A 288,358-nucleotide genomic window follows, 5' to 3' on the forward strand; every position below is an offset into this window, starting at 1 on the left:
TTAGTAACCAAAACTGCACTGCTAAGTAGTGTTCTGTTCAGTAATTAAAGAGTGTTTGATTACTGTTGTAACTTTATTTTGTACTATCAGTTCACCATATTATCATTCCTGTTTAGATCTGCTTCTGGTTACAGCAGTGAACCAGCCACTAACATTATAATCAGTGAACTACTTTAAGAAGAGTTTAATTGGTTTAGTCCATCTGTTAGGATTGCTTGTGACCTCTGAAGTGAAGTACAATACAGTGTCTTAGGCATGGAACCACGTATCTGGATGATTTCTTTTCCTCACTCTGCCACTCTCTTTCCAGCATAAGAGTGATTTAGTTGGACTTGCAGTTAGATAACCAGAAGTCCACCTCATTGCCAACATCGAGCATCGATGCATCGAGCATCGAGCGTCTGGCTCCAGGGCTTAGCCAACAAGGAACTTGAGGCACTGCAGCTGTGACTGGCACTGGACTAAATGAATTTAAACTGCTGTCCCACATCCTCAAGGGCTCTGTTGCCCACTGATATAGATAGCATGTGGGTGCCTAAATATTGTGAGGGACGAGGCCTTCATTCCTTCATAGTTCTCTAGATTGCCCCTTTAGCATCTTTGGGGTTCAAATACTCCAAATGTCCACATAGCATTTACAAGATGTCCAACAAAAACCTTGCCCTTTCAGCACCCTCCCAAATGTGCCCATGTTAGTCTGGCTAGCACATGCGGAGAGCCTGGGTCTGCCAGCAGCGTACACGGCAGCGCAGCCTAGCCTGTGCCACAGCAGCCTTGTGACAGGAGAATACATGTCAAGAGAGAAGACAACCCTCACGCTCAGCACAGAAGAATTTGGCAGCGTGCGCTAAAGAAGCCTGTTGCGCTCCCTTACTGGTGAGCTCGGAGCCATTCGTGTGGTGTATGGTGAGTGCAACAACACAGGGCACAGCGTGCCACGTTTCCATGGGTGCAGGCTCTTCCAGGGATGGCCCTGTGGGATGGTGTGAGTAACACAGGGGCCTGAGAGATGCTTTTCTGCTCTCTGCAGGGGTGTAAGCAAAGGCCTTCCACAGCAGCCTCTTCAGATTAGCTCTGATATTTTGGGGGAAGGTAAAATGCTGCATTTGGATCTTTCAGACTTGAAAGTAGCACAAATGATGCACTGTATCTCTCCAACTTGTGCTGTCTGTGAGGTCCTGGTTCCTCCCCAACATGTGCAGAGTTAGCTTGCTGGGCCAGGCATCTGGTGGGCACAGTTGCTATCAAAGTAGAAGAGTGGCTTCATGACTGACGGTAGCTTTGCAGGCAGCTAGTCCAGGGCTGTTCTTGTTCCCTTTCTTCCTGCCCTGCACAGAGAAGCAGACAGGCCACTCCTAGAATCACGGCTACTGACTCCAGCCCTAACTGACTTACTCTTGATCTCTTCAGGCTCATCACAAGATGGAGAGCAAGAGAAGGGCCCTCATTGTCATGTGTTTCCCTAATACATGCTGCCAGGGTGTGAGGAATGAAACAACTGTGAGATATTGTTGGCTCTTAGAAGAATCTGGGACCTACTCCCTTCTCCATGGGATCAGTTGAATTGACCCTGTGAAGAACTGAGATGACTAACTGGTCATTGTAGTCATCACACACCCATGGAAACATGGCTAAGAAGTGGCCTTTAAAGGCCTGCCTAGGAGTATCTCTAAAGGCAGCTTTCCTAGACGCTCAGCCTTTCTCTCCCCACTGATGTTACAAAGCTCCAGCAAAGCATGAGGACGGTGATGTGACTGTTCTGTAGGGCTTGTGGAATAAGTATAGCATCAATGCCTGGCACCCCACGCTGTGGTCAGCCTACAGATGTGGTCACTGCTGTGCACTGCTGAAGAAAAGAAATAACTTCTGGTCCCTTCCTCTCTGTGGTACCTGCTCTTACCTTCTCAGAGCCAGCACTTTGGTTCAGGAACAGCATCATGCTGAAGCTGTCATGCTCTTTTTTGCCTGGTATGGTGGTTTCAGTCCTAAGAAAGAAAGCTGGACATAGAATGCCTCTTTTGAAGGGTCAGGGAGGCCTACAGCATCCCAAAGGTCTCATCATTCTTTTCAGAAGCTTCATAGTTACAGCTGTATTAAATCAATCCCCACAGCTGGTGAAAAACTGTGTTCTCTGTTGGTGGACGTGGCAACACTTCATACTCTGTTAAGTTTTTGAAAAACCAGATTTGGTTTTTACAGCTCAGCTCTAGTCCAGGGGCCTTCGCAAAGGTCCTGGAATATTATCAAGCAGAATATTAGCTCAGAGGACATTTGTCAGGATGGAGTTAAGGACAAAGAAGCAAACAATAAAAACATCTGATCAGGACCCAGTTTGCCCTAGAGGAGTGGACTTCATTAGCTGCTGGAATAGGCCCAAATGCTCTTGTTTGAGTGGAAGCTCTGGCTCTGGTCTAAGAATGATGTTTTTGTTTTATTTTGTTTCTTTTTTGCATCTATTGACTTGTGACAGCAAGTGAAAGATGTTGGCTGGGCACAAGCAGATGACAATGCCCATCACGTTACTCTGGCATTACTTCGATTGGTGCATATGGTTCTATGCAGAGAAAACCATTTTTCAATATGTTACTGATGAGCAGACAGGCAAAGGAAGAAATCCATCTTTCTTCAGTAACTGAAGAGTGGAAGCTGTGCACCAAAGCATGGTTTCTTTGTTTTCTCTGTCAGCAAAAAGATTAATACCTTTTGCAGTATCTGTGCTCCTTTCTTAACTCTGTGCATTACTCTAACATCCAGTTAGCACGGAGGGAGTAATCCTTCAAGACACTCAAATGGTGAGTCCTCTGGATGCTAATTCTGTCAGCTGCTGAAGGGTGAACAACCCTTCAGTGTGCTTAGAGCTGCAGCCTTCAGAATAAGTGGGTGGCAGTCTGGTGGCCTTGTGGCTCAGCCAGCCATCAGGCTGTGCGCATCCATGGCCCAGCGCCTTCCAGCGGAGCGCAGCTGGTGGAAGTAGTCCTGAGCGACCACAACACCCCTTTCTCTGTTTGCTCGGGAAATTCTTTTCAATTTGACCTTGTGCTCTTAAATAAAGCCTGTTTTTCTGAATCATGCCTGACAATTTTAAATACCAGACTACAAACGCACTCAAGCAAGTCTACCATAGGAAATGCAATGGCCAGGCCATGTTCTTGGGTGCTTATAAAGAACCCTAAATGTAGTCTTGTGTATAAACAAACACTAATGTAAGTCAAATCCTGGATTTTTAGGGCCTGGGTCATTATTTTGTATACATGTCAACAGCAACCCTGCTTTTGATTTAGTGAGGAGTGTAGGTTTAGATCCTGGGTTTTGATTTTATCTTGTCTCAGCCTTACTGGAAATGGTTTCAAGGGTCAATACCTTATTGTATTTATGGTGTAACACACAGTGAAAATGTAGTACCGCACAGAGTGATAGTTCTTGGATCTTGTTTTTTTTAACTTCATAGCTGAGAAAGTAAGCTTACTATGGAAGTAAGCTTTCACTGTTTATCATAATTCAGACATCTACTTTCTATCTATTTACTTATTATGTGCATCTCTACAAATTCAGTAAGCTTAAGGAGGAAACTTAAAATAAAAGCTTTTAGAGAAATATTTATCTAAGTAGTTCTCCTCAAGGACCTGCTAGGTCTGGCCGTACCATGGAGAAGAAAGGGCATGAATCTTGTTCCATCTCCATATCGTCTGTTCCAGATCGTCTTCCTGTCATTTTACTCCCAGGAGTCAGAGCATAGATATATTCCCCCATCCTCAACTGGTGCGTGAGCAGAGCTTGCACTCCATTCCTTCTAAATACTAGTCGGAGAAATCATTCCAGGACAGGGTTACCCTTGGGGACTCCCACTCTGCAGCAGGCCTTAGATAGTGTAGTAATGAAGAGAGCAAAAGTTTGCCTGTGAGAGTGAATAGCAGGCTTGCTCCTGGTATGCGTGAGGCCCACATCACCGCGGGAGGACTCATCACAGCGCTTCAGCAAATCGGGCTGCAGCACTGGTGTCTGCAGACCTGCTGCCATCCACACTCAAACATCCAGCAGCACCACAGGCTGCTATTAATCACCGCTGTGAAGAAGAGGTGAGTGATATTTCTAAACTAAGGCTTCCCAAAGTCATCTTTACTAATTAGTCATGAAAATGAATAAGAAATATGTTCTTTCCCTCAGAAGACTCTAATCCCACTTGACTGAGCAGTATTAAGCAATCCTATCAAAGAGAATGTATTTTTGAAACAGTCCTTAGGGCAAAATTAGAGCTTCAAGACTAAGAAATAATGAGAGATGTAGGGGGGAGAGGCTTTTTTATTTTTGGAACAAGTATTAAAGAAGAGCCTTTGCTCCTGAGTCAAGTTCCCATGCTTTTTCATTATGTTCTTTGGCTGAAGTGGTCTTTAGATAACAAATGTGTCAAGCTGTTCTGTCTCACTAAGTTAGAATTAGGTTATGTCTGCACAGAAGAAAGTTTTGGAATAGCTGCAAAAACAATTACAACACTGCTTGATTCACTGATGATGTTAATTGTAAATCCATATTAATCTGGGGCTGGGCAGGAGTTGCCAGAAGGATTCATTTTCTATGTACCATGACAGATGCTTGTCTCTCTTTCCTTTTTTCTGGTGCCTAAGACCTTAGATATCTCCAGTATTTTCTGAAATGATAAACAGTAGCCTTAAGCAAAGTTTCAGTTGATAGGAAGGTTACAGTGGCCTATATAAATCTCCTTACATGACTTCAGCTCTCATAAAAGTAGCTCATAATATTGTAATCATATTTTGGAAGCCCTTGAATATTAACACATAGGAAATACTGTGCCAATAGTCAGTTTCTACTTAGGAAACCTTAAGGAGAGTAGTTATTTGTTTCTCTTTTTGATGTGGTTCTTAACGAGGGACAGCTATAAGATGTAATCTGGGAGAGAGGATCAAAATGGGAGATAAAAATGCTTTTTTACTCCATTTTAAATTAAAGGTAGAAAGCTATTCTTTCCAGTCTGATTCTGCTGCTCCTTCTATCTGCAAGAATTATCAAACCCTAAGTCTGTTGCTGATCTGTGGATGGATGGCTATTTGTGAGGGAAGAATTTCTTTGTTTGGAGCAGTGCATTTTTAGAATTTTGTCAGATCTATATGCTGTAGTTAGTGTGCAACTGTCTAAAGCTGCTCAGGTGTTTACAAGTTGTCCTAGGGATGAGGAGCACATGAGAAAATGCAGCATGCTGCTCAATTTTGCCTCTTTCAAATGTTTTGGTGATTTGTCACATGAAAATACCAACATGTAAACAAGATTAAAGACATAGAGGCATGGTGGGGGTTCCAAGTGAGGTACCTTCAGTGTGGATCCCAGGCCACTGCTGAAAGTTCAGTGTGGCCACATTACCCAGGGGCTGATCCCCAGGTGAGTTATGCAGTTGCCTAACTGAATGAAGAGAGCTGGAATGATGTACCATAATCCCACAGATTTCCTGCTCGTAGGGACTGGTGCTGAGATAGAAACAGCTGCTGAGAGAGTTCAGCAGAGTATAGAAACAGAGTGAAATGTCCTGTGTCTGTAGCAAAGCCCACATGAAAAATCCAATGAATTTTAGTATCATCTCTTTGAAAAAGTACCAGTTCCATGGCTGTGGGACTGTGAGATCCATGTAGCCACTGATTTATATGAATAAGTCAGTTCGTATTCACAAACATCTTCTTAGGCTCTCCACATACTCAGGAAGACCTTGCTATTTCAAAATTTGTTTAAATCACATTTTCTCCACAGCCATAGGGACTAAAAAGTTGGAGGACGGCAGTGATTGCTGAACAGCAAATATGGGTGCAAATTCATGTTGGAGAAGATGAATAGAGATCACACATTTTCCAGGCTTTTCTCTAGCTGGCACAAACAGAGGAATCCCTAAATTGTCCCTGTGACAGAGACTGCACAGCCCATGAAGGAGTCCTATTAAGTGTGCTCTCACCCAGCACATCTATGACTGCAATTGCCAGTACTAGTTACTTGGCACAGTAGTTGACAGGTCATTCATGACTTGGAGGTTTCTCCATTAATATGTTGCCCCCTAATTAGCTCCTGTGAAGGTGCTTTGTGAAATCATAAAGTCATATTTTCTGTAACTTCTCCAGTAGGAGATCTGCCCCACACTAGCCACCAAAGATCAAAATTCACCAGTCTGCTGAGCTATAGTTAGAAGATGACTGGAGATGGGATAGGAAGATGTGAAGTGGTCTCTGTGCTTCTCAGTGCTAAAATTAAGGGCTGAACCAGCAGCAGCATCAACTAGGGCACTTAAGACTCTCGAGCATCCAGTTGGTTGATGGGGGACTGGAATGCATCCCTGTGGTGGAAAATGGCATAAAGACCATTAATTATGGTGACACTATGTCCTCTGTGCTTTCCCCTACTCAGATAATATCCTCATCTATGGAGTTCCAAGGATCTGACCCATGATTTCATTCAGTGGCTTTTGTTTCCCTCTAGGTCTTCTTAAGGAAATCTAAGCTATGTTCTATAGCTAACTAATCCAAGGAAAAACTGACCTTCCTCTTTTTTGCTGTGCTTCTTGGTTCCTTTTTTGAATATCCAAGGGTAATAATGGACTATCTCTGCCATTCACTTGTTTTTGTTTTGGGTTGTTTAAATGAATTTCCAAGTCAGTGACCTTCTGCATCAGCAGTACCATCTGCTCGAGGGTGACATTTTCATCATCTTGGCAACCAAAGACCTAGAGTTACAGCCCTTTACACTGACTATACCCATGCAGCAAAAAGAGCCTTCTGGAGCAGCAAAAAAAGGATAAAAGATCAGACTTTTACTTATTTTGTAAGTTGTCTCGGTTGTCTCATGCAAGTGTAGGGTACTATCACCCAGTAGAAGCTCACCTTTCAGGTGAAATTCAGCACAGAGCTGACCCTTACCTGCAACAAAACCACTTAAATAAGACACTGCCTGACAGGGGCTGCACAATTAACTTAACAGTGGTGTTAACTCAGGCATTTTGCATGGGCCATTTTCTTTAGCATTAGTGGCTTGAATTTCAAGTTCAGGTAGGTCTGAAGTTGTCTAAAGGGTCATTCCTGGCACACCAGCTGGTTGTTCACAGAAGAAATATGTGGAGCTTGGGCAGGTTCACCGTTAGGAAGGATTGCTCGTGTTCTGTAAAATGTATCCAAGTGTCAGCCCAAAGGTTCAAACCTTGTGGCTAGATCTCTTTTTTTGTGGCTAGGTCTCAGTCCCAACCTTCCAGGAAGTGCAGCTTTCTAATGCTTTTTAGCTAAAGGTCCTACATAAGCCAAGTACTTTGCACCTGAATATTTCTGCAATAACTAACTTACATAGATGTAGTACTACTACAGCTAGGTCTCCATTAGTTAACCCAGGTTTCCTGCTGTTACCTTATTTGTTAAGATGGCTATTTCTTGAATTGAAATAAGACGTACCTATTAACATGTGATGAGCTAAACAGATGGCTGTATATTTCTAACTTAGAAAATTTATTTTGTGCAGTCAGATCAGCTGTCCTGCCATCCAGGGAGGTCACATAAAAAATGAAGATAAACTAAACTGTACTTAAGACATTTATATTCTTTATTAAGTGTTTCTTTGTAAGCATCTGAAATGCAAATTTATACTGCTAACTTTCAAAATACTTCATATGATATTAATGATCATCCCAAGGTTAGAGAAAGCTGCAGATCAAATCTAATGTGCAGTCTGTGGAGCAGCATTTAAAAAATGAGGATCTCTATTTAGAAAATGGCTTACAACAAATGATCAGATACAGACATTTCATGGACAGATGGTGGGGACAGTCATGCAACCACTGGTTTTTCATGTGGTCCAGAGCATAAAGTCATGGTAGGGACTAAAAAGTCTATACCTGCATCAAGTGCAACTTCTGACCTGGAGTTCAGCAGCACAGCCCAGAGCCACTTTTGAAGCCTCTGCTGTAGTTTCAGATTGGGGGAAGGAAGGGTTGGCTGGGCATTTATGCTAGAGGGTGTGTGATGAGGGGATGCAGAGACCCTGGCGGCTGGTCAGCATGGCCTGAGCCTTTTGATGAGTGGAAGGAGTGTTGCTAGCTTTGCTGCGTGTGACACCATGCTTATAGTCACGCCAACTTGGTGCTTAGTATCAAAGTCAATTTTTGTAACATTACTGTGTTTTTATTATTTTTTACAACATCAAGTTTTATGGGGTTTCTGTCAACCAACTGCAATAATAACAGCAACATAATAAAAAGATATGTTTGGTTAGTGAACCAGTGCTGGTAAAGGTTCGGCACTGGCAGCCGCAGGAACTGAAGCTCTCTAGTTATCTGGGAGCATGTGTCTGAGGTCAGCAATGGGACAAACTTCCCAATCCTTCGGCTCCCAGAGCGTGCCTCAGCCCATACCTCCACGCTGCATTGTCAAAAAGGAAGGAAGCATCCCTGTCCTGCATGCGAGGAAAACTGAACTGCAAAGGGGTTAGAAGGTTTGCCTGAAGTCAGCCCTCCGACTTTTCACAAAGCCAGGAATAAACCCCAGCTTTCTGCAGGTTCCACCACTGTAGGTCACAGCTAGACTATCCAAGTTTTACCTGATATCGACCACTAAGAAATGGACTAAGACCTTTTTGTGTGTAATTTCAGTAAGCCAGCCATGGAGACTCCTTGGGGGAAAATGCACAGTGCAAACTTATGGACATTCTTATAGCAGTCACTCACACTGCTGCTGTAACCAAGGGCTGCTTCATCAACTCAGGGGAAGGGAAACGCTCACTCTCGTCCAGTTCTGTTGGGGCTGTTGTCCCTATCATAACTGTAACACTGCAAAAGGTCAACACTAACACATATGCCAACTGAAGTTCCTGTATCATTATTGAAACTTGGGAATAAGTCAGCACTTGCACTTTGGAAGTACCCGAGCTAGCAGCGGGTACTAGCAGCAGGGCTTGTGTGGCTACCATGGGTAGCCCACCCACAGCAGCCAGACTACCTCGTGGGCTAACTAACCTGTGAAGCAGCAGGTTTATGCTACAGCAGCGCAGCTGCCCTTGTTCCCCCAGCCACCTCGTTCACCTCTTCGGTGTTGCAGCAAGAGCATTTCCATGGCTCTGCTAGAGGGTACCATGAGGAAATGTGAACAACTTTTGTCTGAAACTGGTCACTTCTGTGGAGAGAGACAGGAGAGCAGTGGATTAGCCCCTTACCTGAACACTGGTTTTGGTTCTAGATGTTATGGCTGTTAAATCTGGACTGTCAATGGGAGGCTTCATGAAGCTCCTTTTCAAACAGTTGTTGCTGTGAAACAGGTGGGATCTACTCTGCTCAGAAACAAAGGTGACAGTCTCATTATAAAAGCAAAGACTTGAGAAAAAGCCAGCCTTCCATCTAGACAGAGCAGGGCATGAGGCTGTTTTAGGGAACTTAGAGATGAGAGGGAGTCAGTTTTAGACACATTTTTAAAAAGCCCGGTAGTTGGGTGTCCTTAGAATCACAGTTCACAATTCAGCTGGACTGGACAGTTTAGGGTAGCAAGGAAGGAGTATATTTTTACACCGTAGCAAAAACAAAAGTGAACTTAACTAAATTACCAGGCATACTAAAGAAAAGCAAACAGAAAAGGTATGTTGTTGGGAAACAGGCCAGTTTCAGAAATGCAGATTTTTTAATTTTCACTACTACAGTAGGTAGACTGATAGCCTTTGCAAAAATATGGGGCAATATTTTGGGGATAAAATTAGACCACACTGACTGGCACACAAAGAAATTGTCTCTTTAGAAAACATAGCCTTTTAGAACTACAGAACTGTGAGGGATTTCAGATTGCTCAGTCTAACCTTGCATTAAGGTGGGGTCAAATACTCACAGACCACTCTGCCACATGCTCATCTTAACTTATTAATGACTCCCAGTGATGGAAGCTCTACCAGTCTCCCTAAGCAGTCTTTTCTGCTGTCTCACCATTATAACATAACATAACATTATATATATGTAACATAATGTAACTTAACAGAGATTCAGAACGTGCCTGTCTTTTGTGTATGGTAGGGACAAGTTTACACTGCCATGACAATGTAAAGGGCTGCTAAAGTGAGTTAGGAATTAGGACCTGAAGGGCAATGATGATATTGGCTGCATAAAGAAAAGTAGGTTGCATACCCCATCTCTTCTCCAACAGCATTGCGCAGTGCCAAAATTTGAGTTGTCTGGAATCAATAAAGAGAGGTGTGCACTGATAGCAAGAGACTGCAAGATTTTGAAACCATCTGTTGCATATTTTAACACCTATGCAATAGACTTTTGATGTAATTTTACTATTTTTCTTTATAATTTCTGTATTCCATCTTCCTCAGTTTAACATCTACAGAGAGCTTTCAGATACATCTATGTCACTGCCTTGTGTGGTACAGTCCATGCCCAGATGAAGCTGTACATGATACCCCATCTCACATGGTAAGCCTCCAGCTCTCAACACCTGCATTTCTGCCTGCCCTCTCAGAAAGAGCAAAACTCTGCAGGAGACAACAAATTTCCTTCCCTCTTTTTTTGAGGAAGAGAGTACAGCTCTCTTCTGTTTCTTTCCCTAGTTGAAATCACCTGTTGGTCTCTAGGCATCTCCAGGCCTGCGTCTCGTGCGGTTGCAGAGCAGCCCAGCAGCCTCTCCCCTCCTCCATGACCCCATATGCTAGAAGCAGCTGGTCGGTGTGATCTGTGATCTATTAACCAGCTGCACTTGGCACACAGAGCCGTGGAGGAGCAGAGAGAGGCTGTAGGTGAGGGTGTGCCTCTGAGCATAGCCCCCAGCTAGAAGAAAGGCATGCTCTTCAACTGTGGCACTCTGGTAGGTGGCTTCTGCTCTCATGTAACCTCTATGCACTGTCTCACTCAGTGCAGCAGCAAAAGCACAGAGGTTTGAAAATCTGTTTTGTTGCGTGATGTGCTATAATTGACAGCAAGGTGTCTGGCCTTCTTCTAGAATGCCTGTTTTTAAGGATGTTTTCTTACTCTATGAATTGAATAAACCAGTTTTGCAATCTGTTGCAGGCCCCACCCTGCCTAACTCTGGCTAGTTAACCTGTAACAGATTGCAAAACTGGTTTGAGTCACACAGTGAAGAAAGAGCCTTATATTACTTTTTTTTTTTTGTAGCTTAACTCTTCTCCTCACCAATAACTTAAGCCATCAGTTGTTAATTGGGGTGCAACTGAAAAAGCACAAAGTGTCACCTGTTCATTCCTTTTCTACATTTTAATGGCTCCTGTTACAGTTTTGGAGATGTAAAGAGAGGTAGCAGGAGAAAAACTCTCTTCCCAGTCCTGCAGTTTGGATGTCTAATTCATATTCTGTATGTAGGATTCACATATATGCTGTGGAGAGCTCGGATGTAACTGAGGTGCCATGGCCATAGCTCAGCTGATATGTATTACCTTGCTAAGCCACTGTAACTGGCCTGCGTGTCTGAGCCCATGCTGGAATGAAATGTAGGTAAATAGCTCACCCCCTCTTGACCTGGGCAGCAGAACACACCCATGTCTCTAATAAATATTTTTTATTTACGCTTTTCCACTGGCCTGAATTCACAGGACACCTACAGGTTAGGCAACAGTGCCACTGGAGAAGAGAAAACAGACCAAAAAGGTATGGACAATGCATGTAAAATGTTAACATTATATATATTAACAAAACAACTTGATCCCAAGCAAGCTTATATTCCCTATGACAATGCTATAATACGTAGTCAGAGAGTGTATGCCACCTAGCCTACTGATTTGAAACGTAATGTCAATGAATGCTGCATCTAAGCAGGTGTCCCTACCAACTAGCATTAGAGCCATTCCCTCTGGCCTGTTTTCAACCTTTAATTCTGTGTTGAAAAGGGAGCAGAGTGAGCAGGAGGTATAAAGTGGAGCTACCTTAATGCCTGATTCCAGTCCAGGTGCGAACAGCAAGTAAATTTTGCCTGGGTTACATGGAGGCCACACAATTGATGAATCCTGCTCATCTGTTTGAGAACTTGTATTGCTGTTTATGCCCCGGTCTCTTGGGAAGGAGTGATTGTGTATCATTTCAGCTTCCAGTTTGGAAGGCTGCATCCACTCGTAGCTTGCCCAGAAGAGCTGGAACTGACCCACAGCTTTCTTGTGCAAAGAGCTCAATAAAATGCCATGAATAGCTTTAGGAGGACCCACCACTCTGCAAGAGAGCCGCTCGACAGGGCTTAGAGGAGTACATTCCTCTCACACAGAGAAGAACGTTAACGTCAAGTTCCTTCTGTCCTGAGAGGATGCACCAAAGCTCATTTACTTTGCTACTAGGGGAAGACAATGAATGGCAATGCCACTTTCTTCCCCTCATTGCTGTACCCATGCTCAGCAGAGGCAGCCAGGGTCTGAATTGCAAGAGGAAGACATCTCCTGTTATGCAAAGTAAAATGCCTTCATGCTGACAGAGGGTCAGATTTCAAGTTACACTGCTTTCCTAAGAATGTCTCTTTTAGCTAGTTCTAATTGTCTCTCACTGACCTATGGTGAATTTTATTTTCAGATGCCTAACATTTCCCATGCGTTGTCCGTTGCATCTAACATCAAGACAAACCTGTAAGTCAGGAGTTGCAACACTGAATGTTGGGGGGTTTTATCCCTAAGAGTATCAGCTAAACTGCTATGGGAAAAATACTTTAAAAAAGCAGAAAGGAAAAGAAAATATCATAAATAAAAGTTCTTGTGTTGCATTTTTGTTAGGGTAATTTTTTGCACCAGTAGTACAACCCAAATAAATGGAAGGCTCATAGAGCCTTTGTCTGCTGAGGGGCTAACAGGGGGTGTTGCATTAGCAGAATTCTGCCATGTACCACTATTCTTTGCTGGTACAGATAAGATCAGATGAAGAAACACTGCCCAAGGAAGGGTTTACAGGCTTATAATTTTGTCTGACTACCGTCTGATGTTTCTTCTTTACTTGCCTTCGGCAGTTAAAAGTGACTCAAAAGTCTTCACTTGCCTATAACTATGTATGTAAGGCCATTATTATTAATTAATCAAACTACTTCCCTTTGTATGTGCTTTGAAGGAGTTTAACACTGCTGAATGCTCTACTGCAGCTAAGAATGCAGCCACTCTAAATTTCAGTTCTTTCCAGTAGTTGCTGATGTCAGTTCTCCAGTATCTCTATTTTACAAGCCATTTAATTATATTTATATTAAAAATTCACCCAAAGCTTGGCTGGGGCTTGATTTTCAGTAAACCTCAGTTCTGTACCCACAATGAATTTAGATGACTCTGTGACCTGGAAGTAAGTGAATAAATTAAGAAGCTGATTTTTAAAACTATTTATAGTACTTGACAAATACTGAGGAATGCAATATTTTAGGCTACAAGTTGTATCCATTTGTTTTTAGAGTATTTTGGAAGCTGACTTGTGGACAAGTTAGGAACTTGATTCTTACACTGTATTGGAGACCAAAAGGTAACAAGAACTAACAGAGCTGAGGAGACGACCTTTATATGCAAATAAGAAAGAAAAAAGAACTACCGGAGGGTAGTGTGGTAGATAGGTTTGCATTAGAGAAGTGTGATGTGCTAAAGGCATAAAGGAGCAGTTAAAAAATTGGATAGTACTGAGTTCGTGTGTCACCTTAGCTACTGTGATGATTGCTCTGACTTCTTGTAACAGTTTCCAGTTGATAATGAGGAAGTACTAATGCTTAGGGCACAGGAGTGGTGTGGGGATCAACTGCTTAATGTTTATAAAGTGCTTTGAAGATGATAAATGTTTTTGAAGATGATAAATGTTATGTAAATCAGGAAATGCTGACAGACATCATCCATCTGGGACTGACCAAGAGAAATAACATTAACTAATTTCTTCAGGATTTAGAGGGCAAAAGAAACACATAAAACATAGAAAGCTGTGCAGGTGGTGGAGTAATTGCATTTGTGAGGTCACCTAAGATGAAATCACATGTGAAGTGAGGTTAGGATACTCTGAGTTTATGATAAACATTTGTCCATTATGTCATCTCATTGTTTGGCACACTTCTACCCAGCTATTTAATGGCCGTTTAGAGGACCTTGTGTGTCCCGCTTACCTGTGACTATTTAATGACTATTTAGAGGACCTGTGATTCACAGCTCCTTGCGTATCCCACTTACCTGTGACAAGCATAGCAGCACAGCACTTTGCCCTCGGTGTCCTGCTGTGCACAGCCATCAGCAGTGCATCGTTCTGACCAGGTGACTTGCGATTGCACCTTGCTTCTCCAAACACCTGCTAATTAAGACCGTACAGTTATTAAATTAGTGCATTTTCTTTCCCCCACCTGTGGGAAGCATTGTTCTTCCTGAGGGATCCCTATCTGAGGTGTTCCTCCTTTCCCATGGACCCTTTCATGCACTGGCAATGCATCTTGACTGGTGTTCTGTGGGATGTAAAGCAAGGCAGGCCTATGAGCACAAAAAAAAACAAAAAAAAGGAGCATTTGCAGTCAGGATTAAGCTTCATAGCAGCCAGTCCATCCACTGTAAAATTCTGAATTTAAGAATGTTAAACTGTTATTTTAATGTAAGTAACACTGTCGGTTCAACTACAGTTTGTCATTGCTGGGACATGACAGAGAAAAAGCAGTGAGAGAAGAGACTATCTAATATTAAAATTAATAGTGGGGTCAGATTCTGATCAGACTAGGGGAAAAACTAGCCCCTACATCTTCAGCTGAATTTTCCTTTTCCTGTTTCCCAAACTGCCCCCCTAAATACAGGCTAGATGGAAAGTATTTGTGGTCCTCCCTGGGAAGGGGGAGAAAAGGTTGGGATTTGAGTCGTTGTATTTACTGCTAACAATTCTGTAACGGCCATTCCAGAAACTTGATTCTGTAGTTCTCATCCTCATGAACTGAATGCATCTAACTATTTACCCATGCAATATTATGATTTCCCAGCAACTTTAGCTAATTTTTTTCTTCTTTCATTACCCAACCAACTGCAAATTATTCTTCATAGTTCTCCTACTGAAAAGCCACATAAGCCTGGCCTTCAAGGATTAGTTGCAATGAGGAATGCATTACCTCTCTTCAGATTTCCTATTACACTCATTTGAGCATTCAAATAGCCAAGTTTAACACCAAAGAGTAATATATGCTTCCGAGAGTCCTTTCCTTCCACCTCTCCTCTCTTCCCCCCTCCAAAAAAACTAGAAAGAGCAAATCTTGCCAGATTTGAATCACTGCGCACACAGTGCTGAGCTCTCACAGCTCCCCAGTTCTGCCCTCAGCAAACCCTGAGCTTTGAGGGGGCTGAACAAGTTCCTATACTACACCAGCAGGACACGCACTGGAAAAATAATGAGGCAAGAGGAACTCTCATACTTTTTGCAGGTCTCATTATGCGAATGACATGGAAGAGAGTGTGGCAAGAGGACGTATCTCTTCTCTTTCCTTTCTTGTCAACATTGCCCTTAACACCCCTGCAGAGCTCAGGCTTTCTCAGTTCAGGTTTCTCCCAATTTTCTTTACCATGTGTAATTCCACCTGCATTATCAATGGAGAAATGTAGAAATTAGTATAAAATAAGGGTATCTGTATTCTAGCTAGGCCTTTGGTGTTCATTCTGTCCTACCTGCCTCAGTCCTCTACTGGGGATCATTTCCACTGTGGATAAAGGTTGGTTTTGTATTTATCAGGACGCCCACTGATACAGAAGGAGGATTAAACAGTTCTTCTCTGTCAGGCACGCTTTGCTTTCCCCTCAGGCGCTGCCACTCATGGTTTAGTAGTTGTGGTAGCTGCTTCTGGTGTCTGGCCAGCAGTGTCCACAGCACACGGCTTGCGGGGAGGTGTGCAGTGGCACCACGGGAGCCCTGCGCGGCCCGGGCCGTTGCCATGCCTCGCCCACAGCCTGCGCCTGTGGAAACTCGATTACGAACAGGCAGATCCAAATGCTGCGTGGATTTGTGGCTTCTGCCATCTCAGGTAAGTTGATGGTGAAGTGGAATTTGTCTTTTAGAGAAGGAGCTGCTAGCTCTGGTGAAGTTGCCTGGCACTTTCTGTGGCAAAAACTCTTCCATTTCTTTTGTCAAGATGGTATAAAGCCTCCTGTGTTTGCTGTTGCTCTCTGAAATCTGGCTATTGAGTTGGTTAAAGTCTTACCCACTCTACAGTGTGTTCCTTTCCACAGAAACAGTAACAGACAGGTACTCTTATGTTTCCTTCTCAAAAACTGGAAAAGGCCTACTTAGAAATAATTCCTTTTGGAAAGAAGAAAGCCTGATCCCTCTCCCTGGAGAACTCACCAATGGCATCCTTTCTGTGAGGTAAATGAACACTTGTTAATGCCCTTGACTGACAATGTTGCTTTTAAGTGCTTGAAATATTCCTTAGGTGTAGAGTTTGAGCATCATCTGAAGGAAGCTTGTAAAGGTATTTAGGTGTTCGAGATAAACATTAAGGTGTCTATTATTATTATTATTACTACTGTTATCATTCAGGTGTCTAGACAAAGTACTGAGATTTCTCAGAATATCTACTCCCTAAAAAATATGGAAATCAAAGGGATTTAGGCACTTAGGTACTGAAGAAGGTTAAAAATACCTCTGCCTATCTTCTAGTATCTAAATACTATTAGAAATTTGGCCAAAGTGGAGAGGGGGAATAAAATATGACATTTACATATTAAGCAGTTTGAGAAGCGCTCAGAAATCTGAAATTTTGACGATTCCAGGAAGAGATTCTGTGGAATTTAAATAGGATTTTTTCCTTTTTTTTTTTTCCCCACCAGACAATCACTGTAAAGCTGCAAAATTTATAGTGCAAAATATTTTAAAAAACAACCACCCACGTGGTTTTCACAGTAATTTGTTTCAATCAGTGATGCTGAGAATTATTGCTATTGGTAGAAAGAATAGGCTGCTGTGCTTATATTGTTGGCTCTAAAGCAGGACAAGAGTCACACCATTTTGATGTTAGTGATTTCATCAATGGGAGAAATACACAGCCCTGGACTCTGGTCGTGTAATTTTAAAAAGCTCTCAGTTCACCTTTAGAAAGAAGCAACCAGAATTGTCTGAAATTATATATTTCCACTCTCTGCACCACTTTAACTCAGTTGGGCTCTGAGGCCGTGGTTCATGTCCTGGCTTCCTCTGGACTCAATTATTGTAATTCATTATTAAACTGTTATTTGTTTTCATTCTTTACACTATCTGCTGCTTTACAAAGCTCAGCAGCTAGATTTATAATATGGAGAGCTCTGTTCCATTACATTACAGCTTTCCTGTTGTATTTTTGTTGGCATGTTCAACAACCCGTCGATTTAGATATTTTTAATGCTTTGCTCACTATAGATTAACCCTAATCTACGTACTGCTTTTAAGTATTTTCCAAAATTAGCGGTTTTCCTAATCTGAATTGCGGTCCAAGTATAAAGTTTAAAAATAATTTCAGTGTTTGCAACCAAATACTGTATCCAAGCATTGCTGAAATTCGAGGTTCCTTCCAAGTCCAGAATGGGCTCTGAATCTAAAGTTTAGAAAGTCCATCTTGTTTTCATCTGCCAGTAAACCACTCTAGGAATAAGTAAACTATTCTGGTAACCCTGTTAACCCTCTGGGTACCATTTAATCTCCTGGAGACTTAAAAGCATCATCTGTGTTGGGCTGGATGGAATAAGGGGTGTAAGTAATTTGCCATATAGCTGGCATAGCTAACAGCAGTGGGGAAGGGGACTACAACTCTCTTATTAGACTCCCTGATGCCATGAGATCACTACTAACAGTGTTCTCATTAATGAAAATAAGAGTGGTTCCTACATGTAAGCCACAATCTAGCCTCCATCTTATGATTTTAAGCATACTCACACCTGCCTGCTTGCAACTTGCAGTTGTTTTCTTCAGCTTTTGTAATTCTCAGCACACCTATGTTCCTGAAGAAGCCATTCATCAATAAATACAGAGCAAGCAGTTCATTAGAGTAAGCTCTCTGTATATAAATGTGCCTCAAATATTCATTTCTTCCACAGCTGTAGAGCCCCCAAAGGAGCTTTCCCTCCTGGGAAGGAAGTGGCTAGGTTAACACACTGGATGATACTGCTGCTGCCCTTCCTCAGTCCTCACCTTGCTGCCAAAACATGCAGACCTCTCTCTTCCCAGTACCCATTTGTTTTTTCTATTGGAAATCTGCTGGGATTCCAGGTATGTATTTTTTTGAAATGACTACCGATATGATATGATATGATATGACTGCTACAGGGTATATCAGCCTCTAACAAGAAAGGTCAATATTTGTCAAGGTTCTCCTACCTCAGTTTTCCGAGGCTATTGGTTTTATCTAGTGCTCACTGGGCTACAGGCCCATGCTCAGCAAGTATTGTGATATAGTCACCGTATTAGTTGGCTGTTCATCTTGGCCTCAGTTCTTGTGGCTTAACTGGAATAGTTTCCTGGGACCAAAATATTGTTAGGACAGCATTTCAGCTGTGAGGTGGAAACTCGATTGTGGATGAACCTTTTACAATGTGTTAATGGAAGCTCTCCAGTCTTCCCTGAGCATTGCCTGTGAAGAACACCGATGCAGTTTTTCAGAAGTCTGAGAAATAATCAAACTTTTCCTGCTGCTGGCAGCTAACAGTAAGATACATAGGCATCAGGTAAATTTAATTCTTCTTCTGGAAAACGTTCTGCATGGCAAAGGACTTACTGAGCTGTGTCTGCAGATACAGGCAAACTGCTGTAACCTGCCTTAAATTTGATTCAAGTTCATGCACAATCACAGATCTAGAAATGAAACCTTTTTCTTTTTCTTTCCCACAAGAAGAGTATAGTGCTGCGAATTTTCATTGCTTTCATTTGTGAGAGCTGTTACAGGTAAGGAGTTTTCAAACTCTTTTTAGCCGTTGTCAAAAATTTTGCCGTTCTCCTTCCATGTGTAGATAGTTGTGATACCCTCTGGGCCCTGCACAGGCGTAAAAATTAGTAAGCACTTTCTCTGCAAGCCTCATGGGGAAAAAAAAATCTCCTTGATTTAAACTGGTTCCACATCTCTGTGCATGGAGTGAGCACAGTGGAATGAGTTTCATCTCCAGTGTAAGTCCAGTAACATATAATTGAAAATCTATGGTACAGGGATAGGGAGCAATATTTTTCCTGTTTTTTCTGTTCCAGCCTTGGAAAAGCGTCGGTAAACTTTAGGTGTACTCAAAAGTCTATTGCTTAGGGCAGATATTTGCAAACTGGTTGAATTTTACAAATTGTGCAGGCTCCTAGACGCTTATTAGACAATATTATTAGACCTGTTTGAGAAAAGGAGGAGAGGAAAAGAAAGGAAATTCTGTGCGTGCATGCATGTGAAATTTTTCACCCAATGTGGAATGATGTCAGAATTTTTTTTTTTGGCAATATGTGCATTTTCCCATTCTCCCGACCTTTTGACCAACACATTCTCAAACTTGGGCTCTGCTTGATATTGTTGTTCATTGCATGTGGTTTCTGTAAAGTTGGGTTTTGGTAGACTTCAGTTAGTGCAGTTAGTATCAACAGTGCGATCTCCTGATCAGTGGGAACTTTGCATCTTCCTCTTGCACTGCCCAACATTCACGCTCTGTGCCTGGAGCGCAAAGGTTAAAGCCAATTGCAGCCTCTCTGTGAACTGCAGCATGAGCCTTAAGCAACTTGTGTTTTCAGGAGGCTCCTGGGTTAGCCATGGGCTACAGTGGTGGCTGTTATCAGCATGGCTGTCTTACGAGGTTGGCTGCTGGGAAAGCACTGAGAAGGGCACGTTTCCAGCATTTACAGACATGCTTGGCATCTTTTCTGAATGTCATACGCTAGTAATATACAAGCTATTTATTGTGAATTCCACCAGCCCCCATCGAGGCATGTCATGAGGTTACACATGATGTGAGCATGTTAATGCTGTCTGATGACACCAACATGTGGTGGTTCTGAGGTTGTAATGCGATTTTTCCTTACGCTGCCTGACATCTCCAAAAGTGATAGCCCTGCTGGGCAGACTTTCAGAGGTGGATAGAAATGTATGTTTGCACATCAAAATAGGCAATTTATTTAACAAACAGGCACTGAGGTGTCCAGTTATCCATTTTGCTTATGCAAATACAAGTTTTCACAAGCACAACAGCTGTGCCTGCACTGTGATTACTTCCATAAGGTAACTTGGATTGTTAACTGAAGATGTGCATTGTAATAATGCTCACCGAGTGTCTCTGGGGGATGGGCTGCACCCATACGAGAAGGCTGAAGGTATGCTCACAGTACTCAGGCTCTCAACGGGAGTGGTGCAAAACTTGTAGCATGAGATCCGAAGCTGGGGCCAGCCTTGTGAGAAAGGTGAAGGCTTGGATTTGGGGTGAAGCCTGCAGGCTCCTCTGGTGCTCCTGGGTCAGATGTCAGTTCGGGCCTGATGTGGGTTTTGACATGTACAAAGCTTCCTGCAAACACCCTGCTCGCTCAGGGCCCCAGGGCAGCGTGGGTGGCCTGGTGGCCTCCTGGGTGCAGGCCTGCCCTTCTCAGGACCTCCAGGGCTCTGTGGAGCACCAGGGAGTCAGGGGCTGTTTGGAGTGGAGGGCTTTGTTTTGGAGAGTGTTTTGTTGTTCCGCGGGGGCTAGCGGCCTGCCTCTGCAGCCCCCCAACAGGCCGGGGCCAGCGCGCGCTCTGAGGCACAGCCAGCGCCCGTGGAGTCACAAACCAATGCAGCTCCGTGGCAGACCCTTGCAATCCCACTGCAGCCCCGCTGCAAACCCAGACTCGTTGCGAACCAACTCTCGCAGCCCCGTCGCAGACTCGGACTCATGACAGACGGTTGCAGCCCCACCGCAAACTCTTGCAGCCCGGTGGCGAGCGGGCGCAGCCCCGCTGCAAAGCCAGCCTGGCTGCAAGCCCCGCCCCGCCGCGGGCGCCGCTCAGGTGTCCCCCCCCGCCCCGGGCTCCCCTATGAGGTCAGCGCGGCGCGAGGCCCCGCCCGCCGCCCCGCCCCGCCCGCCCGCCCGCCCGCCGCGGCCGCAGGAGGCGCGGGCCGCGCTCCGCCCCGCGGCGCCCGCTCCCGCCCGCTCCCGCGTTCATCTCATTCCTCCCCTCATTCCGCGCATTCCTCGCATCGCTGGCGCCGCGCAGCCCGGCCGGACCCGGCCCGGCCCGCCCCGCGCCCTGCCGCGCCGCGCCGCGCCGCGCCGCGCCGGCCGGGCAGCAGCGCGTCCCTCCGAGGGCTCCGGCCGCCGCGCGCCCCGCGATATAAATAGCCGAGCCGCAGATTAAAAATAAGCGCGCGGCTATAAATAGCCGCGCGGCCCGGGGGGCGCCGGGCGAAGTTTGCCATTGGGCTGCGGCGCGCTGGCGGTGCCGGCGGAGGTGGGCAGCGCGGCGCGGAGGTGAGTGGGGAGCGGAGCGGAGCGGAGCGGGGCGGCGCGCCGGGGGGAGCGGGGCCGCCCGCGCCGCGCCGCGCCGCGCCGCGCCGCTCCTCTCCGCGCCCGGCGGCGGCGGCGGCGGCGGGGGGGGGAGCCGGGGGCGGCCCTGCGCCTGCCCGCGCGGGGCGCAGGTGCCCGGGGGCGGCGGCGGCGCCCCGGCGGCTTCGGCCGCGCCGGGGTCTCGGCAGAGCCGCAACAGGCGGCGGCCGCCCCGCTCGGCGGTGTCCTGAGTCACCGCGCGGCGCCCGGCGCGCTCACGGGCGGGCGCGCTCGCACGCACACACACACACACACACACAACTCTCTCTCACACGCACACACGCGCGCGCACTCGCGCTGCTCTCTGACATTCTTCACATATTTTTTTTTTCACGAAGACGGAAGAAGTTAGGAGCAGCCCCGAGCTCGCGAAATAAAATCACAGCAGTAATAAATTAAAAGGAAAAAAAAAATAATCCCCCGGCGCCGCGGGCCGCTCGGTCCGCCTCGGGAGAGCTGTGCGGTGTGGCGCCCTGAGTTTCGTTTGCCTCTCCCCCTTCTGCCTTGCTCTAAAAGATGAAAGAAGGAATGTCCTTTTTTGCTGCTTCTTCTCCTTCTCCAGAGCTGCTGCCGCTGCTGCTGGTTAATTGCACATTCAAGTGGAAAATTTTCGGGAGTCAGCAGAAACATTGTATCCAAAAAAGACAAAGTCGCAGTTACAACAACACCGAGGAGATTGTCCCTGGAAAACTTCCTTTCGGTAGGAACCATAGGGTTATTTATTTATCCGTAACGTTTTATAGCGATCTATTCCGCAGATGTCCACAGCGCTGATGTCGAGGGCCGGTCGCAGCCTTTGTTCACAGAAGGAGCGTTTTCAAAGGAAGTACACTTCTGGGGGGAGGGAAAAAGTTATACAGTACAGCTTTTGTAACGAAATTTAAACACTGCTGCCCCCTCCAAACAACTAAGCAAAAATAATGGAGCTAAAACGGGGAGGGGGAACCCTCTCTCTTTCCACCAAGTAGAAAAGTTCCTGCTCCTACCTCTGTTGAACGTAATCCTGTGTGTGATTTTGCTCCTCTTGAAATCTGTTTTAAGTTGAATGGTGTTACAGTATAAAAATATTTATGAAACAATGAAATACCAGCCACCCATGTTTCTCAGGAGAGTTGTTAACTTATTAGAAACAAGTGCCTGCCTTTGATACAAAGAAATGGAAAGTGACCTCCAGAAGTGCTGGAAAGTTAGGGAGCAGTTATGCTTTACGTTTTCTGAATGTAAATGGCTCCTAGGTTTGGGTTTTTTTTTTTTTTTTTTAACTATTCGGTATTGAGCACTGTCTGGGAAAGAAGGGCCAAGAAACATCAGATTGTACTGGCATTTTCTGATGTAAAACATTACATGTAAGAAAAGTAAGCTTTGGAAAGGCAGAGCCTCAGTGAAAAAAGTGTCCATACAGCTGTATTCCTGTCTAACAGAAGCATATTTGCTTTCTCTTCATACTAATAAAGTTTGGAAATGCAGTATTGCTAGTTAGTGGTTTTATAAAGATATCTAACTAGATAATGGCAAAGTTTGGAGCTGTACAGATAAAATATTGTATTGTATCGCTGAACGTTCAGTCATTATGTAGTGCATCTAGTACAGAAATCTCTGCGGGAATGCCTCTTACGGGAAAATTCATATAAATAACAATGTACTACCTGCAATTTAATATGAAAACAAGAATAATTACAAAATGATTACATTAGGGCTTAGTATAAAATTATGTAGGATGTTTCATATATCCCTAGATTGAGACTGTATGTCTGTAATATATGATGTACTCTATAACAGTTGGGGAATACCATTACAGGGGTATTGGATTGTACTGGTGGTAAGATGGTGCTATCAAAAGTGACACAGAAGTGGATATTAAATTACTTACGGAGGGGGCGAAGCTTGCATGTTTGTAAGTTTGTGTGTATATATATGTACACACACTTTATTTGGAATAGAAATACAGCAATTAATACAGAGAATGTTCTTAGAGCATGAACTGAAGATTTTATGTGTGGGTCACATTTTTACCTTGCATCTATTTAAAATTTAACTTTTTGAAATAATTTTGATTAAAGGTGAGCTTTTTTTGAGATGCATCTATTTTTGATCTCTGTGGTAAAATGTGCCTTTTCACAATGCACTGATTCTGAATTAGGTCATAATGTATTTTCTATACCAGTAGGGATAATTCTGTTTTTTTGTTTTGTTTTTTGTTTTTTGTTTTTGTTTTTTTTTTTGGATGCAGGTTTATATCAGCTGTTTGAGCATAAATTTTGAATGCAAATGACTTATCTCTATTTTTCATCTTAGTAATCAGAAATACCTTCGGACAGTACTGCATTGCTAAACACATATTAGGAGTATTTTGAGTATCGGTTTTAAATATGCTGTTTTGATGAAGTAAATATTATTAATTTCTACACCCAGAAGAGCGTAACAACAGCTCTTAAGATTCAAATTACGGATTTATATTCTATACAGTTTCTCAGTCATAGTGCTGAGTGGGGTGTACACGAGCAGTGAGGCAGAGAAAAATTTTGGTTTGACGTGAGCCTTAGTAAAGACAGCATCTGCTTAAAGGAGTTTAATTAAACAGCTAAAAGAGAAAAATATGAACTTAATTGTGACCTAGACCCACTGTGAGTTGCCAGCCGAGAAATGATAGTGTGTTGTGATGTGTATGTGTGAGCACGCATGTTACATGTTTGGTGTAATTTGTAACTAGCTTTTTTGTAGTTGTTATTGTTGTTGCTGGACAGTGTAGTGGTTTTGGATATTGTTAAAGTGGTTTTTAGGCTTTGTTTGTTCATAACTGAAAAAGTTTAGCTCAGTAAAGTCACATGCAGAGGAAGAAACAACTCTTCCTTCTTTCTTTTTAAACTACCTCTGTGGATAAAGTTGTAAGCAATCTTTCAAGATATAGTATAGGGCAAAATATAATATAGACTTCTGAAGCTACAGAGCAATTCAGGTGCAAGTAAAGCATTTTCTACTTAATAAAAAGTGAAAGGTAGAAATAACTGTGCATTGTAATATAACTGTCAGCTTCCAATCTATAAAGTAGGATGGCTGCATGGTTGGAACAATTTCAGTAGACATACTCTGATTTTATTGAAAGGTGCCTGAAGTTATTTCTAAAACATGCAGATCTTGTGTACAGTTTTGAATATGTGTATTTGTGAAAAGATTATCTTCAAACGTTACATTCTGAATGCATGACTTGTGACTACATATGCACACACACAGGCATCACTTTTTAATGTTATTTCTTCTTGATATTAATATTAATGCTATATATTTCCAGAGAGAGCAAAAACTGGCACTGTCTTTCTGAAATGATTCCATTTATGTAGGGGGGGAAAAAAAAGGTTTATTAGGTCAAATCTTTACTCAGGGTAAAGTGATGGGGATGACTCGTGTGAATAAACATTCGCTGAATCAAATGCTAAGATATTCACAGCATATGCTTTATATACATGTTTAGTATGATATTTGATGCCTAAAGAAGGAAATGGGCATTGTTCTGCATGCATCTTAGTAAAATAATATAAAATTTGACACACTTATGCTTTTTCAAATTTTTATGAGGGACTTATGTTCCACTTTGCAAGTTTTAGACACCGATTATGAGCAGGCAAATTTCTGTTAAAAGTTGGCTGCTCGTTCCATTTGTGCTCTTATCCACAGCATGTGCAGATTCAAGGTGAGGACTGGCATGTGGCTGGTGGGGTTTTTTCTTTTTTCTTCCCCACCCCCCTACCGGTCTAAATTCAGGTTAACTCCATCAACTTCATACTGACCTCTTCTGTATTTACACTGCTGTAATGAGGACATAAATTGACCCTTTAAACATTATTTTAAAATATCCAGTTCTTACATTCAGCGTGAGAGAAATAATGGTTACCTAGTTCTGGGATTTGAGATTTAATTACTATTTTGTCACTTCAGAGCACTATGCCATTAATGCCTGCCTCAATGTTTTATATTCCTAAATTACAATCATTTACTATTAGAAAATGTAAATGAGTCTCAACCAGGTTTCAAAACCTAGAAGAGGTAAATCATCTCCCTAATAGAAACTGCTATTAAGAGATTTTGTGAAGAAGTACTGTATAACTTAAATTATATCCTGTGATATATGAACAGATTAATGGCATTATTTATTATGAAGCCAACTTACTCTGAGCCACACTGAAGACACAGTTTTAGAAGAAAAATATCCGTAATAAATTCCTTCTTTATGGCCATATCTTGCCCTCTGTTCTTGCACAAAACTCCTTTTGACTTTTGCAAGTGGAACAAGGATGGAATAATATTTCCTGGAATAATTTTGTGTTTAGTTTTAATGATTGCTCATTTCCAAAACATAAGAGAGTGAAAAGTTGCAGACTTCAATCCTTTGAGGCACCAGCTTCCAATCTTTTCCTCAGATTTGTCATATTAAAACTCAGCTAGAACTTTTCTGATTCAATACTCCCGACCCCTCTTGGTTTTTGTGTGAAATCCTGATCCCATTGAAATTACCATGAGTTTTTGCCTTGTTATTAGCATCTGTTGATGCAGATTCAGCAACTATGATGCTGTATCAGATTATTAAAGTTCCCCTAGAATTATATTAATTTTGAAATAAAGGGTGTGGAGGAGTGTAGGGGGAGCACAGGGAGAGGTTGCTAACAAGCCTGTGTCAAAACCTGGTTCCTAACAACTACTTTGAGATATCTTGCACAGGAAGTCTATGAGTGTCTCACAGAGCAACTCATGTGCTACATGCACTTATGTGTTAAATGAATTTTTGTCCATGCATCAAGAATGCTGTGAAAACCCGTTCTGTGTGTAAAGTGTTTACAGAAGCTTGCCCAGTTGGTGTACGGCTACAGATCCCTTTCCCAGTCTCTCCAGCTTGTGTCCAGGTTCCTCAGGGGCAGCCCATTTTATTTTGGCTCCAGTCCAGTAAAAGGTATCACCTACAACTTTTTGTTCTTTGTCTTCTGGTCATTGTTTACTGGAACAACGTGATTACTACTTCCACATCCTGTTGTACGATTCCAAATGGCCTTCTTAGATTTCTAGCTCTTATTAGCTCTTCATTAAACGTTTGAATCTGAAATAGCCTGTGTGGTAGCAGAAGCATATGAGTGCAAAATGCAAGTTTATTTGCTAGTGGATCAGAAGGTAGAATATGGAATCTCAGTGTGCTGGGAGGAAGGGCAGGAAAGTTTAGGATTATGTGTAAAACTATTAAAATGCTATTGACTGGAAATCTAAAACAATGACGAGTGCTGTTGTTTTTACAGATACATAAACTGAAAACTGCTGCTAATGATGGGAAATGTTAATTATGTGAGAACATATTGAACTTATATTCTCTGGCATGAACTTTTTTAAATGCATCAACTGTGCTGCCTTTTATGCGCACAGCTTTCTAATTATCATAATTCAGTACAGCTCTGGCTTTTGGAAAGAGTTCAAGTGCAATCTCAACTTAACATGAAAGGAGTTTTTTTTTTTTTTTTTAAACTGAGAATGTTCAAGAACAATTTGAAAAGATAATCTAAAAATGCTACATACTTAGCTGGGTAAAAGTCAGAAAATAAGTATGTTCCCATAACTGCCTATCAAAGCAGAACAGATTACTGGAACAGAAAGTTACCCGTTTTTCTCGTTGTCTTTCACACTCCTACAAAACACGACTGAAAACACGTTTTCATAATTGGATACCATAGACATCTACTATATATCTATACACAATTTTTATTTTGTCAGTTTTTGAAATGATAAATCGAGTGGATTACTATATTGTCATTAAAAGACTTTTCCTTAAACAGCGCATAAGTAATAAAGATTTGGGTGTTTTAAAGAAAGAAAGAAAAACACTTTCATGATTCTTTTGGTATTAACTAATAGTCTCTCACATAATAAAGCCCCATTGTAAATGTTCCTTGTCTATCAGTATTCACACCTTGCCTTCATGGAGTTTGAGGGGCTGTAAATACCAATTCTTCCGAAAGCTTTCAAAAGTTTTTTAAATGAGAGGGGAAATAACTTTAAGTTAACTTACACTTGAAATATCCTTTGACAGATTTTTGTTTGTTTTTGTATGTGATCAAATCATTCGTTTCCTCCCCCTCCCCCCATACCCAAGTTCTAGCTGAAAAAGGATTGGAGATACAATTTTTTTTTTCTCCATACTTGTCTTTTCCTTTACTACAGTACATGCTACATTGCTAAAATGCAAAGAAAGCCCCAGTGAAACAAAATGACTTCATTTGAGCTGGCACTTAAGAGCAGAATTCACTTCCACAGTGCTGAAATAAAAGAAGCCAAGTGTTTTAAATAGCCACTCCCCTAGACCAGAGTGTTTTTAGAAAAGCTCATTGTCTAGATTTGAGCTGTAGCAGTATGCCTGCCTCTGTTAAATCTCCCAAACCAGACAGCTCGTTCTCTAAAGTTGACATCTGGTTTACTCTTTGTTCACCTGTTTAAAAAAAAAAAAAAAAGAAAATGCAAATAGATGAGTGTGCCATTGCCCTAGAGCGCTGCAAAAAAATAAAAATGCTGTTGACAGTTTGTCAAATAGTGCTTCCAGTCTAAGGCTGCAGTAGCCTATTGTTATGCCAGCAACAGGCAACAGAAGTTGTGGCACCATATGGCTAGTATATGCTTCAGATAAGATATCTGTTAATTTAGCTTATCAGTAGCGTTTTGATATGCTTCATGTTTGAATCGCCAACCAGTATAGCCTTGAGTATTTCTGGTGCCAAATTATTCTTTAACATTATAGACATCACAGTTATTCCCTTGGTGGAATCTCTCTTCATTCATCCACCTCATGGTGCCCTGGAAGAATGGTGCTTATTTTTGGAATTAGCTGGTATGTTTTTTCACAGGGTTGTCTTTCTGTGAAGAGATTATAATTCAGAACATTTTGGTTTTAAAGGGAGAAAAAGTCGGAACAGACTTTGGAAGAAAAGGTAAATTCATAGAAGTTTAGAGGCTAAAAGCTTCTATTGTGTGTATCTCGATTAAAAATATTTACTGTTTGGAGATAAAAATTTATTAATGGTAGAAAGGAGGGTTTTTTCGTATTTAACTCTACCACTACTGTGCGCATGCATATTTTTTTTGTCCTAGAACTGTTTTGCATCTTAAAATAAGAGGCAAATCTCTGGAAACAATTTCATTTTCCACATTCCCCATTTTACCTTTATTATTTCAGCAAGCAACCTCTAAAAAAATTATGCATCTCTTTATCTCTATCAGCTGATCTTTGAAGAATTTATCATTCAAAATCAAGTGAAAACCTCTGAGAAGTCTTGGTGGAAGTCCCTTCATCTTTTCTTCCCCCGCCCCACCGCCTTTTTTTTTTTTTTTTCCCCCTCTCTCTTTTCTCTTTCCTTGGCCATAATCTGTTGCGTGGCAGGCAAAATCTCAGATGTAAATAAAGTCTTGCATTCAGAGCTGCACTGATGTCCTTAGGGTTGGATGTGGGTGTTGCTCCGTGACCCTGCTTGTGCATTCCACTCTGCCTTCTACCCTCTGGGCGCTGGCTCGCAGGGCACCACACGTCTCCCTCTCCTGCTTCCTGCACCCTCACTGTCCTTGCCTGTGTGCGTACATGCTCCCGGGCAGCCCTTGACTAGGCACACCTCCCTCCACTTTGTGGTGGGGGCTTTTTTTCCCTCCGTTCGCTGCCCGCTTTGCTGCTTCCGCTGCACCCCTCTGTTCCCCTCGCTGACGCATCCCTGCTGTCAGGTCTTGTTGTCCATCCTCGCTGCACTGTTCCCACTTCTTTCTGGTGGTGATTATTTGAAAGAATGCGTTGCTTGTTCTTATACAATGCCTTTGGGGTCCCTGGTCCTTAATGACCAAGCAAAGGGCCAGATTCTGTCTCAGAGAAGTTTGCAGTTGACTTCTAAATTTGTGCACTGACACCACTTTTTTAGTAATGAAAGGAGGTCAAAGAAAAAAAAATTTTTTCCTGTCCCTTTTGAAAGTAGCAATGTGGCAGTTCAAAACAGTGTCTGTTCTGTAGCACCTCGCTGCAGTCCCTCCCGCTGTGGACAAAGCGAACTGAGAAGTATAGGCACGGGCACAATGTTGGCAGGGCAGTGGGGCTGGTGGGGAGTGAGGTGTCGGGCTCCCGCCATGCCCACGTGCCCCCCGCGGGTAACAGTGCCTGCTACATGTGGGAGTGCTCCCCTGTCATGGTGTGGCATCGACAGTTGCTCACAGAGGATTTCATGTCTCTGGAGGGATGTGGTGTGCTGGCATTGTCTACTTAAAGCTGTTTTGGGGATCACCAGTTTGTTTTAAATTAGGATATAGAACACCAATCCATGGTTTGTCTTGTACTTAGGTACAGTTGGGTGAAAATATTTTCTGTCCTCTGGCTTAGTGCAGATTAGACCAGGAATCTCTCACTCTAGCTCATGTGTTGGGGAGGAAAGTAAGAAAGAAGGTGAGGAAGGGGCAGGTGTTTAGATTTCTGATTCTCTGTAAGGCATTTGCACATCTTCCCTACAAGTTATTTCTATGTGCTGAAAGGTGAGAGGCAATTTTCAGTGCACTGACCTATCTAGTTATCACCCATAATGTGTGTGTGTGTGTGTGTGGACATCTTGGACTGATGTAGCTATTAAAACACAGCGAATCCGTATTTGTTTAGTACAATAAGATATCTTTCGTGTATTTGATTTCTGTGGTTAAACTTTAGAACCTCTGAAGTTTTAGCTGATCTGGTGTCTACCGGACTGGGCTTTCTCAGCATTTCATTGGTTCTGATTATTGTTTTGCTACAGTAAATCCATAGCTCCAAATGATTTGCGTTTTGTTCATTAAATATACTATTATTTAGTTGTAGTAATTTCTTTCCTTGCTTCTTGACATGTTTACTATATGCTTGTTGATCAGTTATAGATAAGCATTTGAAGGGGCATATATGAAAAATATTTTTAAAATATGGAGCGTCCTTTACCAATTCACTTCAGATTTTAGTGTTAGTAGTATTTTCTTGTTGGTAAAACAATGACCCATAAATAACTTGATCTCTCAGGTCTCCAAAAACAATACAAAAAAGTCTGAAGGGTAGTAGAATTGTCATGGTTCTGGGTTCCTTGGAAAATTAACTAATATTCTGGCTTCTGAGATGTTGGAACCAAATTAAAGAACCCTTTTTTAGGTAGCAGGCTGCTTTTAATGGTTCTTCTGTATTAAGGAAAGTACAGTATTGTAGGTTATTTATTTCTGGGCATGCAGTACAGGGTGAAGAGCCTGCAATTCAGCTAGCAATGCCTCTGTGCCCTGAGGTAAACTCTGTTTCACAAAGGGAATTTTGATTATGGTCTACTGCTCTGTAGCATAGTGGAGGCTTCAAGAGGCAAGTGGTAAATGCTACCAAAGAAAAGCTGGATTGGAGCCACTGACGTCATCTAAGTAAATCTGCTGTAGGACTATAGCCATAAAATGACTGCCAGCCACTGAGCGCACTTTGGCCTTTTCTCGTCAACTGTTTTAACTGGTGCTGTGTTTTTTTTTTTTTTTCCAAGCAACATGCATTTTGTTTTCTTTTTTTGTGCTAGATGTGCACATGGTGAAATATAGAAATGTTAACCTTGCCCCCCCCCCCCCAACAATGTACATCATATGTGAGTGGCTGCAGATTGCAGTTCAGAAATTAAAAAGTAAACCAGTACTTTTCCATACATGAGCCTAGCAGAATTAAGCTTCCATCTCAAGCTATTTTTTAGGTGCAAGAGCTTGGCAGTTCAAGTTACAGCATACTGATGAGATTTGTGTTGTGGGCAAAAAGTATTTTGATGCACTGGAGGGCATTCTTTGCTCTGGAAGAACTAAATGCATAAAAATGGCTGGTTGTGAATTCTGAATTAGCACAAAAATGCATGCATTTCTGAGTGCTTAAGATCCAGGGTGTTAGTCATTGCTTTCAGATTGACCACTGCAGCCCCAGTCCACCCTGAAACAGAACTTTTTTGTTCTTTCAAACGTCCAAATGTATTGTTACCAGCTGATCTTTGATTATACATAGTTAAAGAAATCATGTGCATCAACAATAGCAGCTCTGGAATTTGTCCATTAAAATATAGCCATAGATATTTGTGTACCTAAGGATATATCTAAAAGCACATTTGATATCCCACCTGTCCTCCACTTGAATTTTAGATATGTCAGGATTGTAACAAAGATTTTTGACAGTGGATTTTGAATTCATTGTCAACATGCTCTTGAAATGAATTTCCAGGAAATTCAACATACTTTTTTTTTTTAAGCAGAATGCATAGCAAAACATAATCATTTGACAGTGTGTCCCATAACAATGTTTGTTTTCTTAATTTATATACTTTTTAACTTTTATTTTAAAGTTAAGCATCACTCTTGACTGTTTTAGAAGTTTGAGTCTTATGATCAGAAATATATTAAAACCAGTATCTTATCCATGAATCATTAGATGAGTCAGTTCCTGAAACCACTACAAGCCTCACAGTTCTTGGCTACAACTAAAAGCAGGAAATCCAGGCTTCAATAACTTCCTTTCCCAGTACTGGCTATAGCAGTGTTAGTGGTTAGTATATGCTGCTTTTGTAAGCAATAGGAAGATGTATGTCTGAGGAACAAAGGCACTCAAGTCAATTTGCTGAAACTGTTTATAATTTGTGGTCTTGATTTGAATGTCAGGATATATTGGCATATACTACGTTCTGTGCTGCAATACATTTTCCAGCAGTGATATTCAGAATATGAAGTAGAGGGAACGCACTATGGCACAGTTCTTGGACAAAACTTATCTCATCAGTTTACCAGAAAAAGGGGAGAAGAGAGTTTTAGTGAAATCATCAAACTACTGAATAGTAATGGAAAAGAGAACTGAACACATAGGAGTAAGTTTACTCCTGTTTACTTAGCAGTTACTTTGTTTTATGCTTGTGCAACAAACTATTTTTATTCTATTTCAGTGTTCCAAAAGGACTTGAAAAAAAGCCCCAAACTTGGAACATGTAAAATAAAAACACATGATTTGTTTTTCAGTTGCCTTTTTTTGTAGTGAAAACTGTTTGCCTCCTCATAATCAGGGACACATTGATTGTCTCTGTCAGTAAAGTATTGTGGGCCACAGAATCCGTCTCTTTAAATGTGGAGTACCTGTACACTACGACATCTGTTCAAGAGGATGTGCTATTTACCTTTTTGAGTTAACTGAGCCAGATTAGGGTTTAGTACAATGTTGATCTTAATGTGTTTATACCTGGAAAGTATTCAACCTTTTATATTTTTCTTAAGTATTATGAAAGATCATTTGGTATTTTGTACATATTGTTTGGTTAATTTAACTCTCTAATTATTTAGCAGCACATAAAAGCCAAACCTACCTTCTTTAATTGTTCGTTTTGTTCTTTCCTCCAAAAAATTGTCTATTCATAACAAACTGGGAAAACAAGTATTGAGAGCAATAAATGAGTTAGGCTTTGCATTAAAAAGCTACTTTTAACAGTGTTGATTAAACTGTATATGCAGCGTTGATTAAAAACAAATACAGAACTCTTCATTTAAACAGGCAAAATGGTTATTGCGTATTAGGCAGCAGTGTTTTTTGTGTTAGATAATATGTATATGTAAAATTGCTTTACAAGCAAGCTACAGGCTGAATTCTTTCTTAGCTGGGGTAAATCAGTGTTAATAAATGGACCTCAGTGTAACTCTGGTCATTTATAAGGTTGTGGAGCCAAATGGCTGACATGGTGATTGCATGCTGATGTGCAGTCTGGTTCTTGAATTTTGTGTTTGTCAGGCAGTATGGGAGAGGGACTGGGCTCGGGGAAAAAAGCAGGGGATCCACAGCATCTTGAAGGCAGCTGAGTGCTGAGACCTGTTTTAATGTGGAGACCCATGCCCTAAAAGAGACTTTTCCCACCTTCTCCCTCTGCCCATGGAACTCTCTGTTGATGGTGAAGACCTGGAGATGGTCAGTTTCTTGTTCAGATAGTGGTACCTGGGTTTTTGAGGGACAGTTTTAAGTTAGAGGGTGAGGTTGACCTAGGAGTGGAAAGACCTTTCTCTGCTGGTTGGTAGGTTTGCATCAACACTTTTTCTGAATGCTTTTCCAATGGCCCATACTAACTGCTCATTTTTCCCATAGTAATGGCCTATGTTGCCCCCAATGGCTAGCAGGGCCTATCCTGGGATAGGCTATTGGGTTTATTTTGGCAAAAAGCAGCTGTGCATGATGTGCTGCATCACAAGCTGTTCCGTCAATGTAGAGGGATCAGGATTTTTTCTAGAATATTTAAGGGGATGCTATTTAGCAGTGAACATGCTTTTTTTAAAAAAAAAAAAAAAAAAACCCTGAGGGTAAATGGTCCATAGCTGAAATTCTCAATTTTTGATATTAAACTTCCCCAGGGCAGATGCTTACCTCGAGGAAAGAGGCTTCCAGGGAGGCACATATCTTTTCTTCCTTTCCTCTTGGCTCTCTTGGCTAGTTTAACTGGTGCTGCGTTCACAGGTGCTGTGCTAGAGCCCTGGCTGTTGGCATACATGGGAGAAGAAGCCTAACTCACGTGTGTCTCGTTTGCCATAGGGAGCCAGATGCTGAAGCTTTAGTGTTTGCAGTGTTCAGCATCACACCACCTATTGTGGATTTAACTCACTGCATTGTAATTAACTTCTTGTAATAACAATAATTACGAGAATTAACTTACTGAAATAACGAAGATGTTTGTCGTGCATGTTGCTACTTCTGCATGTTGCTTTTGGGACATAAATTTTCTTCTTTGTTGATTTTTTTGAAATGAAAAATTGAGCACTCTAGCAGCAGAGAGTAGCAGTGAATTTGCTCAGGATCAAAGCATGCGTAAAAGGCATTGTTCGTGTTTGTGACCATATGAAGTGCAATTTTCTATTAATTAACATTAAACGATGGATTGCTTAAGAACAAAGAAAAAAATCTTCAAGTAGAATAAGTGTCTAAAAGTTTGCAGTGGGTTAGAGTCATGCTTGCTTTCATTTATTTCATTTGCAAAGAAATGTAGATGATTTAATATTGTTTCCTAGTTGAATAGTCTTGAACATGGGAATTGTAATGCATAAGATCTGGAGATATATTTTTTGGCAATTTCACACACTTTAAATGTGTATGAACTGAACATTTCTATGTTACTATCGATCTGAGAAGTGCCCTGTTGCTCTAATGTGGATTTTGGTTTGGGATTAGAGGCCTGAGGCTTGGAATTGCTTGCTGTCTGTAGACCAAGTCATCAGTGACTAGTGATTGATTCATTAATTAAAATCAATTTAAATGGATTTGTAAGCCTCATGTAACAGATTACCTTACTAACAGCATGAGAAAGGCAGTGCAATCTGCAAGGAATTTGTAGCTTTAGACAAAATGTAGCATGATTTTTATGGGAGAATTTTGTGAGTTGCTATTACTGTAAGTGATCTATGCAAATGAAAGTGCCTTGCCTTAAATCCTACTTTAAACAGACTCTTCCTGTTAAACATGTTTTTTATTTTTTGTAAGACTCCTCCAAAAGACTTGACTTTAATCTAAATGTGTGTGCCTGCATGTGTGTGTGTTCGTGTACATAGTCATGGTCACGGAGGCATGTTAAGTATTGCCCAGTGTCTGATATGTTCTGACCTTTGAAACTCCTGTTTTTCCTTGAACCTCTCCCTCATATATTAAAAAAAAAAAAAAATCCTCAACAACAAAAATCATCTTCTAAATTATGGAAAACAAAATGACAGAAAGAACATCTAATACTGTTTAATCCATGCCCTGCCTGCTCAGCAGTATTGTCTAGAGAAGATACTTGGGACAGCTGGAGGGCCCACATGGGCAGAGGGGAGTTCTGGCAGAAGTGAAAGTGTTGAAGAGAGAGCAAGAAAAGCCCTCCTGGCTGAAAGAGGAGGGGCTTGTCTTTCTTTGCATTCATTTTATAACTTCTTTTTGCACAGAGATCTACAGATTCCAGGCAGTTAAATGTATTATGTTCCTGTGCTCAGGCATCAAGAATATCTGACCTAAGGCCTCAGCAAAATCAATGGGAGTTTTGAATCCAGTTTCAAACAGAGCAGGGCTGTTCCCTTGAAATCATAGGCTTACCCACAACTTTTCAGTAATCTCAGTAATGTGTGTGTACTCTCCAAAGTGATTTGCAACTCAGGCTTCTACAGTAAAGGAGATTTTAAATTGTGCGTGCTTTGTTGTAGCATCTGTTCTTCTCTTTTTTTCTGTCCTCCCTAGTTGACGCTCTCTGTGCCTTTGTAATTAGGGGGCAAACTGAATTAAATGAAGAGCTCCCTTTCTGACTGCACTGAAGCTAGTTTCACTTCAGATAACTGTTGTAGTATTGCAGAAATGAAAGAATCTATAAAAATAGGCTGTAATAAATGGTTGCTATCAATTTAAAAATGTTAATGACCTTTTAAAATATGCACTGCAATGACATATTTATTACCTCAGAGACATCATCCATTCAATGCACAGGTAATTCTTTAAAGCAATATGTTGACAATGAGTTTTGTTTGTTAGCTAAGCTTTTTCATCACCTGAGGAAAACTGAATAAGGTGTTTAGGAGATGCAGTTCTAAAATAAGTGTAATACCTACTCATTTGACTTACAAGAATGCTCGATGGTGATCATCATGTTTATTCCATAGTCCTCTCTTGATGTTCCTTGGTTTCTGACTTTGGAGGAAGGGTAATTCACCTCACGATGCTGGTGGGCATGGTCCCTGCCCACTGTCTTCCAGCGGCTCCACTGAAGAGAGGAGACTTGGAGGAGGACTGAGAAGTGACAGTGAACAGTGAAACTCCTGTAACAGCAGCTTGTGTGATCCCTCTGCAAGCAGGGGCACTTCCCAAAAAGCTTATGCTGCCTTCTACTTGTGGCACGAGGGCCTTCCTTTGTCTGGGTCTGCCGGGCAGATGCGTTCATGTGGAGCTCTGCAGCTGTGGAGATGCTGGGTCACCTGAACCTGGGGACGTGAAAGCTAGCATTGAAATCCTGAGTGTCGCAAGTTTTATTCATCCTGGACACAACACTTGAATCTTCACCTATCCCCGTCTGTAAAATGGGAAGAGAGTTTTCTCATCATGAAGTACATTAGCTCTTATATTAGCATGCCAATTTGAAATGTGAGTGCTCATGCATTAATTATTTTTGTGAACCCTTTGGTTTGGAAAGGAGCAAGGAGGCTCCTAAACCTTGAAGAACTATGCTGACAGTAACATTTTCTTTAAAACAGAGAATAAAGCAGCATATATGCAGGATGTAGCCCCCTCATAGTGGCAGACTTAGAGAGAGGTCACTCCAGGTTAGGAGTCCTGTGTCCTGACTGCTAGCCCTTTGCTCTAGTATTTAATAGTAAATGGAAAGTGCCGAGTTTTTTCCTTCAGCTACTTCATCTTATGCTTCCAATTCCTCAGTTGTAGAACCACAATTTCAATTAATTGACTTTCTTCAGTTGAATTTCTACCATAGGGTTCTGGCTAAAAGGAAAAGGACTTTGTTGGTGAATAACTTTTAAATAGCATACTACATAACCCTGCCATTATGACTTCAGGGAATATTTTCCATTCCACATTTGTCTATAATGTGAATCTTAGTAATGTTTGTCTTGTATTAAGGCTGCAAATTTTTTTTTTGTGTGTGTATGTTGCAAACCGTGTGAAATGGTTTTTATTCTTACAAATTATAAATAGTTCAGTTAGCTCAAATATCCCTTTTGTAAGCATATGCTTTTTTATAAAAAGACAGAGTTATGGGGCAGTGTTGTATGAAATGCAATTGAGTTGTACAGTAATAAAATTTCCATGGTGTTTTATATGAAGGTCAGTGGTATGCAATTAACTGCTGGACTGGTGACGGATGCCGAGTAGGAAGTGTTGCTGCCCTAGACACTAAATATAGTAATTAAGCTCAGGGGCTAGTATTAGAAGCATAGAAAACACATGACTTTTTCATTAACAGCAGATTTGTGATGATGTTTGGTTTAACAGTACTATATTAGATGTAAGCTCATGCCTTAATTTGATGCTTGCAATTTACAGCTTGCACGTTCAAGGAAAGCTGTTTGTTATGAAGCTTGTCGGATGGGGTGTGAGTTAACAGGAGTTGATACTTAATTTATGTCTAGGTTTTCGGTGCTTAGTAAGGCAGTCTTCCTAAAGAAAGCTTTTTTGTTCCCTGTATATTCAGAGAAGAGAGCTGTGTGCCTCTGCAAGCTTCCAGAAGACGGTCCTGGTCATCTATCCACTATGTCTAAACACAGATGGAGGATGGAGCCTTTCTTGACTGAATAGGGGAAAACAGGAGTTTACTTGGGTGGGTGGAGAATGGAGTCATTAGGTATGGAAATTCAGGTGCAGATCTGAGCACCTGTCACTCATATGAATGCCTAGCCAGTTGTATTCTGTAATTACCCTTTCATGGCCTAAAGGAAATATCATTTATTACCCATCAAAGAAGAGAACAGAGTCTTGCTGCATAAGGAAGAACGTGTATTTGAAAGGTGTCTGGTTTAACACCACCTGCAAACTCTTTGGTTTTTCAGATTTGGCAAGGTATTTTTGTTTTACTTAAAATATTTAGAAAAATTGTCTTAAACAGCCATAACGTTAATGTTTATTTTCCCCTTTTTACAACTACAGTCCTGTGAATGAAGCCTGCTGGATTCCATTGTACTCAATTCTGCTGCAGTCCAATAGCACTGACTTAGATAACTTAGATAAGGAGAGAATTTAAAATATACTATGTGGTAGACTCCTGTGCTTGAAACACTTGTAGTGCGCTTGTTATGATGTGATGCCAACAAGACATAGTTGTGAGGAGCACAGACTGAATATTCTGCTGGAATAGACCGGACTGAACATAAAATATCTTAATTGTGAAGACTGGGGGAAAATCCTGGCTCCACAGAGGTCAAAGCCATAAAATGGATGGAGTCTCTTCTGCTTACGTTTATACCTCTGTTCACAAAAAGTCTTTTAGAGCAGCTTCCACTCACTAGCAACCAGAGCATAGAACTTAAGGAAAATTCAGATGAGTATTTGTCAGATCAAGTGTGCCCCTGCCCCCAGTTTTAATCCCATAGATTTACTTGAACTCATAGCTCTCTTCAGACAAACTTCCAAAGACAGTGCTTTTGTTTCTTCTCTGATTTTAAATGTGCACGTTTTGTGGGAGGATCAGGTTGATATTAATATAAAAGGACTAGTCTGCCTTCACTTAGTTCGTCTTTGTAAGGACTATGGAAAAAGGAGATTGGTTCCCCATGGATTGCTATTGCTGTCGAAGGCATCAGAATCTGTTGTGATTCCCTGAGATTAAGTGCTGTGGGAAATTGTGAATTAACGTTTGAACGTAAGATGTGGAAGTGTTCACAGATGCTTCAGTGGAACAAAACCTTTTAGGTCATGTTTTAGAGTGTTCACTGTTCCCCTTTTGGTCTAAGCATAAGTTAATAAAATGCTGTAGATTTAGAATAAATAGTTTAAAAATATTTTGCAGTATATATCTACCAGTTCCTACCAACTTGTTGAAAGTCATTAGATGAAAGTTGTGCTTTATCTGGTGATTTTAATCTGCGTGTTGTGTTTTTTGTTTTGTTTTTTACTACTTCTGGAAAGAAAGGCGATCATGTGAATAAAGCATAAATCGGAGGACAGAGATTTGTGTTCAGTTTCTGGGGCAGAGTTGTGTGAGGAAGTTGGGGGAATTGTTCATTGCTCAGATTACTAAGGTAGGGAAAGTTTGGGAAAAAGCAGGCATGATTTTGTCCAACCCATAGCATTGGGTGTGTTAGTTAATATTTGTGAAGTCCTTTTGATACATCTGCGTGGAAAGTGCTGTCAGTATAAATGATTGTCTCCAAGATGGAGATTTCCCTACTACTTTGCTTTACACAGTTTTCCATAATTGGCTTGGAGTGGTGAGACTGAGTGTAATTAAGTCTCATAATTAATTAATATGAGAAAGCCTACGCAAACACAGAATAAGTATTTCAGATTTCATGATTTGTTCCTTTCTGTAAAAATGGATTAATAATACTTTGTTACTTAATGCTGGCAGCAACAATTGGGTAATAGTTAAAGTGTTTTATTATGAACATTTATGTAAAGAACCATTTTTAGGCAGTGAAATTGAGGCATAGGTGTCAATCCTTGCAGAAAAGTTCATGCTCCTCTGAGGTAATATACTGAAACTGTTGTGCCTCAGGACTAGAAGAAATATCAAGTCAGCATTTAAAGCTACTCACAGAACGATCACTGCTTTTTGAGATATTCTTCTGAGGACTTAACTTGTCTATTTCCCCCCCCCCCTTTTAATTTAAACAACAGTTTAAAAAATCCTTACTTGGAAGTGTAATAAGTGATTTAGATTTCCCATTGCAATAACAGTCCCCAAACAGGCTAAACAATCATATGCATTATTTAGGACATAAAATCTCTGAGTATGTTTTATGACAAACTGTTAAGAGACTGCTTTTATCATGTGCAACAATTTTGGATCTATAAGAATATAGTAAGTTGTAGAGCCCAGGGCCTCTTTCTCAGAATAGCCTACCAGCATTTCTTTCTCTTTTTGCATTTGTAAAATTGAGTACAGGTATTGGGCTGGACATTCGCTCCAGCAGTTATGCTGGATGTAAACACAGGGCTGCTCGCAAATGTATCTGCAGCAGCTCTCCTTAGTGGAGGAAGGACCACAGGTGTTGCTTGGCCAGCAGTTTAGCAGATGTCCTCAGGTGAACAAAATGGGGAATGAGTCAGACAACTGAGAGCCCTTCCCAAAGAGCACCTTGACAACGAGCTGAAAGGTGTGAAGAGTGTGACCTGTAAGGGCGTTACTTGCCCCACCTGGATCCCTGTGATGATAGGAAGGGGGTGGCAGGCTTGACTGTGGCCACTCCACAAAAGGGCTCTGCTTAAGCACTTCCACAGCAGAAGTGGTGGGGACAGCGCTCTCTGGTGAGATGTGTTTCATTAAAGCCACATTGGTAACATCAGGGAAGCAGCTGTCACTGTATTGGCTTCTTCCATTTCGAAGGAAACTTTTTTTTTTTCCTCACTCCAAAGTGCAGAGTAAATGAATAATCCAAATAACTAAGGAAATACTTTTGAAGACTGAGTTACAACCATGCAGGCATATATTCATTGCTTTACCTCTCCCTGGGCCCTGCAGTGCCTGCTGGCACTGAGGACAGCTAATGACCTTATGCAGGTCTTTGCTGTCTGGTGCTTTTTTGGCAATAATGCTTGGACCAAGGATGCAACATCAGAAAGCTAATTCTGATTGCTGCTTTGAAAGGTAGAGAAAACCATGAAACTTGGCCAGAATGGTGGGAGCTGAAGTTTTTCAGTGAAGCAAGCAGTTCAAACCCATACCCTGACCACACTTTTATTAGCTCTCTGGCTTAACCGTACCAGCTTTGCAGAACTGAAGAATGGCAGGGAATGAGCCCAGAGGAGGAAGGATGAACCTGAAGTAATTAGCCTTCCAACTGCTCAGCAAACAGGATTTGTGACTGGCTGGAGGCCAGGCCATCAGTGCCACTAGTGAGGATCTGGTGAATGAAGTCTGCCTGTGAGTGGTCTATGGCAGCCTGTCCTGTGTGGATCTTGGAGGCCTTCCCTGCAGGATCAGCCATGAGACCGGTCAGATAGTGGTAAAGTTCTTCATTTGGCAACTCCTACAACTCCTGTAGTATCAGAGTTAAGTAGTGATATAGTCACCTATTGCTAACTTCAGTCAATAGAAACCAGCAGAACTAACTTGAAATGAGGAATATAGGAAGGATACTTCAGAATTTGCCTCCGGCAGATGTAGTACTATTGATATTTAATGAGTATCAATGTAATTTTTGTAAATGCATCATCTCTGTGATAAGGTTTGGCAGAGAAACAGTGTTCTCTTTTACTGTAAGCTACAGCCTTTTCCTCTGAGAGCTTATGAGAATGTTTTCATACTTAACGTGTTTCCTCTCTTTGCTATAGCTCATCTGCCAATCTGACCCTCCCACAGAAAGTAAGCTGACTCTTTGCCTGTAATTGTCAAATAGACAAGGGGATAGTAATTAGAAAAAGAACAAGCAAATTTAAGGTCTAAACCATTCTACAGAACTGGGTATGGTTCTATCTGATACAGAAGGGGAGAATCTAAAGCCATGTGGGTCCTTTCTGTAAACTTCTAAGAGAATTTTAGAGTGAACTGTGGCTTGTAATGAAATAGTGGCAGCTGCTGAATAGTTAAATCTACAACTGAATTGCCATTGTATGTGAAATTCTTGTTGCGTCCCCTCATAAAATTGCCTCAAAAGGCATATTTATCCCAACGTGGAAGGCTCAGAGTGATGCCTTGGTAACTTTTTTCTATCAAACATGAAGTGAAGCTGGCTCACTCAGAAGATTTGAGTTCACCTAATTTTTTTAGAGAGAGACAGACAATCAAACATAAAAGGGATGGGGGAGAGAATTACATATAGTTTTTTGCCCTCTGTGAAAGACTTTTTTTAAATCACAGTAAAATTTGAAGTATACTTAATATTTAAATTAGCTTTGTTCCTATTCAATTTTGGTTTTGCTGAGTTTAAGGCAGAAGTTAAATGACTACTAGAAATGTAAGAAAAACAAATGCCTGGCACTTTTGTCTACAAGGCTGAATGTGAGTCAGTATCTCAGAAGGCTTCTCAATGGAAAATGAGAAAATAATATTAATTAAAAAAAAATCAAATTATTCAGATGAACTGCTTTAAATTAAGCACATAAATATAGTAGTTGCCACAATGAGAAACTTGTCCTAACAGTTTTGGCAGACCTTACTTTGAAGATAAAGCCTGGGAGGTAATTACAATTATTATGATTATTATTACTACTACTACTATCATTTTTGTTTGTGCTGCATTAGCATTAAGAGGCCCAAATGAGCATCCAGAACCCACTATTCCAGGCTCTGCTGTGGTCTACTGTAAAGAGATATTTCCCAGGTCAGGAAAACTTGCTTTTTAGATGCACAAGCCAGGCAGAAGAGTGGATGAGTAAGACAGGGACAGAAGATAGGATCTCAGGCAAAGGAAGTTAAGAGTCTTGCTGAAGTACCACAGGAACTCCTGGCCAAACCAGGGTTTGATCCTGACCTGCTAAATTCCAGTCCAGTGTTCTAACCTAGACCAATATCCTCCATGCCAGTATGTTAAATTCATCTTGCTGGACGAGATCTTACACTTCTGCAAGATCAAGATAAGATATTGGTGTCTTTGAAAGATTATACTAGACTCCAGTTAAATATATCTTCAGGAGGAGGTCACAGGATTTCAGGATACTTTGTGATTTTTTTTTTCTTCTGTTTCCCTCCTCTCCTCTTCAGTAACATCCACTTTTTTTTTTTTTTCCTGATAGAGTGCACCTCCCTCTCACAATTTGTCACACATGGTGGAGTGTGGAGGTGCAGTGTGCAGAACCAAAAGAGGAAATGTGCTGACTTTGGCAGTTGACCAAAATTACCTCATTTCTTTGCTATTGGAAGTTTGTGCACTTTTCTGGCAGGCAGCACAGTTGAAAATATGATTGCCTAGTTCATGACATGTCTTCATTGAAGAAAATGCTTGCCAGATATTTAAATGCTTTATTCAAATCCATTCCAGTAGTGGAACATACCTGATAGGCATAGGAAGCTGGATGACCTGGTCAAAGAGAACAAGAAGGGATGCTCACATTTAGAGGACAGAGGAAACAGGGCGAGGCCTTATCCTCAAAGCATGGGCTCCGCAGGTGCATGTGGAGAGAGAAGAGCATAATGTGATACCTGTGTCCTTGCATCTAGAGCTCATTTGCCATCTCTGCACTCACCAGGTTAGGAAAATGTTCCCTTGCCCCTCTGTGGTGCAAGGGCTGGTGTTAGAGTGGTCAGGTTGTTTGTGAGCAACGCAATGGGAAACTCGGCAGGGAATTGCCCGTCACTGGTGCACTACTGTCTCTCTCTCTCTCCCCAAACGAGGCCTGAGTCCCTGGAAACTGCTGAGTGATGCAGATGTATCACTAAATGAGATTACTGTAGGGATGTGCTTTGGCTTTGGCTTGCTTAGAGTCTCTGGTGGGAATGAAACATGCCAGTGTAGAAGGATGCAACAGCCTGTTAGTCTGATTTTAAACTAGTCTACAAGAAAAATGAGAAGTATTTTGGATTGATGATGAAGATTCAGATGAGAGTTAAACCTCCATCTCTCATGTAAAAAGTCCTGAAAAGGTTTAATTATGCCAATTAGCAATCAAAATGTGGATGGAAAAATAGCTATCTAGATGTGAACATTGATTATGTGATTATATCAGAGGCATATAAATATATAGGTTCATAATAGTCTCCTAGAAATATGTAACCTTCCCAGAAGAATCTGACTGCAAATCTCAGAAATCTTCTTTTACTACTTTCCACCCCTCTTGAAAATGTTTTGGATGTGTCTTGGGCATCAGAAAGGGATGAGGTTGTTGTCTGAAGGTTTGGCCTTGGAGAGCATAACGGCCACTGAAATAGTTTGGCAAAGGAGTTGAGCAACGTGAATGGCCTATTTTCTTTTACCAGTGTACTTGTGTAAGAGCTTTCTTTTGCCCAGCATGATTGATTCTCTTTTTTGATTTATCTTGCAAGGTTACAATTTTTGGCAACCCACTAACTATTTTGATTACTTTTGGAAACTGAAAATAAAGTGACAAAAGCAAATCTGCTGCAAACCTGCAGATATATTGATGGACCATTATCTTGCATGGAGCTCTTTATGGGTAGACTCCCAGAATCTACTTGAAATACTTGAACTCGTGCATCGCATTGAATGAGTAGTCTATAATTAAATCCTATCAAGCTTTTCCATATAAGGACACTTGTAATAAGACATCATTGCTTTTGGTATATGAAATTGCTTTGTCATGATGTTTGTTTCACTGTGGATGCGATGCTTTGAATTTCAATAAGAGGTTCCTAAAGGTTAGTTAGGTTAGATGTTAGCTGTTCAATCATACTATTTTAGATGTAGCTGGAAATAAATAATAACCTCAACTAGGAACTCAAACATTTGAAATAACAAACATGCTCGAAATTGCTTTGAGGTTAACTGAGAGTGATCACGGATTTTTGAACTAAACAGAAGCACTGTATTTAGATAAGTAATTTGTCATATTGCATACATGATATGATAGGGCTATGTGATGTTTTAAAAGAGAAAAATCAGATTATCTTTGACTGTCACCAGATGGTGTATAATGGGTAGTAGAATTAAGGATTATGAGACATAACTTTCACTCCTAGGTAACCTAACTGAAAAACCTTTGTGCCTTATAAAAACAAGATACTCAGGACTGAGTGGATGGTGGAATTATTTTTTCCCTGCCAGCAGAAATTCCCCTTGACCAGGAAGCAAGTTTACATGTGTAGCTAGAGAAAGAAGCATGCAGTGCATTTAACAATCAAATGAAACTGTTTCTACCTCACTCTTTATTGCTTTTCTTTTTAACATTAAAATAAAATTGCCATACAAAGGCTCTCTCCCTATTAAAGTAATGTAACCAAATTGCATTAATTTCTGTAACTAACCTTGCTAGTATATTTGTGATCACTAAGTGCTAGAAGGGGCAGAAATAAACTTTAGAAGATTATATTGTCCACTTAAAAATGCAAGGCCAACCTGCTAATGATTTAGAAAAGACATGAGTAATGTGATTTATTTTCTATTTACCTACCTGAGTTTTGTAGTGCTGTAAATCCTTGGTTTAACAGAACCACTTGTGAGGGCAGCATGAATCAGAGTCAATATTCCAGAAAGAGAAGTGCAATGGAACAGGCTGAGTGGGCCAGCATTTCCACCTCCATCTCTTTCCACTCTCGAAGTGGCCAGGTGCTCAGCTGTAGTCAGGAGAATCAGCAGCAGCCAACAGTTTGAAATGCCAATATCTGGTTTTCAGTATGAACATCTGCTTCAGATAGAGGGCAAAATTCCATACCTGTTTTATACCCACCACTAAGCTAACTCCAGCTAAAGGGATGCCATAAATCTGACATTCAAGTTCACTGACAACAATGGAAAACTTTGATTTATGACTTTTTCTGACAACCAGGAGGTCTAGGAATACACATATTTTTGAAATACATGCAAATTTAAATTCTGAGCAGACGCATTTGGTCACCAGAGAAGAGCTGCCTGCCCAGAGCACTGACAGCACTGTTCCTTTATATTGATGCATTCACATTAAAGGGAGACATTTAAATAATGCAAAGGGGTAAACTAGCTTGAGTTATGTGTGGTTTTAGCTGGGTGACTCTTACTGCCTTTTATGGAAATCTCTGATCTAAAGTCCTGCACAATTATCCCCAAGGGCAAGTATTAACCCCATAAAAGAAAGGGTATCTACAGTAACACATCAGACATCACATATCTGTGTGATGGCTGTGGTTGACTTTAGCCAAAGATGGTGCTTTATTGGAGCATAATGCTGGTAGCTTGATAACAGAAAGCTGGATTTCCTTTATTCATGAAAACGAGAGAAACTCTCCAGGCAGAGTGATTAACCTATAGCACTCATTAAGCACTTGCATCATTCTGCAAATAATGAGGCACAGTTTTGTAAAGAAAAAAAAATTATATAGTGGCCTAATTTTTGAAGACTGGAAGCGTGATTGTACCCATTCGCCGAGGGAGCTCTGGAGGGGAATTCAGCAAGGTCCCTCTGCATTTGCTGTGGAGCAGGCAGCATATGGCCTCTGCCCGAAGAATACAGACATAGAGGTCCCAAAGCACGTGGTCACCTCCCTGTTGCTGGTGTGTTTATTGCAGCCGTGTGGCTGCTGCGGCCTGGCCCGGCTGGAGTGCTGACACTCCCTCTGTGGCCACGAGGGTTTTGCCCTCGATCTGCCGATTGGCAGGATGCTTTGAGGTTTATAGAAGGGGCAATACAAATCAGCGGTTAATATAGCAGGCTTGTGAGAAAGTTGTTTATTGATTGAAGCACCGTGTAGGGAAGTGAGTTAGGATTGCATTATCTGATACGGGGCTGCCACTCTCCTGAGGGCTGGCTGCCCATAGCCTGAGCTGCTAAACCTTCACTGTATGTATTAATCAGGTGATGTCACAAGTTCAGGCCAGTATGTCTGCACTGGCCTCACAGCTTATTAAAATCAGTCTCTGAAAAAAATGATTGCAGTGGGAGTAGTGAGCTACGTTTTGCTGCAAGAGGCACATCCATGTCTCTTGCTCATGTCACTCTACCCTCAGGATAAATGTTGGCTGTTTCAAATGTATTTTGAGGCTTGTTTGGAAGCCACTGAGGTTATGTCCACATGTGGAATACCAGGTAACAGCTACTGACCATCAGATAGCAGCAATGTCCTTTAGTGAGTTAGGAAAAGAGGAAAAACGTTGCCTCCAATTTAAGATATGAATTGAAACTTAAGGAGGAATGAAGCTGGAATGAAGCCCTAGCTGAAAGTTAGCCAGAACATCAAAGCCACAGTAATGCCCTACTGCATCTAGGAGGGGATTTTAAATAACTACCTGACCTCTCGTTTGTCCAAGAAATGGAGGGTGCAATTCTGACCTTATGGGAATTGTTGAGACTCCTGAGAGGAGAGAGCTGCTAGCTCTTGGGTATTGGCTGTATTTAGCTTTTGGAAGTGTCCTTGTTTTTTGCTCCGACTTCTCCCAATCTTGGAGTTAGAGGCTAGATAGGAAACTCAGCAGGAACACAGATAGACTGCAGATCGTTTTGAGTCCTGGTATTTTATATTAACTTGCTCTTTATTCTCATACATGGAGAAGTTGCTTTCCATGATAGATTGAACTCGCTCTTTCTCTCTTCCTTTCTTTTGGTCTGTCTTCTTTTTCCATAACTATTTTCATTTTTCAAGTGATAAAAACAAATAGAAATATGTAATTACAAAAAAAATTCTTTGAATATAAAATGCAGGTTGCTTAAATTATGCAGTAAAAGGATAAAGAGAATCAGAGAGCAATTTTAACAAATTGCCTTTAACTGTATTGCACAAACAAACCTCTCATAAGAAATCTTAGAAAGGTGTGTTTGAGGGTGTAATCTTAGCTTGTGGCTAAGTAGAGTTAAACTTGTTTTTCAAGTTGGTTGTGTATAACTTTCTCATGCTAAAGATTGTGAGCATTCCAGAAGGAAAACAGTTTGTCTGTAGCAAGAGTTTGATGGTAAATGTTGATTATTTCCAGTAATTCTCGCCCCTGATCCAAGTGCAGTATTTTATACAGTGACTTGCTTTTGATCTGTATTCTCATTGGCTGAGTTGTAAAATACATGTGCGATTTTTATAAAATCGCCTTGATGTTTGCGAGTAGTGCAGTTTTCAAATGAACCTAAATATGTCAGTCCAGACACAGTTCACTCGCACTTCCAAATATACTTTCCTTACTCGTCAGATGCAAAACAACTTGGAGATTTTGCATGTGCAATACTGTCGTGTTAAAAGTTCCCTGTTTAGTAAACCTGTTGCTACCCCAGTCTTGGGTTCCAGAGACCTGTAAAGTTTCTGAACAGTTTTGTAGGATGACCAACAGGCTTACTCCAACATTTATAATTTTTTCTCCAGCAAATATTATTTTTGTTGGTGTTTATGCAGCATATGCAAAGTACTGTAAATGTTAGAAGAATTACAGTATATTTAAGAAAGCGTGATACCTGAAAAACCTTTCTGTGTAAGAGCCAAGTTTATGTACATAAGAGAACTGTTGATGTTCTATTATAGTTTGATTTGTTAATGAAACAATATGGACTTAGCTTCTACTACACCTCTCTGGATGTTTGAGGCTAGGCACAATTAATTTATTTGTACTGTCTATGTAGGCGTATGCCAGCTAATGTAGCATAAGAGCTTTTATCTTTATGCTCGTAATGAAGAGGGGCAGGTTTTTGGCAACTAGACAAGGATTTTCTGATGACTCATCCTCTCTGGATTGTAAAACACTTTCTTGTAAAATCAAAAAAGAAAAGTAGTTCCTAATAGAAGTGAGCTCAGCCGGAATAGTTCATATCCTTCATAATCAAGCTGTGAAGCAGAAAGAAGAAAGGCTTACCTGTGTTGTTTTATTTTAATTGTAAATGGAAATGGACCTCAGCTGAAAATAAGTAAGAGTAGTTGAGAGAACACTGCCATATAAGCTATCGCAGTGCCCTTGGAGAAAATATGCTGTAGGTTGTATTGTTGAGTACCTTAGTTTATGCCACATTTTCATTATGTTGGTGTTTTGAGCATCTGCAACTGTTGGCAATGCACTGGATTTCTAGTTACGTTGGTGCAGGTCTCCTTTGGCAATAAGTTGCACCACTTGGTTCATGTTCATACTGTTCATCTCCTTGCTATCTAGAGGTTCTGCTTAGATGGGAAGAAATGTAGAGTCCAGGATTTGGTAGGAGCTGGGTGTGAGTAGCTGACCGAAAAGCCAAATCTATTTCAATGTAAAATTTAGTGTTGCTTTCCAGTCAAATGAGATGTTAGCTAATGCTAATATCAGGTAAACAATATGCTCCCTGCTCTCCTGCTATTGGAAAAAAAGTACAAGCATGGGCTATTCTAGCAATATAGTAGTGATAAAATAGTGTAATAAAATAAATAAGGATAATTAGAATGTATGACTAATCTATTTTATTTAAGTTTGAAAAGTGAAATACTACTTTAATGAAAAATTATCATCATCATTTTACCTTGTACGTCCTGTCGATGTTTTCACACGTGCACACTCCTATAAACAAGCACTCTTCCACTCGCACTTTTGCTGTCTCCCTCTTGCTGGAAGAAACTGGAGCAATAGAGGGATATCTACTAATGAACTCCCTCATTCCATCTTTACTCTGTGTCACAATTTTTCTCCTGAATGACTTCTTGGGTAATGAAGCTACGGTTCCCCCTTATTAAGGTGAGGTTTATGCAATCCAGAGTGGATTAACTTAAATCCCTGATTTTAATCACAATTTAAATCAACAAGCAGAGCACTTTGATTTAAATAATTAAGTGTAACCTTGTTTTGCATTTTTGCTTTCCAGTTATTTTCCTAAACAAAAGCTCAATTTTATTGTTCAATATCATATGCTAACCAGAGCTGGCTGTTGTACCCATGTGTTTAGGGGGAGATCGTTGTGTACGTTTTACCATATTCACATTTACTATTTATTCACATTCTAAATTTTTACATTTTTATTATGCTAGGAAATGATGAATCACATTTCTTAATAGAAATAATAGATTTTTCCTCTCTTATGATTCGTGTGTAGTAAAATTTGGTTGTTTGAATTCAATTAAAATACACAAAAGCAACATTTTAAAACTGATTTAGTAGTTTAACTGTTTATACTGGCATATAAGGGAAAAATCATATTGAAGCATTTTGTGCTTTTAAAACTGATTTGTTATTGTTTGTGCTGATTGTTTCTGGATGCCATGTACTTCAAGTTTTTTGAACTACTTGAGTTTATCATTAAACATCTCAATTTCCTCATGGATGGAAAGAGGAAAACCAACTTTTCTGCTGTCTGAATTCCTAATTGTTTTCCTAAATTTCCATGAATTAATCATAAACAGAACTAGCTGACGATGAAGAAAACCTCATTGCAGTACCTGCAGAAAAAGATGCTGTTGGGAAAAAAAAAAACAACAGGATAAAGCTTCAACAAACTGTTTAGAGGCTTAGGCAGCTATAGCTACATCCATTCAATGGTTTAGCTTTCTTCAAAACGTTAACAGATTGAATAGTGACATACCTACAGCGTGACTATAATGTAAAATCACATAATAATTTTAAAGTTTAGAACAAGATAAAATGTAGTACAGGCTATAACTTAAAAGGATTTTATTTAAAAAGCCCAAAAATGCACTTAATAGAAGCATTTGTATTTTAATAATAAATGTTTAAACTACCCTTTTAATATAGGCCTTTATGGCCATGCTGAAACACTCCTCATTTGTCACTTAAAAATTAAGCTTCTTGTTGATATATGTACCTTCACAGCCATCTAGCTTGTATATCATTTTTGGCAACAGATTGCTGACTGTGCCAGTCAATCTTACTTTAATGTTTTGCTCATTCTGAAGCATCATGGTCTGTATTCTTAAATTAGTGCCAGAGAGTTGTAGCAGTCACAGAATGAAAGATTAAAGGATTATATATATTCTTAGCAACTATACTGGAACACATGAATTAGTGGGTCATAGCTGCCACATAGACGTTAACCACCTCCATTCACAGAGTAAGAAGGGTGATTTCAGTATTTCAAGCAAACTGTTTAAATTGTAAATTTGGATTCATTTCACTCTGAATAAGAGAACAGTCAAATCTAGATCATATGCACTCCAAAACGTTATTTAAGTGTTCTTTTTCACTGGTTACTCATAAAAGACTGTTAAGACAGCAAGTCTGTGGCGTAGCACTTGGGAGCTGCAATAAGTAACATAACCATGGAAGTTGCACAGCAGAGATGGGAGCTTGCTCAGTTTAAGATGTCTGAATTTCCTTCTGTTTCTTTTCTAATCGTAGTTTTTTTCTCTTCTGATAAGTGTAGCAAGGGAGTGGGAAGCTGATTAAATTTAATTCAGATTTATCTAGGTTTAGTCATGTTAGCTCTTAAAATGTGTCTCTAAAGGTTAACAGTCCTTTGGCATTTTCATCTTTTGATTTCCTACCTTGAAAGAAAAACTTAGTGGCTTGCATGTCTAGGAAGTTAAAGATAGCTGGTTGTGTTTTTCCATATCTACAAAGTTATATCATATCTGGATTCATATCTGTTCCTGGAAATTTTTAGGCTTAATGTTTAATTTCCATGTGCTTAAAAGGGAGAGCTGTTAAATCCCAAGATTGACATTTTGCTCATCTCCGCACAACGTAATGGTCAGGGAAAGATCCAGAGTGCTGTCCACTTCCCCACCCAGTTTTGTATTTTGTTTCACATCGTGAAAGAGAAGCCTAGGTGGGACAGTGTGTAAGGGAGGCAGTGTGTGCCTTTGGCAGACTGGTGAGACTCATCCCGCTGGCAAGTGGCAACGGGTGGCCTGTGGCCCCTCTGGGAAGAGGCTGCTACGGGCCTGGGTGAGGCGCTCGCTGTCCCCTGTGAGGGTGGCAGCTCACTGCACAGGGTGTGGGTGTCCTGCCCTGCCCCGCACCCAGCCCAGCACTGCCAGGCTCTGCTGGATTGAGCAGGGCATCCTCTCTGGGGTCGGCGTGCTGTGGGCTGCGGAGCCAGGCCCGCAGCGCTTCCACCATTGATACTGCTGTGATTGGCCAGAAAGTTGAGTTTCACCACTGAAATACCAGGTGAGACTTGATGCCCCAATATCTTTACCGGAGACAACCTGAGGCTTAACCCTGTAACAGACTGCATTTTGCAGTTTGAGTTTTGTGGCTATCCTTGGTATCTGTGAAATACTTAGAATAGATTTTTACCTGTAAGGGAGTATTCTGGTAACTGAAAAAAAGAAAAAAGGGCAAATGAACTGAGTTTGGTGAACTTTTTTTTTCCCCTCTCCCAGATGAGAGGATCTGGTTTCTTTCATGATGATTTTTTTAAAGTAGAATTCCAGCAGTGTCCTATAAGAAGACAAAATATTTCTGGAATGCAACACCTGCACAAAGAAAATGAATTACCCTGTGCCAGAATCATTCAGTAAATGCTGTTGTGTGGGTAACTTGACAAAAATTTTGTAGCAAACCGTAAACATCTGCAAAACATTTGAAAATCTGGCCCAGGCTTGGGACTGCTTGGATTCTATGGCATTTGTAATAGTTTACTGTTCCACAATATGTAATTATTTGTGTGCACCTTAAGACTAATTTTTTTGACAAGAGTAGAAAAAGGTCTCTTTTATTAAAGATGTAAGAATGACTAATATTCTCTACCTGCACAGTTCCAGGATACATGCATTTATCTGGGGGCGGGGGGGCTGCAAGGTCCAGTCCAAACTGTAGACATATGTTGTTCTCCCTCCCCCTCCTCCTTCCTCCCCCCCCCAGCCTTTGGGAAACACTGAGAGCATTGCAGTCATTCAGCTAGCTTTGTTCAGATGAGCTGAACTTTGGAAAAAAACCCACCATGTGTGCTTTTAGTGAACTCTGGGCCTAATTCTAAATCTTTGGAGTTCAGTGACAGGTTAGGGTGTGCAAGAGGTGAATCATCGGGCTGTATGTCTGCATCAGCTATGGTGTTGCACAGGGCATGGTCCTGCCCATCATGCTTGTGAACAGGACTGCTCATGTGATTAAAGTAAGGAAGGTTTTGTGCAGGAATTTTAGCTCGTGCAGGTTCAGCAATATGCAACGTAAAAAGCAGAAAAGAGCTTACACTTTTCTGGAGAGAACATGCAGATACTTGGTTTCATCACAAAGTTCTAGGACCAAATTTCCAAAGCGTTCAGTAAGTACCTACATTTGGTGCCAGATTTCTAAAGACCTCAGCTTCCTGGAAGGCACCTAAATAAGGGTCAGATTTTGAAAAGAGCTTAGCACCCAGCCTGCTTAGCTTTTCAGAAAATCTGGCACCAACTGTCAGTGCTGAGCCTCTGGAAATTCAGGGAAGAATGCTGCCTTCCCACACGCTGCACAGGGATAGTGCTATTCTCCTTAAAGGTTTTACAAAACGTTGTTAAAGAGAACAAACAGCAAAAGCAAAAAGGAACCCCCCCCCCCCAACTCTGTTTTACAGATCCTGTGGGGGAGGGTCCTTTCCCTTTTCAAAGATCCGGTTCAGGCATTGTCAAAAGAAATAAATAAAACAACATCATTTAAAAGCTTTTGGAACAATGGTCTCTTCCACTTCCCTCCCTCATTGTAGAGCCCTGGGCCCAGCTTTTGTTTATTTTGTACTGCCAGCCTCATGGTGCCTGATTGGTTGGTGTCTGATTTCATTCCTGTGGGTGATGTCAAAAGCTGACCCAGAAGTTCTCGGCAAGTTTGCTTTTAGCTTTCAGTTGTTGTTTTTGTGTGTGTATCCGTGTGCACGAGAGTACTTTTCAGTCCTAAGAGGATTCTGTTACAGGCTGAGTATTACTCAGCTGCAAAACTAGTAAGGAATAATAGTTGTATCAGAAACTGCACAACTTGTTTCATACAAATACTAGGAATAACGAGCAGTTAAGGCCCTTTGAAATTATGGAAGCTGTAATTAACATTAATTATTGTTCTCGTAGCACTGCAAGACAAAAAAGTAAATTCAAAATATGTGTTTTATAAGGCATAACTGAAAATCGGGATGATTGGGTGGGAAGACTGATTTCACGTTCATGTGTAGTGCTACTACCATTTTTTTTTATTGCTGTGCTAGACCTGTAACACTAATCCTTATTTAATATCATTTTTATCAGTTGTCAAACTGACAATTTAAATATTAGGTTCTTACAGAGGTGTGCATACCGTTAACAATAATAGTGTTTCTTTTCAATAGACTAATAAGCAGTGTTTAAGTTTTCGTCCGTTCTATCTGCAAACTCTCCTATCTTTGCTAAACTTTGTTTTCCATTTTCCTGGCCTTAACACTTGGATGTTTTTCCTTCAGCAGCCTCTGACCCTCTCCTGTGTTTCTCTTTGTTAGATAAGTAAAAGATGAGCGTTACTTTATAAGGACATGGTTTCATACCCTTGTCCTCTGTTACAGTACAGTGAAGTTGCTTGTATAAACATGAACAGTTTTGCTTACTTTTCAATTTATTCAAATGTCAATGCAAAGTTCTGGAGTTGTGCCCCCCTCCCCCGATTTCTTTTCTCCTCTTCCTCCCCTTGCCTCTAGGGAACTGTGTTGTGCAGCACTGCAGACGCGTGTACTAGGAGTGTGAAACTAGTTCCATAGGGAGGCTAAATTGATGCTTCTTATTGCACAAGGTGTGTTTTAAACTCCCATTACACAAAATACTATATTATGGCCTGGCAGGACACTATAAAATTTCCTTCTCTATGCATGTATGCTTTTGGAGGAGGTTTTTTGCAGTGTCAGATTCTATAGGAAAATATTGTTGATTAGGGCTTTATTTAAGGAATTATGAAATGGCTCTCCAGCTTCTCCTTGCAATGCTGTATCTTGCAGCACAGCCCTCGTTCTCCTGCCCTTGGCCTTTGTGGAACTATCAAGGCAAACAGAATTCTTGCCCTGATTTTCTTTGGAAGCAGAAAACTTAGAATGCGATTTGACTGTTTCGGAACCAGCCATATATAAGGAATAAGTGTGAGGCTCAAGTGCTTTTCACTTATGGATAACTCACAGCATAGATTTTAAGCAAGTTATTTTAATGTCTGTATCTTCTGTTCATAGGGAGAGTTGTATTCACAGAGGATGACAATTAATTTTCTGGGGCGCAGAAAGTCTGTCCAAGGCCCACCGAAGTGTGTGAGGGCTTTAACCCCAGAAGCTGGCCAGCTGATGGTGTCACTTAGTTTTGCTCAGTCTCCTGCTCAGTTAGGAGTAGCTCGTGTGCAGCCTGGGACTGGCTTGCTGGCTCGCCGCAGTGTCTGCAGGGCCCCGCTCCGAGCGTGGCAGCCCCGCTCAGCAATCTGGGTGCTCTGTTGTTTTACAAGTGGCTGCTTTCAGAGACAGTCTCCTCCATCTTCTCTGGCCAAAAGCAAACACTGCACTGTGTGGCACAAGCTTTACAAAGAATTTGTTAGCTGATGGTGCCCCCGGCTCTGGTGGAAATATTAAGAAGGAAAATGATTTTATCTGCATTCTAAATCTGTTTTAAATACTGTGCTTTTTATGATTTCCATATGATTCTTGGGTATTTTAACATCAAAAGACCCAGATTATCCTAATTGGTGTAAGAGGCTGGAAAGGTTTTCTTGGTGTTGGACTTAAATAGGGTTCCTGCTTGGCTGCTTTTGTGCTGGCTTAGTCCCTTTGTGACGTGAAAGCCAGTTGCAGTTAAGCAGATTCCCCCTTTTTTTGTTTAATAAACTGAAATAACTATACTGTTAAGCATTAAAAGGCAGAAGCATTGTGCATTTTTAGAGCTTCCAGAAATAGCCTACAGTGCACTGCGGAAATTAGGGAAGCCATACTTACGATGAAAAACATTCGGTAATGCACTTCGGATCAGTTAGTAGGCTAATTTACTGTCTGTCCTGTGTTTTCCCTCCTCTCCATAAACTATCACTTACAGATAGGAACAGTGAAGATTTTTTTTTGGAAACTTTTTTGGAGAGAGAGGAAAACCCCCTAGATTTAAAAGTGCAATAAATAGCTTTGTAAGGTCTTACTCCCCATAATTATGTTCACCATTTGGGGGGGGGTGTAAAAAAAAATCCCTTTTATCGTGAGGATAGTTTTCCTACAGAGAAAGATCACGCCTGGGTCGCTGCTCCTATACAATGGGCCTATCTTCAGTGCGCAGATGGCCTGGAGAGTCAGTACCTGGGCCTGAGCTCAGAGTGGGGCCTTGTGCGCGGGTGAGGGTTCCTGCAGCTAAACCCTGCTGTCCCCCCAATACCCACCTGTGGTTCTCAGCAGTTGCTGAGAGTCTAAGATACGGATTCATCCGCATTACACCATTTTTATACCTCTGAAACGCTTTTTCAGGTGTTACTCATGTTGCTAGCAGCATGAGAGAACCATCAATGTATTCTTCCAGTATCCTGCAGAAACATCGTATCTCAGCTGGTGAAAATTTATCCCAGGTCTTGGTGGGTCATATGCACTGCCACAGTTTCTGGAGGCACTTTGAGTAAACCATGTGTAACCTACTCACTACTAGCAACATCTGTGAACCTTTTTGGGGGCTGAAAACATTGCTTCACATGCAGTATATTTATTTGTGTTTTTTCATAAAATTGCAAGCAAAAAGAACAAAAAAGAAGGCCGGGGTGGGCAGGTCAAGTGAGCATCCAGTTTTTCAGCATTTTAAATAGCTACTTGTTTTGTTGTGCTTTCGCTTCTTAGCTATCTCTGTAAAACATTTACTTGTTTTGCTTTAATCACCCCCTTTGCTGAATGTTTGCTTTGCACATGAAACAAAGCCATCCTTAGGACTGTAATGAAATCATTAGTTAGTGTTCATTTAAAAACAGCAAAAAGTAAAATTAAGTTAAACATTAAGACATCAATCAAGACAGAAAATAATAGCAGAGGTTCTAATCTGGAGAACTCGGTGCAAATCTTAAACAATCTGCAATGTTCTCTGCTGGTTTCAACTGAATTTTGGCTTCTGTGGTCTGAGGTCACAGCGGCCTTCTAATGTGTCTAGCAAGAGATAGTTTTTATTATCTGCATACGATTCTTTTTGTTTCTGATTGATTGCCATCTCTTGGTGCAAGTTAGTGGTCTAGATAAAGTATTTACTTGCATAGTCAAACCTTGCTTTCTCCCTCCCCCACAGGAAAGTAAATCATTCAGAGGAAAAGAGTACCAGATAGGAAAGGATAATTTATATAGCAGAAAAAGTAAATATAAAATAGAATCCTACAGTACTTTATGCAACAACCATTTTCAAGAATGGAAAAAAGAGTGGAGTGTAAAAGCAATTGGAATTTATGTGAAACTCTCAATGGGCTCATAGACACAGATGAAGATTCAGTGCTAAATGCCTGGAAATAACATTTCCTAATTTTTGCCCTAAGAATAGTTGTTTGCAGAAAATATGATGTTAAAATTGTGGGAGAAAGACACTATTAGATGAGGAAGGCAAGATAGAGCAAATGAGGCCTAACTGCTCAGATTTTTGAATGTTTTTGATAGAAAAAGGTTTCACTTAATAACAAAATGCTGTGCACATAGTTCTATGTCCCTGGGAACGAAATCTTTGTGTTTTAGTTTGAGACAGAGAAGACAGACATGATTTCAGAAGCCTTAGTGAGCTTATAATGCACGTCTGGGAAAGTCCCTCATGCAAATCTTTCATAATCATGCTGGTCCAATTGTAAAAGGCAAGCTTTCTGAAAATCTGAGCAACTTTGTTGGAATAGGATGCAGAAAATAAATATTTTGTGCTCCACAGTGCACAGTATTCCACACTGAATATGAAGTCACTGACAAGATTTGACATTTTCTTCACTTTGCGGTATTAAACCAAACATCTTTTCCAGCTGTGCCCTTGTGTGTGAATGTGTGACTATATTTGCTTTTCCATTGTTCATTAATATTCCTGTGAAATCAGTCCACGTATTAAGCAAAACCTTTATACATTGCCAACTTTGTGTAACTAGATAGCCATTTCCTGGGCTAAGCAGAGGTAGGTGTCTGATACTAAGGCTATTCGTATGGGGTCTTATCTGTGTCTTATGCTGCTGTTCAAGAGCATGTATTGTCTGTAGAGTTCACCCTGAAACTGATAGGAAGTGTTCAGGACTGACCCTGCTCTACCCATAAAGCCTAGGTGCAGGAACCTAGGGTCCAAATTTTTCCACCGTTACCCAGTTTATGCTCAGTTAGCCTTGATTCGCCACAGACAGTCCTTTGCAAGCTGCATTATCTAAATAAGAAGAGAGAGCAGGCCAGGCATGTGCTGTTGCAAGCCAAGTTGCCCTTCCCCTACTTGGAGTATGCTGAAAGCCCCAGGGGGAGGTTTTCTGCCAGCTCCTAACTGATGTAGTGGAGGGTGCAGGGCAACAAGAAGCCACTTGTGGCTTCCTTATTCTGCATCACTAGGTCCCGGAATGGAGCTGTGCGTTATGGTTTTGGTGTGAAATCCCTCTTAGCTCACAGTTTCGGAAGTGAAGTTATACACAGCCCTAGCGATGTTCTGCACTGCAGTGAGCTGGCTGGAGTGTTGCAGCAGAGGCAGGAAACTCCTGGAAAATAGAGTTCGCAAATGTGGTGTGGGAGCTAGAAAACACCTTTCTCGGCTTTGAGTTTTCTCCCTTTGTTGCTGGTTTGCTGTGCAACCACCTTTTAGTTTGGTGTTATCGACTCACTTGTATTCGTTGCCTTCTCCTTTGACCTACTGAAATATCTGACAGCATTTGAAGGATAGCTTGAGTAAATTTACTGTAGTAAATCCTCAAGCTGTTCTCAGATCTTCTGCTTTTGTTTTCTGCATCTGCTGTCTAACCCTGATGTTATCTAGAAGGAGGGAGCTAATAACCAAATCATTATTCTGCCTGTCAAGTGTATAATCTTCATGACTTCTGCCTAGCATCTAGGAGGGAGTGTAGTCTTGAAGTTCAACCGTCTCGTCATCAAAGTTCTTCTTTAGCTGACCCTCCTCTGAAGGAGGATCATGCCTCTTTTTAGGTAGTCAGAGACACACTTGTAAGTCTAATTGGAATGACAGGCCTTCTATCAGGGGCTTTACTTTGGAGGAAGGGGAAGTCTGAAATACAGTATGCTTTTCCACTGCATTGTAATTATGTTTTTGTGGCTGCAGACTACAGAAGAATTTCTGTAGGACATCAGGCACAGAGGCTATTTTTGACTAAATTGAATCCTAAAGGATTAATTGTCCAATTCTACTGTCAGCCAGTTTTTAATCTTTTTGACTAAATATCTGAGAGATTTTTTCAATAGCAAAATGGTTTTCTGACCCTTTTGTGCTGCAAACCGCATCCCCTGTTTGTGCTATTACACCAGAGCAATAGCTTGCTTCCCAGTTTGGACTTCAAGGTGTGAGTGTCTGTAAACGCCTACTATTTATGCACCGCGTAGGAGGATGGAGTACTTCCGAGTGCATGAATACCACCTTCTCCACCTACGTCTTCAGTGTAAGACGCAAGACATAGATGGACGAGTATTTCTGGAGTGATTTGCAGACCTTCCTTCTCAAATTTGAGAATCTGAGAGACTAGAAAGGATTTGGTCCCTGTGATATCTGTAGCCAGTGTAGATGTGTTGTGGCACAAAAGCACTGTAGTGCTCCAGGCAAGAGAGATCTCTCCTGGCAATATATGACATACAGCACTCTTGTTGCACAGGAAAGAGTTGGAGTAGCCTTGGGCATCTTGACTGTGGAAAGTGGGCAAAAGTAGTCTGGGGAGGCCTTGGAAATTCGGGAGCCGGACAAAACATTACTCTTGTTGTATGAGTTGTTTGTGAATTTACTAGTGAGAACAAAATGATTCATAAGCCCAGGGTTCTTAACGAATACAGTTGTTACCATAGGAGGTAACCAATTGTGCCACAATTTGGTGCAATAAATAACTCCTCTTCCTCATGGATGTAAGTGGATGGTAGGCAGGTTGCTAGGTACTTCAAGCTTCCTAAAACAGCTGCATGTGCTTGTGGTAATCTGAACTTTACACACCCAATTTCTGTGAAATGCTGGAAGTGGCACCTGTGATTCTGTATCTCACATTGACAAATTTAGTTCTTGACCTTGAGGGGCAATAAGTCCCCTGTGACACCAGTATGCTTCAGTGGAACATGTCGCCCTCAACATCTCTTGCACTCTTTGCAAACAAGGGCAAGTAGAGGCCCTCATTCTTCATGTGGTTCTGCGTAAGAGGCTCTCTCAGGGCCCCGAGACGGCTGCAGCGAGCCTCTGGTCCTACAGGACAGTTTGCAGAGTCAAGGTCCAAGTCTTCTTGTAAAGCAGTAGGAAATAACAGCAGATGAAGCCTCAGCTTGACATTTAATCTTTTACATCTAAAGCAAAGCTTGGAAGTCTGTGGTGATCTTCGGTACAGAGATATGACCTCCCAAAAGGCTGAAATCTTGCTCTAGTCATCTCAGTGAGAGGGGAGATTTGTGTTTGCCATCTAGGAAGCAAGACTGAATGGCAGCCTAGGAGATCAAAGAGAATACTGGTAGCTTGAAGTTACTGTTGGTCCTGTCTAATCTGGACCATTTTTTGCTGTTACAGCCACAGGGGCCCCTCTGTATCGTAGTAGCTTGTTCTCTGCAGTCTGGATTTTCCATAGCAGTCGTTCCCCCCGCCCACCCTTTCCCCCTAAACTGTTGTTGTCCCCTGCCCAGCCACCAGTATTTTGCTACGTGACAGCTCATGAGGGGGCCCTCAAATGGCAGTCTGCAGCTGTCTTACCCTCGCAACACAGAGGCTAGTCTCTCTCTTGCAGGTCTATGGACTGTGCCTCCACAGTGAGGATGTTTCAATGTATGAAAATTAGATAAGGCCACAGCTTTCTGGCAGATGGCCAGTATAGCCCTCACGTGGACCAACTTTATCAATTATGGCTTCAAATGGCCTTTTTCAGGGAGATCTGTAACAGTCACCTGTCACTTTATCACCTCCCAGCTGGATTAATATGAGGTTACATAGCCTATTTATGGTTGACTTTGAGCGACATTTAAAAATGTAAGGAAGTGCAAAATGCCATCAGACTCTTGTGCTGGGACTCTTGTCCTATTAAGTACTTTGGTGAACAGGCATGGATTTAAATACATGCTTACACGTAAGCATAAATGTCAGTGACTTATCTGAGCAGCACCAAATTGCCCATTTGCTTCCTGCAAATCCCTGTTTGATTACCTGTAAAGCTCTGAATCTTTTGGGACTTGGTTGTGCATCTCACCAGTGGCCACTGTCACTGCTGCGTATAAGATGTACTAGGATATACTTGTAGCCTGGCCTGTGGTACATGATTTATGTGTAGTTGTTTCTGTCTCGTTAAAAATCGTTACCTGTTTGAATTAAATTTCTTAATGAAAAGCAGAAGAGCTCATAACGTACACCCTCCATCTTCTAACACTTAGAATTAGCCTGTAAACTCCTTAGAGCAAGAACTTGCTGTCCCTCTGCATGCCTATAATGCCAAACATGCTGATATTAGTTGAGATACCATTAATAACAAATAGAGAGTAAAAGGAGAATGTGTAAAAGCATTCAAACGTATAGTGATGCTTTTAAGTATACTTGTTATCACTACAAATCTCTGTGTGGTTGGCAGCTGGACTGTACTTCCGGAGTCCCTGTAATTGGAATTTGCACATTTTACTGGTCTATCAGAGCCTGCCTGTGATGGGTATTGTCTAGAGTACCTATAAAGAAAAAAGTAGAGGCAGGGCTACTCGGAAGTAAAGATAAGCCAGACATTTTGCCTCCAGCTCCCTCTCTGAGAGATTTAAGAATGCCCTAGCTCATTACATTAGGATATGTCCCAAGGTTAGGTAACTTCTCAGTGATTAATACGTAAATACAGAGCTGCAATTTCATTCTCTGCTCTGCCTGTTTGAATTCCTGTGCAATCCTATGAAGAGGAAGCTATTTGCAGGACTCGGAGCTGGGCTGAACAAGTCTTCCAAATTCAAGAATGCCACGTACCTGCACACAGCATCTTCTTTACATCCATGCTGCCATGGAGCAGCTACAAAAGGGCTGGAGCTGACAGTGGGCTTGCTTAATTTTTTTTTTTCACATTTTACTTGCTAATTTGATTTAGTCAGTCCTCAGCATTTGTTTGCTCACTGCTTTGTTTTGATCTGGTTTTGATTATTTATTTAGGTTCATTCATATTTTGAATATTATTTGTGCTATTAAGGTTTTCTGGTGCCAGTTGATCAGCAGCAATACCAACTTTTAGAGTAGGATATTTGTGGCTTATGACTATTTATGTAACTAAAGCAATTACTACTTAGGTTAGTAGTTACTAACTTAGGTTAACCTTGGGTTATATGGTTACTGCTATAAATAATAGAGGCAGATAAAGTCAGTAAAATCTATGGGAGAATCTCTACATAGTGGGTTATTGGCATTGTGTAATGATTACAGATGATAGAAGTTAAACTGAGAATTTCTTAACCTTTCTAAATTTGAGCCTTTAGCATTCAGATAATTTTTTTTCCCTCAGGTGAGTTGTTCCATTCCTTTCTGGGCATTGTATTCTTGCTGTCAGAATTCTTTAACTTCACATTTCCAGAAAAATTGTATTTTAGTCTGGATTAGCTGCAGGAAGAGGTGGAAAAGTGCAAAGAGAGAGCAAGAATGACTTGGTAGGCACAGCTGTGAAACAAATACATCAGTGTGGCAGAAAGGTGAATTAGGGAAAGAAAATGGAAGAGTTTGTTACTGTAAATCCACATGGTTGGTAAATTTAACTATTGAATTGCAACTGTAGTGTTAGAAAATACAAATTGCAATCCATTTTAAAAAGAAAAATGTATTAGTAAAACATAGCATGCAATACAACATCTTCCATGCATAACAGAAATGAAACCACTTTTGAGCTCTGACTACAAATGTATAACATTTTTCTTGATCTAAAATCTCACTTATCTACTATCCCAGCTATCTGTTTTGCAGTCATATTGAGCCAGGAAATGCTATTTAAAAAATAATTCAAATGTGGAAAATAGATGTCCTTGGATGCAAGTCATAATGTTTCTCTACCAAGACCCAAGCTTATTTCTATCATAATATTCATCACTGATTTTTATTTTTATATTTTCAAATACAATTTAAAAAATATCACTTAAGGAAACCAACTGGTAGTCTGAAGAAGAAAGCCAAAATACTTTCTTTTTTCTGGGTCATTTCCTGGCTCATTCATTTTGTGGGTCATTCTTTTTACCCTGGGTCACCCTCTCCCTGATTTAATAATAATAATAAAAAATACTGAAATGAACTACATTTTCCTAGGTTTTCCAAGCATTTTATTGATAGTAAGTAGAAAAAGGCCTGCTTGCTTTTGAAGGCACTGGATCACAGCCTGACTGAGCTTCTCAGCCATTCTAAAAGGGGATACTGCAAACAGGCAAGGTAAAGCATAGATAGGTGTAAATAATCACATAGGAAGTCCATATCTATCTTAAGTAGGAGAAGCATTAAGAGGACTCTAATCTTTTCTTCAAGTGTCTGAGATGTACCATTTTGACATCTGCTTACTATGCAAGTCCATGTTCTTCTAGCTTAAATAGAGTTCTATTGTTCAAGGACTTAAAAGCTTGGGAAACTTGAATTTCAAAAGTGTGGGTTTTTAATGGTGTCTTGTGGTGGTGAATTAAATTGTAAAGTTTAAAATCTCAGCTATCAACATGCAACCACCCTTAACCTCTAATTTGAAACATACTGGAGAAGCAATGCTGTAAGTGTTCAGTTTTCCCAATAATAAATGCGTCCTTTGAGTTAACAAAGCTTTTGTGCATAGCCAACATTACGAAAAACAGAAATAATTTAAAAAAGCAAATGTGATTTATTGTAATTTATGAATAATTAGAGTCTATTTGTCTTTTTCTTAGCTTGACAAAATATCATCTTATAGAACTGAGTGCATGCAATAAATATTAACTTTTCTCCAGATACAGATTTTGGTAGTGTCTAGCCTTTAGATACTAAAAAATGTTTGTGCTAGAAACATTGTATTTATACCAGGCAGGGAAACTATCAGTTTTAGCAAGGTGTTCTTGAGCACTGTGGGCAGTGACACTTTTTGTCTTCCATAGAAGACTATTACTGGAATTGACTGTGACTCCTTCCTCCAGGGAATCTGTAGAATGAAGTATGTTGTCATGTTTACTGCAAAATGAACTGCTGAAGACCCCAATTAGAATGTTAAAACGGTGTTGGAATGCTGGAAAACTGTACCTTGTTCTCCTTCAGAGACCTTACAATCTAACAAATAACAATGTTCCCAGGAAGTATTTCTGCCCATATTGATCAGAGAAACTGAGCTGCGCACTGTAGTACTTGTGCCGTTTCAGGAGCAGTATGTTCGACGTGTAGCTGACACAGCTGCTTCAGGTGGTCTTGAACTTGATTGGAGTCTTCTCAAGAAAACGTACCCTGAAATTAGTTAGAGTAGATAGTTTACATCCCTCTGGTGACAGCACAATAGGAGGTGGAAGGTCCCAAGTGAAGGGCAGTCAGTGCATTTCCTTTCTGTGTTTCTTGTTATGCTCTGTGGTTTCTTTCATTGCTTTGGACCACCTCATTTCTGCAATGTCTCCTGAAAATCCTATCCCCTCTTATTTCCCTCCCCCCTTTCATATGTGACAGGGATGGACATTAGTCCCAGCTGTGGATGAGCAGACAGAAGTAAAAATCCCCAGCACAGACCTTCTTGCTGGGTAGGGTCAGCCTGACACTCCCTTTCCAAGAAATAGCGCCAGCTGCAGTGGCTGTGCTGAGAGGTGACTCAGAGCGGGAGCAGTCACAGGGATCTTCTAAGTTTGGGCACAGATTTGCTTTCACACACCTGGTGAGGCCAGGGGAATCTTGGTACTGCTGCTCCCCGCCTTCCCAGCAGGAATGCGGCCTCTGTTAGGACAGCCTGTGGGGAAAGGCACGTGGGTCTGCCAGTGAAGTTGAAAATAACAAGCAAGGATTTGGACACACGAGCTGATCTTCAGGCAGAGCGAGAGACAGGTGATGATTGCCTGCGAAACTGTGAATGGCGAGCAGAGGAAAGGAAGGACTGCCGTGGGAGATATGACAGTGGGCTGTAAAATTAGTATTTCTGTTGAATTCATGAGTTTCAGAGTGCAGTAGAATTATGAGCTTTAGTTCCCAGACTTGGGCTTGTTGTTAGGGTTTTTATATCCATTTTGTTTTCTGTTATCTGGACTATGTCATCTCTTTAACTCTCGTCAGCATCTAGTGAATTCACAATCCTAATGGTTTCCAATGAAGTTATTTTTGTGAAAAATTGACACCTCCTGAAGCAGGATTAAACTACAGTGAACAAGGAGTTGAAATAGACTGGAAACATAAGTCAGGGCTTAAGGCAGAAATTGCTTCCTCAACAGGCAATAACTACAAGAGAAATGCAGAGCAGCTACGTAACTATTATATTGGGTTTTGAAAATGCTACAGTCTGTCATTGTAGGTTTTACTTAGTGTTTAGCAATTAAAGATTGCCACAGTGTGAGATTGTTCCTGTATCTCAGCTAGAAAGTGTTTTCTACTCCCTTGTAGAAGATGCAAGTACTGGTGCATAAAAACATTCATTTTTTTCAGGAGAATACAGTCTGAGATGTCAGAAGTAAATTTTCCATTATGGACAAAATGGAGGCTAGAGATCTGTCATTATCAGTACAAAACAGTCATACTGGCAAAGTAAAGCTGATGCCAATGCATTCACCACCTGTGGAAGAGTAGGTGTTGGAGGGAAGCATGAAATGGAAGAAAGAGGTTGGCGTGTAGAAGCACTGAATTAGTAATGCTTATTTCCTTACATAGGAAGCTTCCTTTGTGCTAAACAGATAAACAGTGCAGACTTGAAATTTAATTTGGCAGGTAATTTGCCTATAACACTACTGCTAGCAGTTGGAAAACAAAACCAGTTAATATATTTATATTTGACAGCTATGGCACTTGGACCCAAAATTATTACTCTGATTTTTCTCTCTACACAAAAACATTAGGTGAGGTTTCTAGTATTGGCTTGTGTCAAGGACAAGCCACTAGACATGCTGTGACTAGTCAACGTGGACCCCAACTCCTATCTGATCTCACATGTTGGTTTATCTCTTTTTATTTAGAGTCAGTGAGAGCAAGGCTAGAAACCTGGGGTTAAACCCCAGCTCTACTGAAGGCTGTGGTGCTGTGGTTTCACCCCTTCATTTTTTGTCTTGTGATTCTGTGTGCTATCACCAGAAAACCGCAGCCCTTCCTAAACTGAGCCTCCTGGTGCTACCACTCCTCTACTTCCCAGCTTCTCCAGAGCTCATAGGCAGGGCCTTATTCCAGCTAAAACAATTGCTCGCAGAGATGTGGGAGCTTTGTGAAACTTGGTCTGATTATGTGCATCTACAAAATGGCTCTGTGTCAGCAGGATCAGAGCTACTACCTGTAGCTCAGGTAGTTACACCAAAGAATAAAATTATTTTCTCTTGGTTCTGCCTGGTATCAGATCAGCTTGTTTGGATGAACACAAGGCATTAGCAACGTCCTCTCCTCTACAGGTCAGATACAGGTAGCTGCTGTAAAGAGTTACAGAGCTTATAGAGGATGTTGGCAGAATTTCTTAATTTGTAAAATGGCTTTGAACTAAAATTTAGCTCTTTCAATGTTTATGTCTGAGAAAGCACATGTGTGTGTGTGAGTGCGCGTGTTTTGTATGTGTTGCACTTACATAAAGGAGCGATTGCATAACATCTCCGAAGCAGAGATCAGGTAGACTTTAGGGATAAAAGGTGCTAGCTGCTGAATTTCAGGGGTATATTTGGCCCATTGGATGTTGCAATTATTTGCTGCAAAACTTGCCATTCTCCTGCTTCATAAAAGAGGGGCCCTTCTTCAGCTTGGTATAGGGAAAGGGTTAATCTTGTGGCTATTTCTTGTTTAAACGAATGCACCTGAGTAAATGAATGAACCTTTTACTTAACTGTGCTTTTTTTTGGTACCTTTTTAACAGAATACTTAAATCATTATATAAAATATTTTTTATATAGATGAAAGTTTTATGTTACATATGAACTAGTCAGATATTAGACCACCCTTCAAAAAGCGTTGATTTTCCCTTTCCTGAGTGAGCTTATATAAAGTTGTTCAAGCAGGTGGTTTTCTGTCCCTTTTCCCACCTTACTCAAAACTGTTAGAGGCGAACAGTCGTGTTTTTGCAGCCATTGTGGAAAATAACTTTTCACCCTGAAAAGAAGCTTAAAAAAAAAGGAGAGAGAAAAAAATCTAAGATTGCTGTAGAAAACCAATTAGTCATTTGACAGGAATAAAGTAACAAAGTTTTTAGCCTGAAGGACTGGAGGTGGTTTTCAAAAGTGTATGTGACATGGGGACCACCATAAAATTGGGGATGCTCAGGGAATTGGGAGAACAAATGGTCTCAGGGCTGTGTCTAGACAAAGTAACTTGCTGCCAGGTCTGTCATATGTATGAGCAATGGATCATATGTGGTCCCAGCAGGAAGCTAGTAACACACCAGAGATCAAGGACTTACCTAATTCTAATATTTATAATACTTGGTATGTGGTATTAATAGTTCCAGTTTGGCTTTTAGGGTAAAAATTACCTAGTCGTGCTCAGGGATGCTGTGAGAAGGCAGTTGCAACAAAATACAAAGAAGAGATTGTCTCTTTGCACATATGAAAACTGTTGACTGCATTTACATAATTCACATACTCCCAGGTAGATGATTCTGGCAAAAACACCATTAAATACCCACGATGGCTAGCTTCAAAAAAAGGCATTCAGGTCATTTGTGCCTGTATCTATGGCCAGACTCCAAAGTCATATGTGTGGAGGGGTTGGGAGAGATGAATGCCCGTCCAAGCTGAAGGAATGCCAGTGCCTATTTTCCTGGGGCTGCTAGAACATGATTCAGAATCTGTGGAGTCGCTTGGAAGGCATGGTGCCTCTGTGAAGGCTGAATCCCTGCTGGGCCTCCATTAGGTGACAAAGCTTAAAGCATTTGAGAGATACAGAGTTGTTAAATTGAAGCATCTATTTTTGTAGTCTTCTCTCCAGTCTTGTTTCTAAAAGGCCCATTGTCCTAATGGATACATATTCTAGTTTTTATTTTCTGTTTCCATGTATTTAGTGTTGGCAACAAGACAAATTATAGCGAACTGATAAATGCTGGCGCCACATGCATGCCCAAGCAAATCTGTGCCGGCAGGCCTCGTCCTCGGGGACCCACCCTGTGGCCTTTATTTATAGGTCTCAGGGCTGGGAGTTTTTTGTTTTGTTTTTTAACAGAGTGGCAGCAAGTTGGTTTGGGGACTAGTATTTTTGGCGCTGAAGAATTGTCCTTCAGCAGGCCCAAGGCACTTCACCTGCCCTAGGATTGTGACCCCCTTGGGTGAGGGCAGACCCCCCCCCCCCTTGTCACAGTGTACCCTCCTAAAATCTGGATAATTAGTGAAAGGGTGAAATATTAATAATCCTCACTTCACAATATAGCAGGACTTGCCGTAGAAAAGTCACAGCTGGAATACAGCTGCGATAAACACGTTATGGTGTTATACTGGTAAGAGTTGTCATTGCCATCCATAAACCATCCTTTCAGATAGTGCTAGGTACATGTTCTGCTCCCTCTGCAGTGAGCAGCAGCTGGGTTGTTGTGCAGTCACCTTCTGCAGTTGCAGGAAGAATAGTTTCTCCTGAGAGCTGGTAAATATTTTATCCTTTCCTTTGCTTCATGTTGGTAATTAGCAAAAACAAGTCAAACATGATGTTCAGTATTCTTCATGCCACTGAGTGCCAAGTCATATTTAGAATCATCTTTGTTAGTTACTACCACAATGCAGTATTTCAGCTGGGTGAAATCCCCGGAACACCCTTATAATTGAAAACAGCTAGGAGTAAATGAATGCTAGCACCTAGGATGAGTGTGGCTACTTCAGCATCACATGAGGAAGGAATTGTTTCTCAGACAGCGGTGACCTTAATGAGATGAGGATTGACAATTGGTATGTTAAGATTCACCTATCTGCTGATAAGGTGGTGATCAGTGCAGATTGTGGACCATGAGTAATGTGTAGCCCCTACAACGCACTTTGCATGCTGGTCTGTTGGACACTAGCAAGAAGTTTTGGATAGTTTGAAGCTGTTGCTGTTTGCAGAAGGTGTTCTCGTGAGCTAACAAAATGCTGACAATGCCATAGCTTGTGAGGCAGTCACAATCAGAATCCATTTGGTTCCTCACTGAAAAGAAGAGCCATTTGACATAATTTTATTAATCTGTGTGTAATTAAAACTAATGGAAAAGTGGCTTGGAGTCAATGACTCAGCATCCTTAAAAATAATAATTGCTTATTAAAAAAAATGCAGCTTTTAAGGCAAAAGAATATAGGCCCTCAGTGGTGGTATGAAATATTCTTCTCAGATGCATAAAGAGTGTAGAGAGAAGAAAGTTGTTTGCAAAGGGAAAAATTCCCATGTATTAAAATTCCCATGTATTAATATCAGCTTACTCTTTGCTGAGTAATCTGTTTCTATAAGCAGAAAATAAGCAATTCAAGGAAAATATATTGTTTCTTTTTAGAAATAGTTCACATAATCCTAGTTTCATATTTAGACCTATATACTGCTTACTGTTGCAGATCTATGTTTTGTTCAGTAGGTATTCTCATAGTTCATGTGTAGCTGCATGAAAAAATATCTTAAGTGGTGGAGTAGGGAGTTACGTTTGAAGGAAAGTATCCCATTAAGTTATGTATGAAGTTATGTATTTTTGGTATTTTGCACACTGGCATGCCGTTGTCTGTTTCCCCATTACCTTTATGCGTAGTCCAAGCGCTGTAGCTGAAGGGAAGGAAGTAACTCCTCAGTTCACCCACTGAATAAAGCACTCAGTTGAGAAAAAAAGCATTCTGCTGCTTTTCACAGATGCCACGTAGCTGTAGATGAACGATCATGTCATTCTTCCACAGATCCCGAAGAGAAATCTGAAGGAAGCAGCTTGCAGTCAGTGCACGAGTTGAACTCATAGCGAGAAACGGTAACTTAGTCAGACTAGTTCTGTTCTCGTAAGATTAATGTGTATGATAGGAAGTATATGGAAGCATCATTGTATGCGACTATTTGATGGCCAAAAAAAAGCACAGCATCAGAATTTCTCCCTGAAGTGTTCTTGCATTCAGAGAAAAACTCTTTATTTCATTTCAATGGCAAAAATGAATGGCTGAATTAGTCTGGCTGAGTTTTAAAGGAATATTTTATCCTACAAATGGCCGTCTTCCCTCTCCTGCTGCTCCCTCTTCTCTGAGGGAATAATTGCTGATAAGTGGACCTTGTAACAAAAATGCAATAAATTCATTTTAAGCTAATGATTTCACCATTGGAAGCTCTGTAAATGATTTACATTTTTATTGTTAGTACTGTGTTCTATCCCTTCCTCATAAAAATTAAATTATCTATAAAATTGCTTAAATATTTCTCACTGAAATATATAGTATTTTGCTGAAAGTAGTGCCATCTGGGCTCCTCAAAGAACTGAAAAAAAATCATAAGTACTTGCATACTGCAGCTACAAAATCTATGGTATGAATCTGTTTGTTTTCAAATGAGAGTATTTTTTTTCCCAAAAAAAGCCATGAGCATATGGCTTGTGAGCTGCGTAAATATTGCTGAGATATGTTTACTGGCAAAGTAGAAACTTTAGCTTGTTTTTATTGGAAAAATTGGAATGGTTAACAAAAGCCTCCTTTTGAATACTTAGCAATGCCATACACTGCTTTAAATTGTTAGGAGAAGGCTCCCATCTAGCATTCTTCTGGTGCTGTTTCTTAGTGAGAGTCGGAAGCAGTTCTCTGTATGCCATTGAACATGTCATGGCTTTTCTCCAGCTGCTTTCCTCATTCAGTAATAAATTGACCCATCATGGAGACCTACGGATGAGTTCTGCACTGATAGTGCTAGCAGTACTGTTTTCATTGTCATTGTGGATTAAACTGACTTCTGTTAGGAAAAACATAAAATCTAAGGAAAATCCTAACTTTCCACCCATTCTGTATTTACTTTAATCAGTATAGAGAGAGCTTGAGAAATCTGGATGTGGTTTGGGTGATCAAACGGCACCACAGAGCTCAGGAAGAAGGAGATCGAGGCAGTCAGTCAGTGGGGATCGGGGCAGCCTGGTCTCTTGAAATTCCTGTGGAGGGTAGCAGAAGGAGAGGAAGCCTCTTCCCAGCCCTCATAGTTTGCCCTCTCCTCTCCTTCTGCCCATCTTAATGATCTGCTTCAGATATGGCTTTTACTAGAAACGTTTGGGCAGCAAACTACCCAGCAGTCATGTGAGGGGAAAAAAAAATCAAGAACGGCGAAACACATAGCTCCACAAGCATCAGACATAAGAAGGCTGGTTTTAAGAAGCCTGTTTTCCTGTGGGTTTCTGCCATGTGATTAACTATAAGTGCGAGCTGAAGCTGGCTTGTCACTGGGATGTTTATGAAGTGTCTTGGGGATCTGCGTTCTCCCATGTCTAGTGAAGTATATGCTCCCAATGCAGGCTTTCCCTCTGTAGGGGCATGTTACGTTTTCTTTCTACTTGGCTGCCGACTTTCATGACATCAACTGGTCCGTACCTCTACCTCAAACAGGATTATGTATAACCACATCATTCCTGAGAAACGTTTGTGTCATCAGCTCCTAACAAGCAGCTAGGAGTGCAGTTCCCCAGCACCCCAGACTAATCAATTCTAATTAGAGATAGAATTTGCTTCCAAATGCCTAAGCTACATTTTTCTTGCTCCAACTTAAATTCTTTACTACTTGTCCTATCCTTGATAGAAATGGCGGAGAGTTTCTTCTCTGCTTTTTTGCTGTTACCTTTTACTTGTTTGAAATTGGTTATCATCTCATATCAGTATTCTCTAAATTTTAACAAACCCAATTCCTTTCCTGGTAGGTCATGTTTTCTAGATCTGATAACTTTTTTCCTCTGGATTCTCTCCAACACTTCTTTCCTGAAGTGTTGGTGCTCCATCTGTGGATTTACATCGCTGAACAAAGCAGAAGGAAAATCCCATGGGCCTGTAACTTTCAAGCCTTGAGAGAAAATTTTACATCTGCAAATTTAGAATTAGTTTGTTTTCACTCATCTGCTCATTATTGTTTTAATGTTTTAAAAAGCTTATTGGATTCCTGGTCCTATTGTTTTTGCAGAACTAAAGTTAAGATTAAGTTGTTCACAAACTAAAAATAAGATGTATTTTTAAAAGCATAATTAACCCCTTCAACCCTTAAAGTCTTTACCTCAAAAATTAGGAACTTTCTAAAAGATCTGTTTTAATACCAAGAATATTGGGCTAGTTGCAAGAATTATTTTGTAGACTTCTGCAGCCATTCATAACCAGAAGATTGTCGTGGATAACTACACTGGTGCTTTCTAACTTGAAAATTCTTGAAGGTGCCATTGCAGATTATCTCGAAAATATTTGAATTTGATCTCCTTCAGGTCAACAGAATTTAGAAGACCTGACAGAAATAATCATTTTTTGTCAGATATCTCCCAAATAATGTATGTTTTCATTCTTTCTGGTGTTCCTGTACCAGTACCTGCAGAGTATTAAGCCTTTCCTAGTGATTTTATTTGTACGTGTTTGTGTGTGTGTATAATATGTGATATCTTAGTGAAAGCACCATTCAGCACCTGTACACTGAAATTCAAGAAACTAATTGAACAAACAAAAAAAGTTCAGCTTTTCCAGGATATTGTAAAAAGATTCAAATCTGAAGACTCTTGAAAGACAATGTTTGCCTGTTAGTTCACAGTACAACTTTTGAAGGATATGAAACATATCTAGGCCTTAAATCTGCACTTGTCCTACATGCCTGTGAAGAACTATTGATCTCAGTTGTTGGTCTGTGAGCAGCGACTTTCTGGGCAAGTCCAGGTTTGCCTTGCTCATGAAGTGGAGGCTTAAGAGAATGCTTTATTCAGACAAAAAATAATTCTCTCGATAAGATATTCCAAGCTGCCATTTGGTTTTGATTAAATCCATTGCTTTTGATCAGTTCTGACAAAAGCGCTCCTTTTTTCTTTAAGTTTTTAAAGTAACTTTTTGACCAAGCAAACATAATGAAAAGAAGTAATTTCTTGTACCTCATTAAGCTGTGCTGGATGGATGTTAGCTATAAAACTTGTTTACCAAACTTAGTATTGTCCCTAACAGTTTCTCTATTGCTAAATGAAGAATGTCCTGTTGTTTGAGGGGGGAACATATCTCTGTTGTGCGTAGGAAAAGCGTCTATGGCTATACGAGACCACCAACCACACTTAGAATTTACTCAACAGGAGAGCATAGAAAGCAACTGCAAGAAAGACGTAGTCAGGCTTGCAACTGAAAGAACATGTGCACAGAAGGAGCTGCCTTGAAACATGTAAGAGGGAGAGATTGGTGTTAAAATGAAAACTCTGTAAATAGATCTCTTAAACTGTAGTAGGATGTTTTAAATAATCTTAGAAGATACAGAGAGGTCAGCTAAAATCTGCTTTTGTTGGTTTTCTGGGCAATATTGAGGAATTTTAATTTTATTAACAGAAATTATAAGCATGAAATTGGTTCTATAAAAATGAACCTAATAAAAAGCAAATACAGAACCCTTCAACTTGATGTGTGCAAGTGGAATTTTTTTTTTAATTGCCTCCAGGAAATTAACTCTTCCTCTACCACAAGTTGATATTGTGAGATATGAAGTCTGCAAATATAGAGAGGGCATTTTTTAAAGTTTAAATTGGGCTAGAACTCCAAATTTTTCACATAAGATTTATAACTTATTCGAAATCTGCAGCATTGCTCATCTATTGACAATTTGTAGTATATTTGATAATCATGTCAACGTCCAGCATAACAGCTCTGAAATATTTAACGACAGTTGGGTCCTTAGAATTCAAGTTAAAGGATGAAGTGGAATTGCCTTTTGATACATAGAGCTGAGCTGGAAGTTATTAACTGAGTAGCTTATTATATTCCTGAAAAAAGAGGGAGCCATTTAGTGGTTGTCATACAAGGTTATGTGTTTGTTTTTTTTCTTTTCTTTTTTTTTCTTTCTTTTTTTTTGCTCCTCAGTCTGGCTTAATCTGAGCATCAGCATTCACAAAAATGGAATCCACTCAAAGCTCCCTTTAGTACATGAAATTTTTCTAGCATTGCTCCCCTCTCCTATTATACAGACTTTTTGGAAGAAGTGCATGCTTATCTTACATTTTAGAGGCTGGTATAGTAGCTACTAAAGCCTCAAGAGGATACATACCCAAGTATGAAGAAAGGAATGGGAAGGGAGATAGCATGTTAGTGAAAATTCACCAGTAAACACAATGCAAGATCCAACATGAATACCATGTAACGTTAATTACTTTAGAGCCTCTCTGTTTTCCTCTTGTGTGCGTTCTAATTATTATTTCAGCCTAATGTAATAATAAGGAATGGTTTATAAGATGATAATAAGACTTGGGCCTATGACCCTGGCAGATTTTCTAAGCAGAGCATGGTTGGGCTGCTGCAAAGAAAGATCCCTATGGCTCAGCTGTACGTTGCAGGAAGTGGTGCCTGTGATCTGGGAGGTGAATGATTTCCTCTCTGAGTCACCTTTGAAGAACTGACCCAGTAAACAATACTGCTCTGTGCTGTCTTCTGATGAAATGTTAAGCTGTGATCTTGATCATGTGAGGCCAGTAAAATCTGCAGTAGTCATTTTCCCCTGCACTGTGGCAGTAAAACTGAAACCCTGCTAATTATCCCAGTCAACATTTAATTACTTCTCGTTTACCTAAAATTCCCCCTGTATTTGAAGGCTTAAGTGGAAATCTTTTCTTTTCTTTTCTTTTTTTTTTTTTTCCCCCAGTTCTTTCCCAGTATTGTTGTGTGTATGTTTTTGTTAAATCTCAAGCAAAAGTTTCAAATCTGGTGAGGGTTGAATCAACCCCATCATCCATCTGAAAATTATGAGAAATTGTGTTTTGGTATTTTACAAATGTTTACACCTCCCTCTTTGTGATGAGACTTTTTAAAAATTGTAGTAGCTTTTGAATTGCTTAGAGAATAAGTGGTGTGTTTGGCTAGACTCCCTACTCACTTATCTGTGTGTTGGTGCCCTATGAATCCATCTGCTGCCTCATTATCAGTTATTAAAAGGTGTTCAAGACACTGATTAGCCTTGAGGTTGCCAATGGGTAGGCACTAACATTTTCTTAAGCTGTGCTGAAATGTTAGGACCAAAGTGAAATTAAGAGATGCCTCCCTGTAAGAAAAGACATGCAAGTAAGGTAAATGAAGTTTTTGAGACTGTCAGAAGCTGCAGAAGTGGAAATACTCCATACTTGCCCATAATATTCTGTCTATAGCCTCTGATGGATTGGATTATCAGGTTTTGGTTATCTCTGGGGATTGGTTAGCTCAGATGAGGGCTACTGTAAATATTTCCTTTTTCAGGGAGTTCTCCAGCACAAAAAGGTATTTCAGCAGAGCTGTTACAGCCTCTGACTGTGGCAATTTTCCTTCTGTTTCAGTGGGCTGAATACCATCCTGCCACTTTTCACCTGCTATTTTAAAACATACTGGAACCCTCCGAAAGGTGTATCAGAATTAGGATGGCGCCATCCGTGAAGATGGCTCAGTCCTCCTCTTCTGCATGTGTAAAGGGCCTACTCTCATCTCACCCCTGTAGAATAAATATGTTATTGTATTTGGGGATTTTGAGTGTTTAGTCAACTGACTGAATTTTTAAGTGTGAGACTCGTGGATGCATGTTTGAACACTCCCATCCATTTAGATCAGTTAGAGTTACCAAACTTCTTCTCTCAAAATAAAACTGCATTATGCCTAGACATGTTGAACCAAATTTGTTTCTGGTGTTATTTCACTGACTTCGCAAAGAATTACACTAGAGATGAATTTGGTCTGGTACGGCAGCGTTTTTGCCTGGAGCAAATCTTTATAGCAGAGTTGTATTTCTCTCAAAAATATAAAAGGAACACTGACAGATCTGTAGCTCTGGTGGTGTGAGCAGGTGCAGCTGTATTAAATTATTTCTTATTAAATTGATTCAGCAACTTGAAGCTTGTAATTTTTGTTCTGCTATAGTTCTGTGACAGAGACCTTTTAAAACAGACAAAATATGTACCTTTTTCATAATCCCTTTGCTATAATCATTTTAAAGATTTGAGTTTGTGTGTATCTCAGATTCTGATTGTGTTATTTATTTGGGTAGGATCTGAAAATTACAGGCTTTTGCAGTTAATCACAATGAGCTGTGTCATCGCTAGTGTAATTCTATTTACTCCATTGACATCAGGATGAATGTGAACAATAGTTTTGGTTTTCAGGTTTAAATGGTTTTAAGCTCTGATGGTCGCTGATGGTGTAAACTGAGGTACTTCCATTCCGGTCAGTGGAAATATGCCAATTTATTCCCCACCTGAGGATCTGGCTTATTATTTTAAAGGTGCCAGTCTTAAGCCGGATGAGATGTATCATGTGCTGCAGAGCTTTCCTCAGTATTAAGACCCACTTTGACTATCTGTGGAAGAATAACTTGATGCTATAGGCATTCATGTAGTTACACACTAAAAATAAGCGGAAAAGTCCCATTCTGACTACCTTATCCTCCCACCTCCACTGATTTAGGGTAGAACTGTTATCATCTTCTACTTATCCTGGGTGCTTCCCATGATTGCATTATTCCCATTACTGGGTCAGCTGCTCTTAAGTTAATTTTGAATCAGAAATAGCCAGAAACGTTTACATCGTGTCTTTAATGTCTTTTGGGATTGTTTGTTTGTTTTGTAGGTTTATTTCCTTTAAGACTCCAGGCTTAGGCTTGGAGACCCCAGCCATCACCATTGAGCCCAGCAGCTGGAGCGGCAGCGAGAGCCCTGCCGAAGATATTGAAAGAATGAGTGATTCTGCAGATAAACCTATTGACAATGATGCAGAAGGTGTCTGGAGCCCTGACATTGAACAGAGCTTTCAGGAGGCTCTAGCTATCTATCCACCATGTGGGAGGAGGAAAATCATCTTATCAGATGAAGGCAAAATGTATGGTAAGTGGTGCACGTTTAGCCTTTGGAAATAATTGTCCTAGTGAAAGCCATAAAGCCCAATTTGTTCTTGGACAAAATTCCTGGCTCTGATTTTTGGTAATAATGGGAACAAACCTTGCAGAATTCTCTGAAGTTGAGGGAGCTCTGCTGGGCAGATGCATCACTTGGGACTGTCTGGACCAGTCCCTTCATGACTGGCATTAGGATGCAATGTGCAGATGCAGAATTGTGTCTTTAATGAACGCTATTATGTGGCTGAATGTGAATGTTTAAAAGAAGGTTTTAAATGTGTTGCTCCTTCAGTGTAAGAAGTATGCTAAGGATTTTTATTTATTTTGTAGTAAGTGGTGTAAGAGAGGAATGGGAAATACTGTCTGAGTGACCATGTGACAGAATATGCAAGCTAAAATTGCAAAGTGATAAAAGTTCTTGTCCATATTCAGGAGGGTTTTTTTTGCTTTCCTTTTCTCAGTGCAAAGGACTATAAATTAGGTGATGTGCTGTCAGCATCTCGTAAACGTGTGCTACATCTAGGAACACAGACATCGGTATATATTCTCCCAATACATTTTAGTTTCTATCTTTCTGATTTATCCTCCCTCTCTCACTCCTAAGGCCTGTTGCTTTTTCTTCCTTTCCTGCTGGACACTGTTGTGTGAACTCTGCCGACTCCGGTGGTCCTGCCCGGCGAGCGGCGAGTTGTTGCTGCCCCTGCACTGCTGTGGGCTGGTGCTCCCGCAGCCAAAGGCGAGCGGTGTCGTACCCGGGGCCGCTTTGCTCCCGCAGCCCAGGGGAGCCAGCACGGGGGCAGCCCCACAGCCGCGGCGCGGCGCCGAGGATGAGCCGGACCCCGCGGCAGGAGGGGCTGGCGGGTGCAGCCCCTGCGAGCAGATGGTGCCGCAGCTGCCACCAGCTGTGCCCCCCCCGCGCCCCCGCATGAGGTAATGGAAACGGGGCTGTTTCTCCTCCCGGCGCTGGCTGGGGGGGAGCCGCGCGCAGCCGGGCCCTGTCGCAGCCGGGCAGAAACGAGCTGTCCAGCCTGCGCTCCCAGCTGTCATGTGACCCCACAGCCAAACGAAACATGATGTCTGGAAAAAGGGAGTTGTGGTGAAGCATCTCAGCTGCTGCTGGCAGAAAGTTACTAGGCCCCGGTTTCCTGCTTCGCTTTCCCCCCCCCCCCCCCCCCACCTCCCTCCCTGTGCTGGACAATATAATTTCTCTCGTCTTCTGCTTTCCACCAGTTTCTGTCTGTTTTGATTGTGGGTCATTGCTGTTGTTGTTTTCCTTTGGAAAAGGGAGAAAAATTGTTTAATTAGAAGGTTGTGCTCTTTCTAGGAGGACGTGAGTATGTACGTACAAACAAGTTTATTGTGTATTTATGGTTGAGAGCTATACTTATGCTTGAGCAGCCTCAGCAGCCAAAATAAGGTTTGGCTGCATTTTCTTTATTAAAAGATCTCTGCACCCACAGTGAAACATCCCTGAAATCTGATTTCTGATATTTTAAAGCGTTATTTGTGACATTATGTGAATTAAAGAAATTAACATATTTATCCATAAAAGGTTTTCATTTTGACGATCGCTGATTTAAACAGTTTTCTAATCCTGAATATTAACATTTGTTAAAACACATATGTAAAAACTGTCTACGTAAATCAACTCCCAGTTGATAATGCTAGCTAATAACACTATAAGCATGTATGTATATCTCATATTTATGCTTATCCTAAAACAAACATTGGTAATTTTAGATCAAAAATGAGTGGTGTCTTTTATGCTGAAAGCTTGACTTAGTATTGCCTTGATTATGAAGAAAAAATGTGTTAGGAAGTGCAGAATACTATATTAGTAGAATTTACATCCTGACTTTATAGTGGATGAACTCATGTTTTCATTCTTCAAGCTGAGTAACTGCTTTGTAGTGTTTGAGGATTTATTGAAACCATGCTAGGTTTCTGAGGACTTTATAATAGAGTCTTATGGCCCTGAGAGCATAATTGTTCTCCAAGGATTTTGAAATCAAAACAGTGTAAGTGTTTTAGATTCTGTGTGGCATAATGAAAATAATTTAATGCCTTTTAGTGGCATACCAAGTTTATTTCACTTACAAGAGGGACATTGCAATATCTCTAAGCTTCCATAGTGTAGGGGGATATTGTAATGTGTCAGTAATTCATGAACCATGTAAGACAAAAGGTCAAGAGAGCAGCATTTCATTTTCTGACTGAAATTAGCTTTAGATATAGGCACTAGAACAAATATGATCTTTAGAGGAGCAAATATAATGATCACTCTGAGTGGATTAAGTTAAGCAATGGTGCTTTTTTATTTTTTGAGAGAGACTTTCAGAAGGGCAGAGATTTTGCTTGAAGAAAGATTTTAAGTCTCTGCCCTTCATTTAATGAGATCTTTGCAATATTCATTTAAGCAGAAGCCAGAATTTCTTCACTATTCTTCATGGCAATCTAAAACGGTACTTTGAAGTGATGCCTCTGAAGTTAGCTGTGTTTGGCCTCCCCAACTTTTTGCTTGGTGGGATTTTTGAGGATTGTCCAAGCAGGATGGGGCTCCTTTAAAATCTCTGAGGCGCTGAGGGGGCAGGGAGGGACTGTGGCATGGGGCAGGCAGTGCTTCGGGGCCATGGCAGAGCCACCCCGGTGGTGCTGGGGGCGTCCATCCCCCCAGGGCATACTGAAACGCCTCAGCTGTTTCTCTGCAGCTGTGCTCTCCTGTGCAGGACTGGGGAGGGCGGCTCTCATCCCCTCCCCTTGCCCTCCCAGAACAGTGACTTACTGCACCAGGTGGGAACAAAAGACGCCCTTGGATCCAGCCCTGCTGGAGGGGTGGGTGGCTGGGCTGTGCGCGGGGAGGGCGAGGGGGCATGCTGGCTATGCATAGCCTTGGGCACCTGGCCCTCCCAGGGGTGCTGACAGCCCATGGGCAAAGTGGGGCCATGGGGCAAAGTCGTGTCCCATGTGAGGCTGCGGGATTTCTGGCCTCTGCTGGCCCTGACACCAGTACAGGACTAAGGCTCCTGAAAAAAAGCCTGTAAAAAAACAAAACAACAAAAACAAAACCCAACCCCCCCCACCCCAAAGACTTGATGAAATGTATGTTTTTAAATTTATAGGAAATGATTGGGTAAAAACAAAAGATGCGTCTTTTGGCTAGGAAGGGTCAAATTCCTGGAATTTTGGTTTGGGAATTCTTGAGAGAAAGGGAGTTTGCAGTAAAGCCAAATTACTAGTGATAAGGTTTCTGCAGGAAAGCAGTCCCTAGCATTCTGTTTTTTCCCCTTTAGGTAGACATACGCATGTGGTGTTGTATTAGGCTTATAGTTTTGCGTTTGCTACTACTGCAGTATTGACAAGGAGTAAAAATAAATAAATAAATACGAAAGCTTGAACCAGAGTAGAGGAACTCATCCATGTATTGATGCTCTGCTTCTTTGAGGACGCGACTGAGCAAAGCCCAAGGAGGAGAGAATCCACTCGTAGATCCATTTTCATTTCTTTTGCAAGGTATCAATAATACTTTTTTTCATGTCTTACTGTGTCCAAAGGTATAATGATAAAATGCAGATATAATCCACAAATATGCAGTGGGACAACCTATAATTTATTTCTCTTCACAGAGATCAATTATGATGAATTTCTCTGTTTATCCAGCACATAGTAAAACTCTAGCCCGTTAGAGGGCATTGGCTGTCCTGCGTTTGTACTTAGCTCAAAATGTTGGTCTTTTACTGCTGACAGTTTACTTACTTGTAGCAATGCCTGTGAACTCACTTATTGGCAGAATATTTGCCTGTGCTTGTCTCTGCTCCTGGAAGAATGTTTTGGAAAAGATTAGAAGAATGAAAGTGGCTGTGAAATGTAGCCCTACTTTTATCCCTGGTGTAACCCTGAAGTCACTGGAGTTACCACAGGAATGGATTTGGCCCAGTGTGTGTGTTCGCCTTTTTTGAAATTTATACCAAATCTATACCAAGATGTAACTTTAGCACAGCTCTGGGGACAATGTCAGAGTAACTTAAAATTGCTAGTAAGTGTAATAATGCCTGCAGACTTGTTACAATCAGTATTGCTAACTGAGCCTTAGGGTAGCGAAGATGGCTTTTGCCTTTAAAACAGAAAAATAGTTTGATCTTAATTTTTTGGAGACCTGTAAACATTTCTTCAATTATGAATCAAATTAGTCATCGTGATTTGCATTAACTCACAGCTATGCAACAAAACTACTTTAACAGATATTAGAGATTTTTTTTTTTTAAAGAAAGTTTTTTGTAGCCCATTTAGCTATGTTACAAAAATAAATGGGCACTATTTAAAATGAAAGGTGCACAGCAGCCCTTCAAAATCTCTTGGCCTAAGTTACTATGATAGTAAGGGAAAAATGATGCTTTCATCAAAAAAAAAAATTCTGCTCAGATGATAGAGTTTTTGCACGATGAGTAAAAGTAGTCTTCATTTCCAAAGCACTTCTATAAACTGCATATTAAAATCAAACTTTGAACTGGTACATCAACCAAAAAAGTTCCTATCTGTAGGCCTTATGTGATTCTGTAATTCACTAGTACTATTAGATGTCTTTCTGGGTTTCTATTAGGAAACTAACTAGCTTTGTGAAGAATATGGTAACATGTTGCAAATCATTTTTACTATTGCTTTTAATTTTAAAAGTTCTATGCAAGTTACTGCCTCCATAAAGACATCAGTACCTTATAAAGTTTCCATGGTATTAAATATGTTTGAATGTGAATAAGGTATTTGGAGTGATGAAACACCAGATGTGAAGTATCGGGTTGCATGTTTATTCATCTGTTATTGCAATCATTGTACAAAGATATGTGTAGTTTTTTTTTTTTTTTTTGTCTCACAGCAACATACACAAAATGCACCAGAGATAGAACACCTATTATGGAAGTTACTATTTAGGTTACTTAGATTGTAAACAACTCTGTCTAGAAACGTTCTTGCAGTGCTGAGGTTGTGTGCTGTGTTACCTCATCACCACGCTGTGCATGATGAAGGCAGGCAGCGAGCCTGTGCTGAGCAATCTGTTCAGGGTGGAGAAAATGAAGGTCCAAAGATAAAACATCTGTTTGAAAAGTTACTACTTAAATTACTCAGATTCTGAACGTATCTGCCTATAAATATTTTTGCAATCTGATGATGTTCTTGCAACATCATCATGCTCTGCTTACAAAAAAGCAATCTGCGCATGTGAGCTAAGCAACAGGCACTGCTGTCATTAGTAATGAAGGATGTCAGGCTGTGTAGTCTAGTATTTCTAGAATATGGGAGAATTGGATTTCATTTTTCTGTTTGCACTTTCAAAAGCAGATTATTAACAGTTTGGGACAAAGTGGTAGATTCTTGAAAGATGGAGAATCTTCTCTTCCCTCTGCTGCAGGCAGCCATCCTCAAGGGAAAACCTAAGTCAGACTGTAAGAGCCCTGTGTGATAAGGGTATCAGCTCCTACCTGTGGAGCATGCAGCCGAGAGCAGGCTGTGGGAAGCACCACATCTGAAAGCGTGAGTAATGTTGTGCAAGGTTATAGGTGACACAGCAATCAAGTACTCCCTTTGACTACGTTGGGCCGGGATACTGATGTATTCCAAAGGAAATCAAAATAAGGTAAACTAGGAAATTTTGCTGAAAAATTTTGCACCAAAAAGAGCAGCAAGTGCTTTGGAAGTGCTTTGTAGCACTCTGTTTGTTCTCTCTATACTAAGTTTCTTCTCTTCAGTCCTCCGTGTAGAGGAAGATGCAAAGTTCTTTTTAGCCTATTTATGGGAAGCAATGTCAAGTAAACTGCATGGCTACTAGGCAAATTTTCCAGTGTTTGGTAGCTACCCTTGTGTAGAGGACTACTAGCACCATTAGGTTTTGCATGGAACTAAGTGTAGGCTACAGGAACAGGTTCAGATCAAGCATTTGACCACTTAAGAGTCATTTAATGGCTGTTCCTGTTCAGATGACTATACTATACTGAATAGAGTAAGAGGATGTTTTGCCTTTATTACATTGTTCCTTTAGTAAAACCCTAATTTAGAAATGACACATATTAGAATGAGAGCACTGAAGTGAAGCAACCTCACTGGAACATCCATGATGCATTTAGGAGATTGTTTAGTATGGCTTATGAGTTCATTTTTCTTTCAGCACTGATTTCACAAGTTGAACTTGTGATGCTGTAGTTGCAGAAGGCATAGTTTTGCAGCCTTAAGAAATAGGGTTGTCACAGCACAAGAGAGTTGAAACAGCCTTAATCAGTCTGATCTAGTGTGTTAGAGTGTTTTGCTCAGTATTGAGAACTCAGAGCTGAAAAGCCTGCATATAGAAAACAAAGAAAAAATACTCATTTATTCAATCTGATTCCTTGAAGAACTAGGATTCATCAGATAGCGTCTTTCTGGTTCAGACAACCTGGGACAACTGATTCAGTCAAATAAGGTCCCCTCTCTTTTACGGGTCATGATGGGCTGTAACGTTTGAATTCGTTTTAGCGAGACCGATATGAGATTATGGTGGAAGTGTCTCCTGTCTTACCAGCATCAAATACCAGCCAAAATACCTCACACGATCATGGCAGAATCCCACTGACCATATTCTCAGTAAAGTTCTTATGGGGATGTGGAAAGTGAGCTATGTTCATGTGTGACACCTGTGCCCTGGGCATCCTTATGGAAGCAGAAGAGGTAGAGAAATGTAGAAAATATTGCTTTTAGAGAGAAACTTGAACAGCACAGATAGCACCTTAAAAGATGAGGTACCAGGAAAAAAAAACTGATCAAAAATTAGCCCTTCCACCATGAATATGACTTGCACCAATAACATGGAGCTACTGGAATTACTGACTCCCAGCGGCTGTTCAAGTGACGTGCTGGGGTCAGGGGGTGAGTGGTGAAAGCTACCGCTTCCACCCTGTGGGCAGGAGATTTCATCTAAATGTTCGTCTTCCTGCCCATGAATTTGCTTAGTGCAGGTGTGATCACAAATAACACTACCAGGAACAAGGGACGGTGGAAACGCAAAGACTTTTTACAGCACCTTTGGTCATCTGGGGATGTGCAGTCTCCCAGAGCAGTGGACTTGTACCCCACCCCGTGCCTCTCAAAAGAGAGGCTGGGCTAATTGTTAGAGAGTAAACGCCGCGACTGTGGTGTGATTCTTGCATAATTCCTTGAGGGCTATGTTATTCAAAATTAATATGTATTTTAACTGTATCTTACAGGGATTTCTTCAGAGATGCACATATGACTTCTTTGCTTTGTGATGCCCTTGAGAAGTTATAGCTATTCCATTGTATGAATATTTTCCTATCCTACAAACAGTTTGATGTGGGACACTTAGTCTGCAACATCAGAGAGAAACACTTCAGAGTCTTGGTTTCCACATGATTTTAGTCTGACCATATAGTTTAAGGAATTGGACACTTCATTGGATTAACAGTTTACAGACGTTCAGTAGAAGTAATGAGTTGGCTAATATAAGGTGTCTCCTTTGAAGCTTTTATTATTATTATTTTTGTTCTAAGCATACTCACATTTTTGCATTGACTGAACAAAGGATGTGATTTTACACGCAAAAATAACTTGAATTAGGGGAAGGAGGAGAGAGGGGAACATAGATGTGCTAATGCCACGTCATTAATGCCCTTTTAAACAAAGGGAAGTGGCACAGCCTGGCTCAGACCCATTGCAAAAGGCACAACAGTGTGTCCCAAATTCACAAGGAAATTGAAAGCTTGAGAGAGTACTGTGCCCCAAGGGAGCTGCTAGGGATGTCAGTCAAATACCATTAGAATTTTACCTACAGAGGACTACAGTAAGCACTGTAAATAGAAATCGTGGTCAGCACTTGCATTCTCTAGTGTGACAACTCAGTGTCACTATTGCAACTGTTTAATTACAGCCTTCCCACAACAGCCATCTCCAACTAGGTCAGGCCTCCTGAGGACTTCCCTGGATCTGGGCTGATTTTATCTTTTTGTTGGGATCTCCTTACAATGATTGTGCCTCTAGCTTATCAAGGGGGGGGGAGAGACAGAGAAATCCAGATATCAGACTGTCTTGCACCCACACAATCTTCCAGAATTTAGGAACTCTGCACAGAATTTAAGTTAGCACAAAATCTGGCCTTCCTTTGAAGGGGACGCTCTGCTTGCTGGAGGTTACTGGGTGTATGAGCCACCAAAACAGATCAGAAGAAGAATCCAATCCTTGTTTGGCTGCACTCCTTGGAAAGAGTAGATGGGGCCCTGAATAAGTGATGATGGAATTGGCTTGGACTGAATCTTGGTTTATATGCAGCCCTTTGCAAACGCATCACAGGCTTGCTATCTGATAGTTTTGGAAAGAGCAGCACACAATATGTTGCTGTAGGTGTTAGAAAGCATATTTTAGTAATCTATGTGGAAGTAGGTAAGCTGGACTGTACTAAATTTGCAGATAAGGAACCAAATGCTTTTTAAGCATGCCTAATCATTGTAGCAAAGCTGGAACATTTCAGGCTTATTTGCCTGTAGCTGTTTTACTTTTGCTTACTTATATCTTAAAATCAGCTGGTATTTGGTTAGCATGGAAAAGAAAAACATTACTTAAATAGAAAACATAGATTAAATCATCTTTTATTTCATACTAGCAATGCCAGTGAGTAGAGAACACTGATGAAAAAAGCATCTCTAGCCTCTTGGATTCCACATCACAGTTTTACCTCTGAACTAATAGGTAACTCTCCTATCCTAGATATTGGGAGAAAAAAAATGTTAATCTTAACGGTTCCAATCCCATTTGATAGGGGATGGCAGGCTTACTGTTGGTTATGGATATTGTTGACAGCTGTAGAGAGTAGTAAAATAATTTTCCATAGTAAAAGTAGTTTTTGAATCATTTTTAACAGATGTCTTTATGGGATCTGGCAACTTTAGCATTTAATTCTCCTTTGAACAAGAATTGCATTTTCATTTGTTCTGTTCTTCCTTGGATAGCCAGTTAGCAATAAATTTTTTAGTACAACTAATGGTGAAATGCATGCTTACCAATAGATACATATATGCATACACACATATGTGTGTGCATGAATAACATTTATCCCCTTCCTGGCCAATTAAAATGTATTTAAATGACCTCAGCAACTGCTATACACAACGAATTGGCTACCACCTGGTTGGAACCTATCCTTCTTTGTTCTGGTGACCGAAGGCAACCCATTGTGAGAGGAACCTGCAGAGAAATATTCTGATTCATGTTCCTGGTAGTTATTTAGATAGATGAGTTACGGAGGCATATACTGTGTTATATATTTAGACTGTATGGTGTAAGCTTGTGAAAGTGCTAAGGAGAATTATATAAGGGACAGCCCATGGAGGAGCCACCGTCAGACTTTTTCGTTCTGCAAGGCAGTGATAAAAGACTTATTGGGGCTATATAACAGGGTTGCTGGAGGAGTGTCATTAGCAGATGGGACAGTTCAGAAAACCCTCTGGCCTGGCCTGTCTGCCTTGAAGACTCTTTTGATCTCTTTCAGGCCACATTTGGTAGTGGTTGTCCTGAGTAACAGCCTCCCACTGACCTCTGTGAGCAGGAAATTCACAGGAGCTAGTGAGCACTGGGTGGACTCTGGCCTATGAAATTAGCAGTGTGGGAGTTATAAGGGAAATAAAAGGAAGGATACTTTAGAGCTGGAAACACGGAGTAGAGAGTAGGTAAAAAGCAGTGAAAAACGCTTCTATTAAAATTATGAAATGCTTTCACCTCAATGAAGAAAAAAGATATAGAGAGATTAAATAGCTTGTGCGATGTCATCAAGAGTTTTATAGAAGAGCTGGGATTTGAGCCCTCTCCCCCCTCAGTGCCATCTATGTTTTAATGGTGAAGGGCCCCTTTCACAGTTTATCCAGTGATCCTTGGGGAGCCTAGGGCAACTGTGGCAAAACCATGTTTCCTATACCACATCCTGTGCACTGGGAGAGCAGGCTGCATCTTCTTAAAAGTATGATCTCTTCATAACTTGACCACAGGATGCTTTGCACCTCTAATAAGGGAATTGGCTAAATGCCATTTTGTTATTAGACATTTGCTTAATATAGTACTTCCTTGAAACCAAACAAGAAAAGATTCTTGTGGGTGCTATATACTGCATACAAATAACGGACAGCTATGAAGACTAACTTCTATATGGAGGAGAGAGAGAGAGAAAGTGCATGGGAAAGCAAGGCAATATTTAGCTTTATGCTGACCTTCCATGAGATGATGTCAAATGCGTACCTTCCATAGAATAATACAGAGGCTGGTGAAAATAAAATGATTTAATTTGTTCATAACATCATTATTTGAGGAACAGAAAGGCATGTAGTCTTATCCAGAGATGTAATCGAAGAGGTCTTTTCTCTGTGCCAAGCTAAAATTCTGCTATTTAATTACTGGTTTAGAAAATATCTTGGGCGCAATTTCCTCCTCAGCTACGCTGTTATAAATCTAATGGAGTTGTTAAAGATTTATGGCAGTGTAACTGAAGGCAGAATTGGGTCTCTTATGTTTAAAACTTAGTTTACCACATAAGTCATAATTTCTATTTTCTAGGCAAGAGTTTAAGAATCTTGCTGACCTCTGTTTCTGTGAAAGAAATATGAACTACAGTAATGTGGGTGAGTGATTAATGTTGGAAGGGATGTCTAGGGGCAATCTGAATTGGCTGGTGTGGAAAATCCATATGCAGTTCAGATTTAGGATCTGTTTGCAGATGCCCCATAATTTGAAATGTTAAAAAAAAAAAAAAAATCCTTAGGCCCTCATGTAGTAAATTAATACACTACTTGCTTGTTCAGTGTGCAACAAGCTTTTCTGAAGTAATAGCCTCATATAAGGTGTGAACTCATCCCATTCTCCTTAATACGGAGTTAACTTCAAAATGATTGTGACCCACCCTTTAAATCCTAACAATATCTAAAACATCAAAAAAGTTCCCTTTTTGATTTCATTTCAATTATATATTTAATAACTTAAGAAGGAGAAATGTTGCATTATTTGTCCAAACCTTAAGAAATCCCATGTTAGCACAGATATATTTTATCCATAGGCTTTTCAACTTTAATGGAAGGGACTTTCTAATAAGCAACTGGCTCTTCCCTTCTTTTCTCAGCTTTTCCCTAGGAAACAGGTCCATGTGTTAAGTCCTCGCTGAGTGCCTCCCAGCACAATGTTGCAGCCAGGGGCCGCTGGCTCTGGGGCCAGCTCAGGCCGGGGTGTAGCCGAGGCTAGGCACGCAGTCAGCTGCACAGTTTGGTGCATCTAAGGCACAAAACGGCCCAGAGTCACTGTAGGCAAGTTAAGCTATCTATTTTACGTTGCGCTGAGTTGGACCAAGAGCACTTGCAGCGTCAGCTACCCCGTGGTAACTTGCAGCTGATGGGTAATGACGAAAAGCAAGGTGGGACATGTTCTAGCTCAGTCTGTGAGGCTGATCGGTTGGATTTGAGCTAACGCACTGTCCCTTAGGTAAGCATGGGCTACCATGCCCCTGCACAGTGCCCTCAGTTGCTGCACAGTAACTCTTCAAGCTAGAACTGCACAATTATGGGATCTGTGCATTATGTCACTTTTGAAAATTTTACCTTTTCTCTGTAAGGTACAGTAGGCCTACAGAGCATATCATAGAAATAATAAAGAAACATAATACATAGCTATGCCAAAATATAAGCCCTTTATAATAATGTAGATCAACAATTCAGAGTAGTCCATTTTAATGTAAATACATCCTATAGGTCCAGCATCTAATTCTGTGAACGTTTACAGACAGTTAGGAAGGAACTGGAGAATTAATTATCCTGAGCGTTGTAAGCTAATCATTCTAAGGCACAAGAGAGAATAATAGATTGGGATGTTATATTGTCTTTAAAGTGCATTCAATGAGCATTTATTATTATTATTATTATTATTATTTCAATGAGCACTGTGAAAGCAGTAACTCTCAACCTAAATCATTTAAATGTTTAATATAATCCTGACTTGATGCATTGATTCATGATACCCATGACTTCTATGCATGGATTTTGTTTGTTTTTTAAATACTGATAGATTGTTAATTAACTGAAAATTATTTCAGGTTTAAATGAATAAACCACTCTGTTGTCATTTCTTGAGGTATTTTGCAACCTAAGCAAAGGCTCAGGTATTCCAGATATGATAGATGTGCAGATTGCATAAGACGTTATGCATTGCTCACTCTAAGATACAGAGTCCTGTCTGCCCTTAAACCCTTTGTTCTCTTGGCTGAAAGCAGTTAATTAGCAACCGTCTCCATAGCAACTGCCTCATAGTCCAAAAACATTGTCTCGTTTTTGCAGTTTAGCTTATCACACTGTTTACCTGAAGGGCTTTTCACTGCGTTGAGTCTCATTGGAGTTGGCTGCATGCCTGCTCACGGAAGTGAATTGTCAAGATAGAAAAACACCATGGCAGCAAGATGCTGAACAGAGCCCTGTGTGTGAAAGCAAAAACATGTAAAAAGTTCTCTGGAAACAAAAGTTGAAGTTTGCAATGATTTACATCCAGTTTTAAAACATGTGACTTAACAGAAATACTGTGCATTTTAAAATACAGATTTACTTAGGGGCTTTCTCTGCAGCATCTTGCAGCACAGCCCACTCTGTTCCCTTGCTGGTAACATGCTCTCAAGCCTGCGTGCTTTGTAATTACAGACCTTCCTTCCAGTTCCAGGTGGAAACTTGCCTCCCTTTAAAGTAGCGCCTTTTCAGAAAGCTCTAGCTTATGCATTAAGGGGGCTTAGCTGTGTATTAGTCAGCTACATTGGACATTGTAGCCTTATTTGTTTTCCTTCTCATTAACATAATTACGAGGGAAATCCATGAGTATTGTTTGCATATGATTAATTAGGAAGGAAAATAGAAGAGCTATCATGGTCATGTAAATCAAAGTACTAGGGGATTTAGGCTAATTTGTATTAGCCATTGAAATAGTGTTTAAAATATGTTGTCATGTCTTCATGACTCAGATAGTAATGATAGGCATGAATTTGTACTAATATGACTTTTAAGTATGTCAGCCTATACTGACAATTAAATTTGAAGCTTATATAGAGCTGTGTCCACATATATACACCTATGTTGAAAATATGAGCGTGTGTCATTTAAATAATAGTTAAAACTTAATGAAATTCTGATCTAGCATTTATGCCTAGCCTGAAATCTGAGTGCTACTGGCATGAGCGACCATGTGAGAAGGGCAGTACCAATATATTTATTTATTTATTTATTGCTGGACTCTTTGCTCATTAAAGCTTGGTTTGTTGCTGGTTTTTTTTTCCTCAGGAGGCAGTATGATGGATAAGAGGATGATTTAGACTGGAGTAGTGCTTATTTTAGTATATGCAGAGTGGGAGTCAACTGTTATTAAGCTGCTCTGGGTTCTTGCTACGCTGTCTTCCCTTTTCCACTAACAGTTTCAGCTAACAAAGGTCATCCTCCTTTTTGACCCCAAATGGCATGTGGGGTTCCTGCATATCGATAAACAGGCTTCATTTGATATTATGTGTTTGAAGCAATCTTTTCATAGCTTTGAGAAGGTGTTTTGGGCTCTTTTCAGGATAAAAAGCAGTGTGCGTGCAAACCCTGACAGTATTACTGCTGTATTCCCTTATTTCTATAGAGCTTTTGGTTGATAGAGGGTTATTCTCTGTTCATGTTAGTGTCTTGCTCATACTATTTCACATTCACTATCACTATTACTACTATTTGAATTATAGCAGTGCTGAAAGTCTGTAGTCAGGATAAAGGCTCCATTGTAGTAGGTCTTGTGCACACAAGACGAGACAATCTTGGCTCCAGCTGTTTACAGTCTGTTTTAAGACCAGTAGCATAAGTGGGTTTATCATATGAATAGCAGAGAGGCAAAGAAAATGCTAAAATTACAGAAAATCCATGGTGGCATAGAATAACTGTACGTTTAGGTAGCTTTGACACATTCAACATTTGTTATATTTGTAACTCTAGAATGTAAATAAAATGCTTTCCTTTTTCCTCAGCAGGCCATTCGGGCTGGTCATCTCAAATGCAGGGGGAGCTGCAGCTCCCTCCAGGCCTTGCAGCTGAAGAGAGCACTGAGAAGGTTGAAGGGTTCATGGGTGGGATGAAGGAGCAAGCGGAGTAACTGGTGGAGGCAAAAGGATAGGCAAGGTTGACAACATGAGAGCTGCTGAAGAGGAGAACAATTTAAAATGATAAATAGCCTCACTGTTTATCAGTAGCAAGCTGTCTACACCCGTCAGTCTATGGTGGCGCATAACACGAGTTTGTTTTCCGTGCTATTTGACTTGGTAGCTGACTTAGTGGAAACAATCGGATACTTGAAGGCAATCCCCAAGTGACTCCAAATGTTTAAGATTGTTTGGTCACATTCACAGATCTTACACAAACATGCTTTGAATGGAAACCACAGAGAGTGACCAAACTGTCAGGATACTTTCCGACTTTTAAAAAGACATTTAGTGTTGTCAGCACCTTTGAATCTATGGCTCCGTTATCCTGAAGCCAGACTTTCTAGGTATCTGTAGGGGTCCAGAAACAGAAAACTCTAATGGCCTGAAAACGCCTGCTAGAACTTGACATTATTTAATTAGCTTAAAGTAGAGCTTGGCAGATGGCAAAACAGTGGAAAGGACCTCCCTCTTTAAAAATATGGGCCACATCCTTGGCTTGTATAGACTGGCAGAGCTCCACTGAAATAGATGTTCAGCTTCTGTCAATTAGTGGGGAAGAGAAAAACTTTTGAAAACAGGAAAAATACTTTATATTGCCACATAAATTATGAAACAGATTCAGGTACAGAAATTATTTTAAACACTTTTAAGACTGGCTTTTAAAGTAACTGTATCCTTGTAAGTCTTGTTTGTGTTGACGTGCAACTCGGAGGAAGAATGCAACTCACTTTCCCAGAGCTGCATTACGTCCTCAGAGCTTACAGGAGTGAAATGTACTGAATGCTGGTTTTTGCAAGTCTTTCATTTTTGAAAGTAAGATATCAATAACTCATTCTAGTAAAGCCAGTCTCTAAAGTTGTTCAGATTCACCTATTATGTTATAACCGTTACCAACCTCAACTAAGTTTTTTAGATACAGAGAAATCTTTGATTGAAAGTTGTGAGCACACCTGAATCTCTTCCAGGGAAAATTCTTGCTCATATGAAAGCTCCCATATGTTTAGAAGCTGTTGCATTTTTACATTTTAATGTTTCCCATTAGTTGTCTATTTTTTGTTTTTATTTTTGTTTTTAATTGTAAAAAAAGCAAAACAAAACTGACTGCTCACTTACCCCATTGCTTGGTATCAACCTGACAAATGCATTAAATGTGTAAAAATAACAGATTAGAATTGCAAGTGAATTGAATTTGTTGACTTTTTTACAATCTACTTTCACCCTGGCTTTTCTGTACCTGCTCATTTTTCTTTGAATTAAAGCATCCATGTAATTTAAGAAGATACTGCAGGTTAACGCCATGCTATAGTATATTGTAAGGCTTCAGAGCACATTGACTCCAAGCTGCAGATTAACTGCAGAAATAAAAATATTAAGAAGTAAGACTAACTTTAAATAAAACAATAAGAGGGATTTAAAATATTATTACAGGCTGCTACACTTGGGTCATGCAAACAGTTGCCTAGTTACGTTGCTAGGGTAGGCATTGAATGACGTATGGACGGTCCATCACAGCTCCCACCACTGGGATGATGCAGTAATTTAGCCTGTAGCCAGAGGACTAGAAAGCGGGAGCCAAAGTGTGGCTGCAGGTGCTAGTAGCAAGCCACCCCTGTGTGGTGGTGGCGATGGTGCGAGGCTGAGCCCTGGAGTTCCCCTCCCATTGGCGCATGGTACAGTGCTGGGGCACCGGCAAGTCAGATGCTGGCACTGCCATCCTTGATGCTGAAGCTGGGAGCATAGATCCCCGTGCACATGCGTCAGACATCCACAACCCCACTGCTTGGGCTAGGGACATCCTCCCTGACTCTTCGCATGACCGAGTTTGCCTCATGAGCTGCGGTGATTCATGCTCCAGTGATCCCAGGAATCACTGCCCCCTCCTGCCACATGGCCCACCTTTGCCCTCTAGACGTTATTTTGTCGATAGCAGATGTGCAAAAGAAGTGGTGCAACCAGTCCGCTGCTCAGGAGCTAGTGAAAACACCAGTAACATCTGGCAAAGGGCTGATGTGGGCAGTGACTGTCTAGCCTGTGGCAGCATTCGTCTCCCAAACAGCCAAGTGAGGGGCCTGTCTGCTGTGGGAGCCAAGGGGAAAATGCAGAGCACCTTTCTGCTCTCATGCGTGGCACAGCACTCGCTGGGAGCAGAATCCGACCCTGTGCTTAGTGGGCAAAGTTGATCCAGGTTTTCCTCTGTCTTCACCATCAAGGAATATTCATATATCCCATATTAATGAATCACAAACCTTAGTAAATGCCTAGAGAGTGCTATTAAGTGGTTGGAGGGCTCTGTTATTTATGAAACCATCTGTTAAAACTAAGGGGTTTTGCTTATGCAGCCTGTGAATTAGGGAAGGTGTGGAGAGTTTATGAGAGTGAGAATGTATGCAAGCTAGAAGACAGGCATGTGACATTTTGTGATAAGAGTGATATGACGTGTTGGCCTATAGTATTCCTGTTATCGAAACATCTAAATTACCTGAAAATTCATGGTTAAATGAGTAGACTTGCAATACAGTATGTAATTTCAGGTCTCATTATTTTTACAGCACTAGACTTCATAGCATGCAGTATGAAATACTCTACAATTGTCAAATTGCTTGGGAGAATTGCAAGTTGTGCTGGACAATCGAATGAATTGATGGGCTGGCTACCACAGGCAAAACTTGATTTCTAAGCTTGTTTAGATTAAACTATAAAAGATAACCTAAGGTCGTAGATATAAAGCCTAATAAGAGCTTTCTTTGAAGAAAATTGTCTTGCAGGTTGTTGAGAAGAATGATGCTAAAATACAGAACAAAATTCTCTGGACAAAAATGTTATACCAGGTTACGCAAAAAAGGCCAGATTCACGAGTGCAACTCCACTGGAGTTTGAGCAGCACAGTTGAGCTGAAATTTTGGCCTGAAAACCAGCTCCTCTGGGAAACTGCATCATGAAAAATTTGGCTATGGCCTTTGCAGTTGGGGAGTACTGACAAGGATTTTCTTGCATATATTCTTATTATTCCATTTTGGGATGTCACAAGCCAGGATTTCACATTGTACTAAATCTTGGCAGGCAGGTTATTTTATTTCATGTATTTCATATAAGTAAAAGACCACTCTCTGGCAAAACTGTGTGGCCGTGGAAGGTTGCACTGAGGCCACAGATTATTTTTTATGGCATTCCCTCCAAATTAGGGTTGTGTGTGTCAGGATGCTGCATGAGAAACCCAGCCTGCTTTACACAATTTGCCAAGTGATCCCATTGTCTGCGTAGTTGCTGCTCTGTCTGAGGTCCTTTCAGGGAGCTGGAGTTAAATGCCTGTGTACATACATGTTTTAGTCTGAATAGTCCCAAAGAACTCATAGAAAATCAGTAACTTTTTGAAAATGTACACCTAAATATTTGTCTTGCCACAGGCAGCATTCCTTAAAATATAATTTAAAAGTTCCATTTAGAGCTCTGATACACTACCTTAATATAAACCCACTACATAGAATAAATAGGTTTTTCTCTCTCTCTGTATGCATCTGACCAGTTTGTGCGTGTTTTAACATAATGGGTTTTATTAGGAGCTCTAGGAGAAATTAGGAGGAAAAGACATGTGACCAATGAGTTTATTTACAGCATTGCCTCTTGAGTCATCTCTAAGATACCAAAGTCTGTGATGGGTCAAAAAGGCTGAAGGGGGGAGGCTGAAGTGCAAGCAGTGTGGTAAGAGGATTCCCAGGTCTGTAAATGTGAGCCAGGGACACGAAGAGCTGGTACCTGGGGAGCGAAATTGGCCATTAAAGCCCAGGAGGAGAGACATATTTGCTTCTATATGGGTTCCCTGCACTGGTGCTAAAGCCTCACTTGAAGTGGAATTCAAACCTACGTGCAGGAACGGAGCAAGCATGTGTGCCATTTAGGATCAGTCCAGTTTAAACTAGTATCTGTTCAAGTGCCTGAGTTCAGTTTTCCTGTGTGGACAGCTTCACGGATTTCTGAGTCATCAGTGGGATTTTAGGCTTTGTGCTAGCTTCCCGTAAGGCATTCAAAGGGTAGATTTTGCCCTTTCAGAACAACATTATTCTGTTCAGCTTCCAAAGCTCTTCACAGATACTTGTGACCTCAGCTGTGCAATACCCCTGTAGAGAACTGAGCCTTGTAACCTGTTTGATGTGCAGAGAGTCTGCAGAATACAAGGGGAGTGACTTAACACTTCAGGTCACAGTAAAAATCTGTGATATTGTTGGACATGAAAACAGAAGTCAGAATGCTCGAACCTGGAAGCTTCAATTGAGGCCCTTAAATCCATATGTAAGCTACATAAAAATGACAAGCTAGATAAAAATGACCCAACTTGCCCCTTATTACTTCTGTTTTAACCTCAAGGCCTGTTGCTTTTATGTTCCCCAACCACAGGCCTATATCCCTTGCTTGCCAGCTCCCAGTGCCCCTACGGTTATATCAGGTGAGTGTTGCAATGAAATCTCTCAAGCATCCGCAAATGGAAGTTGTGGGAGGAGTATGCTAAATCAAGGCATCCCAAGTAGGGCTGCTCACATCCTCTCTGCGCTGAGTATCTTTGGGCTACCTGGTGCCCTGGAGGTTGCTAGCTGGACATCCACGCTGGCGGCGGCTGGGGACATCAGCACTCACTGCAACTTCAGCAAGTTAACCACTGGTGATGTGTGTTGTGGCTGAGTGTTGCAGGCTCAGTGGCAGCCAACAGGAGCAAGGAGGACAAAGACTTCTTGAATTTGGATAGCAGAGTTTTAGCAGAAATAGTCAGACTAGGTTAGACAGGAGCAGGTGCTCTTCTCAGCTGTGGAACATAGGAACGAATTGAAAGAATCTATGGCAGAATAGAGGAGCAAAATTGGGAAATTGGGGAACTGGAAAGAGAAGCTTCAGAAATTGAGATAAATTTGGATTTTGGTTCTAGTTCTATGCTGTAAATGGAAAATAGAGAATGAAATGGGCACAACAGAAATGTAAAGCATTTGGAGCTTAAACAATGGAAATTTGATGTTGGTGTTCTTAACTCTAGGTAGGTACTAAGCAGAGAGAAGGAAAAATGTTGATAGTACTCAGAGTTTACTGGGTAGTGAAAAGTAAGTGTGTTTGTAAGCAGTGGCGTCACACCGTATTAAAAAGAAAAGCATAAAAAGCTATATTTTTATGCACTATATTTTTTAACACTTTAAGTCACAGTAAAAAGTTGTGATACAGCCAGATTCAAGCCCAGCAGGCAATATGTTCGAAACTGATTGCCTAAACCTAGACCTTCAAAGCCATGAACAGGTAGTAAATAAAAAGGGACCTGCCCGACAGAGATGCTCACAGCCAGTTACTGTGCTACCTCAGTCCCTGGAGTTTTATACGTGCCGGCTGCATACAGGGATTTAACTGAAGGCACTTTGCGTTCCAAGGAGCCAGCCAAACCCTCCTAAGGAAATCAAAACTGGGCATATACTCGAATACTTTGCTGAACTGCAGCCTCTCAAAGTTGAATACTGCTGGTGACACACTGGTTCCGTTGACATCTACTGAATTCAAAGGGGGTTTCGTTTTCTCTATCTGTAAAAAACTGAATGAAGTTTTGGCATATGCTTGGAAAGGTGAAAGAAGGTAGAGGCTTGTTTTTGTCACTGAGAGCAGCGGAAGCTTGTCAGCATCTTTCAGTAGGACACGGGCTTCTGTGGTTGCCCCAGCAGCTGTTCAAACCAATGCAAAAACTTCACTTCCAAGAGGATGAGGTGCTGTCTCCATATGGAGTTTTTTTATTACTTATAATAATATATTCTTTATGTGTACTAAGGTAGTGTGTAAGAAACACCAAGTAGAAAGCTCCAAAGTGTACAACCCAGCTCTATACAGCTGAATTGTCTTTCAAATGACAATAGTACAGGGAAGGTGCCAGGACTGGGTACTTGTTCAAACAAGACTTTTGTTTTCTGTAAGCAGCAGAAGGCTTGAAATGAATAGGGGAATTTTAGGTCATCTCAGTAAAGGAAAGCTAGTGACTTTATTAGAGCTGAAACGTTTGTTTAAAGATAATAGGTTTATATAATTACTTTGTCTCACTTTTTTTTTTCCTGAAGTCCTTCAACTGCAGTTCCTGTAATTGTGACTCTGAACTTCAGTCAAGTTACTTTTGGATAGCTGCTCCCAAAGAAAATAAGCCCATTGCAGCTAGTGATGTTGACGAGGTAGAGTGGTTCTATCACTTCACACATTTTTATTAAGCAGTGGGTTGAAAGGCAGTCTAATTTGAAAGCCCTGTCATATCTTTGATAAATGCTTTCTAACATTGCTGTGTTTTGCCCAGTTGTGACAGAACCCATTAGAATGACATGTATTTCAGCTGTCGTCAGTTTGGATCTGCATACACTCCAGGAAAAAAAGTGTTTCCTCTCCTAAAGGAAAAGACCTGTTTTGCAGGAGGGGAAGTCCCTTCAGTATAGGCTTTGGGCAGTGGGTCGCGCATGACAGGCCCTGACAGGATTTTATTATTATTATTATTTTTGCATAGCCAAGGCAGAAGTAGGAGGCAATTAGCCCTGATGGCCTTGCCAATTGTGGACCTTCTGGTGTATAGTTATTTATTTATCTATCTGTCACAATGAGTTTCTGTTTTTGTGTTTGGAATATAGGGTGCTACTCAATATAAATAATAATCAGACAGGTATGTAACAGGTTCCTTAATGTTAACATTCAGTGTAATGCAGCATTTTGTGAATCATTTCCATAGTTTCTTTACTAAGGAAAATTCATGTAGTAGGTTTTTTTTTGGCAAATATAGAAGCTGACTGAACTTAAATAATTATTATTTGAAAGTACTCCACCAGCTTGTTAAGACCCTCTGTTGTGTCTACTATTGTGTAAAAATTATAATGGTGGCTAAAAAAGCCTTATTTTCCTCTCAACAATTTTGAAATGAATACTTTAAATAACGTTTATTAGATGCTTTGGAGGGGGAAAGAAGACAAGAGCTCCAGCGCTTTTCCCCTATATAGTCAATTTCTTAAAGTAAAGAGCTTTTCGCATGACAGGAAGCAAAATCAGATACACTTCAGAAGAACTTACAAATAAAACTAGGACAAGTTTAAAATCTAAAACTGATTATTATCAGAAACTGGATTTAATAAATGAAATTGGTTGATTAAAAAAGTAAAATGGAATTTGTCCTTCTAAGTATATTAAAAAATATAATGTTAAATGCCATCATAACTAGAGTTGACAGTAAAGTCAGCTTTGGATCAGACATTACAATACTTGAAGTAAAACAGAGATATTACTCTGGCTAATTTTGCGTTGTAATAATTATTTAATGCTCACAATGAAGCCTTGTCCTTAGGGTTTTTGCTTTAGCCTTTTCTTACCCACGCCTTGTAGTTATTAGCTACAGACAAAGCTTCCATTTGTCGAAATGACATAATGTATATCAGTGTGTGTCAATGAACAACATCCAAAATAGGCATTTTCTGGTATAATACATTAACTGTATGAATTCTGGAATAGTTTCCCCTTCATGTTTGGAAATCTTGTTTAGTAGTGCATGTACCATAAATAGATTTCTCTTAACACCTATGGCTGTCATTTCAAACTTTTAACAAACCTTAATGTTTGGAGGAGAAGTGAAATTCCATCGTATGTGTTCTGTCATATGGTTTCAATTAATTGTAAGATTTTTCTTTTCATATTTAGCACACTTATTTCATCCTATTGATCAGCAAGTTCTGTGGAAAGGTTGTCCTGCTTTTACTAAACTACTGAAAATACACGTCTCCTGCATTGCTGTATACAGGATTTTGCTTGTTGCTTTGTTATTTGGTTTTAGACACCGTTCACAAGTCTGTAGTGAAAGGCTTAATGCAGTATTGAAACTGAGTTTTGCATCGTTGTTGTTGTTTTTTTTTTTTTTTTTTTGTAAGGGCTGGCGGCTGCAGGATTAGATCTAAACACTGCATATGTCCTGGTAATTGTGTGAATGGGGAAAACATCAAGACTGCTCACAATAAATTTGTGAAAATTCAGAAGTCCTAATATTCAAATTAGACATTTATGGTACTCCAGTACCAGAGTAGCACTTTGGGTGTCAGCTGGGAGCCTGAACGTTTTATGGCCAAGGTATCTTAGGTCTGAATAATTTCTGAAAGTTTGAAGTCGAGGTCGGTATCTTTCCTTTCTGAGAGTGGGAGAGGCCAGGTACTAACTCATGTTAAAATTATCCAGTAATAATGATGGGAAAATCATGTGCTCACATGAAATAAAGTCATGGGCTGTATCTTGCCCTTGGAGAGTAAGTCCTCACCCTTGGAAAAAAGCTAGGTTCTCCATCTCAGATGGCAACTGAGAGGCTGAACTGGAGTAGTGTGAAATTGTTCCTAGGCTGTGGCAAGCTGTGTGTATGGATGCAATTTCTACATGCAGAACAAATACTTATGACCTTTTCCATACTGACTTGTAATTATAAAAAGCTCTGTGACTCAGGAAGTTTAGCATTGTGTTTAGCCAACATTTAGTGACTGAATTATAGAAGATTGGATAAAAGAAGCATATAATTTGAGGAAAATCTTCTTTTCACAAGTATATGTAAACTAATGCTAATATGCAAAAAAGGGAGGGGGGAGAAGGGAAGTGTCATAATGGTACAATGATTTATTTTTGTAGCATTATTATGAAACAAAATTAGCTCAGTAAACTGGATTTCAAAGAGGAAAATCCACAGACGTTATTTTAAAAGGCTAGTCTTAAGGACATACATGTTGCACGTTTTTGTGAAGTTCACAAAGGAAATCCAGCTGTTGGTACCTTCCCTGGGAATTGTGTTCTTCCCCATCTGCATGTTCTATTTTAAACGTATCTGTACTCACTATTTTTCATATAATATTACCATGGAGGTTAGTCCTTAATTTTAACCATACAGGTTTTGCATTAGATTAGCTCTTCTTAGCTAATTATAAGGGCCTCTGTACTATTTTCTACACAAGATACTCCTAATGGGAATGGTTACTCTAACAGATTGTCATTAATCTGTCAATAATGAGATTTTTCCATTTTATGCTTAGATATAAGCTCTTTGGGGAAAGGATCATCTCTTTGCTCTGTATTTGTGCAGTGCTTAGCACAGTGGGGTTTTGGTCCATCATGGGGCCCCCAGCTCCCTCTGTCATATGTAACATTGATATAAATAATCACAGAAAAACAAGTCGGTTAGCTGAAATGATTTTTTTTTTTTTCCTTGAGCGGAATGGACTGTTCTCTTTATAGCATACAGCTGATCAGTGGCACATAATGGCATGACCAGGCCTTGTGAAATGCAAGTCCAGTCACTATGGAAAAGCGTGAACAAAACGCAGCCAGCTCTGTGACACCTATGTGCTCAAGCACACAGAAACCAGCCCACCAACCAGCAGCTCTGGAAGTGGAGCTATTTTCAGGGCTGCAGTGGTGTTGGTTGACTCTCCTTTCCATAGCATGCCAGTAAAGTTCATAACATTTGCACGGATTTTTCTGGCTCGCTGACCCCCACCGGGAAAGGCAGTGGCTCGGGGGCAGGCAGCTGTTCCCCCAGCTCCTCCGCTCCCCCAGCTCCCCCCGGGCACGCGTGTGGCTGGCTGCTACGTGCTGGAAAGCTGATAACGGTGTAGCCTCCCACAGCCCTGGGAATGTGAGGATGTCTATTAAAGAGCATACAGCACAGTGCATTTAAACAGGTTCGAGCCCTGACTTCTGAGTTTTGAAACGAGCTGGTTGTCTCATACAGCAGCTCTTCACGGAGCTATGACTTTGGCCCAGCCTGGGAGCAAAGCGCATTTGGTAGACATGAGAGGTCCTAAGATCTGTCATCAAAATGGGGATTTACTCATCAAAAGTGAAGGGGGAGTTGACAGTCAGGGCTAGGTAGCCATTAACAGCCAGCATTATGTCATGTATATACTACTGTTGCCAGGACAGGTTGCTGTTAGAAAATACCTTCAAGTACAGCAAAGTCAAAAAAAACAGTTGGGCTCGTTTGCAGCCGCTGTGAAAAATGTATTTGCTCTAAATTACCCAAAGATTAAAAGCATTGATAATGCAAGAAATCTTACCTATGGCACTTCCAGTTAACTGAGAAAAGTTCAGCCAGCGATTAAACTGCTGGAGAGGGAGGAGAGCACAGATTGCATTTCAAAGGAAAATTCAAGCAATGTGTTAACAATTATTAATATATGTTCTTGTTAAAATAATCATATTTATTATGGTCTAGCCTACAGAGAACCAGCAAAAATGGAACCTTTGTTCTGGAGACTGTAGAAGCAGACACAGTAGGTGGTCCCCGATCTGGAGGCCTGCAGTCTAAATAGTCATAGATGGAGCCAGAGAATAGCAGCAGCCCAGTTAAGGAAAGGATAGCAAGAAACACTGTGTTAGTTTGCATCAGCTTGACAAGGCCCTGGATATTATCTGCTGCCCAGTTCACCTTACAGTGTTTGCTATATATATATGAGGGCTTCTGTATGATCCTAATTTAAAAAAGAAAAAAAAAAAGAAAAAAGGCCAAATGTGAAGAGTAGAGGGTTCTTGATTTATTGCTAGTATTGGCTTTCAGAGTCATACTGGAGGCCAAGGGTGGGAGATGGGATAACGTGATTGCCATTGTAGCGTCAGCCACAGGCGTGCTTCCCTACTGCTTTGCCATAAGAATAGAAGAATTTTACACCCACTTGCACAGATATAAACGTCACCCGTGATTCAAAGCAGCAGTTGTTTACTTGCCACTCAAGTATTTTTGCGTTCTGCTAATTTTAATCTTTCTATTCTGCTTGGATGCCCGTGTCAATGACTACTCATGTACTAGTAGTAAAGAGTTACAAATTTCATTAATAAGTGATACCAATCCAATATCGGCTTGAAATTTGGATCCAGCATCCAGTCTGGGCCCAGTTTCGCTCTGCCAGGTTGAGGTTTCCTTGCCGTCCCCCAGCCCCCATCCCGACTGACACAGCTATGCTGCCAGAGCACTGAAGTGCTGGCTGTGCTCATCTGGAGACCTCGATGGCCTGTCAGTGCCACGCACACAAGCAGGGAGCTTCTTGTGGCAGGGCTCACTTCCTATGACCCCGCAGGCATTTCAGGTGCGCTGTGAGTTTGGGGCCAGATGCCCAGGTGGTGACAATACTTAGCGCAGCTGTGCAGAGGAAGCCGAGTAGTGAGCTCTCATCAGTCCTGCATGACAAATAAAGACCAGTCACCCAAGTTCCAAGGGAAAACTGTGGCTGAGGAAATCCTGGTCTTTGTTCTGCTCTGCTGAGGAGCAGAGGAGAAGCTGCCTTTACCTGCAGAGCCCAGAGCTGTGCTGCCTAGCATTGCACAAGAGGAAGCAGGAAGCTCTTGCATCCTCCCCATCTGGTGAGGAGGGGAGAAAAAACAACTCCGTAGCTTCTGCTTTTTCCTTTGCGCTGTGATTGTGCTGTCAGTGGCCGAGGCCCCTTATCCTGCCTCTGTCTTCTTTGAGTTACAGTTTAACCTGCTTTAATTATTAAAAAATAAACAAGCCTGTAACGGTGTAAGGGCTTTAAATCCCCTGAAAGACAAGGAAATAGCCCATGAATACCACCAAATATAGTCTCTTCTATGTCTGCCTATCCTGGTAACAGATAGAAATCATCATTAGTGGGTCACTCTGACACAGATCCCTTAATGTAAGTGCTATATTACATTGACAAGCAAGTCAACAATAACATTAGTAATAAATGTGAAATTAAATTCCTAGTCATTCATCCCCCTGGGTTTCCCGATGTGTCTCTTATGTTTTTCTTGTTTTGATCCTAAGCATTTTGAAGCAAGAAATGTCTTTATTTTTTGTCTTGTGGCATGATCCCATCCCATTAAAATGGATGACAGTACTGCTGTTGACTTGGTTAGCAATTAGTGTAAAAGAGAGCACATGGTGTGATTCAGAAATTAATAATAACCGTATATCCTAATTTTAAAGAAGGAGTACAAAATTGAACTTTCCTGCTGAACAGATTTTAATTCAGATTGGTTTTTGCAACAGTTTTTCCAACAAAACAGATTAAAAAATTATTTTGTGGTCAGTTGGAATACTTTTACTTTTCAAGACCAAGACTGATGGTGAGGGAGTCACCATTGCTAAGCCACAATAAAAGATGATATTTTGTCCACACAAAGAAAACTTTAAATGTGAATGCTCCAAAGCATTCACAAAGAACTGAGGATTTGGGCTGCTAATTCTAATGGAAGATGTGGCTAGATCCTCCTCACTATTTCAAATATCATAGCCTAAATATTTGAATTGTTTTGCTGATGTTTTCTGTTAATATGCATAGACTGGAGGGTTTTTTTTGTTTGTTTGTTTCAGATTACAGCAGTAGCTTAGTTCCAGTATATGCTGGAAAATTGTTTATTGGACTCTCCTGGTCAGAAATCACTGATTATGGGACATTATCTGTAGTGCTTTTATGATGAAGACTATTAAAGACTGAACTGAAACCACAACCTCATTCCTTTCAGAACTAATACTCAGTCCGTTTCCTGAGAAGGTTAGTGTTTAGTGCAGTAATTCTTTGTTTCTGTCTTGCCAAACATATTGTTCACAGAATTGCACTCGTGGCCTGAGCACTTCTGATTTTACCGCCTCTCTCTTCAAACTGAATCTGCAGTACCTTGTACCTACAGCTGGTATAGACTGCATATAAACAATTATGGAACATTTAAGTGTTACAAGTATAACAAGGATAGAAAGAGGGGAGGCCTGCAATGCAGTGCTCTCCCCTGGTACATGCTAACAATTAAATGTGCATTAGATATTCCTTGAAGGTCAAGGGGATGCAGGGGGTGCTGCGGCGAGGGCCCAAGGTACATGTCCATGGAGACAGGAGAAGGCCCCTTTCTCCTGGCTGACCACAGGGAACATGCTCTCCTGCCTCTGGCTTGGCTTGCTGGGAGCAGCACGGTTGTTGTTTGCCTCTCACCATCCTCAGCGTTGCATAGTAGCACATGAGGATAACTCTGGTCCCCCGGTCCCCGAAGGCAATTCTGGTGGTAGCACTTAATTAATTGTCTTTTGGGATGGCTAATTCAGTATGGGATGTGTCTGTGTTCCTATTGATTTGAAATATCATCCCTATTTATGGATTGATTGTAGTGAATGTGTGCTCTGAATAAAGCATCCCTAGTTGCAATACCACGTGGCTCCCTGGTATGGGAAGGCTCGATAGTCTCCTTTCTACTCCCTGCAGTACTCTGGAGATGGACTAAAGGGAGTTCAGGCAAGACTGAGCACCTTCACCCATTTTCTCTTCTCATGCCTCTGGGACAGACAGGACAGAGTAATCCCACTAATCCCACTAATTTTAGTGTGTAGATTTAAGTAATACAAACAAAAAATAGCAGGAATTAGTTTTAAATACCACCAAGTCAGTAAGACTAGATCTATAGGTGCAAAATGCAACTGCAAAATGAAATAGCTGGATTGTTAAGGAAAACAAGTCACATATTTATATGTGGTTGGGGGGACTTAGCTGCAAACCACAGAGTATAAAGAAACATTTTCTTTGAAAAAGATGCAGTGGCAGTCCTGGGAAATACGGATCTTTCTTAAGTACTATGCCACTGTAGCATGTGGGAGGTGAAGGAAAATTAGGTATTTATACGGATAATAACAGCAAGAGCTATGCTGGAGGAAGTAAACATTTTATAAGGAATATAAACTTAGGTTCTTCTGGTTACAAACTAGGAATAAGCTTCTCCTGTAGGCAAGTTATTCTGGCATGTTTGTTGAACCTTATTTGGAACATCTAAAACTGATAACTGGCAGAAACATAACATTAAACTAGGTGAACTACTGACGGAGCCAAGATAGCAATACTTAATGTTTCCATGGGACTACATGATATCAAATACTAAAATGTTTCCGTCTTCTTCGATCTTAGAGTTTTGGGGATTTTGTTTGGATTATTTTCTTTCACCAGACTCTAAGTATAAACTTTTTCTTTGTAGCTTCCTTAAATCTACTGACAAATCTAAATCATCTAAAATAAATATTTATGGTGTTTAGGTACGTAAATTTTAAGTATTGTATTTATTCTCTTCACCCTTTCTTCCAAGGAGTTGTTAGGCCATTTATTTTTCCACAACATATTGACTCAATTGTTTTCATTTCCACGACTCCAGCATTTACCTTTATGTGGCATACTAGACTTCTGCCCTTCATCAAGTTTAGTGAATTTGATATCTTTCTCTTGAATCCATTTAAACGCCTTTGCTAAATTACTGATAACTCTCTGTGTCTTCTAGGTTTTAGTACTGATGTTGCAGTGAGGTCAGCGTAACACTTTCCGTGTAGGTCATGGCTTGTTGACCAGTGTGGAAATTTATGAATTGCTGGAATTGTGATGTCAGTTAGCAATATATTCCAGCAAATGTGAACTTTTAAGCTAATACAGGTTATTCTTTCAATTAGAATTTATCCAACGTCTGCTCTACAAAGTTAGGCAGAACTAGTTAGTAGCAATGAAATGCGTAAATCCTTAGGAATACTGGCGTTGTCTTTCGTCCAGTGATTCCATCTTCGTGGATGATCCTTTACAACAGTAGTCACCAGCCTTCCATTATGAGGCATCTCACTCAATTTGTCACTCAGGTTTGCAATTGTTTGCAATTGTTTACATACAATTGCTGATCACATAATCTGATTGCTCTGAGCTCTTGCTTAAATTGACTTTACTGACGGTTTCTTAAAGCAGTTTCAGGTTTTTAATGAGTCATCAAGTATTCCACATAATTCGGTTACTGTGAGAAATTAGTTGGTGTTTGTCAGTGTTTGCCCTAAATATATAGGTACGCCATCTCTCACGGGGTTTTGGCCATATTTAGTGCCCCTATGTTCTAGGGGCTCCTGTGATTCATAGCTTTACCTCCATATTGAGATGCATCCTTGCAGGCATACTTTAATCTCTCTAGTACTTCAGGTCCAAAACAGTGAACCACACTTGTGTGTATGTATGTGAATTTATAGCATGGGAAGTGATCATCGGATTATGTCTTAAGTGGTTTTGAATATATACAGAAAATTCCTGGGCACTTATTTGTACCATACAGGACATTTTGAGTCAAACTTGTTTTGTCCTCGTAACTCCTATTTGGCTGTTTGTTAAAACATTGAACAGCGATGTTACTCAGCATGTGGTCTGTGGATATCCAGAGGTCTGTAATACATCAAAAAATAGTTTTGCGAGGACTGCACATTTCAAAAACTAAAACAATCCAATTCATGCAAATGTTCCCATACTTGCAAGTAAGCAAAAAAAGAGGAGGAAATAAAAGTGGCAAGTGCTTATTTGATTTTTAGCCTAAATTTTGTTGGATAGAAATGAGAATCTTTGTGACTGCGCGGCACAAAATGACTCTTAGTTTGTTTTTCCAAGAAGTCAAACTTTTCCTTGGTGCTGAACGACTGAGAAAGATTGCTCTGTCTTGAAACCAGTGTAGCCTTAAATACTACACGCAGTTCTATTCCACCCATCTCAAAAAGGAAAAGAGCTGACCTGGAAAAGGTTCAGAGGGTAATAAGGAGGATCAAAGATCTTCCCTACGTACAGCTTTAGTGCAAGGAACGAGTAAGCAGACTGTACCTCTTCGGTCCAAAGAGGTGACTCAAGGAGGTATGGTAGGAGTCTGTAGAAGTGAGTTGCACTGGGAAGTGAACGAGGATCGGCTGTTCACTGCTGCTTCTGCAATGATTTAAACTCTGATGTAAGAGGATCAAAACAAACAAAAGGAGGTGACTCCCTAAGCAAGATCTAGTTCAGCTAAGGAACTCCTTGTAAGACACAGTGGATGCTAAATGATAACATAGGGTCAAAAAGCAAATGTACTAGAGAAAAATCTTGCGTTATACCCAGAGACGTGGCTTCTGGCTCAGGAAACTGTTCAGGGGCAAGTTATTTGAAGCTGGAAGTACCCTGGCAAGTTGTCCCCACGTTTGCCCTTTTCCACTCTCAAGGCGAGATGCTGGCGAAGCCGCGCCTTGGGTCGCCGCAGTCCCAGCTGGCTTGTGTCCCTGTGAACTTACTGCTCTTCAGCATGTTTCTCTTTTGTAATCCTGTGTTCCCTTTGTTGTTTCACTTCTGATGCTCCAGCTATTTGCCTTTCCTCAGGATCCTTGTGCTTCTCACTGAGTTTCTTCCAGTGCAGACCTCTTCTGTTTGTTAGAGATTAGAGAGGGAGATGCAGGGGCACATTCGCTATCCTTGCAGGTTTGGAGAGTGTTTTAGAGGAAATTCGTTTTCCAAAGAGAAGCAGCACACAGTATAGATGTCAACAGGGCTCTGGCAGTGCTTCAATTGCTTTGATTTGCCTGCCCCTACATGTACCAAAATTTATTTTAAAAGAGGAAAATATTGGTTACGTTAACAGGCACAGCTGTCAGGCTATTCTTATTTCTCTCTGCTGTGCCTTTTGCCTGCCCACTGCATCTACCTGTTGTCTCCATTTTTCTGTGCTAAGCCAACTCTTTGAGGACTATGTTTTTACATGGCCAGTACCATGGAATTGAGACCTTTAAGTACTGTGAATATTGCAAATAATAAATAATATTATAGCTATGTAATTATAATGCGCTACCTAACTCTTGTTAAAAGCACCTTTGTGTCAACCTGAGAGTGTACTGTGATTATGTATTGCATAAATATTATGGTATGAGAGCAATTCATTTTGCAACTGCTGAGTCATCAGGAGCTTTTAAGATGATGTTTTCAATAAAAGGAAACCATGAAACAAGCTGGCAATTACTCTGTATGCTAATTTTTGCTTTTTAGCTACAGTAGACTGGCTGCAGTATTGAACTTAGCATTTACAAACCACTTGTTTGGGGCTCAATTTTGCCTTTTTGGCCCACAGTACTGTCAATTCCATTCATAGAAATGATAGCACGGGCCATCAAGGCAGAATTACCAGAGGCTAGGAGGAGACGTGCCTTGTACTGCATGGTGTGCTGGTGTAATACCTGGCCAGAGCACTGCAAATATGAATGTATTGCAGTGCTCTAAGCCTCACCATCGCAGAAAAGAGAATGGGTTGATACAGCAAAGAGAAAGGAAGCCGGAGTGGGCTAGTGATGCAGAGTCCCAGCACCAGCCGCTCTCCCATTGTGAATTGTTGCTCAGTGGACGTCACGCAGAGCAGGATGGATGCTGCCATGTCCCCAGCTCAGCAGATAAAGGAAAACGGTGGCTAAGTTATGTTATTGTAGTGTCTCAGGAAACATGAGACATGGAGTCTCTGCTCCAGTTCTGTTATAGCAAGCTCAGCAATTATGGCCCAGAGCAGGAGCTATTTGGAGCTTTTTTGAGATTTTACCTATGTTTCTTTACGCAGAAGTTCACTTTTGCCCCCAAAGCTTTATAAATAGGCTTTTGAGGACTGGCCTGCTGCATTCCTGGTGCAGGGCAGACTGCGGGACCTGTCTGAAAGGAGCTATCGCCTCCTCGGATGGGCGGCTGCTGTGCAGCTGAGACTCGGCATGATAAGACCAGCCTTAGCAAATCAAAGATTTGCAGGGAATATCTCTGCAAAATACAATCATAAAAATTTGCTGTAATGTGGTGTTTGGAAGACATACTTGTCTGGTTTATCTTACTTTGCACCTGACACTGGCTCTCACAGCAGCTGAGAGGTGGCAAAATTTCATCTATCTTGAAAATTAGAATGTGCTTTGCTAGTGACTTGCAATTGATCCGATTAGCTAGGTATATTTAGGGTTTATAATTAAATTTGAAAAGCTGTGTTCTTCAGTGAATGATATTGCACTATTATTATGGATTTTTCCCAGGGATTTAACTTATGCGAAGTTTAGTTTAAAGAAGTCACGTCTTCTGTATAAACACAAAGTCTGCAAGGATCTAAAAGTGGTTGGAAATATTTCTATGAATGATTCTTGGGAGATAGCATCAATGCCTTAGACAGATTTATAATGAATTTTACTGATTTACTCTGATCTAATATATAAATGTAACATTTATTATGCTAAGCCTACATCACGCGGCCCACAGACATCTGTCTTACAGAAGATCATCAGTGTGATGCAGCAATTCAATATCTTTGTAGGCATCATGGAAAAATTTGCAAAACATATTTTAAATGTGACACTACCTTATGGATAAAATAAGTAGTAACCAGCATTTTTATGCTGAGTGTGTTTGTTGAGCAAATCTGCTTGAACAAAAATATGTGGGGTTCAGGATCAGTTGTGCAGGAATATGAGTCTTAATAAAAATCTTAACTGATTTTAAATCTACGTAGGTGTTTACCCCAAAAAACTTTCTTTTTGTTGTTTAAGCTAAGTTGCACTAGGTTGCATTTTAGCCTTGAATGCTAGATTTGAATTATAAATAGTCAGATACATTTTTACAACTATCCTAAATAAATGTGTCACAAAATTAAGCACAAAGTGATTGTATTTAGTTTCAATGATTTTCACGGTACTAGTGTCCTTTCTGGACTGATGATCAGTCAGAATTGCTGTGGCCCACCATTTTGGCTAATAGCTACACCATATGCAAACAAAACATTGACAGAACACGGTACAATACTGTTTTCTGCAGTACAATGGGAGAGAAATCTTAGCTGCATGAAGAGTGTATAGAGGTGTGGTTCTGCTTTTCAAAGCACATAATTCTAGAAAAAAAGATTTAAGTCATTTACTTGAGTGTAGTTTTTTACCTGGCATAAATATACTGGTGGCGTTATAGAAACCCCATTAATAATAATAATACATGACAAGTAATAGAATGTGTGTAGCAATAGAATCAAAAATCCTACCTTTAGGTGATTTTCTTTGCAGATGTTCTTTTGCGTGTTCATAAGGAGACCTATCTGGTGGTTGTAGCGATTAAGTGAGTTGATCTCTCAGTTCATATGAGGAGGTGAGGGGGTGATCTGGTCACCCTCTCTTAAGACATAGTTGAGAACTGGTGTGCTTCCCACAATCCTGTCTTGGAAAGAAATCCTGCTTCCTGTATTTTCTCTCCCATAGATTCATTATTCTATAGGCACTCTACTGTGCTCTTGTTGTAGCAAGATCAAGATGGATCATGTTGATATCAGAGGAGTTGAGCACAAATCAATTTATAAGACTGACTGAAAGGGAAATAAAAGTGTTTTTTACAGTTTTTCTGGGTCATTAGGAAGTTACAGAGTCATAAAATTATGTAGTGGATGGCTGTCCTCTTGGGCTGTTGGGAACTTTCCTGTACATCCTTCATCAGTTTCCCTCCAGCCTGGTGAGTTTTACTGGGTCAGAACCAGCAGGTCTGTGAAACAAATCAAGCTGTGAAATAAATCAAACTGAGGAAAGGCACCAGGCAGTAGTATATTAGTTTTAGTCTAAAAACATTTACTTTGTTTTTTCCTGTTGTTGGCAGACTGTGCAAACCCCTGCTTAGAGATTGTTAGGGACGAAGCTACAGAATTTAATTTCAAGATGGAACAAAAATGTTGCTTTGTAAAGATCAAAATCTGTTCCTGGGCACAGGAAGAGCAGGCGTTTTGGAAGATATGTTATTTGATGGGGGATGACAGGCTGGTCTGCTTCTATGCTATCTGTGTAACTGCATGACAGTTGAAACAATGTTAACAATAACTGAACTTAAAGCTGGTTTGCTGTTCTGCTGCCAGTATATCCTACTGCTGGACATACAAGTACTTAAATTATGCATTCTTCGTACGATGGCGTCTGGTGTGAACAATTGCTGCACTTGTTCTGTGACCAGCGCATTGTTCGACAGCAGAGTCTTTTAATGTAGTCAGCTGAGCTGTATGTTCGTACTGTTCTTTAGGCACTTTATTTTACAGTTGTGCATACAGAAGACGATTGAATCAATTAACTTCTTGTCTTGTGAACAGGGCACAGCTTTCCAGCAGAGCTGCAAGGGTGTGTCTGGGAGTGAGACAAGCTGTAGATTTCTCTTGGGCAGTGCGTGGGCTGGTTTCAAGTTACTCCGTATTTTATTGTCTCCTATTTGCTGAACCTTGGTTTCAAATAATTGTGCTTTTTAGCCGTACTTCTTAAAGGTGTAGGTTCTTTGCATTCCCTTCATCCAATGTAAGGAAGTACGTACATGCTGAACCCTCTGTAAAGTCAGCTAATGTTTTTAACCTGAGGGTGTGTAAAAGGAGCCAAAAATGCACTGCTACTAATACACAATGCATAGATGGAAGCGTTAGGCAAGAGAAAATCTGTTGGCTGCATACCTTACATTAAAGGGCTTATCTTCTCTGTATTATTCTTCAAAGAATAAATATATCATTACTATAATGAGTTCTTTCTCTTTTTTTTTTTTGATTAATAGGTCCCAATTTAGTAAGAAGTATTGCAGTGTTTTGCATTCCCAGAGTTTCATCATACTTGTCTTACACTGATAGTATATCTGTGTACTTAGGACCTGATGCTCTAAGGTGTGGAGCACCCCTCATATTTTGCTAAATGTATACAGAGAAAAAGGTCTTCTTGAAAAATGTACTGTGTACCTCAGGCAGAGCTGCATTGAATTAGACATTGATAATAGACTACCTGGGCGGAACCTGAAATAGTGAAATCAGTTTTGGTGAATTTTTTATGTCTCTTGACTCAGCACCTTGGTTTTCCAGTGGAAAGGCTGAGGAAGAAGAAATAACTCCTACTTCATCTGCAGCAACTAATGAACTTAAAGGAACTGCAAACCCTTTAAAGCTTTACAAGTACTCTTTATTATTTTCACCTGTGTCAGTGCAGGCTGCAACTATTATTTAAAAACAGCAGCCATAGAAGTATAATTAATAACTTTCTGTAACAGGGAATTCACAGGCTGATTGTATGCTGAGTAAGAGATCATTTTCCTGCTCTGGTGTTGAGAATGCTCTGACATCCTTTGGAGGAAAGGCACTCTAATCAGAGGTAGCATTTTTCCAGTATCACAGTTAATAACATTATCTTACTGTTGTCTTCACAATTAAAGAACAGCCAACAAAGAACATTAAAAACAATATTTCTATCCCTGACAAGCTGTGAAAGAGGAACTACGCTTATGTCTTCACTTGTCTGTGAAGGTTGCCTATGAGTTAAAGTCCAAAATACTGAAGAGAATACAAAGAATTCCTTTTACACCCAAACATACAGAGAAATATATTGATGAATATATTTGAAGCATAGGTACTTTCTTTAGGCATGCATGTTTCAAAACTGTATTTTGTAACATTTCTTCTCTTTAAATTAACCATGAGGGTTTTCTTTTTGTTTTCCTAATAAAACACTTTTAGTTTTATAACCTGAAAAATGAAGGCACATGTTCCTGATCTATTTGAAATAATAAGCTTAAAGAGTTGGGTGTACATCATGGAAATAGCTTTCCCTGTCATCACCTGTTTTTTCCAGGTAAAATAATGTTACTTGCCAATGCGAAGTTTAAAATTTTATGCTTCCACATCTCAGAGATTCGGCTGTGCCTTTTCTAAGGTGTCATTTTAAGGGTATCTCATATTTAAGTGTGTTACTCTAAATCTCACCTGATTATCAGGGTAGCTGCAGACTTCATTTTGTGAAACAATAATAAAATGTAAAGTCAGAGTTTAATACCTTTGTGTTAGAACTACAGAATGTGATGCCAACTCTTTGGGCCCTACTGCAGGTGGCTTTAAACTCAGCAGTGCTAAATGGAATCAATTTGTAAGGTTACTTCTTTTGTTTAACGTTTAATTGGTAAGGAATCACTTAATGATTCTAAGGCTCTCCCATATGAAACAGAATAAATGCGAAGTTGTGCCAAAGGTGTCCAGCTGCATTCCTGGTGAGAGACTTTCCTAAAGCGATCAAGGTTTCTTCGGCTTCTTGCACTAATCATTAATAACTATGCTGTTGTCACAGCTCAAAAACTTTCCTATTGACACTTCAATCATTTCTAAGGATCTTGAATGTTCAGCGTCTATTAAAGTAACCTTTTGCACTCTATTAAAATTTAAGAACTGCTAGATTTTTAGTGAATGCTCAAGCAACTGGATCATGAAAGCATTACCTTGTGCCAAGGGCATGATGCAGAGCACTGATTCCTTTTTAACAAATAATAAGAAGTTTGACTTTTCATTTACACATTCTACCAATTGCTAACAAGTTTCCATCTTGTTCAAACACTGGATTGATCCTAAGAAATTGAAAATATTGATTTAACCCTCTGCCTGATTTGTGCTGTGGGCACCTGCTAGTACAGTCTTAGCACATTACAATTGCTTGGCCGTAATTCCTCAGGGGACCACTAATAACTACCACATTTGTCTTTTCATCTTCTGAAATTATGCTAGCAGTTGTCCAAGTCAATTGTGATTCATTTGATACTGCTCTCCTTCAAGACATATTGCAACCAAATAGACTTGCTCACCAGTAATATATCTGATGACATAGTTAGTTCTAGTTAATTGACAGAATGATTCAGGCTTTTATGGATGGCATTAATTGGTCCCTGGTGTCCGTGCAATAATTGACCAGACAGTGTAGGCTACATTAGCTTCTCATCCAGTCAGAATAGTGGTAAGATGAGGTAAATGTGGTACAAATGATAAAATGGCTATATTTTAAATCAAACATTTATAAACTGTAGAAGTGGGAGCTTGTGGCATCAAGAGGGTCTGAATAATGGGAATACATAAATGTCCACACTCGATGGTTGCGTGTTCTTTTTTTTCCCCCCCCCCCAATTAACACATGTGGTAAGTCACATTTAGATGCCTTAATGGACTCTGTTTGAATCGTGGTTTAATGTGTAAAGTTGATGGAAGGGCTGCTGGTGTTTACAAGGTACAATTTTAAGCCTGATGTTAAGCACTGGAAGGAAGTTAAAGGTAGGACAGCTTCTTGCACTTATAGTAGGTACTCTATTTTTTTTCCTCAAAAAAAAGAAGGAGATGACTTGTGGAAGTATTTTGGAGTATTTGGAATGAATAACAACAGCAGAGTCTATGCCTGAATTAAATGTGTAATTTGGTAGGAAAAGCAAGATAAACAAGAAAAATGCTGTCAATACATCACTGCCTTGGCTCAGCCTTTCTTGAAGAAGAAACATCTAATAAATTATCACCTCCTTCATGTCTTACTCCCTGTTTTGCTTAAGGAAAAGACCTTCTGGGTGTGGCTATTAAACTAGCAAATTTAGAGGAATGTAACTGAAAAGAGTTGAAGTGAGTAACAGTGCTTGGTGGAGTGGAATTTTTGAGTTTGAGCTGCCTGAGGGATATTCGAGTTACAAGCTGATTGCATGGTTTATGGTGTGCTCATCACCTGGGGCTTTGTTATGGGCACAGGTTTTTAGGTCATACAGGAAGAAAATAATAAACATAAATCAACCGGGAAAAAAGGGAACTGGATCGTAAGTCTCTTCCTCCTGCTAATGGAAGGTTACTCCCCTCAGTATATTTTCTAATGCATTGCCCAATTTAGTTTTTAGTGCCTTAACGTGGGATTTTCTTTTGAGCTTAATTTAAATCTTTAGGGATTTTCTTGCCTAATATTCAAACTTTTCTTTGTTAAAAGTTATCCCACTTTGTGTATATTTCTTGTGTGTCAGGTTTAAAAAAAAATCTCTTTCCCCTTCCTTTCCATCTTTATCCAATTCAAGTGTCGTCTTCCACACTGAAGACTCTGCAGAGGACTTACCTCCTCCTGTGCAGCAGCCCCTGCTCCTTCTGTGATGTTCTCACCTCTGTTATCAGCACCTCTCCTTCCCGCAGGTGGTGGGTACATCCTGTTGCGCACTCCTCCTGTAAATGTAATGTACTGTCAGAGCTGGCCCGCAAACCTCTCCACATGCAAGACCCACTGTCCTCTAGATTACAGCCTTCTGAAGCACAGAAGAAGCACTTTTGCCATGACTTATAGGAAATGAGTATGTCAATAACAGGTAGGTTGAACTGCCTAGGGAATAGCCTCTGCACGTAATACAGAGATCACTGTAGCAGTAGAGAATGCCAGCCATCATCATCATTGATCACTTTATGCACTTGTTGCACCCCTTTTCACTACCCTATCTCTTTTGTTTAAATCTTTCTAAATTAGGAAGTTGTCACACCACAGATCCTATGTTCTTTCAGCGTCTAGCTCTTAGAGGGTACTACCAGAAACAAACAGTAAAATCAGTCATTGCCCTGCTTTAATTTTTATAAATTGTTAGGTGTCCTGAACTCCCACTGATCTCTGTGTGCCAGTGGGAATTGAGAGTATTCAGAGATTGCTGGGAGACTCAGTCTTTACACCATGTACATGCTGATTGCAACACCTCCACTTTGTTGCAACTTCTTCATAAATCAGTCTTTCCAGTCTACTAGTAATGTACTGCTCTTCTAGATGCCTTCAGCACGCTGGTATTTGTTTTGGAACTGAACCCTGCATTTGTGCTGCAGGTAATGAAGAAAAAAAAGGAAAATGTTGTCCAAAGAAATGTGTCCATTTCTTGTGAACGGACTACAGACTAAACTACAGTTGGATGAGATGAGACTCTTCCTAGATCAAACAATGTATTTTCTTTGTCTCTGAAAAAAGTGTTGGGTGTTTATACTTGAGATCTGTTCCTACGTGGCTCAGCAGGTATTTCTGCCTTATTGGATGTACGCATGTAATGTGCTTTGGTTGATTTAGAGTAATCTTCCTGGGAACACAATAAGTCTTATATGTCCGTATGTCACTTTAACATATGATCCTTCAAAATACTGGTTTTATTCAAAAGGATATTTTTTCTGGGTAAAGAACCCTGCCCACTGGTTAGGTCAAATTTAATGTAATCTGTTATTGGATGTATTGGATTTTATGTTGTTCAGCGATGCTGAACTTTTAGGCCAATAATTTTTACTGAGGTATTCCCTGTCCTCCATAGTCAATGCTAGATGGTTTTACTTCCCCTCCATTTTAGGAAATAAAGAAGTTAAATTTATCTGAAAGAAAACAGGGTTATTTTTGGAAGTTCCTTTTACTTTATAACAGCAATTAAAAAAAAAGTCTATTTCAAATCAAATTATTTATTATTCACACACTTTAAAATGCTGCTGAGGTCTACTTCTATATAACCTCTCAATTTCTGAGGAACAGGACTGACCTTAAGGGGCTTAAGTAGAGGTACTAAGTAGAATGCCTAATTTATATAATTTGCATTGGGTTTAAGCTTCTCAAATTCAAATGCAATATAAGAGAGTTAATATAGCTTAGTTAATACAATTTACTCATTCCTAAAGCCAGTTAAACACTTATTTAAAGTAATGATTTCACTATTTCAATCTCTTCATCCATAAGCATTTTGACATGGTAAAATATTAATCATACTACTTAATCCGAAAGTACTTTAAACCTGAGTATAGTAAGATGCATGTACTGAGTACTTGAACCATCAGCTATATAAAAGACCAGATGCAGGAACTGGGACTGAATTGACTATTTTGGCCACTAATGTCTCCAACATAAGGAGTTTTAATGTAGAATCTCATCTTCTCTGCTCAAACACAGCCATGAAACGACAAGTTTACAAGAGAAAATATCTTTTAGAAGGGGAAAACCTCTTGATCCATTCTGGGTTTTGTTTTTCTTTTCCTGTGATCTTTACTGCTTTTTACTACAAGAATAGAGAAACTGAATGACAAACTTAGCTAAGACAGGTTTTCTTCACCCACAATTTGCCATCATGTTCAAATGTCATAAGCGGCTGGGTTTTAAATTCAAATTCCTGAACTTCCGTTTCTCAGCAGCTCCAGAGCAGTCCACAAGTCTCTATGAAAAAAGAGAGGTCTATACAGGCAGAGGAATAGATATAGTTACACAGCCAGACTGAGAATGTTTATTTCTCACTTGTGTTGTTTGTTTTGAGATGCAAGATTTGTAGGTAGAGGAACTGTTCTTTTATTTATTTATTTTTAGACCAGTTGACACAGTTTGGCTTGCTATGTTGATTAGCAGCACCATTCATAGAAAGCGTCAGGATATTTGACCTTAGCTCCCTAAAGAAAAGAAGTTGCAGACTTTAGTGCTCTATTTCTTTCAGTTATCCCTAGCGACTTCTGTAAATCCTTTTCTCACTGGTAACCAAACTGGAGACAGATGTGACAATCTTAAGGAAATATGTTTTTAAGTTTTGTTAAAGTCTGAAAGCAGGTAGAAGGGAGGGAGGACCTCTTAATACCTTGCTAAGGGAAAGGATGGACCTAGCCCATAGGAGGCATCAGGATCTGCAAAAGCTCATTGTCAGGACCCAGGACCGCAGGCAATCCAGCTTCAGTGGGTCTGCTGCTTGCAGAAACACATGCTTGAACCTGCCATTGGCAGCAATGCAAGGACAATTCTTCATGTGAGAGATAACATTAGCAGCAGGGAAGGTCAGCAGTGGATGAGAGCCTGCTGCTTCCTGGGAAATGTTATGACCCAGCAGAGACATTTTTGAGTGAGACCCTGATCCTGTAACAGCATTCTCCTGTGCCAATCTAGCACAGTGTATATACATATGTCACAAAGTGCCTGGCCAGTGGACATAGATAAATAAGAATAAATTCTCTCTTGTACAAATGCCTGACTATTTAGATCTTTCTCTTAGTAGACAGGGAGGATCCTTTGTGGATCTTACTTGAGAAGGTACAGAGGATGGACTGAGAACTGACTGAGAAGTTTCTCTGGAGATTCACTTTCTTAGACACATGAGTCAAAGTATTTCTAGTGCAAACAATTCAGAAATAAAAGTGTATGAATTAATTTTTTGAGATGCTGAGACTATTTAGTTCATATTCACCCTTGAAAGACTTTACTTATGCACGTAGAAATGTCTGATATTGTAACTTTTTTATCTGGAGAATAAAAAAGAGTCCTTTGATCAGATTAGAATGGGAAACGATGCAAACAAAAGCCTATCATAGTGGCAGATGTTACAACAGAAAATGAATACTAGAATGGGAAGATCTGAATTACTGAATTTTAAAAACTTTTATAAATTGGCTTACATTTTAGTTGATACCTTTAATTAATCCAGTGGAAATCAAAAGATGAAGGAGAAGCCAGAGTGATCGCTTTCAAAGCGCTGTAATGATACCCTTTTGTTTTCAATGTATTAACTCCTTTTTTTTTTTTTTTTTTTTTTAACAAGACCGGAGTATCAAGCACTGACAGGTGCAGTAGGCACTCTGGAGGGGTTTCTGCAGCTAGAAGAAGCTGCTGTGAAGACTTAAGACTGTTCAGCTTCAGTAATGATACTACAACAAGGCAATGATTTGCCCTATCTAGATTTGAAAATGTGTTTGGCCATATTGATTTGTCTTAAGTTTTTATTTCTGGAAATGATTGCATTGGTTGTTATCTGTTTCATCAAACCTGCATGCTCTGAACCTTGAGTCTTCAGCTGTTTGCTGCTGTTGCTGTATCAGAGATGCAGTTCCTTGTCTTCTGAAGTATTATTATGGATCAGGAGAGGTTCTGAGGGAGTATATCTGTTACTCAGATTTGTGTTTCATTTAGAAAATCTTGTAGCTTAACAGCAAGCCGTGTGTCTGATGTAACTAAGAAAACATAGTTTCAGGAATTTACTTTTCATCTAAATGCTATAATGCTTCTAAGAGTATCCTTTTGATATCTGAGGCTTACGTTGCATATACCCTCTAGGAGAGGACCTTAAGAAAAATAAGACGCATAAACTGTTTCTTGAGATGATGGACAAAAGCTTTTATGATAAAACCAGCATGCAACAATTTCTGTTGCCACTGCTATGGCTCACATGAAACTCTTCCCTAGCTTTTGTTCTGCTATGCATACAGCACAAATGGTTGCAACTTCCCTAGGCTGCCTAAGGTTTTACTTGATAAAATTGGGGAATGAGTTTTCCAGCTGGCAGCAGAGATGCCAGCATTTCACTATTTCCTTAACAGATTTTCTGTTTCATTGTGATTTTAAAGCAAATCTCTTTTTCTTGCTCCCACTCAAGGTCTTGTTGCTGCTGTTCTTACAGTCGTGAGACAGAACGGAGAGCTTTACTTTAGACTCAACATCTCCTATTTAGCTTTCATCTTCAGCAAGACATTCAGGTTAACATCGTTTAACAAAACATCTGCTTTGAGACTGTGGCTTTCACTGTATATAAATAAAAATCAGTGGGGAAAACATAGCATCAGCTATCTGATGCTTACACCTCTATCTTTAAGCATCATTGTGCCAGATCTTTGTGCAAATTTTATGTTTCCTTTTTTAACCACAAATCCATTTTGGAACAAAATCTCTCTCCTTTTTCCCCCTACCATTCGCCTAGTAAGAGTTGGAAAGGTCATTAATTGCAAAGCTTTCTTTGGCACCTGTTCCCACTTGAAAGCCTCATGCCTGAGAGAGAGTACAGCAATCCCAAACAGGCGTAAGAGAGAGCCTTCCGCTTCATGCTTGCAAAAACTGTCATGAAGGTGATCTTTGCCTTTGAATGTCCATTTGTTGTGGGTCTGCCATCTCTGCTAATTCACTGCTATGTGTAAGGTCAGTCTCCTGTGCAGGAAACAGTCTCTGCTGTTCATTGATGTTCCTACAGTGGGGCGGGTCCCTGATTGCTGTGTTCTGGGGCAGCAGGTTGTATTGAAAGGTACATGAGAAACTTGGGTTTTTTTTCCTGTTTATCTTCTATGTTCCTTTTAAATTTCTATTTTCACATTTATAGCTGTTTGGAGAAATGTTGTGGTGGTAATTCTTCCATTCCTTTGACTGACTTTCTAAAAGTGAAATGTTACTGTTTGGCAGAGCGAGGTTTCTTCACTAACGCTGTGCAGCATGCAATAGGGACATATCCTGAAGTATTACTGTTGACATCAATAAGATCAGTACTAGGCCCTTGGGGAGTGCTTCAATACAGTCTCCCATGTGGCTTAAAAAGAAAGGAAAGGGAAAGAAAACACTGAATCTCTTAAGTCTAGGCAGCGGGGCCCCACATGGTTTAAAGATAGATACTTTTTAAAACTTGTTTGCATTTGGGTGATAATGTACTTTAGTATAGTTGGGGAAATGCGAAACTCCACACACGGCATCTGGAAATCCTTGTGGCTCACTGCCCTCCTTGACAGCAATAATATGGGTATAAATCTCCCCCAACAGAAAACACATAACTGCATCAGCAGTACCAGAAACAACCTTTCATTTTCTTTTAAATGAATGTGTTGTTTTAAATCTCAGCTTTTTAATAGCTTCATAGAAACATTTGTGAGCCTCTGAGGTAACTAAGTATATTTAAGTATATTTTCACATCTCCTTCTTAAGTCCTATGGAAAATCAGTCTATGGCTCAATTTAGCATCTGGAGGGGTGAGTACTAATATATTCATGTGTACCTCACAAAAGATGAAAGAGATGTAACCCTTTGCGAGCACTCTTGCAAAGTCTCGGCAGCACTAATTTGATCTCTTTGTGCATATATTACCATAATTCTGCCCAGTATTAGGTGGAATTTCTTTGACTAATCTGGGGATCATTTGTTTTTCTTTCAACAGCAAAAACCTAGTGCATGCTAAAATGTTGTTATTGGTGCAATCTCCCAGTTCAGGATGGGTTTGCCAACTACCTTGGTATAACAGTAGTTATATATTCTTGAAATAGGAAACTTGACCTCTATGGCTTCTTATTCCCCAAAAGCTATGTTTAAAGTTTAAATTTCTCTTGTCAAGCTGAGGGGAATGAGTACACTGCTAAAGCTAAGGCAGAGGCTGAGGGCAACTACAATGCAGCTCTGAGTGGCTGCATCTCAACTGGTCAGCAGCCATGTTGGGAGGCAGGCCCCAGCTCCTGGTGCCCATCATCAGGACTAGGGACCTGGTAAGAGAGCGCCGCAGCCTCCTTTGGTCCATGCAGCAAGTGTCCTTCCTGCAGGGCGAGAGGCACATGCTCTCAGGAGTGGGAGAAGCAGGGTTTGCCCCCTTTCAGCATCAAGACGTGAATGGGGCATTCTCATCAACTAGGCTAGAATGCCTTTATCACCAATATATATATGCTACAAAAAGATAAAAAAGTAATAGAGAAGAGTGCTTAGAGATTGGGAAGCTCTAAGAAATCTGGTGCCAGGTGGTCTTGAGAGAAGTTTAGATACAATATTCTGAACATTGCCTGTATTTTAGAACAGTTCAGGATAACCTATCTCTGTACTTGCATAGGCAGAAACTTGTGAATTGGGGGATTCTGAACATATTGCCGCTTATCTTTTGGCAAAGGGGCTAATCTGAATTCATATCAGCATCAGCAGGTTGAAACTAACTATACATTATTTAACACTTTAATAGCCCTTTTCATTTGTCAGTCTCAACTGCTCACCGGTGAAGCTCAGTACCACTTGCTCACTTTTACGCTACAGTTTCTGTATGTCAAGATTCACCCTGCAGGCCATTGGCCAAGTAAGAGTGAGATGCGGGAGCCTTGTCCAGAGCTTTGCCCATTGGGAAATAGCGCCTGCAAAATAAAAACATTGCCCCCAGTTATGTTTAAAATGCACATTCCTTGCTTTACAAGACTTGGAGTAGGTGAAATGAGCAGATTGGGATTTAAGTGCCAGATTGCCCTCTGAGCTGTGCAGGCTTTCAAAGTGAAGGGGGAGCAGGACACCCCTGAGCTGTGGGCCAGCCTGGGTATTCGCTAAGGCGGACCTGTAGGGTATGGGCCTGGGTGGAAGGGCAGTGATCTCTAAAGCTGAACTAATATGGGGCAGAGAGTTACCCTAGAAACAGCTGAGGAAGTGGAAGTATTGGTATTCTTTATCCTCACTGTTTGAGGTAAATAACTGATTTTGAGAAAGGGAGAGATCACCCTGAAGGGGGGAGGGGAGAAAAAAATGCATGAAGAGTCATCGTTCAAGAAAAAAAAAATCATTTTATGCACCAGAGGCTACAGGTTATCATATCAGCAGATTAGACAAAACAGATGATAAAGTCATATGAGCAAACTAAGAACTTGATAGGGGTGGAGATCTATAAGTGGCATAAATAAATGTTGACTGCAGTTCCAGATCTCTGTGTATTTCGCTTTCCTTCCTTGCTGAATGAGGTTGCCATGCTCACAGTTCCTGCCAGCGTAAGTGTCGTGGTCCTAGCGATCTCACATATAGTGACCGTGCTGGGACCCTCCCCTCTCCTGTCTTTGTCCTAATGCCAGTCATGGGCCCGCAGCCCCCAGTGAGGTACATCTGAGCTGCGAAGCAAAATCCTTTGGCTCCTCTTGAAATGTCAATTGTTGCTGTCAGGACAGTAAGTCACTGGCTGCTGAAGCTGTTTAGTATGATCACTGTGCTGAAGAGAAGGCAAGTGGAGGGGAGACCTACCAGGTATAAGTGAGACTGATATTTTGTGTAACTTCTTCACTGCGTGAGACTGGGAGAAAAGTCACAACCTAGAAGGATTGTTATGCTCATTTAACTAGCACCTTCCTTTCATTGTAAATAGTGACTTACTATCTTATTCATTTTGCAGATAAAACTGTATTTGCCTGCATTCTAATGCATTTTGGGGATGCACTAGGCAAAATTTCCTTCTGATTCTCCAGAGCATGCCTGCAAATTTTGAAAGGCACAAATGGGTATTTTCCATGATAATAAAATCAGCAATGCACTATTTACACTTCTTGGAACACACTGTGGACTGCTTCAATTGCTAGAGGCCTTGGAGTCTGGGGAGGAAGGGCCAGGCAGGCATTTTTCAGTCTGATGAGTAGATTATGAGGAACATTTTCAAATATAAACAAAATATATTATGATGTGTTATTATTTGATTACTCAGCTCTTCATTGCTGTCTCTCGTGGCTATGCTTCAAAATAAGCAGCAGCATCTTCAGTTCTGTAACATCTTGTCAGGTTTTGATACCTGAGTTAATAATGGCATTAAGGTTTCTTCTCCCCTGGGGCTGATGTCCTGGGAATCCTTCAAAAGTGTAAGAATATTGTGCTTCCGCTCATTTTAGCTCAAATGTCAAATTGACCCATATAAGATCAGGAAGGAGGCAGGAATGGAGAAGTAATCTGGACAGGTTCATATCATACCTGGGAGTGCAGACAAGCCCAGCTGTTCTTTCTTTAGCCTAAAAAAAGAGTTAAATTATTCACAATTCTAAGTAAGTTTTGAGTCTGGGTTTGCAATAAATGAGCAACCTCTAGCTCAAGTATGTTGTGGGTCTCTCTTGTGGATTCATAAATAGGAGCAAAATATTTATTGCACTGTAGCTAGAAGTACGTTGTTAGCTGTAAAATCTCCACAAATGTTACTTTGTGCTTGTAAAATAACTTGGAAACCAAGGTTAGTGTTGGACATATCCCAAGCTCTTTCATATGTTGGTCAAATTTTTCTCTACTTGGCCCATCTGCTGTCAGAACCTGTCATCTAAGATAAACTGACTGCAAATATCCATGAAATAATGCAAATTTAAATACCTCTTTGCACCTGCTGTGAAAATAAAGCATCTTAACTGCACAGGACACAGGCAGCAAATAATTCATAAGCTAAATAAACCGTTTTTACGAAGAGCTGCCAGAAATGCCAGTGCAGAGTCTGTGGAGCTGAAAATGAAGGCAGCTAGCATTGTCTCCCCTCCCATGCCGATGAATTCCCGCCCGCCCTCGGCGCTGTATGATGAGACACCAAGCCTTGGCTGCGGGGCCTAATACTGACGTGCTCTAGAGAACCTCTGAATTTGGCCAGAATCCCAATCACTGAGCAAGAGAAGGGACTTGCTCTCTTAAAATCTCTGTATAGTAAATGCTGAGCTGAGAAATCATGTCACAGCTTTTCCCATTTGCAATGTCATCAGTGGAAGAAATTTACCTCCTTAATGCCTCAGCTTTGTTCTCGATTAATACTACTGTAGTGCAATGTGGAATATGTCACCAGTGTGACTGCAGTCCACCATTAAAAGAGGAGAGAAGCTCAAAAACAGATTTGACAGTACACTGACATGTTTTTAGAAATTTACTAGATTTTCTGGAAGGTGCAAATTGGATGCATGAGCCTTTCAGAGAGCGGGAACTCCATTATTTTTGCAACTACATACTCTTGTTTAACCCACGAATCTTAATTCTTCTCTGCAGGACTGAGGGGAGACTGTGGGTGGATGTTTCTAGAGCTTCCACATGTGTTTTCATTGTTGCGTGTTCTGACTTGGTCATACAGATTTCTTCCGAAGTTATATTGTAGGACCAGTATAATGCTCCTCTGTAAAGCAAGTCTTTCATTATGTTATTTTGTGCAGTCATTTTTGAGTCTTTTAAGTGCCATCACTCTGTGCGATATAAATCTAATCAAAAGAAACACACATACAATATTTCAAGGATCTGCATTTTACAGTTCTTGAGTAACAGGCTCATATTTAGAGCCTCAATGAAGCATCAATACACAAGTCAAAGCAACTTTTGTGTTTTTTTGATAATTTCTACTACTTCCTGAATTCAAAACTTTTTTATTGCATATGCAGGTTATACATATGTAAACACTAAGATATACATACAGTGTAAAGGCATTTTATAACACTAGTTGTGTAAAATATTTTACCATTAAATAGGAGGGGAAAAAAAGACACTGTTGTATTAGTAGTTAAAGCAGTTCTCTTAAAGAGTGAACAACAGAAAGCAAACTAGCATCCAAAATTCCACCCATGCAAATGGCTATTACTTAAACAATCATAATTCCTTTAAAAATGGACTTCGTTTTTCCTAAGAGAACAAACAGAAATGAAGCCACCTACTGAGAAATTCTATTTTGCTAATTTTTATCTATTATAATGCAAATAGTAGTTTTAATCCCCTTAACTCATCCATCATGCATGACAGGTCAGCTAGCCTATTGTCTGTGTATTTGAAGGATTTCTGTCCAAATCAGACTTTTTGTCAATAGCATTGGGCAAAAGTCTTCTTGTTCCTGAAACGTTCACATCACTGAAAAATAGGGAACTACCTTGGAAAATAACATAGTAATTACATATGCACATGAAAGTCACAAATGCTCTTCACAGCTAGGTTAGTAAGATTTCCTATCATAGCAGGAAAAAAACCAGAGTCAGATTAAGGACATCTACGTATTTATATAATCTACTAAACATCTGTAGCCGATTCAGATAGATGGCAAAGGTCAAGTTTGGGGGATTTTTTTCCTATGACGATTTCTTTGTATATTTGTGAAGCCTGAAAATTGCTATTTGTTTTAAAATGCATTTTTTGGTTGCAGTAAAACACAGTTTATAGTAAGCAGAAAACTGCATAATTACAAGGCAGCAAAAAATTTCCATGTATTTTTGTAACATTTAAATTTTAATTAAATGGGGCATAGAGTAAAGTATCAAACCTTCTTTTGTTGAGACGACTGACACTGACTAAATATTAATTAATGAATTGATATTCAGAGAGTCTGAAGCCTCTCTGGATCATTCTCCTCTCTCTTTGAAGTATGTTCTGTCTGTATTTTTAAAAACTCGGAAGAATAAAATTAATAACCAGTGCTTATATGGAATATTTCACAGTGTGAAGATCTGCCAAGCAGAATCCAATGGATTGCATTAGTGTCACGGAAGACTTTTGAACCAGATGTGTATATGGGTCTTCTGTTGTTCTCTTTAAAACTGAGACTGGGATAAAAACTAAAAGGTTAAGACTTTAACATTTATCATTCCTTGCTACTATTAGGTCATTTCCCTTTTGCTCTCTGAGTTAAGCTGTGGTATTGCTTCAGTCTAGGATCACTTTGTTGTTGTTGTTTTTTAATTCAATGCACTAAAAGTTCTTTTCTTTGGGAGTATCATTATGATATAACTTCAGTGAGTCATTGCCATTGTTTGCTCATTAGCATCCAAAAGGATTATTTCAGTTATTGTGTTTCTTGGATCTTTTTTTTTCCCTGTCCTGTTGGGCAACCCTGTTACAGTACACTCTGCAAGCAGTTAATTTGCGTTTAATAATACTTAAGTGGGTTATTGTAGTTGTGTGTATGTGTCGGCATACGCACGCGCTGGGGCGGCCCTGCGCTGCGGGACCCAGTGCGCCAGCGAGCGCCCCGCAACCAGGCGCCAGCTCCAGGTGGATCTAAGCCTGGGCATTTCTGTTACAAGGCAAGTAAAAGAGCAGCTCCTGTTTCTTCTGCGCAGGGCAACAGGAGTTACCCTCCGCCTTACATTCCCGTTATTAAAGGCTACTGAAACTGAGTGGTCTCACAGATTTTCTGATTCTGTCTATCTATCTAATTCCTTCATCCTAAAGCATTACATATATTTGTATGTCTGGTAATTGAAAAAGAAAAAAGAAAAAGTGTATTTTGGGGGAGGATCAAGGGAATGTTTGCATTGGCTCATTTGGCAATTAAAAATGCATAAGTGAAAAAATTGCTATGAACTTGCCCAAAGGGCTGTAATAAATAACATCCTGCATAACTAGTACATAAAGCGTGCTCTATGGTTTTGAATGAAATAACTATGTTTGTTTTTAGGGTTGCTGGGCTTTTTTTCCCTTCAGATTCTTAACAGTTGGAATACAAATAGGCTTATGTTTCTGTAATTGTGGTAAACATATTTTTAAAATCACTCTTTGATTAACTGTAAATATTATCAGTTCAGAGGTTAAATGCTGTTGTTGAAGTCATTCAGGGAAATCCTGCAGAAGTGTAAATATGGCAGAAAGAGCTAAACAATATGGCAAAGGAATATTTGCTGACTTAAGAGTTCAGGATCAACACCAATATTTTTCCAGTGATGCTAAACCTCTTGTAACTGCTAAATTGGATTTGTAGTTGAATGAAGTATCAGCTGCTGTTGGACAAGCCCATAAAGGCAGGACGGCTGGCCTTTTGTAGGCAGGGCTTAAAGGACGATTGATATGTTTTAGCACTTTTGGGATTATTGTGATTAGGAGGAAGCCATTCTGAATGATAGAGAAAAGGGTGTAAAAAACACAGTCCACAGCTGGTAAGCAGCATGTGTTTGCTATAAGGAGAGGTCATGACTAGTTGATCCTGCTGGTTCTGGCATTGATTGACAGTTAAGAAAACTTGATATCATGAGGCAGACTTTTTTTTTTTCAAATGATGCTTCAATTATGTAAGCCCAAAAGATTTTCAAAATCTGGAACAGTCGCAGGTTGCTAGCTAAATGGTAAACGTTCAGAGATGTAACTGTGAATATGAGTATGAGCTGTTAAAACATCATCTAGAAATTAGCATTCAGTCCCGATTTGTAAGCACACTAAGTAGGACTTACAGAATTCGCTTTGTTTTGTATTTGCCTTTTTCATACAAGTTAGTCTTAACAAAACCGTTCCTTGTCAAACAGTAGAAAATTTATGCTAAGTATGTGGAAATTTCAGGTTTGCTGAACCTGTTAGCTATTATGCCTCTGGTATATCTAAGGTACTTAGTTAGGACTAATACATGTAAAGGAAATTTTACCTTCAGGAATACAGTTTCATGTTTATGAAACACCTGCCCCAGAGAACATGTAGGCTATTTCATCTTATCTCCTCTACCCACTTGGAAACGTAGCTTGTTTAGTTGATTGCTTCCCCCCCCCACACACACACACACTTTTTTAAGCAACCATCTGAAAGCTCGCAAATGCACATTTAAATAGTTGGATCTCTGACTCTTTTCAGTGGGGCTGTACCTCTTTCAAAATTTGAGTTAGCATACCACACAGGAAAGAACACAAGCTTGCCAACTCCTGCTGAGCGTTTTTTCAAGCCTGTGAAAAGAATGAATTATTCAGCAGTAAGCATGCTTACAGCTGGCCATTTGGGAGCTTTGATGTGCGAATCAGGCGGCTGCATGAATGCCCTTATTGTCATGTTATGTGTACACAGTGTGTGAATTATTGAAAATAGTGAGGCCTGAGCCTCATCTGGTAGAGATTACAGTGCAGGCATGCTGGGTGAAGGTCTGTAATTGAAAATCCCCAGATGCTGTTTATTTGGCCTGTGTCACGTGACCTTCTGCGGAAAGCTGGTCTGAACAAAACGCAGCCCGCGCGGGAAGCAGCCCAGCCCCCACCCCGCGCCCGCCCCAAAGTCACCATGCCGGCGACTTAAACACCTGCCCGTAATATTTTTAAAAGCTTAAATTAGATTTGCCTATAACGTTTAAATAGAGGATCCCTTACTTAGGGCTTTAAACTGCTTAGCCAGTTGTTGACTTACAGAGCTCTTTTATCTACAAGAGGCTTTTTGTTAGCTAATTTGGCTTTAAAGCGTCTTCAGAAAGCGTTGCCGGCAAGTTTTAGGCAAGCCTGATATTCTGCCGACAAAATGGAGCAGAAAACTTCCCGGAGGCAGCCTCACGACGGGCCAGCTACCCGTCCGCGGGCAGAGCACGGTCGTCTGCCTGGAAAGCGCCTGCAATGATGCTCTGATGGAGGAAAAAGTTAAAATTGGCCTCTCCCCCACGAGTTGAGGGGGGATTGGGATCCAGCCGTGCTGAAGAGCAAGACAAAGAGCCTAAGCACTGCTCACTGCGCTCACATGAGTCATCCCGCTAAAGCATAGGGGAGCACTTGCCTAAGGTGCTGCAAATTCATCAGCAGGCTCTTGATCAAGCAGAATTCCCCCTAGCTATCAAATTTGGCTTGCAGGCAAATGTTCGGCACTTTGTGATAACCAAGTTGTCTGGCAGCTTCAAGGTGAGGTGACCAGAAATTGAGTTTACCAAAACCAGCTGAAAAGCTTTGCCATGGTGGAAAATATGGTCATGAATGTGACTTGGTAGACAAAATGTTTGTTTTGTGAGAAGCTTAGCATGCAGATCTGTATCCAGACCTTGTGCTAAGTATATGAAATACCTTTTCAAGCTGCAGCCTCATGGAATTTGGAGAAATTCATAGTGCATCATTATTTTAAAAAAATAGGTTTTCTACTTAGTCATTACTTCTTTTTTTTTTTTTTTTTGCTGAATATGAAAACTTTTTAAAATTAGCTGCTCATTTTCAAATTATTAAACGGTTTGATTTCCCATCCTTGTCTATTTTTATTTTACCATTCAGATAGTGCCTGTGACTGGGAACTTTGAGTGCAGCGGTTTAATTTGTGTTATTAACGTTCTAAATAAAGACACCGGCATGCCACCCCAGCCAGTAGCCCTGGAGAGACATGATGCATGGTTTCCTTGCTCCAGTATTTCCTGGAGCTGGTTTATTTAGGTTGGTACTTCTTGGGGATGGAGTAGCAATACTGGACCAAGCTTGGGAAGCGGAAGGAGGCCTTTGGCCCTGGAGCTGTGTGGCATTCAGCAGCACAAGCACAGGCCTTGGATGGAGGGCTGATTTGTCTGCCCTGATGAGCAAGTGCGAGCTTAAGGTACCCAGTAAAGCCTCTCCGGTAAAGCCCTGTAGCCTTTTCTACCTGAACTCCCTTTTTAGGTAATTTTCTGCCTTGATTGAAAAAGATGTTCCTTTGCTTAAAATGCATCTTCCACGGTATGTGTCAAGGGAGAAATATATTTTGGTATTGAACTCACAGTACAGAAAGACATGACAGATAAAAGCCTGAATTTAACAGAAACAAACAAAAATAAGCATATATAACATCTTTTCTGTGGTCCTGTTCTGATCCTTTCAAGATCCCTGGAAAGATTCCTGTGTTGTGAAGATGTTTTATATGACTGGGCACTTCCCCAAAGCTCTCTCTTTGATACTTGAACCAAAACATTCAAAGTCAGAGACTGTCACAGCAGATGACAGGAAGAAGGAGGTGAACATTTATAGTTCATAAACCTGACCTCTCCTTTTCTACCAGGCAGTTTCCCAGATATATATGACAGGGAGAAAGAGTGAAGGCGTGTATATGGAAAATATTTCCACAGCTGAGCTATTCTTAGAGAAAAACAGATATATTCATTGATGAACATTTTTCACTCTGAGATTTCTAAAGGCCAGTGTAAGAGGTTCCTTGAGCCTTCTTTTGTTTCAGATTCTTCATGTTCCCAAAAAGAAGGAAAGTGTCTTTTTAGGCTTATTCTGCCTTCCTTTCTTTAAAATTCTTTCTTTGTCTTGGTCATCTGGAGATACGTTGTTTTTTGTTAGTATCTGACAAGAGTTTAGTAAAGAGCATCAGTGTTAGATAACATGAAGTCTGTAAACTTTACCTTGGGGAGGTTTGCTTTGTTTACGTTAGGCAATGCTTATGTTTGTGTTCATGGCGTTTTGGTAGTATAAGAAGGACGTTAAGACTTTTCAGATCATTCTGAATAGGCGGAGGCTGTTTATTGAGCCTCCTGTCACTTGCTCTGGTTAAACCTGATGCATATTTCTTTACTGTGTTGAAAACACAGTTGTTAGGAAAAGGTAAGGCTGTTGCCTTGGTCACTTTGCATGGTTCCTTGTAGAGCTCCACCTCCCTGTCCATGAGCTCCAATTATCCCACTCTGGTGACTCTTCTCAAGCCAGACTTCACCTGAAGTGAAAGTGTGTGCTTTGCAAAACCACCATCTAGTTAGTCATACCCCTGCTGGGCTAGATGGTGGCTGGAGAAATCCCCTCTTAATTCATGCCAAAGCACTTCATGTATGGACTGGAGCTGAACTGGAGACAACGCTTGACTGGTATTCTGAATAATACAGACTAGACTTCCATTGTTTGGTGTTTTTTAGAAAGCTGCTTTTCCTGTCAAGTGGCTAGCTCTCTTGACTGGGAAGAAAACTGTGAAAAGATTTAGCTCCTTCTTGCTTCAGCTGTGATCCCAGAGGACTGCCTTAATGGTGGGCATGGGCTGGCAGGAGTGACCTGTGACTGTGTATCCAAAACATCTTCAGTGCAGACTGAGGGACAAGAGCAGAGTCACCAGCTGCTGATAAGGACAACTTGACAATGTTTTTTAAACCAAGAAACTACTATAGGTTTTTAATTTATGCATCTACTTAAAGAGCTGTAAAGAAGGTACTTCTTATGGGGGGATACTCCCTAATTTGAGCACAATGTATATTTTAAAAAATGAAGATGTTCATACCAGCTATCATACAGTGACTATGCGCACAGTTTCAGCCCTGGTCTCTGTGTATGGTGAGCTCTGAAACTTACTGGATCCCAGCGTGCTCCTGGGCTTGCATTCCTGATTGCCACGACATTAAGGCTCCCTGCCTGCAGGCAATGAAATGTGTCCTCCTGATTTTCTTTTTCTTGTTAAGCACCTCCTTACTCTCTGCAAGCCTCATACTCACTAAAGGGACAGTGCAGAGGTATAAAATACAAGCTCCTGCCAAATGATTTTAGAGAACTCTTGCCTAAAGCACCCTTAATATTACGTGCTGTCGTTGTATGCCTTTTCCCTCCTCCTTCTCATTGCCATGGCCTCTCCCTCAGTATTTTTCCCCCAAATTGTATGATATTTTTCCATTGTAGAAATGTTCCATTTAATGCTAATGAAAAGTAGTGTGATCCTGTAGCAGCTCTATTTCTGGCTCCACCTAACACCTGCAAATGAATTTGCAGTCCTGTCACTGTGAGGTAGCTGCCATTATTGCACGAGGATATAGGAGGGCAGCCACAGAAATGGAAATTTCTTCCCCATATTGGACGTTAGCACTCATAATCAGTCCAGACCAGTTTCATCCTAGGATATTTAAATTAAATCAGTGTTGCTATTATATAATACAAGTTGTCTGTATTGAGTTATTGATCCTAGAAGTGCAGCTGTTCCTACTTTTGGAAGGATTTGTTGTTATGGGTGAAGCAACGTTTAAAGTTCCTCCAGTTTTCTTCTACTTTGTCTGTATAAAGTGAATGTTTGGACGATGAGAAAGAAAATTTGGGAATACAAAGATATAGAAACTGAACGTTACAATAGTTTCACTCCATGAACACAAAGGCTATTGTTTGCTGAAAACAGCAAGTACCTTCTTGGCACAGTTCACTGCAAAACTGCTGTCTAGCCTAATGACAAGGTCTTTGCATAAAATTAGGTAACTAGCTGCTCCTTTTGCATGTGGAAACCCCTCATTTATGTGCAGAAATGTTGGTTTTTGTGTAACTGTTTGCTCTTGCAAAATTTACCTCTTGAAGCTTGTCCTGAAGAGACCTGTTAAATAGTTACCAACCTCACCTTATGATTACGGTTGCCTGTTCCAGAGCAGTCTGGCCTAAGGTCCAGACCAAAACAAAAAGGGAATCTGAGAAACTGTAGCTTTACTCTGAAGAACTTCAGTATTTCATGTTCTAGTACTCATTTAGCAAACAAGCTATCAAAGAGAAAGGAGCACTCTACTGCTGGCAGTGAGACATTTTATGCCAAGGGTGTAAAATAAGGTTCAGAGAGGAAGATAGAAGGAAAAAGGAAACTGAAAGTTTAGTTTAACTAATTGTGTTCAATGTTCCACTCAAGAAAATAGGCATGCCACTTTAAAACTTCCCTGTCTCTCCCTCACAACATCAAACTGGTGGAGTTTGAGCCCCGGCTGATGTAATAACTTTCTGCACTCCCCAGCTATGCACTCATGCACTTTAAAATAACTTGGTGAGTGACGAGATATTTTCTTAACCTCCCCGTTTTCAACCTGCTACTGAATCAGTTTTCTCATTTTTTACGCATGGTTTACTTCTCCCCTGTGCTGAATGCAAATAAGTCCATAACTTAAGACTTGTGGAACAAGTATATTTAAGTTATTACAGCCCACAGAGAAGAAACATACTATACAGTGAAAATAAACAGGGCCTCACATAAAACTTTGATATCTCCCATGTCAGCAAAATTTAGGAAGGAAATTATTTGGAGAGAAAATGTTAGTTTGTATTAAGTAGCATAATGTGTGACTGAAGAAGAGTCAAATAGCCATTTTAGAAACTTGGAAGTAGTGTACATTTCCAAGAGAAACAGAGTTCTAAATAACAAACCACCGTGTTTATCAGTCCCACTGTGGCAGAGAACTTAGGCACTGCAGTGCGACCGCTCTTGTGCTTAAGTTAAGGATGTGATTAGTAACCTGTGGAAGACAGAAGGTGCTTCCTGGTAAAGTGGAGAGATTTTGTGGTCCTCCTTGTAGAATTCAGGCTCTGAGAAATGCTGACATGCAGCTGTTAACCTCTGGTCGGTCAGAGGTTCAGCTTGGACGGCACACCATCTTCCCAAGATCAGCCACCTTTCCAACGTCTCTCCACACGAACCTGGATTGAAAATGTTGGTCTGGTGGAGTCAGAAGTGAAAGCAAAGAAACCCACATCGGGATACAAAGTCTATTAAGGAGAGAAAAGGGCAATATTGATGAATAGTGAGAAATATTGATGAATAGTTTATAAAGTGGAGTATGTGTAAAAAGAATAAGCCTCATATGCACAGAGCTCATATTTTTAAATGTCATATTTTGATTGTACTTATGGATGTGATGTTGCTCGTCCCTTATCGTGATTTTTTCTTTGTTTCAGGTAGGAATGAATTGATAGCGAGATACATCAAACTTAGAACAGGGAAGACACGGACCAGGAAGCAGGTAAAATAACCCAGTGGGGAAGTATGCATGTCAGTGAATGACAAAACATGGCATTTTTGGCTGCAGTGGCTGTCTGTGCTTCAGCTCTGATGAGATGATGTATTGACTTCACTGTTACGATTAAATATATACTTTTTAGAAAATATTTAAAACTCTGTTTTTTGTGTTGTGCATCATTTCAGTGACAGTTTGAGGTGTATTTTTGTTATTAACCTACGTGTACATGAAGCTATTATCCCCCTTATTTGGGAAAAAAAAAGACATTTCAGAAGTCAAAGCAGAAAAATAAAGTGTTGTGCCTTATCTTTCTAGAAGGACAATTATGGAATGTAATGATTATTTTGAGGTGGTGAATAATGAAACTTCTACATGTCCAGCCAATTTGCCTGTATAATAAAGGTTATGATCCTTCGATATGAGAGGTAAATAAGTAACAAGTGTCTAGCAGGACTGATTCTAATCATGCTGTCAGCTCATGGGTAGTACTTGCTACAGGATGAAATAATAATTATAAAAAATCCCCATAAGAGCCTTCAGGCTCCTAATCTGTGACCATGGTAAGATTTCGTTCATCGAAGAGGGCAGAATAAACCTCTAACCAGTCTTAAGTCTTTTTCAGATGACTATTGCATAAACATTAACTCATTAACTCATATGACTAAATCCGTTAATTTATAATATCCAGAGTAATCAGCAGTCCCACAGAAGACACACTCTGTCTTGGTGTAGTTTATGTTGTGGTTAACTAAACTATTGCGCTGTTTCGAGTCGCTTTGCGAAGCACAGAGCCCCCTTGTTTTCTCTAACGTTACATGCTTGATCCCAGTTCTTCCCATCTGTGTGTATGATGAAGGGAAGGCGAAGGCTCATGCACTTGCATATGACACGTGTTTGGTAACATAGAGAAAGGTGGTGCTGAGTCAGCACAAACAAAGGTGGCCTGCTGCCAGTGCTCAAATTTAAAGCACTTTGAATTGGGTGATATTTTGCCGTGGGTGATATCCTTTGTCTATTAGGAAGGAAACATATGTACAAGGGATGAAAAAAAAAGCCATGAGAAGGAAGAGAAGCTGCAGCACAAAGAGGCAGAACAAAGAAATGATTGGCAAAGAAATCTAAAACTAAAGAAGACCTGAGTTCTGCCCTATTCTTATATGAGCTCCGTTAGTTTGGGGTTACACTGATGATCTTCAAATTGCATCAGGACTCAAAATGCAGACTGTACGGGCTACATCCTTGACCAGTGTATACTGGTAGAGATGTGGTGAAACCAAGAGGGCTGCGATCACTTATATATATGGTGATGTTCTGGCTCTGTACTTGTACATCCATCTGTAATATTCCATAAATCACTTTTGACCGAGTGTTTAGAAAAGCTTGATTCTCTTTACTTTTGAGATTCTACTGAGCAATTCAACATTACAGTTGTGCTCCTTGTGCAACCTTTAACATCACTAATATCCCACTGAAAGCGTGTGAAAACTTGGTCTTACACATTTGACTATGAAATTGCTTAGTAAGCAGTAGTGTAACTGAATTACTGCAAACTAGTTCCAGAGCTGCTTCATGAGGAATTCTCTGAAGGTGGCCTTCAGAGACTGTGCTCATTTATGTATTACTATATGCTTCCTACTAAAAATACAGGGTGTTTTGATACTACTGTCATGGAATAGGCTTTAAAAAGGGAGGAAATAAAGCTTTGTTTCTCCTTTTTTCTGCTTGTCTTATTTCCCAGACAGGAATTGTAACTAACTTGAATACATATAGCACCTGGTACAGTATGCCGTAGGTCAAGTGAGAATAAGAGAGATCTCTCCTTAGCAGTTTTTCTTATCATTGCAGTTTTTAAACGTTCACGTGATGGTCTGCAGGATGCTAGGCAGTACTGCACGATGCTGGACTACCAAATTTAGACCCTCATCGTCTATATCATGGATTTCGGTACATGCCTGAGTAAACAAGAAGTGAATCAGGGGTCCAGATCCTTCACTGCACAGCCAACAGTTTCGACCAATAATACTGGTCCAGTGTAGGACTGGGTTTACACAAGTTTCTTGCTGAAATGCAGTATGTAAATGGGCCGAACCTGGACATGGCCCAAGTTGACATCAAGGTGCTAGTCCCCACTGACAGGAGTGTTTTATGGGCAAACGTGATGCTCAGATTACAGAGAAAGCCAGCATAGGTTCCTTTTCTGAGACCTATATTGTGCCAATATTTTATTGTTCATTCCAGACTTTAGAGCGTTTCAGTGGGGTCAAAACAGAGCCTGAGGCTCCTTGTTGGAGCTGCAGAACACAACAAATAAAGGATAAAATTTCGTGATGCTGAGTAAAGTCTCAAGTGGCAGAAATGACCGGGGTCTGCCCCGGCATCCCCTGCAGCCCTGGGCGGTTGTGCGTTGCTCTCGCTCAGGCAAGGAATCCCGTTGGCACCCCGTGTGCGTGAGCGGCCCTTGGGCCGGCTGTGGACAGGGCTGTAACAGAAAGCACGGGGTCTGCACCCAGTTGTGAACACGGTCTTCTCTCTTGCAGCTCAATGCATAACTTAGTGGGTTAAACTTTTTTTTCCCCCCCTTAATCAAGTCACTGCAGTGATGACCTGTATTGTTAAGCCTTGGTGCTAAGAGCTTGGTATCTGGCTGGGAATGTGGTATCTTTAACAGCAGAGCTTACTGAAGATGCAAATAACTTACCCCCTTCAGAAAAAAAGTTATTTTTAAAAAAATAGATATTTTAAATTTGATTTGCTTTTTGTTTTTCTTTTGTTTGTTTTTTTTATAAATCTGATCAATGTAGGTGTCTAGTCACATACAGGTCTTAGCAAGAAAGAAAGTTCGAGAAATTCAAGCCGCCATTAAGGTACGTTTGGCTTGCCCAGTTGTAGGGGGCTTTTCATCTCCATGGTTACAGGCTTTTCCTTTGTTTCCTCCCTTCCCCTACCCTGCAGGTGTCTAGTCACATTCAGGTTCTTGCCAGAAGGAAATCTCGTGATTTTCATTCCAAGCTGAAGGTATGCGCTTTTCTGCTTTTGGGCTTGTGGTTGCTATGCATTTCACTTCCTGTTTTCCATGGTGATTGGCGAATGCCTGGTGCTGTGATTCTTGTAACCTAGTTTTCTTGCATGTGGTAGCTGTTTACATTTCTTTGTATTTAATCTCTGATCTCTGCACTAGCATCCACATTAAAAATATTATTTTAACACTGTCCAAATGCAAAGTGAACTACTCTTTGTAACAACTCAGCACCTAAACCTGATTTTTTTAACCCATTAGGTTTTTTTTACCAGTTCAGGGCTAGACTGTTAGTGCATTTAAATACACAGGGTTTTTGTGCAGTTGTATGGACACTTTTTCTTTTTCGAGAGGGGTAAATGAGGTAGTTCTTTTCTGTTCCAAAATGTTTTTTTATCTGTGCTTCTGAAATGCTGTCAAGAATACTTAAAATAGATTGTTTATTCTAAGTGCCAGACAGCACAGTTTATCAAGATTGCTCTAACTATAAAGTGTATCTAGAGTACAATCTAATATCACCTTAAGTGAAATACTGTCTTCAAGATCTGGAAATAAATTTTTTAAAGTAAAATATTGACATGTAATCTTTGGAGAGCCTCAGTCAGAATCCTGTTCAGGGAATATTAAGTATTTTTGCTTAATCTCACTTGATGAATTGTACATGTCCCCATTTTCCCTGGTTTCCATAAACTATATTCTAAGGCTGAAAAGAAACTCGTGGAAACGTTTATAGGGGTTTCTTGATTTGCTCGTTTTTCCCCATTTTCCAGTGGAGATCTTGGGTCTCTTTTTGTTTTGCTCTTACATTACTTAAAAGTGGAAGAGGGAGCTTTACCATTTTTGTTATTAATTTTTTTTAAAGAAAAAGCAAAGGAGCTTGTAAATCTTTTACTTCCCTCCTTTTTTTGTTGTTGTTGATTTTTTTTTTTCTCAGATGCGAACAAATCATGTTTTTGTTCTAGCTGAAAAGCAAAATGTTTCAGAAAGTAATTCCACAATACTCTGTGGATGCTTACCACAATCCTGGAACTGCAACATATAAATAACAGACTGGCTTTATAACAGGCCTTCTTGACAGAAGCATTTGGTTTTTAGTCCGCAGTGGGCAGCATGCTGGCAAGCTTGTATGGCTGTTGGTGGCTGGCTTTTTAGCTGCACTGGCTGAGCAGTTGGGGTTCATAAAGAACAACTAAGACAACTTAAACATACTGCTTTTTAACCGAGGGTGCAATAATACAGAGATATGTAGCATTTTAAGCTTAAATTGTCAATCCTTGATGCCTAAAATTAAGTATATAAATAAATGGCCTTACTTTCAGCGGTGCTCAGCACCAGCAGATCTCAGGGATTTTATAGGAACGGTGAGTGCTCAGGGCCACAAAAATCAGGAAACATATTTAGATGTCAAAATACAGACTTAGGAGCCTAACAAAAATATTGGCTTTAATATTCTAAAACATTTCCCTTTCTGAATACCCCCCCAAAACTTAAAACTGTGAAGATACTTTTTAAAACAAAAAATATTCTTTATTACTGCACCTGCTATCTGATTTTTATTGAAGCTTTCCAAGGAAGAAAGAAGCTAGCTAAACCCTAGTTAGTAATATTGAAGTCCTCTAGCGTAGGTAATATCTGCAGTAAATAGAGATCCAGGGGATTTTTTTGATTTTAAGGAGGTGCCTGAAGAAGGAGAGCTCTGTTAGGACAATGAAATATTTTGTAAGGGTTTCTGAACTTCCTGCCCCTTCACATCCATCAGCAGGTTGCAGTTTCCCCAGAGCTACGTAAAAAGCAGAGGCGGCCTGAAAATTCAGCCACTGTTGGTGGTGCCAAGAGTTTATTGATTCACAAAGAATCTCATACCTGCGCGTCCCTGCTGTTCTGCAGAAGACATTTGCTTCAGCTCTCTAAAAGTACGCACAAGGATGGAGAACCCGTTTGTAAAAAAGGAAGTTTACCAGCCTCTGGGCTTGCCATGAGCCCTGGGGTTGAGGGGGCGCAATCCCTCTTGCTCTCCCACTTCTCTACAGCGACTGCAGGCGGCAAAAGCTGCCCAGCCCTTCCCCAGCCAGCCCCACCTCGAGTGACACCAATGGGCAAGCCCCGCATCTGGGGTGTCATTATGTGTGCCCTCAATTTCGTTTGGGAGCCAGTGACACAATCCCACCCCATCTCTGGTTCCTGGGCCTCGGGAGGGCCTGAAAAATTGCAGGGGAGCCAAGAAGGCTCTCCCCGTCACTCATCGGCTTCTTGTCATACTTGGTCTCAATGAACAAGATGCTACAGCTTGACTTGTGTGCTGTTTGCACAGATCCCTTCCAGAGCGGTTGCTGCTCCTCCAGACTTTTTTCTCCCCAAATGGAAGAATGAAAATTTGAAGTTGCCATAAGGATGCTAACTTTGTAAGGAAGAGACTTACTTTACTAAGGAAGAGACTAACTTTTACTTTATCTGACCGACCATGGTACTGTAATTACTCACTTGCATGTGGGAGGAACCACTTGTTTTGAACCTGAGAAGGAATCTCACTCCCCCAGACAATTTGTTAGCCGCATTGCCGGTATTCCTGTATTGAACCATCCGTATTTCCTAGTATACTTTGAAAACTGTTTGAGAAAAACATCACTAATTTGAAAGGAAGACAAGCTGAATATATTTTGTCATCCAGGTACATCCATTGTTCCAGCGGGGACTGCTTTAGCAGCAGTCTGGAAAGTCCCATTGATCTCTCCAGGAAGATTATGCACTCTATTTCTTCTTCTTGAGCAGGTGGTGCCTGCGTTTTGCTGCAAAGGGATAATCGCTTTCAGCTTCGTTTCTTCAGATTAGCGTTAGGGAACAGGTGGAAACCGACTGTGAGTATTTGAAGTAACAAAGGATCGCTGGCTCACTGCGTTAGTACTTGCATTATGCAGCACTACTTCCTACTCTTGGCCAGTCTTGCAGCTTTAACAATGAGCTAGTACTTGCAATTACTTTGTAAAACATGTGATTGGTGGCATTCAGGAGACCAATTACTACTTAAAATAACACATGCCTCTGATGTCAAGTTTCCTAACTACAGCATGAGGGGAAAGCACGCTATGGAAGAAATCCAAAGATCCTTCTTGCCAGTCCATAATTAAGAGTTCAGTCAGATCTGACCTGAGGCAGTCTTCATCTCCTGTGTTTCTTCCTCCTGCCACAAAAGCATTCCCTCAGCACACCTCCTGCCTGTACGTTTGGTAGGTTATTACGGAGAAGCGGGTCGTTTGCTGTGTTACAGTGCTGCCTTAGCTGAAGCAGTGGCTGGCAGGGACCTGAGGCTTGTGGGGTTTGGTGTGGAGGCACTTCTCCCGCCGCTGTAGTGCTAGTAGTGGTCTCTGTATTATCATTTTTTATTGATCTTTCAGGATGTGGCTGATCTGTCCCGTTGACCTCCGTTCCTGGTCTCTTACTTTGACGCAGGGTATAACAAATAACTTCTGTTCCCAAGACACCTTGGGGGTTTATTTCAAACCAAGAGATCTTTCTGCCTAGCCTCTCTCTGAACCCTGCTCATGACAAGGAGAGTACTTGGCACTGCTGCTAAGGAATCTGAGGCATTCATTCTCTTGTTTATCTTCTGCAAAAATCCAAATGGATGGAAAGGTTTCAGAGCTATCCTTACCCAAGGCGCTGGATACAATATTACTGAAGCTTACCTAATAGACTGAATTCTTACCTGCTTGCTGTGAAGTCTTTTTGGTACAGCAGAGTACCTTTTCTTCGATAACAAATGCCAACATCACTTGGATTGATGAATCCTTAGCCTGCAAGAAAGAGAAGTTTTACCTCTAAATGCTATTGCTACATTTCAGAACCACCAATGCAGAATGTCTCATCAGCCCTTCCAGGGATGTTATACGTCTTAATTTCTTTTACTACAGGGACACACTTTTTAGAGGTTTTTTCTTTCTTTTCTGAGATTATTAAAATCTTTCTGACATTAGAGAAATTTCATCTCACGAAAGCCAAGAGAGGATGGAATAAAGGAGTCCTTAGAGATGGATCTGAGAGGCAGTTCCTCTTTGTGACATTTCCTCTCACTCAGAGACTGGAGGAAGGAAAGCAGAATTTTTACTTTCTGATGTTGTTTTTCCACCTCAAATGTACCAGTCCATAATGTCAGGCTGCAGCATTTCCCACCTTTGCACTGACAGGGAGCCAAAATCACCTCTATTTATTCAGGAAAAAAGATGCATTAGACTTTCATTTCAGATATTTTTTCATAGTGTAAGATTAATTAGACAGAGACAAAAAGAGACATTAAAATGCCTACAGTTCACATGTATTGCATGTTTTAAAATCCATTATTCTACATTCCGCATTGAGGGATAAAAAGAAAATATTGTTGTCAATTATAGAATGCTAAAGATAGCTCTATACTTTTTAAATGAACAATGATAAAAGCCTTGAAAAATTCCCTTTGATGTGAATGGAGTCTTCAGCATTTTGAAATACAATAAGATGGATTAATTGCTACTCATTAGGCAGCAAGTTGGGACAGCTTTGAATGCGCATTCTCTTCTTGGCATTAGCTACTGCCTGGCTGAAATAGCCAGCTTTTGTATTTACTCCTGTCTTCTCTAATAATAAGCAAATTGGAGATCAGGGCTAGAAACAGTGAAGTGCTCTCTATCTTTTGTCCAGAACAATTGTATATTTTCATGATTTGTTTATCTTTTTTTGAGCTACAGCTAATTATTGCAAAGGTTATTTGAATCAATTCAAGATCTGAGCAGAAATAACATCTGCAAAATTGCTTATTAGGAAACTATTTTATGTTAGTGTTACTGTAATTTTGTGAGCAAATTGTTGTTTCTTCTCTTATGTCATATTTTTTTCCTTACAAGAAGAGTTTTGTATTTGAAATATTGGTACAGGTTTTAGGGTTTCTTGAATTAATGTTGCATTCTGTTGTACTTAATTATCTCATACTGTCTTAGATTTTTTTTCTAGAGTCATAGATAACGTGCTATTCAAAGCCCCATTTACCATTCTAGGATAACAGTTTTTATTTTTTGCTGTAGAACTAGTTTGAACCGATTGGTTGAATTATTCAGCTGTTTATGTTGGATTAAGTCGAGCTCAAATCCTTTTGTGCTTGTGATGTAGAAGATTTGTTTCACATGGGGCTTTTATGGATATTAAGATTTGGAATTGGATGATACTGGGGAATTTTTCTTAACTAATTTAACTATGTATTTTGTATTCCAAAACTAATGGGTGGAAAGTAAAACTCAAGGGCCTGATTCATTAAAAGCTACATCCTTGCATTAGATTCTTAGAGCATACCCCTTATGAAAACCAAATGTTTGCAACGGCAGTCAGAGATAGTCAGCTAAACCATGCAGTGGATCCTGATGTCCATTACAATGATGACATTTTAGAGATTCAGTAGAACTAGCCCAGATTTCCACTGATATCACTCTTAGTCCAGCTCAGCAATACTACTAATTATGTACCAAAGAATAGAAGACTTTTATAAGGCGAGGGGAAGACAGCAGTTTAAAAGTGAAGTCTTTATTACTTACTACAATGTCATTCCTGGGCGGCAGCAATCCCATCAGAGCTCATAAATTAAGTAGGGTCAAGCCAGGTCAGCGCCAGATGGGACGTATCCAAGGAATACCTAAAGCTCCAGCAGGAGCTAAGGATTCGGTAGGAGATATTGTTCCCCCAGGCCTCTGCCGGACCTCAGCGTGGTGTGCTGCAGCACTGCATATTCTGGGCCAAATTTTTATTTTACTTACATCAGTATAAACCTCACTGAGCTGAAAGGATTTATTCCAGATTTACACAGCAGCACGAGTGAGTGCAAAAACAAACCCTTTACATCTTGGACAAGATAGGAAATCGAAGTCTTACGTATTTGCAGTTGTTAAAAATCCCACAATGTTCCCCTTCAGAGTAGGGGTGTTAACGCATTTGTCCTGGCCAAATTCCAACCTGGCTAATTAGTGTAATCTGCCTGTTTAAATTACCCCTGCCATTTTAATTGGATGTATTACTTCTCTTGCTGCCTAAACTGTGATGTAATACCATTGTGTGTTATTAATCAGTTACTAAGTTTCATCCCAGAAGTGGCTGCATTGCACTGCAGTGATAGGTGGAAAGCCGCATTCCCACCTGGTAACGTGCACTCTCTGTTAGAGCTTTAAAAAGTACATAGATTTGTTTTTTTTTAAGTGGCAGGCAAGGTCATATTTCTATTTAAATAAACAACTTTTAAGTGTGGTTTTCCCATTTCTTTCGAAGACTGGCATGTCTGCTGGATCATACAAGGACAGGCCACCACTTTGCAGCTCTCCAAAACTTTATTGGAGCTAAAAATGTTTTGTACTGGTGAACATCAGGGCACCTTATATGTTCGTATTTGATTTTGAATTTGATTTCTTTTGTGTTTGAATGTGAAATTACAGTAACTCTGGGGAAAATAAATTATTCTTCTGACTATGCAGAGGTTTCTAAGCCTACAAAGGTGGAACTTCCCCTTGATGTGTGTTGGTTTGAGCCTGCTGGCGTGCAGTGGAGTTGGCAGATTTGTGACTAATGGGGAAACTTGATAGGAGTCCTTGAAATTGCTCAAGACTCTAGCCCTATCACAAGGGCTGCTTTTCTGAGCTGTTTTGCTCTTCGTTTTTGCCGTCTCTCCATCCTCCTGAAAGTATCCAAGAGGATGAAATGAATGGCCCACCACAAAATGCAGGACGTTCTGAGGCAAAAGGCACCAAATGGCAAGAGGGAAAGGGCATTCCTTCTTGTATCATGAAATGGCAGATGTTACCAACAATCCCTGTCACTGTTCCTGAAATTAAGCAGTGTCAGGCTTATTGCTAATGGAGGGTAACATCCCCTCCAAGACAGTTTAAAAGTTCCTGCTCCTGTGAACAGACAGGTCTTGAAGGAAATCAAAGTCTTTGCAAATTCTATTCAGTGCATCTGCCAGGGGCGGGGGGGGGGGTTTCTGTGGCATAACTGTTGCCATGTAGAAGCTGGGTGTCTAGGCTCCTATTCTAATCCTTGGGCAGACATAACCTCCAGGAAGAAATACCTTCCAGTTGTTTTAGATGCCTATTTAGAAAGAGAGAAATTGTCTCCTGGAGGCGCTCGCTCCACTGACCATATCGGGAGGTTAGACATGTGCCTTAGACCAGAGACACTTGGATGGCTAAAGCGAGGCAAGATGAACCACGTCCTAGGTATATAATATGCCCTGAGCTCAAGCAACTCCCAGATTCAGACTTTTATGTCACTAGCGAAGTCTTTACTTTTAAATTCTCCTTTAGTTTAGATCCACCAAATAATAAGCCCATTCTAGCAGCAGAACAGTATGGGTTTGGGAACTTGAGAAGAGCACAAGAATTAGCTGCATCTTTGGGTGATGCCACTGGCACGGCTGACTGTATTGACGAGGCAGTGCCAGAGATGAGGCTGTAATGCAGCAGGATGTTCTGCAGAATAACAAGGTAGTCACAAAAGCAGAGTTCATGTAGTTGGGGAGGTTACTAGGACCCAGAGGCATGTGTACATTGCATCTCTCAAATCACACATTTCACACACAGGATATTGATCTCCTGTATGTTTGTTTTTGTTATGATTCAGCTGACTGTGTACAAGACTTGTATAGTTTGGCATGTCCAAGCCAGCTACCCTAACAAAAAACAGGGAAAAGGGGACAGAAAGGCCTGGTGGGGCTAGTATCTTCATACTGTGTGCCAAAGCCAAAGACACCACAGGTATTGCTTGAGAAATCTCCTTATTTTCATGCGTTTTCATGATACCTCCATCATGAAAACGCATGAAAATAAGGAGATTCCTCAAGCAAGTCCTTTTTGCTGTGCAGGAGGATAGAGAAGTTGGTTTTCTTGAGAGCTGCACGGATCTCAGGAGACTGCAACTTGTTATCACCCACTGAAGCATATTTTAGCCCTGTGGTCTGCAGGCATCAGAAAGCAGCCAGTAAAACATCCCATCCTTGAACCCTCCTAGCACCCCTTCCTGCCTTGTCAGCCCGTAGGTGTCAGTGCCAGCAGCAGGCAGAGTCATGAGCTGATTTCCAGCCCTTATCAATTAAAATGTTCATAGTTATAAGGGAAAGCTACAACTTGATAAAACAACCAAATTTTGTTTGCCCAGATGCTAGTGAATAGCATGTTGCCCTCCTCCTGTCCACGGCGCAGTGGTAGAGTAGAAGCTGTCGTGCAGATGTATTGTTAGGTGAGCTTAGGAGGTCCCTTGCTTTGGAGAGGTCAGAAAGTGTGGCCCTGCACCGCTCCCCACCTCCTTTTTCTCCTTAGCAGCATGACTTTTGTAGGAGCTGTCTTGCGCTCTGCTCCTTCCCTGGTGGCTGTACAGGAGGAAGCGCAGATGAGTCCGCAGGTGTTACTGCTGCTACGCGAAGCACTGCACCTGATTGAATGTCTGCCTTGAATCCTGCAAGGTGCGGAGGGGTGACGCCGCTGGGAACAGCTACTCCCCTGCTCCACCTGCTGCTCTCCTGGGCGAGCAGACGCCCAGCTGCAGCCCACAACGAAGCCTGCAGAGGCTCCTTTTAAAGCCTGGGGAAACAAGTTCAGCAACAATCCTCTTCACTTGATATCTGCAGCTTTCACCCATGGAGATGGGGGTTGTTTTCCCCAGTGTTTTCTTTTTCTTTTTTTTCTTTCTTTTAATGAATCAGTCCCTCAGTGAAAATTATGCATTTGTTTTAAACCTGATATTTAATGCTGAGCAAAGTGCTCTTCCTTTGTTTCTTATTATTCTGTTCATATTTTGCTAAAAATCTGCTATTCTACGCAAGCATTTTAATAAACTGTTTGTTGTTGTATCCAGGTAACAAGCATGGTAAGTATTTTAACTAAACCAAGTATTATGTACCTTAGCTGTGCTTGGCAGAATTTTTGGCTAGCTTTTTCTGTACTTTCAGCCTGTGCTGTTTCTAAAGGAGCTATTCAAAGGAAGAAACTGCTCACCTATAGTACTACTACATACAAGCTTTAGGGGGAGCATATGTGCAGTCATATACCATATATAAGAGCATGCATCTCTTGCCAGCATGCTTGCTACTTTGCTTGTAAAGTAAATCAGAAAAACAAAAAAATCCTTGCCTAATATTGCTTGTGTTCCTTCATTCTAAGTCATGTACCTAAATATTAGCACTTACTCATACAGTACTGGAGATAAGGAACCCTACTTGACCAAAGAATAACAGTCTATTATTTACTTATTTTATCTGACCTAACATATCCACTTAGTTAATTCTGTTGCGTTAGAGACTTTCCTTCTCTATTCTGTGATGATATAAAATTGGCAGTGACTAGGACTCCAAGTGCTGCATTAATACAAGTAATCAATCATAAACCATCTTTTCTTAAACTTGTTCCTATATACTTGAAAACAGCAGAGATTCTATGGCTTATTGTTTTCTTTGGGAACACGAAAAATTAGTGAAATACCACAATTGGAAGTTTAAAATGTCAATTTTTTTTTGTGATACAACTTTTAAAATATTTGTTGTAAAACAATTTGAAATGTTTCTCAGCTTGTAAGCATGAAGAAAAATCTGTCATTGTTCACAAGTCAGTTGCAGTTCTCTGTTCTCGTTTTAAAGTGTAAAACTTTAGGTTTTGCCTGTGAATTAAAGGCAAACTTCTCAGAGCAAAATGATAGAGCTCAAATCTCAGTGATCCCTGTCTTGCAGGCAGAGCCTTAGCAGCAGACCATTTTTAGTCCAGCCTAATACAAAATGAGCAGAATTTGCCCATGCAAATAAGTGGGCATCAGTTTGCCCTCCCAGAGCTTCCTGTGAGCTGGGAGAGCAGACTGAGCGTTCAGGTCTGCCACGCATGTCTGAGAGGAGTTTTGCCTTGAGGTAGTTTGAGTGTTAGCCTCCGTGCTGTATTTTTTTTTTTCCTGCATGGTTTGCTATTTTTGCATTTTCTGTGTGGCTTTTTAAGTTTTTAGTTACGTGCTTGTAGCTGCAGTTATTTAACATCATTTGTTGTGCCAAATGTTTTAAGACTCCATGTAATTGTCATGTTAAAGGATCAGACAGCAAAGGACAAAGCACTCCAGCACATGGCAGCAATGTCATCAGCTCAGATAGTCTCAGCTACTGCTATTCACAACAAGTTGGGCCTGCCAGGAATTCCCCGTCCTACATTTCCTGGGGCACCTGGGGTAAGTTGTTAGCTGAGTCCTCCAAAAAATCCCTGTGTTTTCTAACAATGTTCAGTAGAAAACTAAGGCTGAGTGAATGGATTAATGCTTTCATTTGTGTTTGCAAGAGGAATCATGCTTGTTCAGAAATATCCAAAATCTTTCAGTAAAGAAAACAATTGTGGGTCTATTTGTTTGTTTTTCCTCTTTCAGTTTTGGCCGGGCATGATCCAAACTGGGCAGCCGGGATCCTCACAGGAGTAAGTCTGAGAAATAAAGCATCCTTCTATGTGCGCTATGGGGCTGCCTTTGTGGAGTTTGCTGCCTAAGGATATCAATGAGGCAAAAATTTACAAATCCTTCTAAAAGAAGGAAAAGATAATTGTATGGAAAGAAAGAGTCTTTGCAGCGAAGTGAACTCGTATTCAAAAAGTTAGAAGGGAACCCAGACCTCCAATCTGAAGCTGAGCCCTTAATGGTAACGTGTTTTTTCTCCCATGGTGAGATGGAGTGATAATGCAAGGGAAGCATCTGATTAGGGGTTTGCCTGTGAATTAAGTTTCCAGGACAAATGCTTCCACCCTATTTAAATATATGCGCGATACTAGAGGAAAAGGGAACTTTCTTCTGCAGGGCAGAGGAAGACTGCTTGAGGCCTGTCTGTGTTCACTGAGGGCGACCACTCCTTGGCACCTCGATAGCTACAGCACCATGTGGGGAAGGAAGCTTTTGCCCTTCCTTCAGGCTTTAAGTTTTTAGCCCTACAGTGGTCTCTGGCCCAGCAACATCTCCCTGCCTTATTCCCTTTAGGTGAGCTGGAGTCTTTGTGGCTCTGTAGTTCAGCGTTGTTTGGATTTATAGGGAATCACAGCAATCACACTTACCGCAGTCTTGCATAAAGTGGGTCAAGGCATGTCACACAATGGTTTCCTCGCATGCAACTGACTAGCTGGCAAGCTCCAGGCTTGAAGATGTTTGGTGTAATTCTCATGCCCCTTTCTCTCTGTTATTTCTTTATTGCCTGTCTTTTAAATATGCAGTGTAAGGAGGCAATGTATTTGTGGGGTAAAGGTCTTAACCATGTATTTTCTTATACTCGGTGACTCTAATGGAATAAACTGTGAGTGGCGTGGTGTATGATTTTTGTATAATTATTTATTCCAGTGTAAAGCCATTCGTTCAGCAGGCCTATCCTATACAGCCATCAGTCACAGCTCCCATTTCAGGTAATTCTTTAGTTTATCGTCTCCTTCAAAAAGACTTAAATTGTGTACTGAACGTGATGTATTAATTCCTGAGATGGACAGAGCTAGTACTCTAATCTAATGTCTCCTGTATCCAAACCAAAACTATTCCCTACCAAATACCAATGTATGAGCATCTGATTATATATGAGGGAAAATCACTGAGATTCCTTTTTAGTTTTAGATAGGAGACATGTGTGAAGAATTGTTGTGATACATGATCTCCAGTCACCATTTCATATCGTAGGAAAACAGCTTGTAAAAAAAAAAAAAAAAGACGACGACGACGAATAGGATGCATATTTGTATTTTAATAGCTAAATCTTGCTTCCATCCCTAATGAGAGTCAGCCTCAATGTATTTGAAATGGTGGCTGAAACTGTTCCAAAACCATTTATGTTTAGTCTTAAGTATAAAACATCTCTGTGCATCTGGTTATTGATAACTTTCCCCTCCTGAAGGTCCCTGCTGTGCCTAGTACCACTCTGACAGATACCTAATGTTTATTCTGACTTCCCTTGCTTGAACTAATCAAGCCTTTTCCTTGGCTACTTCCCTACTCCTTCTCCCAAGTTTGTTTTGTTGCTAATTTCAGGGAACAGCATTATTTCTTTGCAGATGGCAACTAACTTTACATTGCCCTCGTCAAACTACACCATGCTTCTGATTTTGTTTAACTCGCTGCTTTCTGGCTCTTAAACATTTTTCCTGATGTTTTTTAACTTACTGTATTATGCTTAACACTAAGGCTATCTTTCTGTATCCCTATTTTTTTCTTTTTTCTTGATCTTCCTAACATTGTTCTTTAAAGTTAGACATCTTGATCATCTTCATCTTTTATTCTTCCATATTTTCTTTCAAAATATGGTTATTAGGATTTCTAAAACAGTCAAAAACTATTCATGTGTTTCTGCTTCATTAGAATTCCTGTTCATGTTTAAGCAGTCAAGTTTTGACTATTGTAATTCCCTATTTCATATAAACCTCAAACCTTCATTGTTTAAATTTGAGGTTTGGAGTCATGTACTGAACTCCCGTTATGAAATGTAAAATACACAATTGCTTTGACCTCTCATTGGGGCTCAGCCCAGTTCAGGATTATCTTGCTTTTTTAACCTCTAATGCCTCACCCCTACCTTACCTGTGCCTGCGTTTCTCCCAAGACCTGTTACGGCCTTCCAGTTGCTGTCTTTCTCCTCTTCCTTTACTATTTTGTTTCCTTCTCGTCTAATTTTCCACAATGAGGAACAAGAGATGGTGTTTATTCCTTCTCTTGAGGTGAATTAGAGTTGATGGTGAACATCCCTTCTCTCTCTAGATCATGTCATTCCCTCTTTATTATCAATTTAAAACCTTTTTTTTTTTTCTCTCTTTAGGGTATCATTCGGCTCTCTACAGTAATTATTTATTATTATCTGTAATACAATGGTGCCTAAAAGCTCCAAAAGAAGTCAAAGCCCCACTGTGCAAATACATAGTAAGAGACAGTCCCTGCCTTGAAAAGCTTATACTCTAAATATGAAAGAAGAATTGAGAGTGGCAGAAGAAATAGGCAAAAAGAGAGGTGATTTACTTGTAACATGTAGCACATTAGTACCCAGAAATGGAAGCCTGTTCTCTTGACTCTCAGGGCAGTAATATCTTCTCTGTATCTTGCCGCTCGTTTCCAAGAAAGGGTCAGCTGTAAGTCTGTGTGAAGTCTCTATGTATTTCTATAGTCCAGTACGTAATTTAAACAAAAATTCTGCAGTGACTTACAACCACAAGGAAGAAAAGAAGTAGAGCTTTTATTTGCACTGTTCTTAGCTCATCCAGATTCCTTCTTACTGGGTTGGGACCTTTTTTCTACATGTTGTTTTGTGTTTTTCCCATTTTAACTCCATCTGAATTTATAATTTGCTGAAACTAATATGAATGATCAAAGGCAACATGGGTGATTCCTAGTTATATTCAATCTAGAAAATGTAAATGGAGAAACGATCAACTTCTTCATGAGAACGGTTCCTTCTCTTTTAGGATTTGAGCCTACATCAGCTCCAGCTCCCTCTGTCCCTGCTTGGCAGGGTCGATCGATTGGCACAACCAAGCTCAGGCTGGTGGAATTTTCAGCTTTCCTTGAACAGCAGCGGGATCCTGAATCAGTAAGTGTTACCCTTAATGTTCGCTAATTTTCTGCTTTGTTTATTGCTCTCCACTGTCTGAGTATACTTTCCAGGGTTAAATTTGGATGGAATACACATGGTATTTCTATGTTCACTACTGCTCAGTGTAATTTTCTTCCTTTCGTGCTCTGTTTTTTCCCTTTCCCTGAAGTGAGAGGCGGTAGTGCTGGCCTCTCTGAAAGCAAGCATGGTTCACGATGCCACATCCCTCACTGCTGACCTAGCTTAGCAGCAGTACCAAATTGCATCATATTTTTCACAATAATTCAGTTAAGTACTTTAAGTTAAAGCTGAATTTGTTTCATAACAGAAACAGAAGTAAGGGTTTGCATAAAAACTATTTGTGTTCTTCTTTGAACTCTGACCTGTGGGATATGCTGTAAGTGTCAGGTTAGTCCAGTTTGGTTCATGCATTCCAAACATGCAAGCATGTACCATTTCTCTGTATCTTTTCTTTTTTTTGTGGTGGTGGCAAGGAAGGATACAAACAGTTAAACAAATGTCTCTCTTTTATTGCACACAACTTGAGAATTGCCCATCCCTTTCCCAACGTGGTTATACATTTGAACAAGTTGGGGTTACTTACCTAAATGTCCCGTCCTTGGGTCTTCCAATTCAAGGTTTGGATTTATTTATTTATTTATTTTGAGGAGAGTTTTGATTTTTTTTTTTTCAGTCTGGATATTGTACCTTCAGGGGAGCTTATGAAATTGGCTGTAATATTTTATTTACTCCAGTTAGCCTTGAACTTTGATATTAATCATCATGTATCCATTTACCATGGATATTTGTTAGCAGCCTAGCACTGTTTCTGCTGTGTCACAAAAAAATCAAAAAAGCTTCTTTCAGCTCAAACCTGAGAATTTTTATTGAGATAATTTCTGGAAAGCAAATACTGTCTTGAATGGGTGATACAGACAGGCCTTTCTTGTTCAGATATCTGGTAAAATATCTTGTCTTCTTGGAGCAGAGAAAAGCTATCGTGTGCTATTTATAATTCAGTATTGGAAACCATAGTATTTATGAGCTCTGGCTGGGGGTGTTATCCAGGGAGTGTTTACCCTGCATAATGGAGATCAGAGACATAGCCCAGAAACCTTACAACTGAGGAATCACAATGAAAATATACTGCATCTCAGCTCTTCATATATTAAATACATGACCATGTGTTGGGTTGCTAAATGTTATGTGTTGCCAGGTTGAATTAATTTTGAGGGAAGAGGTGTTTGGCAACGATTGTCTTGGTAATTGCATGGCTTTTGATATTGTACGGGCTCCATGCAACCCCCTGCAAGGCTGGTCACATCCCCAGGACCCTGATTTCTAGAGTCTCCCTTTGCAGTCTTGGCTCTGGTAGGACGTTCTTGGGGCAGACTGACACCATAGTTGAGTGACTTTCTTGAGGTTCAGTGGTCCTACACCCATTATGTGTTTATTCTAGTGGTCTTCTTGTTTCACTCAATGTGTAAGAATTACCACGTCGAGGGAGTACCCATGTAAAGATTACAGAACCCATGGAGCAAGGGCTTCTGCATAGTCCCTGATCCTTAGCGCAGTGGGTGTGCATGCAATATGGAAGTGTTTCTCATGTAGCTTATACATCATGCATGGCTCATACCTGTGTTTTCTTCCCCCTGAGTGGGCGGTACCATCCCTGACTCACTCCCCAACCTCCCTGCGCTCCCCGGTGGCACACCCCTGGTGCAAGCAGCAGTCACGCTATCATGGGCAATATTAACAGAAGGGCAAGCGGTACGCCCACCCCCCTTCCCTCAGCCTGCCAACATTATCTTAGTGCATTCTAGACTAAGTCACAGCTAGAATACTTTCTCCACCCCCAGCCACAGGTTCCACCTAACGGTGGTTTGTTCTGATACAGAAACACAATACCCAAGTTTCGTCATCAGGTGGCTTTATAGATAGGCAGCTTTGGAGCCCTTGGTTCAGTGACCCCATGTGATGTGTCCTGCTGATTTATGGGCTCTACCATGCACAGATTGCTGCATACAAGGAAGTTACATGTGTGCCTTGAGGTTATTGGGAAAACAGCATGTGATCGTGTAACACTCAGCATTATTGTGTTGTATGTGAATGAAGTGGCAGGCAAGCGTATTTTGGTTTACTGTTTTGCCAGCACCTAACTATACCACCTAATTATCCTTTTTGCATAGGTTTTTATAATGCAACCTCATTTGCAAAACCCATGGGTTTATACAGCGTAGGGCTTCTGTGTATCTGCATGCATTTATACAAAAGAGAGTGAGCAAAGCAGTTCAGTGGCTAAGCAACTTTTATGTCTGTCCTTGGAAGAAAAATCTCTCTCAAACACATATGCTCTCTCCAGATAATGTGTGATGGCCAGTCACACCGCTGGTATCCATGACGTGAAACCAGCTGAGGGGAGGGAATAGATTTGCAACACGACAGACTGACTGAAAATGACTAAAAGACGTGGCTTTGGCAACTGAAGGTATCAAAACCTGAGAACCATGTTCTGAGTATTCCTCCTCTGACGTGTGGTGGCTCAGCTGGGAGCCTGTTGTACTTGGGCGCGATGTGTGGGCCGAAGGCTCAGGAGACGTGCTGGGGCTCTCATTTTTCAGGCAGGTGCAGACTCTCTAGGGAATGTAACACATCCACTTGCGTTGCAAAGAAAGAATGGAGAGCTGAATAGAAACACGGTTACATAGGACAGCCATGTAAATACTGTAAAGCCTTTTTTGGAATAAACTCATATTTTCTGGAATTCCTGAGGTACACAGTGAGGCTTACAGGAGCTTGTCCTAGCTTGCAAATGTGCTGCTGGGAAACCCACTTTTAAGCGCAATGCATTTATGCTAGAGGTTTACTAGAGAAGCAAGAGTGTGAAACTACTCATACTTATTTTTTAAAAACCCAGTTAGTTACCTACTGGAATGTTGTAAAAATAAAGCACAAAGAAACATAAATTCCCTATCATGTATCAATCCTAGGTGTGAAGTGGGGATGGGGAACAGCGTGTGCGCTGCTAAAAGCTGGTGGGTGCGCCCCAAACATCAGGCGTTTCCCCTCTCCTGCCTGGGAGAGAAGAATGAAGAGAAATGAAAGCGGTGGGAAGCGAGCAGGACTCAGCCAGGCTGGTAGGACATGTTGTGTGCGCTACATGCGGTTCAGGGCTAAATCAGAGTGCCTGTCGCCCTCTCTGACAGGACTTCCCTATAGCACCTCCTTCAAATTCACTCTGTAGCTGTGGTAAATACATAGGAATTGGCGACCTTTTGTTATTTCTTGGCCTCTATCTACCCCATGTTTTTTCTTTCCAGTTTGATTGTTTAGATCAAATTGTATAAGTTGGACTGTTTGGGTATGATCCTAAACAAGGGTGTGAAAATAAACCCAAGACTGTGTGGCTGCTTCCCATAGGTAAATATGGAAGTGTTTTTGCTTGAGGCATGGGCAGAGGCTTTGGAGCCCTGACTGTCTGTGCTAGAGCTGCCCCCACCTGCCCTTCAGCCACCTCTGACTTCACTCAAAGACTTCTCCAGCTACCCCCAAAACCACTCCTCAGCAATACCTGCCTACCCCCAGCCTTGCTTGGTACTGTTTCACAAAACAAAAATTCTGCCTATGGTTTTATACATCTTTCTTTGTGTTGGCACAACAACTTATTGCAGATACAGTTTGCATGGTATAGAAAAGATTTTTTTTTTTAATTCCTTTTTAAAAACCAAAATCAGCAAGCAAGGCGAGATGAGTGTTTTGTGCAATGTGCATGTTAAGTCATGTAGTAATGTGCTGTGGTTGCAACTTATCCTGTACTCCTTTGTGCCACTGCTGACCTTATAAGTGAATATTACATATAAGTTTCTAAATAAGAACCTTGTAAGAGTTTGCACGTCTTCAGCAAGGGGTAGATATATGTTCCTGACGCTTTTGACTTTTCACAGAAAATGTCGCACGAGCATCATTTTGATGAAATGCATTTCCAACATTTATTTAAAAAAAAGACAACTTCTCTCCCCCCTCCACTCCAAAAAACAAAATCAGGCTAGAAAGCCTCATAGTAGTGGGGGCAAATAAAGCAATTCTACTTTAACATGGAACTTAGAAGTTTATTGAAAAAGGATTAGTTGACGTGGCACCTGGGGCCAGGACTTGATGACCCTAGGAGGCCCCTTGCAGTCTATATTCCTGTACAACAATTAGAAATTTAGGTCTGTGTGCCCATGCTGGCTCCCAGCGACTTCAATGGGGCTGTGCATGGGCATAAAGGTCCACCTACGGAGAATTCATTGTAGGAGTGGGGCATTAAACATTTCTGGGGCTCTTCCAATGGCAATTGGTGTTTAAAAGTACAAAAGCCCCTCAATGTCAGGCAGTTATGTTAATTTAGAGTGGGCATTCTGGTGGGTCGGAAATGTGCTCAGTAGAATCCTGTCACTTGTTGAGGGCTGTTGACTTTTTTTTCCCTTGCCTAGCCACAAAATTGTTCCATTTACAAAAGAAAAAATTATAAAAAGGAAACAATAGGCAACCTTCACTGTAACTCTGTATGGCAGAGGACAGTATGGAAGACATAAGATACCACAGTTGCAACATCTCGGAACAGTGATTCCATAATTAAGGATGAGCAAAATTTCTCCTCCTTTTACATGAAAATCAATGCAATTTACAAATGTCAAGCTCTGTCTTCCTTTTATGGCGTTTTGTGCTCAAATCCAGTTCCTAAATGCTGCATAGAATCTGCTCTTATTTATCCGAACATCAGAGTTCTTTTTAGTTACCTTTAATTTAATTGCCAACCTTGTGTAACTATATTCTCACTACATTAACAAATTTATTTCCCAGTCTGTTACTTTCAAGACAGGATTTATTTAATGGGGGGCTTTCCATTTTTCCTGTAGTGGCTCTGTGAAAGTTCAGAACAAATGCTTAAACCAAATAATCCCATGTTCCCCAACAAATATAAACTGAGTATGCAAGCAGATTAGAAAAGATCTAAACAATCGTCTGTTACACAAATAGCTGTAAAATTCAAAGACTCTAACATTGAAATGATAATAATTCCAAGTTCTCCTAAATATATTCAAGCCTGCTTCCCAGCAAGGAAAAAAATATCACCACCCAACAAAAAAAGCCCTTTCTTCTCTCCCTCTTCAAGGTTTCTCACTCTTGCTGCTGCATTCATTTCAACTGCAAGCACTTCAGACAGCTTTACATCTAAAACGTCTTAGAACCGTAAAGAACGTGGCTGGTAGGCATTTTTGGTATTAACCCACCTATCCAAACTGTCAGATTGTGTTAGGTCCGAATTTCAAAATGTATTTTAAAAAGTGTTGAAGAAATAAAATATTCTTTATGTTTTAATTCAGGTTTTATTGTTGTTGTAAAGGGCTTTGTGAGCCCGGAGAGAATTGTGCCTGAGAACCAGAAAGTGAAAGCAATTGAGAAAGGGCCGTAAAAACAGCCTGCCATCATTAGCCAAATGCAGTAAAATTCACCAAAGTTAATCAAACCACATAAGTGATGAAAAATAAATGAGATCTTCTCAAAAAAATGCTCCCCCTTTGAAAAATTTTCATTGTTAAAAGCTTTTTTTTTATACCTTCTGTATTCCCTATAAACAGTATAAAAAGTAGTTCAGCATTTTAGTCACAAAGAAGTCCTTGCTTAGCATCTTTGTTATGTGAAAAGAAGAGGAAGTAAACCCACAGTTAGATGAATCTGTCTTGGAGCGTCAGACTCAGGATTTCAGGTCATTTTAATCTAAAATCAGACAAAATTTAACAAAATGTAAGGCTCATTTCTTTTGCTTGGGGAGCTCTGCACTGGCACTGGGAAGTGCATGTGGTATTCTGTAAAACATTCGTATTCGGGTGTCTGTAGTTCAAACTGCTAAGAACCCCCTTTGAGAGGGTTTTAGTAAGGATACAGGCTCCAGCTTTCAGAGCAGCACATCGGAGCCGCCCTCCGCGCTCGCTCGATCCCCATGGGGACCTCGGGAAAGCAGTGCGTGTCTGGGCCAGCTCTGAACCCTGCTGTTGTGTCAGGACACTGGTGCTTCAAGTGAGGGGCCCAGGCTGAAAACGCGGTGCAGTGGGTAGGGCGATGGAGCATGATTCATTCCTTGGAGTTGGCCCACGCTAAGTACTGAGAACAGCTGCAAAGGCTGCCTGGATCTTGCCACACATGTGCTTGCTTGGAGTTGCCTCCACACACGCTCTCTCCCTTTTCTCAAAATCCATCACTGCTGCTGAAAAATCCCCAACAAAATAATAGCTGCTATTTTTGCATGACTAAACAAAAATCCAGCCACCAAGTAGTGTTAGCTCCCTCTGCTGGCCTCCCAGCTGCAGGTGGCTGGGGAGCTGTACGCGCACGGCTCTGCCAAGGTCTTAGCTGGCCCCCCGGCAAAGCCCAGGAAATGAAAATAACCACGATAACTTTAGCTGCATTGGGTTACGCAGGGCACCAGGTCTGGCAAGGAATACATGAAAGCAGGAGGGGGGAGGGAAAGAGGGAGCGAGCACAGTTGCACCCCATGATGCCAAAAGGCTAATATGGGGAGAGGGCTGCGGAGCCCTCAGCCTTAGTGGCCAGGAGGCTGGTGCTGGGCCGGCTGCAGCGCTATGGCAGGAGCAATCTGTGAGACAGCTGGCCTGGACAGCCAGCGGGAGCACCAATTTGCCTACTTACCCTACCTAGCCCGTCACAGAGAACTGGCTCTTCTTGCTGTTAAATTGCAGTGTTTCAGGGGAGCGCTGCTGGGACTAGTGGTGTTTCCCTGCACAGCTGTAAAGTAGCTGGCAGGGGCCAGCTGAGAGCCGTGGCTCGGAGTGCCGTAGTAAAAGCTGTGGCTGGCAGCAGGCCCCCCCTCCGTCGCACCCGAGGCTGCTGAGTGCTTTGCCCTTCCCCGCGGGCGAGGACAGGCAGCTCAGGCCCGAGGGGTGGCGGGGGCACGGCAGGGCCAGCAGAGCGCAGCAGCAGCAGCAGCAGCACAGTGAGCGACGACCACCGCGCGTTCCCCTGCACGCTCCAGCAGTCCCTCTGCCCTGCCCGTGCCTGACACCCGCAGGTCTCGTTCTCGATTTGGGCTTGGCCTGCGATGTCGGGGTTGGTGCCTTGCTGTCTGTCCTTCCAGGGGATTCAGTCCCCCTTTCACTGCAGTTTCCTGCCTGTTTCTCCCCCACCCATACCCCCAACCCCCAAATCGCCTAGAATAGCAGTTGGGCTGGAAAATCGAGCTTTCAGAAGAAGCTAGGAAATCTCCTCATGTGTCTGCTCTATGATGCAGTCTTTAATTACATGCTGGCATATTTATTTATTCCTGCTTTATTCAGTCCATGTAGTTGGCACTTGATTGATGAGCAGCTACTCTGTTTTCTTCTGCTGTTGAAATGTGTGGCCACGTGCCCTGTTTACTGTGCACTGTCTAAACTTTCCTCCAAACAGAATTATTAATTTCCTGCACTTGCATTTCACAGATGTATTAATGCATTCATTTTGTCAGTGAAAGGGCGTTATTGCTCACATTTTACAAATCAAGAAATTGAAGTGCAAAGAAATGACTGGGCCATTGATTTTGAGGGTCCACTTTGAGTTGTCGTAAGCTTGATTTTTCAGAATACTTAGCATTATTGAAAGCTTCCTATATTCAGGCATAATTTTCCCATCTGAGCATCTAGCACTTCCGGATTTGGGACCCAAGGTCACAAATTGGGCAGAGCAGAGTTGAAGGACGCATCATCACTGCTGCAGTACATGCTGATGACAATGTTGCTGGAGAAGCTTGCCCGGCTGGCAAGTCTCAGCTTCGTGCTGCGACTCCGGTGGCTGGGAAGTACTGGGCAACACTGATCTGCTTCAGCCAGGGGCTGCCCTGCCTCCTCCACAGCTCCTGCCCCCACCTTGATCTACCTCCCAATTTCTGCAGCTGTGAAGTTGTTGAAGGTCTCCTTTTACTGCACCTTCCTGATTCAGTCCCTGAGCAGATCCGGGCAAGAGATGAATGGGTGGAGGTCCTGGACACACCAGGGAGACTACGCAGTTGTATGATAACATGCATGCACAGAAAAGTCTATTAACTTTTCACATGAAACTGTTAAACAACCTTAATAACAGGAATTGCCACAGACTGCAGTTATAGCATTAACCTTTTATAACTCATGATCTGTTTCAGTGGAGGGCAAGAGCAACTGGAATGAAATACACTGTTGCTAGTATTTTGGTAGAAATAAGAAAAATTGTTGGCAGAGCAAGTTATTTTCTTATATCAGCAGGAAATTAAAGAGTGTCAGATTTACAAGATATAGTGAGACAGCAGAGCTGAGGCTGGGCAGGTTACAGGTTGCAGTAGCGTACAGATGGCTGATATACTAGTGATTGTTTTTCAGTCAGTCCATCCCCCTTGGTTCCTTTTTCCTCCAGAAGTGCAGTCACTACCCTAACACTTGAAAATGATGCATTAGACCTATCTGTGGAGGTACAATGGGAATCACTGCACAGCGCGTGTCTTCAGAAGCCAGGCACTTGAGCAGTGGTGTTTTCTCTCCCTCGTTTCAGGCAAAATTCAGGTTTGGCCCTAGCCTTGCACTCGCCCTTTCCATCTGAGCTGCCATATTGGCCCCTGGTGAAGGCCGATTCAGCATATCCAGTCCAAACACCGAGGCTCTCCCTCCATTTCAGGGGAGATAGCAGAGATGCAACAGAGCCTGTTAGTGTACTTCTCCTTAGGATGGTGGGATTTTGGGGGGCTCACAAGACAACAGTCATTTCAGGTTGCCAGCCTCTGATGCTGACGTTTTCTCCTAGGGTTTTGTCGCTACAAGTAATGATATAGGTGACCTCAGCCTCGCGTTTGCTGTACTTGAAATTTGCAGGAACCTGTAGATCTCATGAAGTAGCCTAGCTAGCAAGGTATTTTTAATAGGCCAAGCCAGGGCAGTGGCCCACGCTGAGCAGAGCAGGCGAGGGGGCCGTTCCCAAGCGGCGCGGAGGAAGGTGGGAGGGGGCCGGTGGCTCCGCTGCAGCCGCACCTCCTCCGGCTCGGCCGCCAGGCGTGTTCGCGCCCAGCGTGGCTCAGCCCAGCCCGTGCCCTGGCTCCAAGAGTGCCGGCAAGTCAGCTGCACGGCAGTCTGCACCTTGGCCACTGCCATCTAATAAAAAACTTGATGTTGTACAGGATTGTTTGTCAAGCTGGAGACTGGGCATTAATTTCATCGGTGTGGAGAAGTACAGGGATGCAGCAGGGAGAATTGCAGCAGTTTGTGACCCTGCGTGTCAGGGACCGGAAAGGCCATGAATATAAGCTGCCTTAGAATATCAGCATAAAAATTGTGAGGACCTGTTACAAATATATATGCTGGCTGATAAAACAAATGTAGGTGATTTGTCTTTGTTCTGCTCCTTCTTAAATGCTAGCCTCCTCTGCCATCGGCAATTTGTCTTGGTTCTTTTAAATTCCTAAGTGGATTATAATTTTTCTCGTGGTATTATTTGACAACAGTCATTTTTCATGGCTTTACTGCATTCTTCAGATAGTTAGAATTTTTTAAGGAAAGGAGCTCAGTAAGAGGCAGCCATCTCCAGGGCATGTCGCGTAATGCAGATGCTGAAGACAAAGTAACTGAGAATGTTCTGTGTACATTTTTATGTAGTTTTTATCCTCAGAAAATACAGGATTTGACCTATGGTGGTTTACAGCATCTAAAGCATGTTATTACCCCCATGCCAAATGCAAATCCTTTAAATACTGTGGCATGAATAAATTCCTCAGCGCCTAACGTATCTCAATGACTCTGGAATACTAAGTCTACAATAACAGTGAATTCTGACAATAATGAGGATGTTTTTAAGCTTTCCAGGCAATAACGAGCTCAAAAATATAGGCATGTAACTTAGCTTTATTGCTTTTATCTATACATACAGTCTCCTCCTCATGAAGTGTGTTTATACAAAAACTATGGGAACTTTTCAGTATCCATTTATCTTGCTCCTAATATTTATTACATTATAATTTATTAGTTTGTAGAAATATGCCACATCTAATTAGATTAGTAATGATTCTACTTAGTAGAGGAATTACAGCAACATAAGGAGAAAATAATGACACGTTGCAATATCAAAATAAACATTTCTGTCCAAAGAATGCTGTCAGGTGATGTCATACCATCTGTCCTACTGTGCCCTGTTGGAAATTTTGCTGCAACAGCATCTGGTACTGTGGCAAGCTCTGCAGACAACTGCAGTAGCTTTACAGCTGCCTTTAACTTTACTTTGATATTTAAGCAGCATAAAGACTTTTTGGTCTGCTCCATGTTCCTTACACACAATTTCTTTAACGGAAGTTTGAGTTAGGAGTAATTTGTACATTCTCCTGGTTTGCAAAATAAGGTGCAACGTGTGAATTTGCACTCACCCAACTTTTAAAATTCAGCTCTTCCTCCTCCTTCACTCTGCAGTGACTTTTGGGCCTTGGCAGCGAGACTCCCTTTGTGGGGAAGACGTTCCTTAGGCCTAGGAGAACCTAATAAAAATGTGGTTAGTGGTACGAACTGGAACAACTCCAGCAGGAAAGAATGAGAGAAAAGGATCCCAGAGTAAATAATAACCTGGTAGCTAATGGGGGGATGTTTTTTGAAGCTTTTGCTCTGACACAGGAAGAGCAGAGCGCTGCTTTGGAGCATTGCAGGTCCCTGAGGAGAAAACAACTGCTGGGCACTTCTAGGCAGGATGTGGGAGTGTCAGGGGAAGGAAAATGTTTCGGTTTAATTTTTCAGAGAAGGCCTAAGCGCTTACCTCCAAGAGGGGATTTCTCATCATTCTCCTCGATACATAGAGATGTCTGCCTGACTGCAAACAGATTTCTGTCTATGGCCCTGATAAGTGACTCAGCCCATGCCCCCTGCATCTCACTCCTGGCTAGCTGAGAGACCTAATGAGCAGGTTTCTGAGAATCACTGTCTTGGGCTTCTGACAGTTCCTAGGGAGGTCGGAAGCCTGTGCATTTCACTTAGATAAGGTTTTCAGAAAGCTCCAAGGAAAAACTGTATAACTGGTGCTCGCATAGTATATGAATTGAGCTTAAGACTTGTTTGTACGAACACTTTATCCAAGTGTTAAACTTTCCCTCTTTCCAGAAGAATTAAAAAACAAACAAACAAACTGTAAAGAATAGAGAACATAAGCTCATTTTTGGCCACATGCACACGAGGGTTCTCTGATCCTAAATTGAGATTTTACTGTGCTAGATGATTTTAAAGAGATTTCAATTTAATTTCCTAAGTACAGAAATCTAGCCAGTCCATTTTCTTTTCCCCAGAGTTTTGGACATCTGCTAGGGAAGACTTACACCGAAGGAAGGCTCTGAGTGGATGTCCAATTAATTTAGATTTGTCATTTCAATTTGTTCATTCTGCAGGTATATTGTAAACAAAATAGCTTAAATGAGGTCTGCTTTGGGGTTGTAAATATTTTATTTGTGCTTACCAGTTGGGAATTGCCCCTTATATACAGCATCTGTTCAATATGACTAGGTTTTCTGTGTTCATTGACTGCCTATCAGTTTTCCTTTAATTGAGTTAGCAAAATGTTTTGTGATCTGCATTGCTAAAAACCCAAACGTTTAAGCATGCCACTGTCAAGCTCCTTCTGTCTGCCCACATGATGCTGTGAGCTGCTGACTGACTAGTGAAAGTTCTCTGCAGTTTGTCCTTACATTGTAATTTTAGGTGCTGAAAGGTGCTCTCATCTTGGAGAAATGGCAGCCCATAAAAGACCATATTGAACTCAGTAGGAGGCTGCCATGGGCTTCCCTGAGCCTAGGATTTCACCCCAGAAAGGAAAGGGATTGCTTAGGTGATTCCAGTGATTATAATTAGGTGTGATGGGATGAAGTTAAGAAATAGGGAAATTGAAGCTGAACACGTTTTGGCAGAGATAGTCATCAATGAAACTAGCTCCCAAGGGAAGCGGTAAAAATTTGGTTCATTAATATTACATGGGTCAAAACACTGGAGGACATACAGTAAGAAACACTTCTATAGTAACAGCAACACCAAGTTACTGAATTCTAGCTACTGCAGTTCTGAGGATTCCATCTCTTGCAGTTAAGTGGTAGTAGCATATACGATAGAGCGGTTTTTTTTAAACAGGACGTGTATGGGCACAGGGTCTTTGGCACTGGCAGAAACAGGCTTTCTTCTTGACCATATTGATCTTATTATGTTCTGCGAAGGGCTCTTCACCACCTTTCTGCCACTGGGTCTTTGAGTGTCAATTACTCCCTTGAAGATGGCCGTATTTTGTGGTGTGCAGCAGGAACACTGGTTTTATGATGTTGACCCTTGTTCACAGGCAGCTATGCCACAATCACTGAAGTTGTTCACGGAAATCATACTGCAGATCATCACAGTCCCAGGAGTAACGTGTGAGTTGTTGAATTCCTTCAGCAGGAACACACACACACCTGTGGCTTATTAAAATTCTGCTCTTTCTGTACAGCACTGATTTCCTTTTTTTTTCTTGCAGTATAATAAACACCTCTTCGTACACATTGGACATGCTAACCATTCTTACAGTGACCCATTGCTTGAATCGGTGGACATTCGTCAGATTTATGACAAATTTCCTGAAAAGAAGGGCGGTCTAAAGGAATTGTTTGGGAAGGGGCCGCAGAATGCTTTCTTCCTCGTAAAATTCTGGGTGAGTAAGACATACGATGTAGAAACTCTTGTTAGTAAGGCCTAGGTTTAGTATTGAGCACGCTTTGGCGGGCTCATGGATATGTCTCCTTGCCTCGTTTAAAAGTGCAAAGCTGCATATCCTTCAAGTAGTATGCTAGCCCAAAGCCGCTCTTGCTGACAGTTCCACACCAAGGCTGTATTGCAGATAACATCCAAGGGCAGACGCATGCCAGAACTGCCTTTTACACAGCTGCTTGTCAGGAGCAAACAGGTAATGGGAGTCCTTGTTTCTAAATGATGAACTGCCATCTAGCGGTCTGAGGAAAAACAGGAGAAGCAGCTTAAATGGAGAATTTTAAAGTATTTTTTGTGTTTCAAATGTTGGACCCTTGCTGAATGCAAATAACACAAATATCAGTCCTGACGTCAGCCCACATTTACACAGCAGGTACCGAGTTGTATTTGAACCACATGGTCTGTAGTAAGATTGTGAGCTTGAGAGGGTTCCAGGATTTTCCTTAACAGTTTTGGCTGCTGGAACACATCTGCTTTCCCCTTGCCTGCTTGGTAGCCAGCTTCTTGACTGTACTTCAAAAGTTGCACCTGCTCATATGAGTTGTGAGCAGGAGTTAAAAAAAATAAAAGAATGTAAGGCTGAGATGTTGAAAAATATGTTGATCTAGTTTTGATGAATTTCATTAATACATCAGATCTCCTTTGTTGCATTTTTGAAACCTCACATTGGTGATAGGTTCATCTGAAAGGATCATCAAATCTCCCAGCTAATCCTTATTCTTATAGTGATGCTTTTTCTACTCATGCAATTGGGTTTTTGTGCTATATTCCTTTTGATCCCAACAGTTATCATCTGAATATTTTAAATGTTTTTGCAATACTTGTCTTTCAAAGTCACAACAAAAGAGGCATATTCAGGGTCTCACTACAGAAAAGGTTGATTTGGAATCACTGCTTATTATTAGGTTTTCTGGTGTTTGTCATTTTCCATTAAAGTTTACCTGCCTGGCCTCAGGTACACTCCATCTTATATGTACCCCAGACTTCTTATCTTACCAAGAACTTCTATGGCACCAGATACGGGAACAGAGAGTGAAGGAGACTCTTTTTCTCAAATCTATGTTTAGAAGGGATAAACCACTGAGCAGAAGCAGTGTTAGACTGCAGAAGAAATCCACTGAAAGATTCTTAGGGCTTAAACCTGGGAATGGAAGTTGGAGACCAAACCTTTGAGGGCTAGCTGAGCAAAGAGGCCAGGAACAGGAGGTAGAACAGATAGGAACACAGTCAGAAAGAGGGAGGGAGAATTTGGGATGAGGAACCTGTGGGGGAACATAGGGATGAAGGCACACAGTAGAGAGAGTATGCAAGAGGTGGGAACAGGGCAAGCGTAAGGGCAGAAGAAATCTAGCTGTGGAGGAATACAGCTTGGAGGTAAAGGTCTGTGACCACTAATCACATTTCCTTTCAAAACTTAGGCTTCAACTCTAGGACCCTAATCTCACCAATGTACCTTGTGTAGTAAGTATTTGTGAAACCCACTAGCAGAATGAAAATCACTTCACCTGCTTGTTCTTAGTTCACATAGAGAATGACAAGCAATGACAAGCCCCAGACTTTATACTAGCCCACGAAGCTGCAGAGATTTGTGCCATGGTCATTGATGTATGTGTATGTTCTGCTTTTTCTGTATGTGGAAATTGATTTTCAGATGTGCTGAGTGCTCAAAGATGTATCTAAAGCCAGTAGAGATCTTCTTTGGAACATTAAGGTCTGTGTTGTACTCGTGACTTTGAAAACTTAATTACCAGGCTTCTCTGACCGATCACCTACAAGCTGTGCACACCTTTAACCCTATCATCTCAGCTCCCCATCTGTTATATGGGTATGATAACCATCCCTTCACCTCAGGTGGTCATTGAGAAAACAAATTCAATGACATTTGTAAAAAGTCAAGATAATGCCATGAAGAAAACCTTTTTAACATTAGTAATTCTATGTTCAGTGTGGGTTTTGAGTTATGTGCGGGAAATAAGGACTAGACCTCACTGATGAAGACAAAGAGAAACACTGAATAAATGCTCAATGGTATGCAGTCATGTAACTAAAGACTGTATCATAATGCAGTTCCACAGTCAGGATGCATTAAGCTGTGTAAGCAACTTAAATACAACATTTCCTAACTTCCCTGTGCCTTGCAGACTTAATGGTCTTTTAATGCAATGTTGTGTCTGTGATAACTGAGAGATTAAAAAACAGATAGTGCTAACATCCTTCTGAATTATATATTAAAAATGTGGTGAGAATGCCTTCCTGAGCCATGACCTTGTAGTAGGTTAGCAGATTTTCTCTCTCAGAGGTTGAGAAAAGGCACAGGGAGGGTGCGAGGGGCAGCGTTGTGTGTGTAAGAAGAGTCATGATGAATGCGCCTCTAAGAATAAACTTCACACCATTGTCCCCCAGCTAGAAATATATACAGGAAAAACAGAAGATGGCTGTGTCATGAGAATTAGTTCCTAAACTGTCAGCTCACTGTCCTTTACTTAATTTCTTTCATGCTAATAGCACATTTCTTCAGAAAAAAAAAAAAAGGCACTGTTGCCATTTTTATGGGGAGCCTTTAGAAACTGTTCTAAAACAGTCATATATTACCAGTGTAAAGCTGGCAAAGGTTGTTGACTGCCTTTTTGACCCCTTTAGGAACTTTGGCTTTCTTAATGAAAAACAGACTGGATTTTGTAGGCTTGTTCTTTTCTTTTAAATGCTGTATCTGCTTCTGAATCAGTATCCATTCTCTATCTCCACCTACTGTAAAAAATCAACTTTTCCCAGGTTCTATCCATGTAGCATGGTTCTCGCTTATTTACAATATTCGCTCTCACCCTTTAGTTAGCTATTTCTGCTTTTCCATTGTTTCTTTTGTCTTCTACCTTATCTTCTTCACTATTATGTAACTATCAATAGTTTGCTCAGCACTATAACCTGCTGAGTGTACCGGAGCAGTTAGTGTCCAGTGACAGTCCAGGTTTTGGTGGAATGCAATTATAACATGAGTAAAAGAGGAATACGACTTTGTGTTGGGCAAAGAAGTACAGGTGAGAAAGCACTGCAAGGGGAATCAACAAAAAAAGAAAACCAGGGGCTATGAACGAGAGGAGTAGAAGGAAATCACAGCAGAAACGCTGGCAGATGCTGTGGTGTGTGGCACCCTGAACGTGAAGGTGAGACTTTGATGTGATGGCAAGCATGTAAAAGGATTTAAAGTGAAGTTGACATGTTCCTGTAGACAGCTAAAAGGATATTTCATTTAGTCATTAAATCCAGTGCCGAAAGGAAGGGCAGGGAGCAGGAAGACCAGAGAGGAACATTCACACTGAGGATGACTAAGGCAGCAAGCACCCTAGGTCTGGTAGTTGGAGAGAATATTCCTCTTGCTCTTTCCCATTTAGGTTTACTTGAGGCATCTCAGCAGAGTTGTTTCCTTTTGATTTTCCCTGTGATAATGGTTATAAGATTTGATTACTAAAAAAGGGGAGTGGGCAGGGTCTGAAATGTTGCAAGCAGACATTTGGCAATTGTGGAGTTGACTTTGCGCAAAGCATTACTGGTATTGAGTACAAAGCAATGTGTTGTCTTGCTTTGCAGAGGTTTATTAGTTCATATGGATTTTATATCCTGCGAAATGCAGCTTGATGCTGGGAGCAGATAAGCTTCTGGCCTCAATCCTTGTGACACACCTGGATGTCACACTTCCTGGCCTCTTCCTACCTATCTGTGCAGGAGATGTAAAAGGAAAAGTCTCTTCTTGCTCCTCCCCCAACACTTTCCCAGCAATCTGTGCCTCCTCTAGCTATTTTCTACTGCACGAAGTTCAAGGTATTGCTGTCTCCTTTACTCCACCTGCTTTTTGAATCTACTGTCTCTCAACCCCATCACCAATAAATACTTCCATTTTGTCTCCACCAGTATTATCACATACATTTGACTCTGGCAAGGGAACTGCTGTAGGAAGGCAAAATTGTGACCGTATCTCCTTTTAATACTTCTGCTATCTTTGCCATTTTTTATAACTTACCCCTACCTAGTACTAGTTAATCTAGCAACCAATTTTTACTGTAAGATCACCTTTAACGGTAATTCATCAGTGCATGTACATCTTTAACACAGCCTAGACCAAATTCTTCTGTTTTTAGCTATTTCTCTCTCATCTTTTGCTTTAATCTTTGTGACTTCTGAGACAAAGATTCTCTTTTTGCAAAACAACTTCTTTACATAACAGCCCATGCTCACACAGTGGGCTCTGAGCCTTTGTTGGGATCTGACGTCATAGAATTGGCAATAATTTGGCTGTATGTTACGTATCCGGCACCTACAGAAGGTCTGTGCCAAGTCTCAACTCTGACTTCTGCAGCTACAGGAACAGCCATGGGAAGCAAATAAATCTCAAAGGAGAAGGGATGTTTTCTAGCAAGTGACACAGGAAAAAAACAGTTGATATAAACTAATATTGGGCTTTCTGGCTTTCTACTGATCTGATCCACTAGCTTAATTTTAAATGTTTGCAATAGCTTGAAATATTCTTCAAACTGATGAAAGCTTAGTCAGAGCTCAGTGCAACTTTGAAATAGAGACCAAGACTCATCTGAAGATGCATGGATGTTATTAATTGATGTTTAAAATGAATGCTTCTATTTGCAGGAATCTGCAATGCAAACTAGGAGTTTTAGAAAGTAATGCATATTATAATTAGGGCAAGCTTTTAAAGATGCTTTGAAGTCCTAAACATTTTTGAAATTCAAATGTGGAATGGAAAGAAAGGAATCTACACAATAAAGGGACATTAAATTATGTCCCCCAAAAATTTCACTCTTTTATAGATGTAAATATATGCCATAATTAGTGGTAAGTAACATGAGGAGGATGGTTAAGTTTATTCCTATTCTTATTCAAAACAGCTGTGGCATGAAAAATTATTCTCCTTCTCTTTGTGATACACTGGAACAAACAATTTACCCATGTAATCAGCGTTCAGAAACGGCTTGTGCCTGTGGTCTCCTCCCACCCCCTCCTGACTTTATCCCCCTGCGCCTCCAGCAGCCTTTCTTAAAAGGTGCAGCAGTTCTTTATGCTCTTCAGTCACACACACGCACAACTGTGGCTACTGCCTTTTTTTTCTATTTTTATTTGTAATTTATATTACGCAATATAGAATCTTGGATTTCCTTACACACACACACTCTCCGCCAGCTTCCACTGGCAAATGATCTGCAATTCACAAATGGGCTCTGCAATGTGAATGGGGCTATGGCCAGCATGCAAATGTATGCAAAACAAATTAGATACGGACGAAAGCAGGCATCCATTTTCTTTCCCCCTCCCGAAACCCTGTTGGCAGGGGGAACTCGTGCAGTGCTTGTGGCGGCTGTGGTCCCAAATTGCTGCTGGGGCTTTAGTGCTGCAGAATCGCTAATGAGTCAAGGGGCAGAGCAGCTGGGCCGGCAGAGCAGCTTGGCCTGTCCATCACGGGCCTAACCATGTGGCAGCCCTGGAAGCAATTCCAAAGCTGCAGCGTAAGGCTCGGCGCGCTGTGCCAACGCTCCAGATGCTCCCATTGGAAAAAATTGCTTCACAATTTGGAATCTCTGTTCTTTGATCACTCTTTGGAGGAGGAGGGGAAGCATGATGTGGTCATATGAGTAACACACCTCCCTGCAGTCAGCAGTAGTTAAAACCGGTAGGTTGTTAACAAATGACCTTATGTGCTTAATGTTAACTACTGAATGCTAGTGTAAATTATCCTGGCGCTCCTCAGGTCCCACCCTGTTCCCCACAGGTGCGGTTTTCCTTCTAAGCAGCAGGAAGAATTTAGGCCCGTTTCAGTAGCTTTTGCGAGTGTTGCTTTTTTGTTAAGCAAAGCTGTTATAACACAAGCAGTCTCCCCTCTGTGTGTGCCCCTGCCAGCCGCCCCCGCTGCCTCTAACACGGAGACTGAGAGCAGTTGTGCTCCCCCCCCCCCTCCTCCCGGCCACTTTGTTCTGCTTGCAGCCAGCTCTGTTTTGGTGCTTGCTCTGGCTTACTGGCAGAGGCAGAGGCTTCTTCATGCATCATGTCAAACACTTGATACTCTTGATATGTATATATTTTCAGGGCTACACATTGACAAGCTAGGCTGTATTAACGAATTAATCACTGGACAAAGGGTGCCAGAAAGCTGAGTGGCTCCCCCTCCTCCAAATGCATTCAGCTCATATATAGATCTCAGCTCTTAGAAATAAATCACGGCTAGAGTTTTACTTCTGAAATTCCCCCCACGCATAAACAAAAATAATTCCATTTGTGTTTCACAGGTTTGCTTTTCCCCCTAATTTGTACTGAGCTTATATTTTAAAATTCAGTGAGAAAATGGACTGCTGCTCATCAAAGGTGATCATGCCATCATACGAAAGGTTATTATCTGTATATGCTACAATAGCGTCTACCAACCTTCATTTCTGGAGCTATGGTCGAGAACATAGTTGCACTAGAAGCTGTATGCACAGAAGCAAAAATGGTTTACAGCCCAGCGAGCCTTACAATCTAAAAAGTCTAAAATGAGAGAGATGAGAAGTCTAAAATGAGAGATAGATACAAACAGATGGAGAGTATCAAGGAAATAATGAGACAAACTTGGTTAGTGAGAGAGGCCACAAGCACAGCACACCAGAACCTTGACCGTTGGCAAGTTTTTTTCACATGGATCATCAGAAAAGGAAATTGTAAATAGAGGATTAATTGAGGTTAATAAGATAAATTCATAGATTTCAATTTTGGAATTATTGTATTTATCTAGTCTTGCCTCTTGTATAATATAAGCAGTGAACCTCTGCATATAGACAGTACGCCTACCTGAACTGTAGCATTCCTGTTAGTTAGCCATTAAGCTTGGCTGAAAAAGACCCCAAGTGATGGGGACTCCACCACATTTCAAAATTATTCCAGCATTTCATTATCATCAGGGTTATCAGCTTCTATTCTACCTTGTTTCTCGTTTAGCTTTTGCTCGGCTTTAGCTGTCTTTTATGCTCTTTCCTGCTAGATTTAATCAGAAGACTCTTCTCCATGTAGCAACTTGCAGGCTATGATAAAGGCGTGGAAAAACTTCCCTTGGAAAAACTAAGTAGATGGAGTTTCATTAGTCATTCACTACAAAGGATGTTTTCCAGACCTGAAATCATTCTTGTAACTCTTTTCTGAACCCTTTCCAATTTTCCAACATCATTTCTAAAATGCAGACATAAAAACTAGAGTGAATATAAAAACTAGAGTGAATATTGCAGTAATAGGCCTGCTAAAACTGAATGCAGAGGTAACATATCACTTTATTCCTGCTCAAATCTGCATCTACAACTCTCACAGCCACAGAAGTGCCTATGTAGAATGCAGCCCCATTTTTTGTTAGAGTCATTATCTTTCAGGGGGGAAAAAAAAACCCAAATTCTGTGACCCACTTTGTTTCTAGAGATACAGCTTTGCCTTCAGGTGTGTTTGAATCTTAGGATGGCTTACTATGTAAGCCATAGCAATATATTTTAAAGTCCTTCATCATCATCATTTATCATTTGCCCCAACTGTTGTATTTTACCATAGGTGATTGTCTTTCCTTCCTTAATAGAGATTTTTCAACATGGAATAAATCTTTTCATTCCTGATTAAGACTACTTCCTTCAAGTGAGAGATACACACTTCTTCCTAGTGTTCATGTACTCAGCCTTTAATGAAAGAATTTGAACCCAGGTTGAGGGACAAAGTTTATTTTAGTATAGGAGAACAGACAAAATACTTGCACTATTAGGAGAGGTTTTGGTCACGCATTCATTTAAGAGTATTTGCTGTTGTCAATGCTTACGATTTTTATGTCCACGTTATACTTTTAGGAGGAGTCTTAAAGCTTCAGCTCTCAGCAGTTTGCAATTAGTTGACCATAAAAACACTTGCTGAGGGAACCCCCCCCACACACAGCTGTTTCCTTCATTGAAAACACCTTTATTGTACCTTAGACTTAAAAAATCAAAGAGCAAATAAAGATAATTCATATCTGTTTTACCAGCATGGGATTTTTGCAACATTGTCATGAATTTCATGAGACTAAATCATGACAGCTGAGTGATGAAATTTCAAGTGTTCCTTATACAAACATCAAGGCTCCAGCCTGTGTCTTTTGTATACACAGAGCTCCCACTGATTTCAGCAAGAGTTGGAAGAGCTGTAGGAGTGATCAACAGGTTGCCAGATGGCTACGTGTGTTAATTTTCCAAGTTAAGTGTTGCATATTGACAAATGGATTTTTTTTTCAGTGGGCTTCAAAATCAGAAAGCAGCAGATATAAAATTATTCCTTTTTTATTTTTTTAATTCTCTAAACTGTTGTGGTTGCAGCTTGAAAGGAAAGGTCTATGTGGCTGACCCTTTTGACAACATGAAATTATGAGGTGCATTTTAGTAATGATTTCTTAATTATTTTGCCCTTATCTGAAAGAGAAAATACTTTGACAATAAAACTAATTGTGGTAGCAGCAGAAATAACCAATTTTAAAGAGATTATTACTATCATTCACAGCAATATAATTATCAAAAATAACCTGTTCTTCAGAAATTCCAGTAGAGCAGCTGTGGCATGGCTGATAGCTGCTACTGTTTTTCAAGTTCAGACATAATTGCAAACCAGCTGTGATGGCAAATTGCTTATTTACTGCTAGCTCAGAATGATTTCTTACAGGTCACTGTGAACACACTGCTTTAAATGTACAGCAAACTAACTACTGACCTCATGCAAAATGTGCAAGAAACAAGATGTAATAGCGAAAGGATTTATTTCTGTTCTGTAAAACATGCAACTACAGGACTGTTTGTGTTACTGTGTGTAAGCCTGAGGAGACTTCTCCACTGATTAATTTACCAAAGGCAGTCTGAAGTAAGATCAGGCCTATGTCTTCTCCATGCCACAGAGTAGTAGCTCAGTGTGTGCTATTCTCAGCATATTGCCTGAAAACATTGTGCTATGAAAATGGGTTGTAGACACTAAGTAGAATTAATGAGTTGTTGCCTAGGTAAAAACTCAATAGTAGTTACAAATGACCTGCTATACAGTGAAGTCAGGATTATAAAGCTGCCGCAGTAACTAGTAAATAGGCACATCTGTAAACTGGGCTTTAAAAAGTTTCCATCCAAAAAAAAGATATGTGTGAAAATTTCTTGTTAGGTTACATCTCTGTATTAGCAGTAAGAACAAACAGAGCTAGAATTGCAAATGAAACACCTGCTAAGATTCATTTCCCTGTTAAAATGCTCATATAAGAGTACGTTCAGAATGCAGATGATTCTTGGATATTACTTGCCAGTAGTTGAGCTGTTATTTCCACAAAAAAAAAAAAAAGGAAAACTCTGCCCATTCTCTGCTGGGCACCAAAGATGTCGAAAGAGTTAACGCCAGAGTCAAAAAAAACCAGCTGCAGCTAGCCATAGACTCTGGCTATAACCATAGTAGAGTTCTTTTAACTGAGGGCTTTTGAAAATGGGTTCATGATTACAAAGAACTCAGTGGCAGAAAAGCTTCACTGCTGCTGCAGGCCAGGGGAGGCAGAATTCAGCCTGTGACCTGTGTTGTTGCTCTGCAACCAAACAAATCATGCTGTGCTCAGGACTTGGATTTGGATATATCTATAATTAAAGGCAGCACTGTTCCTCACTCGATCCTGCAAATCTTAATCTGTGGTGCCAGGTATCAAAGGCAGCTGGATAGTTATTCAAACTGTGGAGAACTATTCAAAGAAATTAAATACTTTCAGAAATATTTTATTGCCCCAGCTCAGTAAGCACACAGGTAACGTGAAGCCTGTGAGTTGTGTCATAATAAGCTTTGTGAAGTTCAGCTATTTTGCTGAATCAGGGCCATATGGCTTAACGGTCTTTTATCAGCGATTGATTCCTGTGTCACACAGCTGTCTTCCTTTGTAGTGATGATTTCATTGTTTTAAGAATGAAAAAGAAGAAAATGAAATATGGGCCCCTGAGGAGCAGGGTGGCTCTGTTCTGTTCAAGGCATCAGGGCAGCTTCCCTCTAGAGGAATCAACTCTGGAAGCAGACGTCTCTCAGATAATCATTCCCTTCCCTCCAGTGAGTTCATCATCTGTCTGCCAGACAAGAACCTCACGTGTAGCAAAGACAAATAGTGTGTTGCCTTTTGTTGTTTAAACGTTGAAGAAATTGTCACGTCCCTAAAATTTTTACTGCAGCATTAATGCAGGTATTCTCTTTCAGACTTTTTGCACTGCCATTGCTGTCGCTATAAAACTCCCTCTCTCTTCCTCCGAGTTATTTCTGAAAAGACTGGTGAGCTAATTACAGCTCGACACTGACAGTCAAATGAAAAATATAATCCTCAACATCTGTTACCTTTTCCCAACAGGCTGACTTAAACTGCAACATTCAAGATGATACAGGAGCATTTTATGGAGTTACTAGTCAGTATGAGAGCTCAGAAAATATGACAATCACCTGTTCCACCAAAGTCTGCTCATTTGGAAAGCAAGTAGTAGAAAAAGTAGAGGTGGGTTTTGTGATGGGTTTGAGTTCCTCTGTTAACTCCGGACTGGGCACTTCTGCTGCACCAGCGGCACTGTGAAATGGATAATGAGTCTCTGGTTCCCTTTGATTTTACTTAGGCTCTTTTCTCTTTACTTTGCTCTTAGCTGTCTTTTCCTTCCCTCCTGTAATCTTTCCTGAAAGAGTATTTTCCCTCCCAGCAGCATCTGAATTAGTTTTAAGTCACTGTTTGTCTGGTGATGCTACTGAAAGTAAAGTGCTAGCTATCTGTTGCTTTAAGGCCCCTCCTCTATGCTTCCTCTGACAACCCCTGTTAGCAGAGCTGCCCACCTTCTGAGGGAGCTTGCAGCTTCCTCCAGCACCTGGCAGAACGGTGCTGAAGCAAAAAAAAAAAGCTTTGCTCCCATTTCCAGTCATTTGGGCAGCCATGTAGCCTGTTTGGAACCATACTAAGGTGGTTAAACTGCTCCCTATAATCTCGGGTTTTGGGGTATTTTTTTAAACATTTTAAAGACATGGATGGGTTGCTATGTTTCTTTTCTCCCTATACTTATGCACAAAAATGCGCACTTTCCACAGTTGCCAGCAGCTTTTGGATACAAAGATGTGTATTTTTTTTCTTTTTTTTTTTTTTTAAGCCTTTTTGCTCTTAGCACACAACTGTATGAATTGGAAGGGTAAATATTTGGTTTACTGCACTGTGATACTGCAGCTATTACACTTTTGTCTTTTGTGTAACGTGCTCCACGCCCACGTGTGTTATCTATCTGCAGTGTAGTTTTTATGCAGATACTTTTAGCCTACAGCTGTATGTTAAGCATTTGTAGATGTCTTGGTCACTGTGCATATCCTCCCTATAGTAAACACAGTTCTTGAGCATTGTGACCATAAAAAAGTTTTCAGTCATTTTCATTGTTCCAAGCTTAGATAAAGCCAAGAAAGCCCACAAGCCACTGAGGAGAGCATCTGAGCAATTGGTATCTGGCCAGCAGAAGTCCAAGGAAACTCAACGTAATCCTCCTTCAGTCCCTTGTGAGCCACTGCAGTATAGACCAGTCTAGTTTTCTTCCAACTGTAGTCTTTCATCTTTCTGTAATTCATAAATTGTCTCTCATATAATAAATTGCTGTGTTTACATACACACACACACACACACACACACACAGCCATATATAAGCTTCTTTTTTGCGGTCGCCTCTGCAGCCAGTTGCCTTGAAACTACTAATCTTATCACAAAGTTTCAACATAATTCATTTTTACTTGATTTGAACTTACCTTTGTGTAATCCTCACCTTCTCACACAAGCTAGAAAACAAGTAGTGCTATTTTCACTTTTTAACAAATAAAGGCTTTTGACTTTTTAGCAAGGCACTGTATAGATTAGGCAGGGAGTGGTTTTTTTTTTTTGGGGGGGGTGGGGTGGAGGGGGGGGCATTCCTAAGTAAGGCTACAGAAGAAGACCTGTCAGGGCTTCAGACCCACTTTCTCTTTTTCTGTCTACGCAAAGAAAGAAAACCACCAGATTTAGCATTCCCTAAAATCATTCTAAAGTGTCTTATTCTAATTTTTTTTTCAGACTGAATATGCAAGGTTTGAGAATGGCCGATTCGTGTACAGAATAAACCGCTCTCCAATGTGTGAATATATGATCAACTTCATACACAAGCTGAAGCATTTACCAGAGAAATACATGATGAACAGTGTGTTGGAAAATTTTACAATTTTATTGGTATGCACGCTTTTATTTTTTCTACTTCTAAAATATGCTCAGGCCTTATACAGCTTGCTTAACTCACAGTATTTAGAACCAGTTTCTGAATCCTTTAGTCACATTGCTTACTAAACATATACCAGTGACTTCAGACTAATATTCTTGGAATTATGCACTATAGAAGCTAAGGATGAAAAGGCTAAAGCTGAGTGAGACCATGAACAAACATCAATGGTACTTTCCAGAAAGTCAACTTACTTGTGTTTGTTTTTTTTTTTTAATGCAAGTCTCTATTGGGTGTTTGTAGCAAGCCTAAGGCAATAACTTTGAACCATCCCATCTATCTAATGAGGTCTGAGTGAGATGCCACTTATAATACTGCAAATGTCAGTGGTATTAATGAGTTCTTGGGCCAGGGAAAGCATGCAGTAATGGAGAGAATACACCCAGCAGGTGATCTAAAGCACGGAGAATGGCCTTTAAGCCAATTTCATCCAGCTATCCAGCTTTTTCACTGTGGCACCCAGCCAAGCACTTAGAGCTGTATGATGCTACTGCCGCCACAGTGTTCAGGCAGGTGTGAGGGTTGGTGGCAGGGCAGGGCCCAGAGAGCACTGCAGTATATCAGGGGAAGGGGCTGCGGGCAGCTCGGTTGCCCTGAGGCACGCAAACTCAAGGTGAGAGGGCAGCACTGGCTGCCCTTTGCTGAGGAAGGGCTCAACGCTGGTGTCGTCCGAGGCCTGCTGCGCCTGCGGTCACGCTCTCGTGGCTCCTGGTCAAACAGGCAGGGTGGGATAGAAGCTCCTCATGCCTCCAGCTGGGAACTGCTGCCCCATAGCCGAATCGCAGAGCGCACCCTGTGAGTGCACAGTCACAGCGGGCAGTTTAAATTGCCACAGAGAGAGAGCAAGGGGGTGGGGGGGGGGGGGGGGGAGAAGAACATTTCAGACAGCCACATCTAAACATTGCCTAAATTAAACCAGTCATTTCTTGCTTTGGTCTGGTAGTTTGTAATATGCTATCTACCTTTTCCTTCCCCTCAAATAGGTTGTAACAAACAGGGATACACAAGAAACCCTACTCTGCATGGCTTGTGTATTTGAAGTGTCGAACAGTGAACATGGAGCACAGCATCATATCTACAGGCTTGTAAAGGACTGAGCAGTTATTTTTTTATATATATATATATGTATATACATATATATATATACACACACACACACACACACACACACACACACTTCATTTCACTTCTTTATCAAAACACAGACTGTAAACCTCAACACTAAGTGGCAGTGCCTCTGGCCCAACTTTCACCCACATTTTTCTAAATCCTGTTTTAGTGAAGTCATTTTTAATGTGTTCATATATAATTGTAGCTGTGAAATTCTGGTACAGTTGTAAAAATTATTTCTAAAACTAAGTGTTCTTCAAATTTGTAAACCACAGTTCTTTGGGAAGACTGTATTTAAGAACCTAATGCCTCTGTCTGTGGAGGCCTATTTTTAATTCTGATAGAAAAATGTATGACAGAGCATTTGCCATGGGGAAAAACTGACAGCATTTATAAGAATTTATTTTGTTTTTTTTTCCAATATAAAATACTTGTTTTACGATGCAAGTGAAATTGAAATGAATCTTTAGCTATAACTGTAAATGCGTACACAAAGTTAATAATCTTTATAGAATTATCTTTGTAACTAATTAGGGTGGAAGATACGGACGAATGTAATTCACTAAATTATTTTTTAAAATGAAACAACTTTCTGTTTGAAACCAAATGAAAAATATAGCCTTAAGAAATGCCTGATAGAAACAGAGAGGTCCTAAAATTAGGCAAATTTTGTATTTTTTTTCAATGCTAAGACTAATCTTCTAATCCATTAAACTTTCAAACAGATATTGATGAGAAATAAAACATCATCCCTTATCCCTAACGTTATCTAGTGTATTTTAAAAGAATATAAATTGTATTGTACTAATATTAAAATTTGATTATTTAATGAAAAAGATGGCTCATTTTGCAATAAGTAGGTAAATATTGAAGATTTAGACACGCATTATATGTAGTCTTGTGTGTGCAGTTATATTTTATATGGACAATTATGTTTTCTAATAAGTTGAGTGAAAAACTTGCAATTCTGAGATTAACAAATGAACGGAAACAACTGACATTGTGACAGCATTGTAATTTGTAAACTGAAAGCAAAAGAGAAGAATGTGTATGCCTCTGAAAAGATCAACAGCTTTAATATCTATGAGATGCTAGAAAAATCACACCCAGTATCAAGCAGAAAAGATTGGAAAACGGATGGGTTTTTTTCCTCCTTTTCTTCTTTATTCATTCCATTCTTTATTCACCTCTCCCGAGTTCTCTCCAGTTCATGCGAAGAGGACACACTTGGTACTGGCAAAGGCCTTCGAGGACTACGTATTTGTACCATGTGGGGGGTCTGATGTCTTTTTGCATGCAGATGTGGTAGTATTCATCCTTCCGATAAATCAGGGAAGACTCCAGGATTTGAAGCACAGCTGGAGATATTTTAATACTGTAAGGATTCAAAATGTGGATGTAGGTGTGAGTGAATCCAAGGTATGCATATGTGAGCTAAGTAGTCTCATTCTTCCTGGCTAGGCCAGTTAGTGTTACTCAGCTTCTTTACTTCTGCCATACACCCAGCACTGGCCTGTCATTCCCCAAGCACCAGTTGTCTAAACAGGTGTTCGGCCAGCATTGCATTCTCATGCAAAACATTTGTCTGAAAGGATCACGGACCACTTGGCCAACCAAGACGTGTTAAAGATCAGTCATGAGATATCCACAAAGAGCGTTCTTGGGAGGGTTTTTTGCAGTCATGAATTAAAGATACTAACATTTGGCCGAGCCCATCCTCATTATCCTTTACCAATACACATCCACGGTCAATAAAGTCTAGACTTCACTCCCAGGCAGCGTCGCAGATACCAAAAAAAGTCATTCTTAATTTTTGGGATACTATATTTCTACATAGTAGCCTTTGTTAGAATTGCCTCTTGTTGACTTATCTAGATTAGAATATTTCCTAGCAGAGGTAGAGGGTTGCTCTATGTCTGCATCAGATTATGTTAATGCTTAACACTGGTGAGGACTTACATTAGAAGGAGATACAAACAGCTATGAGGGGCATGGAAACCACTTAAATTCCTTAGCCTGCCTCTGATTTAAGTCGAGTAGGTGAATGATTGCTGTGATGTCTAGCTCTTATCTTTTTGTGGATATTAGGGCTGATGATCTTTCAGTTTATATTCTGAGAACTCAAAAAACAGAAAAATATGTCCATGGTAAGGTCTCTTTTAACACTCATTTTTAACGCTAACAATCACATCAGGAAAAGCACTGCATTGTAACAGCCTAACGGTAGCCCTTTATTCTAAGCACTTGGTGTTACCAGTCAAAAACTACTTTTTTGTTTTATTTTGTTCTAAAGTTGTCTTTTATTTAGGGTTTGATTTGTGGTTTTGGTGTTTTTTTTTTTTTTTTGTAACAAGCAAACTTTTTAAGGCATATAAAGTATGTAAGTCAATTTGCAAAACCAGGTACAGTTTTTTTACTAGAATCTGGCACACTTCGTATATGTCATAGCTATAGGGTATAAAAAGTCACAATGTTTATTGGTGTTCACATATGTAATATTAGGAAAACGACTTCCATCGTCTTTTCTTTACACTTCTGTAAATGATCCATACCCTGTATATGTTAATTCTTAAAGGCCTTAAATCCTTCAAATGTTCAGTGTGGGGTGTGTAGTCCAACAGGCTGCCTGTAAACTGTGAGCTCTTTTGTAAGCTGGAAGAACTTAGCTTGTTAACTGTTACTTTTTAGGAACCTTTTAATTGAGAGCTGCCAAAGCATTACAATATGCAGTGCCTTAGCATAATATTAGAAGTATCCTTAGCCTCCTAACATAAATTTTATATCTTGTTTTATTAATTGGTTCCATTTTTAAAATATATGTATTTTTTCCCATAGAAAAGCTCTTTGACTGCTTGATGTAAACCAACCTTCGGTACAAGTCAGTCCCATTACTACGCAGTTAAATGTCTATACCAAAAGGAAAGGTTACAGATTCATAGTTTTCCGTGAAAAGTGAATTGTATTAATAATGCTGCCTTTTAAAATTTCATGACCAAATAATTATTACCTAATTGTGACTCTTCTGCACTCTTGCATGAAAGTGCCTTTGGTTTGAAATTCCAGCTTAGAAAAGTGCTGCCATAATAATGACAATTTGTAGAGAGACCAAAAATACTTAGTTATCACCGTAATGCCTTTGGTTTATTGGAATAAGTTGAAACTACAGGCCTCCATTCACAAAAGAGCACCATTGATAGCAATGTAATTTTGCTAATGTTGAAACTGCAAAATGCTGGAGAATAATCTACTGTTTGCCATTTTTGACAGCATTGCAAACCAGCAACTGAAGTGTTTATGATATGAAAATGAAAATGATTCACATTTATATTCTCTTCATCCACTTGTGCATCTGCATAATGTGAGATCCATATACTGCAGAATTTCAGACAGTGGACAAATGTGGCTTTATTGTTCTCCTCTAATAATATTTCATATCTGCGAAGATTTTTTCGTTTAGACAAAGTTTTGTTTACAAAGTTGTGCATGCTGAAAATCAGATGCATAAAAATTAAGGTGAAAAACGGAGAACAAACAATAATTAGGGTAAACACAACTGTGTGTTTCTAAGTACTGAAATGTTAAGTGTGAGCATTGCGGATGAAGGTGCTGTTAGAGGAACTCTGGTCAGCACTATTCAAAACACAGGGTTGTGTTGTTTTAGTTTTCTCCCAGATGATATCTTGGTAGAAAAGTTAGCTCCTCTTAAAAATGTGTCTGTATTTGAAACCTTCTGTGAACGGGGGCCATACTGAACACTTCAGCTAAAAATGATGGGAAGAGGAGCAAGATTTTAAGAAAAATATCAGCAAAACCAAAAGCTGTCAGAGGGATTATATAGTTGTGAATACAATTTTAACTTGATTTTTAAAGTATTTGATGAAAACTAAGATTAACTTTTTATATAGAGAAATATTGTGACACTGTGTGGTAAATATTGTGATAATTCAAGTTCCCTGTCTCTAAAATATTATTTTTGTTATTCCTTCAAGGTCTAACTCTCACTTACCTCTATCACACAAGTAATCCTGTTGAACTCAATGAGATTGACGTAGGGCAAAGACAATTCGCCCCACAAGTAGAGCATCTATTTTCAATTAATACTGAACATTTCAACTGTCCTATTCAATATTTGTAATAAACTACACTTCTATCTCACTAAAATATTAAAATAAGTATAATGGTACCATTTGGGACTGTTAAAAACTACTACTAACAAATGTAGTTTTACTTACTTGAATTCCAAAATCATTTATATAGGTACTGCACCACTATTTTGAAGGAATTGCAGATATAATGCTTGTTTCTCACTTTCCCTTTATACTGCAGCTACAGCTCATTAAGTTTGGCAGTAGCTTCTTCCGTTAAAAACTCCACGGTATAGGCTTTTTTAAATAATGAAGGGTGTACATTAATGTTGAATGTAAGTAACCGGCCAGTTCAAGGCAGATACAACATTTGATGTGCTAATCCATATCTATTTATTTTTCCACTGCAACTCCTAGGGCATACTTGCTTTCTGAAGCAGTCCCCTTATAGTTTTCCTGGATCCCTCATACTGAGAAATGTTTTGGCTACTCTTTACTTGACCCATACTGATACATGTAGTACCCGGTCACAGAGCGCACATGATAAAAGAGTCCAGTTTTGTACCTTTCTCAGGATGATCCCTTCCCCCCTCCTGTCTTTCATAACAAGATACTTAGCCCCCTAAAATAAGATTGAGGCTGGATAATTTCAAAGTACAAAAAACACTTTGTAGATCTTCATCTTTTAACTTTTCAGGTCAATCTTGCTGAGATCATGTAATTAGTTTTAGTGTGTAAATTAAATCTTAAATGCACTCAGTTGACAAAAAGGAGATGGATCCCTGTTACCTCCTTACAAAATATGTGTTTTTGTTTTTGTTTTGTTTTGTTTTATGGGCCTCTTTGATTCAGGCTCATGACTGCAGACAAAAAATACAATATGTGCCTGAAAAAAAAAGAAAGACAAAAGAATTTTATAACATTAAAAACCTGAATAGCCTTTAAATCTTCAGTACATTTTATGTAAAACAGGTTGGGTTTTTGTTTTGTTTGGGGTTTTTTTGCCATGTGCATTTGTTCACATTTGTAAATGACTTAATGGAATTCTCACTTTATGTTTATTTGTGTAATGTGTATAAAATGGGTTTGTGACTTAAGCATATTCATATATGGTCAGTGGTTACTTTAATATTGTACTGCTGCTGGTAACTTTTGATGTAGAACTTGCCTTTTGATGATAAAGTACCTCTAGGTTAGACAAGGGAGGGAAGGCTCTTTGAAAAAAGTGAATGTTCTCCAATGTTTTCTTAACATATTTGCAGAAGCTTTCAAAAGGAGTTTCAGTCAAACCTCTTGGCAGTACAGTATTCTTGTATTTGTTATTGTCTGTGTGTAGGTACTGGTACCTTTTTTTGTTTAAAATGTTTTAAGTGTTGGCTTTAAAGTGAATTTATCTTTAGTATGATAGTAATATGAAAATTATAGGTTTTGTGTGCAGAGAATTTTTTTATAAAGTGCTTTGTAAAAAAAAAAAAAATGTATTCTAGCTTTCGCGGTACATATGTGTGATAACTTTAATATCCATGACAGTTAAGTGCAATTATTTCATCACTCTAAAAATGCTATTTTTGTGTCGGTTACTGCAGGTGTTTTCATGTCTTTGCAAAGTGACACATTTTGATGCCTTCTTGATAAAGTGGTAGAATTTTTGTAGCTTTCTAGAAACTTTGTATTCATACAGTATCGATTGAAAATAAAGAAAATGAAAGTGTTTTGTGCATTTAGCTTAATCTCCTACATCAATCTTTTTAATGGTGGGTACAACTTGCGAAAAATGTTTTCCAAAGTAGCGTAAGGCCAGATTTACAGAAATTTCTGGCTTCCTAAAGATGCAGAAGGACATGTAGCAAGATTTACAAAAACCTGTAACAATGGCACTCTCTGCTGGCACATCTGGAAGCCATGTTCAGCAATAAGTTCAAGCACATTCTAGCATTAAACTGGCAAGCAAAGGTAACTATCTCTAGCTTTTGTGTCTTACCTGAAGAAACAGCATTTTTTTTTTTTAAATAAATACCATTTAAACCATACTTTTTAAATGGGAATAGCCACCCATTCCCCTCTACTCCAAAAGCAGAAATAATCTATTCAAAATCTTATGTTATAAATATAGATCAAATACATCACTACCATGACAACAAGACCTGACTGAGGAACATGGTAGTTATCTGAGGTTGAGATGTTTTTTTCAATAGACACTGAGCTCAGCCAGAACTGAAGTCCTAAAATGTTACCTTTTTCAAGAGACTGATTCCTTGTTTATCTTACTACAAGCACGTCCCTCCAACTTGCAGCTGTACCTGATACGAGGAGAGGATGGACTGGGAATAACTTGCTGCTGCATTTATGAAGTGAAACCAGCTACCTATGGAATAAAAAAGAAAGAAACCAAAAAAGAGTAAGGGGGATATATCCTGGATCAACTGAAGTCAATGGAAACATGACCAGGACTTAGCAGATAAAAATCATACATCTGGCTCATTCTTCTGCTTCAAAAGAACAATGGTTTTTGAATAAACCACATGCCCCTTCCCACAAACTCCAATTTTCCTTTGGGTGGCAGATGTTTCACTGCCATTTTAAAAATACCATCAGAGCACCCTCACCATATGCAAGATGAATGGGTTGAAAGCAAGGCACAGACATGGTTTGTTTTGACCCTTTTTTCTCTTGTTTCCCATGAAGTAAATGGCTTCAGCACTTTGAAGTGGAGTTGCTGTTTCAGCAACGACTTACTTCTTAATTAACCTTCTGCTTCTTAATTAATTTAAGGTTAAAAACCATAAATCTTCTACCTTGGGGAAAATGTCTTGCAGCATTTCAGGCTGGGAGTCCCTGTAACATCACATCATCAGTTCATTAACCAGCTGCCTTCAGCAGAAGCAACAGCCTCTCCTTTACTAAGTGCAATCTGGTTTACGTGAATTCGGCAGCATGGTTAAGGGACAAAGAAGCAAGTCCAGTACTCTCTGCCATTGTATGAAATGTTGAATGATGGGGTCTGTGGAATTTTCTACCACAGATTTATTTTTATTTTTTTAAGTAACATGCAGCCTATTTGACTCTACAAATACAGAACACATTTAATGCTCACAAAACTGAGCATGAGAGGACAGTTCAGAGCTAAGCAGTGTGTTAGCAGATGTCTACAGTTTCCCCACACAGTTCTGGCTCTTTACCTCAACCCTGACCTTTAGCGGACCTACTATTATTGTCTTGAGCCCTTTCAGGAGAAACAACTGCATAATCTGTCACACCAAACAGTGGTAACTTAGCAATGTTTGTAAATAATTACCTACCTTGTAGAGAGGTGTGATGCTTAATTGGCTAATGGGTGTAAATTGCTATATGATTGCTGTTGTTTAGTGAGAGCTGGCATGTATGGAGCCACTAGAGACCTAGTGAGGGTGGGGAAGGGCAGGAGGGAGACGGTGGAGGGACAGTGAGGGTACTAGGAGAAGATGGAAAAGGAAAATTGTAGAAAACTAGAGTACAAGTGATTGAGTAAATGAGGAGCAGAATGTTGCTTTTCAGAGAAAACGAAAAGCTGAGGAAAGTAGAAAATAGTAAGAATGAAAAGGCTAAAGATGGTTTGAAGACCAACTCCCTCCCCCTAAAAAACATCAAAAAACTGGCCCTTCCCAATAATAAAGGGAAAGGGCTGGCAGAGCTGTCATAAGCCTCCACTGGTGTTTTTGTGTGACTCAGTGGGGAAAGGGAAGAGCAAGCAAGCCCAAAAATCTCAAGAGCAGGGCACTCTATACGCTCTCTGGCAGATGACGAGCTATCATCTGCTTAGTTTCAGTTGGAAAAGAGACAGTGAGCAAGGAAAAGCAGTACCTTGCAGACTCTCTGAAGAAAAATCAGCTGATCAAAGACACTTGAGTTCTAGATATTGAGCTCAATTTAGCCAGCAGGGGTGATTTTTCAAGCCATTTTCCTTCCACAAACACATACAAGTTTGAGTGCATGCACGCACAGACACAGAAATAGACAGACACAGCCCCACCTAACCCCCCCACACCCACCCCTTCCATTACAGGTTTAGGGTGATGAATTAAAAAAAAAAAGAAATGAGGTTGCTTACCATGCCTCCACCCTATCCTAGAGGTAAGGGCACAAGAAGGCAACCTTGATTTTTATTAAACTGGAGCAGAAAGCCAAATGAAAAAACACTTGCATGAGTCTGCCTCAGAGTGTCTTTGTCAGCTGTTCCACATACTGGGAGGGGGTTTAGAGCTTTAAGCCTAATAGCTTCCCCCCTGCTTCGCTTCCTCTAGTGAAGTCAATGATGTGCCAGTAAGGATGCTGGTCGGGGCTGTAAGAGCAATGCAGAAGCTATGCACACGTCCCTTTTCATGTCTCATTCACACAGTTCAACAAGGGGGTTGGTTCACTACTCGCTCTCAGGTACAAGTCTTACCTTGCAATGCATATTAATGCTTTGCTTTATGGCCTTCCAGCAAAAAGAGACTATGCCAGTAGTTTTCACAGACTTACTCTCTGTTTGAACAGAGCACTGAGCTGTGCAGCTGATTTTGTCAGTAGGTTAAAAAACTATACACCGATTACTTTTTCCTGCCCCAAGCATGTACATTTATTAGGCATATTTAAAGTTCCTTCCCATTTTTTTGGCAGAGCCTAAAGAATAAGTATTTTTTTCCAGATTTTTAAAAATTCCTTTCTGCTAAGGTCATTATCAGAATTTATTTTTCCAAGATACTTGTCTTTTCTTATCCTTTCACCTGTGACGCTGGACTTTATGGTGAACATTGTACTTGGCAAAATGTACAAGACCGGCATTCAGAATTATAACTGTTCCTTTTAGTACCCTATGAGAAAGCGTCCTTTTTCGATGAAGCTCTACACTCATTAAGGGTGAGAGGGGAAATGAATACCTGTTAACTTCCTGATATTCAGGCTTTCCATTAATTTTAAACTGAAATCACATATGATAAACTCAGGTAAAAAAAAGTATTAGAATCAACTAAACAGGTTACAGCATTTTAAAATACAGATAATTTGATAACTTCATTGTAAAACATATGCATTGGTTTTACCATGCCTGTATTTTATTTTTTATAGGCTTTAAACTAAACTTTATCATTGGAAGGCCATGATGGGCGGAAACTCGACCATTCACCTCACCTCCACAGCTTACAGCAATAACTTGGAGGACAGCACACTAGTCTCAGCAGGGTTTCAGTTCCCCTATCTCTGCCAGTAATCTCCTGTTTTGAGGAAGCTGGCGGTGAGTAGTGTGAGCAACAGGCTCTGGATAAGCATGGAGGAGCCTGTAGATGTGATGCAGTAACAAGCAAACTCCCAATCTCAGAAGATGAGCTGCCAGCTGCAGGCACAGGAGGACAGTTGAGCCTTCCTGCACAGTAACAGCGATGTTTCCCAGCCAACAGAAGCACGCAATTTGCTGTGTGGATTCTAAACTAACACACACATGAGCAGGGGGATCAAGATCTAAGAGACTCCATTTTTCCACAATTTTTCTCTGCCTGTCTCCTTCTCTGAAAGGCTATTACAGATCACTTGAGTATAGTATCACCAGGCTCTCAGTTCCTATCCATGCTGAATGAGGAACCACAGGGCATGCAGAGCACTCATAAACAACCATGCTGAGAAGGTAGTGCATGAATTAGGCTTTGTGGGGGTGTGCCTGCGAGACGTATGAGAAAGCTACAGATGCAGCAGCAGACAGATTTACTGACAGTAAAGATCTGGGAGGGGGCGGAGAGTTCGAGATCAAGGCTGACCACAGGTTCACTGAGAGAAAGGCAGATGGACGGTCAGAGGAGCGCAAGGAGATAAAAGCAATGGAACTAGAGGAGCACAATACAGGCCTGTGAAGTGGTCTGTCAACCCTAGCAACCAGCTCTTCCTTACTAGACGAGTGTATAGTAGTAGGAAGCAGTGCAATGCATCTGCGTCTGGAAAATGGGGAACAGGGAAGCAGCAAGACTAGCATCATCTCTCCAAACACACACTCATGGCTAAAAAAAACCAGCATATCATCTGAAGCTCATGGCTGCCTTGTTCACAAGACAGACAAGTATTTATGCATAAGGGATGGTCATGATTACAAAGATCATCTACGGTTTCTGATACCTGAGCAATGTAACTTTGATAGAAATTTGCGCAGTGCGGATGGTTTGTTACCCTCATAGTCCCCAAATGACAGACATGCAATCACCCTCTGTAATGAGGGGGAGGGCTCAAGTTTCTTTAACAACCAGAAAAAGAAGAGGTCTGTATAATATTTAAGCATTCTCTTCAAAGGCTAAACACAAAGAGCCTGTGTGGCCATTAGCAAAACGGCTAACATTCAGCAAAGGAGCTGAAGAGTTGCAGTAAGCTAGGACTCTGGGCTTTGAGTATGGCCTGTTTTGTGCTACTAAACACTAAGAAACAGCCTCAGTGCTCAGAGTGTGCATGGCCCCACATTTCAGCCCCACATCATACAGGAAATGCTAGGCACACAGACACAGGTCACCCACAATAAGAGGCCAAACAATAGAAACTTCTCTGCCCCCACGTGGACAAACAAGCTTGAAGGTCTGACCAAGACACAACCTAAAATGTCTCAGAAAGAAATATTCATTACCACTGTATTTCATTATAAAGCTGTACTGAACCCTGCAATAACTGGATTTAAGCCTCCATATGATAATGAAGTTAATCTTTGTGTTTTATAAAGAACCACCCTGTGGTCTGAACGTCTGACAGTCCCTCAGCCAGAAGCACATGAGGCTCATGCATGTTCCCAATTTTCTCCTCTGACCCTCGATTACAGTGACTCAACTCTTTGGGGATGCTCACGAGAAGAATATGGCCCTATGACAACAGCTAGATCTTGAAAGGGTTCTGGTGCCTGCTGCTGCAGAACAGTCTAATGTAGAGCATGGTGTGACACTGAGTCTTACCAGGCTTTGCTGTAGTCATTTCATGACTGCAGCATGTCTCAATCTGTTTACCTGCAAGTACTAGGTATAATCAGGTTAGATAAGACAATTACCACAGTACGTAACCTTTGGACTTTGGCTTGAGGCTTCTACTTTCCCTTCTGGAGAGAATACCTTATATTTCATTGTCTGTTTTATTTCTTTCTCCTTTATTACCCTATTGTGCTCACTACCCTACACAGATTGATTTTCCTGGAGGCACAAACAATCAGATAGAATCTAGAGGATGTTTAAATAAAGAGAATCATTTTAAATGGTCTTTGAATTAATAAATACATATAAAGATAAACAGGAAACACAGAGATATAGGTAGTATAGGACATATAGGTAGTACAAACAAATCACGACCCGTCTTTCAATGTGCTCTATTTATATGTGCACTCAGTGGTGTGCTCAATGCTAGCACATCCTCGAAAGCAATAGGCCTCTGTTTCCTTTACCTCTCTGGATGAATTTGTGATCCCAGCTGGCACGCAGGAAAATTTCCATGATCTCAAGTGAGTGAAGGATGGCTCCCCAGATAATATATTGTTCCTGGAAGGAACAGTTTATCCTAAAAGAACACCTAAAGGCACAGTATAGGTTCTTGACTAACTGAATCTAAGTTGACAGGATATGCACTTCCACTGTAGCCCCTAGAAGCACAGAAGAAAGGAACTACCAATTTAAAGATGCTGGTGACTTGGGGGGGGGGGGGGGGGACAGGGTTAACAAAATCTTCTCCTCTTTCATTCCTCCCTCCCCTCATCTTCCTGCCTGGCCTTCTTTTGATCTATAAATCTTGAAGATTGTTTCCCTTCTGCTTTCTGCATCTCTATTCAGAAAGAACAGCTGCAGCATTCATCATAAATAACTCTTATGAATATCAGTTCATTCTGAGTCTCCTTTAGAAACAGGCTGAACCCCTCTTGCCTAATTAACACAGTATGGAGTGGGACTCTTAGCCCAAGGCAAGCAGGACTTGGTGAGACATTTGGTTTATCTTTTTCTCAGTCCTCTCTAGTACACAGTCTGAATACATAATGTAGAAATTTATCCATCAACTTAAATCAGGCACCAAAGTTAGAAAGATTTGATCCACCTAAACAACCACTACGAAAAATACTTGTTCCTCCTCCTCTCTTTTCTCACTATGTCTGCTTAAGTTCAGGACTATGGAATAGCTCATATCTATCACGTTAGTCTGTATGTATTTTTTAGGGAACTTACAGGCAAACAGAGTACATCAACTTTTCCAATATCTTCCAAAGCTCTCGCCCATACCTGCAGCATGCTACCTGTCACTTTCAGCCACTAAACATCAATTAAACATTAGCCCAAATCCCTGCTGAAAAGAAGGAAATCTGTACCAGTTAACATAACAAATCGGCTTCTTGTCTTCTCCTGAGACAGCAAAGACAGATAAAGTGCTTACTTTCTGTTTTCTCAACATCATTGCCAATACAGTAAAGCCATGCATTCTGTTGGCTTAGGGCCACATAGTCTACTGTCTGGCCTATGTGATACCTTATGTTACATGGCACCTAACATAATGGAGGGCCTGTCACTCCTAGAGGCCTCTATGTACCTCTGCTGTAGAAATATAATTGTCCAAGTTACACAATAACAGCTGACAGCAGGATTCATCTTTATGTTCAAAAATCGCAGCCTCAGTGAAGTGGGACATTCAAAAGCAGTGGTCAGGCACATAGTTCATTTTTAGGGTGGCTTGGTGACTCACTGCGTGTATTTCATGTGGAGCCTGAAGATAGTCTTAAAAGCAAAACATAAAATGGTACTTTTGCCTCTTTGAGGTGTCCTCCAGGCAGGACCCCTCCTGTTACACACCTTCCAAGTTAACTTTTAGCTAGATGCTGAAAGGTTTCCAGGCCCAGTGGTACTGGGCCATTCAAGAATGGATATAAGCATGTGTGGAGAAGCTTGTGTAAGAGGCCAGACTCTTATTAATATCTCTTAGTCACATGTGTGAGATCTCTCTGCTGCTCCACCCTGAGGCCCACGGAGGCATCACTATTTTTCCAGCGCTGCCTTTACTGAACAACTCGGCTAATAGCATCAGATGAAGCAGTGATTTTCTGATGTTTGGCCAAGCTGTTAACATTGTCATTCTAGCACATTTTAACAAGTACAGACAGGTCTGGGCATTAGTCATATTTCTATAGGCAGCTGTTTTTTTCTTTTCCTCTCTCTTTTTCTTTTCCGTCTTATCCTTTTTTACTGGGCTTCAAAGCCCTCAATAGAAACAGATGTGTGAATGTTATAAAATTATATTGCTAAATCAGGGCTTTTTTTCTGACTTTATTCACGTTCTATGCCAAAAGACACTAAAGGCTTGCAGGAGCGCTAGCTGTTCTGCATTGAAAGAAGTTACAATAAGGAACCACAGGTTGTGCATCAAGCACCCAGGCTTAGGGATACCTAAATTAAAACTGCCCTCTCAGACTTAATTTAGTTTCCTTGTACATACATGTTATTTTACAGTGTACAATCTCCAAATTGAGGCTAGTGTTTTTAGTGGGACATCTGCCTCATCAGGCACTGTACGTAGAGCTTTTTGATACTTTGGCACATCTTCACTAGTCAAAATGAGGCCCTAGCATCATGTATTCCAGAGACGGAGCTGGTCACTCCTGCGATGACCTTAATGGTATTGGAATCCTTTAGAAGCATGCATTTAATTTCCCGACGTTCCTCTGAGTGTGAATCTGGCCTACAGTCCCCAACAAGGCTATGCTCTAGCTGAAGCCAATCAAAGGTTTGTTTCAGTTTGTTTCAAAGCGCTAAAGCGTTACATATCTCCTAGACTGAATTAAAAGGTGGTACGTGAAGAGTTTCTGAGAAAAACTCTTGTGGTGAGCTCTATGTCTTAGCAAATTATCAGGCCACCTCGCCTATATTAGCTGTTCGTGTAAGAAGTGCTTGAAGTAACATAAGAACGTATCTAATTTCTTCCCTTTTTTTGTGCAAGGCACACTGACTCTCAGTCTGGGGTGTGCTCATTATGCATGAAGCAAACGCAAGCAATACCGTTAAGGAATTGTAATGATCAGTTACAGGCAATAGAGCTGTGAAGATTGTTACTAGCACCAAAGTCAGTTTTGCTATTCAACTGATCCCTGCCAAGCAGCCCAGGCGGCGGTACAGGACTGATACTGTAGAGGTCTGCAACAGCAGCTCCCAACACACCTCCAAACCAGAATGCATGTCACTGACTACAATCTGCCTGCTCCTTTGTGGCCCAACAGGCTGCATCAAATGTGACAGCAGGGCTCCCACTCTGTGGAGCAACAGATTGCAAGGCATCCAGCAATAACAGGGTTACTCTCATGTAGCAAAATGTGCTAGGAAACAAAGTTGAGTGCTTGCTGCAGTATGGCAAAACAGATTGCACAGCATTAGCACCGGTGACAACAGGGCACTCATTGTGTAGGACAACAAGTCACATAAGAGAATGTGCACATGTGATTGGTTGGGCACATTTAACATATGCATAGCAGAGTGACATATGGCAATTGGTGACTTTCCTATCACAGATGCTGCAAGGCTTTGTTTTGATACAGTGCATGGTGCAGATCCAGCACATCTTTTCCCCCTTTGCTGGGGGAGCATTTTCAGTGCCAGGAGCACTTTCACCCACCTCCAGGCACCATGGATTCCTAGAGCTGTGAATACTTCTAGCTGTGTTGCTCAGTCTTTCTATTACTGAAACCCTACCATCAGCCAAAGCCTGTGGCACGCTGAGAAATAAATACGTTCAACTTAAAAACATGGCTGTGATGGATTCCTACTTCAATCCCTTGTGCACTTTGCATTTGGGTTTCTGTTTATTTTTATAATAAAAAAAAATCTATTTCTAGAAGTATTTACTTTTGCATTAGAATTTTTGTTCTCAATAGTTTCCTGCTATTAACAATATAAATAGATAACTCAGTTACAATAAATAGTGACAAATAGATTATTTTTCCAACTCTGTTAGGTGAAGTTTAACCAGAGGTGAATTTTCTGTCTGTAAAAACGGACAATGCAAAATTATGTTTTCCTGGCCATGGGACAGACAGAAAATGAAAAAGAGGTTCTATCAGCTTGTTTATATACTTAAAATAGGGAGGAAGATTTTGAAGGGGTGAGAAGAAATTTGTTTCTCCCAACGGTTCAGTCTTACCCTCTCCCACGCTGGAGCAACCAGCATGGATTGTAGCTGTGTTCACTTGTGCCGGACCCTGAGACAGCACCGTCTGATAACTACAGCACCACACTAGGGCTAAGATACTGAGATCTACTATCATATCTGCCACTGGCCATCTGTGTGACCATCAGCAAATCACTTAAGTTCAACACGCCTCGTAATAAAGACAGTTATATTCAGCTCAGTGCACGGCTTTGCAGTTGCCTGCTGGTGGCAGACTGGAAGAAGAGGTGGGGGCTGACCTCACAACACTGGATCATCTAACATGGGCCACAAAGGACTCATCAGATAGTAACAACTTCTACCAAGCTGCGCTTCTTGCAGTCTGAGGACCTGGGAGTCAAAGTCCTGGCATCTTACTCTCTATTCCTTTCATTATCAGTCTTCGCTCACTTGCCAATTTATGTTTCCACGGTGAAGAAGAATCCAAACCAACACAGATTTAAAGCACTTTCGATATACGGAGTCAGGGGCCAAGCAATCAAAGCCAGATGACAACTAATTGCTACCTCCTGCAATGGGATAGGAGTTGATACAGACTCTGTCGTCCCCAGATTTCTGCTTGACTAGACCATAAGATGCAGAACATGGAGGGGGCAGCTGCCACCACCTCCCACAGATGAGCAGCTTGAGAGCTGCCTGGCTGAGAGTGGCTTTCTTCCCTTTGTGCTCCTTTCGCTTTTTAAGAACCAGTCAAGGAAACGTGTTGCTTCAAACTGCAGCTATGGAGTAGCCACAAATCAAGGGGTGTAATGCGTGTTACTACTACCACACTTCAGGAGCAAGAGGTAAAGCTGACAGCACTCTCATTATAACTGGCTTTACAACTGCAAATCTCTGCTGCACCCACGCTGCTGGAGATAACCAGGGAACCACTGGCTTCTGGCTCCTCAAAGTAATTTGTTACTCCGGTCCCCAGTGGATCCCTGAGTTGCTTGCTTCCATGCAAAAACATGAGCACATGGTGCAGTAAATCTGACTAGTTCTGACTACTTCCTATTGACCCTGCAAGCACCAACCACCTGTGCAGCAATTGTCCAAAAAGTTCAGGCTGCATCAGACACTCTGGGCCTGTACTGCAGTGCTGGTCTACACATTTGCAGTGCTCAGCCAACAGCTCTGGCTGACTAGCTGGATCACCCAAAACTACTGCTTCACCCATGCTGTTGTGAAGAAATCCTAAATAAAATAGTCTCAGTCCTCAAATTTGGCCTGGAAAAATGTCTAAGTGGGGAGCAAAATATATATTTAGGGAAAACTGGATTTTCATTAATCCTGTCTCTGTAGAAGTGAGGGCAACCTGAAGAGATCACACCAACTGACAGGGAAAGGGCATAAGAAGGAAGAGTTCTACCTTAAGACTAGCTCCCTCTGCAGCCCGATTTTCAGCACCCAGAACATGCACATCTCTTTAGACAAACATTTGTTTAACTGCTACTCACAGCTGGAAAAACCTTCTGGAAATGGATGGAGTCAGTCTAGGAAATCTGTGCTCCCCATCCTCATCAGGTTATTAGCTCATCTTGTGCTTTCCAGTACCATAGGGATGGTGGATTACTACATCAGTGGTTCAGACTGAAAAGCAGTCATTCATTCCATTTTAAATTATTTCACTGGAAGAAATGCCACATTAAAAGTTGCTGATAACATGGTAAATATGAAGTTAACTTCTGAATTTCCTGGGTTAACTGATAGCAGAATTTCTGCCCCACAAACGGACCATGCAAACTCTCTGCAACTCTTCTCATTTGTTCCCTCCAGCAATTCAAGGTCATTCCTGGAATTTCTCCAGTGAGGTGATATGAGAGTTAAATCTGGCTGCCTCTCTGCAAAGCTGCAGAGCAGAGCTATCCCTGGTGGCAGGTCCTACGTTTCAGTGGCCCCACAATGACACCTAGTGGCTTTCTGAGGGGCACTGGGCAGACAGCAAGAGCTGCTCTCACCCGTCTCGGCACACATTTCGCATGTGCTCCTTTGACCACCACTTCAGGGATGGGCAGGCACTAAACATGGAGAAGCACAAACACTGGATGCTGTAGCATAACTTCTAAAAGAAGTAGGCAGTGAGCCCAAGGTTCTTCCCTCACCATTTTCAAAGGGAGAAGGCATATCGCCTATCCGATGCCTGCTTTCCTCACTGCTCTGACATGGAGAGTAACAACATATAAAACAATTTGTCAAGATCTGCAATGGAATTGCCATCACTGGAAATGTTTAAATTGTGACTGGAAGCTTGTCTAAAATCTATGTTCACATTGACGCCCAGGGTGAGCATGAAGCAGGCATTAAGCCAGGGAAATTCCACGTTTTATATTATACAGGAAATCAGTTTAGATAATCACAGTGGACCCTTCAGGGCTTAAATCTGTGAATCTGCTGGAAAGTTAATAGCTTCTCTATTTCCCCTCAAGAGAGTAAAAACCTCCCTGCATGACAGAAAGAGCTGTTTTTAAGTGCTCAGTATCCTTTATTACACATAATGCAAAATCAAGAATACTAACAGATAGAAAGAAATGATCTAAAGTAGACATGACACCATATCCACTGGCCACCTTCCTCAGTTCTCACCTGCCTGGCAACAGTTATAAATCACATTGCTATGTTAGAGAGACTTCCTAGAAGAGCAGGAGTTGTGCTCCTGTAGACAGGTAGGAGGCATCTCCCAGTGTCACTGCTTTTTCTGCCCCAAAAGTCATTGCATTCAGCAGCACCAGGCATGTTAATTAAGCATAAGCTGCGCAGCCAATACTTTTCATCGGGTTTGTGTAAGCCATTTGCCGAGCCAGCAGGCAGAAAGCACCATAGACTAACGTTGAGCTGCTAAATCTGTGATGCATCAATGCATAATGGAACTCATAGCTGCAGGCATTGCCAAGGCAAGACTCTGACTTTACCATGGTTTCACTGAAAACAGATGAATGCAGTATTGTCAGCTTCAACCAGCCAGAAAACATGTCATGCACCCCAAAATCCTGCAATAGAATTAAAAAACCCCCGCCATTTCAAGGAATTTTGCTTTTACCTTTTGGTGTGTCCAGTCCACTGTATTCAAGAAGATGGAAAACATCCCTTGTATATTTACAATCATAAGACTTCTACAATCCACACAATCTCCCAGGTCTGGCTTTTAGGCCAACACAAAATATTGAGCCATATCATAAAACTGTGGGAATTGTCAGCACTGAATGGAGCACACATTTACTGAGACAAATAACCCCACACAGGCAGACAAATACCCTGCTTTCTTTGCTGGACAGCAGCCAGTTTTTTGGCAAGTGCCTCCTCAGAGCCCTAGACCCAGCACTGAAAGCCAGATTAAGCATTAGCCCATAGCAATAGTCAAAGTATACCACGTCAGTGCAACCAGTAGAGCTATTTTGCTAAAAGCATTTAAGAGGAGATGATACCACATTTACCTGACTGCGTGAAGAGTCTGCAGAAAGTTCATGGCTCACATATGCATACAATACAGAGTGCTTACTTTTGTAGCTTTTTTGTTCTCTTCAGGATTTCTGTCTGGCTCTCCAACAGCCACTCCTGAACACTGGAGGGATGGATCATTATTATATATAGAACTGTTAGTTGGCTAAGAGTCAGAACAGAAACTGAGTAACAGTCTGCTTCCCAAAGCGCAAGATACGGTCTTCCTAGTGAAAAGGATGCATCATGTCTTACATAAAAGGAACAACCACCTGGTAGCATAAACTGCTTGTTTTCTTTAGCAAAATAAGACCCAAACTGTTAAAATGCAAAGACTAGTCCTGAACATGCATGACCTCTTTATTTGCTGCTATTTACCAGGATAGCAAATTGGCTTAGCAACCACACCTCATTCTCTCACAGAGATCTCCTCTCATATACATTTCAACTGCAGATGCACTCATTAAAGTTAGGTGAAAATGCCTCCTCAGTGCCTCCCACTAAGGGAAAAACTTAGTAACGACATTGTGACAACAATAATTTGTACAGACTACCTCTTCCAGGCCCAGAGGAAACGGAGGAGGGCTGACAAAAGCGGAAGGTAAACTGTTATCCTGGGGTAACCACTGTCTAGAGTCCAAGCCAAACTTGGCCATCAAGTTACAAACAGGTACAAGCAAAATCAAATTAGACTTGCCTAAGTTGGGCAGCTAAATATTGAAAAAGGGCATTTGGGAGACTCCAGTACAGACCCATTATGCTGCAACAACTTGCTAGTAGATCCCGTTCTCTCATAGTCCACTCTCAAAGAGCAGCTGGCAGAACGCCATACCATCTGGTGAAATTGTTCATGATGTTATGTGACACGGAAAAGCAAAGCAAACAGCCAGGCAAACTATTCGCCTGCTTTCATACTAAACCCCATTTGTTTTCTCTTTTGTCTCTTGCAGAGCTGCATATGAGTCTCTGAAAACTTAGGGATAAATCTTCAAGTTTGGCTCCTCCAGACTGGCCATCTCTGGCTACAGGTGGTCAGATGGGGATTCTCAAGCACCTGGTTTCACTGCTTGATTTGCTCCAAGGACAAGCCCATCTGCTGGCTTCAGTGGCCAGGCTTCTCCTGCCACGACTGTTTCTTCTCTGGCACACAGAATATGCTTGCCTGGGCTTGCAGCACACTTGTAAATCTTCAGCTAGTGGGCTACCTTTCAGCTTCTGCCATACAGCAGGAGGTATGTAACTGTGAATATGATACAAAGCAGTAATTAGACTTCTTGGACGTCCAAAAGCTGTATATACGTAGGACTGAGAGGTTGGGCAGTCCAAGCAGCCTAATTGTGTTTCTTTGACAATAATAACTAGCCACAGTCACTATTAACAGCCTTGGCCTTTCCTACAGATTAATAAACTCTGCATGGGAAAATACCTGCAATATTCCTAGTGATCACTTCCAGCTTCCCATTCCTACTTGTGTTACGTCTTCCCTTCCTCCCAGCCATCATCATTCTATACAACACAAAACAGGAAATTAACACATCAGAAGCCTACATGCACTACTGTCTAGACTGAAAGGTGTTGCTAGAAGTTTAAAAAGCATGAGGGTAGGCAGTATGAATATGAAAAGCACAATCTAATATTCTGAAGAAGTAATCCACCACTTCAATGCTTTTGCATAATTTCCATAGAATTAAGGTATCATCACAGGTAAGTGTCTTACCATGTAGATGGCAGAATTCAAAATGGCTTATGCAGGAAGACTGGTTTTTGAAGAAAACATTCTGTTCATGAAGTGCTTGAAGCAAATCGTGGGCTTTCGTCCCTCCCTGCTCCCAGGTAAGCATATGATTAATTTCTGTTGAACAGTGAGCTGATCAGTGACCTGTCAATACTTTGGAGGATTCCCATGAAACAGAAGAGAATTTACACCTAGAAGAAATAAGGTATCAGTTCCTTGTTATTTTCCTTGTTTCTTTTTTGTCATACCAGACTCATCTTTGACACTTAAGCATCCTCTATTGCTTGTAATCCTTTTGAAGGGGTCCTTTTGTCCTGCCAACAGTTTATCTTCATGCAGACAGAGCAATATACCACCCTCCACAGAGTAAGTATGCTTATTCTCCTAAGCATACCAGTAATTATTTTGCTATTTTAAATATTTGCTAATATTTGCTGAAATAAAACCATTCAGTTTGCACTTTTAATCTGGATCACAGCTTGACTCTTCACAAGAATGGGCTAAATGCAGACATGGATACAAGAATCCGAATAAGCTTACATTTGGGTTTGAAGTCTGATATTTCAATTTCAGGTGTGTTTTGACTGGCAGCTTTCATGTGCTCCAGAAGGAAACTGAGCTGCTGGCTGAGAAATATCTCCAAAACAAAACAAAAAAACTAAACAATCCCCTGAATAAACTTTGTCATTGAATCCTAAGTGTGTCTGTAAGAACTGCTCTACTGTCTGTAGCCTTGACCTCCAATGAACCACCACCAAGTATGATTACAAGGACTTTTTCCCCCCCCATAATCTGACATAAGCACTACAAAATAGCCAGAGGACTTATCAAGTATGCGTTCATCAAGTATGCTTTTATTTCCAAATCAGTTATGTTTCCTGACAGGTCCTACTAAACCAATACAGAGCTGACAGAGTAGAGCAATGGTCTACAGAGAAGAGACTCAGCACTGGAATAAAAACTGCAAAAGAGCTTCAAAAGAAAAAACAAGGAACAGTAGGGCATCAATCTCTTGTCTTTCCCCAGTGCTCCTTTACTTCTCCTCATTTTATTGGCACTGCCATCTCCCTCTGTATTCTTAAGCTCAGCTGTGGTGTGAGATAGGTTCAGCAGTAATGCCAATGCAATGAACTAAACTAAACAGTTCTAGCAGGATTGGCCTAGGGCCACTGATTTCAATGGGAGCTGCTGGATGCTCAGCATGACTGACAGTTTGGCTTTTTGTGGATCAAAAATCAGAATAATTTTGTTCCATCTGGCATTTTTCATTATCCCCAGTGTGCCCAATATTGCAATAGCAACACCTCACTTTAAAAATCACCCCTAAATTAAAAGCATAAAAATGCAACAAGCACTTGAACAAGTGAAATAGCAACAACCAAATTCTTGTATATTCCAGTTCCTAGGTAATCCACTTGAGAATCTTTAAATAATCCTACTTTTTCAGGGAGTGGGTACCCCAACAAAGCTTTTTGAGATGCTTCATATTTTAGTAGCTCTAGAAATTGTAGGTGGGTGTCAAACTGCTAAACTCTTCTTTAGGTCTTTTCTAGACCTCAAGGCATAAGATTTACTGGAGAGCAAACAAGTTAATCTCCAAAGAACACCTAAGAAGGGGAGAATATAGCAGAGGCAGTAGAGGTGGCCAAAAGATGGCTTGATAGACAGAAAAACTGAAGTGCAATACAAACTGTGAGGAACAAAGAGAAAAAAAGCTAAATAGGAAGAAATTAAGATTTAGACTAGGAACATAAGCATTGCTGGACTTCGCAGCAGGATATGGCCCACTATCCTATCTCAACAGTAGCTAACAGCAGATGGAAAAGCAAGAGAGTGGAGCAAGCATATTGTGGTTTTTCCCTGAAAGACTCTTCCAGCTTTCAGAAATACACAGGTTAATGGTTCCCTGAACTAGAGAAGGTAACATTTGTGTTTAATAGCTTTTGGTGAGCTTACTTCCGGGAACGTGACTAGTCTGAATTCAGCTAGGTTTTCAGTATCAACAACAGCCTATGGGAACAAGATCCAAAGCCTAACTACACTGTAGATGAAGAAGTATCTCTTCATTTCTTTCTGACTTGCTACCTAATATCATCATTCACATACCTCTTTTCTTAAGCTATGAGAAATGGCTACTGATGTTTTCCTAGTCACATTCTCTATTACATACACATTTTTAATACTTCTCTATCTTATTCAGTTGTCTTTTTCTAAGCTTACAGTCCTCGTATACTTCAGTCACACTCAACACTGAATCTAGTCTACGTCTTTTATCATCCTATCTGCCCTTCTCTTTACCTTTTTCTAGCTCTACTGTATTTCTTTGGAGTTGTAATCATGACAATGACCCACTATTAGATGCCCACTGCTAGATTTATTTCTGCAAACGCCTTTGAGTGCTTCTGAAAGTAACTCTCTGAATGCAAAGAGTAAATGATTTAGCAAATCTCTGCTTTATTAAGTTTCCAGAAGTTTTTCTGAAGCATGAGGACCTCCCTCCTCATACCACATACAAACTGAGAGAGCCTTGTATAAGCATCCTGTCCCAAGAATGTATAAACAAAAGCATGGATGTTAACGTTGAAATGAGCTTATTGTGGGCTCAGTGTCTTATTGTATATGAGTACTGTACAATGCAGTGAGCACTGTAGCGTGCTCGCTGCAAAAACAGTGTACTGTCATATATGTGAAGTCAGTCTTTTTATTAGTTAGTTCTGAATTATTAACAAGAGCTCTGCCAAGGTAAGTGTGTGGTGAAAAAACCACAGATTGAAGATGTTTCAAAGAAAATACCGAAAATTCAGAAAGACAGAAAAAGGGGAAGAGTCTGGAAAGAGAAAATGGTCTCCAGATGGAGGATGGGGGAATGCCAAACGTCTTGAAGACTTTTTATTTTAATTCCAATTCCCTAAACATTGGATGTTGTTTATGACACAGAATTGCTTGTATTGTTTGTATGTTACTGCCTGATTTCTAAACCGATGAAACAAGCTGTGGAAGCCACAGCAGGGTTCCCTTTTACATATTAAATCAATGCGCTACATCTGTTGAAATCCTGGAGAGCCCAAGGCAGCAATGCCAAATTCCAGAGTTTGTACTCAGCAGGAGCTTTGTGGTAAATGTCTGCATTTAGGTTCAAAGTTTGGCTTATTAGCTGTCATCCTCTGAAAACTCTTTGGAGGCTCTTCAGTCAATGTGCTGGAACTGAGAGTTCTCCCCTCCATCAACATTTCTGATAACAGCGGAGGCTGTGAAAAGCCTTGAATCATACAGGGTAGGACAGTGAGGGAAACTCAACTGGGCCCCTTGGTTACTTCAGGACTTGATGAAGGCATGATCCCAAGATGGGGTTTTAATGTTTTTTTCAGAGATAAGTTTTCTACCTGTTTCTGTGCTGAAAAATAAGTTCTCTGAGCTGAACAAAATTCTACACAGAAAAGTTTACAGGAGTTACAAAGTCATGAAAAGCTCCCAGCACCCATGTACTTTTTTCCTTTTTCCTTAACTCCTAACGTTCAGGAAAAAGGAAAGAAGATAACCTGAGACAGTGAAGAGATCCAACAATAAGAACAAAATCTTGCAGTATTCACAATGGCAATATGTTACATTTTTCAACAGAAAGTATAAAACTTCGGAAAAGCATACCAAGATTTATGATGGATTTTGCTTTATTAAAATTTTTAAATCAAAATTGGTTGTGTTTTCTAATCCAAATGCCCCTGTTCAAACAAATTAAGATAGTGTATGAATCTACTTAAATGAGAAGGACAAATTTATTAGAATTGTCCCTTCTGACCTTATCTATGAATAGATCCTTCTTCATTATCTGGGTTGGTTTTGAACTCTCCTTTCCAAATCCTGGTATGTTTTTCAGATGTAAACAGAGTTTCCTTCAAATTTTCATCTCAAACCACTGAGTTTTTGCTCAGAAAAGACCCCAATTTCTGCCAACATGCACCTCTTACAGAAGCAAATAGCTTTTCAAAATAATGTAGAGGTTAGAAGCAGTATCTCTGACAAAAAATAACAGTACTTACTTCTGGGGAGGTTATCCCTTTAATCCTCCCATTAGTCTCTTTCAACTAATCCAGCTAGTTAATCTCTTCCCTAATTTATTCTGGATTGCTCAATTGATTTGATTTGATTGACTTGTTTGATTTCTCACTTGGACAGCAGTAGGGTAGAAGATCGTACCATAAGAAAGTCAAGTATCTCTCCATTAAGTACTTCTGAGAAGGATCCTAATAGCACTTTGCTAAACCCTAGCTTTAACACAGATATACTGCATGAGGGAGAAATCTTAAAATCCTAAAAGTTCTTTTGAATCACACTGTAGATTTCTCCCTATGGACGCGGAACTTCTATCTTCACAAGAACAGTGACTGTCCCTACGCTAGAAGTCTAACAGCATAAGAAATACAAATAGCAGCGTTCCTTTGCATTCTGATGTTAGAGTTGCTGACTACTATTATAGCTAGAGTCCATCTCAGGCATTAGTAAGCAACTACGTCCAATTTTTAATGCTGCAGATGGAGAGGAAAAAAACAGACAACTTGACTATTTGTGAAAAATCATGAAGTCCAAATCTGACCGTGAAAGAAAACTTGCTGGACCCTTTGCCCACTGCAAACGAATACCACTTTAGGCATTCCTTCTACCAAAAATAGTGAGTGTTGACTGCAAGATGATTCTTATCAGCCAGCTCAACTCCTAGCACAAATGATTTTGATGCTTAATGCAAGGAAATTATCAAATCACTTTCAGAAGTAAGATATTTGATTAGGTGAGTAAAATAACTTCCCTTAACCATCATAAACTGTAAGTGCAGAGTTCAGTTTCAACACATAGAAAATGCCCACTGATGCTGACCAAAAGGATAGAGAAACATAAAAATTGGCTTCCTGTCAAAATACTCAATCACATCTTAAATATATGAGTAATTCATTAACTTCAAGAGACTACTTTGATGTAAAGGTGACAATTTGCTACATGAGAATCAGTTTACCAAAGTTGCCTGCAATTGACTTATCATCCTCATAGCAAAGCACAAGGTAAATTACTGTAAATGAGAAATGAATTTGCCTCATTTAGTAGTTTCACAAATGAATTCTCTCTTGCAATAACATTTAAAACACTTAATTAGTTTTCCTCTTTTCACATTTCATTTAATTTCATTTCACTACCAGTAAAATTTACGCAAATCTATCCACTGCCAATGTGCGATAAGTGTATCATGGAACAGTGGGAATCTGCAGCTGATTTGCTGCATGTTGGGTGGATCCCAGTGCTTAGACTTGGCAGAGCTGGACTCCAGCACTAAAATGACTTTCTTCACCTTTCCGTGATTAAAATATTATGCTTAACACTGCACGGACATAATAGTTTGTATTTCATATGACATGGCTTTTGTCCTGTCTTGAGATTCAAAACGTTGTAAGAATACACTATTATTACTAGTAAATGCTAGCTATTACTCCTGTTGAAATATATTGTCTATGTCCTGTTGATAAAGTTCTCCCTTTTCTGGAACACAAGCTTGGAGCCAATGCCAAGTCCTATTTAATTCTTCAATACTCGTTTTCATGGGATTTGAATGGTGTCCAGCCACGCACACGGGTGAATTTCACGTGGAGAAGTATTCATTACATGGATACAAGGTAACCTAACAGCTTTTCCAGTCAGGAGGCCTTCTCTTAACTATTCCTAGAATGTTTTTATTGTGATTTCTTGAAATGTAGCTCTCAACATAGACTTGGCAGCATTACTCAATTGCTCTGCCATATACCTTTACTTAGCTGAATAGTCTAACTGAAGTCAATGGATTACTCACCTGATCAGTAATAGAAAGACCATTCCTCAGATGCTGAATAATGGAGCCACCGGTTTCTAAATACTATAAGAATCTACTGGGGACTAATGCTTGAGAGTATAATTCTCTTGCTTAACATGAATGAAAGACACACATGCACCATGAAATCCAGGAGTAGGATAGAGAGAAAGAGATGTATAAGCACATGCTTGTGCAACTGGAACTACTGCAGGGAGATCCAAAACCAGATAGTGACAGGGCAGTAACATCAGCAGTCCAAGACAGTGCTAGCTCCAAGCAGAAATCATACACACATAATAACTTCTGTTTTCACTTCTTATAGGATACCTGTTAACTGGCATTTTCTCTACCCAGCGGAAGAATCAAAACTAGATAATAAGAACAACTGATGCTATTTTTAGTCAGTCCATTTCAACAGAGATAACAGCTACCGTCATAGCTGTCTATCTAACAAATAGCAACTCTGCTCCAAATAAAGAAATAGCAAGAGAGTGAGAATGGATTTGGTGCTTATATTAAAGCAGGACACCTTGTTACATGCAGCTCTTCAGCCTGTTACCCATCTTTACAAAATCTTATATGTAACTTCTTTGATAAAGGGGAAAGAGCTCAGATCAAAACAGGTTGTCAGCTACACTTTTTTTAGTTATCTTTTAAACTATCTTATCAAACTGATATCTGATACCAGAAGATGATGTGGCTTGCGCTAAAGGTTTCTTCTCAGCAATGTGAAGAGGTACTGAAGACAAAGCTGAGCCTCTGACTACCACAGCTCTCTCCAGGATTGGGTTACGTAGGAAAACTCTACCCTAATGAAGATCTTCCCAAGACTGGCAGGATTCCTGTTGCAATTTTAAGGGGAGATGCCCTGTGACTGACTCCTAGAAGATTTCCATAATCAAGGCACAAAAACAAATCCTTACTTTCAGGCCTTCTCTTTTCCAGAATATGGGCAGATTTTTTTTTCATACTCAAGCACTGAAAATGAAGCCAAAGACCCAGCACTTCAAGAAGACTTGGGGAACAGGAAAGACTGCTGCTGCATCATGTTACACAGAGGTACTGACTTTTCTTTCCCTGAAGAGGTATGTCCTTTAGAAAAGCTGTTTTGGGGGAGAAAAATGTCACATTGGGAAAATATTTTTCCATTGTTTTTGAATAACCTACAAACTGTTGTAAAGATTCAGATTTATAATGGTGCATCAAAATATAAAGAGGGTATTCTGTATTCTGGCTATGTAGAAGCAGGCAAAATGAAAACCAAGGTAAACCTGAGCACCACGTGCAGGTTTTCTAAATATGCAGGCGACTTTTCTGCTGGACAATCTGAAATGGAGCACTCCGATTAAGATTTTGAGGGGACTGACTCTTCCTGAATAAAAGCGAGAGCCACACAAAAGCATTGGCTAAAACACTAATTGGTGCGTGAATATTTAGGTCTAGAAGGGCTAACAGAAGCAAGCCCAAACTCCCATTAACACAAAATCGTGTTTGCTGCTGACATCCACATGTACAAATCCAACAGCCTGCTTAAGTAATGCCAAATTTCGTTCAGGAAAATCCCAAACAAATCTAAACTGCATTTCCGACCGTGAGAGGGGACGTTAAACGCTCCTCTCCCTCGCGGGGCGCCCCGACAGGACCGTGTGGATAACTAGGCACCCCTCCTGCAGACGCTCCTCGGTAGCCCAAACGCTCGCGTGCCCCCCGCCTCGTGAGGCGACCGCGGCTCCGCTGCGCACGTGCCGCCCCCCGCGGGACAGCCCAACAGTCGGCCAACGGTCGGCGCCGCCAACGGCCAACGGCCAACCGCCGGGGGGCGCCAGAGACCGGGGAGCCGCGAGGCCGCCCGGGGCCGCCGGCTCCTCGGCAGCGGTTGGCAGCGGCGCTCCTCGCTCCGACCGAGCCGCGAGGCAGGAGGCACCAGCAGCGGCTGGCTCGTGCGGTGCGTACGCATACCCACAGCTCACACTGCTCACCAAAAAGTACCTTTTAAGCTGCTCAGCAATTGCATGGGCCTTAACCAAGTGTGAAGCGCTGACAGGCTCCTGCCACGCTCATGGCAGCTCGCCCCAGCGCTTTACAACTTTCATTCCCTGTTAAAGACCGTGAGGCAGGAGACAGCATCCGAGCCGGTGACCATACAGAGACTGACAGTTAAATGCAATCGTGTTGTTATGAATGAGCAAGGAGCCACAAAACCGGGGACGCTAAAATGTGGGAGGGACCTGGAATTAGAAACTGTGTGCATCCAGTGATCCACAGCAGGCACTGCTGAGAAAATTAGCATCAGGAGGATGGTGACTGAGTTAAAACTTGTGGGGCACCACACACCACATCTCCTGGGAAGGCAGTGCTTTACACCACTACAAGGAATATATTTCACCAAGTTAGTGAAGGGATCCCTTCTGTCTGAGCAGAAGGTCGGAAATACCTTTTGCCTGTGGTGGTAGAAGCACCTGGAGAACAGGAGACAACCAGAGCTGATGCGCACCCTCACAGGGAGGAGACATGCTGATGCCACCCACACTGCTGTGGGGCTAGCAGCTCACCCGAGGCCAGACTGGGGGACAACTAGAAAATTAGTGGGAGCAAGATACATTTGGAGCCATTCCAGTATAGTCTGTGATATGCAATTCAAAACGTTTTATATCCTTTGAAATACAGACTTCAAAAATTGATGTATTAATTCCATGCCACACACAGCAGGAGGATTATGGATGTGGCCCAAACCCCACTAGACCCCCAATGACTATCCTGGGCTTTGGAGCAGGGTCAGTGACAAGTCAAGTGTCATTTCCAAGTTGTGGAGGGGCACCATCCATTCCCACACTCTGTAAATTCATCTTGACCCCTGAAATTAAATGGATCGCCTCCTATTTTTACCCTATAGTAGGAAATCAATAAAGCAGCAGCAGGAGCATAGGCATTTTGAAGAGGGAGCTGAACAATGGAGAGGAGAGTAAGGTGGGAAGAAGGCACCAAGCCAAGCAGAGTGGAAGGAAGGGGGGAAAATCCTTCTCCCCACTCCCTAAACATCTAGTAGGAGGTGAAAGGAGATCCCATTACTTCACTGCGGGCCTAAATCTTAGCCCAAGCAGTGAGAGCAGTTGCCCAAATCAGAGGAAACTCTAACGATGAAAAAAACAGAAAAATTACTCCTGCACAAAATGGAGCAGTAGCAGAGATACTGATGGAATGTGAAATAAGAAAATCAGTAGTGGGGTTTCTTTTGGGGAGGGAGGATCAGTAGTTACATTGCCACATTTTATGTCTAAGCATATATTTCAGCAAATGCAGCTGGTAAGGTCAAATAGGTTAGGCACAAGTAGTTAGACAAGGTATCTGACTAGCAGTGCATACCCCCAGTTCAGTAAAAGATGGTAATTGGAACTCCCAAAAAGGAATGACGTTATCAGCAATATCCCTTTTTCTCCCAAGTTTCTTTTCCTTTGTTTTCTTTGTTGACTCTTCACTTTTCTCCTGAGATTATATCAAAATCACAAGAGTTGCACTGCGCTGAGCAGACAGCAAACTGTTCATTCCCTGGAATGTCCATCTCCTTCGCCCAGAACTCCTCTAAGCTCTGTCATGTTGCTCTTGATACAGCCAAATCTCTGACCTGAACCTCCCCTGCTGCATCCTGAGACAAGCCCAAAGTAAAGCACATTTCTAAGCACACGCAGGCAAAAGAAGCAGAGGGAGTTTCCCAGAACTGAAAAATAAGGCAGGATAGCAATCACTCTCCCCCTTTTCTCCCACTTGATTACTGCTCACTGCTGCTCCCTGCTATTGTTTCTCTAGAAAGGTTTCCACCAACCTAGGGAAAGTAAAGAGCACTGAAGCTTTACAGTGCTTTAAGAATGGCCGCTGTCCAACAGATTTATACAATACAGGACAAATTAGATTTTGCTAGGAAGTACTGAATATCAGTAAGATCAGAATTGACTTGGCTAAAAGCTGGGACTACCTAAAAGCTTCTCAGACACTTGATCCCCAAAATGCACCAAATGAGCAGAGAAGACAAGGGTTTCAAGCTTCAAGCAGCGGAGTGGAGCTATTTGGTCTACGACAGACATCAGCTCAACAGACAATAAACACAGATTTTGCAGAGCAAACAGCAGAGTCACCACAAAAAAAAAAAGGGATTTTTTTTCTCAATTACTTTTGATGGGAAGCAATGATGAATGAAAACAAACAGTAGCATCTTTGTCCAGATTCCAGTGGTCTGCAAGCCTCATTGGGCCACACTTTTTACAGACAGTAACAGGGCTCCTACTCTATGACTCTCCCATCACAACCTCTGCTCCCCACCACTTATAACCACAGCCTCCTATGCACTATTTTCCATATTTTCTTACTTCATACCTCATGCTACATACCAAGATCCTCACACTTCTCACTTCACCTAATCTTCCAAGCCAGGAATCCTTTCCTCCAAAAATTCATGCTCTACCCATTGTTCCCTGTCCTTTAAGCTCCTTCATCTCCCAGCTACCCTGGGCTAATCAAACACTATGTTCCCACCTGGAAATGCAGATCCTAGTATTGTCTTGGATACTGCAGACCATGAAAGCTATGAACTGCTTCCTCATATGGGAACAAATCAGTACATTTCAGCTGCTCTTAAGTAATTCAAGGTGACTAATCCCTCTGTGAAAGAGGTATAAACTTGGATTTGCCACAGAAGAACACGTGACTAGGTATTATGGCACAGTGGGTCTGCCATAATTTGAGAAAGAAGAATACTGATGGCTTTGGCCCAGTGACTCCCCTGATGTTTAGAAGCCACTGCTTGGCCTGCTTGTGCCTAAGACTGGACTCGGCCTGCTGAACTTAGCTGAAGCTTTCTGCCAGCCGATACACTGTGAACCCTGACTGCAGAATACAGGGTTGAGTTTGGTGTCCTTCAGGGCTATAGCTGGATAAATCTGTTTTTCAGGCTATTGTATTTTCTGCTGAAGGAGTAAAGCTCACTTCTACATTTGACTGCACTTCCTCAGGAACTTGTCCAATTCCCACTAGAATAAAAGATCATACAAACCTCAGCATATTCTTGCTTCAGGTATGACATGTATTTCTTCCATATACCTCCTCTTATCTAAAAGCAGAGGAATGTGAATATATTGTTTTTAAAGTCTACACAAGCACTGCACTATCCACACAGCTGTGATAAATTTGCAGACAAGGTACCTATGATGGGTATTCACTCCTACCAACAGGGAAGGCACTGGGAAGGTAGCATGGCAAAGATATACATCTAAGTAAAAAGGGGCAGGTTTTAGTGTGTTCGAAAACCCCGTTATTACTAGCCAACCCGGAGGAACAAGATAGAGGCTCTATCCGCTCTGGTTTTCAGCGTCTCCTTGGCTGAGGAGAGGAAAAGGAAGGAGAATATACAAGATCTCCTAAGCCTTCTCTGAGCCAAAGTACCACTGCTGAGAGTATTTTAAACTAAAAAGCAATTTGTTTTATGATTTGTCATGTCTGCAATTTTGTCTATTTTCAGTAGATACAAAAGGTTGATGACATCCCATTTCTTAGCAAAACAGCAAAACTGAAAGCATAAGAAGCTGCATCATGCATGCATATTTATGAAACACTTTTTTACCTTGACTACAGCCTATCAAAACCACCTATGGGACTTAATCACATCTGCATTCTCCAACCCAGCGCGAAAAGGGAGCGCTCACCAGCCCATTTACACAGTTACAGCATCAGTTTTTTAACTGACAGGAAAACACTGTAAACACATGGGCAGAATCTCTTAAAGAATCTGCCCTTCAAATAGTGGGGAGCTTCTCTCTCTCTCTGGAGTGTAAACTTTGGTGAAAGGGAAATGATTGAGGAGATCCCTGGGTTTGAAATTTGCTTCTCGCCTCCACTGTGTCCCTCAGCACTACTGAGGCAGTCACTAAATCTGCATGTACTTTCCAGTCCCTCTAGTGTGTAAATCAACCAAAACTCCCCTTGACCTTGTTGGGAGTTTGCACGATTAAAGCCAGCAGAAGAGAGACAGGAATGAAAAATCACAAGAGCCTTCTTTTCTAAAAGAAAACAAAGTATTTCCAACAATGAGAAATCTTTTCTGTTCCCAAGGGCAAACTCTGAAAGCACAATAACTGTGACACACGTATATCCTATTATTTGTTAACAGGTTTCTCACAAGTAACTTGCTCAAATCACTTGGAAAACATTTCCTTTAATATAGGACCACAGGAGATAGATTAAAAGCATGCAAGTCTCTTGCTGAATGCCAGAGGCTCTGGAACACTGCACTCAGCACTTTGTAGAACTATCTCCCTTCAAAAGAATTTTCTAATATACTGATTGAAAAGGAAAAGAGAGGCAGGAGCCAAGTCATGCTAGTGAGAATTTGAGTAATTTCCATTACACATCTATACTCATCCTGCATCCTGCTCACACCGCCCTCCACTCATCAAACAAACTCAGATTTCAAATACAGCCAGCCACACCTGGCTGCCTGCTGGACGGTGCAATATATCAGCTACTGAAGATGCTGCAGCACCATGGAGACAGGCCACAAAACAGTAACAGGCCCCACAGGAAGAGCTGCAGCAGCCAGAGCCTCATCAGCAGCTGGCTGTCACCACTGTGTTGTGATGGGAAGTGATATAATGATGGGAGCAGCAGCGAAGGTGATGGCAGCCACCAGCTTCAAGGCACAGAGCCGACCCTCTGGGCCCTGGACTGGTGCTGCCAGCTTGACACAGACTTCCTGACTCAGGCAGGTCCACTACCTAAAGGCTGGTTTTCAAGGCACAGTTGAGACTTAGAAGTGCAAAGCCAATACATTTTCGGACTTTCCTAGTCTGTTTCTGCAGCCTAACTCTCCCTCTGTAAAATGGGATTGTAATTGCTATATTCCCCCAGCATATGTTTAGCCAGTCCCAGGCCTGAACAGTATAAATGTCTACTACATGCCTACACATCAGTCAGCTTGACAGGACCCTGGACTTAGCTGTGACCTTTCTAGAGCTCCGTTTACCTGAAGGCCTCCAATGTGCCATTTGGAAACTACAATTAGTTCCATGAATAAAGAACACTATATACTACAGAAAGTCTAGGAGAATTACTCAACAGAGTCTGCACTTTCAGGTTTTATTCCAATCTTTGGTTTAAGAGTTTTCATGTAAATACACTTTTTATAAAAGCTGAATCCAAGCTTTCATATAACAGCCATTAAGACCAGTGACAGCTTTGTGGATATCTAAACATTTCTATTACACTGATCACTGTGTTACACCAGGGCACCAAGCTGCAGGTAGGCTCCACTTCTCAGGATTTAGTCCAGTATATTTTAAGAATCTTGCTGTCAAACATCTTGATACAAGATTTCAGCTTCCTTTCAACTTTGAGCCAAAAGGCTTCATATGACTAACTTGGGATGCAATGTGAGTAAGTATGTATTCTAATAAAGGAAAGATGAGACCTGAACTTCTCCTAGGCTATGAAGGGTGGAGAATTGTGCCATATAGCTCTGAGCATCTTCCCTTGAAGCTTATGGCAGCAACTCAACATCTCTCTGGATGAAGTCCTCACTCATGCAGAAGGTAATTCTCCTGGGACTTTCAGTGAGATCTTTGTTTCACTTCTGACAGTACTTTCATACTACTAGTGTTAGAGCTTCCACACATTAGTGGGGCTTCCCCTCCTGTCCTCTTTTTCTTTTTTTTAACCTTTTCCTAAGAACCAAAAAACTACACCTTTTAATTTTTTTCATTACATTTCCCTTGTTTAATTAATTATTTTGCTTTGTTATATTTTATGTAACACCTTTTGAAGTCCAGAGCAGAAGGGTAACTCAGCTGGAGCTAAACCATGCATAGCAGGGGCCAAGAAGGGTGTCAGGCAACCAGATACACAACACACAGACCAGTGAGCTACTTGACAAATCTGAGGCCCTGTCTATGACTACTACACTGCATACTGGCAGATACCTTAGGAAAAACAAACTTCAAAGTGTTCACAGTGCTAAAACAGCAACTCTTTTGCAGGGGGTGGGGGATTCAGAGTGGAAGAAAAGTCACATACTTTTCACACTCAAAGGCTGTCCTTCCTTCCTGATGTCAAGAAACACTGTCAAAAATAATGAATGATGCTGGTACGAGCAGAGTAGAGATGAAGTGGAGGGGTAAAGGATTGAAAATAAAAAAAGATTCGCCATAACAATGTAGGATTTAAAATCTACATAAGGATTTTTTTTCAGTTTAAATAATCTCAATTTATACAGTGTCCTCTACTCAAAAACAAGTAGTTGATAAAGTTCTAGAGTTTAAAGCCCATTTTATAACTTGATAAATGTAACCAATTTAAGTTTTCTTCTTAAAACAAAGTACATTGGATTCAAAGGCTGTCATGAGTTACAACAATAAGGAATTGTAAGTAACGTAGCTTCAAAAAGGTGCCTGGACCAAATCTCAGGCTGGTGTAAGCCAGAAGAACTTTGAAAAATTAATTGACTTTAATCTACCAAAAATACGATTTATGATGAATATTCCTAGTAGAGGAAATAGATTAACTTGTTTTCTGTATTTAAAAAACACCTAAATGATCACCATGAACTTTATCTTCTTATAATTATAGATACTATAGATTCTATATCTATAAAGTAATTATAGACACTATAGATACTATAGATTCATGGATATATTATTATGCACATATATATAGTAATATACACAATTATAACCACTACTATAAAGTAATTATAGATACTATAGATACTACAGATTCATATGTACTAATTATAGATGAGTCTCAAGCACTTATTAGATGTAAAATACATATGCTCCATTACAACAGTAGTCTTTGGTTGGTAAATATGAAATTATTAAAAATAATGACTCTTCAGTCATTAATGGCTAAACACAGAAAATACTGTAAATGTAGCTTGCTGGTGTTATTTTTGCCACTGAGTAGTCAGCTTTTGACAACTGGCTTGACAAGCACACACTGGAAAGTGCATGCAAGGCATCCAAAGCAATTAGGTACCAGCAGAGCCTACCCCCAACCCAATGCCCCATGAGACTCTGAGGACTGTTTATAAACTGAAGGATAAGACTGGAGGCTCTTTTCAATACCGAGAGAATTACAATGCAGCAGCCCACTGAAGCGCAAGGAGATGATGATGGATAGAGTATCATTCTTTCTTGAGTGACAAGTAAATGAGGCAGACGCAATCTAACTTTTTATACAGCTGTCAAATTGTAAGCTAACCTGAAAAAACTCTTGTGTAAAAAGCACAGCACGATATAGAAGTGCAGGAACATTAATAATCCGTCATTTCACTTGTTGCATGTAGCGCCTGCAAGGGTCTGAGAGGATTTAGGTCTTCCGAAAACTTGATTGCCATTAACCAAACACAGACTTCAGATACAGTCCCCATTTCTACCAGGATCATTCACTACATTTTACAGTGCTGTGTCAAATCTTGTTTTTATCAATGTTTCTGTCACTTCCTTTACAACAAAACTCCACAAGCTGCCAGATCCTCCTGATTTTCTTGGCATTCCCTTTGAACTTTTTTTATTTTCTTCACAATACCCTTGCTATTGACTCTCTGTTGCTTTTGGTACCCTTTAATACTTATGGCTTAGCTAGGAATCATGCTATCTCATTTAGGTGAGGAAAAGCATAAAGCAAAAAGATCTTTTTTATAGCAATGTTAACAAGTGCTGTACATTTCAGATGTCACCTGCAGTGTTATTTCTCAGCCCCGTGCTGGGCCATCCTCAGTGGGACGGAGCACTTCCTCAGCCCCCACTGTCTTCTCGGGACTCTCAGGAATATCATGCATCACAAAATAACACACCCTGTTTTCCTGTTGCATGTGCCCAACTCCAGGGCTTTTTCCGTATTACTTTAGCCTAGGTTCCTTTCTCACATTGCATATTATCACTATATCACACAAATGTTTCCACAAGCACAAGTAAAGTTGCCATCTCATTTTATTATCTGCCAGTGGAACCCATCCAGGACATATCTGCTCAAGGGATAGAGCAGCTTCGTTGAAATCATCTCAATTTCTAAAGAGACCTCTGGGCCTCATCCAGCTGCCACTGCTAATGTCAGAATGGGCTTGGGGTCTATATGAAGACTATATCCAGCCTCATATTTAGATCTCTTTAGGTCCTTTTGCATTAGTTTTTATTGAAGGAATTTGTAAAATCCCTTCCTTTATTCATTTAAGAACGTAACTTACTCACTTGAACTACTCAAAAAGGCTTGGTTTGAGCTAGACTAGTATTACGAAGATCTACCAAAAATACAAATGACAAAAAGTTTAGAAATGGGCCAAGGATACAACATGTTGAGATGATAATACAAAAGTGCAGGGAATGACTTCTGCAAAGTTCTGCAAAGAGGAAGATCACAACTGGACAGAATGAGGCTGAAGAATGTAATAATCTCACAAACAACTTTAATGCAGCATGGATTTGCTTATTCCTGAAAAGTAAATTATATTTTTTACATATGGATTTATAGCTACATATTCTAAACCCTTATCTGAATAGAAGTCTATGCTATAAATGCTGAAATTAACCATTTGCCCTGCAAACAGGACAGAAAAACCTGTTAAATGTATTTATATGACAGACTTCAAAATCAAAAAGTTTCATAGTAATACTGGAAATACTGAAAGTTCTATTCATTCCAACACTAGGCATTCCTTTATTCTCATACTGATATGCCAAAATTTACTACTGCAGTAATATATCCGGATTTTATCATCTCTCACTTTGGGGTGGTTTCCAACACTTTTAATAAGCTCACCTGCAGTGTATTTCACTGGAGAAAAGGATGTCACTGAATCTATATGTAAGAGAGATCTATACACAATAGTATAAACAATACTTGTTTTTGCACACAAAAATTCTCACAAATTTCTGAGTACATGTGTTTGTAGTTCGGCAGAATGAGAATACACACCTCATAGTCACAGACAGGAACGTGCGTCACTAACTGTTCTTCAGCTTGAATAATACATAATTAAATTCAAACTCTCTCTTTGTACCTGGAAGAATTTCATTACAAAAATGTACTGCATACAGTATACCTGTGAGCACATGCGAGTTGGAGCTGCTTGCCAAAATGCAATGCCAAGGTTGACCTGGGGCCTCTTTCTTCATGGCAGCTATGTTGAGGAACCAAATTACTCACATTGCCAGCATAAAAACAGATACTAGCTTCATGTCTAACAACATGTTTCTAGCTATCAGCACTCAAGGGCCAGCTCCGAATGAAACCTGTCAGAGTTCTATCATTAATCACAGCAGTTCCTTTACCTGCCCTGTACAGAAAAACCAACAGGAGAACTTTTTGACTAACCATCACCCCAATTAAGGCCAGAAAGATCAGGTTCCTTTCATATGTACAAAACTGGCCTGCACAAGAGGTCATCTGAGTGTGTATACAGGAAACTCTGCATCATCTGTGTTATTGAGACCACAATGCTTATTAATTCAAAAAGAAGAGAAGGTGTACTCTAGGGGATATTCATGAGTTGCTAGGAAAAAAAAAAAATCAGCAAAGTATTTTGGCCCTACGGTAGTTAAAAGTATGCCTGATAAATCCAAATAAGATAAGGAATGAACTAATACTGAGCTTAACGGTGAAAAATGAAAAACCTATCACCAAGAGTCTCAAGGGATTAGCGAACTGTTTAATGTAAAAGCAAAGAAGCTACAAGTGGTAAATAATTAAAACTGCCATATTTACACTGAGTATGACAGCTGAAGGAAGGGATATCATTATACTTAAATCTTCATTTATTTTTTGACCAATGTAAGTATTCAAGCTAAGATTAAGCTATTCAAGTAGTCCTACCTTGCTTTCAAGCACATTTAACATTTTTTGGAGAAGAAGAGCATGTATAGCCATCATTTGAGTCAGATCCTTCTCATGTTTTCCCCAAAAGCATACTAATACATCTCCCCTCACTTCATTAGAATCAGAGCTTTGTATATCTATTATGCACACTACAAGGAGAAAGATTTTCCTTCTCTTCTTAATCATTTTGCTCCTCTTCTCTGTTTATGCTAGTTACCATTCAGTAAGAAAAGGAAATCTGAAACGTAAGGTGTAAAAGGAGAGGGATTTGTTTCTGTCATAAGAGTCATAGGCACGTAACTAAAAAATAAAAGCAAGTTGTTAAGCGTTTGGCTCAAAGATAACAAGTTGGAAATCAGTGGTTCTTAGTGCTCATCTTCGCTGTGCCCCTAACCTGCTATATGACACTAGTTAAGCCTTCAAGGCAGGGATGGTCCCTTCCCATACATTTATATTACATCTAACACATCAAGACTTCCAGGCTCTACTGCAGTATAGATATACGTCATCATAATTTTACTTAATGGTAGTCTACAGACATACCCGCATTTTCAAAGCATTGCAGAGAGACCTACCCATGCAGCCCCTACTGATTTAACTAGAAGACACTTGCTTCTCAATATACCAGCTTGTAGTTTGGGTGTGTGTACATTAAAAAAAAAAAAAAGAAAGAAAGCTGGATAAAGTAGTCTAAGCAATGTAATCCAGTATCAGCAGCTATTACTCAAACAGATCACACCAGAGTCTTCTGAAATGGATCACACAATCATGTAAGTATCATTAGTGATGTTAAGTAAAGAGTTATTGTGTGGCATGTATGTAAACTGTATTGGATACATATCCTCCTTCAGAAACAAGAAAGTTCACATCAGATACAAGAAACTGAAAGAAATAGATCAAGAGTTCATTAGTTTTCTTAATAGTCATCTTCAGCAGAAGTGCTAATTCCTTCAGTGGAAAATCTGAAAGAAGCTCTCTCTTGTATCTCAACTGTTCACATACAATTTCAAAAGAAAGTCTAAACTAGGCCTACAAACTATTTTGACTAAAGTCTGAATATTCCTGCTAATTGAAGTAGCTGTTCAAGCACTTCATTCCATGTACGCTAACTAGGGGTGATTTGGTTATTCACAACATGATTTGGTTATTCAGCTTTATACTTTCAGGAACAATGAGCTACAAAAGAAAAAATGTATCTGTGAGAGATGTAAGCTCAAGTAGCCTTTTCACATACCTGTAAACGTAGGCAAGCATTGCAAAAGTCTGTACTAGATTTGATTAACAGTCAAATTACGTCTTGGGACCTTACAGCTGTTTGTTGCGACAAAACATCACAAAGCAACAAGTGTAAGAGACCAACAGCTAAACCTCACAGAATAAGATTAAGAGGATCATGAGAAGGGGAGTACGGAAAAGCAGCACTGCTGTTCAGGATCACAACAAAGAGTAACAGTTTTACCAGACAGTGATGATGGCTCAATAGATTACCAGTTGCAGCCTGCCTTTACTCATCTCACTTAGACTGTATTCTTTTGAACTGTAACCTCAGGAAAAACAAGTAAGTTGTCCTGAGTGTGATCTAAAAACTAAAAGCAACTTCACTGTGAAAAGAAAAACAGCCTGAATCTGAATCTCTAGATTTTTTCCATATAAATAAATGCTTTTGAAAGAAATTAATTACATGCCTCACATACAGTTTTTTAATGCTTCCTCCTCCTATATGCTACATCAATGATGAACGCAGAAAATACATTTTTTTAATTTATTTTGGATTCCAGCTATTCAAGATAAGGTCGAGCACCATTTGTTTTTTATTTCTTAAAAATATCAGGGCTGAAATTTCTTTGTGGTTGCTTAGCACAGAAAAAGAAACTGAGACCTCACTGTCCAAGCTAATAATGAGATCTGACATTCTTATCACAAAACACTGTTGGTAGTTTACTTGCACGCGTCAGAGAAAAGGAAGGAAGAGAAAGAACTTCATGTGAAATGCCAGAATATAGCTGATTTCTGATCACTCTGCCTTGAAATTCTTCTGTAGCAGGTAAAAATAAACCAGTCTATACCCGGGCTTGGACTTTTCAATGTAGCCTGAAAAGTTAAGTTCAGAAATCTCCCTGTGGGGGTTAGGTGGCTGTAAAGGGTATCATCAGCTTTGAATTTTAGCAGTTAATAAAACAAAGAAATACATGCCACACAGCAATATACCTTAAGTGCTCTGGATAGCGTTTTGTCAAGTAAGTTTGCGCTTCAGAAGTGGAGCCTCCTGACAGTTGTGCATTGATACACTTGTATACAAATGGCATCTGGATTACAGGTAATCATGTCTGTTAGCTTTCAAGCTTTCAATTGTGGAGTATGCTAGTTTCAGAAATTACCAAAGACCTCATATCGCTGCTCAGTGTAGGAGAGGAGTCACGTGAGGGACAGCTACCTTTCCCTTCAATCTGATTTTGTAATTAGACTGCCTCTCTGCATGTTACACTCTTCAAGCCTGTAGGTTTGCAGATACTAGACTGTCCACTGAAGGAGGAGGAAATAGTCTGGAATAGCCTTAACACCACTGCTTTCCAGTGCCCCACTGGAGATCTAGAATATATTGTCTGCTGAGCTTGCTCTTCCATTTTATCACTGTTTGTAGTTATAGAACTAATAGATACTTGTTCATCCCCCTGTCTCATGGAATAATTAAAAGAAGGAGAGAAAGAGGAAGAAGGCAAAGGACTGGACAGCCAAATCTGCTTACTAATGACTCTGGAGTAAAGGATCTTGATTTGCTTCCTGACACTGCTACTACCTTGCTGTATAGCCTCAGGCGAGACACTTGACGCCCGTATGCCAGAGCATTCTTATCTGTAAAAATGAGATAACAACACTACCCTCCTCTATAGGATGCTTTGAGATCCTTGGATGAAAGGCAAAGGGTTGTCTGCACTCAGTTGTTTTTTGGATTCACTGCAGGGCCCATACCTTGCTTCAGATAGGTGCTTAGAGAGCTTAGGGAGCTTAAGCTATCAAACTTTTGCAGCTCTGGTGACATATTCCTGAGTTGCAAATAGCCTGAAACAAAATTCCTGAGGGTTAAACTTGAAATCTAACACTGCAGATTTCTAATACTGACTTTTTAAGCATAGATAATATAAACACTCATCTGATAGGCTTATCCTACAGAAGTCAACCATTTCTCTCCTTAATCTCACTGCCTCCAACCAAATTGCCAGCACCTTCATTCTCTCTGTGGCAGTGCTGCCTTAGAGGCTCCACTGGGGAGGCAGAGCCAGTTTTCCTCACACAGAGATGTGGTCAGGGGAAGATGGAGCGATCACCTCCCAGTTTCATTTCACAAAGCTAGGCTTGGATACTGGATAGATACAGGCAGTCAGACAAGTCGGAGCAGCTTGACCTGTGGGGAGCATAGGATGTCTCTTCACATCACACCCTGCTCTTCCTGTATTGTCCCTTGCCAGAACTGAGAAGCTGTTTCAGACATTCCCACAGGAAACACATGTAAAAGGAGATCAAAACAAAATGAGAAAGGCAAGAAATCACTGGTGAAGGAGTCAGACAATTTCTCACTGCCAGGTTAACCCTTTCCCTTGCTGCACCCGATCCTGCAGCAGACAACAAGGAACAATCTTTCTTTCCAGATTTCAACCAGCTTGATGAGAGGCACAAGGCTTTCCTTTTCCAGCTTCCCTGCAGTTTTTTCACCTTGAGCCCTTCAGAGGAGAAACAGAATTGTACAGCCCCATTTCACATCTCCTTCCTGTTCAACACGCTATCACTTTGGGGCAGTGTGAGCTCTCAGGTTTGTCTCAGGGTGGCTATGACCCCTTCATCAAGGCCATTCAGTTCTCTTACAGGACTTCCATTGCCCGGGTCCAGCTCCCTCAGCCCTGGAGTGAATGGAGCTTTCAGGCACAACTGATATATGACTCTCAGAAAAAAAAGACTGCGCACCTCAGGAATAACCTTCCGTTAGCAAACACTTCCCTCTATGCAGAAAGCATAAAGATCTAGCAACTCTGACACATCACGAAAGGAAAACAACTAGCCCCTGAAATCAGCAGCTACAGACTTTATCATCTGACAGATATATGTAACTTTAACGTAAGGTGACGAGGGTCAGGAAGCAAAATTCAGCCAGTTACCAACACCCCTATCTTGTATGCCCTTATTGCAACATGCAGCAGTGACCTTGGTTCAGAATCCTCTAACCTAGAATAATAAAGGGAAATTAGCAACAGGCACATGATCCACATGATCTTCAGCTCCAGGAATGCTGGAATTTGGTGGTCTCTCAGCCCACTTCCTCACTGGACAGGAATCTGCATGGCAGAAACCACCACTGTCATTAGCAGTCTTATGCAGTCGGAGCAGAAGGCAGACTATCTTTCCCTTCCAGGCAAACTAGGGAAAAGTTAGGGCAGTAGCTGCCCACATTGAACCTGTATACTAGAGGTAAAAGGAGGGTGGTAGCCTACAGAATTGTTAGCCTGCTATTTTTGTGTACCTCAAATTCAGGGTTTTAAACTCCAGAATCACGGTAGTTAGTCTAGACTACCAAAACCCCATTCCATTACAGTAATTGCGGTAGGAACTGTATCCACCCAAAAAATCCACTCCACACAACATACTTACCAGTACTATTGGCTCTAAAAATTCCCCAGAATATATTGATCAACCTTCAGGTTTTACAGTTTTCCCCCTTTACCCATTATAATACTTTCTAACTGCGTCGAACAGAATTGGTCCACGAATCCCTAAAATGCATCACAGCGTGGAAATCAATACCACAACCCTGCATTTTATTACAATTTTTACATCTCCTCATTGCAATCCACACTCAGAGGCTGATCCTGTTCCCATCAAAGTAAACAGCAAACTCCCATTAAAATCTGGCTCAGCTAGTTATTTTAATAACCCTTAGATATTCCCGTCTAATTTCATCTGCAAAGTGCTTTACAAACATATATTTCCTAATTACAGGCTGACGATTTACTAAACCTGGAAATTCCTCACTAGTTCTGGCTTTCACTTTGAAGATCCAAGGCTCGCTCTTATCCCTCGGCATTTGGAAGATCCCTCGACGCCGCTCGTTTGCAACAGAGGGAGGGCAGAGAGAAAGACAGAAAGGCGGGCCTTTAAGTTTCCGCGCCGGCGGATTTCGGCGCGGAGGGCCGAGGCGGCCCTGCTCGCGGGCCGGCGGCTGCCGCTGGGGCGTGAGCTGCGGGGGGCGCCCACGTGGTGGGGAGAGGAAAACCCGGCGGCGGCAGAGTGTGAGCGGGCTGCGCGCCGCGCCGCGCCGCAGCGCAGCAGGCGGAGCGGAGCGGAGCGCCGGGCCGGGCCGGGCCGGCCCCTCCGCGCGGCGCGGGGCAGGAAGGGGTGGAGCGGCCGGCGTGCCGCGGGCGGGGAGGCATCCCGGCCGTGCTGAAGCCGCGCTGGTGGCAGGCGCAGCCGGCGCCGAGCCGCCGCTGAGCGCTCCCATGGAGCGGCTGCCCAGCGAGCCCTGAGCCGGCGGCCCCGCCCGCCCGCAGCACCCCCGATGGAGCTGGAGGAGCGGAAGATCTCGGTGTGGATCTGCCAGGAGGAGAAGCTGATCTCCGGGCTGTCCCGACGGACCACCTGCTCGGACGTGGTGCGGGTGCTGCTGGAGGACAGCCACCACCGGCGGCAGCGGCCGGCGCTGCCCGAGCCCGGCGGCGGGATGCTCTCGGGGCCGCCGCACTCCTACTGCATCGTGGAGAAGTGGCGCGGTTTCGAGCGGATCCTGCCCAACAAGACGAAGATCCTGCGGCTCTGGGTGGCGTGGGGGGACGAGCAGGAGAACGTGCGCTTCGTGCTGGTGCGCAGCGAGGCCTCGCTGCCCAACGCGGGGCCGCGCAGCGCCGAGGCGCGGGTAGTGCTCAGCAAGGAGCGCCCCGGCCACGGCCTGGGGGCTGCCCGCGCCAGCGTGGCGCTCACGCAGGAGAGGCAGCGGCGGGTGGTGCGGAAAGCCTTCCGCAAGCTGGCCAAGATCAACAAGAAGCGGCAGCAGCCGCTGGCCCGGGAGGCCTCGTCGGCGGAGAGGATGGAGACACTGGTGCACCTGGTGCTCTCGCAGGACCACACCATCCGGCAGCAGATCCAGCGGCTCCGCGAGCTGGACCGCGAGATCGACAGGTACGAGGCCAAGATCCACCTTGACCGCATGAAGCGGCATGGCGTCAACTACGTGCAGGACACCTACCTGGTGGGGGCCGGCGGCGCGGAGCCGGAGCCGGGCAGGGAGCCCGGCGGGGCGGCCCCCGCCGCCGGCCGCCCCGAGGAGGACTACGCCAGAAAGTGCGAGGAGGTGCTGCGGCTGCAGGAGCAGCGGGCGCAGCAGGAGGAGCTGCTCGAGCACCTGGCCGCCGAGATCCAGGAGGAGCTCAACGAGCGCTGGATGAAGCGGCGGCGGGAAGAGCTGGCGCTGGCCGCGGGGCCCGGCCTGGCCGAGACGGACTGCGACACCACGGAGCTGAGCGGCGGCGAGGGCGAGCTGCACTTAGAGCACGAGCGGGTGAAGACCCAGCTGAGCACCAGCCTCTACATCGGGCTCAAGCTGAGCACGGACTTGGAGGCGATCAAGACCGACTTGGATTGCACGCAGCGCGCGTGGGAGGACAAGGAGCGGGAGCTGCAGCGCCTGCTGGAGACGCTGGGCACCCTGGACGTGGCGGAGGCGCCGGCGGAGCCGCGCGGGGCGGCGGGGGGCAGCGCGGCCGGCTGGCTGGAGCAGGCGCGGGCGCTGCGCAAGGACCGCGCCGACAACGACGAGGACTCGGACACGGGGCTGAGCTCCATGCACAGCCAGGACTCCGACTCGGTGCCCGTCTGCGAGTCCCTCGTCTAGCGCCCGCGGGCGCCGCGGCTCTCACCGGCCCCGCAGCCGGCCCCGCCGTGACACGGGGGTAAGGGTGGGCCGCCGGGAAGGCTGCGGCTGGTGCGGCTCCCCCCGGCTCCGCGGCCGGGGCGAGCCGGGCGCCCCGGCCCGCCGCAACAAGGCTGCCGGCCGCGAGGCTGCTCTGCGGCTGCAAGGGGAGGTGGGGGGCAGCGGAGAAAAGTCAGGCTGCGGCAGGCAGTCACAAAGAGGAAACCCTTTAATTTTAGCTCTTCAGTTTAAACTTGTTCTAACTAGTTATCCGCAGAGGCAGTGTTTAGGCTCGCTCGTTGGTACTTTTATCTAGGGAAAGAAAGCCGCAGACTGCTTGTGTTTCATTCACTTCTGGGATTACTTGCTCCCTAAAGCCCTGCCACTTATTTCACTCCGAAGGCTTTCTTGTTGGACCTTCGACTGCTATGGTTCGCCACAATACATACACTGCAGCACAGGCTACTGCAGATAATCTCTTTGAGAGTAAAATGCCAGGACGCACGTTCTGCAGGTCAATTAGTTATCTCCTTAACAATTTCTCAATATTGCAAAGTCAGATGGTGGATTATAGCAGCTGTCATTTACAGATAGACCAGGCTCCTCTACAGGCAGAAAAAGTGACTGACACTGAAGTTGCTGATCATTTAAAAACTACTAAGGAAATGATGTGTCAATACTGCTGAAACGAATACTGGCATGTCCTAATGCATAAGACCTTGGAATGTACTGCTGTTCTTTTTGGCAACAAAAACAGATAAATCACTTCACAAAACAAACTAAATCCAAATACAAATTACTATGTTGCATTAATCAGCTCAGCATGGTGTATTTTCTCATGCGTAGATAAGAGTGCTTTGTTTAAAGGTATACTAAGAAATGTATTATTATCAATGAACATTTGACATATAAGAAAGTAATTAACAGAGCCTGTATGTACAGAGCCTTCCTCATCAGGCCAGCTGATATTTGGTTGAGCTTAGTCATAAAGTACCAAATCAGTTTGAACTACAATTTTTAATAATACAGTTCACATCAGGCCAAGAGATAAAACGATAAAAGTATGACTCAAGCCCTCGCTGTACTACAGCTTAATCTTTTCAGTTATTCCAGTAAAAGAAAATACAGTATCATGCATTTTACTTAACTGTCAAATCTTTCTCTGCAGCTTAACTCTTATGGAAAATATATGATCTGCTCTTATAATAAGAGACATTAATGATTTTTTGTATTTCAGAATAATTCCAGAAACAGTTTAGGCAGTGAGAGACCAGAGAATGTTTGGTCAGGTCTGACTAACATGAACTTCCTAGAACTTCTGAGAATATTATTTATGTAAGGCTATTTATGAAAATTTTCATCTAATGATAAGTATAAAAAGTGCTATATCAACAGACCAGTTCTTTACTTTGTAGAAAACCTCACAGCATCATCACCTGAAGACTGGGTCCCACTCTTGAATGGTGTTATCCCTAGCAGAAATTTGATTGGACAACAGAAAAATAGACTCTGCAATCAGTTTAAAAACAATCAAATAAATACTATCTGTGTACTTGTTGAGGCTATAAAGTTCCCAGTATGCTATCACTCTTGATAAATGTTATTCTACTGAATGGGTCTCAATTATAACAAGCTGTGGTTTATTTTAAACAATTTGATTCTGTAATTGTATTTTTCTTATTTTAGTCAACCCTGGAGAATATTTGAGAACCTATTTTTAGAGCTAATAAAACTGTTAAGACTAAGCGAGCATTCCCATTTTGGTGTGATTAAAAAAATATCAGGTGTGGGATTCTATTGTCTGTTATCTTGTGGTGTCATTTACCCCCTGGCAAAGGGAGTAGAAAGCTATACCAAATCAGACTTCTCCAGCCTCTCTCATGACAGCATCGTCCGCTCACTTTCTAATGGCATAAACAGTTCCCCAAGGTAACAGTAACATGTAACAGTACATACTCTTCGTATCTAGTCTTTGCAGAGGTAGTGTAGTGGCATTTAGAAGTGTTGCACACATCCATTAGGAATTTCACCTCATGGCAATTAAAAACATTGATACAGAAGCAGAGCTGAAGTTTGGGGGGGGGGGGGTAGGTAGGTTATTGCACTGCATTATTTTAACCAGCGCAGATGTAATGGGTGGGTGAGGCAAGTATCTGTTCATAGCTTCTCCAGTGACTGATGTAAGCAATAAACTTAAAATTGCTTTACGTAAGTTCTCCCATTAGCCACACCAAGCAAATAAAAAGCAAGCACGTTATAGAAATAAGCTGTAACAGGCTATGCATCATTATGCTATTGATACAGGCATCAGGTATTTTGTGAAGCATGACGTGAAGCAACTAAAGCCAGGAGTCAAAAGTTGAGGAGCAAAGTCCATCTCATCATCCTTGTCTAAGAGGAACCTTAATCAGGTCAAAATCACTTTAGCTCTAGTTCAGAGGGACGTGATTATTTGCCATCATGCAGTCCATACCCTCAGCTTCTCAGTACCCTAGATATGATATGGTAGAGCATGAACCAGCTGATCTAGAGGCCCCTGTCCCATGAGCACAAGGTGAGAACACTGCAGATGGCACTGCAGTTGTAAGGTTCTGGTGGTGGCTGCAGTGACTTCCTACAAGCGCATATTTGAATGTGCTCATATACTGCACACATGGATTCGGGCACATTTACTTGCTATTTAAACAGTTACAAATGCAATGAGTTCAATTTTTGTTCCCGAACACAGACTGAACTTAAACATCTTCACAAATCCCAATTTCTCCCAGGCCATTAATAAAACACTAGTACAGAAGAAGAAACCATTGTTTGCATTGAACCAGGTACTTCTCCCTTCACATCCTCTTCTATACTTGTATCTCCTTAGTTAGATGATAAAGACAAGCTATAGAATGCTTGGCTTTGACTGCGTACCTAGCCCTGGGTGTTTTGGCACAAAGCCAAAGTTAGGAGGGCTGATTCAGAATCAGAGGTAGAAAGGCAAGATTTTATCTCCTTTGCATTTATAAGAGAACGGAAAAAAGAGCAGCAGAGAAAAACAAACAAACAAACAAACAAACAACTGGCCAACATTATGATAGAATTCGACTTTCCAGCACTACTAAGTCAGAACTGAAAGCTCTGGGACCTACACTTGTATTTTTTTCCCTCCCTTTTTAATATCACACTCCAGACCTGGAAAGGTAGAACTGCTTCTTTCAGCAATGGGTGCTGTCTTATGATAACTTATGTTTTGGCAAAAACAGTTCAAACTGTAAATATCCCCTTACCCAGAGCCTGAAGAGAAGGTTTCCAGTGGAAGACTAAGATTACGAGCTATAGCTTCACTGACCTCAGTTACACTCACCGATATTAGACCTGACATGAGTCAAGTAGTTCAGCTTTTAACCTTGCCTTTGTTTCAGAAAACCACTATCAAGCAATGTTATCAGAATGAAGATTCTATGTCAAACTCAGTGTATTTCCAGTCCTCAGCACATGTGAGAGACCTGCCAGATTGAATAAACACTTTGTAGGTATATCATTTGAAGCCTTAGATGAGGAGGAGAAGGGAAAATAAATTTAGCTTAATGAACACCAAGGAAATACAAAGTGAATGACATATTATTGCCATTTATTCGAATGCAGCATGTAGCCAGGCAAATCAGACTCTGGTTGACTTACAGTGACAGATCCTTTTCCAAAGGACCTGTAAGCTGAGTTTCAGACAAGATATAATAGAAAAAGGGAAGCAATTAAGGGGGTGTGAGTAAAGAAGAATGTGTCATCAAGTTTTATTATTGACTGCTTGTGTGAAACATTTTCCAGGTTTACTTTAAATTAAATACTTTATGTGCCTATGTCTGGAGAGAAGTGCACACAGACCTTTCCCCTGCTGCATAAATTCTATACGGCTTTGATCCCCCGCCCTTTTCATTTGCACTGATCTGAGACTGTAGTTCAATTTATGAAAAGAATACAGGCCATGAAATGAAATAACAGGTCTGGTGAGCTAAGCTGGTTACGGAGTTGAAATATAAGCCATGGTGGATTGTTGGAAGCAGTTGTCCTTTGAAGTCACTAGATATTATTTCTCCTGAGCTAGCATAAGAAGTCTAAAGAAACGAGCATCGCAAAATGCAGGGAGTCTACACATGTTACTCCTTTTATACAAACTCACATTGCTAAATGAACTTGGAAGCTTAAGAAAAAGGGAAAACTCAAAGCAAAAGTGGGCTCTGTATACAAATCAGCCAAATATTTTCAAGCAGAAATGTCAATTAATACTCTTAAAAAAAATACTACGTGCATAATTTAATACATTTCTTGTGTAAATACATTAGAGCAGAACCTTCCATGCAGGGCAGTTTCTCACATTTCTTTTACATGCTGAAGAACATGACTGAGTTGGCCATTGAGCTCTTCGAAAGTACAGTACTAGCTATACCAGGATACTAGTACGTATCCTTAAATCATAACTTTTGCAAGCTTTACATATTGCCTGTATGTCAGTTCACGTATACTTTAAAGTTTTATTATTTTGGAACATTAAAATCCTCCTTCTGCTGCTTTGAAAATGGATCTGAAACACATTCCCTCCAAAAGTATAATTTCTTTCCCAATACTTTTTCTTCTCCTTCTTTCCAACCTACTCCATCCCCCCACTCTTTGGCATCTGCTCTGTATTTCATGAATAGTCTCATACAAGTTGGTGGGACTCCACAGGTTCAATATTGCTATCCTAGTTTGTAAAGAAACCTGAAGAAAGAAAGTTTCTTTCCATGTTTTGACAAAAACTCACTATCTGTGTCATACATGGGAATCATAGCAGTAATTTTATAGTTTTTCATATAATGTCATGTTACACAGATTAACGGCATATTCTCATCTGTTGTTCTACGCCACTGCTGCTCAAGCCCCCATCCCTCCTGGCTGCTGCTGCTGCTTCTTTTGTTTTTTTAATGTCTCAAGTTACCTTCCAAATTCTCCCCTTCTCCTAATTCAAAAGGCAAGTAGGGCCTAACATGATGGGAGGGAGCATATTTTCACAGACTACACACCGTGGGGGGGGCACCATGCTACTGTGGAGAATTGGGGGTAAGGAGATATAGTTTATGTTCCCAGCTCTACTAATAACCTGAGTAACGAAGGGTATCTTCTTTCCCTTGGTGCATAAGCTTTTGATGAAGATATTTACTGTATGATTTATGCCACCTGGCTGAAGGAGGCCTTTTAGGCACCGTTACAATGAGAACATAAAATAATTTCACTAAACTTCTGCGCCTCAGTTCCCCTAACTCTGAAATGTGTGCATGTGTGCACACGTGTGCAGTATTTCCTTTTTCAGAAGGATTTGAAATTGTCTTTCCCATATAACAGCTCAGTGTAACACTGCAATGGGATCTCAGAATACAGGCTGGCTAGGACTTTCTAGAGTTTACCAGCAGGGGGGAATCATCTGCGACTCACTGAAAGCACTTCAACTTTTCAGAAACATACTATCAAGAGTTTACTAAGCACCAACATTAACATGGCTTAATTATGTGATTATTTGGCCTATTTCCTCTAAAAGAAATACTGTTCATCAATCAAATTGTGCTTGTAAGCAGGTCTTTCGAAAATGTGTTAAAAGCCTTAAGGAAAAATATTTAATCCCTGTTTCAATTTAATATAATCCCCTTATTTTAATCTCCTACAGCGTACTTTTTTATATGTAATCAGGCTATTAGGTTATGCATGTAATAATCTGCGTAGCCTAATAAATTGTCCTTTTTTTCATTCCACTGAATTTCTTCTTCGTAGACATATTTTGAAAACAGAAAAAATGTCACTTCAGAAATGGAGACGGGTCACTTTTCAAAAAGGTTGGTGCTTGTTCCTCCTACCACTAGCAGATGTAACTGAAAGTGTCCAGCTCTTCTGTATTTTCTTTTCTTGCACAGTTGTTCTTCACTTACTTACAGTATTAAATAAGATATCTCCATAATTCCACTACAGGTCTCTTCTGCAGGACCAGATGGCTCAATCATCATCATCAGGTTAAAGGATTAAAGCCGGGACTGTCATTTTTATATAATCCTGTCCCTGCACAACTTCCATCTCTCCTCTTTTCCACCCCTTCGATCTCAAAAATTTTACACTGACCAGATAATAGAGGGTCAAGCATCTACTCAAACACTACCCTCCTGCAAAGGAAGAAACAGTACATAGCTCCAGGTGTTTTCTATCTGTGACACACACAACCATATTCAGAGCTGTGTGACAGTCACAAAAATGAACTGATTAGAAATGTGTAATATCTCTCCCAGGCTAATAAATGAAGAGGCAGATTTGAGGCCAGTATATTGTAAATAACTTACTCTTGGCCCTTACAGGGATAACTGATGAGATCTTGAGCAAGTGATACCAATGTGAAACAGAATAATCTGATCAGCTGATTATTTTGAATCCATTTGTACGTATTTACTGACTTCAGGGTGTGTTTTTTAAAAAAAAAAATCCCATGCTCCCTACCTCTCAGGTATATAGTTATGTACGAAAACAGCCTCTTCTCTTACAAATCAGTCAGGGTAGTAAATAGCACATATCGTGCTACTTTCTCTTCTGGTGGGAAGTGAAATATTACCTTGCTTTCTGCACTACCTAAATGAATTGGGGATGGGAGGGACAAATGAGTAGAGAATGAAACAAAGTCAGAAGAAAAGGAACTGAGCACAGGAAATAAAAACGAGAGAGGAGGTAGCTGAAGGGAATGAACACAGAAAGAACACAGAAAACAGCAAGAAGATTGAACAACAGGAAAGCAACAGGCAGCATGAATCATCCCCTGCATTGTAACAAGGCGATAAAACTCAATTTGGGACAACCACCACACAGCTGCACTTCCAACTGTTTCACTGCAACCATCTCACAAACATCATAGCCCAGGAGGGACAGGTATCTGTGTCATATCATCGTCATGGCATATTAACACTGTAGCCCAGCGAACAAGCAAAGAGATTAGTGAGAACGTGGTGACTTTCCTGAGGGTCTGTCAACTCAGCTATAAAAATGGTGATTGCAGAATTTGCAATATAATGTCATGCTAGGTTTTATGAGCTGGATGTTGTCATGCTGCTGCAAGTGTTTACCTCAGTGTTGTGCCAGAAACAGTGACAACAGAGTAAACACAGTATTTAGCTTTTCCAGGCTCCTCCTCTTAATTTAATATGCAAGTTCAAAGTAAAAGCAAATCCAGAACTATTACTCCAGTTTAGACAAACTAGTTTGCAAAACATGTGATGGCATTTCTAAGTATGTTTTACAAACTAGTTTGTGTAAAACAAACCGAGCCAAAACTAGTTTGTGTAAAACAAACCGAGCCAAATTTAAATTTCAGTTGTTTAAAGTCTCTTATCATGTGTCACTGAAGTGATTCACATGTAAATCACTTAATCTAGTGAATGAGGACAATTAACATGTTTTGGCAATAGTAATTGGACTTACTTATGCTCCTTTCTGCATTTCACCTTCATAACCACCTCCCTCATTACTGACTCCTATGGCTTTCAGATGCCTAGAGGAACAGTCTATCTTTACAGAATGTTTATTACATTCTCAACTTCTCTTACTGCTGCCCCTCCCTAATATTTTCCCCCTAAAATTTCAAAGCCTTTTTTCCCCCCTCCTATGATTAGCAATTGGGCGTCGTCTGTCCAAACAACAAGGGTGAAAAATATCTACCTGTTCAGAAATCATCTGCCACACACTTTGAACTCCAGACTTATAGCTGCTAAGTCACAGTCATCCCAGCTAATTTCCCCCCCCGCCCCAACAGGAGTATTTTGGGATTTCTTTTATTTATGGAACTGGAAAACAGACATTTTTCTAGTCCAAAGGCAGGTTACCATACCATCAGCTGATGTAAAAGGACACAGCTCCACAATCTGGCCCAGGATATTGAAATTTCTTTACGGAAGGAGACAAGTTGAAATTAGAGACTGTGAAGATGTACCCAGTTAAATCAGCAATCAATTAGTCCAACATTTTCAGCTGCGGCTAAACAGTATCATTCTTATTAGCATTTGTATAGCAATAGCACTACACAAAATAAAAGCATTATTTCTAGGTTGGTTTTTTTTTTTTTTTTTTTTTTAAAAACAAGACACAGGACAAGGCAGTCCCTGCTTTAACAAGACCACAGAACAGATACTCAACCCAGACATCGAGAGAACAGACACAGGCGCTGCAGTGACTTGACTTAGGTGCACAGTAAGCTAATAACAAAGGCAGGAACAGAAGTCAATTCTCCTGATTCCCAATCTGTTTTCCTCTCTACTAGACCCACACTTCCAGCCCGAGATGTGGTACAGACACAAAATAAGGTATAAATTCATGTCTACCCACCCCTTAAGGTGACAGGAGCCATATACTGGGTAACATGCGGAGACTTATTCAAGCTATTGAAAAAATATGGGAGGTCAAGAGTACGAGGGAAGCACTGTACTAGACATTCCATAACCACGTTTCATAGCAGTCTCAAGTCTATAATTTTGTACTGTGAGCGTGCATGGTTAGGAAGATTTTTGATTCATTTGAATGTTTGCGGCATAACCAGCTATTTCTGTAAATCCTGTTTCTTTCTCCATCTTCCAGATATCTGGATGCTCTCTCTGCAACAAGGAGAACCGCACATACTGTAAAGATTTGTCCATGAGCAAGTTTTTCAACTCTTCAACATCGTTAGCAATATATACTTGGCAAATCTATAGTTTTAGGATTCTTTATTTAAAAGTGATGCTTCTGTTTCACTTACGACCTCAGAAGCTCTATGATTCACCTTTTTCTCTATGTACTACTGTTACGTAATTATGTTATATAGTACCATGTACCAGAGCAAAGTCACGCGTCTAGAGAGTTATCTCAGATTTGTTGATTATGAAGGTCCAGACTGTGTCATTAGTGATATCAACAACTTTTCAGTAGCTCCATGGAAACACAAACAGAATTTGGGCATAACATTTCAGACACCTATCAGAATATCAGAACATTAGCATATCAGCCAAGAAAAAAGCCAAATCAGTGCACTAAAACATGCCTCACTGTGAACAGTGAATTAATTTTCACATGACATGCATTAGAGAACAGAGCTGGTTGGGAAAGTTCAAACAAAACTATTGTATTGAATTTGCCAATTCATCAAAGGCAAAGCACTTGATGAAGGCTGACTTTGTCAAAAGCAGCGCAAGCAGCGAGCAGGTACCACTCCAAAATCTGCCTGGCTTCCTCTCCCTTGAGCTCTCTGGCTGTTGCTGTTGTCTGGGATGTGGCTGCCAATATGAAAGTCTTCCTCTCTCCATCACCCACACCTGGCAAGCTCTGCTGCAGAGTACCACCAGATTCCAATGGTCAAGACATCGAAACTAAGATTATTTCCTTCAGATAGACTATTGCCAGTATAATCATTTGACCTAAACTCAGTCCTGAGGTTCTCCACTTTACTTATAAACAAACAAACAAACAAACATTGTATTTGCAAGCTACCAAAGGGCACTGCTATAGAGACCTGTACTGCCACAATAGTCTTTATTACACAGATATTCCATACCAAGATATATTGCATCTTGCAGAAGGGCTCAGAAGGAACAACTCCTGACACTATCATACATCTTTTGATCTGTCTAGATGAAAGCCCTAGTTATTATGTAACACAGATGAACATTATGGCTAGTTCTGTTGTCCAGGAAGCCATTTTGATTAGTGCTGCACAAGCTCCAAACACCTTGGTCCCTTTTATGTAGGAGAGTAGCCATGAGACCCAATATATAATTAACCTGAGAAATTTCCATTTTTTATTCAAATCTCTAATTAAAAAAATATATATAAAAGACAAGAATGGAAAGTACCAAACCCTGCATCTAAGTCTGCAAGTATTTTGGATACTGAATTATGAGCTTTAATGGGAACAGGCCTTCAATAGTTATTCACTAGATGGAAGCATGCAACTAATAGAAACCATATAAGAAAATGGTGCAAGTGGACCTTGATTATTACCGTTTAGACAGCTTTATATTTAGATTATGACAAGTATATGCCTTTTTCCTACTGTTTTGCTTTTTAGATTGTCTCTCCTCTTATAGCAGTCAGAGAGGCTAGGTAAAACAGACGACATTTTTGTAAATAAAAGTCATCATTTTTTGTCATCACACTTAGAAACATAACTAAGAGCTGCAATTTTCATGAGCCATCTTTCAAAATATGTAAAAACAGTGTCTTTGCAAAATGCTTTTTAAAAAATGAGTGCAAATGAGATAAATGTATTGGAATGTTGATTAAATGAACATGAGCATTGATATAGTTATACATATTAATAATGATGTGATCAACTTATGAATAAAACCAAAATCCTCCTCAGAATCATGAGCAGATGAGATGATATAATGAAAAAAGACCTTACTTCTATCCTTCACTGTAAAGCTGGCAGGTAATCAAGGCTTCTCTAGAGAAAGTAAAGAAACTGCATGTTAATGTACACTTTGCATTGAAAAAAGAATTTCAGAAGTGCCTCCCACTTCCCAACAAATTATTCCAATAGCATAGTCTTTACAATAAAATCAGAACTAGCATTCATAAGTTACTCAAATAAATACAAGATGAGTAGGTTTGATTTAATTTTTCTTCCTGGTCCCATATCTAATGTATGAATATCATTTAGACATCAGTAGATAATAGTATGTCAATGAAGGACAAATGCAAATTAAAATTACTGAGGAGAAAAATTAAGTTAATTTCAGTGTGCAACGTTTGTAAGCAGTGTGTAATCAGTCTTCAGTTTAAATGACTTAAATAATCTATTATTATGTTCACAGGTAAAGCAAGCCTAACCATGTGCAAGTGCAAAAGCTAAAAGAATTCAGCTACCTTCAGCATTCAAATACAAACAACTTTCAGTACATTAACATTGGTCAAAAAATATATTTTTGTATGGGTTCTTTTTTAAACCCTTAAGGGTTTAAGGGCACTTGAACAATCCACTGTATGTTTTGCAAAGAGTAATAAGGGTCACATTCCAGCCCAAGCAACAAATGTTAAGATTTCCCTGACATCCAGGAGTGTCATACATTCATATCTGAGAGCAGTTTATCCATAAACAAATATAAGCATACAACAAGACAGTCTCCAGTGCTGCTGACGAGTCTGTTGCTCATTTGTCACTTAGGGACACGCCCACTTCTCAGCTTCTTTCCAGCAAGCAGTATTCTCCTCTATATCCCCCCCCCCGAAGCAATTACTCATTTCAAAAAAATAATAAAACAGTAGTCCCCAAGTGACTGCATTCAAACATCTTTCTTGATGCTAAGCAAACATCACACCATTCAGAGTATCGTGCCTAAGCTTGGCCCTGTTTCTGAAAAAGGATTAGCTCAAGCCAACCAGTCTGGCAGGACTGACAGTCCTCAACTTCAAATCAAACATCATCTCTACCCCAGAATATGCCTGCAGGGACTTCCTTTGCAAGATTTGCTGAGGGTAGAGAGGGTGTGGATAAAACACTGGAAAACCACCTCTGGACTTAGAAATCGAAGTCTTGCTTTCAGAAGTGGGTTTCAGTGTCATTGACTTCCAGTGAGACCCACCCTCCAAAAGCTCGTTGCTTTTGAAAATCATGTGTGAAAGCAGCCTAAAGTCACTTAAACTCTTTTTGAAAATTGTATCCCTACTATATAATTCAAATGTTACACCTTTGGTAAAGTTGTAAATTAGCAAGAAGGGAAGCATATTGTTTTAGACCAGAAGAAATCTGTTGCATAGAGAGTTTTTGCAGTTTCATACGTTGAAACGTGTCTTTGAGTTACTACCGGCAGCTTTCTCTCAGTTCTAAAGAGCACGTTTGGGGGTGTTTTGGGGTACTGTCTTCGGACCGGAACCTGTTAATGAACCATCTATTAAATACAGGATTCACTATATGCTTCGTTTACAGTATTCTGCTTCTCAGTATAGTTCTATGTGTTTTCCCTCTGGAAGGGCAAGTGGTTCCTGTTCCCATGCAGTATTGTGGTATGCAAGCATACTACTGACTGTTCGTTTCTGTTAGAAAAGTACCATGTCCTCACCAAAAACTACTTTCCTGAGAAAGAAATTTGCTGTATGTCCAGGTCTTATTAAAATATGGACTGAGGACAAGCACGGACAGATTCAGATCTTTCTTAAGTCTTACCTTTCTAGATCACAGCGATATACAGGTAGGAAGTGAATTAAGCCAGCATCAAGCCCATGGAACTGTCTTTAAGGTGCTCATATTCATAACACTGCAGTATTCTCTGTGCTGAGCATGTATTTCTCATTCCCAGATCTGACCAGCTCTACAGATTAACTAGGCAAGACAATCACCAAGACTTATTGTAAAAGTCTAGGTTTCCACAAATCCAGCCGCCTTAGTTGATGCTCAACTGATACCAAATTTGTAGAAAGGAGGGAAAAAAAAAAACAAAAAAAAGTCCCAGCTCCTGACCTCTCTCTAGCAAATGCTCCCACACCTAATTTATTTCTAGCGAAGAAAATCCAAGTTAGCAGCTACCATTGCCAAAAGCTTAAGATTAGTTCTAATACTCCATCAGGATGTGAAGAATATGACTTTGAAAAAACAACACTGCTCTTGGACATTCAGTGCCTGGTTCAGTGACTAAAGGCTCTGGAAACCTTTCAATACCTCAGATTGGGGTTGGGGGGAGGGGTCTTGCAGTCAGGGTTGCAAGAGTTTTGCCCACTGTAACAACATTATGGCGTGTCAGCGCTGACAACAGACTCGCCTTTGCAGGGCCAGCAGACCCATCCATCTCAGACGGCTCAGATCACCACGCTAACGCTGCTTAGCTGACCGACAGAGGCAGAAGGTATGAGCAGGGCTGTCACCAGAGCTCACAGATGCCCAACGCTGACCAATAGATCCACTCTCCAGTGCAGAGTGTGGCCCCTTCAACAAGGGGCTCTCATGAGTAGTGGATCCAAGAATAAGTTTCAACAGACTAATTTAAGCTGTTGTTGAGCTGTCTAGTCCAGTCTTTTCCTATTGACATACACCTATCAAGTACAATTTCACTGAATAAAAAAATTCACCAGTTTAAATATAATATGAGCTAGTCTAAACTCATAGCTAAGATTCATACTTCAAATATTGGAGTTCAAATAGGGGAGTTAATAATTGCAACGTATTTATTATTTTGTACCCATAACTCCATCAACTTAAAGGGATTTAATATTGATGACTGTGAGGAAAGATACATCCTTACAAAGGGTGAACTGGAGTGGTAGTCTGGCTTTGGAGAATCATGCCATAGAGTGTGTCATCTTTTCCTCTGCCACTATTCTTGTCTTCATTTTAACACATGATACAAAAGAGGAGGCAGAGATGCATATGCAGATTCCTACAAAATGTTACACTGATAGTTTCAACATGTATAGGACTGAAATTGCATGAAAATATGTTTATAGAAAGCCTTGACGTTAACCTTAGGCTGGAAAAGCAATCTAGAGGAAATAAGTCTACTTACCTCTATGCAAGTAAGGCATGGATATAAATCTCCCATTTTTTCTATCCTTTGGCAAAGGGCAAGAAAAGGATCTCATGCACGACTGTTGGGTGGACTTTTAGCCAAAACTGAAGGCTAGAAATATGAAATTCCATCTTAGCCCAGTAAATATTTCACAGAAGAAAAAAAAAAACTGCCACAATTTTACATCAATAAGTTAAAAGAGACAAGACCATAGCAGCACATATGAATACATGAAAACCCAGTCAACTTTGCATATACAGAAAATGCAGCTCATGCTGAAGATGTATGAAAACATTTATAGCCTCAGATAAACTTTCAGGGAGTGCCCAGACTGGCTCTTATAAACAGCAAACAGTTAACTTGAGGCAAAACTATATTGCAGATGTCTGAATTCAAACTGTGTTTCATTCACTTTCATGGCTGAAAGAAGAATTAACTTTGAACGGAGGAATTACTTTTTTCTGGGAAGCAAGCAGAAGCTGTATTGTTTTGAGGAAAAGCAGTGAGAGAAGAAAAGGGTTTGAAGAGCAACAAGACCTATGGTAAAGCAGAAGTAGTCAACAGTGGATTGTGGAATTCACTGCATGCTTCCTATGAAACTGCAAGGCAGAATTAAAGGACAGACATGGGAAAGAGAAGCACTACAGAATGAGATTCTCAGTAGCCGACTTTTAGTGTACTTCAAACTATTCCTTCTTTATTGGGCACTTCATCAGCTGATTGTCCCAATGCTTGAAAACAGTCCTGACTGCTCTGACAAAGAACAGCCGCTAACTAGCATCTAGCATGGTCTGCCTACGGACTTTGCCTCCTTCCCTACCAGCAAGGACCAGCTGAATAGGCCAACCATTTCACCATAAATACATTACACTGACAGTTACCCTACTCATCTTGTTTCAGCAGCAAAGCTGAAACAAGACTTAGAGGAGCTGCACAGAAATTACGCATGCTGTTTCTGAACATGGCTTTTAACGCAGCTGCACGGAATGATGCAACTGAGCCATTCTTAATCTACAGTTTTTTAAGGTTTTCTTAATTGTCAGACATCGAAACCAACATATATCAAACATTTACATCATACCTACATGAGCAATTTAAAAAAAAAAGCGTGAACCACTCAGTCCAGTAAAATTCTGTACATTGCAGATGCAAGAACAGATTGCATGAACCTGTTGGCAGAGAAAGTAAGCTGGAAATGAGTTGGATAAATGTTATCAATGTACTTCTGAAAAATTTATTCTGCATCTCAGCTGTGAACAAGTTTAGATTGTGTCAAATACGGCATTTCCTTAAGCAGATCATGATGTATTTTACTTTAGAGCATGTTTAAGATCTGCTAAATCTTGATAGAATAACGTGGCTAGTTAACGGTGTTAAATTTCCAGCAAAAATGTCTTTACAAGTAGGAATTAAAGCCACAAATTAAAGTTACCATAAAGCAATAACCTGTCAAAGAAAAATAATTTCTGAAGACATCACCCAGAAGAATTGTGACTTCACATAACATACTGCTATGTCATTCTAGGTCTTTAAAGTAATACTTAGATTTGCCATTTGCAGATGTTATGACTAACAGTTCTACATATATGTTTAAATGCATTGTTTCTTCTCTTGTAAATGCAGTGCTTTGGCAAGGGCTCTTATGAGGCAAATAATATATTTAATCTTTATATAAATCATCCTGTGTTGCACACAATTTAGTTAACTTTTAGGAGTCATGAGAATTACTACAAGATATAATCTGTATTTAACAACTCAATCCGCTCATAGAGTATCCACAGCAGCAGTGATAACATCTGTTGTCTTCACATGGCTGCATATTCTCTACACAATTACATTCATCCACTTTCTCCCTCTCTGCTACTTCTCATATTCTCTTCCTCCTTTCCTCCCTGCTTTTTCAGATCTTGCTCCCTTCGTTCAAGGCACAGTTCCCTCAACAGGCCTCTTCGTGCCAACTCCACCGGTGCAGCAGCCCCCAAGCAGGAGGAAGCTATGGAAGAAGGCAGCCGGCCTGGTGGAGAAGTGGAGCCATGGTGGGCAGGACCTCCTTTCCCCGACATGCCAGGTTTTTCCAGGAGCCCAAGGCTTTGAAACAGCATAGTCTGGCTGTGTAAGCTCTACAGGGATAACTGGGCCTGAGATTCTTTCTTCTGAATAGAGATTCTCACTAGGAGACTTCATATTTACAAGAGTATAACTGTTATTTATTCAGATACTTTTTAGCTCCACTTTGCTGCTATTCAACTAGGAACAGAACTGCATAACAGAGCAATTTACCAGGCACTTAACTGAGCTAGAGACCTGAAGCAGTGCTATTTGCGACATAGTCTCACCATTCGACTCCTACAAGGGTTGAGAAAGAAACCACAAGAAACTATGATGATGATATTTTATGTCTTAACATTACCTCAAATAATTACCCCTAAAAAATTATCTTGGGAATAGCAAGGGTTAGGAGTTTTATTGAATCTTCTAACAATTCCAGATGTTCAGATTATTGTATTAGCCAAAAATATTTCTCCTGTTCTGTACAATTATGATCCTTATGATGAAGAGTAGATTACTGTAACACAGGATACAAAAGAAACACTTAAAATAATCAGGAAGTTTCAGCTAAAAAAAAAAAAACCAAAAAACCAAAAACAAAAAAAACCCGCACTCAATAGCAAAGTGCTGTCGTTGGCACTACTCCCAGTCAATCTCCAGGATATATTCAAGGTAAAGTTTCTGGTCCATAACATTGATCTATAATTCTAACTTGGCTCGATTTCAACCTAGAAGCATAACGTTAAATATTTCTGTAGTATAAAGAAAAGTGGCCAGTGGCTGGATATATCCCAGACTCTGTAACTTGCTGGCTTCCTTCACTTAGTAGAACTTGAACTGATATCTTTGGGGCATGCTATTTGTCAGCCTATAGAAACTGGAGAGGTGAAAAAACACATGGACTTGGAAACAGGTTGTGAGAGTTAGAAACTTTTCACAGTATTCTATCGACTCATTTTGAGAAGACATTGCATCCCTTTTCCACACTTGAGAGCACCAGTAAACTCAGCTCTGGAAAAAGGGTAAGGAGGAGAAGCACCTCCCTCGGTCCACAGTTTTCTATAAAGGGGAGCCCTGCCTTTCTCCTCCCTGAACATATGAATGAAATGAGTCTGTGATCATTATGTGAGATGTGTGAGACAGTAAGTATGCATATCAGCTACTTCAGTCACTTTGCACACTTTGATCTTATGATCAAAATGTAATTTCATTTTAAACATTTGCATCTGTACTACACACCTAGAGCTCTCATCCTTAATACAGGCTATGCTTGTAGGACTGCGTGGAATCCTGCTGCGTTTTATACGTTAGTTCTTAGCAGGGCGACAGAAACAACTGTGAGAAAAAAAACTAGAGACGATATAACAGCTCCTCTTATTATTAATTGTATTACTCTGCATCCCCATAATCTCAGAGAAAGAGACTGGGATCCATCCTCCTAGACCCAGCAGTGAATTAGGTATTTGAATTCTACAAAAAGTGTGTGGCTCTTGCCAATACAAATCAGAATATTCTGTAATTAAAAACTGCTAACTTCTGCTTTTAAGATGATGGTGGTGAAAGAATAAAATCCCTTTCTCTAATTATGCATCTCTGGTATATTTAATACTTTCAATACAAACAAAAATAGAACATTGTCAGGGTATTATCACTAAGGCTAGATGTCCAAACTACTTGCCAGAGAAAATCTACTTTATTCCTTTTCTTTCTTAAAAAGCTGCAATTTGAAAGGTTGTCAGTACACATGAAAGTTCAAATAACTTGCTGTTTGCATAGCACTCTTAGATCTCCAGATGAAAAGCTTAATAAGTGCATAATATCAGCCAGAACAGCTGTAACACTATATATAAATAGGGAGTTAAATATCATGGTTTTGCAAATCGTACTGGCATCAATTTTCATCCAGTGTCCCATCCAAAGCATGCATTAAGATATTTATAAACTTTGTGATCAGAACAATAAAGCCTAGATGCCTTTTTCTTCCTCATACTGGTATTAGTTAGCCTTAGATTGTAGGGTTGCATTGGAAAAAGGAGCACAGAGTAATTGAAGCCACATTCATATATGTGTATAAATACGCCAAGACCCAGAAGGCTTTGCATAGACGCTCCCCAACAAAAGTTTTATCTTTTGACACCTCAGAAAAATAAAAAAGTTCCATTTGTTTCACATCCTTTTCAATGCAAAGAAGCTGTTTGAAAGGCCCCAGCAATATTGTGCTGCTGGTAAACAGGGAATTGAAACTCCTTTCCATCTTCTCCTACTGGTTGCGCCCAGCTGCCATACTGTATTTCCTCACCGAGGCCTTTAACCACATCCTGGCACCCTACTTGCTCAGCCCAGCTTCAGCCACCACCTCCGCTACAGCAGGGCACGGTCAGCCTACAGCAAGGCTCTAGCTCATGAGCCAGCTTCTGGGGCTCGCTGAGGACTGAGAAGAGAAAGGGTAGGGTGCTTTTGCAAGGACCTCATGTGGGCACAGCTTCAACAGGAAGGGTGGAGATGGCTGCCACCCAGAAGCAGCATATAACATAGCAACCAACTCGAAAAGGAGGTGGGAGAAGTGGGTTTGGATCCCCTTAGGCAAAGGAGGGACCTAAACCAGGGTAACCTGCTTTCTGGATGACTCTTCAAAGCTGGGATTGCTCCTCCTCTCTCACTCGCACCCCAAGGTGTGGTTTACACACACCCCTCACTCAGCGCTCCCTAATGGCTTTCTTGAGGGCTGTGCGCATGCACTGTCTCAGTCCCCCATTACACTACAGAGGGACCTTCCTGCACAAGTCTGCAACTCAGTTTTCCCTTCATAAGCCTATTCTTTGCGCCTCAGTTCCCCTCTGAGGAAAAGGAGTAGTGCTTCGTTAACTCATAGAGCTGTTGTGAAGATATAACCATTAGAAACTAAGCTGATGACCCTGAAATTGGATAGTATTTGTAACACTGACATATTGAAGGGACCCAAAATTCCTGAATGCCCATGCAGGTAATTGAATTCAGTCATATATAGCTCCTGGTGAGGGGGAAGAAAAGCATCTCTCCAGTTACTTTGAGGATGCTGGAAGCACCTCTTTGGGAACTGAATTACACAGGCTGATTATTCAGCGAAGCCTATTGACTGAGAATGTAAAATTAACACAGTTAATTAGTATGTATTCAATGTCACATTAACTGTAATCTGTTCAAGTAATATGACTACAACGAGGAAGTCCATAAACGGCTTCGAACAAGAAAGTATTCTGCCCACAACAGATAAGCTTTCATTTGGCACGCACTGTATTTCATTTTCTCCAATTAGTTTTGTTTTTGAAAAATTCCGGTGAAGGATTAAATCCATCTAACGTACTCTGTGCTTATACTTTAAATACACTTAGACTGTGAAGCTGATCTAGTTTCAGGCATTCAAGAAATTTGATTTTTTTAAGCTTTTAAAGAGTTCAAAAATATATTTCATTTGCCAAACTTATATTTAATAATACCATGAATTCTACAAAACTGCTCTAATACTTACGGGTACTAATTTGTTCCCATTGAAGCCGATGGTAAAGTTTTCAATGTTTTCACTGAGTACAGGGTGGGGCCCATAAGAGTACAAAAAGATACCCCAAAAACCACATTCCAAAAGAGAAGAAATAGTAAATATAATATAACCTGATTCCTTACAGTAGTAAGTAGCAGCCTTTCCTTTCAAGGTCTTTTGTTGTGGAAATTAATAAGGTTTTTTAAATATAGTTTTTTTTTTTAATGTCAACAAACGAGTACATTAACAGGCTCAAAAAGATTTGTTAGTCTTAGAATGACATAGTCAGTAGATGAACTCTCTAGCAAGCTGCTTTTTTGCTATGCTTGAAAAATAGGAAGGAAAGAGAAAATAGATTTGAACTGCAAGAGTTTAGTGTATTACACAAGTTGACAAAGGAAAGTGGGAGAACCTCTTTGCTCCCATCCAGAGAATAGATGTTTCATTGTTTCCATTTGGTGACTGTCCAGTTTGTTTGAAGGCCTTTCACTGGTAATGGAACAGCACTGTAATCTTACCATGTGACATGGCACAAGGACAAGATGATTCTGAATAGAGGAACAGCAGAAAGTATTTAAAACAGACAACCGTCCTTTCAGTTACTACAATAAAACAGGTAGAGAGACACAGAAATGCCTTGCAAAGGGCACTAACTTGACATTCAATCCCTAGAACAATCTGTGTAACAAAAGAGCAGTGTAATGAAGATCAACTTCAATATTTAACGTTCAGTAACAGCAGTACAAGCTTGTTCATAAAATTACTTTTAGAGGACATTTGAATTGTTCAGTGAAACAATTTTTTCCCCCTAGTTTCATTTTAAAAGCTTATGAAACCAGGAACATGAAATAGCTGTCTCATCTAGGAGAGAAACCAACACTGTTTTGTCATGGTGTGCTTAATTTTTATCTTGCTTTCAAATTGCTTTGATTAATTATGTATCATTGAACATTAATTACAAAGCTTTTTAGATATACAAATCCAGATCTAACCTACCTACTATTCCAAAACACAGAAAATTGTATGTCGTAACTGCAAAATATAAAACAAATCTTTCAAAATACTACTAAGCACTATGCTCCCCTTCACAAGGGGAAAAGAATTCACATACATGTACAGATTCACTGCAGGTCACGTGCATAAAGTCATTCGTGCTCTGTATTACACACCTCCCTTTATTTGCAAGTCTTGGCATACAAACACGACGCGATCACAATGCCAGGCAAAAGAACGGCACACGATATCCTGAAGGGATGAGACCAAAGCACTGTACATACAAGCTCTCCTCCGAACCTGAAGGATGTATTTATGTGTATTGACATCATTGTTACAAAAATACTTATTTGTAATGCCTTATAAATCATTGACCCAGCCTACAAACACGCCAAAGTGCAGTATTCAAGTCAGCTTAAGTCAGATCACTCTCAAACATTATCTCCTGCTTGTAACTATATATTTCGTCTACTTAACGTACTAGAGGGAAAAGAAACCTTGTAAAAAGCAGCAGAGGATACAAGAAATTAATGAGGTTCAGTTCTAGTCTGGTTTCCTGCATAAGCAGCGAGCTGTTAATAGGATGCACAGAATGAAGAACAAAGATGCATGTCTGCTGTGGTAATTTAAGATCAGCACACAGTGTCCCAGATTCCTTACTGGATCCTTAGGCTTCCTCCAATTATTCAGTCTCTTTGGGTTGTCATTTCTCGATAACCATGCATTCCTTCACCGTATTGAGCGAGCTCCTTCTCATACAGGAATTGAAGATGTTCCCACAAAAGCACTTCCCAAGTCAGTTGAAAAACCCTTATCCCAACTGTTTACATCTGCAGCAGTAACAGGTAAGAAATCTATGTTCTCCCAATTAAAGCACTCCTTACTAAGGAAAAAAGACAACATCCTAGAAAACAGAAAGCAAACTTAACTAGAATCATTTATGCTTTCTTCTAGAAAAATGTTGCGAATAAACTGATTGTGTGCTACAATATAGCACAATGGTCAAACTGTGCAAGATGCAAAAGGAAAAGAATAAAGATTCTGTAGGGTGTCAAAAAGTCCCCAGTAACTTAAGGGGGGGTGCGGAGGAGGAAATTTCCTAGTGTAAGGAAGGACATCTGGCACCTAAATACATTCTCAGAGAAAAAACGGATACTTTTAACATGGGTTGTTTCTCAGATGCAAAAAAGAAATAGTGAAGAGAGCAGCCGACTAGAATCCAGGGAAACATTCTCTTTCCCAAATTACAGTAAGAACTTCCTAGCCTCTCCCAAAACAAACTCCAACAGCGCTGCATAGTCTCCCCCCTGCCGTGTCCAGAGCAGCAAGAGAACACTCAGCCCTACATCCTTCACCTGAAGCTTATTTTAAGCAACAAAGCCCTTTCACCTTGAGAGCAAGAAAAATAGATATATACTTAATATATTTTTGTACAATGTATGGACATTAGGAAAAAGTGATAACAACATTTTAGTTTGGAATTCCTGCAAATTCTACAGAAAACAGGAGACAAATGGCTGTCACTGGAATAAAAGAAACCAGGAAAGACAAAAGGAATAAGAGCGAGAAGGCCACGGTACAGTACATACAAAATAAACAAAAAAACTGTATTCCTGCTTTGCATGTAACAAACAAGTTCTGAAACATTAGTTCTGCCAGTTTTGTCAGGTCTGATAGAAACGTTCTATTTGCAAAATTAAAAAAAGTCTGTCTGATTTTTATTTTTATAAAAGAATTTACACACTGAAATGGATTGATAAATTTCTTGTTAACAAGTTATTGTTGGGGAAGAAACAAACTACTTTTAACCCTTTGGGCACAGTGAGATGTACAACATAACAGTCTGATGAAAAGGGTCTTTGTAAAACCACACTATGTATATTGTTCTTCTGCTGCCCTAATTATTATAAAAGATCCATTCTAAATTGAGTGCTGCTAGGCGTACCAGGAACATGACACTAATGGATTTGATGGTGGTAAGAATCACATAGATAACAAAGTCTGCCTTAGCTATTTGGTTATGAAAAATGTCCCAAATTCTTGGTTGAGCTTAAAGGGAAATAGTGATGGAGACGTCACAGTTAGAGATGTCATGAAGGTCATAACTATGCGAAATGAAATAGGAAGTCATTTAATTAGACCATGACTCATTTTAATTGCTGTAAGATACTTTCATAGACTGTTTCCAAGCATTTTGCTTAAACGCTCAAAGAATAAACATTTCCTGTAGATATTAATATTTTTTGAATTTGAGCAACTGTAAAGGAGAAAGCCTTCACTTATTTACTGATCCACTTCTGAGAAACAGTACTAAAACCAGAAGTAGCTGATGATTTGGAAATTTTAACCTTGCTGATTCAGCATGAAGTAAATCTCACGAATTTAGAGGTATATGGAAAAAGTCAATAAGCAAACTAAGAAACATGTGCAAACATCTTAACTGAAAATGAGGAAAGACCATTTTTGTCACTATTTCTCTGAAGGTTTTCTCCCAGGTTTGCTAAATTTGGCAAATTTGCTAAATTCTCTCCACTATCACTCAGATACAAATGGAAATAGATTCACTATAGCAGTTGAAACCATCATCTACAACTGGTAATAAAATAGCTAGGAAATGCCTGATTCCAGTAAACTATGAATGAGTTCTGGATGCTACTACTGAATGATTTCTATTACCGGATGATTCTGATATTTTCATATTGTTGAACAGAGCATTAAGTGACTCTCATGAATATAGAGGTATATCAAAAGGTCAGTGTGAAACTGGAAACTTTGAATTTTGCACACTAACGGTATTTATTGTATAATTTCTGTATCTTTAGTAACAATCACAACTATTTTTACACACTGAAGAATATTCTTTAACATTGGTTGAAAAGCTATGAGAGAAGCTTGGCATTCCTAGCAACTTCAAGGATCATTGTTTAAAAGTTCATTAGCACAATGCATGGTATTTTAAATTTATTACTTATTAAAAATGCTACCTTTGTGGGCAACTCTGAGACTATAAATTCATCACACTGTTCACTGCAGTTGGCACACCACTGGCGCACCATACCTGTAGTATACAAAGGATTGACACGCGAACAGGAGTGAAAGCCCTCCACTGTCAAGCTAGCCATGAACAACTGAAAAGAATGAATAGCACATTTGTTGTAGATCAGCAAGGATTTCATAAACAGCAGTATGAAGGACTTGTGACACAGTGTGACCTTCCTTATGTAGAATCAACAACTCATCATCCACAAGCAAACATTAGTTTAAAAAGCATACTTCAGACGTTAATTAATGTTTCTGTAGCAGAATAATACTTTCCCCCCACTCCTTTGCTGGTAACTAAGAGGTTTGTTTCACATTCTATAATTTTATGGACTCAAGCGCTAAAGAGAAGTTTTGGCAAATCTCTGCATGCAGCTCACTTATGAATTGGCTCAGAGATTCTTTCTAATATAATAAAGAATTACTGGCAGTAGCCTGGATAACTTGAAAATGGGATTTGGAAGAAATGGAAAAATGCTTAAAACGTATACACAATAAGAATAATGAACTAGTAGTAAGATAAATCAACATGTGCTATTTGAAAACGTACATCTCTTTGCCTTGTGCATCCTATGGAAGTACAATTCAAGTCTTGTTTAAAGCTCAACAGATCAACGTTAAAACCAGCCATATTTAACGACACATCAGAACAGCAGAAGTAGTAGTGATAAAACCTTGTGCAGGTCCTGTAAGCCTTGCATAGTCTAGAGAGCTTTTCAAGAGCAACTACGTGAGCAAGCGTCTTCCCCACTTTGTCCCCACAGCAGGCAGCAGCAAACAGCCCTACTACCGTGGAAGAAAGGGCTAAGGAAACAAACTGAGCTTCAAAGGAGCAGAACGGCCTGTTGTAAAGAGTAGATTTGTACTTTGTTCCACAGGGTACCTAGGTGCCTCTGCAGCCTGCCTTCCGTCCAACATTGCTAACCTCTGATCCACACTAACACGTGAAGGCACCTACCCCTGGTTTATGCTTCCTTGTATAGGGAGAACAGCAGCAGATACAGCATCATCTGCTCTCCCTACTTTATTGAGAAAACATTATTGACATCAATGAGAGAGTCAGCTGAAGGAGATTTACTCCTGTGCGTGCTCATGTAGCTAGGGGATAGCTACCTCATAACTCTACCACTCATATTTCAGAGCATATGATGGTACATTAGTATTAGTAATATCATGTGAATATACTGCTCCAAGACAGTTCTCGGTATCTTGGGTCCCGTTCATAGATGATCAAATACATTCCTGCCCAAAGGTCTTTGGGAAAATAGTAAGTGATTCTTCTCAGTTCCTCTCGGCACTCAGTTCCTCTCGGCACGCAATCACGGCCCAATCCCACCAGTGCTGGATATTTCCACCCCTTTTTGTTACTGGGCACAGAGGGGCAGGGAGGTACCTAATATTATTCTTCAGAGACTCCCTTGAGCAGCATTGAAGGCTGCAGGGAATGCAGATGCTCTAGGCCCCGTACCCTTTCCTGAGGGGATGGCAAGGGCTTGAGACCCAGCTGGAGAATCAGAAGAGGCCAAAAGGGTTTCCTGTCATGACTCCTCCCCTCAGGTACTTAGGATCACTTATAAGAAGCTGCAAAACAAAACAACCAACCCTCACTCCTACATAGTGCCTCCAGAGTAAGTTTTTATTATTTTAACAGTACTTGCATACCATGGTGGTGATGAATTAAATACCTATTCAAAGAGATTGCTTTTAAGATATATGTACTCCTATCTCGCACTCCTAGTGCCATGAACACCACCCAGCTAACAAGCCCTCCACTTTACATAAAGGAAAAACAAGAAATGTAGGAGTATTTGTTTCTTAGAGTCTTCCTGGGTTGTCATAACTATGCCAATTTCTGCTGATAATAGATGTTTTCATGTTACAATACAGGTGTGCTGTCAGGCAACAAACAGTCCTCAACTGCCAGTTTTACAAGGCAATGTCAAGCCTAGTTTTAGAAAGGCTAGACTTGCTATCATAGTGATAGTCAAAATTTTAAAGAGTGAGGTTTTTTTTGTTTCTTTTTTTTTTTTTTTTAAATTAGCTCATACCTTCGAGAACACGACAGGCATTTTAATTCGTTCCACCCAACTAGGGGACACAAAAGAATTACTGGCTAGCTTAGACAGTTCTTCAGGCCACACTGTTTTCCCTACTGCAATTTAGGAAATCCAAAGCAGTGGTAGAGGTCACACATTAAGTTTCCAATCTAATACACCTCACTGCAAAAGGATTCCTATTCTTAACTCCATCTCTTCACACTGGAGTTGAAGTCCTCTCTGTTTACTCAGAACGTAAGTTGTTCTGTGAATAGATTCAAATCATACCCTTAACTGGACAGTAAATTTTAGAGCAATTGTAAAAAATATCATTAGCTGGGGTTTATTAAAACAGAAACACTTAAAACAATGACAACAACTTTTTTTTGACTTTCAGTACTCTCACCGCTTGCTTTTATACTTCATTCAGTTTAGACCATGAGACAAGCATTTTCATATTCCTGTTCCCATCTATTAGCTATGAAGCACTAACAGCTACCAGATATTTTACAACAAACACCAAAACATTTCTAGCTTCATGAAAAATTCATAAAAATACTAACATTAAAGCCAAGGACACACATGCAAAATACTTCAATTCTAAAGCCTAGAATACCCTCTCAAGACATGTGGATAATATTTAAAATAGTTAACAGTTAGTAAGATTCACTGATGCCAACGCCTGGTTTATCAAAGGTGGTTTCCAGCACTCTCACATGCATGCACACCTATTTATGGAGAGGATGGCAATCGGGTCTTCTGTTTTTCAGAAGAGGCTTTGATATTTTCCCTCCCCACAGGCTGACTCCAAGTGCCTCCACCGTGCTTTTGCGGGACAGCCGCCATACAGCCCTTCCTAACAGAGTGCGGACACAGTGGCAGGAGGCAAAGCAGCTGTCTGCCTGTCCTTCAAAAGTTGTGAAGCTACCAAAAAGGTCAGAGATGCACTGAGGAGGCTTTCACACATTCTTTTGTCTTTTGTTTCCTTAAAAATCATGTAATGAGATAACAAAACCTGCACATTTGCAGGGGCTGAAGCCCAGTGACATTATTTTGTAAGGGGGCACCTAATGCTTAAAAGCACAGAGCAACATCCCACTGTGTGACCAGCTGCAAAAACTTCATTTTCTTCTGAATCGGAGTTTTAAGATATCACACAATTCTAGCCTTAACATGTTTTAAGACCAGAACAGTCAGTACTTGATTACCCCACTTCAGTTTACTTCTTTCAGCACATATTCAAGCAAAGTAAACTTTGAACAGGCAGCATTTATTATCCCATCTTCACTCCTTGCAGCTTCTTAGGAATTAAGGCATTGAAGGAATTCTTATCCATAAAATCTGCAATAATAACTAGGTTAATTACAATTCTGTGAGTGGTATCCTCCAGCCTCACTCTGAAATCATTAAAAGAGAAATACAGCTCAGCTGTAATAGATGATATATTAAAAATGCCCAAGGCCACTCAGGAGAGGGGATTTAAAAAAAAAAAAAAAAAATTGCTCTTAGCCTTCAACTACTCAGCCCTAGAATCTTCAAAAGTAACAGAGAAAGGAGGAACCTGTATCTGTCTGTGGAAGCAAATCCTCCTTAGAGTTCCATCATGGGATATCTGTGCTTATTTCCTTTTTAAGGATGATCCTCACAGCCTTCCAAGTGAATCCAGCCAGACTTAAAGGAGTGACAGCTCTTCAAGGCTTCCAGCAGAGAAACTCAGTCAGACTTTGGGGCATCCGAATCAGCTCTTGCAACATCTCCAAGTACTTCGGGGACACTTATGAAGTAATATGTGCTATCATTTGTTAATTTGGGCTTATAAGCAGTTATTTAAAATAAAGTTGTTTTGACTCCCTTTGGTCCAGCAAAAACCAGAATCATACCAACAACAGCTTATTCCGTATTTATAAGAGTAAAAACTACAGAGCCAGTGTACAAGTCTAATTTCAGTCAGACTGAAAATACCAGTTGCTTAACTCCTAAAATATAAAGAAAAAGGAAAGAGATTGTTAAAGTCTAGGAGCTCTGGCAAGTTTTCTCCATGGTCCTCTAGCAGTTCACAGCAATATAGCTCAGATTTGATACAACATTGATTAAAAAAAATGCTAGAGAAACCAAATTAAACTTAATTTTAACAGTCAGATGTTTGGTTTCTGATAACAAAGGTAGGTCAGAGACCCAAACCAATTTGTCCCTTGGAGGCAAAGCACCCTTTCCTTGAAGCACATGAAACATTTTTCCATGGCTTTTAGTTGAAGCATGCTCAAGACATTTAAACCATACAGTCTTGTAAGAGTGATCCCTGTATATGGTGGAAATAGAAAAGATAAAAACAGTATGATTTCATCTAACATCAGTGTACTTAACATCCAACAGTCTGTGAAGATCAAGTGCCAGACACTGACACTGTGGAAGCAGAGCAAAGAAATGCAGACAACTAATTATCTGCAGTTCTTTAGGCTACTTTGAAGTGTTAGACAACTAAAGCAGCAGTATGGCTGAAGAAAAGCAGTTTCATATCTTTTTCAGAACTGTGACATCCCTTATAGACGTCAGCATTCCCGGCTTGGTTCTGGCTGTTCTGTTGTTGAAGCCTGTTGAAGCATTGTCTTTCCAGGAGTACATTATGCTTCCTAGAGAACAGAGCCCTGTTCTAGAATCCTTAAGGCAGTGTAAGGCCTTGTCACTTGTGTCTGGATAGATTTTGCTCCTTTCAAATAGGAAGCTTGAATCTGTGTTGGCATTTTACTTGCTGCAGTAATAACTGCAATGCTTGTCATTAGACGTGAGGAAACATCCCAAATCCCTAGTATTCCTCGTTTCCACTCTTAGCTATACAAGCCAAAGAAGTTGAGCTCTGCCAAAGGCATTTTTTGAGAGGTTTAAAAGGGTTGTATATAAGCATTACATCTGGAATATCTTCACATAGAATGGTTCTTCTGCACTGCTTCAGCTTAGCCTTCCCTCCACTGAAAGAGAGGGCTGACAAAGATGTGATAGAGTGAGAAGTATCCCTATTAGGACTAGAGTGGGTACATATTAGGACCTGAGGTCACCAAGCCCCATTCCATGAAAAACAGGTGCTTGGCTGTAAGCCCAGGGACTTGGTTCTTAAATCTATGTTGATTCTGTTAGAATACAGCACAAAATAGAAGATGATGAAAATCCTGAGTCTTGTGATCTAATGGAGTAAGCGTGCCTGCTGGAATCCAGGCGTGGTGAGAGGCCGGTGGCCGCTGGCAACACAGGCACCGCAGCAGGACAGCATGGATAGCCTTGGGGCAGCGGCAGTCCCAGGCTGCTGGGCAAACAAATACACCACCATCAGCTGGAGCAGGACTTCCTGATGCCAACGGTTAAGGGCACAGTGCGCAGCTTGGCTGTTGACTCAGCATTTGAGAGCTTGTAGGAGGATTTTCAGATTTCTTCTCCCATTGGTTTATGAACTACCAACTTTTATACTCCAAGCTTGTTTAGGAGCTACCATATCAAACGGCCTAAGTACTCAAGAAGGGATTCATACCTCTTCTCAATGTAAGCGTAGATAAGATTCTCTTCTCCTTTGAGGAGGCAAAAATTCTATCTTTCAAGCACGTATTTTGAGGCAGGGGCTATTGATCTTCCAGCAATTCAGAAACAGAAATTGCAAATATTTCATTTTCTTTCAGATATTTTTCAAAACAATATACTTTTCCAGATCAACTCCGGACAAAACATCCTGGCAGAAAGGGCAATGTTTAAAATCTTGAGATGTCAGCTCTAACAGTGTCAAAGAAAACACCCTCGAGCTCCAAGAAAAATGAAATTCCTTCCCATTTAGAAAAAAACAACAAGTTCTTTTCTTTTGTACATTAACAAAGTCCATAGAGTACTTACACGTAAGTAGTTGTAGCAAGAACAACTTCAGCTTCAGGCAACACGGAACAATTCAACTGGCAGCAACGGCCAGGAGAAGAAATGGAGGATGAGCATCACCACCCCCTCCACTGGGGCAGAACCAGGGGCTGGCAGGGCTGCTGTCCCTGCAAGGGCTACTCCAAGACCCTCCAGCTTACAGGCAGTCACAGCCACTATTACACCAAGCAGTGGAATATAAATGTGCAAACATACTCAGAGAGGGACTCCTAGTTGTAAAGGAAACTGCATCTGCCATGCTGGAGAAGTCATTACTCTTACCAGAGAGAATATCAAGCATCTCAGGGAAGGAAGGGACGCAGCCTATAGATAATTGCATTGTCTTACCTACCTTTATATTAGAAGGGCAGAATTAGTACAACACATTGCATTATCAGATGTGCAATAAATTAACAGTTTAAGAAAGTTTGCTTTGAGTAAATAATTAGCTGCTGTTTTCCTACTCTTCAAAACAACATCATGGCTATCTCAATGGTTAGGTATTATCTGAACAAGAGGAACACCACAGTCTTAGCTTGGTCAAAAAGTAAAGCAAAGCTCACCTCTGTAATATTTAACCAGTTGTCCTGCACCACAGAGAATCTTAACAGTATTTAGAATATAATTCATAACACTTAGTGTTACACATAAAATAATGATTGTATGTATAATAATTTAAGGTACATGAAATGAAGTACTTTGTCTCTGCATTAACTCCAGCCTGTTATCCAATTATACAGCAGCAGTGAAACCCACCAACACAGGGAAGAAAGCAGCTCCGTGAACTAGCAGTGCTCGTGTGCAATGGCCTGGTGCTGAGAGGACACAATAACCAGAAGACAGTAAGAATCCGATTCCTCTACACTTTCAGTAATGTTTGAGACGAAATTACTTGGCTTTGAAAGACTGCTTTCTTCCTCCACCCTACAGCATAATTAGTCACTAGATAAGGATAGACTAAGCCTTCACATAGGAGTTAAATTATGCTTTTAAGTAGAACCTCAGCAAGAAACACACTTCCTTGTGTTGGAAAGGAGAGAAAGCCATGAACAGGAGGCCATACGGCCACTGCTGGCTGGGCCGAGAAGCAGAGCTGTGCCTTTGCTCCTCTGCCCCAGTTTGCTCAGGGGGAGGGGAGGGGCCGAGCACCAGGCACCTGCACATCCCAACATGCCCAGTGCGGTATGCAAGAGCTAGAGGAGCACCTTATTCATTCTTTTTCTTGGGCATCTCAGCTACACTCACGACCCAGAGCATCAGTTTGTGCAAGTTAAGTCCTGCCACTTTTACAGCAAGTTGAAAATCTGAAAGGGGTGGTGTAAGAAATAAATTTAAGATACTGCTGCTTTAAAAATATTTTTACACTACCAGTTCTGCAAGTCACTCAACTAAACTAGAGGCAAGCTCTGTGAAGGGTGCTTTTATCTAGCCACTGGGATTTTGAAACTCTTCAAATAAATTGGACATGTTACTGTGAAGAATTGCAAAAGGTCAAAACGCATTCTGTACAGAAATGTTCCTGACAGAAAAAGGATGCTGCATTTCCAGCCTATGAAACAACTGTAAAATGTATACTTACATTATAGAGTTTTTAAGTGGCAAAACCATGACTAATAAAACTTTGTTTAAAGCACAGAAGTCTTTTAAATTCTATCAGAAATCAAAGCCTATTCTAAAATATTTAAGTGAAATCATTTTTGGACATGATTTGGGTAGCTAGGACAGGCCAGACTGATAATTTTCTTAAAATAGGATTGAAATTTTTTTGAAATCAGAGTAGTGGTAGGGAGCTCCACCAAAACAGAAGCCCAGGGAGCTCCACCAAAACAGAAGCCCAGGGAGCTCCACCAAAACAGAAGCCCAGGGAGCTCCACCAAAACAGAAGCCCAGGGAGCTCCACCAAAACAGAAGCCCAGGGAGCTCCACCAAAACAGAAGCCCAGGGAGCTCCACCAAAACAGAAGCCCAGGGAGCTCCACCAAAACAGAAGCCCAGGGAGCTCCACCAAAACAGAAGCCCAGGGAGCTCAGCCTTTAATTCTGGTCATATAGTAAATGCTGTACATGGCCATTAACAAACCACTTGAATTCTCTGCCTCAGTTTCCCTATATTTAAAACAGAAATAATTATAGCATCTCTGAAGGATATTGCAAGAATCAATTAACAAAACTTAATTTAGCTGATGAACTCAAGGATCACTTAGTGAAGCATAATGGATAGTTAAATAACTTATTGATATTTGCAAGTGTCTCTGTTAGTACTATCTCTTGCTATTCTATTTGTTAACAATAACTTCTCCTTGGGAGTCTGGTAAAAACTATTTAGTCAAATTAACTACTACTTGTTGAAAATCACCAGTACTTCCGCAGTGTAGAATTTCTGGTCTGTTACTTCAAAGGTTATTTTAATAGTGCAGTGGTACACCTGGGAATAAATATTCTTACATGGTTTAATACTGTATTTGCATTACATCTGCTTGGAATCTCAAGTTATCTTTCAGCACTGAAAAAAAGTTATAATTGTAAAGATTTTGGATAGGTGCCTTCACTGTTCAAACAATGACTGAACGCTTCACCTGTGCTGGTGCTTTTCCATGCTGCCATGATGCCCTTCCTCACTACTACAAGGTTGCCTGCCCGGCCCCCAGCTAGTCTTGTGTTTGACTTAAATACCAGGTAGGAAAGCGGAGCTTTGTTTGCATCATGGAACATCCGGAAAACTTTTTTGGAAGAGTTGTCACACACATCATGCCCACCTTTGTGGGGGAGAAACATGGTGTTCTAATGTCCCCAAAATCAAAAGCATAGACATGTTACACACAACACCCAAATTCTACTATTAATGTCAAGGCTCTAAGCAGGGGTAGAAGAAAGCCTACCAGAGAAGCAGAGCAAAGGGTAAGACAAAGGTCCCAGCAGGAGCATCAGACATTTTGCTTCAGAGCCCTGCCAAACTCTATCTCTCAAAGGATGCTCCTCTTAACAGCAGTCACCAGTAGCACATGCTGCTCTCTGAATTTAAGGTAAGGTCCTCAGGGAGTACACTATTACTTCATCAGTGTAGCTCTAGGTTTTTTGACTTCTGACTTCCTTATTCTCAAAGATGTTTCTTTTAACCAGTTAATCACTGCTGCGCTCCAACATACACATATGTGGAAATGTGCTTATTCACTTCAAGATATTATTACTTGGATAGGTCACCTAAAATCCATGATCGCTTGCTCTGGTCATATTTTGTACTAAAAAAAGTAAAATACTTGCTTTGGAAAAGTTACAGTTCATGATTCAGAAGTTTTTGCCAGCTTCCCTCCCCCCCCCCCAAAAAAAAAAAAGGATATGGTAACTCAAACATCGAGTCTGTCAACTTTCTTTCATTTTTTCCATTAGAAGTGAACCACAAAGGAAACATCACAAAGCTCATGTGCATTTCTGCACCCTTTCATATGGCTCAATAAAGTATAAAAGGTTTCCTCACTGATCTTCCCCTGCATGGCTTTTATTTGGCTTCCCACATTGGAAACTGAGGCTATTGCTGCATTATACTGCATATAACCTCAGCTGATACAGCATCTCACTCTGCCTGCATAGCTCTATAGATTCCTGTAATCTAACAGAAGAACATATGAAATCCAATCACAAGCAACAATAGACTCAGACTTGGATTTTTGGCACACAAATGTCCCTTTCTATTATGAGACCACACACTGCATATAGGCAGCAAAAGGAAATTACAGTTCTTCCTACCATTGCCATTTAGGTATGTGCCAGAGATCCCAAGAACCATTACAACCTAGAAAAAAAAATAGCATTGCCAAAACACTGATCCAACATACTAGCAAATTCATATCAGCCCCAAGACTAAAAGGGAAGAAAAGCCAGCTTAGACATGCTTTTATCACCAATTTTGGGCAATAACAGAAAAGTCTTTGAATTCTGAACCACTAAACCAGGAAGAAACATTTAGGCTATCTGCAAATTGTTTAGTTTTGCTAACATGCAGGGGACACACCTAATAACAACCTGGCTCAACAGGCAACTTCATTCGCAATATGTTTACTCAGATCTACCAAAGTTTCACCAGGGATAATAGAGAAGATCAAATTTGACATTTATAATATCCCTTGACATTTATAATATCCAATATATAAAAGGAACTAAAAACAGTCAAAAATCTTTACATCTTACAGAGAAAGTGAAAAGGGAAAGAGTCCTGTGGTTTAAAAATATTTCAAAAATATAAGTTAAGCCAGATTCAAACAATTAAGTTTTCTTTATCTCTTGCTGAAGAACTGTATAGTAGTTGCATTTCCACTTTTGTCAGAGGTCAAAGCACCTGGCCTGACATAGCAGGCTGTTACAGTTTAAGTTAGTAAAATTAAAGCTGACCATACTGGTACAAGTAATTAATTTTATACCTCAACCCAAGCTTCTAATTAATCACATTAAACACTAGGAAATGGTGTCATCCCAATCTTCCTAATGGTTTAAACGGACATGACATAATGCAACAAAATACTACCTGACATAACCTGAATGAAAGCAGTCCAAAGGTCTGCTTTCTTCAGGTCACATTTATGCTTTTATTTTTTTCAGTGCTCAATATGTACTGGGAGGCTGGTGGGTAATTATTAGGGGCATAGGTAGTTCTTTGAAACAATGGCTATAAAAATAACCCAAAATTCACACCCTGAATTACAGAGGAGGCTGGGAAAGCACAGTAGGGACCCAAAGCCAAATTTATTCACACAGCTCCACCTAAAAACTAGAGAAAAAACACACAACTAGAGAAAAATTTTCAGTTTGCAGTCAAACAGTTTCTTAACAACTGTCTTTCATTGGCACAATATAGAGCTCCAGAGACACAGTTCAGCTATCATCTAAGTAGTTCTTTGTGTTTAGGCCTTTCTTGCATTCTTTCTCTGCAGAGCTCTTTGCTTGAATTTCTTTGTTTACCTTAAAAGATAGCATCTGAAAGCTATCTCAAAAGCTTCTCATTGGATAAAAAAGTAGTTCTCTGAAATTATGGGTGTCTCTGGGTCCAGTCTTGTTCAACGTATCCATCAACAACCTGGAGGAAGGGACAGAGTGCACCCTCAGCAAGTTTGCTGATGATACTAAACTGGGAGGAGAGGCTGACACACCAGAAGGCTGTGCTGCCATTCAGAGGGACCTGGACAGGCTGGAGAGCTGGGCGGAGAGGAACCCCATGAAGTTCCACAAAGGCAAGTGCAGGGTCCTGCACCTAGGCAGGAATAACCCCATGCACCAGTACAGGCTGGGGGTTGACCTGCTGGAAAGTAGCTCTGCAGAGAAGGACCTGGGAGTCCTGCTGGACAACAAGTTAAGCGTGAGCCAGCAAGGCGCCCTTGTGGTCAGGAGGGCCAATGGTCTCCTGGGCTGCATTAGGCAGAGTGTTGCCAGCAGGTCGAGGGAGGTGATCCTGCCCCTCTCCTCAGCCCTGGGGAGGCCTCACCTGGAGTACTGTGTCCAGCTCTGGGCTCCCCAGTACAAGAGACACATGGCACTGCTGGAGAGAGTCCAGCGGAGGGCTACAAACATGATTAGAGGGCTGGAGCACCTCTCCTATGAAGAAAGACTGCAAGAGCTGGGCCTGATCAGCCTGGAGAAGAGAAGACTGAGAGGGGATCTCATCAACATGTATAAGTATCTGAAGGGGGGGTGTCAAGAGGATGAGGCCAGCCTCCTCTCTGTGGTGCCCAGCGACAGGACAAGAGGCAATGGGCACAAACTGCAACACAGGAAGTTCCATCTGAACCTGAGAAAAAACTTCTTCACTGTGAGGGTGACAGAGCACTGGCACAGGTTGCCCAGAGAGGTAGTGGAGTCTCCTTCCCTGGAGTTATTCACAACCCGCCTGGATGTGATCCTGGGCAATATGCTCTAGAGGTCCCTGTTTGAGCAGGGAGGTTGGACTACATGATCTCCAGAGGTCCCTTCCAACCTAAATGATTCTGTGATTATGCCACTTTTCGAGGATGCTCTAGATGCCCCAGAAGGCATGACATTATTATTTAACCTACTATTTATTTGACTGTATTTGCTTAAATATCTAGAAACATCTGGCTTGAAACTGCAAAAAAGTATGAGAACTTCCTTTTCCCTTTCCATAGCATTAGGTAAAAAAACATCCCCTTACCAGTGCTAAATGTAGCAAGTCTTATTTATCTGTGCTAGTCACCATAATAAGCATGAAACATATTTCACTGTATTGAGAAAAATCCAACTTTAGAGTTGATTTTGGTTCACTTCCAGGTTTTGCCTAACAAACAACTTACTCTAGCAAAAGCTGTAAGTGTTAATGCACTTGAGCCCTGGAGGAGCCCAGTAGCAAGTTTGCAGATGTAACAGAGCTTTAAAATGAATTCAGCGTAGCATAGTGAACTCAGAACTGTGTTTGAACTGTGTTACTGTATTAAATACATACCTAGCTTGTGAAATGCTGAGACAATAAATTCATCGGCTGTTAAGTTAATCCTTTCTTCAAAAAAATTTTCAGGCAACATCACTGAATAGAAATACAACAATATCAATGCCTTCCAGCAACAAACACTGAGAAGTCACACTTTGTTATGCCCTACCAGATCACACATTAGTGGGCAGACACAATACTTTCAGGTAATAAAAGCGAAAAAGAGTTCAAAAGCAAGATTTTTCTTATAAAAGGATGTACAGAATCACAGAAAATAGGGCTGAAAGTGGCTTACAACTTCAGTTAGGCTATCCCTCACCTTTCCATTCATGTGCAGTCAACTCACACCTAACTGATGAATATCTAACAAGCTCTTGAAGGTCTCTACTAGAAGCTTCACAACCTGGCAATCTATTCTGGTACTCTTACAGTTACAAAACTTTTCCTAATGCTTAACCAAAAGCTCCCTTGCTACCATTTTAGCTGCTTAATGCCAATATTGGAGAATAATTTATTCCCTTTTTCATTTCAGAAACTCTGTATAAATTTGAAAGTTGATTACATCTGCTGCCTACATTTTCTTCACAAAAACTGAATTTTCTTATTCTTTCTTTGCAGGTCACTTATTTTTCATGCTGTACAGTAAACATTCGTACTCCTTCCTGAAGTTCAGTGCTCACGGCAAGACACAGTAGTTCAGATAAAGCTTTATGAGCACTGAACAGCGTGGAGGATTTCTTTACATTTCCTACAAATGATACACCTACTTAGACATTTCTGTCATTTTTGCAAAAGCCATGTTTGCTTCACGATTTTGCAAAAAACCATGTTTGCTTCACGATCCACTAGAACGCCCAGCACTTTTTTTCCTGCTTTTTTTGATACAAAATGACCTTTCAAAATGCAGAATTTGGTACTTATTGTTACTTAATTTTCTCAATATTATATTCCGCAACAGTTCAAGGCCATTCCCATTTTTCAAATTGGTTGCAGCCTTGTGTCACCTGCCAATGTAATATACACCATTTCTATTCTACCATCCATATCAGCAAGGAAAGCATGGAATGGAATTGACCCAGAAGAACAAACCCTCCATAATTACAGAAAACAACCTTCTCTTCTGATGGTAGATCACTGACAGCCATTTCTTGAATATGCTTTACCAGCCGCTTGTGTAGGCATTTTAGAATTGTCTCAGCAAGTCCATACAACAAATAAAATACTGTTTGATAAGCATGCAAGATGGTATTAAAAACCCTTACTTGAAGCAAGCTACAGAATATGGGCTGCATCTCTGCTATCCATGCTACCTGCTGTATTTTCCCCAGAGGAAGTCATATTGGTTTCAAATGATTAGTTTTGGACAAATCTACCTGGATAATTTGAGATCCCTTTCTTATCCTTTAGGTACCGTCAGATCAAGTGAGGAATTGAAGTTGGTCCAACTAAGTTACACAGGGCAATATAAAGACCCCAACTGTTAGGCAACAAGAGTTTATGAAATACTCACCTGTCAGTATTTGCTTTTCTGGTATCCCCACTCTCATTTTCCTCTTCTTGTCCCTGCTCTGGAACACTTCAGTACCAACAGAACAATTGTCCTTGGAAAAAGATAAATCAAAGCAGAAAATAAAACAACCTGATTCTTGCAAACACATCAGCAGTTTTATCAACCTACTGTGCAGCACCTTGTTATCTTATCTGTATTCTGTCAGTCCATCTTAGATTTTTAAGCTCCTCAAGGAAAAAACAATATGTTTTATTTTGAGTAAATACAAGATAATGTGCTGTACCTCCTTAAGTGCCTATAATGGCTTGGCCACTAATGGAAGCTGCAGCTTCCTGTTGTCACAGATGTAATGGAGGGCAATCCTTCTAAATCCAAACTGTTTTGAATTGCTACACATGAGGCAAACACAGCTATTAAAGTAGTAGCCTGTGCAGAAGCTGAACTTCCTGTGAATTTAAAACTTCAATAATTTGGGGCCCTACTTTATAGGATAATCAGCAACATACTTTTCTCATTAACTAAGCAGAGAGAACAACGGAGAATACCTGTCTTACAATCACTTTTTAGTGATCTGTATTGCACCAGCAACCTTTCCCCCATGCACATAACATTTATGTTTAGCACAGACCAAATAAGTTTAATCCATTCTGCTGATGTAATGACTTTGCTTTCCTTTTATTTTATGCTCTGATCAAAACAATGTCTAAAAGACCATTTGGTCTAATGTACTTTTCCGTTTTAGCAGAATACTTTATGGAGGGGGGGAAAAAAAAAGCCCACCTACTTTGACAGATTTTTGTGTTTGAAGACACACACACACACAAAACCACCCATGCTACATATTTTTCTAGTAGGCCTGTTGCATTGTGTTAAATCTACCCTTCCTTAACTTGTGCCCCAAGCTTGAGTCATCATTTCAGCAACATTTTCAAGTGCAGAAAGTTAGTCTTGTAATTCAACTCTCTCTCTGAATACAAAACTTCAAAAGAGCATTTTCTCCACGTCCCCACCCAAACACTGATTTGTTTTTCTTCCATCAGTCTGTGCTTCCAACAAACCTACGTCCTGATTCATTTGTTAGTACTCCCAAGATGATGAGCAAAATGATATAAAGTTATTATACATAAATTAAGTAACACAAGTTACATAAGTAACAAATATTTTGCCTAAAAGGTGGGGGGAATTAATTAAAATTTGCAAAATCTGTGCTCAGACCACACCTTAAAGAGCTTGCAACAGCAATGAATTAAATTTAGACTTACATTATACTAAACCAGCTGTAAACAGACAACAAATACTTAACACTATCCCAAACAAAGCTTTATAATAACACAATGAATGTACAGATGTGTAACTTAGTATTTTTTAAAACTGTAAATTAAACACTACGGCCTTTGAAAAATCAAAACACATGCTCCTGATACAGCAAAATAATGCAGGATCTTTCAGGTCATAACTGTGTTGGAGAAATTATTAAATCTTTGCAGTGTAAGTGAGTAATTATGTATCTTCCCAAACTTTTATAGCACCTCTCCTCTGAGAATCCCAAGTGAATCAAATGCTTGCTAATTAAGGTTCCCAGCCCCTTTCTGCAATCAGCATTTTATCCAGTATGAACGGGCAAACAAATAGCAGAGGTTCTGCAGTTTGCCCAGGGTCCCACAGAGAGCTCATGGCTGAGCCGGTGCCAAGTCAGGGTTCTCGCAGTGCTTGTGCTCTCCTGCTCTGACCACAGGCCCACACACCCACCTTGCCCCACAGACTTACTCCACTCACAGCAATGAAACATGACTTAAAAAAAAAAAATTATCAGGATGAGCTTGTGTCTCCTCTATACAAGAGATACCACAGCCTAGAAGAACTGCAGAACTTCAGTAAATCCTCCCTCTCACATTTGCAGCGTCATTGGGATTTTTAGCCCGTTTACATCACAGTTAAAGAAGCAGCAACTGAAAAATGACTTTTCCACCAGGATTTTTCACCAACTACTGTATTAACATACAGTCAATAATAGAAACTCCAGAGGAAAACAGTGAGCTGCCTGAGGCTTTTTCTACAGTTTATTTTACACAAGTTACTTTGTCCAACATTGATTTTAGCATTTCTCCTACAGTGCTTCTGAGTTTGCTTTGCCTTTTGCTTGCATGGGTGTTTCAAAACAGCAGTAAAGAGGCAGGATTATGTTAGAATAAGGAACTTATTTTAAAACTAAATAAAGGTGTAGGGAGCCAGAGGGAGTAGTCAGAGAATACATAGCAAGCAATATCAGCCATTGAACGCCACAGGCTAGGTCACTTAGACATTTCCGTGCCTCCGTATTTTAAATGAATGAAGTGGAAATAACATTTACCCAAAGAATATACAGTTAGGATGTTACAACAGGTTAGAGTCCATCAACGGCCCTGAAATCCTATTAAGTATGGTTTGATAAAATTGCAAAATATTACGTTCTCGGTAAACTTTAGGGTCATTTTTTCCCCCTCTCTACAGGGAGTCTACACTAGGCATCATTTAAATCCTACTTAAGATATTAAAATAGGATTTAAGTAGGATTTTAATGACAAATAAACCTCATGTGGGTCTTTCAAACCAGGCAGAATTTAATCTGCAGCTCCAAGCAGCATATTGCACAGTGACTGAAAATATCTGTGATTCACACAAATACTACTTCAGTCTCTGCCCAGACACCTAAGCAGTCTGGTTATTTCCAGCCTGCTTCAGCACATTCATCCAATAAAGGAAAAACCAAGCCAGAAAGTAGTGGGAACCCGGTCTGCAAATACAGTGTCCTGACAGGACATCTCATACAGGAAGCTGTAATGTTGACTGTTACTTTGATGGAAATATATTCAATTCCTAATATAATTTATTCTCATTAGACTGGGTTTCATGTGCAAAGAAAGGTGCGGGCACTCCAAACAAAACAGCTGTCATGTTGGGTCATCCAGTCCCTATGCTTCTGGTATCTAATTATTATTTTCCATAAATTAAGGCTAATCAAGGACCAACAAGAAACCTACTGGGCCAGATTTGTACACAGCCAGTAACAAATACATTCAATCATAGTAAAGTGTTTTAATTAATTGAATTATAAAAGAGAGACTCGCTTGATGGGCAGATTTTAAGGTAACAGTTATGGAATAAGTACACAGATGCTCTTTCTCCTTGTTTTGCTGTTGAGACATTAGAAAGCTAAGTGCAAAAGGGCAGCTATAATTTGCAGTAATTTCAGTCTCATATTGACACAGGAAGTATGGAGCCTAACCCTCACATAACAAATTGAAAATAAATTCAAGTTGCATATGAAAAGTTATCTGTTCTTAGGTATTCTTGCAGAGGTTGGGGGTCAGTTCTGTTTTTAATATAACTAGCCCATCCCTGCTATATAAGAAAACTTACATAAGCAAAGCTAGACAGTAGGATTAAAGGATTAATGTAACTAATGCTTAGATCCAGACTGTATGACAAATGAGGGGAAAAAAGCCAAAGCAAAACAAAAATAAAAGATGCACCATGCACACACACTGCTTCTACTTTTCCAACCTGTCCAAAAAGCATCATTTTCTTTCTAAAAAACTGACTAGTCTCTAAATTCACTTCAGCTGATTTTGAACTTGCTCTGTTTTTTCATTATTGCCTAGCAGGAATGTTTTTGTAAAATAAAGCTATACAGAGGAAGAATATTAACTGTAAATAGATTACTATGAACATTTGTGACTTCACAGCTTCTTCATTCAAGACTATCTGCAAGGATAATCATTCTGACATTTGATGAGCTGACAGAAATGACCAATTTCATTTCAAGGCACTTGGAAAACATATGTATGCTATTTTGTATATTCTAATAAAGAAAATATTTCAGATTGTATTAGATTGTATTCAGTTTGGGAAAAATCTTTTAACATTTGGAAATGGTAAACTAAAAAAAATAGTGAGAAGTTCTAAAGCCAGAGAAGTAGATAGAAGAAGAGTTTTAAGTGAGCAACACAGTAATTTTAACTGCTTTCATTCCATAGAGGTTGAAATTGTCACAAAGAACTATCCTAAAGAACGTGCTGGCAGTTTATAAATCCTAAATATGAAATCACCAGAATTGTCACAAAGTTAGTCAGTATTTTTTTCAGATTTACTTAGATTTATAAATAGCTATTATAAAATCTAGTTAAAAGTGATAACTTTAGTCTATAATTTGTGATTATAGAATTGCATTTGACTGTAATATAGGTTGAGTACCTCATTACCAAAAGTTTGTCTGTTTATCCTGACATGCGGTACTTTTGTCACTGGTGAGAAAAAGAGTTCAAATGGACAAAGTAGCAAGAGTAACTTAGGGACAGCAGTTAAGTTACAGAATTGCTGAGAAACCTGCCTTACACAGGTTTCACAAGGAAAATGGAATCATTCTGTGTCCACTTTAAAAAAAAAAAAAAACCAAAGAGGGTGTCCAATTCCCTAAATTATCAATTTTTTGAGCCCATATTTTCCCCATACTTTGATAATCACCAGGAAGTATGATCTGGAGGTCCATACAGACACAAGCTGTTATTTGAAAAGAACTACGATTTTTTTAAAATGAGCTGCCTAGACTATTTGTGACCTCCAGGGGAAAAGATGATGCTAAATCAATCTCTCAGCTTAAGAAAAGATTAAAATCTTTCCAAAGCGTTCTAGAAACAAGCTAAAGCCCCATCACTGGGGCGGGGAGGGGGGGGTGGGGGGGGGGGACAGGGGACAGAGACTCTTCCAACCACGGCAGTGCCATCTTCCATAGATTGCTTTCTACATATTTCCTGTGACAAAATCTGCAAATTCAAATGTAGTTTTTACTTATTCCCTAAACTCCCCCATATTCACACCCCAATCTCAAGTGACTTTTACGACTAACTGAAAAATTTTCAACACCTGTCCCAGATCTGATTTGATGTACTAGCTCTGGAAAAGCATTTTCTCAGGAGGGTAATAAAATAGGAAAAAATGCAACAATAGGACTGTGACTTTACAGGGGAATCACAGGTAAAGCGTAAAACGTTGCATCCGCAGACTCACACTGACATTAACTTTACTTTCCTGTGAATTCCTTCTGGTACTGACTTGTGCAAAGCAAGTTGGGAGCAGGTTTTTCTTCATACCCTCTCTAAGAGCATTGGATCCAAGTTCAGAATGCACATACATTTACTGAAATTACTGCTGTGAAGACACCCCAGACCTACAAGGCCCAGTGCACAAGAACGGGTCTGCAGGGGCAGCCAGCTCTCCCCTGAGTCCACACCTTACAGTGGGAAGTCACCAATTACCAGGCAGTAAGCTGATTTACAGAGCACTGTCTACATCACACCATCCATCTTTAAAAGCATGTCATTTGTTTGAATACATCTCATTCATTCGATGTGAGAGGAGTAACTGTTACCAAAGACTGGCAGTCACTTCAGACATGCAAGCCCCACATCCAATAGACAGAAACATCCAATAGACATAGCATGAATAGAGCTGGGAATACAACAAACAGGAAGAACTCAAAAATAATTCTTATTAAAATATTTTTATTACATACCATAGCAGTCACTGCCATGGTAAACTACCCTTTCAGAGTCATAAAAGTTATTTTCTCCTTTTACACAGGCAGCAATGTCCGAGTTGGGTGGTACAGTGTTGTAACAAAAACAACAAACAAAAGAGTACTCTTTCCTACTTGCTATTAATTGCTTCCCCCTTCAAATTCACAAGGTTTAGGGAGCATTCAATGAATAGCAGGGGTTTTGTTTATTTGTCTAAGTTCACTTTGCTTCTATAAATCAAATAACACACAATTCATTTTAATGTCAACAGATAAAAGTACTTTTGTCCCTGAGATACAAACAATAAGACAGGAGATAAGTACAGGAGAAGCGCTTCCTCTTGTTGTACTTGTTACATTTGTTTTTAATAGTAAATGCAGCCAGTGCCATAACAGAAAGTATTTTTCTTTAATGTAATTATTACAACATAAAAACCTGACTTCCATAGTGAGAAGCTGTTGACATTTGTCTCCAATGACTGGATACAATCATGCTTCTGTGTACCTTCCTCTTTCCTCCTGTACTTTTGAAATTTTTTTGCTCTGCCCTTCAAAGTAAGGCTGAATTACACCAAGCGCTTTTATGAGCCTGTTCTTTGAAGAGCTCTCTTTCTGTGGTTCTTGTTACATGGAGTTCAAATGACAACAAATGAGAAGCCCCCCAAGAGACTGTCTTGCTTGGTTTCTTATACACTTAGAAAGGTTTCTTGTACACGATTGCTTAAAAGTGCAAGAAGCCATACTGATTACAGTTTACCTGAGACTAATGAAATACCATGCATTGAAATTCTTACATACTGTATAGAGACAAGGTTACTGACCTGTAACTAGCATTCTCAGGGAATGTTATATCTACAGTTCAGCACAATTGGAGCTATGCATGGCACAGCTCAATCCAAACCAGTTCAAATTTAAGCAGTGTAACGTGCTTTAATTGTGTTCATCTAAATGCTAAGGTTAGTTTTTTTTAATTCAATAGATACTGAGCACACTTGAAGCTGTTCCTCCTTTTCCTTACCACCTGCCCTACACAAAACATGCAAGATAAGCTGGAATAAAGGGAGAGAATGGATCTGTGAAAGCAACCTACTGTAGTAACTCAGCGCCAAGGCTGGTAACTTGGCATTTGCAGTCTTCAGCTGTCTGAAGATGACACCACAAAAGACATATTCCAGAACCAAGGAAGAGGTGTGACCAGCACTTACAGAAAAGAAAAAGCTGCTCTGCCAAGGACAATGGCTGATTGTATCTAGATAAGAAAACCACCAAGAGCCATCAGCTGAACTCTGCTTTCAGAATATATATTTCTGAAAAAAGAACAAAATAAATTTTTAGGTAGTTTAGGTGTTATGTCACTATCAGCTCATTACATAAAGCCAAAATTAGGTAGATCAGCTTTGAATATATTTGAAATCTATTATAAAAGCATTCCTCCCCCCTACTTTTACCTATTAGTTTTTTGTTCTCTCCAAAGCAAATAAATACAAAATTTGCAAATTTTTTTTTTTTTTTTTTTAAGGAATTAGGACTTTTCATATCCATCTCACTCACAATGAACTAAGGAGAAAAATAATCATCAAAAACACAGATGCAAGGGAAATTCTGAAGTGATTTCAGCTTTATGACTGAGGCTGAAAGAACATCATGTTCTAATTATGAGATTTGGGAAAGTAAAGCCTGCCATTGTGCCTTACAATAGCACATAGCCACTTCCTTGAATAAGTCAAAGCAACATCAATATTTTGTCCAAAATGGAACTAAGCTCTTTGAATTGGGGAAAAAAATGTTACTAGGAGGTGAAGTTAAGTAGTTCTTTAAAAGAAAGAAACATCTATGAGAGAATATATATTCTCTCTCCATCAAATCCTAGAAAGATGCAGTAATAGCAAAAGTTCCTTCAAAACATCTATGACCAAAATGAACTGATAATGAAGGACTATAGCCAACAGACAGGTTTTAAGTTGAAGCCATTTACACATCAAAGTTCATTTATATGTCCACAGTGGTTCCGAGCACATCAGAAACCTGGTATTTATATTAATACTATCCTGTTTTCTCAACAGTCAGAGGAGTAAAATATATGCTTTCTCCTCAACATTAATGACCCTTTAACAGCCATGTAAAGATACTGAGTAAGTGTTTGTGGTAGCAGGGAAAGAGAGCAATAAATAACTTTAAGTAAATACATTCAGCCACAAGTGGGAAATTATCTCAGTATTCAGTTTCTCACAGGTAACGCTCTCATATACGTATAAACAATCCCAGAACTGAGGACAAGCTAAAACACCTACTTTCCTCCTTCTAATTGTCTCTAACAACCCTTCAGACGAGGTCTCCCCACATTTGCACAGTAGCCATCTGGATCTGCTTTCCTTCAAACAAGTTTCTACTGGCAGTGCTTTCACAGGTGAGAGCAACTCTGTCAAGGCCTGAAAGGGGCAGGAAATCTTTCTAAAAAGCCCTTACAACTCCGTGAGGGTCCTGTAGTATACCGTTTGTGTAACCTTTGCTGTACACAGATAGACCTTACATCACTGTATCCACAAACAACACCATAAAGAAAAAAACATAAGGTTCTTTGCTAAAAGACAACATTAAGGTTTTTATAACTGCCTCTGTTAACATTTAGCTTGTAAACAGCAACCAATTCAAATGTAAACCACTGGCACTTTTTTTGAAACTAGCAAGCTCTTGGCACGCTGCAAATTATGAAAAATGCAGAGCAAATCAAGTGTGAAATAAAAGTCAAATAATTCTTCCAAAAGAGAAATGAATCATTGAAAGACCTTGTCTTAAGAAAAAAATTATCTAGTGCAACATTTTTTCATAAGAGACAGTAACGGAGCTTTAATGGTGTTACCAAGCCCTGTAGAAAGAAATGCTAATTCCTCCTGAGAAGCAAGCAGGCAAAATAACTGTATGCTGAAGCAGTAAAGGTATTTGCTTAAAGGCAATACCAGAACTAAAAAAGGATGATGAGAGTAACTGCCAAGAAAAAAAAAATATTATAAACTACTGAAAAATAATGAAATTTAAATGTGTCACCTTCTGTGTCTGTCCTTAATATTTATTAAGGAGCAACAGTAGCAGTTTTTTAAAATGCAATCAACTCAATTTACTATTTTCTTCTTGGTGCTACAATTCCCACACTTATACTGTAAAGTCCTCATCTGCTATAAGGTTTGTGCTACTCTATCCATGAATAGGGTGTGGAACCATTGGTGGAACAATTCGAGAGTACTGCCAGTTTATTTTTCATATATTGACAGTTTGGAAGTGATGCACCTCATCCAAGTGCAACTTGTCACAACACGCTCCTGACACATACAGGATACATGATTTAGGTAGCCTTAAACAGAAGCAGGATGCTGTGCTTCATTTACAAACGAGTAAGGGAAAAATATTCTCTCAAGTATCTTGGAAGATTTCTGTGTCTAACTTTATACTATGACAAGCATGCTTAACCATATACAAAATTGAAAGCAAAAAAAAAAATCCTCCACAGAAAAATTTTTTTGTAGTGTTTTTTAGGTCCTCATGCATTTGACTTGATCGTTTCCTTAAGTATAGATAGATGCATACAAATAGATCTGTTTCCTGAAAAATCTTCAGAAAGCAGGCCAGTTGAAAAGAACCTGCCTAAGCCCAACGGAAACTACAGGTAATAATGGAAAATTGTAGCTGGTCATTCCTATAACAAAAACATATTAAAATTGTCAGCCCAAAGTAGTGATTATCCCTCTTAGTGGAATATCCTGCAGCAACATCTATGAAATCCTGCCATACAGAGATATCCCTGCTACTAACAGGACTGTACAGTGCTGTCTACAGACCCGGGAGGTTGCATGCTGTGTTTTACTATACTAGCACTTACTGCAAGGTTGAATGTATGCGCCAGGGAAAAAACGTATGAGGCTGTTCACCCCAACACCAGCGTTTCTCTGCTCAGCTGCTGGAGAAAAGAAAAGGCAAAAGAGCTGTTCCCACATACCAGCAGCATAATTCTGTGCTGGACTGAAAGTTCATTCATTTTTCCTGCTCATTCGGTTCCTATTGCTCTCAGGCACGTTATTTATACCATGTAGCATTAGCAGTGAAATAACCACTGCCTCTATGGCAGCAAAAAGGTTAGTAACTCATTTCACATAGACCAGTGAGCATCCACCACATATTAGCAGCATCTCGAGGCCACATAACTGCAGCAGGGCCTGGGAGAGGGGCCAGCCTGCTTTGCGAGCAGCTCCTGCTACCGGAAAGGGAATGTGCAGCCAGGATGAGCAAGCTGCAGAGGATGAGAAGGGCTGGGCAGCAAGCTTTGCTTCTGGGGCACCTCTGCCCCGCCAACCATAGCTGTCTCTGCCTATATACATGGACCTCCCTGGAAAAAGTTAGGTTTTCAAGTCCCTGACACAGGCAGAAGGTAGCAGAGCCATAGCTCTTTTGCTATTCCAGCAGTCTCCTTCTCTAAACAACTATTTTGCTTGGGCAAAGGCAAAGGGGAGGCCCTTTCACATCATAACCACTTTAAGATATCGCAAAAGATAACTAGGCTACAGATGTTATTGATCTCCTGAACATGTCCAGCTCCTTGCGACTTGAGTGGTATACTCCACGCCTTTTCTGAGATTTTAATGCAATTATTTTACAGGAAATAGAAATAGACTCTATAATAGAATTTTTTTTTTTTTGAGATTTCAGCATTATTTTAGCAACACTTATAACGCATGACATTAGAAACAGAAGAATAACACAAGGAAAAGGAGACTTGGGAGAGAATGAGTTGGGCAGAAAGACTTGGAGAAGAAAAAGATAAAACTCATGGAAACAACAGTTTGAAAAACGGCAGGAAAGGCAGTGGAAATAAAGAACAGAAAAGACAAGCACAAGTCAAAGGAGAGTATGAATTAGAAAATGCATTGTGCTACAGACGACTCCTGGCCAGTTTGTGAAAATGAAAGTCACATATGTGCCTGCATCATCCCAATGACAAGATTGACTTATTTTTCAAAGCTATTAAAGTAAGTAAAACTTCACCATGCACCTTTTTTCAAATTCTGACCCATTTCCATTATTCTGCAACAACTTATTTACATTCTATTTATAATAACATAAAAATGTTTTTGAAATTCAATTTTGGAAACAAGCTAGGCTGAATTTTCAGTAAGCTGCTAAAACTGCATTTCTTCCTTACAATGACAGTCTCTTGACTGGGTCCATGTAGCAAGGAAGACTGACAGTACACAAATACTACTCCTGCCTAAAAACAATGCCCCAAGAGATGGATAGAGGGGTTTTCTATTAGCTGTTCATGGTGTTCTTACAATGACCCAAGTGCTTCCTACTAAGTACAGAATCTACGTGTACAACTGATGGGTCTTTTTAAGAAAGGTGTTCAAGGGGTTAAAAGGTATGCATCATCATCTCCTAAAAAACGTACTTCAAAAAACCTTCCTTCACTGTGTCAAAGAAACAAACAAAAAACCACTGCTTTTTTAAAGTAGTACTAATGTTACTTACAATATTAGTGTGACATTGCCCAGTGGTCACTATGTAACAACCACAAAACAATGCAAGAAAAGTAAAAGCAAGCTGTGCTCAAAGCAAAACTTAAATACAGCAGCTAAAACAGTGAGCTGCATAATTAAAATATTGACATAGACACCTGAATCCCTTTAGTACTTTTATCTTTTTCCACATCACTCTTCTTTGAGAGGAAATATTTATTCTAAGCACCAGTCAAAGAGCTTCCAGAATTAAGACTTTGGCTGTCATTATAACTTAAGTCTTTTTGACTTATTTTATAACAGCAGTGATATTCCAACATAAACATGAAGTGCAATAAACAGCAAGTGTAATCTCTCCACAAGACATACAAACTAATCCTTGTCCCGACAATTGCTTTACTACAAAATTAAAAACATGTATGAAGAGTACACATGATTTAAATGATCTGAGAGGTCCCTACTGAAATTAATATGGAAATTCTGAATAGCATCTATCCAGTTATTTAAGTAAAACAAAATTTTCACTTTTGTCTCAAAGCTTAATTTGAAAAGTATGAGATCTGTCCTCTCTCAATCTATTTGAAAATTAACATTTTATGTCACAGAAATGTTTATCTGTATTATCTAAAAGAATGCAACTGCGATGTGTAATAAATACAAATGATTTTGGCTAAATCATTTGCACATGTCTCTTTCAAGACTTCTTTCTTTCTAAAGACATTCCATTGCAAAGGCAGTTAAAGAGGAAAACTGTAGGAAGTTTCCTACAGGAAAACTGTAGGAAACCTATTACCACTACTGCTAACACTAGCTCATTGAAAAGCTATTAACTAACTACTTGAAGCAAAACCTTTCTGGCTGAACTTGCATCATCAGTGCTTGCCAGTGTCTGGTTCTGAGGTCCAGAACACTAATTTCTTCCAACCCCCATTGTCTGCAGCGAGCGTGGCGGATGCTCAGCCTTGCCTAAAACCCTCAGTATCAGACAAGACTCAAGCAAACAGGCCTGATCCAGCAGCCTCTGCACTTTTGTTTCCATGGCTACACTGGTATTTGAATCAAATTTACATTTATTCCAACACATTTTTGCCAAATAAACGTCAACCAAGTATGCTCAAACTTTCTAAAGCAGAAAACACTTAAGCATAAGATGTTCCTTATAGTATTTCAGTTTACCTACGTGCCCTCCAAAAAGGTTTAGGTGATACTTTACAAAATGATCTCTGGACTACTAGACACGGTGCACTTATTAGGGGAAAATGAGCTATTGGCACCGAAAAGTTCCAATAGCTTTGCCATGGTTAGAACCAGAACTCCACTGTGGAGAGCACTGGGAGATGAAAGAGACTTTGAGGAAACAAGTGTCCACTAACAGATACTACTGAAAGAAACGTTTATGGAGAAGTGTACTACTACAGAAAGATAAAACAAAATGAGAGAAGAGCAGATTTTAAATGGAAACTCTAAACTACCAGAACATATTATTCCCTGTATAACAGGTACCATTTTGACTTGTCAGCTACTGCTGGAGTAAACACATTCTAGTTCATTATCAAATTCACTACTTAGATCTACAGCAGCTCTGAATATCATGTTAAAAGAAAATGTGACAGTGCCAGAATAGTTTTGGAAATGCTGCGCAAATTAGGAGTAACTCAGTTTGCATTTGAGTACCAACTGTGTAAGGTAATCCCCGAACACTGAGGAAGAAAATAGTCCCTGCTCTGAGAATAAGCTGGTTCCATCCAACACAGATGATGCATATGGTGGAACAATTCAGTCCTTACGTTTTATACGGGCCTCGCCAAGCAGCTAGAGCCTAATTTTGCAGCCAGCATTTACCATCATGTAAATGTTTGTTATGTAACTGAACTGCTCACAGAGCAAGCGCTACTCTAAATTGTGATTCTGCCCAATTTAGCATTGAGCATAAACAGCCCATGTACATACGCTTTTATGCGGAGAGTCTTCTTCCCATGAATATGAGGATTGAACAAACACTGAACTGCGGTTTCAGCATTTTGTATCAAAATTTTAGCACAAAATGGTGACAATGCTAATCATCTCCAGTTAGGGATCCAGAAGCGCCAAGTTTCCAACTTTATAGAGAATTGCCATCACTGTCCACTCATCTTTGAGGTCAGAATATCTCACTTATTTTATTACTCCCCAAAGGTATTACCCTTGGCACATGACCATACTAGAGTGCAAACTTCCCTACCTACTAGACTGCATCACTACAATTCATCATTGAATAATAATTCTTTACAAACAAATATCTGGATAGATTCCAATAAAAAGTGCATAAAATGCTACAAACTACAAACATTTTAAACTTTCAGACTGGTATAGAATGTTTGAATCCTGTCCTAGGCCTCTCTTTCTTCAGCCTACACAATACAACCAGTTTTTCTGTTAGCATACATCATATTTATCATCCCTATTGTTAAAAAAACAACAACAAAACCCACTCTTATCAATATCTGCTAACTTACCAGGAACTAATAAAGTAGTAAAAGCTATGGCCCTAAATATTCTGCAAATCCAGATCTTGAATTTATCCTAATATTCTCTCTAGCTGAACATGTGCTTCCAAACTGAATTTCCATCAAAAAATTATTTTCTTTACAGTTGTAAAAAAAAAAATCTTTTCTCATTAGAAGATGTCAGTACCTCAGATATTCTGTTTTTAAGAATAAAGACACTCTGAGAAAGTGAATTGGCTCAGCAGAATGTCAGTGGTGAAATCTAAGATGATGATTTCAAAGTGTAACAATGTTCATAGAAACTTCTAGCTAATAATCTATTTTATACCATGACCTTAAATTTTTCCATCCCTTTTTAGATGCCAGAACATAAACCATGACAACTGATCCTTCACAAAATATTAAGAACTCCACAAATATAGTAACAGCATGAAGAAGAAAATGTCTAAAATATAGAATAACTGTTCTGATAGCTTTATCTTTATATTAAATGTATTCATGAGAAACTGCAAAGCCACAACACAGCTGGCTTCATTAGATAACCCAGAAAATCCTTGCCTGTGATGTGCAGATTGCCTCATTATGGAGCCTTCTCTATAGTGTCTTTCAGATGAGGACATCAGCTTCACAGGCACTGGATTATGGGAGCATTGGTGCTGCGCTAAGGTGCATTCTGTTACACCTCGAATTCAAGACTTCACATTAGCACAGATGAGAGGGATTTTTGCAACCTAAATCAGGGGGATGCAAACTGCAGTTCTGCACTACCAGCAAGCAGAACTGGGGCAGGCCTGAGAGGCTCGCAAGCTGCAGGGAGAGCTACAAGAGGGTGTTGGGAGATGGCGAGTGACTTGCATCAGGCTTTGGGAGATCTGCAGGAAGGAAGGGAGGCAGAAAAAGCTACTGAGCACTTCTTGTGCGTGACAGTGAACACAGAGGCCTTAATGAAGATCCTAGGATACACGTGGGTGGGGAAAGGGTTCGGGCAGAAGTGGGGGAAGGTTCCAGGCAGAAAGCAGGTAGCAAGAGAGCTGGGAGGTTGGGGAAGCTGTGTTGGACAGTGGGAGGGAGGAGAAAAAAAAAAAAAAAAAAAAAACCCTATCTCTCTTCTTCTAGCCTACTGTTTCTTGGGCTAGTCTCAAAATTAAAGAAAGGGGGAAAACTGAACAAAACTATCAAATACTTCCCTAATGCATTCACTTTCTTACACCGTTTCAATGTGCATCCTGCCTCAGCCAGAAGAAATACCAGATTCTTTAATATTCAAACTTAACAAACCTTTACAGCATTCTCTGGAGAGAATGAATATTTATCATACTTGAAGAATTTTTTAAAATTTGCTGTTTAGACAAGTTTCAAGTGAGCCTTATTACAAGCTAGCATTCATTCATGCCTCACCTTGCTGAGCTCTCTCCAAACATCCTTGGCAGTGCCAGACACTGCAGTGACTAGGTGATGGACAGTAGGTCTGGCAGTTTACCTGCCCCTGAGCCTGGCAGACAAAAAAAATGTCTGAAGAAAAGCATTTTGGGAGTATTTTTGCTATGGATTTGGCAGGGCAGGGGGGGTATCAAGGGATCTTTTAGGGGATTTTTTGTTATATGTATCTTTATTTATTCTGGTTAACTAAGGTGAATCACTGTGAAGTATGTCATATAAGCTCTAAAATGCTTGCTTCATTCCCTTCTCTATTTTTAGTGCATGTCTCTAGAGGCAACAGCTGGAAAAGAATGACTTAACTGTGCAACAGTGTCATGCCTTAACATGCTTCTTTGCACTTTACAGAGTAACTAATAGACCTCTAACCTTTGTTTTAAAATCAGCCTTTCCCATGCCAAACCAAGAATGAAAGAAGAAACAGTACAGCTATATAAAGCTATTTTGCATTTTTTCCTATGTATCCAGTGTTTATAGTACAAATCATTTCAAAAAAGCTGAGCTCATATTTTCAAAATCTATTCAGGAATTTTAAGAGATTTTGCTTTATTGAAGAAAGTCATGAGGAACAGGTTTCTAAGTATCTCAGTTACTTAAAACCTAGACTCTTAAATCATGTAGGACAATTTACAAAAATACTTTGCTCCTGTTTCACAGGTGAACAATCACAAGTGCAACGGAGAACAGGCTCTTGTTGCCTTAGTTAAAGAGACAGATGAGCTTTTCTGAACATAATGAGAATCTAAGCAGGAACAGTCAATGTATTATCATGGTTAGCTTCAAAATTAAATATCCTAGAGTTCCATCCACAATCTTTTCCTCCATTAACTTGCATTTCTTGCATTCAAATAAGTCTAATTTCCCTGAAAGCTTTCATGGAGAAATTTCAAAATGTTGTTTGAGGGTGGATCATTTTAAGAGAAGACAATATCTTAGGGCAGGATTCATCTCATCTAGCTTTAATCACCTGATCCAAGCTAGTTGCCTAGGCTCTAATGCAGAGAGCTAGGCTCCTTCAGATAACATCAACCTAGCTGCCCAGATAAATGAGGACGTTTAACAAGAGTCAGAGTTTTCCTACATTGAAGCCTTGCAGATATCCAAGATGATAAAGTTCCCAAAGCTGGCAGAAGATGCTGCTAAACGCTAACAGCATATGCCTTGATATTTAGATAAAGCGACTCGTCAGACAACTGATGGCAAATGAAACTGTACTGTGTGACCTCTTTAGTCAATCTTGGTGATAGTCAAGTGATAGTTGGTTAGAGATGGCCATTCACAGATTAGTACGAATGACCTGGTGGTCTTAAAATAATTCAAGAGAGCCCTAGTGATGTCCAAAGCATGTAATTTCCCCCTGCTCAGGGTTGTATATTTAAAAGCCTACTGTAACTGGAGCTTACTAGCCACATTGTAATTACCAAAGAAACGCAGCGAGCTGACGACCCTCAAACAAAAACCCCAGAAGGCTTTATCTTTTGCAGGAAGGACAGAAGAAGAAAAAAAGAAGTTCTGGCTACTTATAAGTTTTCATGGCAAACTGCCAGTCCTATATAGTCACATTAAGCTTCCTAACACAGGGCAGTGCATTCCTCCTTAAAGTTACTTCGTGATAAGAGAATATTATTTACACAAATAATTAAGGAATGTCAAATAATAGTCCAGATACCTCCTTTGCTGTCTGTTAAGGCTATCTAGCTCAGCAGCATCCACTCCTTGTTTATACATTTGAAATAAATGCAAAGAAGCATCATACTTAACTATGCAAAGCAAGAATTAAACTTTTACATACTTCTCAAAAAAACCACATAAAATATCTTACTTGGACACAGTATCCATGACTTTTTTCAGATTTATTGGCATCATGGCATGATGTCACCAACAGTCTTCTAGTTACAGCAATGTCTTTGCAATTGCTCATTAAGTCAGTTTTATCAATGGATTAAGAAACAATTCAGCTGCCAAGTGCAAAATAAACCTCAGAGCAAAACATATAATCAATATATAGAAAAGGTGACTAAGTATCATACGTCAGCATGTTGTTTGGTGACACAGAAGGGTTAGGCATACAACAAAGGTGCAGAAAAAGATACCTTCCCCCCCCCGTCCCCCTTTTTAGGATAATAGGATCAGCTAGCATTAGAATTGAGCATGTGCCAGATAAGTTAAACCAGCTGGGGGCTAATTTGAGATACAGACCAAGTTTTACAGAATGCTCTTTTAAAAAATTTGCATTCATGAATTGCCATTGTTTCTCTCATTACACGGTGATGTTGACTTTTTTGAAAATTCATGGTTTGGGCTTGTGCTGAATGAATCGCCACCCTAAGCAAGTCAGTTTGATTATTACAAATCCCAAGTTGTTGCTCTTTAAACTAGTGAGAGAACACTTTACTATGTTTTCCAGAATACATAATATGAAAAATTAGCGCAGAATTTCAAGCTTAAGTAGGTGATAATGTTGTATCACTCAACACTAATAGTTGACACTACAACAAAAAATGCTAGAGTTGGAAAAAATTTAATTTATCGCATATTAACCTGCAGATTTGAAATGAAAAATGCCTTTAGAAAAGATAAGCAGTAATAACTGTGCAAGTGTGAATCTGGGAACTGCCTGCTCATTCTCTTACATCAGAACATTAATTTGCAAACAGAAGGGAAGATTTTTCCTAGGATATGATACCCAGCACTAGTAGACCTTAAACTCCCTGCTCTCCAGGCTGGGCAGGTCTCCAATGCAATTCCAGTTGTGAAAGCCCTCACCCTAATCCCAAAGCAGGGCACAGTGCCTGCCCAGCTCCAAACAGGTATTGAGCTACAGCCTGAGCCAAGCTCCAAACCCCAATCCCCAGGCTGAGCAGAACTCCTCTGAAAATCTAGCTTGGAAGACCTTGCTTCCCTAACCCTAAACTCGCACTGAAAAATTGAAAGGCAAGTCCAGCTCCAAGAGCACGTCGAGTGGGCAAACCCACCCTGAGCTCAGCCCTCATCCTAACTTTCCAGGATGAGCTGGAACCCAAAGGGCTACCTACTTTGAAGACTTGTACTTCTCTAACCCTGCCCGTAAGTGTGAGATTCCTAAACTCATTATGGTTTGCATTCATCCTCACTTGCTTACAACTGCACATCAGTATACATAGATTCATTGCTTCTGAAGTAACATTCTAATTCTTGGTAGGGATGTATGACCTGATTGCATCACAAGCCAGCGTATGAAAGAAATGCAACGTGTATCAGCTCCTCCTTTGCCATGCTCTGCCTTGCAAGCTCAGGTAACTGGATCCTAACCCCATGCAGGAGACTTCGCATGCTCTGAGGAGAACCACCTTGAAGAATGAAGGAACCAGATTCTAAAGCACATCATGGCATATATCTAAAGGTGAGTCTAGAATCAGGCAATAGTATCAAAAACCTGCTAAATTCAACCAAGATCACACTTTATGATAGATTTGCTCAAACATGAGAATTTAAGTCTAAGTTTGATACAACAAAATGTTAAATTCCGAATGACAGCCTACTGAAAGAGGAAAATGAAACAAAGAAGAGCAATATCAGGTTATATTTTACAGTAAGATTTCCCTTTTGTTCTTCAGTGATCTTCTTTAGCCTAAGATCTTGGCTATCTAGCTCCATCCATAAGGATTTTTCTGAAGCTATTACCCTCTCCCTGTCCTTTTGCGCAACATGAACCTCTTCCTACCTACTCTCCTCCCCTACTTGCTATTCAAAGCTAGTTTCCTGTTTTGTTGGTATTCTTGTTACTTTATTTGTTAGGAATGTAGATCAACGACACAGAGCACTTTGTCGACACAGAGCACTTTGTCGGGTACAGCTGTGACAACTGCACCACCATCTCCATTCCCATCTCCCACACCCTTCCACATTAGCTGAAGTTAAATTTCTTCCCCTTCTAATGTAACAAAGCTATCAGTGCCTAGTGTCATGACACATCCATGGCCTGTCTGGTGAAGAGATGTTTAAAACATATTCAGGACTGTTGAAGTACTTCATGTCATACAGCTTGAGAAGTATTCATACTACAAAGAAGTATCACGCCCCCAGTCTCAAGATCATCTTTAGCTGTACACTGAGATTGCATATTAAGTAGTAATTATGCATAAATGTTAGCTCAAGGGTTTTCTCCAAACTACTTTTTCCTCAAATTTCTGTCTGTGTTGGAGGCTTATCCCATCATAGTCAGCAGTGCACATGGTTTCATCAAGGTGTACGAAGGACAATCTTACAAAAGGATATGTTTGGGTCAGAAAAGATACCCTAAGTCTGCATGGGAAGACAAAGATTGGGAGACCTACAGTCTCCAGGGAGAAGCTACCAGAGGATTCAGTGTTCTCTGCTTATGAGATGGCTGTCTCTTTATAAGAATGCATTGTCACCTGCCTGCTTAATAGCTTCACTTTCTGCTTTTGTGGGGAAAAGTAAGGATGGTAAAAAGAATTAAGACAGCAGTAGGTGTTTCATTGTTTTGAGACAGAAGATGATCACAGAAAAGTCAAAGAGCCTTTTACAAATACTGGCAAGGACTGAGAATAGAATATTCTAATCAAAATACACAGCGATAATAGGAACGCTGGGGAAACCTACCTGCTACAAACGTGCAAATTTCAGTATAATCTTCAAAGCCCAAACTAGTCATTGGAAAAATCATCTTTTCAACACAACCGGTTACTCTGGTTGATGTGATAACAAAGTATTATCTGAACAAGCTTGTTTATTAAAAACAAACAGAAAAAAACTATTTTCATTTGATTTCCAAGAAAACATTTCCAGAAATCAGTATGAAGTTCACTAAAGCCATTAGAATAAAATAAATGGAGAACACAGGAAAAAGTAATAACAAACAATAAGTAAATTTCCAAGATTTACTTTAGAATGAATAGGTTAGCTTTCATTTTTGCAAATTTTTCAAATTTGATGATTTGCAAATCTAGAGTTTTTCTTTTGATAATCAAGCTTTCTAAAACTCCTGGCTCTCATAATAATACAGATGCAATAGCAAGTTCAGTCATTCATATTTCATAGGGTCTGTACTAATCTAAAATGATCTATGATATTTTTCATTCCACACTTGCCCAGGTTACTGCTCTATTACAAAAGATTAAGATCTAAAAGTCCAGATTGTAAAGTCAAAAAACAGATTTCATAACTCCCACTCTTACAAATCAGCTCTCTACCCCATTCATGAGCGCTCTAAATTGGTCTGTCCTCAGGCATGTAGAATATTTCAAACTTCAAAGCTAATCCTCTCTTGATCTGGATTAATTGCTTCAGAAGTTTGTGATTCTTTCTGCGTGCTTTTGGCCAGCTGTTAAGACCTACCAGTTACCTTTATTTATTCCTTAAAAACAAAAAGGCATTCCTGTCTTGAATCAACCTTTTCCACACTAAGATATATATACACCATCTGCTGTGGGTTTTGACTCCTGCTTTATAGCATGCAACCAGAATGCAGACTATTCCATTTTCTGGAATTTCTTTCCCCTCCCAGTAGAAATCCCACAGTACTCAGAAAAGTCTACTTGATATCATTACTCATGACCATATGTTTCATATAGATAGTGCTAAGGGGACAAGTCAATAAAAGCATTTGCACTCAGTGATGATGGGGGCTGTATGCTGAGGTTTACGTGTATGAGAACCAGGACAATTAAGACAGAAAGAAATTCTAGTAACATATAATAAACACCAAATCTAAGAAACGGACCAAACAAACTAGTTAAAACACTGAGTGACTCAGGATCCCTAAAGCTATCTATATTTGAAATTGTACAACACCAAAGAACAGAGAATTCATTTTCTTCATGACTATTTGGGACTTGAACTTAGTTCTCAAAAAGTGTCATTTACCCAACACACGGAAAAGCTAAATGCCTATGACTAGTCTATAGGCTAGGCTGCAAACTTGTGTCCTTTCTTGGCTCCAGACCACTTCTGAGAGCTGAGAAGATTACTTGTAGATTACTGCCTGTTAGGTTGTTCCTCACTGTTCCCCAATGCTTTAAGAGAGATTATGCCTTCTTCTCCCCCTTCCCTGCCCCCTAATCAGTACAAGTAATTTATCAAAAAAGCAGCATTAAAACCTGAAATGAAATTAGCCAAATTAAAATAAATACTGTGGCTCTCTCTTCAGTCACTCTGAGGTCCCTTTTGGGTTGCAGGAATCTCAGCAATATCAGATGAAAGCCAACTTGTTGTTGAATTAATATTTGTGCTTTGTTCAAATATTTTGGAAAATACTACCTACACAGTAACAGAGGTGTCAGCAAGTTGGGCAACACACATGGAACTATTTTTGCTGGACTGCTGCTACTGTTAACAGCTTATGCATTAAGGAGAAAGGCCACAAGCCATTTGGCAAAAACCACAAGAACAAACCCACATCAGATCAGGAACAGGACTCAGCTTCAAGTAATCACTACAGATCACGTGAAGTAGTGAGGAGAAATGCAAAAAATGGTAGAAGTAAATTAGAACAAAGCTATTTTTAATGTTACAAAAGACAATAAAAACAAATTTCTACTTTTCTACAGGCTGCAAAAAAATACTTGGTTTTATGAAAGATTCTTTTAGGAAAAAACTGTTTGCATGTCTTACATCTATTAAATGTTCATCTGTTCTGAGAATCAACATGTCGCCTTTATGCTGTGATAAAACACACTTAAAAAAAAAGACTTATGTCAACTTCTGTCTGTAGGTCTAAAGTACTTATTTTGAAATATCTCACCTTTAGGAGTATCTCCTGTTACACAAAAAACTAACAAGTTCTCTGTCTTTCAAGAACCATCCCAGGTACACTATCAACTTAAAGTATACAGCAGCATGCCCACCTACTTTAAAACATTAGGAGAGGCTTATACAAAGAATTAGCACTTACATCACCATGCAATTAAGAAATCATTCCCTTAAAACTACCAAAATCTTAGAAATTTTGTTTTTCTAGCATTTTCTTTTGTTGTAGTCTTGTGTATTTTTCCTACTTGGCCAAGAACATTTAAGATGTTTCACTATCGGTTCAAAATGCCTTTGGCTTCATTGGAGAAGCACATTTTTTCTGTCTACTCAGTCACATTACTTCAGCTTCTACAGTATCTTGGCTCCTTAACAACATGAATATTTAACTATGAAAATAATCAGCATTTGATATTATAGCATTTAATAAAGAACTAAAAATGATGGAACCATTTGCAAAGACAGAACAAAAACTACAAACAATTTCACAGAGCTAAATTTGTCTGTTCCATTCTAATCAAGGAGAAGTCAGTAGCTATAAACAACTATTTCACAGGCAAGAAAGTTACTACCAATGAAAATCAGATTTTCTTGTTATAATTTGACTTCTCTGGAGGCATCTTGGGCATCCCTCTACTCTCATAACCAATCTACGTGTGCCAGGTGCCAAACACATGAGAAACTGCAGCTTTCAAATTAAATAGGGTGCAGATATACAAGTGCTCTTGTGACCATTTTTAAAGTTTTAGTTTCTTGGGAGCATACCTATTTCACACTACAGAGCAACTGAAAAAGGGTAAGAAAGTACAGATCTGTGACTAGTATTTTACAAAAACACTTTCTGCAGAGACTTTCATATGCTAGTAGACAAAAAATTTTGCCTGGACAAATTACATCAACATCAGTAGAATTATGCAGCATTTCTATTACTAAACTGCATTCTACCATCTCTTCTAGAGTCACGTCTCACTATGCTTGAAATTCATAATAAATATCACCTTAGCAGTAGCTAATGAAGATGATGATTTTAAAGATTCACCTATGTGATTTCCCAGCAGAAACTTTCTCAGAGTAGCCAAAATAGGATTTTAGAAATCTATGTGTAACAAAGGTTAAACTATTTGATTTGCATAAAAAGATTCAGCTTAGATGTTTGCAGATTTTCTTCCTCAGTAACACACCTTCATTCGTTCATGACTCAAATCTTCTATTATGAACTGAAAAGCAGATTGACATTTATTAGCTAAAAAAAAGATTAGATTATACACATGCTCTGCGCTGCCTTAGACTTTATCTATCAGAGAACCTCAAAAACACGAATGCTCATTTTTTGAACAACAGCCATTAACAAAAGCTAAAAACACTTCCATCAGAGCTGTTATATAACATTAGAAACTCAAATACTCAGCAGGAGTCTCCTGTTTTCTAGCTTCTCTCTCTTTTTCCGCCCCCCCCCTTTTTTTTTTTTTTTTTTAACATGCACATAACAATTCATCTCTGCTTTTCAAGCTCATGTCAATAGTAATGATTTTTTTACCGTTATAATTACAAGTAAATTTGAAAAAAAATTTTACCTGGGGCTAGGTCATGACAAACACTTCTTAGTACTTAGAAGTATTATAACTTAGTTTATCATGTGACTTAATAAAAATCCTAGAATGTATGATTATTCTGTTAAAAAAATGATCAGAAAGCAGCTATGAACAGCTTTCTTCTCTCCTGTAATCATGAAAGTAACACAGAAATATTCAGTAGGTATTATATCTTGAAAAGAAAATTTTATTCAACTCCAGAAGCACTTTTAAACATCCAATTATCGAATTAAAAGCAAATAACATAGAGGAAAAATTGCAAATAACCCTGTGGGAAAAACATAATAAAAAGGAACATTTTTAACCAAAAATGCTTTGCTGCAATACAATTGTAAAGAAACACCAGTAGATTTTATTAAATAAAAACATCCCAGGCACCCGACTATATGGAATAATTGCAAGTGGCTTCAAATAGCATTACATAGGCACTTATATAGTACTATCTAGACATTGTGTTGCTTTAAGTACTGCTTTCATTATCTGTAAAACCACAATTCTTCCATGAACTTGTAACATCGTTTGCCAGCTTCCTTAACTGGAAAACAACATACATACATTACTTTCAATTTCCACTTCTGCTAAAGCCTTGGAGCAATCTAAGTCAAGTCTGCTTAATTAGGCTAAGAAATTGACACTTCTTGAACAACTATAAAAAAAACATAAAGCTTTAAAATTAAATTTTAAGCAGACAACTTTAAGAGAAGCTACCATTCGCATTTTTTTTAAACAACTCAATACACTTCTTTAGCCCACACACAGAATTTCACATATTCCTATTTCAGAATACTATAAAGTAACTTTCCATCTGATTTAGCTCTCTAGCAAGTGTTAGTTCATAAATTAGAAAATACTGACCAAAAATAAGCACAATACAGAATAGAATAGCCTGTGTTCTTGGCACAGTGGTGACCCCCTGAGGATATGCTTTTACTGCCACTACCATAGGCTCCTATTTGGCTGTTGCCCTTTCTCACCCACAAAGGTAGAATTGTTCCTTTCGTATTTAAAAGAAGCCTAAGGCTAAATATTGTTGTTTCTTGACCTCCCACATAATTTCCCCAATGAACCTAGAAGGAGACAATTTTTCCTAACCATTCATTGGGAAAGAAACATAAGCTAGCTTTCTTTTTTCCGTGTGCAAAACTAAGAGAGCTGCCTTTCCAGAAGCACCAATGATATACACAGGATCACTACTGAGGACTCAGTAACTCATATCCCTGCAATGTGATGACTAAAACACAGGGTTAGGCTACGCTGGCAATTAATTCAGAAAGGCACAGCTCCACACGGCTCCTTCCTGGTAAAGGAGGCAGTTTAGGACTGTATTGCGTCTGACCATGCATTTTTGCACCACGATCTCCAGCTGAAATTCTCCACTCCCTCCATCAAGTCATACCACGGCCTGCACTGCTTGTCACAGGATACTTTTCATTCTTGTTCATTACCCTGGTCCAGCTAACAAGGCAGCTCCGCTAAACAGGTACACAACTGATAGGGGAGCGAAGAGCAATGCATCTGTGCAAACAGGTAACAAACTTTTAATCTGCGCTCACCATCAGGGAATAAATTATGAAAACTTGTATCTCAAATCAAGTTTCCAGTGAAAACATGCCTTGAGATGCTGACAGAAGTGGTAACACAAAATCTCTCTCCACATTTTCGCAAGTTTTTAACGACCTCCGAGTCGTAAATTGAGAATTCAGACAAAGCACCAATGAGAAATAAGACGCAACAGGTATATAAAAATGAATGGCAAAACATCTGATGATGGATGACAGTAAAATTTTTATTAGGCAACTTCCTCCAGCCTCTAAGAGCTGACTAAGCCATTTTGCTCCCTGCTAGCAGCAGTAAAGCAAAAGGGCTGGAGGTGCATCCTGCAATCCAGAATCTACAGTTTCATAAACGATGGGCTCAGTTCCTTTACTCTTATTCACCTTGAACATTACTCTTATTCTTGCAGGAATTAATTGTAAACTAAAGAGGACAAAAGAATTAAAAAGTCACTAGATCACGCAGACACAAATGCTACACTTCAAAATGTGAATTAACTATGAGCTGATAAATTCCAGCACAAGGAATTTATTCTGCCTCAAAAACAGCCCAGACAATAGCTTTGATAATTATTAATTGTGTCTTTCATGTGGAAGTGAACTCTGAAAACTAAACAACAGTTTAAATATAAAAATTAAGTATTCCACTATAGATAACATCTGACTAGAGGCAGGTTGGTTAGCGCCTCACTATAATTTTTTTCTGCTTAACTAAACCAGCCAAAATCCTCTTAGCGTTTCCACTGTTTTGCTTTATAAAAATAAAACAAGCTGTTATCAGCATAGCAATGCTCCAAAATAAATCACACCACTAATCATCCTAGTTACACCACGAAAGCTTCCTGTTGTAGATATACCATTAATGAGATCAGCATTTCTATTCAATCTACAACAAGTAGTATTTCATGTGTGGTTACCCTGTGCAGTGCAACACTGGCACATACCCACAAAGCAGTGTCAAATGAGGTAGCACTAAAGCCAGAAGCATCTGCATCAACACAGTGCTCTGCCCCAACTAGTTAGCCCTGCTGAGACCATCTCTTTCTATAGAATGTTTAATAGGAAATATTTTTCAGATGGAGTGCTTGAATGTGGGAATTAATAGAATTTTAAACAGACTCCTACTATGAAATAGGTCTCATAAACAGAACAGGGGTGGAGGGGGAGGAGGGATTGACAAAAAGAATTCTCAGTCTCTTTTGTATCTTTTCAAGGATTTTTCCTTCCACTAAAATTTAATTTACAACACTGAGTAATAATTTCTTACAATATAAGTCACTGGGGTTTATTTGCATTAATAAGTTTGATCCTAAACAAATAATATTCAGTATTACAACATTCCAGAAGTGCATATATTTCTGAAGAGTATCTGAGGAGATTTGATTTTGTTTGTTGAGTGATACCAAACTGTAAAAAACACGCTGTTTCTGCAAAGTAGATTTGGTCTCTCGCACTTCACAAGAAGTAATTGTTCAGATCATGAATTCCAGTCAAGGAAGAAATCACAAACAACGCAGAAAGTCCAAAATAAACAAATCCTAATAGCCAAATACACACACTAGCTTCTCAACATAATTGCAAGCACCCGAACAATTCTTACATTCTCCTATTGGCAGGCTACACAGTGATCTTTGTGTGACTGTTGAAACTTGCTCTACAATTCTGTGCCAGAAACAGAAACACGATAATGACATTGAATAGGTAATTAGTAACTATTAAAACGGTATACTAACTAGGGCGTTGTCCAGGTGCTAGCATCTGGCTAAACCACCTGGAGGGATTTGGCTTCCTAACAAAGCATCAAAGATGGTGGTGTCTCTGTTAAAGATTTTATAAATCATTCAGATGGGCTATCAAAGGGTAGAGCAAACCAGAGTTTCATGTTAAATCCTATCACGTGAACAAATTTAAAGTAGTAGAAAAACTTATAACATTACTGCATCTTAATAAAACTCCAAAACACAAAATAACCAAAAAGCAATTCACTATGGATAGAGTTTCAAGGAAAACGGGGTTTGTATTGTCTTTTAAACCCCAGGGATTTGAGAATCTCTAGACTCTTCCAGTTTCTAGCGACATGGGAGGACTGGGTAAACACAGTATTTGCGTGTCCTGTGGTATACCTAAAGCTTTGTTTTGCTGAGAAACAGCAGCCAGCCCAGCCCCAGAGCCACCACCTTTCTTCGCTCCCTGCTACAAACAGCTGCAGCAAGATCAAGAGCTTTATTCTTCCTCCTCAGGAGCTAATGGTAATTTTCTTTGCTCCTCCTCTACTCAGGAAAGGAGGAGGAAAAGATGATAATCCTCTGTGAATATATGCAAGATCTATGTGATGTTAAGGTGGTAATTGCTGCATTCCAAGAGGATTAGTACAATATTGGTAAATCAGTGAACTTCACCATTGGTCAGCTCTTATAGCAAATCTTACTGGAAAGAGAATTCTAGGAGCTGTTTGTACTGGTGAATTTTTCTGTACTTGAAACAAATGAGTGACCTAAGATTGCTCAAGGAGTGACACTGAAGTAAAACACGTTCACCTCTGTTTTGGTCAGAGGTAAACAGACCCAGACAGCCCTCCAAGATCCAGTTTTTCCTCCCCTCCCCCCCCACTTTGTTTCCCTACTCCACAAAACTAGGTGCCAGTCATATATCACATAATCTAGATTTGACTCGTGGCCTATGACTGCATTTTTTCCAACACCATAACCCCTGTACTACCTTAGAACAGGATAAAGTAAACCAGCAATTCAGGCCTTACCAGTTCTAACTAGGTCTTTACTAAATCTCTAAATCCAAAAGATGGGAAAAATTGAGCAGAGCACAAGGGGAAATCAGCCTTTCCAAACAGCTTGCTACTTGCAAAGCCTAGCTGTAAGGCTATTGGTGTTAGCAGCTTGCTTCATAATCAACAACAAGGTCTCCAGTTTCTAGCTACCACTGCAGCACAAACACGGAAAATGCTAACAGTAAGTTATTACATGTATGGGAAGCTAAAGAGATTTAGCAATTTAGGTAGTGTAAAGTCTCCAGAGATTCATACTTAGTGAAACATGAATGAAATTTTGTAGAACTCTAAAGCAAATGTGGGACTGATTGTCCTGTAAAAATTTTAGCACTATGATTTCCCGCATAGCAGCTTTTCAAGTTCGTTTTGTCCTCATTAGTGCTCAGAGGTTGTTTTAAAATTTGCCTGAACAGTTAGAGTTCTGTTAGAGCTCAGCTACTGGGTTTTCATACCATAAACATAGTCTTTCATGAAGTGTTTCATTTTCCTGTCCATTCCTTATTTTAATATAGCACAAGTAATTACTCCAAAGAATAACTAATATAGGCAGGCCTAAAAAGGCTGACTTATGCAGTAACAGCTAAAATAGCAGCAAGTCCGTACTTGTTCTTAGGCTACCACACTCCACAGTGGTAAGAAGACCATTTTAATAGAGCAAAGTGAGATACACACACACAGGTACTAAGCTCTAGCTTCAAAATTCTTCAGAATCTCCCCAGAGACGTCAAATACCTTCAGGTCTTCTCAAAGGCAGTCAGAACTGAGAGTATTAAACAACTGAAAAGAACAGAACTGAATATATGCAGTTATGATACTAAAAGAATCTGATTATCAATGCACACTCAGGAAAGGTAAAACCTAACTGCTTTTAGTTGTTTCCCACAGCATTCTCTACCTACAGACTACAGAAAAGAGTAAGAACAAAGTCAATCTGCCCTTACCCAAAGAGCTCTGCTCCAACGGGCTCTCTGTCAAGCCCAGTAAATACCAGCAGTGTTAGTACAGCTAATTCTGGAGCTCAACCACTGCAAAGAAAGAAGCCAGAGCAAGCCCAAGTTGCTACCTGGGCTGAGGGAGGAGAGACCTCCCCCAACTCCCACCTGCTCCCCATGGAACATCAGCTGTAATTAACAGCTTCAGCTGAGAACCAGATAGAGGCTTTCCCTGACCGCAGCTAGGGAGTCCTAAGGGCCCACAGCTGGGATGGAGATGAAGTAGGACAGATGGAAAAGAATGGTAAATTCAAATGGTGCTACTGGGCTGTCTAGCTATTTGGATTGCGTATTGCACTATGAGCAAGACAAAAAGTCTCTGGTAATGATAGCCCTAAAGCTTGCACAGTGGTAAGGGCTTGCTCTACATAGCAATGCTAATCTTCACTCACCCTCCTTGTTTCAGGTGTTGTTATCCCTTTCTACCACATAATACTCTATACCAGAACTATCAAAGGCAGCTATCAAGGATCCCATGTATAATAGGACATGCAAGTGTTTTAATACAACTGCTAAAACTATAGCTACTGTAAATTTGCTATGGTTGTTAAATGGTTACCGGATCTCTCTTACACTATTTTTTCCTGACAAAAATGCAGTATAACTAGTAACAATAAAATTACCAGCTGTGGAAATGCAAATAAGGCAGGTCTCTAGTACTTTCAGGATGATATAGGGTAGGGAAACAGCATCCTGGCTATGTCAGGATGTAAACCACAGCTGAAAATGGGTGCAGAATTTTCTCTGGTGCGTTAACAATGCAAATCAGCTTCCAGTTCTCAAATGACAGCACAATCTTGGTGCAGAATATGTCCTTAATGAGTACATTACAGGGAAGAAAGGCAGAACACCATTTTTGCAACAAAATTCCAGCAACCCTGAAGCTACATCAAACCTAAATCCTACCCATTATAGGTCACATCTCATTCTATTAGTGAAGTGACTGCTTCTGAAAATCAGTCTCCATCAGGTACCATAATGCTGGATAACAAGTTAAGCTGAACGTAACTTTTGACATTAGTTGCAAAATCTTAATTACCCATAATGCATGGAAAGAGTCTTACAGAAATACCTTAAATCAGAATGTCAGAAAAAAGAGAATCTCAGAACCAATACTAAAGATTTCCAATTTACTCTTCTTTATACAAGTTTCTTCTTCAGTCCAGCTGAGGGAAAAAAAAAGCAGGTTTGGATGTCCAGTAAGGTTAAGGGATACCGTGACTTGAGAAGCTAGCATAATGCTTTTATTCTGTGCCAAACCCTTAAGGGCTTAGTTAAAATTCATCAACAGACAATAAGCCACAAGAGTGATGTGAGTTCACACTAAAAAAAAAAACAAAAAACCCCGCTATCTCCACAAAGACATGTTCTTCTTGCCTTCAAAAAAATTATCACTCCAGATAACCACATAGCATAAGTGCACCATATCACCAAAGTAAGACACAAGTGTGCATTCTCTTCACAGAGAATTCCTTTGGCATTTCCCACTTGGGTTATGGACCTTAATGACCTACAAAGAGATAGCATCAGTGCTAGATGAAAAATCTCAAAATCTTGAAATGCAGTGTAAATACTAACTAGTATAAAGCAGTTCTCTCTTCTCTGCAAATTTCTGTGGGAAAGCATTGCCATTTGAGCGAAGGACTACTAAAATAATTACTGAAGA

At 40.5% G+C, this 288,358-nt stretch overlaps 2 protein-coding genes across 6 annotated transcripts; both read left to right on the plus strand.

Annotated features, from left to right (window-relative positions):
* The first annotated feature begins 21,134 nt into the window (after positions 1 to 21,134).
* On the plus strand, positions 21,135 to 181,899 carry TEAD1 (TEA domain transcription factor 1). Of its 5 annotated transcripts, XM_068945134.1 has the most exons (14): positions 21,135 to 21,345; positions 21,983 to 22,120; positions 76,466 to 76,719; positions 133,282 to 133,346; positions 136,145 to 136,207; positions 136,296 to 136,358; positions 146,428 to 146,562; positions 146,755 to 146,801; positions 147,706 to 147,767; positions 149,802 to 149,926; positions 162,455 to 162,628; positions 173,069 to 173,209; positions 174,782 to 174,934; positions 175,964 to 181,899. In XM_068945134.1, exons 3-14 carry the CDS (start codon positions 76,572 to 76,574, stop codon positions 176,075 to 176,077), a joined length of 1,290 nt encoding a protein of 429 aa, XP_068801235.1. In that variant the 5' UTR covers positions 21,135 to 21,345; positions 21,983 to 22,120; positions 76,466 to 76,571; the 3' UTR covers positions 176,078 to 181,899. The 5 variants fall into 5 exon arrangements, with proteins under 5 accessions (XP_068801235.1, XP_068801239.1, XP_068801237.1 ...); XM_068945138.1 differs by lacking the exon at positions 173,069 to 173,209; XM_068945136.1 differs by lacking the exon at positions 136,296 to 136,358.
* Positions 181,900 to 219,627: 37,728 nt separating this feature from the next.
* On the plus strand, positions 219,628 to 221,049 carry RASSF10 (Ras association domain family member 10). Its single transcript, XM_068945132.1, has one exon. It carries the CDS (start codon positions 219,719 to 219,721, stop codon positions 221,045 to 221,047), a length of 1,329 nt encoding a protein of 442 aa, XP_068801233.1. The 5' UTR covers positions 219,628 to 219,718; the 3' UTR covers positions 221,048 to 221,049.
* Positions 221,050 to 288,358: the final 67,309 nt, after the last annotated feature.

Source organism: Struthio camelus, chromosome 5 (assembly GCF_040807025.1).
Source record: "Struthio camelus isolate bStrCam1 chromosome 5, bStrCam1.hap1, whole genome shotgun sequence".
Lineage (NCBI taxonomy): Eukaryota > Metazoa > Chordata > Aves > Struthioniformes > Struthionidae > Struthio > Struthio camelus.

Excerpts from the sequence above, each read along its gene's own strand:
- TEAD1 (XM_068945134.1), top strand. The coding sequence starts at position 76,572 with ATGAGTGATTCTGCAGATAAACCTATTGACAATGATGCAGAAGGTGTC. Across the intron at positions 76,720-133,281 it reads AGATGAAGGCAAAATGTATG|GTAGGAATGAATTGATAGCG; the intron begins GTAAGTGGTGCA and ends TCTTTGTTTCAG. Across the intron at positions 133,347-136,144 it reads AGACACGGACCAGGAAGCAG|GTGTCTAGTCACATACAGGT; the intron begins GTAAAATAACCC and ends TGATCAATGTAG.
- RASSF10 (XM_068945132.1), top strand. The coding sequence starts at position 219,719 with ATGGAGCTGGAGGAGCGGAAGATCTCGGTGTGGATCTGCCAGGAGGAG.